We start from the raw sequence: 288358 nt of genomic DNA, 5'->3' as shown, positions 1-288358 counted from the left end.
CCTTTGTCTTCCTGATTTGGTTCCTGCAAGTTCTTGCTATATCCTGGTATGCTTCCCTGGTGATCTGCCCATCTTTCCATTGTCGGTATGCTTTCCTTTTGCATGTAAGGCATCCTAGAAACTTCTTGTACAACCACATTGGCCTCTTGTCATTCTTCGTGTGCTTCCATTGTGTCCAAACTATTTCTTGTCGGGCTTCCAGTAGTGAGCCCTTTAGAAGCTTCCAGTTCTCCTGGGCACCTTTATCCTTCAATCTGACTTTCCAAGGCACCATGGGTATTAACTCTTTGAGTTGGTTGAAATCTGCCCTTTTGAAATTTCACAAATTAATTCTGCTGGTCCCCATCTCAGGAATGGAATTCTATCATATTATGATCATTTCCTCCCAAGTTTCCCATTGCCTTCACATCCTCCACCTCACATTCTTCTCTATTGGTCAGTACAAGATCTTACAGATCCAATATGTATCCAATATAGATGTATCCTTAACTGTCTGCAACAGAATGCTGCCCTACACACAGGTTAGGAACTTAACATTTTTAAAGTTGGCTGTATGATTCTTATCAGAAATACTTGGAAAATTGGAGTCTCCCATCTGTACCATATCATAACTTCTTGGTAATTTTGTTACTTCCTTGAAGAGTGCCTCATCCATCTCGTACCTGATGTGGCAGCCTATAATGAATCCCCACCTTTATATTGGTGCTGTATCTTTCACCTTTTATCTTCACCCAAATACATTCTGATCTACTACCTTCCTTCTTCTGAACCAGGGGACAAGCATATGTATTATTTACATACAAAACAACACCACAACCTTTCTCCCAATCCTGTTCTTCCAAAACAGAGTGTAGCTATCAGTGTTGATGTTTCAGTCATAAGGGCTGTCTCTCCAAGTCTTGTTTCCCATAATTCTCACGTGTATACCTACGTGGGGCTTATTTTGCATTTTGACCTAATCACTTCCCTTTTGTGCCACTTGTTGCTGTTCTGTAGTTCTCTGGTTCTTTTCCATAGTTGAGCTGCTTCTTCTGGTCCTTTCCCCTCTGAACTGTTTGCTCTGCTGCTGGAAGGTTTTGTTTATCATCCCTCATGGAACCTAATTTAGAGCTAGGGTGACCATAAGGAAATCTGGGACCTCTGGGACACTGCCTCCCTCCTGCTACCCAAGTCAGAGGTACTGCTGTAGGCAGTAGCAGTTGCCAGCAGGCAGGGGAATGGGTGCAGTCTGGAGGGGAGGCAGAGCGGCCTGGCACACCATGCCACTCTGCCTCCCTGCTGGACTGTGCCCCATACCCCTGAGATTCCAGGACACTTGTTTTAATTTTCACCAACTGGCTGGGACCAGCCTTTGAAATCCAGGACTGTCTTGGGCAAACCAGGATATATGGTCACCTTATTTAAAGCCCTCCTTACTAGGTTGGCTAGACAATGCCCCAGATACTCTTTCCTGTTCTGGCCAGATGGATCACATCTCTTCATAGAAGTCTTCCTCCCCATAATGTTATGTAGAAGATATGGTTCTTTAAGGCCATAAAAAGGTCTAGAACAGTGATCCTCAACCTTTTTAGACTCCAGGCACCCCATATTAGACTCAAGGCACTCCTTGGAAAATGACAACTCTTACCTCTAACTTATTTTTTGATTATGGAAAAATAAGAGAACAATTCTTCTGTTGCAAAGGACTCAGAAACATTGCATAAGCTCAGAATGATTTTGACACTATGAATTCCTATTTATGAAATCTCTGGATTTATCTTGTGAATCAGGTGTAGGTGTTTGTACACCCCAACATGCTAACGCTGTGCAGCACCCTTAAAAGGATCTTATGGAACTCCAAGGTGCCACAGCACGATGACTGAGTATCGCTGGACTAGAGAAATAGAAAACAGAAGGTAGCCTTGACACAGAGGAGACAGAAGGTACATACAAAAAAGGCCTACAAGGAAAAAGAGAAGTGGAAGCAGAGATTAAGTTTCAAGAAAAACTGTAAGAAACTAAAATTATGCTGTGAAAGTACAGTGTATGTATTATAGCAATCCAGGTTAATAGTCAAGAAAGTACCACTATTGCTTTTTCTGTCATTATAGGATTAATCTTAGTGCGTTTTTTAGGAACAACATGAAGATGTACAGAAAGCATTACCAGTTTAAAATAAATACTGCTAGAGATTCTAAACATGTCTTGATATGTATTCCTGTACCAAGACGAAATGGTTCCAAAAATTAGAATATATTACAAAGTCAAGTGTGAGCAGCCAAGACTCTAAAAGAACTGAAATGCAAATAAATTCTTCTTAAATACGTCATTAATTTAAACATTGCAAAGTATTATTTGGGTAACTATCAGTGCTGGTTGGATTCTTTTTCAGGAATATTTTTGAGCTTTAAGAACATACTTTCAGTCTGCATAAAAAAATGAAAATAAATGTGGTGAAAGTTTTCATATAATAAAAGTCTGTCAGGGCCAGTTCTAGATCAAAAAGGTCAGGTTTTTTTTTTTATTTGCTAATCAATTTTTCTCTCTAAACTGGCAAGAAAGGCCCTGATGGACGTTAGATACCTTTCCATTGAAAATGCTGCCAAAATAGAAACATCTGTTTGAAAAAAATTGGTTTCAACAACTCAGCAATGTCAAAAATGTTCTGAACACCAAAGCATTTTTAACATTGTTGGTTTTTCTGCAATTCTAAGTTTCTGGCTATTTGAATAAGTCTGTTCCTTCCTATTTCTTCCCAATTCCCTGTAGGTTTTTTTGTTTGTTTTTGAGGTTTTCTGTTATTGTTTTGTTTCCAACATGCAGTTCCCCTAGCTTAAGTACTTCCACAAAATTAATCATTCTGCAAACGGGTTCCTCAGCTTATTTAGACCATCTGCTTAGGAGGGCCCACTGAATTCCTAAGCTAAGTACAGCCAGTCAGAAAGTCTCAGGTTGAATCGATTCAATCTTCACAGGTTAGTCTAAGATACGTAGATTGAACCAATAAGCAAGTGAACAGACATTCACTTTTGATTCCAGAAATGCAGCCACATGCCTGAAGTGGCCCAGACCAGAAGTCAGGGAGCACTAGAGCATGCCTCCCTACTCAGCTGGAGCAGACATCTTGAGCCAAGGCCAGCCTGTCTACCATGTGAGGGGAGATTTTTTGCGGGGAAGGGGGTGCAAAGCATCTGGGATATTGGGGGATTGTGAATTAACTTGACTCTGGAGGGGTTCTGGGACAGAAGTTCAATAAGCCAATTTAACCTAAATCAGTTGAGTCTGATACTGCATCCATCCAGATTTATCTTAAAACAATTTCAGCAATTTTGAAAGCAGTCTATGTGCACTGAACTTCTGTTGCATTATATATTTGAACTGGTTTCTGAACCAGTTTGTGTGTAATTTCTGTCCCTGGCCCTGGGCAGATAAGACAGTCCATGATGACAGTATTGAAATGTGGAAAAAGATGGTGAGGCAAGGATTTCTTAGGGTGATATCTGTCTTGGAAAAACTGTGTAGTTAAGATAAAGTTAGACAATCTTTTGATTGTAAGATATTCTTCACATCATTGGCAATGCATAGGGGGGCACATTGGTGCATGTACACCCACTGAGATTGGCAGTGCACCCCATGAAAGAAGCACCTGCAGGTGGTTGCCGCTTGTTCCTGGCCACTGCTCACCACTGGCAGTGTCTGTGGGTGGTCACTGACTGCTGGTTGGCACTTGCCACCCCCCTGCCATTGACACCACTGTGGGAGCTCTCCACTTGCCACTGACACAACCCCATCGCCAACACTGCCACTGCCACCTGTAGGCGGTTGCTGTGCTCCCCCAGCCTCTGGGAGCACGCATCATTCATGCTTCACATTTCTGGTTTCTCTTCAGATCACATAAATCTTTCACCTTTTACTAAAGATTTGAAAGCTTGTCTAACTTTATCCCATCTACATAGTTAATCCAATAAAAGATATCACCCTAAGAAATCCTTGCCTTTCACATAATTTCTGGACCATCACTACAATGTCACTCTTACATTACCATAGCATGAAAAAGATGATGACAGCAAAAGAATTAACTCCCACTTGAGCTATTGCCAGGATCCATGGAGCATGGGGTTATCCTGAATCATTCCATGTAATTTTGATCAAATAAAATTATGGCCTTTGACTCCTTTCAAAATAAACCTGTCTATCATCTGTCTTCATTGGCTTGAGTCCTTTGTAAATTCAGTTTATTTGATTCTTAAAAGTAGCACTTTAATTTCTCATCAACCTTATTTCATTCTAGTCTTTTTGCTATTATGTATTATTTTATAAAGCCCATATATCATGCTGATAAAAAATACAAAAAAAATGTAAACCCAAAACCATTAATGCACAGTTTGAAAGAAAAAAATCTTTGTATCTACTGTATATATCATGAGAAAATGTTCACTATTTCTTTGGACCTCTGTCCTAAATATTCAATTGTACTTTTGGCCTGTTAGTAATTTTCCAGAGCTGTGTATGTTTTCTACCATTGTTTACTAGTTAATCCTTGGAATAATAGCTTTTTATTACACTCAAATGTTGTGATAGCTTTTGCTATGAATAATCTAAGTCAGAGCAAATGAAACACTATTTACCTGTATTCTAGCCATTTCTCTTCTTTCTACCTATCTATACATATATTAATAAACTTCACTACATCTACTGTATAGTAAAAGTACAAAATAATAAAATTCTAGTGAGTGATAACTTTCAGAAAGGGCAATCATCATTGTCATCAGCACTATCATCATCATCAATAATAAGAATTTTAATACTCTATAGTGATAATAGGAACAAATGGAGCAGATAATTGTAAAGGATCTATTGGAAAACAGGTGTGTTGATTTTTTTAATGGTGATGTATGCCATCTATCTAGGTCTTAAATGATATGGAGAGTACTTGCCTCCTGCTTTTGCATAATATATGTATGGAAGAACAACTATTCATGTGGTAATGATATTATCAAGTCCACTTTTTAGAGACAATATTTTAAAATATCAATGACTTCAGGTCAGAACTTAATGAGTGCATTTGAGGAAAATGTTTTGCTTTCTACTCTCCTCCAAAAACAGATGTATTTATAGCCAGCAGCATCCAGGTCTGATCAACTCCTTTCAGTTAGGAAGGATATTTAAGTTGGCTTCTGATTTCTGAATCCACATGTATAAGATAAAATGTAATAGGCCATGGCTGCTGAGATTAAAGTGATGCATTTTTTTTTTAGTTTTGTCTATCTTGTGTTGTTCTTTTTATTCTTGTTTTTAACCTAATTCCTTTTCCTCTTGTATATTTGTACTTCAGATTTTAGCCAGAGGCTAAAAGTGTATCTTAAACAGTCCCCTGAAGCCACTATCAATCCATTCCATGGAATTAACATGGAGGTACTAGTCTTATGGGACTCCTAGAATAGACAAAACCCTGCAAGGACATCTACAAAGTCAGAAACCCCATGGTGGGGGAGGGGAAGAAATGAAGACTGATTTCAGCTCAGGCTGTAGTTTGCATAGTTTGTAAGAATGTTCATTTGTTACTCTCTAGACCAGGGCCTCAATTCAGCTGTCACTGAAGGCAATGGGAGGCTTTCTGGGGCTTCAGTGTCAGCTGGATGAGATAACATTGAAAAGTCAGTGTTTATCAATAGTTGGCATGCAGTGCTAGATGAGACCATCACTGTCTTCCCCAGTAGTTACAACAACTGATTCTTTTGATGCAATCTTCTTTTGTATGGCAGATGATCATCAACTTTTAAAATGCTGTCTAGGCTGGTGATACTGTAGTAACATTTATAGTAGCCTGATCAGAGATGCTGCCAGCAAGCAATCAAACCACCAGTAGTGTTGCAGTCCCTAGTCTGTGATTTATGACTGCAGCCCAGTGGCATAACAAGCACAGTTGGCACCCTTGGTAAACTAGGTTGGTACCTAAGATAAATCCTGCAGGGGGTGGGGAATGAGGGGGAGGGGAGACAGGGCTCAGGTTCCAAGAGGGGGCCAGGGGGATACAGCAGTACTACCCATGACAGGAAATGCTCTTCTGCTATTGCCACCACATGCTTTGCCCACCTCAGCTGTTAAAGCCTTAAAGCAGCAACAGCAGCAGCCAGTGCCTGTTTTGGAGTTGCCAGCATGGGTAAGCCATGGGCCTGCTCTTGCTGCTGGAGTGCAGACTCCATGGAATGTGGGGGGAATCGGATTCTGGTGCCCCTTCTAGCTTGGCACCCCAGATGGGTGCCCATCTTGCCCACCCCTAGTTATGTTACTGCTGCAGTCATACCTGTGCTATTTGTGATACTGCAAAGAAGAAGCAAATGGCTCCATCTCCCTTGCAGTGTCCTAATGTGATTTAGTAAGGACCAAATTGTATGTGGTAGCTCAAATCCAGAAGACTTTTCTGCAGGGTTGGTAGTCATGTGCTTTTGAGACATCAGTGTGGAGGCCCTCCATTATGCCACAGGATCATACAAAGACACTCATAGAGCATACACTTGATTGCAAAATGCTTTTGGAGTCTTCAGCCAAGATTTTAATGGTTTGTTGACATCCTCTTGTAATGTAGGCTATGGTTAGCCATGATGTGAGTATAGAATAGGAGACAGGTGATGATAGTGGGTGATTCAGTTATTAGGCACATAGATAGCTGAGTTTGTGACATCTGAGACACCTCATGCTGACTTGCCTCTGGGTGTAAAGGTAGTGGTCCTTATGAGATGTGTAGATAGGCTGCTAGGGGGAGTTGGGTTAAGAGCCCATGGTCATGGTCCATTTGGGTACCAATGACATTGATAAGGGTAGTAGAGAGGTCTGGGAATATAAATTTAGGATGCTAGGTAGGAGTTTGAAGTCCAGTACCTCCAAGTAATCTCTGAAATGCTTCCAATGCCATGTGCAGCGCCAGCTAGACAGGCAGAACTCCAGAGTCTCAGTATGTGGTGGGAGAGTTCACGTTTATTAGGAACTGAAGGACCTTTTGGAACAGGGGGAGCCTGTACACAAGTGATGGTCTCCACCTGAGCCAAAATAGTACACCACTGCTTGCATGAGATATAAAAAAGGTGATAGAGCAGCTTTTAAATTAAAAAGGGGGGAAAGCAGGTATGGAACACTTCAAATTGACACACCCTATAGGGGTGAAACCATAAAAAATGGGGATAAGAAACAGGGCACAGACAAGCACAAGCAAATACTTTTAATGATTAAAAAGTCATACAAAAGAAGCCAACCAGGCAACAATAGCAGGTATATGTGTTTTTATACTAATGCTAGAAGTCTAAGATCAAAGGTGGGGGAACTTGGTTGCTTAGCCATAAATAGTGATATTGACATAATAGATGTCTCAGAAACTTAGTAGAATGAGCAAAATCAATGGGATGCTGTAATACCAGGATACAAATTATACAGGAATGATAGAATAGGTGATAGTAGTCTGACAGCCTTCATCAAAGACTCCATCAAATCAAATATGATAGATTTTTCAATTGATAAGAGAGGTATTATAGAATCTCTTTGGACAGAAATTCCAGGTTTCAATAGAAAAAATGTACTTTAGTACATCTGGGGATATATTACTGACCCACAGACCAGGACAGCAACAGTGTGCTAGAAATGCTAAGGGACATGACAGAGGCTATGACAGCAGAAAACACAATAATAAGGGGTGACTTCAACTATCCACAAACAGACTGGGTCAATTTAACATCAGGCCAGGAGGTTGAATACCACTGTTCTAAAGAACACCCTACTAGAAGCACAGAGCAAATGTATACCACAAATTTAAAAAAAAAAAAAGGAAAGCAGGCCAAAAGAAAGCCAGCATGGTTTAGTGGCAGAGTTACAAAGGCGATAGATAGAAAAAAGTGGAAGTCAAATCCTTCTTTCAAAAAATCATATCCTAATGAGGAAAATAAAAAGAGCATAAACTCTGGCAAATCAATATAAAATTGTAATAAGAAAAGATAAGAAAGAATTTGAGGTGAAACTTGTTATCGACACAAAAGGTAACAATAAACATTTCTTTTAAGTACATTAAAAGCCAAAGACCTGCTAGTAAGTCAGTTGGGCCCTTGGATGGCCAGGGTGTAAAAGGAGTGCTAAAGGATGACAGGGTCATTGCCGAGAAACTAAGTGCATTTTTTACATCTATCTTCACTGTGGAAGATGTTAGGGAGATTCTCTCGCCAGATCCACTTTTCTCTAGGGACAAGTCAGTGGAGCTGTCCCAAACTGAGGTTTCAGTAGATGAGATGACAGAGGAAATTGATAAATGACACAGTAGCAAATCACCAGGACCTGGTGGCATTCATTCTAAGGCCATGAAGGGACTCAGAGAGGCAATTGTCAAGCTCTTAACTGTAGTAGGCAACCTATCACTACAGATATCCTCGGTCCCAGATTATTAGAGAGTCGCCAATGTGAGACCCATATTTAAAAAAGGCTCTATAGGGGATGCAAGAAACTACAGGCCAGTGAGCCTAACTTTTGTTTCTGGAAAATTGGTAGAAACAATAATTATTTTAAAAAAGGAATTATTCAGGACATAGATGAACATGACTTGCTGGGGAGGAATCAACATGGCTTTGTCAAAGAGAAATCATGCCTTATCTGGCTTCTAGAGTTCTTTGAGAGTGTCAGTAAGCAGATGGATCGGGGCAATTTAGTTGATATAGTATATCTGGACTTACAAAAAGCATTTGAGAAGGACCCCCATCAGAGGCTCTTAACTAAATTAGGCCATCATGAGGTTACAGGGAATGTCCACTTGTGAATTAGAAGTTGGCTTAAAGATAGAAAGCAAAGACTGAGTATAAATGGTCCGTTTTTAGGATGGAAAGAACTAAATAGTGGGGTCCCACGGAGATCTGTGTTGGGATTGGTGCTGTTTAGCATATTCATAAATAATTTAGAAAAGGGGGTGAGTAGAGAGGTGGCCAGATTTGTGGACAACACAAAATTATTGGAAGTAGTAAAAACCAAAGCAGATTGTGAGGAACTATAAAAGGATCTGGCATGATTAAGCAAATGGGCAACTAAATGGCAGATGAAATTCAATGTAAATTAGTGTACAGCGGTGCACCAGAGCAAAAATAACCCAAACTACACCTATAATATGTTAAATCTACATTAGCTGTTACCACACAGGAAAGAGATCTGGAAACCATTGTGAACAGTTCACTAAAAACATCAGCTCAGCACTCAGCAGCTGCCAAAAAGGCAAACCAAATGTTAGGGATTATTAAGAAGGGAATTGTAAACAAAACAGGAACATGTCATTATATCCCTTTATAAATCCATGGTGCATCCACACCTTGAATACTGTATCCAGTTCTAGTCCCCACACCTCAGAAAGGATATAGAAGAACTAGAGAAGGTACAATAAAGAAACTAGGCATATTCAGTTTAGAAATGAGACACTTGGGGGACATGATAAGGGTTTGCATAATACTAAATGGTGAATAAACAGTAAATAGGGATTTATTTACTCTCTCTCAATGCAAGACATAAGGGTAAAAAAGTAAAACAAGTAGGTAGCACATTTAAAACTAACAAATTAGTTTTAAAAAGAAGTTCTTTTTCACACACCGTGTAATTAAAACATGGAACTCATTGGCACCAGAAGTTGTGGAAGATGACAGTTTAGCCAGATTCAAAAAGGGATTGGACAAATTCTTGGAGAAAAGTGGCATCTTTAACTATTGACCACAGGAGTTAGGGATACAGCCTCTGAATTAGAACTTCCTAGACCTTAAGGGCGCAGACAGAAGTGACAATTTTTGCCCAATATGGCCACAAAAAGAGGTCTATTGCTGAGACCAAACACAAGTGCATGGCTGCAGACAGCTTCAAAAATGGTCGTTCAGGTGAAAATCTGACCCTTCATGCAATGGGAGGGGGAAAAGGGAGTGGGGGGAATTTAGTCTCAGGAGTTTTCAGCCCCTTTCCAAGGTGGGGGGCTCCAATACACTCACCCTACCCTCCGGCTAGGGAACCCCTAGAAGAGCTCCCTCTGCTCCCTTTCCCCCATCCCATTCTGAAAAATTTGCAGCCTCGCAGGGAGAAGGGGCCATAGGCAGGCTGGCAGCCATCAGCTAGATTTCCCTCCCCCCTGAAACCAACAGTAAACTTTTGTTTATTCCAGGGGATCATTATAACTCAGAAAGCTTCCTGCAAAGCATTCTCAGTTACAGAGGAGAGCTGCAATCTAATAAATGCTAGAGCTGCAAGTGAGTGAGGAACAGTGGAAAAAACACTGGTCATATCCAATTCACTCTTCATTTCAGCATCCTTTGACACAGGATATTGGGCAAGATGGATCTATGGTCTGACCCAGTAAATGGCAATCCTTATGTTGTTGTGTTCTTATGTAGATATGGCACATTGTATGTATCTCTTCAAACTTTAGTCAGTGCTGAGACAGAATCACAACCAGCCAGCAGGCACTGATGATTTAAGAGTCCCAGTTACAATGTTTATTGCAGCACAGTTAAATTTTTGAGCATTTGGCCCAAATTCTACCAGCTCAAACAAGAGCAGAATATTTCACACCAAGCATATGAGAGCTTGTGCTGGTGGTAGAAGGGCACTGGGACTGGCACCCCATTATATCAATTTTCAGAGAAGACTGGTCCTGGTTTTGACCTTTCTGCATATCTTTTCTTTGTCTCTTTAAAGGACAAATACCTGTCTTAAGGTCAAGACAAAATATTTGGGGTTGGGCTCACTGCTTCTCTTCTTTTTTCCTACAAAAATTGGTTTTTTTCAAAGGTTTCTATGGAATGGTATTAAAGATAGCATTTAAATTCAGTAAAGTCTGCAGGTAAAATGACTTGAGAGCCTGAGGACCCATTTTCAAAATTAATTTAGGCAAAGCTCCTCAGTCTAACTAGACACCAATGGACTTGAACTCCTAAATAATGTAGGTGCTTTAGAAAAATCTAACCTGCCTAAATATGTGAACACAAGTTTTGGGGGCTTTTTTCCTCAGAGGAAGTGTTAATAGACATCTTGATTCATCAGCCTTTTGTCAATATATATCACCATCTTTTTGTCAATATATTTAGTCCTGGTGAAGATATGAACTACACCCTTGGACCAGTGGATCTGAACTGTGGGATCCTTAAGTGGTCCAAGATTTCCAGAATTGCTATTGTTTGGGCTCTTTCTGACTGCTCATATAGGAAACATAGCTAGCAGAGGGGTAGTCACTATGATACACCAATCAATGGATATTATAATGGCCGCTCCATTACCCTGCATCTACTAAGCATGTTAAGCATAAGACAGTTAAGTAACAGCATGTATTTTAATGAAGAAACTTGAATAAGAAATATCTTATACTGAGGCTTCTTGGCCTTTAAAAAAATCTCTGGTCCCATACTGGGACCTATAAACATGCTCCAATGCATTCTAATTAAAATGTTTCAGCATAACCTCATTATCATGTATATTAAGCCCTGCCCCCCCCCATACATTAAACACATTTCAAAATGGCTCATCTGCATGTATATTTAGCACATTTTTAAAAGGCTACAGGGGCACTTTAACTAACCCTTGTTGAATAAACTTTAATTAAAACACCCCCACAGCCATTTTGAAATGTGGGGGACTTAATACATGTGATGGTGAGCTGTTTTAATTAGAGTGGCTGTCTTGGAACCACTCTAATTAAAAAGACCCCCCTCCCCCACCTCTGAGCTTGTGTATAGGCAGACAATGTCATCCTGGGACTTGTAGGATGTATGGGAATAGCAGCCACCACAACATAGGCTGGGTAAGAGGGTACAGCCCCTGCTTCTGTATAATCCCTTTTTGTGCTTCTACCACATCCTGTTGTGTCTTTGTCTGCAGTTAGTCCTGAAAGGAGCCTGGAAAAGGTATCTTGGAAAAACAGCTGAATGATTGCAGAAGCATGTTTGCTCTGGAGAGGCCTGGGAGATTTGAGAATTTCCTGGCTGAAGGGAGTAGCTTTAGGAGCTGAAATGGAGTTTATAGAATATCTGTCATAAAAAGGGATCCCAAGTAACTCCAAATGCACATTTTTCCATGATTCAAATGAAACACTGTTTTTATATATATATATATATATATATATATATATATATATATATATACACAGATATATATATAGAGAGAGAGAGAGATCTAGAGATATCTAGAGATATCTAGATCAGCTATTCCCATTTCAGGATCTCTGGTGAGTTACAATATCCTCTCCAACCCAACTACCAAAGAGAATTGGGGGGAGGTAGCTCATCCCTTGAAAGGAAACAGGTGCTTATGACAGGGACCCTGTTTTTTTCTGATTTTAAAAAATCCCCTATTTTTGGTTAAAAAAGTAACTCCAAATCCATTTTTTTCTTGTGATTTAAATGAAACACCACTAATATCTATCTATCTATCTAGAGATAGATAGATGTATTTACATATAGATCTAGATCTAGATATCTATGTAAATACATCTATCTATCTCTAGATAGACAGATAGATATTAATGGTGTTTCATTTAAATCACAAGAAAAAAATGGATTTGGAGTTACTTTTTTAACCAAAAATAGGGGATTTTTTAAAATCAGAAAAAAACAGGGTCCCTGTCATAAGCACCCATTTCCTTTCAAGGGAAGAGCTGCCTCTCCCCAATTCTCTTCCGTAGTTGGGTTGGAGAGGATATTGTAACTCACCAGAGATCCTGAAATGGGAATAGCTGTGTGTCTGTCCAGCTACTGTGCAGTTTTGTCCCTGTTGTTCTTTAGGTCTTGTGGAGCAGCTACAAGCTATGCCAAGCCCTCAGAAGAAAAGACCTGGAAAAGACATACCCAATGAGAAGAGATTTTTTTTTTTTTTTTTTTGGTGAACTTGTGTAATACACTGGCTGTCTTTGTATTTTTAGCCTTTGTTACTCCAGAGCAAGCACTGCACCAATTTGGCTTAACTACGCCAGGAACAGTGAAGCAGAAGATGCCTCATTAATTACAAACTCGGGTGAAGGAACAATGACATCTTTCTGAAGCACAAATCCTGCATTACACAAATCTTCTGAGTGTTCTTGGATTAATTCTTTCCTTTCATCCCTTCAGTCTCCAACATTTCTGACAAGTTTAGAGTCCTCATGAAGAAATTTCTTCCTTCCCTGCTCCCTTGCTCTGGCTGTCAATTTGCCACAGAGATACAGGCAGACGAGGTTCTTTAGGTGAATCTGATATCTTTTATTAGACCAACTTAAATAGTTGGAAAATAATTATTAAGCAAGCTTTCGGGTTCAAAAACCCTTCGTCAGGCTAAGGAAGTTTCAGCAGTTGGTGTGTGCTCTTCCTGGATGGAATGAAAAGTAAAGAAGCCAGCGGCTGGGCTGGTATGCATACAAGACAGGTAGTCAGTGAAAATGTAGATTGAGGAGTCAATGGGTGAGAGACAGGCTAGGTGCCGGGGGGGGGGGGGGAGGGGGGGCGGGAAAGAGCGGAGAGATACCTGGGGAGTCAGATGTCAGGCAGGTTATAATGTGTCATAAATCCAATGTCTATATTTAGTCCATGATTTTTAGTATCCAGGAGGTTGATGAAGTGGAGCTCATAGGCTCGTCTCTGGGAAGTGTTCTGTAAGTTTCTTTTGAGGATCAGGACTGAGAGATTGGAGAGATTGGAGACAGAGTGGGTTTTTTTGAGAGAAATGTTCCACTCTCAAAAAACTCACTCTTTCTCTAATCTCTCAGTCCTGATCCTCAAAAGAAACTTACAAAACACTTCCCAGAGATGAGCCTATGAACTCCACTTCATCAACCTCCTGGATACAATCATGGACTAAATATAGACATTGGATTTATGACACATTATAACCTACCTGACATCTGACTCCCCAGGTATCTCTCCACTCTTCCCCCCAAACCTGCACCCAGCCTGTCTCTCACCCATTGACTCTTCAATCTACATTTTTACTGACTACCTGTCTTGTATGCAAACTAGCCCAGCCTCTGGCTTCTTTACTTCTCATTCCATCCAGGAAGAGCATGCACCAACTGCAGAAAATTCCTTAGCCTGACAAAGGGTATTTGAACCCAAAAGCTTGCTTAATAATTGTTTTCCAACTATTTAAGTTGGTCTAATAAAAGACATCAGATTCACCCAAAGAACCTTGTCTGCCTGTGTCCTTAGACCAATACTGCTACAGCCTACACCCCTGCCACAGAGATACACTGTTTCAGACCACCATCTCCTCTAACACCAAGAAGGAAAATGTTTCATTCAATGGCTATAAAAATTGGCACTTGACTAAAACAAAAAAGGGTCAAAAATCAAATGTGATTTCTATGCAAAGCCCTTTGGCAGTTGCTGGTTTCTCAGTGTTTTGGCAGCTAATATGCACTGCACTTTCAGAATACTTCCATTAATAGGTAATCTTTGCAAAGTAGTGCCATATAATTATTTAACCTTTGAAAACCTTTTACAAGGAATTGGTTACTCTCAAGAATTTGAAAGGATTTTTAATAAATTATTTACTACAACAAATTGTCTCCCTCTTCAGGGATTTAATGACTTGTTTTCAGACTTAATGCAAATACTTTCAAGTTTAACACATTTAGACTGCTCATATGTTGTGCTGGTGTGTTTTCAAAGTGGGTGGTTTGGGTAAGAAATGGTTTGGGTGCTTTTGAACACATTATAAATGTTCAAAGGTGAAGGCAGGATACTGGAGTCTTGAAAATATGATGCCTGCTCTGGTTGTACAAATCGCTACATGTTCTAGTACTAGCTTCACACCCAGGAACTAGGATTTTCAGAAGTCAGCTGTTGCATGAGTGTATTGTGCTCCCTCACTATTATGTCAGGTCATTATCACATGCTACACCATGCTCTGGCAGGAGAAAACAGAAGTTTTGTGTGTAACAGATACCAAAAAGATACTCTTTATATAGCAGGCTCCCAGAAGCAGAAATGATAACTGTTGATACTACTGGTAGAGAATTTTGTGGAATGCTTCCCTTCCCAAAAGCCACCTATATTCTAAATGTGAGTTACTATCTCTCTGTACTCTCTTGCTGGACAAAAAAGGTGCTAGTCAGCATAACACTAGGATTTAAATTGAGCACTTGATTTATTTGAGAACCAAGGGGTTCTAGATTCATAGATTCATAGATGCTAGGGTTGGAAGGGACCTCAACAGATCATCGAGTCTGACACCCTGCCCTGGGCAGGAAAGAGTGCTATGGTCAGATGACCCCAGCCAGGTGCATGTCTAGCCTTCTCTTAAAGACCCCCAAAGTAGAGGAGAGCACCACCTCCTTTAGAAGCCCATTCCAGATTCTGGCCACCCTTACCGTGAAGAAGTTTTTCCTGATGTCCAGCCTAAATCTGTTCTCTGTCAGTTTGCGACCATTGTTCCTTGATACCCAAACACCTGTTGTACTGAAAGATCTGATGGCTGTCTTGTACCACATGTATATTTATTTCAGCCCTGAGAACTGGCTAAAATTAGATGAGAAATAAATAAAGTACTGAGGCACTATACAATGATCCATGCCACTTTCCCAATTCAAGCATTGCTACATCCCCAAGGCAAAAGAGAGTAAAAGACAGCAATTCTGGACAGTAGGGTCAGTGTTTCCCAGATAGATACACTTTGCATTTTGTTACTTAGCAATCACTGTTAGATATCAGTAAAAGATAGTTTTTGAAGTAGGTGAGAATAAAGTACAAGCCTAAGGAATAGTGTAAATATGGAGAAAAGGACAGGAGTGACTAAGGAGGGTGAGAAAGCTCTGTCTTCTAAGAGGTAGAAGGAAAAGGCAATTGTATGTATGTTGGATGGAGAATAGGTCTGTATGTTGCAAATTTGAGGCTTGCTTTTGTTTTATGTCTTTGGGTTTCAGGGACTACTTACACCTAGGATGGTTACAGTATTGGGAATCAAAAGTAGCACCAAGTTAGTAACAGCACAAGGTGTCTGCCTCCTTTCCATAACCCTCCTTGGCTGATGCTGTGATAGTTCACAATTAAGAGTTATTTTATATGTTGGGGTTTTTTATTTTTAACGTAACCACTTAGCTAAAATGCAATGTTGGTGTCCCTCTTCCTTTGCCTCACCATGTTATAGAACAATGATGGGAGAAAATACAGAATAAACCAAAGAATCATAAAGTTGCAGAACATCTACAACCAGAGGCTAGGAAAGCAGAGACATTCCAGGATACATGAAAGCAGTGAAATATCTCAGGAGGAGAAAGTATGTGAATTACAAGGGACAGTTTTATTTGTCTGATCTCACGTTCTCATACAACTTTTATTGAACAAAAGGAATTTTACCACACCAACTTCCCTAGGAATGCTCCTCTGCATACCAGTGGGTATTACTAAACACCCAGCAATATTTTACATTCACTGGGGTCAATGGGGTTTAGATGTTACATATATTTTCATATGCAGTGCTTCTTTTAGAAGTAGTAGTCAGCATTAATATCCCCACTGATGAATGCATGCAAGTGGTTAATAGATGCAATGGCAAATCACACCAGGAGATTAACTTAAATCCCATTTTGAGTTTAAGTAATAAACCAAAGGTGTCAGCCATATCACACCAGTTTATAATGGGTGCGTCTACACAAAACGCTTTACTGCTTTACTCACATCAAACAGCCCCCCGCCCAGCAAACAGACCCCCGCCCCACTCCCTCCCTTCCCAACAACAGAGCCCCTACACCACCTACCCCATCCACCAACAATAAAACACCCTCTTCCTCCTCCTCCTGCCACCTGTCCTGTTGGGCCACCCTCCTGCAAACTATTTACAGGTGAAGTGCTGTGGTTTTGGTCATACCTTCCTGGGATGGAGACAGAGCCTAGGGACAGGCAACCAGCACTCGTCTCTGGCTTGTCCCCCATTGGCGCGCATGCTGTGGAAAGCCCAGAGAGCGGGGGGGTTCACCTCAGGGGTGGCGGTGGCCAGTGGTCCTCCTGCATGGACATCTCCTCCTTCAGAAGCTTCTGTCCAGGGACAGCAGTCCATGTGTGATCCTGGCCCGCTGCATGCCCGTGCGGAGCTAGGGTAAGCAGAGAGGCTAGGCCCAGGCAGGAGGGTTAGGATGGTAGGGACTACCTGCCCAGGTGGGGTGAGGGCCAGGGCCCAGGTGGCTTAGGCAGGGTGGGGGCTGAAGCAGGACTCCTGGCTTCAACCTCCACTGGACCTCTACTCAGGTCCATGGCGGGGGCTTGCTGCTGGGCAGCAGGTGGAGATTGGGTCATGGGCCAGACAGCAGGCAGCATGAAGATGACCGCCAGGGCCTGGATGGTGTCCAATACCCAATAGTTGTCCTCCGTGGCCTCCACTTTCCTGCCTTTGCTCCCAGAGGGCTTCCACCCGCTCATGCTCCGGGACCCGGAACTACGGCCAGAACTGCTGGTCTGCCTGGTCCCGTGCATCCTCGTGGGCCATGCCCTCTGCCTGCCAACTGTCCTCATGGGCTACATCCTCCACCTGCCACCTCTCCTGGTATACCACGTCTTCCATCCGCCAGGCCCTTGCATCCTCAAGAAGGTCCTCTGACACCATCACCAGCCAATCCAGGAGGAGGGTCCTGTCCTAGGTACTCCTCTGGTGGAGCGGGTGCATCCGCAGGGCCCCAGCTGCAGGCAGCAGTGGCTCTGAGGCTGAATCCCAGCTGCCAACAGTAGCCTTGCCCCTGCTTGCAGCTGCAGGGCCCACAGAGCCATGAGAAAGAAACTGTGAAAGTTTGCAACATTTTGAGATAAGATGATCTGTACCAGGGGCCATTCAGTGCTCAGCCTCAGATCAGAGATCAGGCATGCACAGGAGCCCAGGGACCGTGGTAAGTTGGCTAGGCAGGCCCGGGCTCAGATGGCCGCTGGCCAAGCTCCCTGTCCCCGCTCACTCCTCTGGGGCTGGCGGGCTGCTGGATACTGGCCACAAGCAACCTGCCTCCCCCACTCAATTCTCATGCTGGGATGGGCCAGGCTTCTGGCAGAACCTGCTCCTGTGGCTACAGACCCCACTACCCACCATTCTCCTCCTAAAGGCCCACCACTCTCCTGTGCTGCCACATAGCCCATGGGGGGCATGGGGCTGCCAGACAACTGGGATGAAGAGCTGCCTGTGCCCCTACCCGTCCCACAAGGCGCCTCTCTGGAGAGGCACCCCAGGGCCATGCCTGCACTGTGCCCCAAGTGTGCCCCTGCTGCATGTGTCCTGGGTGCTTCTCAAGAAGCATTTTGAATGGATGGAGGGGTGCCCAACCCACTACACCCTGCTGCTGATTGTTATGGTACCCCGACTGAACCTGCACACCTGGATCAGAACCCTGAGTTTCGATGGTGTTGGGGGTAAGCCTGGGCTGCCCCACAACTTCTGCTGCTGCCTGGAGGGCTACCTCTGGTTGCACTACACACCCCTGCCCTCTGCAGCTGAGGAGGACATCACTGCCAGCATAAATGTGTTCCTTAGCATGTGAGAGGCCCATGCCCACCTAGCTGCAGGGCCATGGGCTACTCAATAAAGTTTTGCACTGTCTCCAACCTCCCTGCATGCTGTGGGTGGGGAACCTGGGGTCCAGGGAAGCACAGCTGGGCTGGGCTAGGCAGGGAGCAAGTCAAGAGCAGGGGATAGAGCTGGCAGCAGGGGCTGAGGAGGGCTCTCCCCTCAGTGCAGTGCTTACCATGTGGCCAGGGCTTATGTGGCTAGCAGTTCCAGCTGGGTCTGGCTGGCAGCAACGATGTGTGGCTCAGGGTGGATTCGTCAAATGGCAGGGTGCAACATGCAAGTGCTCAGACAGGGCCCCCCCCACAGGAAGGAGCTGGCACTACTGGCAGTCAGTGATGACATGGCCGGCTGTGCCTCATGGCTAGGGCTTCATAGATTCATAGATTCATACATGTTAGGATCGGAAGGGACCTCAATAGATCATCGAGTCCGACCCCCTGCATAGGCAGGAAAGAGTGCTGGGTCTAGATGACCCCAGCTAGATGCTTATCTAACCTCCTCTTGAAGACCCCCAGGGTAGGGGAGAGCACCACCTCCCTTGGGAGCCCATTCCAGACCTTGGCCACTCGAACTGTGAAGAAGTTCTTCCTAATGTCCAATCTAAATCTGCTCTCTGCTAGCTTGTGGCCATTATTTCTTATAACCCCCGGGGGCGCCTTGGTGAATAAATACTCACCAATTCCCTTCTGCACCCCCGTGATGAACTTATAGGCAGCCACAAGGTCACCTCTCAACCTTCTCTTGCGGAGGCTGAAGAGGTCCAGGTTCTCTAGTCTCTCCTCGTAGGGCTTGGTCTGCAGGCCCTTAACCATACAAGTGGCCCTTCTCTGGATCCTCTCCAGGTTATCCACATCCCTCTTGAAGTGCGGTGCCCAAAATTGAATGCAGTATTCCAACTGCGGTCTGACCAGCGCCCGATAGAGGGGCAGTATCACCTCTTTGGATCTATTCGTCATGCATCTGCTGATGCACGATAAAGTGCCGTTGGCTTTTCTGATGGCTTCGTCACACTGCCGGCTCATGTTCATCTTGGAGTCCACTAGGACTCCAAGATCCCTTTCCACTTCCGTGCCACCCAGCAGGTCATTCCCTAGGCTGTAGGTGTGTTTCCTCCCTAGGTGCAGCACTTTGCATTTCTCCTTGTTGAACTGCATTCTGTTGTTTTCTGCCCACTTGTCCAACCTGTCCAGGTCTGCTTGCAGCTGTTCCCTGCCCTCCGGCATGTCCACTTCTCCCCATAGCTTTGTGTCATCTGCAAACTTGGACAGAGTACATTTCACTCCCTCATCCAAGTCGCTGATGAAGACATTAAAGAGTATCGGTCCAAGGACCGAGCCCTGCGGGACCCCACTGCCCACACCCTTCCAGGTCGAAACTGACCCATCCACCATGACTCTTTGGTTGTGACCCTTTAGCCAATTCGCCACCCACCGGACTGTGTAGTCATCCAAGTCACAGCCTCTTAACTTGTTCACTGGTAACAAGCTGGAGCTGTGGCTGCAGCTGTGGCTGTAAAGCTGTCAGGGCAGGCACTATCCTGGACTCCCCAAGCTGCTGATGGAGGCTGCAGGACATCACAATGGGTGCCAGGCCAGAGTGGGGACTCAGGCAGGCCACCTGTGTTGCTGTACACAGCACAGTTGTGACCTGGGTCCCAGGCCATGAGGATCAGCTGCTGCATAAAGGGCATGGTCTTTCATGCACTCCCTGACCAACAATTTGTGGTCAGAGATGGAAACCCACTGTGCCTGCAAACCAACCCGAATCACCCAGGGCCCCAACTGCCCACAGCCAACCCCCAGCAGCCTGTCCAGACCCTGCAGATGCTGCAGGGCATCACCTCACCACGCAACTACTAGTCCCATGATGTGCCCCTGTTCTGGGTGCTGCACACCCAGGGTACAGGGACAGCTATGCAGAGGCCCAGACAGCCTGCATGGGGACCCTGTTGGCATCATTGCTGACACCACACGTTGCCTCCAGGAGCCCCAACTGGTCCATGGAGGAAACTAGCAACCTTGTGGTGTAGCAAAACCCCCAGTTTTTCTTGTTTATTTTAAAATGCATTCCCTCCCCTTCCCCAAGCATTTCTGACTTTTTCTCTCCCTCTCTATTCCCTATAGATAAGTATAAGTGATCTCAGACTTAGGATAAGCTTTAACATTTTTATTTTGGTAGCAAGTTTTTGGTTTTGGATATCCACTGTTTTATATTGTATAATTATTAGGTTTGTATTGAGTCCTACTGTTGTATATTGTATTATTATCATTTTTATATTGATTTTTATTGTTTCATATGGATATTGTATGGTTTAGACCTGTATTTGTAAGTGAACCAAAGTCATGTCAAGTTTTCATTTTATATGTCAAGCCTCCATCTTCTGTCCTCTGCCAGGGGCATCCCATGTTGCAACTGTATAAGTCACATACCCCTCCGGTGTAAATTGGTTCCCAGATGAATGAGAATGATTGGGAATGACTGAAATACAATGGTAGCAGGCCTCTACTGAATGGCCTGTAATGACTGGGCCATCACCTCACATTGATTCATCCAGGAACCACGGACCTCACCCAGGAACAGAGACAAGAACCCAGCATTTGAAAGACAAAAGAGCCTGCAGAACCAGCAACTCCCACCATTACAAACACCTGAAACTGCACATCCCTGCATGGAGCACACGTTCTCAGTACACCAGGGGCTGACCCTTGCCTGGGCATGCCTCCTGTCACTAGGGTCACACAAGGTCTGCCCCTATAAAAAGGGGCAATGAAGACAGACCCAGTGGGATGCCCTCTCCATCCGGACCAGCACCATGCCACACCACCTATCCACCCAGACGCCCTGCTGGCAATCCCACTCTGGACAACACCTACTGAACAAGGACCCCTTTCCATCCTGGATAGGTAGATTTTACCTGCACACCTCCTCCTACAATTTGGACTCTCTCTCTCTGCCTCTTTCTCTCCTCCTGGACTTCAGCCCCTGCACCAAGCCTCTCTAACCCCTGCTGCCATTGTGTGTGTGTGTGTGTGTGTGTGTGTGTGTATGTGTGGGTGCAAGGGAACCTGTAAGACATTGTGTCACCATCTCCCCTGTTCAATAAAACCACTGTCATTTGCAACCCCGAGTTGGGTCATGTTTTACTGAATCCCAGTCCCTTCCTTATCTTAAATTCCAGCCTCATTCTCTCTCTCTCTCTCTCAGTTCCAGCCCCCACCCCTCTCCACTAGTTTCCTGATCTCCTCTCAATTCCTACTGCCTTTTCCCTGTGACTTTCTGCTGCCTTTCTCTGCTTTCCCTTTGCCCCTGCCACCTTTCAGTCTCTCCTGCTTCTTTTCCTGTGATTTTCTGCTGTCCCCCTGCTTCCCACACTCCTACTGCCTTTTCCCTGTGACTTTCTGCTGCCTTTCTCTGATTTCCCACTGCCCCTGCCACCTTTCAGTCTCTTCTGCTTCTTTTCTTGTGATTTTCTGCTGTCCATCTCTCTGTTTTCAGGCTTCCCCCGCACCTTCTGTAGTCATTGCCCCTCCCTCCCCCTGAAGCTTCCCAGCTCCTCTGGCTGTCCTGCAGTTTTCTCCAGCAGCTGGAGCCTTTCTCCAGCTCCCAGCACCTACTGCCATTCCCTGCAACTTCTCTAGCTGCCCTGGAGCCATCCTCTGGCTTCCCACACCCAGAGCCCCTCTTTAACACCCACACTTTCCCTTAGTCTCATTTTCCCTCTCCCCACTTATGTTTCAGCTCCCCCATAGCTCTAGTTCCAGTCCCAGCCTCTGTGCCGGCATCGCTCCTCTTTTCTGTAGGCTTTGGGCATTGTCTTTTAATCAATTAAGATCAATTAACTTAAAGTTACCCCCGAGCCTCAGTTCTTCAGCCCAGGCCCCTCTAGTCTACCGGTTCTAATCCTGGTCCCAGTAACTTTCACTCCCAGCAACTTTCACTCCCTACACTTCTACTTTCTTACCTTAACCTTTCCCCAGGTATCCCAAGTACACCAAGCACATACATACATACATACATACACATCACAACACCTAACTTAGGAACTCACTTGTGTGTAAGTGTAGGTGGGTGGTATGTGTGTATATAGATATCATTGTGTGTGTGTGGTATATGAATTAGTAATCCACGTGTGTCTATTGGATGTGCAGGTGTTGGTAACTGGTGACTGATTCTGTCTAAATTTGGTGTGTGTAGCGTTTATGGGCTTAAATCAGTGATAGGTGTGAATGAACCTAAACTAGTTATTTTGAACGTGTGTTTATCTGAGTTGCTAATGTGAGAGAGAGTGCGTGCGTGCGTGCATGCGTGTGTGAGTGCGTGGGTGTGTGCGTGCGTGCTTGTGTGTGTGTGGCATTGTGTGCATGATATACGAATTAGTGATCTGTGTCTAACTTTTGGGGTGTATAGTATATGTGCTTGAATTGGTGATAGGTATGCATGTGCCTAGGCTAGTTTGAATGTGTATGTGCCTGTGCTGGTAGTGTGTGTGTGTATGCACCTAACTGATTTGTGCGTTTGTATATGTGCAATTGTGTCACACCCTCCTGTCTAACAGCACAATATTGAGATCCTGAGAGTTGGCCTGACCCCACAGGGCTACAGTGGCACTGTGGGGTGAGGTGGAGGTGCAGAAGCAGTTTGCATTGGGCAAGTGTTCCAATGACCATGTTTACGAGAGGCTGTCAGGCCAGATGCAGGAGCACAGTCACAACCGGTCAGCACAGCACTGCCACATAAAGGTCAAGGCCTTGTGGGCACAGTGGGTTACTATCACCAACCATAACCATCAGTTGGGGAGTGCCCGCAAATCCGTGCCCTTTCTGTGGCAACTGACTGACATCCTTGTGCCCCAGGACCCAGGCCATGGTCATGCTATGTATTGCAGCATGGGATGCCTGCCTCAGCCCCCATTTCAGCCTGGCAACCACAGTAATAGGTCACCAGGTGAAGGCCCCTCGAGCTTCCAGCAGCCCATACCATAGCCAGCATGTGGTCTGCTAGCTAATGCTGAGAGGTGTCTGTGTAAGGCAGAGGGGATGGGGGTCCCTGCTTAGCAGGAAAAGGGAAAAGGGAAGTCAAGGGGAGGGGGGAAGCAGGGGGAAGCCAGGCAGATACCTGCAGTATCTGCTGGAGCTGCAACCAGGGAGCAGAGGGGACGGACCAGCTCTGCTGTGGAGCAGAGAGCCCCTCCCACCCCAGAGAGCATGCCAGGATGCTGGGAGAGTCTCGTTTAACTTAAACCAACTAGAGGTCTGGGACAGACATTACATAAACCGGTTTGACTCAAATCAGTTAAGTCTGGTACTACATTCAACCAAGTTTATCTTAACCAGTTTCAGCCATTTTCAAACTGGTTTATGTGCACTGAACATCTGTTCTGTTACAGGTTTAAAGCAGTTGCTAATCACTTAAACTGGTTTATGTGTAATGTCTGTCCCTAGCCCAAAGAATTGTTGTTCAAGTTTAGGTCCTGGCTGCTGCTAAATAGTCTTCCCTTGTGATGTAGAAATAATGGTTGTTGGTGCTCTGGGTATCTGAAGATGCTGGTTTTAGGCAATGAATATCTGTTTTTCTAGTCATCAGCTCAGGACCAGAGCTTTATAAGTTTTTTTGTTTCTTGGAAGGCAAGGCAGTATTCCTCTGAAGTTGAAAATTACTGAGCATGGAAGACTGCTTGTCACCAGCTCATTGAATTAAGTGTATTGCATAGGTTCACATTTAAAAACAGTGTAATGAAATTTAAACCCAATATTCTCTCTGATGTGGCTCACTCTATCAGTAAAGCAAGTCCTGTTTTGCTGGAAATTCCAAGCCAGAAGTAACCAAAATATGCTCTGTGGGCCAACGCAGCCAGCAGAGCTGTGGTATCTAGCCCCTGTGGCTCCAGATGGTCCTGGAAATTTGGCAACAAGAGGCAAGCTCATCTCCTTCAGCCAAGTGCATCCCACTCTCCTGTACTGAGCCCTGTAGATTTGCTGAATCGTACAATCATAGAAAAGGAGGGCTGGATGTGACCTCAGAAAGTCATGTAGTCCAACCCTTGCTCAAATCAGGAATATCTTTATCTAAAGTATCCTGTATAAGTGTTTGTCTAAAAAGGATGTCTAGAATCAATGTTTAGTTTCGTGCTTGGGTTTTTTTTCAAACAGATTGCTATGAAACCAAACCAATATAGTGTCAAAGTGAATATCCCAGTACCCATGTCACATACAGCATTCATAAATTACTACAGAACAGCTCTGTGTTCTTCCCAAGAGGCCATTCAAATCAAGTTAGACTTGAACTGTTGGGAGAGAGACAGAATAAGCAGAGCAGGGTATAAAACAGTTATCTCAATTGCCAACAGCAAGAATATGATCATAACCAAACTGAGATACTCCAACCAACCCATGTTAGGAGGCAAGGAAGACAAGTAAAGATGAGGAATATTTGAGAGGGTGCCAAGGAAGGCAGGAAATAAGGGTACATAGAAAGAGATCAAAGAGCTAAGCAATAGAAAGTCATAGAGGCCTCCTACATCTGAGAATGAAGTGGGGAGAAAAAAAAAAACTATTGAGAGTATTTGTTACTGTGAATAAGCTTCGGGGCGGAAGGTGAGGAGAGGAAGTAGCAGCAGTAACTAGAAAGTGGCATTTACAGAGGGAACTGCAGGTAGAGCAGAGCTGATAGGAGTTGGCAGCAGCATTAGGGAGGAGAATGAAAGTTTTAAGGAAGAAAGGAGGCAGAGCTGAGAAACAAGAGAATGATCTTACAATAGAGGACATTGGTCCCATTGCTAGTCTCCACAGGCTTCTCGGTTTTATCACCTAAAACATTTAATACAATGCACTGAATCCAATTACCGTAACTTTACTCTTTCAAGGGGACTGATTTAATTCAGAGGAGCTGAAATAGGCCTGTGTCCCATTACTTGTCTTTTATACTGTGTGCTGTATGCTAACAGCATCACATGATGCTTTCTCTTCTCATACCAATATAAATGCAGCATGCTTACAGTTTTGTGTAGTGCAGCTTAGCACAATACATTTTACACATAAAAGCCACGCTCTGTATTATTATTTTGCTAGCACCTTCAAGTAGGTTATTCAATATAGTGCTCAAGCCTCCAAGTTCTTGATGTCAAGGAAAAGTGATTATACTGAACATAAGCACGGACTCCCTAAGAGCTCAGAGTGACTCACTTCTAACTTCTCCATAATCACTGTTTGACATGCAATCACTCTTCTATATTTCTAGACAGGCAGTTTTTATGTTTTTGTTTCTGTTTACTGTTCTTATGAAACATAAAAAATGCAAATATCTGAACAACAGAAAATGAGAAACTGATGGAACTCTGAGTTTAATATATCCCCATTAACATTAACATCTAATGACTAATACTAGTGAAGTTAACAGGTTGTTGACATCAGAAACAAATCCTCAATATTCTTTCTTCCCCTCCTCCAAAGGAAGGATTTAATTTGGGACCTGCGTTAGGAGGGGACACAGTGCCATGCCAGATGCAGTAGCTAGAAGTGAGTCAGAGGAGCAAAAGAATAACAGCTAACAGAATGCTTTGTGGCTAATTGCTACTGGTCTCCTGCCTGCTGCTAGGAGACCAGGATTAGGAACCAGGGGAAGGTGGGAGAAGAAGCCAGCTACTACCCTGCTCCTGATCTCTATCTCCAAATTTGGGCTGCCTTGTAGCTGGAGGTGACTGGTAAGGAGACAGAGGAGCAGCAGAAACACTTAGGCCAGTGCCTCCTGGCAAAGGCATATTTGTTTAGAATTGTTGGAGGAAAACACACGTATCACTTTTTGGCTTATTTGTGCCAGCTAGACATAGCTCAGGGCTGAAAACAATTCAGAACTGTACTGCCTAGGGGGAAACTCGGAGAAATTTCCTCTCAAGAAGATAAAATAATTAACTTGAATTCTGGAGAAGCATTCTTGCTCGTTGTACCAATTTGAGGGGTGCTGTATACTATTCCCTTGTGGGCTGGTCTTGCTCTGTGAGCTGGTATTGCTGCCCAAGGTTCCACCACTTTCTTCTTGTCTCTCTTACACTGTGCAGCATGTAAGGGTCATGTAACCTTTCATGTCCTTAGGTAAATAAGCTTGCCTCTTTTCTTTCATCATAACTTGTTGCCTTGAAGTTTTAATGAATAACTTTGCTTGAGTTTCTTTTAAATTCTTGCCCTTACAAAGGCAAATCTGTAAACTATCCAAGTTTCATATTTTGGGAAGTAACCAATAAATATTTAGATTTCATGTAAAAAATGCTGTTTTTCATTGGCTCCGGAAGTTGAGGCATTATTTAATGCAGGACATGGAGCTAAGAATAGGCATAATGAGATGTAATTAAGAATTTTAAAAAATTAAACTACATTGTATTATGTGTGTGTTGATGTGTGTAACTGTGTACCTGAAGCAGAATATCACTGTTTTAGATGTTTTGTACCTTTAAAACAGGGTTTTTCAAAATTTTGTTCACGAAGGTACACATAACTAAATGAATCTGCACTGCAATACCTTTATGTTGAATAGATGTAACATAACCTGCCCTACACATACATGATTACAATAAGAATAACCCAGAATTATTGCTTATTTCAAGTTAGAGGGACTTTATGCAGCTGTTCTTTCTTGCCAACAGAACATATCAGAACAGCTCAAGTAACTGAGTATCTCCCAAAATATTCAGTACGCTCTGGGGTAAGGGGAGTGATAAGGAAAAGCACATTCCCTACTGCCTTACTAAGCCCATTGCAAAAGACATCAATTATCTTTAAACAGTTGACTGCAGAGCTCTTGCTAAGTTTTAGCAGTTAATTACTACTGAAGAATTACTACTGAAGAGTCAGTGGCTATAGTTTCACTGATCAGCTGATTCTGTCAAGGATACACAGTTAAAAAGTCCCCTTCTGGGAAGCAAAGAAATTGCTTTGCACTCTTTGGGAGTCTCTGAAAATGTAGAGGACTCTCCCTGACTGTGGAAATGTCTCTTTTATTGTGTAATTATGAATACCATGCAATATGGTGTGACGTACAGCAAGCTAGTCAAATATGCCACTTTTTCATCTTACCATAGGCATTCTACCCAAAGCTTGCTCTTAAACTGATTATTCAATTAACAGTTTTGCTACAAGACAACTACAAGCTTTGTGGTTTGTTTTCTTGCTTTTTCAACCACATATTCTTGAGGTAGAATAAGCCACACTGTTGCAAAACTCTCAGGGTTACCCATTTGTATATCAAAATTAACCACATGTGAACAAGAATCTCTGCAGGATCTGGTCTTAATTGCCCCTCACAGAAGGCCCCATTCTGCAACACTAACCCATAACCTTAATTCAGCACAATCAAAAATTCTTTCACATTTCAATCACAATTCTTTCTTGTTGGAATAAAAATATTGCTACCAAAGTCTCAGCTGCACATGGACCAGTTTTGTTCTTTCTGCCACATTCACAAAACAATTTTTTTTAAAGAAAACTTACTCTGAAATGCTGCTTTGTTAGCCACATGGTACTGTATTTATGCCTTTTTGTTACTAGTTAATTGAATAAATAGTTTTAGGTCTTTCCTTTCAAAATAATTAATGTTACTGATTCCTGAGGTGGAATTTATCTAATGTTCATAAATGATAAATTTATCTAATTTATCTAATCTAATTTATCTTGGATTTCGCTGCTTGTCCATATTTGGAACAGGGGAGCATAGGAATTGCCAACCTGGATCAGACCTTTAGACCATCTGTCTCTCATTCACCAATGCCAATTACTCTTGAAATCTGCAGAAAAGGAAGATTAGGGTGCTATGTCATAAGCTCCTGAAGGGACAAGTTCAGAAGGCAAAGGTAAAAAATGAACTTCACCTAGCAAGGCATGTTAAGGACAACAAGAAGAGCTTCTATAAAGATTTTGATCAGAAAAGAGACCAAGGAAGCTGTGGGTGCACTATTAAATAGCCAAGGAGAACTCTTAACAGAAGATGCAAAAAAAAAGGTGGATCTGTTCAACAGCTACTTTGCCACAGTCTCCACAAAACATTAGGCTGCAACCAGACAGTTAAAGATTATTTGGCTAAGGAAGGAGAGAAGCTAAGGGGTAGATAAGAAAAGAAACAGGGAGTTTTTGGTGGGTCTGAATGAACTCCAGTCAGTAAGTCCTGATGAATTCATCCCCAGCTTCTAAAGGAACCTGGCAGAGGAGTTCCTGCTGGCAGAGGAGATCTTGGAGCCCTTGGCAAAAAAATTATGAAGTTATAGAAGATGGGCAAAATACCAGAGGACTGGAAAAGAGCCAACATAGTGCCCTTTAAAAAAGGCAGAGGAGGACACAGAGAATTGTAGGCAGGTTAGCCTCACCTCAATATCTGGGAAGTTACTGGAGCATAGCATAAAGTCTATTTGTAACATCTGGAGAATGAAAGGCTGATCTTGAGCAACCAACATGACTTTACTATGAACAAAATGTGCCAAACAAACTTGGTCTTCTTCTTCAACAAAGGGACTATTTGAGTGGACGAAGGGAATTCTATGGATATACTGTATCTGGACTTCAGCAAGGTTTCTGACAAAGTCCCATGTGAACATCTCATAAAAAAAAAAATTGGAGAAATGTGGGTTAGAAAAAATTACTAGAAAGTGGATAGACAACTGGCTCAATAGCCACAAAAAAGAGTAAATATAAATGGATCTATGTCAGAACCACATGAGGCTTCAAGGGGAGTACCATGGGAATCTGTTCTGGGCCCAGTGCTGTTCAATGTGTTTGTTTATTATTTATATTCTGGAATAGAGAGCTTGTTGAGAAAATTTGCAGATGACACAAAATTGGGAAAAATTCCAAACACACTGGAGAACAGGAGTGCAATTCAGAAGGAACTTGACAGATTGGAAAGTTGGGCTGTAACTAGCAGGATGAAGTTCCATGCGGACAAATGCAAGGTGTCTCAGGAAGAATAATAAAAAACACACAGAGGAAGAATGATCAAAAACACAAATACAAAATGGGTAACACCTAGCTAGATGGCAGCCCCACTGGGAAGGATATAGGGGTCTTAGCAGCATAGGCAGTGGAACGGGGGAGCTAACGGGGCTTAGCCCCCCCGCAAATGCGGAGCAGCAGTAGGGCCACAAGGCAGCCCTGCTGTGGGCTTCTGGCAGTTGCAGCAGGGTGGGCAGGTGCTCACACACAACGATGAGGGAGGGACTGGGGCTGGGGCTGGGGCAGGCCCTGCACAGCCGGGGTGGGGTGTGGGACTGACCAATGAGTGGCACATTTAGGAGGCACAACTCCTGCTGCTACGTGCACCCTGTGAGGCTCAGGGTGTGTGCGCCCCCAGATCTGTACAGGGCAGGGCAGGCTGCCACTGAGGGCTGAGGCCAGGGCTGCACCAGGCTCTTCCTGGCAGTGGGGCTGGGTTGGGCTGCACTCGGGACAGGCGGTGGTAGCACTGGAAGGGGGGCTATGTGGGGGGCTGTGGTCACCCCAAAATTCACTATAATCCCCCAACACCCCCCTCCCAGCACTACCACTGCCTGCCTGGAGTGCAGCACGGCCCAGCCCCCCCACAGGAAGAATCTGGCGCAGCCCCTGCCCCAGCCCACAGCAGCAGCCTGCCCTACCCTGTGCAGATCCAGGGACACATGCCACCCCCCTATTCCCCCCAGGGCATGTGCAGTAGCAGGAGCCAACACCCCCTCCCTGGGCCCCCTGGACAAGCAGCTTGTGGCTCTGTCCTGTGCCCCATCCTAGCTGTGCAGAGCCTGCCCCATCCTCAGCCCTGCTCCCCCCCGCCTTTTCTCCTCCCCCTGCAGACTTACCTGTTGGGGGGTGGGGGGGGGGGCGTGCTCTCAGCCTTGCCAAATAATTTTTTCTCTCTCTGCCTATGCTTGGCAGTTTATAGCTTTAATATGAGTCTGTGGTGTGATACAGCCTCATAAAAAGGGAATGCTGTTTTGGGCTGCATCATCAGCACACTAGGTTCAAGACACAACAGATGACAGTGTTTCTTTACTTAGCACTGGTTAGGCCACATTTAGAGTATTGTCTGCAGTTTTCATACTTTCATAGTTCTTAGGGTCAGAAGGGACCTAAACAGATCATCAGGTCCGGCCCCCTGCCCCAGGCAGGAGTGGGTGCCGTGGTCATATCACCCCAGCCAAATATCTGTCCAGCCTTTTCTTGAAGACCCCCAAGGTAGGAGAGAGTACCACCTCACTTGGGAGCCCATTCCAGAGCCTGGCTGCCCTAACTGTAAAGTAATGTCTCCTGATCTCCAGCCTGAACTTTCTCTCTAACAATTTGTGCCCACTATTCCTAGTAATCCCGGGTGGTGCCGAGGGGAATGAAGCCTCCCCCAGTTCCCGCTGGTCCCCCCGGTGAGTTTGTAAATGGACACCAGATGCCCTCTCAGCCTGCTCTTGTGGAGGCTGAATAGGTTCAGGCCCTTTAGCCTCTCCTCATAGGGCCTGCCCCACTGCCCCTTGACCATGCGAATGGCCCTCCTCTGGACCCTCTCAATGCTAGCCACATTCCTCTTGAAGTGCAGCTCCCAGAACTGGACATAGTACTTCAACTGTGGCCTGACCAATGCCGCATATTGGGGAAGGATCAGCTCCCTGGACCTGCTTGTGATGCATCTGTAGATGTACTACAAGGTGTGGTTAGCCTTACTGACTGCTTCCTTGCATTGGCGGCTCATGTACATCCTGGAGTCAACAATGACTCCTAGATCCCTTTCTGCTGCTGTGTTGACAAGAAGGGTGTTTCCCAGCCTGAAGGTTTTGGGCTTCACATTTTGAAAAGGGCATGGAGAAGTCAGATATGGTCCAGAAGCAGGAAGAAAAATTGTTTGGAAGGCAAGCCATATAAGGAGAAGTTGAAGGAAATGGGCATGTTCAGCTAACAGAAGTGCTTAAGAGGGGACATGATAGCAGTCTTCAAATATCTGATGGGCTGCCATAAAGTTGAGGGGGAGAAGGCCTTTTCTTCCTAGCTTCAGAGACCAGGATGCAGACCAATGGCTTGAAGTTGCAGCAAAGTAAGTTTAGATTGGATAGCAGGAAAACCTTCTTTTTCTATTTGAACAGTGAGGCAGAATATGCTGCCTAAGTTGTAGAATCTCCATCACTGAAGGTGTTCAAGAAGAGGTTGGATAAGCATTGGCCAGAGATGATCTAGGAGCAGCTGTGTCTATTCTACACTATGGGTATTTTCTAGGCTTGCACCAATAAAAACATTTTTGGCTGATACCAATGGCAAACTATTAACTAGCCATATCAGCTGATACCAATCTGATTGCTGATATACAGCCCGGCAGCTTGGAAAGCAGAGTCTGGCCAGTAAGTCTGGGGAGGGAAGGTATGGGGGAGCATGAGGGTGGAGACCAGGGCCCCCATTGTGAAGGTGGGAGTGGGGCTGGGGCAGGGGCAGGGGCAGGGGCAGGGAGAGCTATTGCCCAACCGGGATGTGGTGGGGCATGGGATGGACCCATGGGTGGCTCTTCTGGGGGAACCATGGGGGGCAGTTCCCACCACTGTGTGCACCCCTGGGGGAGGCATGAGGAGCATGTGCCCCCAGGGTTGTGTAAGGGGAGATGGCAGGCTTCCTGTTGCATGCTTGGGGCTGGGGGCTGCACCCGCCTCTTCCCGGTGGAGGAGCTGGGCCAGGGCTGCACTTGGGGTGGGTGGGGGTGGGACAGGCAGTAGCAGTGCTGGTGGGGGGGGCTAGAGGGTGGCTACGGTGAATTTTGGGGTGGCTTTAGCCCACCCCGTAACCACCCTCCCAATGCTGCTGCCACCCATCCCATCCCACCCACCCTGAGCACAGCTCCCAAGGCACTGGGAGGCGGGTTATGGGGTGGACTACAGCCACCCCAAAATTCTTCATAACCACCCTGCAGCTCCCCTTCCTAGTGCTGCTTCCACCTGCCCCACTCCCAACTGCCCCAAGTACAGCCCCAGCCCAGCCTCCCTGCCAGGAAGAGGCTGGCACAGCCCCCAGCCCACAAAAGGCAGCCTGCCCTAGTCCCACACACAAATCTGGGAGGCACATGCTCCCCAAGCCTCCCCTGGGGTGTGCACAGCAGCAGGAGCTACCCTCCACACCCCTGCACACATCCCTGGATGAGCCACCTGCAGCTCCATTCCATGCCCTGCCCCGCCATGACTGAGCAGCACCTGACCCTGCCACTGGTCCTGCCCCAGCCCCATATCTTCCCTCACCATGGGGGCCTCGATCTGCCCCCACTGATCCTCTTTCCTTCCCCCATGCTCCTTCCCCCCTACAGACTTACTGGCCAGACAGTGGTCTCTAAGCTGCTGTGCTGCATTCCTGACCACATGCATGCTGCAACTGCTCACATACACACGTTACTGGCCACATTGGCCAAAAAAAGCCAATTGCCAATAATGTAAATTGTCCTTTTATCAGTACTGATATGATGTGTATCATGCATCTCTAGTATTTTCCATTTCTCTGGGCTTTGCAGGTTGCCACTTGGTGCCACAAAGGAATTTTTTTCCTCTCTTGTTGCTAGACATATCAGGGATTTATTTTTGCCTTTCTCAGAAGCATTGGTGTTGGCCACAGCTAAGGCTGCAGATTTTGACAGGGGTGTGCCAGTGCAGCTCATGGGACTAAAACCCAGATGTTCCTAGATAGAGGGCTTTGCCCTTCTGCTCACTTTCAGACAAATCACCAGATTTGGGGTCAGGAAGGAATTTTGTTTTATGGTCAGATTGGTATGGACTGTGGCTAGATACAGACATTCAAAAAGCCTGAGGCAGAATTGATGTAAGTTACGCAGCATAGTTTAGATTGGCAGTGAACACATTCGCCCTTTGGTGCAGGGGAGGGTGGAACAAATCTTAGACTGGGTTCTGCCATTTTTTAAACCAGTCTGTGTGCACTGAACTTCTGTTCTGTTATGGGTATAGACTTTTTTATGCTAAACTTCTGTTCTGTTGTGAGTACGTATAGACCAGTTTCCAATCACTTATATTGGTAAAAGTGTAATGTCTGTACCTAGCCTGTGAGACCAGTGATATGGACTTCCTCTGTAATGGGGAACATGGCACTCTTCCTTGGATCTTTCAAGTATATTTTAACAACCCTTGCAATGGCAAAACATTGGCCACCATTGTCCCCCTGCTTTATCTGTGGCAGTTTTGGGCACTATGCTTTGTGGCTGTGTGACAAATAGTTTAGTGTAGTTTTAGTAATAGGTTAGACAAGGATTTGCTTGAGATGATTTAGATAGGGATGATTTAGATAGGGCCTCAGGCAGGGGGTTGGATTAGATGACCTCCAGAGGTCCCTTCCTGCCTTAGTTCTCTATGATTCTATGAAGCTTTCCACATGAAGGTCTCATCCTAACCTCTTATAGTTAAAGGTTGGTTTAAGCCTTAAAGCATAATGAAGTTTATCCATTTTTAAAACTATTTACATTCCCTCTCATAGTGTGTTATCCATGCAACGGTTCAAATTCCCTCTAACTATTGCTACATGCTAAGTTCTTGGCTTCAACATCCAGTGGCAATGCATTCTACAATGTAATTATGTATTGTGTTAAAAATTGTTGTGTTTTTTCAGTTTTAAGTTTGCCACCTTGGTATTTCATTTGGTGTCCCATTATTCTTTTATTTAGCTAGTCCTAAAACCACTCATTTATCTTCTCTGTACCATTCATTACTTTAAATATTATTATCATGTCTCCCTTCCACAGCAAACAGTCCTGTCTTTTCAATCTGCCTAATGTTTTTCATTACATTAATCATTCTGTTTGTCCTTCTCTGAACATCTCTGTTCAATTTTGTACAATATTATTTTTGAGATGGAGTGATCTGTATTACACGCAGTATTCCAGATGAAACCACAATCCTTTTTCATAATAGTATTATAATATTTTCTGTGTTCTCCATGAGACTCCTTATACTTTCTATCATCTTGTTTGTGTTTTAATCACAGCTGCATGTTAAACAGAAGCTTTCACTTGAGCTGTCCTTGATGTTTTCCAGGTATTTGCTAATTTAGGAAGATAAACTTATAGTTCTGTTTGTTTTTCTATACATGTATTACTTTGCATTTATCACCATTGAACTTCATCTGCTATTAATGTTCTTTTGCCTAGCTTGGTTAAGTCTCTTTGAAGCTTCTCAGAACTTTCTTAGGGCAGAACTAATCTAAATAATTGTCATTTGCAAGTTTATATTTGAATTTAAAAATGGCTCAATAATTGTTGAAACAACCATCCTGCCACAGCTGTTGCCCTTTCACTGAGATTGTAAACGGAGGATGTATTTCTCCAGGGAGAAAGCCTTCTGTCCCCAGATCCTACAGATGTACAACTCTGTTGTCCAGTTTCAAGTACCTGTACGTGAGAGAAAATATAACAACACTTTTCCCAGGACATCGCTGTGTCCATCTGTAAGTTAACTGTGGGTCGTTCAAGTTAATTGTGAGTCATTTCAGGGACGGGTCTGTTAGCTGAGTGCTTTCAAGGGCCACCTACTGACAGAGGAGTAACAATGCAGCTTGGAAGGGCTATGTGTGTAAATGGCTGTGCTCAAATCAGGCTCAAATCAGAACCACCTCAGCTGCAGTAACTGTTTACATGTTCAGATATAATTGATTCTAATGTGAAGAATGTTTTCTAAGAAGCATTTGGCTTCCTGTTTATCTACACACAGTATACTTAACTTTAATAAATGGGAGACTGCAAATACTGTCATCCAAATTTTGAAACTTCATTTTGTTGAAAGGCAGACCTGGGCCCCTAAACTATTTTTATGTGCATTACAAAATTATATTGAGTTGGCTTGAAATATAGCAAATGTCACATGCATAGTAGTCCACAAGAGCCTAACAAGAATAGATATAAGAAGAATTATTAGCTTTGGAAACCCAGAGGATGAAACTGCAACACCCAGTGCAATAAATCAAACAATTTAGTTCTGGAAAACCTGGTGTGGTTTAGTTTCATAGTTTTATAGTTTCATAGTAGTTTGGGGTCAGAAGGGACCTGAACAGATCATCTAGTCTGACCCTCCGCCACTGGCAGGAGCACACACTGGGATCACATGACCCCAGACAGGTGTTCGTCCAACCTCTTTTTGAATTTACCCAAGGTAGGAGCGAGGACCACTTCCCTAGGCAGTTGATTCCAGGTCCTAGCCACCCTAACAGTGAAATAGTGCCTCCTAATCTCTAACCTGAACCTATTCTCCAGCAGCTTCTGGCCATTCTTCCTTGTCACCCCAGGTGCTGCTGGGGGGAATAGGGTCCTTCCTATTTGCTGCTTATCTCCCCTAACGAGTTTGTAGGCAGCCACCAAATAGTCTGTTCAATAGCAGCGGTTTGTTTTTATTGTGACAGGTCAATTGGCTCAGGTCAGTTCTTCTGCAGGACAAAAGAATTCACTTCTAATGCATGCCCTTTCCTGAACAACACCTACTTCACTTTTCTTTATATTAAACATTTTTAGATTGATTTTAGGATTATAAAAAGAAATTCTTGGATTAAAATAACAAAAAACCCCAAAAGCTGCTAACACAAAAGCTGTGTAATTATTTAAGGGTGCAGAAATGTCATTGAAAAGTCCCTAGAGTAGTCACATTATGTCCCTTGAATTCAGCTTTTGGCTCTTAGTTGTTTTCTGTGCACTCTTAGAATCATAACTGTTGCAGTATCACCATTTGGGAGAAGACTGCTAAATCCATACCCTTCTGAGAGATGTTTAAGGAATAGTCCTTCTGAAATCTTTTCTAAAAAAATTCTGGCTATGGTTAATAATGGGTCAATCCAGAAGTGATAAGAATGTTGGAAGGACTGAGAGAAGGAACTGGATGCTTTAAATGTTTGTAGTGCTATGTCAATTAGACTTGTTCTGAGTGGGTTTCACACCATTTTAAAATGGCTGCAGGTATATATTTTTTTACATCAGGGCTCTGAATGTTGCTAACACAGTAGATGCAAGAAAATTAGATTTTCAAACCAAAGGCTGTTTCTTCTTTTCAGGGCAGTCTGAAATCTCAGATGGCAACAGGAAGATTTATCAAGAATAAAGAGAACTATATAAACACTAGGCATATCTAATATGCACTCCAGAGAAAATTGTCTAAATGGTCTTTCCTGGTGTTACTATATAAATGTAAGCAATATATTCTGTAGCATCTCTACTTTCCCCAGCTTGTCCATTTGCCTGACCCTTTTGTAGGTATCAGCAAACAAACCCCACAATTTTAAAGTCTTTGGACTTACCTATATCACAGAGCCCTAGAGGCACTGCTGGACTAGCTAAGAGTGTGAGAACTATGCCAGCACAACCCCAGTATGGATACGGCTGTGCATGCAACCTTTCCCACTGCAAAAATGCTGCTGAGGTAGTTAAAATGGAAGCAGCTCTGTAGTGCACAAAAAAGCTAAATCTTTTCTCAGTTGCTCACCTTCCATATTTTGCTGTTTTATGGCCATTTTATTTGTTCTCTAATCAACATGATGTCTTCAAGCCTAGACAGGACCTGAATTTCTAACTGTGACAACTAAGTTAATCAAAAGTAATCTTTCTGGTTTTTACAAAGAAACCAGGGGGCAGAAGCCCAAACTTCTTTTCATTTCTAGGTCATCTTTCAGTTTAAGAGGATATTTTTATGGTAAGCAGTCACCTCAGATTCCGTCCCATTCTTCTTAATGGTGAATTCTGCTGTTATTAACCGGAAGGGTAATAATTAATGTCTGTGGCAGCTAATGCCTGCTTCCATCAACAAGAATGAACTGTTATTATCCTGTCTGCTCATACTGGGAAGGGGTACCATTCAGACAACTAATCTGACATATAATAAGTAAAGATGGTTGGCACTGAAGTATCTGAACCAGAGGCATTATAGAAATTAGAAATTAAAGATACTTATTAGTTCATTCAGGCTATCTGTCAGGAGTGTCCTTCAGAATCTACTTTCTAGTGCTTTACACTGAACATCATAAAAATACAGACTGGTGGAACTTCAACGACCTTCCCTGGAAGGACTATTCCATAATCATAATACCTAAGGTTACAGTCCAATAACTGGATCAAAGTGAGCAGTTCCATAGGTTCAGAAGGGCTCTGTGGGGACCCTACAGTCTGCCCACATCAATACAGTTGATGTAGTGGACCTCTTATAAGGAAATTCTTAGATTAGAAGGCATTCACTGGAGAAATAGACTGAAAAAGCTTCATAAAATGAGAAACTAAGCTTATATCATGACGGTGAATGCTGATTCAGAAAATCAGTGGAGGAATGAAGAGGGGAGAAAATGCAGGTTTAAGAAAAGAAAAAGTATTAGGGCAAGTGTAAATGGGCACTTCTTTTCTATTTATAAACATCTGGCATGGTTGTAGAGTCTTATGCTTCTTACACAACATAGTTAATATGAAAGAACCATATGAATACAATAGGGACCAAATAACTGATTACCAAACATATAATATGCAAGCCTGTTATATATTTCATACCTATCTGCATACACTCACTGGTCTCTGTGTATGCATATAATATAGTGTATGTGTGGACTATACATACATAGTAGTGTGTGTATACACACACTATCACTTTGGCTGGGTTTTGGTGGCTTCTGAAACTGGGAAGATAGTGAGTGCCACTTGAGAGCCTACATCCTATTTATAGAGATGCAGTTCCTGGATACTACTAGCAACTGTGACTTTGGACTCAATTTTTGTAGCTATTTCTATTAATTTCTACCTTATCTGTGAAATAAAAGGTGTTAGAAACACTTTAGGTTTTATTACTAAATAGCACCTGCAATCAAACCTCACTTGATTACAAGAAAAGAAGAAAATTCTGCTAGCCTGGATTGGTACAAGTTTTGTAACTGCACACATACTTTTTCAAAATAGTTTCCAACTACTTGCCAGCAATATACCCATCTCTGTAGGGTTATGTCCCCCTGCTGCACTCAGTATCTAGTGCTATTTAAGCATCTATTGCCAGTAGCAGAAAGCAGTGTCAACTGGTATCACTGTTATAATCTCTGATTCCTTGTGCTAGACGAGAAATAAAAGTAGGTCCAGTTCATTCAAGACTTAATTCTTTTTCAGTCACAATTCTTTACAGGAAACAAATCAGAAAGATGAAATCTAACTAAGCAACAGGTCTGAATGACTTGTGGTAGAGGTTGAATTTTAGTTATAAAATCAACTAATTGAATCACTGTCCCCAATTCGGGCTGAATCGAAATCCAAATCAAATACAACCTGTTTCACACACCCCTAGTCTTTAGCCATGTAAGAGAGAAGTGGCTCTGGCAGACAGATCCTAGCAACCACTTATCCGCTCTCCTTTCACATGAGTCGAGGAGAGCCTGCAGTCTGAAAAAGTTGTAGTCCACTTATGCTGAGAACTAAAATTGCATACTGTTAATTATATTCTTTACTTCATTATATGTTCATTCAATTAAATATAAAGCTTCAAAACATAGCTTGCTATTAGTGCAGGTCAAATAACAACAGACCATTTACTAGGGCTGTGCAAAATTTGGCCGGATATTTCATTTTGACGTTGTTTTGACTTGTTTCGAGCTCAGAACAAAGAAATGGAAATGAAATGAAGGGCTTCGAAACAGCCTCAAAATGAAGCAAGGGCAGTTGAAACATTTTGAATGTTTAGAAACATTTCAGGTTTTGAAGCTGAAGCTGGGTTTGCCTGCAGGGAAACAGAAAGTAAGGAGAGTGAGGGGGAAGAGGGGGAACGATTGCTCTGATATTGACTGTGTAGCTGGCCAGTGACTATGATCCGTCCCTGAGGTCCCTTCCAACCCCAGTGCTCTGGGGGAGGGATGGAAAAAACAGCATACAAGACAGCATTGTTTGAACTGGCCTGTTTCTTCCTTAGGGTCATTTACTGAGCTATCATCCAGAAGCTCAGCAGCGTTAGACAACAAAGGCGACTACCATTGATTTCCTACTTGCTAGCCTAGCAAGTGGGATTCTGTAATACCTTTTGCTTTCTTTCTACACCCTTTTATTTTATTATTATATTCATTGGTTCTTTTCAATTTCATAATTATATTGCATATTATAATATAGAATGTATATAGAAAAACACATATATACTTTTATATATTTTACTTTATTTATTGTATTGCATATTATATAGAATTTATATAAGAGAACACATAAATACATTTATAAATGTTTATTTTATTTATTATATTGCATATTATAATATAGAATGTATATAGGAAGACACATATATACTTTTATATATTTTTATAAAGACAAGACACTACGAAACACAACATGAAGCTTGCTGGAAAGGCAGCTGGCAAGCCTTCAGGGAAGGGTGGAAGAGGGGGAAGAGGGAAAGGTGTAAGTTCCCCACCCCCACCCAAACTGAGACGCAGCCTCTTTGCTGCAACAAGCAGGCATGAGGCTTCCACTAGTACAGGCAGCAAGGAGAGGAAAGCAGTGCCAGTGCCACTGCCTGTGCCTGAGTCTGAATCTCCTCCAGGAGCACCTGCAATAACCCCACCGCCACCACCATGACAACAAGCACCAGCACCAGCATGACAGTCTCCTCCACCCCCATTTCACTTCCCATGCTAAGCCTTCCAGTGCCAGAGGAAGAGGTGGAATTGGATCTGGATCTGAGTGCCCTAGCAAGAGAAATTCTGGGGAAGGAGGGGGAATCAGCTGAATTTGTGCTCCACACTCCTCATTTCCCCTAGAGCCAGGTCTCCTTCCTCAGAATGTACTTCAGAGGAGACTGAGTTAGAGGTTGAGGAGGCAAGTGGCTCAGCTGAGTCCACTCCTCCTGTTGCTGTGCCTCTGCCTGCTGATGAAAGGGAAATTGCAGCATTCACACATGCACCCGCACCCCAGAAGCGAATGAGTAGTGTGGTTTGGGCTCATTTTGAGCTGGCAGATGATCCCACATACGCTATCTGCCTTCACTGCTGAGCCAAAACCTGCCAAGGCAAGGGAACAAAACACATTAGCACCACGGGGATGCTGATGCATCTCTGCAGGCACCACCCCCTTGCCCTTGTTCCTTCTCAGCCTGGCACCAGAGGGAGTATGCCCAAAGGGAGTCTCCCTCTCACTCCAAAGCCCCTATCCCCGCAAAGCAGAGGCAGGCCACCCTAGAACAGTGAGGGAAAGGCAGACCAAAAGGGTGGCATGTTGCAAGGGCAAGCAAAATCACCCAGAGCACTGGGGAGATGCTTGTTGTGGATGGCCAGCCTTTATCCTTAGTTGAGTGGCCAGGGTTCAGGGGGCTCATGGTGCTCATGGCCCCATCATACCAAGTGTCTGCATGTACCACCTTCAGCAAGACGGTGGTGGCCTTCTTGTATGAGGCATGCAGGGAGTACTTGAGGGAGGAGCTGTGAAAGGAAGGTCTGCAGGTGGCCTTATACTTCACCGCAGACATCTGGAGCAGCCGCAGTGGAGATCATTCATACCTCTCCTTCACAGGACACTGGTGTGACCAGTCAGGTCATCAGCAGGCTCTCCTTCAAGCTGAGGTGGTGGATGAGTCCCACACAGAAACAGAGATCATGGGGGCCATGGACCGCTTGGTGCAGGGGTGGCTCATTGGGCAGGGCGATCTCACCGGTGGGTTCATGATCACTGACAATGGGGCCAATATGGTCAAGGCAGTCTGTTGGCCTCCGCTGTGTGGCACACAAGTTCTACCTTATAGTCAGGGACGCCTTGGAGGAGGACAGGGCTGCTGGTGATGGCACCAGCACCACCAGGAAGCTCATTTCCAAATGCAGGAAGGTGGCAGGTTACTTCCACTGGAGCATCGAGGGGGGCAGGATGCTGTGGGACAAACAAGCAGAGCTGAACATCCCACAGGACAAAATCATGGAGGATGTGGAGACTCAGTGGAACTCCACACACCTGATGCTCAAGAGGCTGGTGGAGCAACAGAAGGCCATCCATGAGATGGCCTTGTTCAGGGAGATTGGGATCTGCGGCCCCCTTAACAGAGCTGAGTGGGGTACCATCTCCCAGATCTTGCTGGGCCTCAAGCCCTTCCTCAAGGCCACTGAGACCCTCAGTACTGGCGATGCCCTCCTTAGCCAGGTGAATCCTGTAGTCAGTGAACTTCAGAGCTAAATGGAGAGCTTCCAGGGGATCAATGTTCCTGGCTGGGACAAGCTGCTGTCACCAGATGTGCAGGCACTGGTGAGACAGCTGAAGGAAGGCATCAGAAAACAGCTTGATCCCTTGCGGTCCAGTACAGTCCACGTGCTGGCTGCCATGTGTGATCTGAGAGTGAAGGAAGGGCAGCTTATGCAGCAGCCTAAGCCTGAATCAGTGGACAAAGGTGCTGGTGAAGAGAGTAGGGGAGGCAGAATGGCAGAGGTGGGGGGACGTGGAAGAGGGAGATCCACTGTTCCATGCTAGCATGCCATCCACCAGCCAGTCTCCTCCTCCACCACAGGCGCTGCCAATGTGGGCCAAGGGCATGGCTTCCATGGTGGAGTCCAGAGGCACCAGACCCCACCATCAGGCAGGTAGTGCTCAGGCCTTGGTGGCTGCCTATCTCACCAAGGACGTAGTGCCACTGCTGTGCGCCCCCTTGGCCTACTGGGCAAGCCTTAGCCAGATGTGGCCAGATCTGGCCACAGTTGCCTGGGAACACCTGTCTTGTCCACCAACCAGTGTTCCAAGCGAGAGGGTGTTCAGCATCGCTAGGAATGTAGTGACACCCCAGGGCACCTGCTTGGATCCTGGTTTGGTGGAGCAGCTGGTGTTCCTCAAGGTGAACCTCCCACTTCTGGGGTTCTCCAAGTTCCAGGTGCAGATGGAGTGAATGCCACCCTTCTCACTCCATCCATACCTATTTCCTTTTTTCATTTTTTTAAAACCATTTAATACCCTGTTCTCAGAGCTGCAGGGGGCACTCACTGCATCACCAGCCAGCAGGGGAAGAACATGTCCCTGCTGAGCTCTCATGCCAGAACAAACTTGGAGGTATGAGCTGGGGCTATGGGGAAGGAGGAGGCACAGCATGACCACTAAAACTGCACTGGGCATGACCACTAAAACTGCACTCTGCCAGGGTCAGGGAGGCACAGCAGCCCCAGGAAACTCCAGGACCAAGGATCCCCATGGTGAAAAGCAGGTAAGAGGCACCATAATCTCCGGTTGCATACATACAGTCCTGTCTTGGGAAAGTCCAGACCCGTCATGTCTTTGACAGGCCTGAGGCTTGCTGGTTTCAGTGGAGTTGTGAGGTTCCAGTTGAGCTGAGCTTAGCTGCCTGGGATGCCAGTTTTCTAGCTGAAAAACCCTTTGTCAGGCTGATGAAGCACCTGCATTTAGTGTATGTGTGCTGTTCCTGGATGGAAGGAATACTAAAGAAGTCAGAGACTGACATGCAATGCAGGCAAGAAAGCCAGTCAGTGAAAATGGAAATAGAGGCATCAGGGGGTATGGGATAGGCTGGGGTAGTGGAGGAAGTGGGCTGTAGCAGCACAAGTAAAGGTGCAGAGGTACCTGGGGAGTCAGATGTCTAGCAGGTTGTAGTGTGTCAGAATTCCAATGTCTATATTGAGTCCATGAGTTTCTGTACCTAAGAGGTTAATGAAGTGCAGTTCATAGGCTCGTCTGTGAAAAGTGGTTTGTAAATTCCTTTGAGTATCACAACTGAAAGATTGGAGACAGGTGGTCTTCTGTTGTTGATTGATAGATTTTTGGTGTGCGCTCATTCTAGTGTGCAGTTATTATTTGGTGTCTCCATGTATGTTCCATCAGGGCACTTGGCTTGTCTGAATCAGGCAAGAAATGACTAAGTTATAGGCAGTTTCATGCTTCCCCAGTATAGCCTATGGGCAAAGTGTCGAAACACTGTCAAAACAGCGAAACAGTTTCAATGAAAAGAAACAGAACAGTGTTCTCAAAACTAAATGAAACTTGAAATGAAACACTGTCCCCTTGAAACCACGAAATGGAAGTCAAAATGAAATGGTGCTGTTTCTCATAGCCCTACCATTTACCTCTTTTAGCTCATTCCATGCACCCACACCTCACTCTTCCCTTGCTCCCCTCTGCCTGTTTTTTTCTGAATAATGTTTACAAGCAGTTCCTATTTCTGGTAAGACAGAATCTGTGGTGCTGCGCTCAGTTTTCTGAGCAGGACTAAAGTAGTCTGGATGAACAGTTTTAAAATCTTATTTTCAAAAGCACTTCTATCTAGAACTATTTCAGGTATGTACAAAGTGAAGTCATCCCCAGATACTTTTTCACCCAAGTGTATCATTTAAGGTATGGCATACAGGTCTCTCACAGGGTTATACTCCTCTTACGTTTCTTTAAATCACTAATGCCAAATCTTATTCCATTAGGCACATACACAGGCTAAGTCTGACTTGTGTCCTATTCCACCCTGCTGGAGCCTGTGAAAAAACAGTAACACGAACAGAGGGTGAGATCTCCTTCTCTTTGCAGCTGCAGGCTAAGGTGTCTGCAGGCCAGGATGACAGTAGGAGACATGGTAATATTTTTTCAGGGTCCTAACCACATTTAGTAACTTAGGCTAGGTACAGACATTCAAAAATGTCTGAGGGGGAATTGAACAAACCTTCACAGGTTTCTCTAAGCTGCAAAGACTAGAACAGCAATGGACAGAACATATAGTTTCCCATTGGCAGGGCATGAGAGGGTGCCATAGGGGTGCCTGCACTGCCCAAGGCCAGCAGGCTGGGGTGCTTCCACATGCCTTTCAGCATGCAGGACACTATCGAAAGCAGCCAAAGGCAGCCAAATGCAGCTAGTTGGCAGGCTGCACCTGATTGGCTGCTTGGTACATGCTCCTAACCCCCTGCTGTCAGCTGCACAGAATCTCTCCCCAGGCCCACCCCCCACCCTGCTGCTGCTGGCAGTGGGGGAGGGGAGGCAGGGAAAAGCAGGGGTCCCCATCCTGGCTCCCCTATTGCATGGCCCAGCTGACAGGCGCAGGCAGGATACAGGGCTGGGGTGCAGTGGCTTTGCTGCCGCCTCTCTGTAACAGCCCAGGGCTGAGGACAGCTCAGCAGTCTACAGTAGTAGAGCCAGATGCCATGTATGGAGGGGTTAGTGGGGAAGCTGCAACACATTGTGGGATGCCGAGGGACCATGACCTAATTTGAGCTGGGAGGGCATCTGGCACAGAAGTTCAATAAACCGGTCTAACCTAAACTGATTAAATCTGATACTATATCCATCCAGGTCTATTTTAGACCAGGTTCCACCATTTTTAAACTGGTCTATGTGCACTGAACTTCTGTTCTGTTACAGGTTTACACCAGTGTCCGATCACTTGTACCAGTTTATTTATAATTTTCTGTACCTAGCTTTAGTGAACTTAGGGAGAACAGGATCTGGCCTCTAGTAAGAACAAAAAATGGCTGATTTACCCCAGGAACTTCTCAAAATGTATTGTCTCAATAGACAGTAGAAATAACAAGCTTGCCTACATGGCATGGAACTATTTAGTATAACAATTTTGTTTTAAATGATGTGGGATGCAGCCCTTAAGCAGTGTAATCCTCCTGTCAGAAGGTGTAAATACCACACTGCTCTAATGAACTACCTCTGCATCCAGATGCTTTAAGAATGTAAAGTGGGAAGCAACCTCCTGGATTTTTAAATCACACAGACAACCATGACGTTTAATCCCTTCTGTGAACTAGATTGAGAAGGTGTAGTATTACTGCCTCTGGCATTAGAACCCCAGGCTCGAATGTCTGTATTGTACCTAACAAATCCTAAGGGCTTATACCTAACTGTTACATACTGTTTAATAAAAAGTTCTGTGACCAAGCAGGTGATTTTCATGGAGAATCTTTGAAATTATGTTATGAAAGCATTCTTTCAGACAGGGATGATCTTTGAGCAGGGAGGTGGATTAGACATCATAACTGAGAGGGCAACCAGCGCAACCACCCAGGTGCAACCTTTGTTGCCATGCCATGAGTAAAATAGCCATAACTGTGGCTGTGATAGTCACCACAGCAGCCAGTGCTACCTCAGGTGTCACATGACTGCCCAGCTATACTTCTAGGATTAGATGACCTCTTGAAAGAGAACTTGATTTTGGCCTCTCAAAACACCCTATTACATGTTTAGCTGAAATATCAAACATATGTTTGAAGATTATTCATCCCTCATTTGTTTGGTAAACAGAACACAGAACAGCTAAAACAGCATTAAAAATAGGATTCATATTCCTACAGGTGAAAGAAATAGTGATTTGTACAATTTTACAGGAAATCCAGTTCTGTGTAATGAAAATGCTTTCTTTTTATGCTGAGTGGATGATAAAATATAAAAAAAATGATTAATATTGCCCTAAGGTATAATTCTAGGTGTTTTTCTGTTAAAATAGACTTGTAAAAATGAATTACTGAGTGTAATCTTCAAATAGGTTTAAGAAAAATGCATCAGCCTAAGAACGTTATGTTGACTATTCCAAAAGCAACAGTAAGCGAAGCATACTGCATGTATTGATATGAATGCCCCCCAGAAGTGTCATTTGTTATAGTTCTTAAGGTGATGCCATTTTCTTAAGTGTATTTTACAAATTATTGTTGAGCCTGATGTTCTGTGAAAAAGGGTACATACTGTTTGCCTGAAACCAGATAACTTTCCGTGTAATCTACTGATTACATTGAAAAATGCCTGTTATCAATGTCTATTCAGTGTCTCCCTGAGATGGGTAAACAATCAAGGCTATGGTATATCTCTCATTTTCTAGATGTATTTAACAGAGTATAGGAGCAGAAAGCCCCCTCCTATTGCTCCTGCAGCCAAAATGCTAATTAAAAATGCTGCAGAATTGACCCTTAATTATTTTATTAGAGTTTATAGTCTGTCTGGATGCACAAATTTAGGTTTTGATCCTGGAAAACATCTGTGAGGGTGGAGCCTTATGCCTGTGGGGTACTTCCTTCAAAAGAGCTCTGTATAGGAATAAGGCTCAGATCACATGGAGCAGCCTACAGTATTAGAACCAGAGCTGTTATGTATGTGCAGAGAAAATGAATTCATTTTGCGATTACTTTTGGGGATTTGCTCAACATTTCCTTCAGCTGAACAAGATTCAGTGCAATTCATATAAACCCAATGACACTATATTCCCATTCTGTTTTTTGTAAAAAGAAAAGATGCTTTAAGCAGCTAGCAATACAGAATAAAAGGAATGTGGTATAATGGCACAGGAAGTACTGAACATTTTGTTTCAGTGGTTTTCTTTGGAAATTAATTTGAATTGTATAAATATTAATTTTACTTTTGTTGTGACACAGAACAAGTAATGCTTCCAAAAGCCAGAAAAAATAGTCAAGCTACAGAAAACTCTATGAAGGTGGTAAAAGAGTAAGGGGATAAACAGTTGTTGCCAAATGAAGTGGATGCTTTGTTTTATTGGGTGAAACAGATGTTGAATTCTTGGGCAGAAATCTAAACTGGATTATTGGGCAGAGACACATTCCCAAGGAATCCGAAACAGGGGAACTCAGGAAGATGCTCCCAGAACTTCAGGGGCCTGATCTTGTGTATTCTCTTTACCAGGAATGGGAAATCCCAGGGTGCTCAGAACCAGGCTGATTTAATTCCTGGCTCCCACTTCAAAGTAAACAGACATTGGCTGCAAAATAGCAGCACAATATCAGCAGCCATGATCCCTCAGGGTCAAAGCTGATCACTCATAGATTCATAAATTGTAAGGCTGGAAGGGACCTTGGAAGATCGTCAGTTCCAGCCCCCTTTACCAAGCAGGAAAGACAACTGGGGATCAGCTGACCCCAGCAAGGTGACCATCCAGTCTCCTCTTGAAGATTTCCAGGTGATTGTACCATCTCTGGAGGGAACTTATTCCACAGTCTGGACACCCTAGTTGTAAGTAGTTTTTCCTAATGTTGAGCCTGAAACAGTCCTCCAGGAGACTGTGACTGTTACTCCTAGTTTTCCCCAAGAGAGCCCTGGTGAGCAGTTCACTGAGCCCTTGATGTACACCTCTGATGTAGCAGTAAGCTGCTACCAAGTCCCCTTTCAGCCTTCTCTTCTTCAGGCTGAAGAGTCTCAGATCCCTCAGCCTTTCTGTGTATGACTTGCCACACAAGTCTGATCATACGGGTGGCACTTCTCCGGACTCTCTCAAGCTTTACCATATCTATGTTAAAGTGCAGCGCCCAGAACTGGATGGTAATCCAGCTGCAGTCTCACCAATGTCAAGTAGAGTGGGAGAATCACTTCTTTGGTTTTGCTGGAGATACATCAATTGATGCATGCCAGGGTATTGTTAGCCCTGCTGGCTACAGCGTCGCACTGCTGGCTCATGTTCATACTGTGGTCTGTTATTTCCCCCAGGTTCCCTTTCATTCATAGTGCTGGTCAGGTTGGCATTGCCAAGCCTGTAGGTGTGCAGGGAATTGTTCATCGTCAGCTGCCTTTGATGCTTGCACAGTTGGATGGATAAAAAATTGGCTGATGGGGTGCACCCAGAGAGTAGTGGTGGACGAGTTGTACTCAACCTGGCGAGATGTGAGCAGTGGGGTACCCCAGGGCTTGGTCCTTGGGCCCGCACTGTTTAACTTCTTCATCAGCAACTTGGACGAGGGGGTGGAAAGCATGCTGTCCAAGTTTGCGGATGACACTAAGATGTGGGGTGAGGTGGACACACTTGAAGGGAGAGAGAGGCTGCAACTAGATTTAGACAGACTGCAAAAGTGGGCAGATGAGAATAGGATGGGGTTCAACGTAGACAAATGCAGGGTGCTGCACCTTGGGAGAATGAATCCACAGCATACATACAGGCTGGGGAGTTCCCTTCTTGAAAGCACAGAGGCGGAAAGGGATCTCGGAGTCATTTTTGACTCCAAGATGAACATGAGCTGCCAAAGCCAGACCACAGCCAGCAAGGCCAGCCATACCTTGTCATGCATCCAAAGTTGCATCTCAAGCCGGTCCAGAGAGGTGATACTCCCCCTCTATGTGACTTTGGTCAGGCCGCAGTTGGAGTACTGCGTCCAGTACTGGGCACCGCACTTCAAAAGGGATGTGGCCAGCCTAGAGAGGGTTCAGAGGAGGGCCACCCACTTGGTGAGAGGGCAGCAGGACAGGCCGTACGAGGAGAGACTGAAGAACCTGAACCTGTTCAGCCTCAGCAAGAGGAGGCTGAGGGGGGACCTGGTGGCTGCCTACAAGCTCATCGGGGGGATCAACAGCAAACAGGCAGAGCTCTTTTCTCCCCAACACCACCTGGGGTGACAAGGAACAATGGTCATAAGCTGATGGAAAATAGGTTTAGGTTGGAGATCAGAAGGCAATATTTGACAGTTAGGGTGGCCAAAATCTGGAACCAACTTCCCAGGGAGGTGGTCTTCGCCCCTACCTTGGGCAAATTCAAGAGGAGGTTGGATGATCACCTGTCTGGGGTCTTGTGAACCCAGCATTCATTCCTGCCTGTGGCAAGGGGTCAGGCTAGATAATCTGTTCAGGTCCCTCCTGACCCTAGCTACTATGAAACTATGAAACTATAAGGTGGAGCACTTTACATTTCTAGACGTTGAACTTCATTTGGTTCTGGTCCACCCAACTGGCCAGCCTGTCTAGGTCCACCTGTATCTGCAGCCTATCTTCAAGTGTGACCATGCTTCCCCATAACTTGGTGTCATCCACGAACTTAGCCAGTGAGCTCTTCACCCCCACATCCATTGATGAAGGTGCTGACTGGCACTGGACCAAGCACCAATCCCTGCAGGACACCACTGGCCACTTCCCACCAAGATGGCACAGATCCGTTCATTAGAAATCTCTAGATCCTACCCCATAGCCAGTTTCCTACCCATCTGACTATCTCACAGTTAAACCCAAAGTCTTCCAATTTTCTTACGAGAACATCATGGGATACCAGATCTAAAGCCTTTTGGAAGCCAAGGTATATAATGTCAACCTCCTCTTTCTAATCCAGGTGGAAAGTCACCTGATCGTAAAAGGAGATGAAGTTGGTAAGACAAGACCTACCCATGACAAAGCCATGCTGGCTGTCATTCAGAATCCTACCTTCTGCAAGCCTATCACATATAGACTCCTTAATAAATTTTTCTAGTATTTTCTCTGGTATAGAAATTAGGCTAATTGGCCTATAGTTACCTGGGTCATCCCTCCTCCCCTTCTTGAAGATGGGCACAACATTGGCCCTCTTCCAGTCCTTGGGGACCTCCCCAGAGTGCCACAAGTTTTGGAAGAGCTTTGTCAGGGGTTCCATGCTGACTTCAGCCAGTTCCTTCAGCACTCGTGGATGAAGTTCATCCGGTCCTGCTGACTTATATATGTCCAATACACCTACAGGCTTGTCAGTTCCAACCTGACCAGCACCACGAATGAAAGGGACCTGGGGGTAATAATAGACTCCCACAGGTCAAGTAAAGCATTGTAAAATAAATCTGTTGATGGTTAAGAAGGCTGATCCTAGAGCTGCAGACTCTCTGGGAAACATTACAGGTGGTGGTTAAAGGGAGGGTCAGACCACAGATTTCTAAGTCTTGTTTAGTACATTTTGAGTGATCCCCCTGGAAGTGGCTATTGAGTTGGGTAAGATAAGGTGGGACAGCCTATGTTTGAGGTACCTTTTATAGCCCCCTCTCCATGCAGGGTGAACAGAGGGGATCCTATGCTCAGTCATGATTGCAGCTGCTGAATCACCCACTCATCTAATTCCAAGGGAAAAAATGACCAACATGCAACCACTGCCTGCACATGGATCTGTGACTAGGGACTCCAGCGATCACTTCATCTGTCCCTGTTGCCACTCATCTATCATCACAGGACTTTGTAAAGGTTATGGGTATTAGTGGTTAGACCCAGTGGGAGAAGCCAGCATGTGACTTGTTTTACATGAGGCCATTGCACATCAGCAACTGCACAGATCTTGGCAGAGGAGAAACCTGTGTCCAGTTGCAAGGGGATCCAAGATGACTGGGGTTACTCTTCCACTCCAGCCTTCATTTGCCTTTGCAGCTGCTGAGAAATGTGTCTTCTTTATCTGCCAGCTCCACCACTGAGGTCTTTATGTTATATTGGACTGTTCTTTGATACCTCACCTTTGACCTTACTGCCATGGGCAACCTACCAGGAGTACAAGACTCCCAGTGGTGTTGCTCTTAGGGTCTTCAGTACACCCAGCAAGGTAGCAGCTCATGGAGAGGAGCAGCACAGCATCATGCCACCTATGTCATGGCCACAAATTTTGGGCATGTATGGCATGACAAAGGACATGGACTTCTATTTGCTTGATCTTTGTGCCACCATAAAAATGTTTATGGTGGCACAAAGGCACAAAGGCAACATCTTTACACCCTAGCTGTTGTTCTTTCTTCCAGTGCAACACAAGTGTCTTGCTTTACACATCCTTGTATTATAGTTTTGTATAATATGGAAAACAAATGGTATGGGAATAGAGAATCAGTTTCTATCCCAAGCCTGCCCCATTATTCCAACACTTAAACCCTATGGACTGAAGGAGCAACTTACCAGATGGAAGCTTATTAATGATTTAAAAGGGGGCTTTTTTAGGAATGGTTTGTATTAGTGCCCAAGGTGAATGAGCGCCTGTGTCACCAAGTGAGAAAATAGCACTAAACACAGGGAAAGTTCATATCTTGGTATCTGGTACAAATCCATGCCATTAGTAGCTATAATCGATTTATTACCCATTAGATGACCATTTCCTAAAATAAAGTTAATAGGTGTTCTCAGGCTAATTCCCAGGGAATTGGTGTGTACATCAAAAAACTCACTATGATAGTTGCATCAGACTCAATAAATAATTGAGGAACATCAGAGTCAGACAAGTGAAGAAACATAGAGACTAAAATACTCTCTTGAGAATAGAAGCAGTTCCTCGAAGTAAGGTTCAAACAGGTTGGTTGGACAGCATGGAGAAATTTGTAGTCCTATTGTCTATATAGCACTGTGCCTATTCTGTGGATAAGAAGAGGTTTTAACTCATTACAGAACATCACCTTTTGCAAGTATGTAATTCATGGAAAAAACCCAATTGCAGCATTCACATAACACAAAAATGAATGTTGTGGTAAAATTTGAAAGTAATTTGCAAACATTTGGTACATCTCAGAAAAACTTCTCTCACCCTGGTTGAAATCTGGAGCATGTCTCTTTGCGTAACTGTGGCAAGTCCAGATTTACACTGGTGTAAGTAAGAGCAACATTAGGTTCAGTCTCTTTAATCCAAAGTAAGATATTTTCATTTCAGCACTGATAACCAATATCTTCATTAATGACCTGGGAGATGGGATGGAGTGCACCCTCAGCAACTTTACAAATGACACCAAGCTGTGGGGAGTAGTACAAAGGCTTGAGAGTAGGGATTGTTCTGTCCTAAGTGCATAGAAGGCAATCAAGGTGGTCAGGAAATTACTTACTCTCAGTTAAGTAATCCATGCTGACTGTTCCTAATCACCTTTTCTTCAAGTGCTTAGAAATGGATTCCTTGAGGACCTGCTCCATGATCTTTGTAGGAACAGAGGTGAGGCTAATCAGTCTGTAGTTCCCTGCATCCTTCTCCTTCCTTTTTTTAAAGAGGGGCGCTATATTTGCCCTTTTCCAATCATCCGGGACCTCTCCCAGTCACCCCAAGTTTTCAAAAATAATGGCCAGTGGCTCTACAATCACATCACCCTTAGCACCTTGGGGTGCATCACATCTGGCCCCATGCACCTATACATATCTGGGTTTTCTACACAGTCCCTAAACTGTTCTTTTCCCACTGTCAACTGCTCACCTTCTCCCTAAACTGTGCTGCCAGGTGCAATAGTCTGGGAGCTGACCTTGCCTGTGAAGACTGAGGTAAAAAAAGGCATTCAGTACTTCACCTTGCTAGCTTCTACTCCAGTTGTGCTTTCGCCTTCCTGATTTCATCCCTGCATGCCTGAGCAATACTCCTATACTTCTCCACAGTCATCTGTCCAAGTTTCCAATTCTTATAAGCTTCCTTTTTGCATTTTAGTTCACTGAGGGGTTCCATGCTAAGCCAAGCTATTGTACTATGTCAGGGGCTTTCAACCTTTTTTAATAAGTGTACCCCCAGCAGCCAGATGCAGAGTGGGAGGTGGGAGTCAGAGGGGTGCACAGCCAGATGCGGAGCAGTGGCACTGCAGGGTGCTGGGTGGCAGTGGCAACTGCCACATTCAAGCTTCCCCCTCACTTCCCCTGAGCTGCCCTCACTTCCCCCAGCCCTGCTCCTGGGAGGCAGCACTCTATTCCCCCGAAGCGTACCCCTTAGGGCTTTCCCAAGTACCCCTGGGGGTACACATACCCCCACCTGACAACCCCTTTACTATGTACTTGATGCTGTTGCTATGAATTAAGTGTGCTCTGAGGACAGCTAATGAATGAGGTCTTCTATAGGATTTCATGGAAATTAGGTTCCTCCCCAGCTATATTCTGGATCACAGTGGATTTTAAATAGCAATTAGGTGCCAAGGTGCCCAAACTGGATCACTTCTGAGCATGCCTAGAAGCCTCTGTAGGGAACTTGGCCATCCAAATGAATTTACATGAATTTTGTGGCTATGGGAACATGGCTATTCTAAATCATAATCTGGAATATAGGTGACTAAAATCTACCTATGTTCCATTCAGGTGCCTGTGAACTCAATCTCAAATTATGTGCCAAAAGAATTATCTCATTGTATCTTTTAAAGGATTTTAAATAACATAACAGTATTGTAAAATTGTATTAAATGTCAAAAATATCAACCACAGCAGGAGAGAAGTTGAAGAATGCGAGGGTAAGAGACTTGCAGCTTACAGCTTCTCTTGCAAAGATTTGCCTTTAAAAATGGGCTGGTTTCCAAACCTACCTTTTCCTCCATTGTGAGGGTTGGGTTTTTTTTGCTTTGTTCCTGTTGCTGTTTTGTATACCTGCTAGAGAAGAATGAGCATGTATATATGACAATACTTTGATGGGCAGCTGAAGACCTGAATAGAAAACAACTTTTTGATTTAGAAAGTAGAAATAGACATCTCATAATAGGGAAGAAATAATTCAGATTAATATGTAGAAGTGGAACCAGTGACCCCGAGTTATCTGAATTCAGCCTAGCAAGGAATGATTTCACAATCATTCCACAGACAACAGCAGTGTCAGATTTTGAAAAGCTATAATATAGATGTAGATAATTCAGGAAATTTATCATGGAAGACACAGGGCTCCCTTCCCTTTCTGCTCCCTCTGGCAGTGCATTTTCTCAGATGTTAGGCCATTGTGTCTTTCCTGGCTAGGATGGAATTTCACAATTTTCCCATTCCTGGCCTGGGATGTAGGTACAGCCTGTGCCAACCACCTATTACCATGTAGATCTATTTGTACCCCTACATATTTTCTCTTTGGGAGCCTGCGATCAGTACTAGACAATGATGCAGAAAGTGCCTTCTTTAAACAACTATTTTAGATAATCTTTTGATCACAACAAGCTAAAAAAATGGACTTCCCTTTGACGTTATATGAAAGAAATAGACCCAACTTATAATAATTTTAGGAAGCAAAGGAACTAATGGAACTCAGGCTGGTATGTTTTCCTTCTAGACCTCTCATCCTTTGGGAAAATTAAATTTTATCAAAAATGCTTACTTCCCCCCTGTGCTCTTACTTCCCCCCTGGACAAAATCCACAGGTAAAGGAAAAGCTGGAAAATCCTAAAAGTCACTTTCAATAAAAGGTAAACTATAATGTGGCCTTCATCTATGCCTATATATGTAATATAGATAATAAAGTTAAGTGGAAAAGTATGGGAAAATATGATGGGTGAGTGCCTTTGAGGGTAGGAAGATGTTAATGGAGGAGAGAAGGTTTTGGTGCTGCTAGTCGTCTTGTGTTTGAGGTAGATAGAAAGCCATAGGCATGAGCTTGGGGGAGCCCATAGATTCCAATCAATAACACAAAGTAAGGGAATATATTTAAATACAATTTTTAATGTGATAGTATTCCTTTAAAAGAATACAATCCTTAAACATTACTGTAACATCATATTGAATTCTTAGCACTTATGTAGTACTTTGAAGATGCAGAGTGCTGTAGAGTATTGATCAGATGGCAAAGAGCTGCTGTTGGGTTTTTAAGATCTCTAAAGCATGCAGTTTGGTTTATGGTTTTTCCACTTTCGTTTTTGATAGGAGAAACTGAAGCCCACAACTGAGACACCAATGAGTTATTACTCAGTATAACCCTCTGTTTTGTCAAAACTGATTACAAAAGATCACTGACAGAAATAGCTCTGCAGTTTCCCCCTCATCTTACATACAATGCATGCATTTTCTTCATTATCCAGTGTTTCCATAAAAATTTTGCATGAGTCATGTCTTGTATCTGGCATTACTGCTTTGTAATATTGTTTCATTTTATTGAATATGGTATGCAGAAAGCTCAACTGCAGAGCAAGTGTACATTTCATAGTAGCCAGTTGCAGGGGTATAACAACAAAACAGGAAAGGGTCATATCCAGCTGAGCTTTGTCATTACTTAAGAATTAACTTATCTCAGAGGGCATTGACCTGGATTCTGATTCCCTGGATTATTTCTGGGTTGTTTTGTTTTAACCTTATGACTGGTTAATGTAAAAAGAATGAACAGTAGTCCAAGCAGGGGCTGAAACACAGGTCTTCCTCCATCCCAAGCCCCCCACCACCCTGTCCCCCACCCCTTGCCAGAATAAGGGACCTAACCACTAGTTACACACTGTCTGGCTGCTTCTTGCTTGTTCTCCTTCTGGCCAAGAATTGCATTTTTAGGTGCCTAGTGGCCCACCGTCTTCAACATGAGACCTATTTCATTATACTCCGAGTTCCAAGGCTGTTTGTAAATGTGACAAAATTGGCTGTTAAAGTGCACTCCCTTTTGCACTGCTTTAATGGTGTCACTGTTTACACCTGCGGCGGAGTATTTCACTTTAATGTCATCAATATACATGTGCAGTGGTGTATTTTGCTTCCAATGACCTTGTTACGTAGCAAGGTAAAACCCATCCAATGTATACCTTTCTACACCCCGGAAGCCCAGACAAGCTCAGGGAAGCTTGGACTTGGCGGGCTTCCTGTGCCCCGTGCACTGTTCCCACCACCTTCTTCCACTGCCAGCACACCTAGCCACCCTCCTGCCGCCTTACCACACTGCCTCAGGGGAAGCAAGCCCATTCCTGGGCAGTCCCAGGCAGCAGGAAGGCAGCAGGGATGGTACACAGGGCACTGGAGCTTACCTGCCTCTCCTGCGGCCAGGTAGGCGAGTTGCCAGTGGGCGAAGTGATTCCTGAGCTGTGGGGGACCTGGATCTTCCCTTCAAGGTGGTGGCCCAACCTGCTAGCACCCTTCACAGGTGGTCCTGGAGGTGCTGCCACCATGGAGGGAAGCACCAGGCCCTGCACAGCTCAGGGGCTGTGCAACTCGGTGACAGCTTGTGCAAGCAGGTTCCATTAAGGAAAAAAAAGAAAAAAGTGGCGATGGGCCTGATCTTTTTTTTTTTCCTCCTGGAGTCTGCCCACCTCTCCCGCAGCCAGGGGGCCAACTGGCAGCAGGCCATGAGCTGTGGTGGGGGCTGGCCTTTCCCTCTGAGGTGGCAGCACCCCCCAGGCAGCACCTGCCTATGAGCAGCCTACCCAGGTGGTCCGGGGAGGCACTGGTGCCGCAGAGGGAACGACAGGCTCCCTGCAGCTCAGGGACCACTCAGTCCACCAGCAGCTCACCCCCCAGCTGTGGGAAAGGCAACTAGGTTCTGGGGGAAAAAAAAGATTGGGGCCCCTCACCACTTTTTTTTTTTCATTCGGAGCCTGTCCACATCTCCTGCAGCCGGGGATGAGCTGCTGGTCCCTGGGCTGTGGGGCACCCCAGTCCTTCCCTCGCTGCTTCTGTGCTTCCTCCTGTCACTGCCTGGACTGGCTCTGCTCCCACTGGCAGTGGTGCATGGGGCAGGTGCCACCTGAGCTCCAGAGAAAAAAGGATCAGTCCCCTTGGGGTGCTTATACACATGACAGGGGTTTAGTTCTCCCTAAATTGAAACAGTGGGTTTTTAATTGGTGGGTTTTTAATTTTGTCATTAAAAAACCCACCATTTCAATTTAGGGACTTCCATCATGTCACAGTGACACCCCCCCCCTCCCCACCCCCACTCTCCACAATGCTGTGGTTAGGCTGCACCAGAAAAAAGTCAGGAGGGGCCACTGCATTCTGGGATATTAGAGGACTTCAACATGAAAAATAGCTGTGGGATGTGGTCACACAGTAATGGAACAGAAACCAAATTAGGCATTTTGGAGGTAATCCTGCCCTGGAGTGGTGGAACTTCAAGGCAAATAATGATTGCTTTAAGCCACTTAAAAATGGGAATATGCTGCTTGTCCAGGGGTTAAGAGCCCTAGAAATCATGTACACTTACTGTTTAACAAGACCCTAAGTGTGTTGGTTCATACTTAGTGTGTTGGATCACCCCTTTTGAGACACCTAACCATCTCCATTTGACTGTTTAAGGACCTTAAACATTACCCTTTTCTTTGGACCTGGAGTTTTATTTTTATGCCTCACAAAGCCTCAGTTGGAGTTGCTGCACGTGGCTTTCTGCATCTCACTCTCATTGCTTAGAAATTTACCAAATAGATTACAAGACCAGAGACACCATTGTGATGATTTTGTCTGACTTTCTGTATAGCATGCAACTTCCCAGAACTTTTAGGCACAGAGGGGTGATGTTCTCAATCCACTGAGACCTAGCAGAGCAGCTTGGTGAATCAAACAGCAACACTTTCAGAAAATACTTCCCTTGTGAAGTTTTGTGATAGTCACAGGAATGCAATATTCTATAAGAAAATGCTTTCTTAAGCCAAGGGACTATTTCAATACTGCATGTTCATGTGGGAACAGAATGGTGAAAATTCACTTAGGTGAATTCCATTGAAATTACATCTGGAAGGAATTTGGCCTAATTTGTCATTAAGAGATCTACAGATAATTGCTATATTTCCACAGCTTTGTAGATAAGATTTGTAACCTTGAGGCAAAAAGGCAAATTAGAGAAGTATGTGTACTTTCTTTCATGGAAAATGACTATAGTTCACTCAAGAATTATTCTTTGTACCCTTAGAAGAAAATATAATTTATAGTGACCTTCTGAGAACAATTTTCATCCAATTGAAGTTTTCTAGTTCAATAAATTTCCCTCATCAAAAGAGTTTTGCCACAGTTTCTCCCAGCTTGTTCCTGGATGTCATTCAGTGTAGACACAGTGAATTTCATAATCAGAACTTGCCAGGAAACCTCACATTTAATCATAAGTCAAGTAAGTCTCTGGTCCCTTTCTATAAGAATTAAAAATAGAGTTCTCTGGTAGTTGATTTTACCAGTAATTCCAGCTTGAAACAGGTGATGCATTATATTTCCATGCAAACACTCCTTTACTGTCTTTTAAACACCAATTTAATTATTTTTTCAAATGGAATGGCAGTGTTGTAGGAGTCAGAATTTAAATTAAAATGTTGGTGTGGGGCTATAAATCATAATTGTTTCAATTCATACCATAATCAGACATTATTCACTGGTCATTTACCTACTAGAAATATGTATTTATGAATGAATAACATATGAAGAAAATAAATGCAAATTTATCAGAAGACTTTTAGATCCAAGTAGTGGTATTCTTAGTACTAGAATGCCATCACCAGTAACAGCTTTCACCTGTTTATTTTCCATTCTCACAGGTGCAAGATCTACTCAAGACTAAACACTCAATTTTCTGAATAAAGGCTTGCATTATATGCCAGATGATATACTTGAAAGGAACTTGAAAGAATGGTCCTGTATGTATCTGTGTGTGTATGTATATATATTCTAGGGCTGTCAGTTAATCACAGTTAACTTATGCAATTAACACAAAACAAATTAGCACATTATTTTTTTAATTGTGCTAATTGTGCACATTATGTTGACCACTGGAGTGGACCAGCTCGAACCTGTGTGTACAGCCCCGACCCCAGCCCACTCTATGACTGGTCTAAACTCACCTGCCCATGCTAAGCAGCAGCAGCAACAGCAGTACCTGGGTAGGAGCTGCTCCCCAGCACAGGGAAAAATCAGCCCATCTCCCTCATGGCTGCCAGGCCCTTCTTGCTGCAGCTGCCAAGAGCCCACGCCAGGACTGCCTTGTGGCTCCTCTCTGCTTCTGTCACTGCCACCTCTAGGCCACCCAGCAGGGTAGTGGTGGCAGTGCAGAGGAGCCAAAGGGCAGCCCGGGTGAGGGTTTTGGGCAGCTGCAGCAAGAAGGGCCTGGCAATGGTGAGGGGGAGGTGCCTCTTTTCCTCCACACTGAGCAGCAGCTTCTGCCTGGCTGCTGCCACTACTCAGCATGGGCAGGTGAGTTTGGAGCAGGCATTGGGTGGGCCAAGGTCTGGGCTGTCTGCACAGGTTTCAACTGGTTTGCTCAGGCCGGGGCAGGCCACAGCGGGGCCAGGGTTGGGGCTGGGGTTCTGTGCTGTTGGTGGTGACAGGGAGGCAATGCAGGGCATACACATTCTGGACTGCTGGGTGGATGGGGGTGCTGACTATTGTTTAACTGTGCAATTAAAATTGTGATTAATTGCAACTGTTTTTTTAATCTCACAATTAATTGCAATTAATTTTTAATTGTTTGTCAGCCTTAATATATTCCTAATATATGTAATACATTAGGAAGAAAAAGGAGTCTAGATCAAGCAGAAGTCCATTGCTAAATCAGTGCATAAGTGATATAAAAAAACCAAAAACATATTTGATTGATATTTCTGTGTGGTATGTAGAGCTAAGCAGGAGTATGTATTTGTTCCATGTGATGATGTGGATAGAATAGAAAGTTTATGAAATAAGCCAGGCAGTGTTAGCTGAAACTAAACTTTTTCAAACCAACAGGCCTGGATAATTTACAGAAAGAGGTCCAGAAGAGATAGCTGATATTCCTTCAACTACTAATATTTTTAACAAGTCATGGGAAACAGAGAAATTTCCTGTGCTAATATGCTACTGCATAGTAAGTGTCACAAAAAAACTGTGCACCAGCGCTACTTTGCAGTAAGTAGTTACTGTGCATTTTGTTAGTGCTTCATTAAGCAGGTACTAAACTAAAGGTGCAGTAACTATGGCACATTAATGAACATGTAGACACACCCAATAAGAGACTACACTGAAGATTAAAATATTATCATAGAATCATAAAAGTAGGGTCGGAAGGGACCTTGTAGATTTTCAAGTCCGACCCCCTGCCTGGGCAGAAGGAAAACTGGGCTGAAATGACCCCAGTCAGGTAGGCATCAAGCCGCTTCTTAAAGACCCCCAGGGTAGGAGCCAGCACCACTTCCCTTGGAAGTTGGTTCCAGATCCTAGCCGCCCTAACTGTGAAGTAGTTCTTACGGATGTCTAATCTAAACCTACTCTCCAACAACTTGTGGCCGTTATTCCTTGTTATCCTGGGGGGCGCTAGGGGAAACAAGGTCTCCCTCAACCCTTCTGGTCCCCCCTAGTGAGTTTATAGATGGTCACCATGTCCCCCCTCAGCCTTCTCTTGTGAAGGCTGAACAGGTTCAGGTCCCATAGCCTCTCATTGTAGGGTTTGCCCTGCTGTCCCCAGATCATGTGGGTGGCCCTCCTCTGGACCCTCTCAATGTTGTCCACATCCCTCTTGAAGTGGGGTGCCCAGAACTGGACACAGTACTCCAGCTGTGGCCTGACCAGTGTTGCGTAGAGGGAGAGGATCACCTCCTTGGCCCTACTTGAGATGCACCTGTGGATGCACGATAAGGTCCGGTTAGCCCTGCCAACCGTGACCTCACATTGTCAGCCCATGTTCATCTTGGAGTCAGTGATGACTCCAAGATCCCTTTCTGCCTCCATGCTCTCAAGAAGGGAGTTTCCCATCTTATAAGTGTGCTACTGGTTACTACTGCCCAAGTGTAGCACCCTGCACTTGTCAGTATTGAAATGCATCCTGTTTTTGTTAGCTCACCCCTGCAACCTATCCAGGTCTTGCTGCAGTCTTTCCCTCCCTACTAGTGTGCCCACCTCACCCCAAATTTTGGTATCATCAGCAAATTTAAACAGGTTGCTTTTCACCCCGTTGTCCAAACTGCTGATAAAGAAATTGAACAGTGCAGGCCCAAGGACCGAGCCCTGGGGGACTCCGCTGCCCACTTCCCCCCAGGTCGAATATGACCTGTCCACCACCACCCTCTGAGTACAACCCTTCAGCCAATTTGCAATCCATCTGACTGTGTGGGCATCAATGCCACAGTCGCCTAGTTTTTTAATGAGGATGGGGTGGTTGACAGTGTCAAAGGTCTTGCTGAAGTCCAGAAAGACTACATCCACGGCGACACCTGCATCCAATGCTTTTGTGACCTGATCGTAAAAGGCAATCAGGTTGGTCTGACATGACCTGCCCCTAATGAAACCGTGCTGGTTGCCCTTGAACATCATCCCCGATGCTGGCCCATCACAGATATGCTCCTTGATGATCTTCTCAAAGAGTTTCCCCAGGATTGAGGTAAGACTGATGGGCCTATAGTTGCCTGGGTCCTCATCTCCTCCCTTTTTTAAAGATGGGGACCACATTGGCTATCTTCCAATCATCTGGCACCTGGCCTGAGCACCACGAGCGCTCGTAAAGCCATGCCAAGGGCCCTGCAATAACCCCTGCTAGCTCCCTGAACACCCTGGGGTGGAGAGCATCTGGACTTGCTGATTTGAACACGTCCAGCCCCTCCAGAAGCACTCTAACCCGGTCCTCCTCAACCTTAGTTCTGGAGGCATTCCCCTCGAGTCCGTCTTGAATCACGGTGGGGGAGTCCCGGTCCCCGCACAAGAAAACGGAGGTAAAGAATTTGTTAAAGATGTCTGCCTTCTCCCCAGGCGCAACCACCAGATTGCCCAGCGCATCTTACAGGGGCCCCACGTTTCCCGGTGCCTTCTTCATCCTCCCTATATAGTTGAAAAAGGACTTTTTATTATCTTTGATCTTGGACGCTAGTCCTAGCTCTATGTCCGCCTTAGCTTTCCTAACAGCCCCCCTACAGGCCTGAGCAGTGGAGGTATACTCCTCTTTGGAGATAGCTCCCCGCTTCCACCGGGTATATGCCACCTTTTTGGCAACCAGCCATTCCCGGACGTCCTTGGTGAGCCAGGGAGGCTTTTGGGCACTCTTCCCCGCCTTGTTTCTTGTTGGGATCATCACCCCTTGGGCCCTGAGTATCATCTCCTTAAGGAACGACCACTCATCTTGGGCACTGAGTTCCTCTGCCCTCAAGAACCCCAGCACCTCTCCCACCAATCTCCTCAACTCGTTGAAGTTGGCCCTCTTGAAGTCTAGGGCTACTTTCTTGCTGCAGGCCCTTGTCACCCTGCGCTGGATGATGAATTCCAGCAAGCGATGATCGCTATCACTCAGGTGGTCAAGGACCTGGAGCCCCCTTACCAAATCATCGCCTGTGGCCAGGACCAGGTCCAACAGGGCATTTCCTCTGGTGGGACTGTGCATCTCCTGGGTTAAGTGGAGGTCCTGTATCTTGGCCAGGAACCTCCTGAAACGGTCCGACCTGGTTGACTGCTCCTTCCAGCAGATGTCCGGGTAATTTAGATCACCCATGACAACTACATCCCTTGCCTTAAGTGCCTCTGCAAGCTGGCCCAAAAATTCCCGGTCCAGCTCCTCTCCTTGGTTGCGGGGTCTGTAGTAGACCCCCACTGTTAAATCCCTCTCCCCACGACCCCCTTGTAATTTGACCCAGAGCACTTCAGCTTGCCCCTCCTCTGACCCCATTGTGCTGGCAGAGGATGTGTATTGCTCTTTGACATAGAGCGCCACACTCCCTCCCTCCCTCCCTCCCTTCCTTCTCTATCCCGCCTGTAGAGCCTATAGCCCCTAATGCTAACTGCCCAGTCGTGGGATGAATCCCACCACGTTTCTGTAAGCCCTACTATGTCTGGGTTTGAACTGGCTATTCTAAGGGCGAGTTCCTCCTGTTTGTTCCCCATACTATGAGCATTGGTATATAGGCATTTAAGGTCTTGCATTGCTACGTGTGCTGCCCCCCGATTAGGAAGACTATCTGGCCCCCTGTTTCTTACCTGGACACTCCTTGCATGTGTCACCTGTCTTGCTCGGGTGATGTCTCCACCAATCTCTGCCTATCTTTTCTCCCTGTACCAGGGCTGCCCCTGCCCCTGCCAGCAGCGCTCAGCACCCTACTGCTCCAGCCTGGTCCCCTGCCTTGCATTGCTGCTGGCTATGGTGCTGGCCCTTCTTTAACTAAATATTCATTTAGCTAAAGAACAACATATGGCCTATGGCCCACCATACTTTATTAAATCATGTTATTAAAGAAAAAAAAAAGCATTTGAAAAGTAAAACAGCAAGCCCTGTATCCTTTCTGCACTGTGATTCATTCATTTATGCCTGTACCTGCATGTGTAGTTCCCTTCTCCACTTGCAATCATGCTGAGGACTTCCGTCCAATTAGAGCAGATCCCACTAGTGGTGACCCTCCATTGGAAAGTGTACCTTGCAAATGAACTTCTATAAGGTCTCAGTTGTACACCCCTGCACTAAAGCCACTGGATTGAAGATATGGATATTGGGGTGACATGTAGTTTCCTGTGATATACAGATAAAACAAGACAATCTATAGTCTCGTCTGGATTTAAAAAACTCTAAAGCTATGAAGAATGCTTTTCTTCCTGATAAATGTATTGTGAAGTATGTGTAGCATTATTGCCAAAATGCATTATGAACAGATGGGTTAGATATCAGCCTCCTACGTTTGGCATGTGAGCAAGCTTAATGCTGCATACATATAACTTATGAAAAGTGGCATCCCAAAAACATAGACATAGAACTGAAGTATGTTGACTTAATTTCTTTGTCAGAGAAAAAACTTCAGCAGTCAGCTGTTCACTAGGACCCTTTCTTGCCATCCTGACATTTAGTAGCAGACGCGCTGTCATATTGACTGGTTCATAGGTAAATTTCATATGTTTGTTCTGAGAACAAGTATTAATAAGATGACTAATATTTGCTGGTACTTGCTGGTAATGAAGCAAGGTAATAAACAGATTTCAATACGATCCACTGTTTGCACAGGCCCCTAAGTGTCCAGAAAAATCTTGCTCTAACAAAAGTTTTCTATGCTTGTTTTTTGGTTTGTTTTGCTTTGTTTTAAATCCCCTCTATTGTTTTAAAGTTATAGCAGAATAGAGTTGAACATGCTATGTCTAAAATGGCAATTACACCTTAATTGTAGCTAAGCAAAGCTTCAGTGGAACTACTCTGATTTACACCAGATGGCTCTTAGTATGTACATAAATAGTCACTAACAAGGCAAACACAGTTGTATTTTTCTAATGGGGGATGGGGTAAACATTGTGGATAGGGAAAGGGAAAAGAATGGAATCCTGTACTAATGTTGGCCTCACTTTGATCTGGGATATGACACTTGGGTTTTAGGCAACAAATTCCTATACGGTGAAGAGATGTTTTATTTAAGGACTGGTCTACATACAGTTTGTACCCAAGCTAGTGAAATCAGTATATATATCTTGTATAGAAATCCTAATTTGATTTAAGAGCGTCCACATCAGGGAGTTCCACTGTACACAAATTGTATAGGTCTTACATGTGGTATTTTACAAAACCTGCCTCATGCACCCCCAACATTTCCTTTTATCTTTATGTAAAATATTAATGAGACTGGTAGCAATCCTCAAAGAACCCAATAGCTTCCTTCTTTTTCGTGTCCTTGTGACAAGGTATTTAGCAGAATTTGCAGTCTCCTTGGAATCTGACAGGGCTTCCCTGCGAATGTTTCACCGTATGGCCTCAAACTTGTGACTTCTGGGCTGTCAACCATGTACCACCCCAGCCCCATCCCAATAGATGGTTTTAGTAAAAATAAAAAATATTTAAAAGAGTAAATGTATTTAACTTTGGCTTTATTTTCTTATATGCTCTATTTTAATTTTGTGTAGAACAGATAATCTTATCATATGCTTTTAGTAAGAATTATGATTTATATAAATGCTGTTATTTAATATTTTTGTATAATTTTCTGATCATTTTATTGTACTGTTTTGGCAAAAGCTGTACATAAACTACTACTGCTGCTATTTTCTTATAATTTACTAGATGCATCTTCTCATGTTGGAAGAATATATTGCAGCAAACCCATAAAACTGCTTTATAAAAAGGCATTTTGAATTTTTTCTTCTTAAAATAAAGTAATGAGCCATAGCATAGTAGTAAGACATTTGTGGGTGGGCTTTAAGCTACTGGTGCTGAGAAATGGTCTGAAATCAGCAAAATGAAATTTAGTAAAGACAAGGGCAAAGTACTATACTTCAGAAGGAATTTAAATACATAAATACAAATTGGAGAATTGGCTGGACAACAGTACTGCAGGAAAGAATCTGAGAGTTACACTGGACTACAGACTGAGGGAGTCAATAATATAATGCAGCAAAAAAGGCAAATCTCATTCTGTGTCATCTAAGACATGAGAGGTAATTACGGTTTCATCTGCACTCAGCTCAGCCCTGACTTGTTGAGCAGTAAGAGTATGTCAGGGATGCTGAGATTAGGCAGCCTGGCCTGGGCCCACTATTGTCTGGGACTCTAAGCAGGCAGGTCAGCCCGAGCCAAGTACAGCAGCAGCCACACCTACAGCAAGCCCCAGCTAATGAACTCTGCTCCAGTTTAGGAGCTGCCAGCATCCAGATTGGCTGCTGGGAGCACCACCTATCCGTTTAGCACCACCTCGGGGCCCTGGGTCTGCAGGCCTGGCACAGTTCTGCTGTGGCAAGCTTCCCGGTTCCTGCCCACAGCTTATTTCTCAACTTTGGCTTTGGATTTCCCCGCAGTTCTGTTTCCTGGCTCCTGACCTTGGTTTGCCTCTGTTTTTGGACTTTGACCTGTGGATTTCACCCTCCCTCCAGATTAGTACTTGGCATCTGACCCCTAGATCCTGACCCTAGACTCCGTTTCTGGATCTGACTCTAGCTTTGTTGTATAGCTCCTGCCCTTTGACCTATCCCCAAGCCCTTCTTCCCCTCCACAGCCTAATCATTAGCAGGGATCCTGGTTTTCTGATTTAAAAAATCCCCAATTTTCAGGTTAAAAAAAGTAACCCCAAATCCACATTTTTCTGTGATCAAAATGAAACACCACTAATATATATACCTATATGTGCTATATATTTATATAATCATGGTGTTTCATTTTGATCATGGAAAATGTGGATTTTGGGTTACTTTAATCTGAAAATTGGGGATTTTTTTATTTTTATCAGAGAAAACCAGGATCCCTGATCATTAAGCCAGACCATCTGTGTCCTGGTTCCTTACAGAGAGCAGCCACATTATCTTTCTACAACTCCAGGGGCATGTTTCATTCCACAAGTGTGCTGGAAGCAAGCCTTGGTTGACCCAGCTGTATGTGGTTCAGATCGAATGCTAGTCACGTCACTTTCTTGGGTGCCACACTGGCATTTGAGGTGACAAGGTATCCCACACAGAGAAAGGTGTAAATTAAAATCCAGAAAGAGGTGATGATAACAGATAAGAGGTTTGGAAAATGGGATTTGTGGGGAAAGGGTAAAAGAACTGGGTTTAGAAAAGAAGCTGTTAAAAAACAGTATGTGCTCTTCATAAAACCCCAATTGTTTTTTGTGTCTCCTGAGAAATAATTGAGTCAGTTTGCAATACTGGAGATTTAGGTAACAGCGTGCACACACTCCCTCACACTCTTGCTCATGCCCCTACTTCTTAGGGAAGGCTCTAGTTGCTTTCCAATGAGAGCAGGTGTGTGGTGCTCTGGGGGATGAAACCCCTCAGCATCTGCACCACCTTCCTGGCCACATCCTAGAGCCAACCGTGCTGGCGGCGGGGTCTCATGACACCAAACCCTGCCCATGAGCTCTCGGGCTCCCAGTGCAACGTTTTGCTACATCCCAGCACATCATCCCAGCCCTACTGATGCGCCAGCCACTTAACGTGCCCCCGGTGTCCCCCACACAAGGGCAGGGCAGCTCTGTGTCCCTGCCCTTGTGCGTGCTGCAGCTCTGCGTGCGTGTGTGTGTGTGTGTGGAAAAGGGGTGGGAGGGGGGCTGAGGTGCTCCATTAACACCTCTCTGCTGTGGGGGGGTGTATGTGTGTGTGCTGCAGGGTTGTGTGTGCATGTTGTGGGGGGGATAGAGTGGCCATCATAGACAACATCCCAGTTTTCTTGTATTCTGCCCTCTGTCCTCTATTGGTATGAAACCCAACACCTTTATGTCCTCTATTTTTCTCTTCAAGAAAAGCCTGTCAGCCGCCAGGCTTGTGTGCGTGTGACGCCCGCCCCTCCCCCGCGACGCCCCCCGCGGGCAGGGGCGGGGGCGGGGGCGGGGCTGCACCTCCCCAGCCGGAGCAGCCGCTCCGCATCCCCCGCCCCGGCCTGGGCGGAGACAGCCCTCCTGGCCCCGCCCCACCCCCCGCCTTCCCACCCGCGCCGCCTGCAGGTAAGGGGGCAGCTGCCGCGGGCGCGCGGGGTGGTTGCGGCTGCGTGTGCGGGGGCGCAGGGCCGTTGTGTGCTCGCGAGGTGTCTCCTCCTCCGCAGGGAACAGCTTGTAGTTTCGCTTTCCTGCCCGCGCTGCCCCCGGGGCGGGCGGGCGCTTATTTCCCTTCACCGGCAGCTCCGCGGGGTGGGGCCCCCCTCCCCCCTACCATGTGTGCGCGTGCCCCCCTCCCCCCTGCCGTGTGAGTGTCCCCCCCCTTCCTCCCTCTGCTGGCCCCAGCCAGGTTGCAGAGGCACAGGGCTCCCTGGCTGCTTCTAGGCGGGCCCCCGCGTCCAACTTGTGCCCCTTGACGCTCCTGTTCCCAAACCCGTTGTGGCTCTTAGTCAGTTGCCAGGCGAAGCCCCTTTTTACCCGAGCTGCTGCTTTCCCGCTGGCCCCTCAGAAACGTGGAGAACACGCTAGCTGGCTCCCTATTATATCTGGTTCAGTGGGGACTGAGAGTTGTGTGAGCTCAGCACTTGGCACCGGGCGCTGGGTCAAAAGGATCAGTGGGCAGAACTGACACAAGTTTTTTTGGTTACTTCTGTGAGGGGACATCTCTAGGAGGCCTTGTCTTCATGTGCGCCTTTCTCTTTCTTCCGTGCCAAGGAGGGCTAGCAAAGGCATCTTGCTGGAAACCACTAAGGCTTTTTAAACCTGTTATCCCAGCTGGCTGTCAACAGGGATAAAGAAAACACAGCCGTGTCCTATCTAAGCTAGTTCTCCCTTTGCTTTTGCTACCAGTAGCGCCGCCTGGTTGGGATTGCAGCAGTATGACATTTGAAGACACTACAGCCTGTATAGTGGGAGGCAGGGAATGAAAACAGGGACTTAAAATGCTCCTGCTGATACCAATTGCGTAGAGTAGCTGTGTGTATTTGTGTGCATGTTGTTCAGAAGTTGCCTTTTAAATTTATAAGCTCCTTGCATTGTTTATCAGCTTCCGGGTTGAGGGTTTGGTCATGATCAGGCACAAAAAGGGTCGAAAACTGCCAGAAAGCACATGTGCACATGTGTTTATACTAATATGTGCAAAACAATATGAAGTAACTTAATATATACTTTTCACTTTTTGTCTGAGCTTCATTGCAGACTTTCGAAGCCATAAAGAATAGTGAATAGGAGCTGAGTAGAAATATATTTTAAAAAGTCTGCGAGACTTAGCTTGGATGCTTGTACTTTTGAGAGAACTTCATACCAGTGGTTTGTGTGGGGACAAACATTTTAATCCTCAGCACCTACAGTACCAGCATGCAAGTTTTCTGGGACTAGATATGTGTGAATGCAAAAGTGTCAGCCAGGGGAAAACTGCTCTTGAACGACAGTCACTAGCATTACTGTGCCAAGGCCAGTCAAACCTCTTTCACACTTCAAGTATGCTGAGACTAAGGCGGGGGGGGGGGGGGGCAGTGTTGTTTTGGCAACAGTGCAACTAATTTTGTAAGTCATGTAGAATGGGCATCCAGCATGGTGGTAAAAGTGTCTGCACAGTGTCTATAGTTCAGCTTGCATTTGCTGGCATTGATGCTGATAAATGCATAGTTTATCTAACATCGATAAGGTCCTACTGTGCAAGGCCAGAGTTGAATGTTTATAAAGGATATGAGGGCACCTGGTTGAGCACAGGAGCATCTCTTCCTCTCTCCTAAGGTAAGGTTTTCTAGACACCAAATCAGATTCTTGCTTTCTTCTGCCAATCTATTTTATCACAGAAACCTTGCTATTGTTGCTGTACTTCAGCCAATGGCACCAAGTACAACTTGCTTAGACTCCCTTGCTACATGTGGCTAGGGTTAGGTACTCCCACTGACTTCAGTGGGGTCTTATGCAGGTGTGTAACAGCTTGCAACATCAGTGGTCTCTCTCTCTCTCTCTTGGGTTTGGCAAACTGTTTGTTACTGGTCTCCTTTCACGTGGAACAATTGTCATGTATAGCTTGTGCGTTTATGGGCCCAGTTCTGCTACTGTGTGTGGGATCTCAGCAGACAAGGTTCCTTGGGTGAATCTGATATCTTTTATTAGACCAACCCAAATAGTTGAAAAATAATTATTAAGTAAGCTTTCAGGTTCAAAAACCCGTCAGGCTGAGGAAGTTTCAGCAGTTGGTGTGTGCTCTTCCTGGATGGAATGAAAAGTAAAGACGAAGGGTTTTTGAACCCGAAAGCTTGCTTAATAATTATTTTCCAACTATTTGGGTTGGTCTAATAAAAGATATCAGATTCACCCAAGGAACCTTGTCTGCCTATGTCCTTAGACCAATATGGCTACAACCTACATGCCTGGGATCTCAGCATAGATTTACTCTGAAGCTTAATTCCTCTCTGTGTTAGTTACAGCCTTCTGTTTTGAAGAAAGGATGCAAGGAGACAGTGTAGACCTCTTGTTACCATATTAAATTTTTGGTAATAGTGTATTTGGGAATGAATACTCTGGAAATTGATCACTGCTTTCCTTAGCTTGGCTGTAGTTATAAAGACTGTAACGATATAGGGTTTTTTAAAAGGCTACTGATTAGGTAACACTTGTTAGGGGAATTTCCTCAAATCACCACCTCTACTCCCTTTCTGTAATTTTTTATTTTCTTTGCTGATTCAATAGTTTTTAGAATTGAAGCATGAATCATAGAAAACTAGGGCTGGAAGGAGGTCATCCAATTCAACCCTCTGTTCAAACAGGACCTTCCCCAGCTAGATCATCCCAGTCAAGGCTGTGTGCAGCTAGGTCTTAAACTCCAAGGATGGAGACTCCACAACCTCTCTGGGTAACCTGTTCTAGTGTTTTACTGCCCTAGTAAAGAGGGCAGTGAGAAAACTCTTCCTAGTGAGAAAACTCTTCCTAATATCTAACCTAAACTTCCCTTACTGTAATTTGAGACCATTGCTCCTTGTTCTGTCATCTGCCACCACTGAGAAAAATCTAGCTCCATCCTCTTTCAAGTCACCCATCAGGCAGTTAAAGGCTGCTATTAAATCCCCTCCCAGTCTTCTCTTCTCTAGACTAAATAAGCCCAGTTCCCTCAGCCATTCCTCGTAAGTCATGTGCCTCAGCCCCCTCACCATTTTTTTTGCTCTCCATTGGACTCTCTCCAATTTGTCCACATTTTTTCTGTACTGGGGGCCCAAAACTGAACACAGTACTCCAGATGTGGCCTCACCAATGCTGAATAGATGGAATAATCACTTCCCTTGACCTGCTGGCAGCACTCCTACCAATGCAGCCCAGTATGCTTTTAGCTTTGTTGACAACAAAGGCACACTTGGCTCATATTCAGTCTATTGTCCACTGTAACCCCCAGGTCCTTTTCTGCAGAGCTGCTGCCCAGCCAGTCAGCCCCCAGCCTCTACTGGTGCATGGGATTATTCTGTGCTAAGTGCAGGACTTTGCACTTGTCCTTGTTGAACCTCCTGAGATTGCTTTCGGCCCAATCCTCCAAATGTCTAGGGCACTCTGAATCCTAGCCCTACCCTCCAGCATATCTACTACTCCCCCCAGCTTGATGTCATCTGTAAACTTGCTGAGGGTGCACTCTGTGCCTTCTTCCAGGTTGTTGATGGAGATATCGAAAAAAAACAGCCCCAGGACTGACCCGTGGCGCACTCCGCTTGATTCCAGCTGCCAACTGGACATAGAGCCATTGAGCCTAATTCTCCAACCAGTTTCCTATCCACTTTACAATCCATTCATCCAGCCCATACTTCCTTAGTTTGCTTGGGAAAATGTGGGAGACTATCAAAAGCCTTGCTAAAATTGAGGTACACCATGTCCACTGGTCTTCCCGCATCCACAGAGCCAGTCATCTCATCATAGAAGGCAATCAGGTTGGTCAGGCATGGAAGCAACTTCCAGCTGTTTGCCCCTGATGCAGTTCCCTTTTGGCCGGAAGCTACAGTCGCCCCGCAGCCAGGTTGTGAGGCAGGGTTGCTCATTGCGCAAAGCAGTGGCGTTGCAGGTGCAGCTCCCAGCCAGAAGGTAGTTGTGCCAGGCCCAAGAGCCGGAAGCTGCTTCTATGCTGCTACCACTCTTCCTCATGCCTGCACCATGCAGTGTTAGCCCTGTTGTGTGTGCAGACATGATTCACAAAATAAACCAGAGATTTCAAATGGGAAGCCAAAGTGTTAAAAACATTCTGACCTGTTGTGGTCTTTCTGAATTCTTTGTAACAGAAGAATTGTTCTGTTGTTTTTCTGCACTCAAAAAAAAAAAAAAAAAAAAAAGAGTGAAAGCTAAGAGCTAGCATTTTGTGTGTGTGTGGGGGAGGGGGGAAGGGGAGGTGCCTAGAATCTCAAAAGGTTGAGAACCTCTGCGGTAGAAGAGTTGCCATACCATAGATCAGCTGCTCTCATATGCACTTCCCAGAAAATGTTCTCAGGCATAAATATTAATACAGCTACGTTGAGAAGGTGACTGACAATGACCACCTTCGCTCAGTTCTTCATATTACGCCAATATTTTGAACCCTGGTTGCCTCATATTATCAGCAAGAGGAGTCAGCTGCAAAGCTCCCAAGCTTGAATTAGGTATCAGAACTGGGTTATTTGCTTAACTTTATAGATGTAAGCCATACTATTTTATGCCTTTCGGACATAAAGATATTACACTGTAGATTCATTTTGTTACGCAACCCCACCGTATAGCTGTTCTCCCCCAACCCCACCCATTCCCTGAACAAAACTTCTGGAACCCCCTTTGGGATTTATATGAAAGGGTAATCCTTTTAAAGTTAAGGTTAGGATTTCTTAACAGTATTTCCATGTGTACGGTGCTTCATCCAGTGTTAAATTTGGCGCAGTTTTGCTGTCTTTGTATTGTTCCTGGCCTGTCTACATGTAACAATTACAAAGTAACAGCTGAAGTATTCCCTTTCTGAAATGGCTCCGAATGTGCGTGTGTCCAGACCCTCTGGGTCTTTTGCATAACCTGACCTATTGTTTTGGGGTTGCTTATGAGCAGCAATCTGGGTTTTTTGTCCCCCACGGAAAAATAGAAAAAACCATGGATTTTTCCCTTTTACCTGAGAAAAATGCACATTTTTCATTTTAACAGAAAAACGCACAGATTTTGCTCTTTTGCAAAGAGCTCTCTACAGGCTGGCAGAGATCCAGGCTGCAAGGGACTGGGGGGAGCAGTCAGGCAGGGGACACCATATGTATATGTACATGGCCATCAGGCAGCCTGGAAAGCAGTTCCCACAACAGGTAAGCCAGGGGGGTGGAATTGAGGCCCCCTTAGGGAGGGAATTGGGCAGGGCTGGCGCTAGGGCTGCTGTTGTCCAGGTGGGTGATGCTTGGGGCCACAACGTGCAGCCGTAGGGCCTTGGGGAGTGGGCCTGAACCTGTGTCCTGGTGAGCTAAGTGGGAAGGGGAGCTCTGATTTTTTCCATGATTAAATCAAATACCAAAATTTATACGTACTTAGAATTTAGTTTACTATAGTGATTGAGGCTTCCCAATAGCTTAAAAATTGTAAATATGTAAATAAAACATTGTGTTCAGTTGATACATGTGTGTACATATATAGTGATACATGTGTATATATATAGTATATATATATTCATTTTAATCATGGATTTGGGGGGGTTTATTACAGAATTTGTTTTTAAAGGAAAACCAGGATCCCTGCTTATGAGATCTACGTTTGTTACTGTAGTTTCTTTAAAAGATTGTGGAAGAAGAGCATTGAGACATTTTGGTTGAATATGGAATAAATTAGGTCTGATTTAAACAGATATAGCATGGGGAAAACATATATTTATCTGGGATAGTTGACCATTGTTAAACAACAGAAGCTTTGAACATATTCAGGGTTTACAGTTACACATTGGCATTCCTGGAGAAGGTCAATGGCCAAAATGAAAATGACCTAAATTGCCAATAACAGTCTTCATTGCAGAGCTGCAGGCAGCCTCTGAGATATCCTGGGCCTAGGCCAGATATTGCTTTGAAGATAAGAACTGAATCCTTGAACTTTATTTGAAATTCTATGAAAATCCAGTACAGAGAGTAAAGGGCAGGTTTGAAAGCCTGTGTTGAGGAGACTGTGCTGTAATGTTTTGTTCTAGAAGGACTTTTCTACACACAGAAGGCTTCATGCCTTGCCACAGTGCATTGCTATAGGCCAACTAAGAGGTGACAAAATGTGAATGACTGAGGCAAGTTCAAAGAGGTGGTTAGCCATCTTAGCCTGAAGTCAGGCAGATGGTAGAGCAGGATGGTATGGAAATTCTCTGGTTCACAGAAGCATAATCTTTTGTTGAAAAGTGTCTACTTAATCAGATATTAAGGTCAGTCTGCCATGACAGGGGTAGGGTCATCTAGCCCCCTGAAAATGACAGCATTGTTCACAGACTGTTTCTATGTGAGAGTTGGGTGGGTGTCAGTTAAAAATCCAATAAGATTCCTAAACTGAAGATCTCAGTTGACCAGCTGTGGTTGTAGATCTTAAAAAGAGGAGACTGGTACGTATGGCTATGAACTTTTCTTTGGTCACCAGTATCACCTCTGTGTCATTTAAGTTCAGCTTCAGCCAGTTCTTAATCTATGAGCAGATCTTGCACAACTTTTACACACGCACAGATGTACATTCTGTACTTTTGGGCATTAGACCAAGTGACATAAGAAGACAGACCCTAACATCATTACTGGCAAGAAATGATGAACTTTACCTGCTCCATCAACTGTTAACTGAAGACCCGAACAGATGGAGGCTTAAGAGGCTTAAAAATTGAAAACTGTTTATACTTGAAGACCACATGCTCTTGGGAGAGAGTTGGGATGCTAAACCAAACATATGGGCAGCAATGGAGTGGGACAACTGGTGGGAAAGGTCAGACCTATTCCTACAGCATTTTATATCAACACCAAATGAGTCCCCCCATAGGGAATGACCTTGGCAGAGAAGTGTGGGTCAAACTGTACAGACTGAGATCAGGATATAGATACTTCAAAACACACCATACAAGATGAACATTTTGGACAGCCCTCTGTATGAACATGATGTCCAACAAACAGCACAGTGCTTAAATGAAAGCTGTAGTCTTTACAAATGCCCAGATGGGGCAGATAGAATATAAACATTGAGCGATAATACCAGATAGTGGCTGAGACCTGGAAGGTGATATTTGACCAGAGGCAGATTAAGATTCACTGGGGCCCTGGGCCTGCCCCCACCACCCCCATGGCCTGGGGCCCCCCTGACCCATGCCCTGCCCCGCAGCTATGGGCTCTGTCCCCAACTGGCACAGTGCGAGCAGCGGCTGCAGCGGGACACTGACCCTCAGGGCCAAGGTAAGAGCCACAGCTGCCCCTGCCTGCAGGTCTGCACTGGAGCCAGCACTGAGGGTGCGGAGCTGCTGCTCACTAGGCATGTGTGGTACAGACAAAGCTTCAGGGGTGGCCCCAGCCCCAACGTGGCTTAGTCTAGCTGCAGCAGTGCCTAGCCAATGCACAGGATCGCAGCTGGGCTGGGCCATGACCTACATGCACTTGGGCTGCCCTGCTGCTGTCAGGTCCCAGCTATGTACCATGCCTGGCTCTGCTTTTTGCCGCTGGTGACTGGCCACTCCCAGGACTCCAGTGCAGTCACACCATACTCAGTATTTGACACACATCACATGTGTCCAGCATGGCTACCAGTTCCATCTGTGCTGAGGCAGGGGCCTCTAGACCTGGGCCCAGCTGGCCTATGCATTAGTCTGCCTATACTGACACCATACAAAATAGAGAGAGAACAGATCTTGCCCAAATATTGGGCCGTCACAGTGGTAGTAGAGCACTTTTCTGTGGAGTGAAAGACTGGTAGAGCCATATATCATCTGCCTTCTAATGGGGTTTGAGTCTATATCACCTCACTGGGCATTTAGTGGCTAGAGCAGTGGTTCTCAATGTTTTTAGACACAAAGCACCCCTCTAATTTGTTTGAATTTAGCAACACCCTCTGTGGTAGTGGGCAGAGAGAGCCTTGCCTTTTTCCTGTGCAATGGGGACATACTCCTGCCTTTACCTTGATTCATGAAGTCCAGGGGGTACTCCTAGACCGCAGAGAAGTACAGGGGCAGCACTTACTATATCCTGTTTCCTGTGGTGGTGTTGCCATTTGGGCTGTTAGGCTAGCAACAGTGGCCTCATGGTGGCTCATCTCATTAGGCCAGGCTGCAGTGGGTCACCCCTTGCTGCTACAGCTGTTTTCTGGGCTAACCCCTTGCAGCATCTTCCACAAACAGAGGTGCAACAGGGCAATACCATCTGGTAGGAGAGAGAGGTGGTTCCCTTAAAAAGATACCACAGCACCCTGGTTGAAAACGACCAGGCCAAAGGTAAATGTGGAAAGGACAGGTGAAAGAATTGGTGCTTGTGGGATTCCACAAACGAGAGACTTTAGTGATGTAAGTCATCTCTTCCTTCTCTGTTCTTTAGGTGCACCTCCCTGGGAAGAACCAAAAAACATTTTAGCCCATTTTTCTGGACCTCTGTCCAGAGGCATAGGATGCTTTTTCAGCACCTGGGCAGAGTGGTTGGGGGGTGGGGAGATGTTGGATTATGCTGATCACTGGAGAGTGGGAAAGGAAGGGGAGAGAGGTAGAGAAGTCTTGCCTTGCCTGCCTGGGCTCTCCTCACTTGGGAGGCAGCAGTACCATTGCTGAAGGAGAGCAGCAACTTTGGCTCACCAGGGTATGCTTCTGGTGCTCTCTTCACATCCTCACCCCAGAGGCAGGATTGATCCTCCTGTGACAAAGCTTCTGGGTAGTGTCATTCTACTTCCCTCTCCCTTTGCTCCCCCCTCCCCCCACTCCATATCCTGATACACTGCAAGACATGGGGCTGTGCCTGCCCAGCTCCTACATCCAAGTGCAATAGGGATGCCCCTCCTGTAGCAAAGACTTCTGGAATAGGGAGCCATACCAGTGCCCCCTCTAGGGCAGCAGCGGGCCCAGTGCCCTGCTCTCCCCACCCTAGTTACACTACTGCCTCCATAATGTCTTCCAGGTGAGACAAAAGTATCTCACAGTGCATGGTGCTGAATGCAGCTAAAAACTCGGGGAAGATAAGATTTGATGATCAGTATTACTAATGTTTCCTTATTTCTTTTGTCTTGGTCTGATTCCAGTGTGCTTGGTTGGAATCTAGGGAATTTGCTTCTGTTAGATGAGGTAGTAGTTAGGTTTTGGCTCATTTGTTCATGAATTTGGGTGAGTCTGAAAGGGTTTGCATTGGGTGGTGATCACTAGGATTGATGTGCCCACAGTTGATTGGTTGGACTGTTGCATGTTTAAAGGAGGAGAAAAGGAGGAGAAAGTTTGACTCAATAATATTAGGCATCTCAAACTGAAAGGGTACGTATTCAGTTCAGAAGTCAAGGGCAGCAACTGTTTAGTTGTTTCCAGACCTCCAGGGTTTGAATTACAGGGAATATGGGGGGGCTGATCCCCCCCCTATAAGCGATGAGAGCCTCCTGTAAAATTTGAAAATCATAACGGGGGGACGACACATTGATTTTATTAGGGCATTTTTAATGGGCAGCCCAATTTCTTTTGCAGACCTCCTCAAGAGTCAAAGTGTAATTTGAACACTGCAGACATCTTTGTCTGAATGTACTGAACTTTGGGATTATAGGTGGGCTGGTGCTTAGTGGGTCTAGGTAGAGTAGATTTGTGCTATATGAGAAACCCCTGCACATTCTAGAAGCTATTTTAATGAAATAGGATGATAACACTTTACAGTGTTGGTTGCTGTATTCTGCTGCAGGTGAATAAGTGCTACTGGCATGATTTAGCACCATTGATAGCTGCTTGAGGGTGGGTCTATTAAAGTGTGATAGGAATGTTCCTTTGGTCTGCAGTACAACTTGCACACCAAATGTAGGACTTTTATAAATTCATTTTCTGCCACTAGTGGTTTACTTTTTTCCCCTCTCTCCATCTAAAACAGGATGTCAGAAAATTGAGGAGATCTGTTTGACAAGATGGGGGAGGGAGCTGTTTGGGGTGTTAGCATTTTGGTCTGAGATGCTAGTGATGATGAGTCTCCCTGGTCCTTAAGGTCTTGTTGTATGGGTTAAGTTGTCTGTTAAAAGGCTTAGGAATTTGTAGCTGTTGAGTCTGTTGAATTGAGTCCCTTTGCTGCCTGGAGGTTGGGTGGTCTCTGACTGCTGCCTTAATAATGTGATGGTCTAAGACAGTGGTTCCCAACCTTTTTAGACTGTGAACTGGCAAACTGTGGGCCAGCATACTACAGACAGGAAGTGACTGGCACACTGCAGACTGGCAGCCAACCCTTTTTTATATTCGGTATAAAAATATATTCTCAATATATATTAGTGGCGCTTCATTTTAATCACAGAAAAATGTGGATTTGGGGTTACTTTTTAAATCCAAAAATTGAGGATTTTTTTTTTTATCAGAGAAAACCAGGACCCCTAACGATAAGGTTGTGTTTTACTTGTTAGTGAGAGATTTTGAATTAATCAGCATCAGTTTAATTCATGTTGCTTTGTTTTGTTGTCTTCTGGCTACTTACCAAGTAATAGACCCATGCAGAGTACAGATGTTATATGTCTAGAATTTTTGTGTTTTAATCATATTTCTGGTTTCCTTGGACAATTTCTCCTGATTCTTGGCTGTGATGACTGAAGCCAATTGTGTCATGAGATGATACATGATGAAGAACAGTATCTGGCTTGTTAGATATCATAGAAAAGGCATGTGTGTGTAGGGATACCTTCTAGAGCTGTCACCTAGTTTAAATCCTGGAAATAAGGAGAGATGGAGTTGGTGGGTTCTTGGAGGAGTAATCGGTGTGCTGGTAGCGGGGTTGTCCCTGGGGGGAGAGAGCGGGGGTGAATCAGAGTGACTACCCCAGGCCCTGTGCTTTGGGGGGGCCCTGCAGAGCCAGGCAGAGCGGCTGCGGCCCCTTCTGCAGGGCCTGCCTGGAACTGGTTACTCGGCTCTGCCACCACCGCCTTCTTTCATCTGGGTCCTGCACAGGTTGATTTGCACTGGGCCCTGCACCCTGCTAGGGTCATCTCTGGCTGGTAGTATGATACCAGAGTTTCTTCATGCCATGAGGCTCCTGGAAGGTGGCAGAAATAGAAGGAGATAGCACTTGCCATTTAGTACTGTCTCTAGGTAGAGTGACCTTCTGACCAGCAGATTACAGTGATTGGTGCAGGAGCAGGGCTGGGGCTCAGGGCTCTTTCTTTATCAGAATTTGTTGGTAGCCTAGTCCCTGGTGATAGTTCCTGTACAGGGGGAGAAGCTAGAGGAGGAGTATTTAATAAACACTTTCAAAAGTTTATTAAACAGTTCCTCATTCCTGTTTCCAAATTTTCAAAAGTTCCTGAAGATCTAGAATACAGTGTATGAGTGTAAATAGATGTGAAGTGGAGACTATCCGCTGAAAACTCATGCAGGGAAGCAACATCTATGTTCTGTAGTCTGGATAGGTAATGAAAATTGAGTATTACATCAACTCTGACATTAAAGCACATTTTATAAAAGTAATTTATGATTTGGCGGAATTAAACCCAGATATAGTCTCTTTAAGCCACAAATATAGCTCTGGACTGTACCTGTCCTATGTCTACTGCTCTTGCTGCTGTCATGTTGATTCTGTTTATTTGTACTCTGTGGACATTTTTATGTGTAATTTGGGACACGGTGCTGGGCACTTTTAATTAGTGAACTGTGCTAATTAAAAGTGCTCACGCATCACATGTATCAGTGTCCCCGCATGTCACCATTCTGAAAAAATGGTGGCAGTGTGCTTTGAACTAAAGCTCATCAAATGTGTTTTATTTCACAGCACCCTGCTACTATTTTTTCAGTGCAGCGACGTGTGGGGACACTGATACACGTGACGCAGAAGGCTGCCCGAGCGCATCAATTTCCGTGCTCCAGTAGACTTGATTATTTGAGTCTGCAGGTTCCCCGCATGTCTATTGGAGCCCTATTGTTTTTAGCTTATTTTTTTGTTGAAAATGATTCTTGTTCTTTCATGTTTGTCCAGTCATCTCTTGCCTATTTTTCCTTTATACTAAAGTAGCAACAGGAACAAGTAGAGAAAGATGATAGCACATATGGCTGGTATGCTGTAGAGTACTTATGTGGGAAAACATATTAAATACTTTTTGTAGCACCTTTTATGTATTTCAGGTCTTTGCAACAATCACACAGGCAACATAAATTAGAATGTCAGTTTTTGAGGATTAGTTTGGTGCAAAAAGAAAAAGAAAAGTTGTACTTAAATATGCATAGATTATAGTGTAATTTAAAGAAAATTTGCTAACGTGTATATAAATGGATAAACTTCCCAAAGTAGTCTACATTATAGACTAGTTGCTGGCTAGCGGTTCACTGGTGTATCTGTTTCATACCTGTTTTGTACGTAGGTCTGAGAGAGAAAGAAAACCCTGTATTTAAATACTTCAGACCTTTCTTCCTTTCTAGGGTAATCTTTTGTTAGTTGTGCATATCCTCCCCTCCCCTGTGTAGTAAACACAAATTGGTCTAAAGGGGAATGATCTACCTCTCCTTTACTTACTTTTAAGAAAATCAGTTTGACTCAGGCTAAAAACATACTACCAGCTTAATCTGGGGCCAATTATCTTGGGTTTTGGCTTGCATCAGATCAGGCCAGGGCATTCATTTACACATGCAGCTTGAATGTCAGTTAACTGGAACTGGGGCCAAAATGTTAATTCAGATACTTCACAGGTACTTAGTGGGACAGTGATTTTATCTTTGTAGGATCCCAGGATATACATTTTTGTCCCAGAATAAACCAGTAGTCTGCTTTTAGACTTAGTTTCTATTAAGCATCTGATGGCCTGTTTAGTCTGCTTGCCAGAATAAACTAGGGGAGACAACCCTTTGATTAAGATGTATGCCCTTCAGCAGCTACACAGCCAGTCAAGACTGGTAAATTAAGTGGTAGTTTAGAGGGAAATGGCAGCTGACTGCAGCTGTTACACAGCAATAAGACAAACCAGTATGTATGTCTGTAAATTTCACATCTGAAATCTGTGCCACAGAAGTTTAATAGAGACTTAAAAAATGTTTTTCCAACTATATATTTGGTCTAATAAAAGATACCAGATTCACCCAAAGAACCTTGTCTGCCTGTGTCCTTAGACCAACACGGCTACAACCTACACCCCTGTAATAGAGACTGTGTATTTTATGAGTAGCGAAAACAGTGCCTTAAGGATTTTTTTTTATGTATTATAAGATATGCAAGTTGGATAAATTGAGGGCCTGGACACATTGGATAACCAACCTGTGTAAACAAGGAAGGTACATTTGATGTATAGACCAACACAGGTCTAACCTACTAGAATCTACTATAGAGTTACCTGGGGGGAAAAAACTGGTGTAAAACTACATTGGAGTAGCTGTCACATGTCCCTCAGGGTAGCTGTTTGCTCACTGTAATTGAAATATTTCCAGCTTTTCAGCTACCTAGTTGGGAGTGCTATAATAGCGGTTACTGAGGCAGGTACCATGTGAGAGCTGATCACCTGTATGTCCTAGTGTAGAGTCATTTTCTGCGATTTTGTACACCGATATAAGTTGCACCAGTGTAAATGCATCATGATTGCGCCCTGAGTTGGTACTTTTTTTCTAATAGAAAGGAAAAAAATTAATGTGATTTGTTCTCTTTTTTTTTCAGTTTGGAACTGAGTAGATAGCTAAGAAAATGTGGCTTTCAGATTTAATGGCTCATTCAATAATTATCCATTAGGTCACTCGCCAGAAGATTCCTATTATTTGTTTCTAGTGCATGAATTTTATGCAGGGTTTGGGATAAGTAGGAGGCTGACAGTTAAAACCTTTCAGAAGATAGAAGCACAATTTTGTGGAAGTAAAATGAGTAATTGAAACACTTCAGAAAGATGAAGTTGGGATAAATCTTGCTGCTGCTTCTGTTACCACGGTGGGGAGGAGAACATGCAGAGCAACTTGTGGGTCAGGAATTGGTGAACACAAGCAAAAGATGTACATGCCCTGGAACTAATGGGTATTCCTGTGTACACTTGAGGGTATTTGCAGAGTTAGAGCCAGCTAATCCTCTCATTAGGTGTATTTCTCACGTATTCCACTTGTAGCAGGTTTGAACAGACACTGCAAACCCGTGTCAGGAACAAGAAACAAGAGCTCAGTTTAGGAGTGGTCTCAGGAAGAAAGATACTTTCCCACCAGCTATGGAAGAACCTCAGAGTACACAACCCTGCTAATTCAGGATTTGTATTAAGGTGTGGATTTGCTGTTTGAAGAATTAGGAAGATTATGTGACATTGATTTACATTTAGTTTTTGAGATGTTTGGAAAGGGATTTGTTTTTTGCTACTATTGTAGCCCATAAGGATGATAAATATATCTGCAGTAAAAGCACTGAGTTCTGTGTTATCCATATCTACTTCACTTGAAGCCCTCAAAGAGATTGTTTCCTTATTGTTCTGTACTGTGCAAACACTGGGTTAAGGTGTCACCTAGCAGGGGAAAGTTTCTATCCACTACTGGCAAATGGATTTGTCAGATGTAGGCTCATTGATTTATTGTTTACATGGCTGGCTTAAATAGTATATGCACTTTTACTATATGATTCATTGCAAGTCATAAACTTGTGTAATTTTAATGTGTAACAGCTGAAGCTAGCAAAAGGTTTTGTTTTGGATTTAACTTTATGGCATGGCATCAAAGAAACAGGACAGTGTTTGGAAAAGTTTGCTCTGAAATGGGCTGAGGGATGTGATTTACTGTTGCTGTCTTTGTTTTTGTTTGTGACCTTTTATTTGTTTTCAGACTGACATTTAAAAAAATTATAAACAGGATTTTCAGCTGTAGTAAAGAATGCTAGGCTTCTTCTGTGACAGATTTCATGGATTTCATAGACATTCAGGCTGTAAGGGACCTTGGAGGATCATCGAGTCCAGTCCCCTGCCCCAGGGGCAGGAAGTCAGCAGGGATCATAGGGTCCCAGCAAGATAAGCATCCAAATGTGTCTTAAAGGTGTTCAAAGTGGGTGCTTGAACTGCCTCTGGTGGCAGGCTATTCCAGACCTTGGGGGCTCGGACAGTAAAGAAATTCTTCCTTATGTCCAGCCTGAATTGGTTGCAGTGGAGTTTGTGACCATTTGATCTTGTCATCCCTTGGGGCACTCTGGTGAACAGACGTTCCCTCAGACCCTGATGAGCACCCCTGATAAACTTATAGGTGGTTACCAGATCACCCCTGAGCCTCCGCTTTTCTAGGCTGAAGAGTCCCGTGGCTCAGCCTCTCATCATAAGGTCTGTTTTCCTGACCTCTGATCATGCGCGTGGCTCTCCTCTGCACTCTCTCAAGCTTCTCCGCATCCTTTTTGAATTGTGGAGCCCAAAACTGGATGCAGTACTCCAGCTGCGGCCTCACCAAGGCCGAGTACAATGAGAGAATGACGTCCCAGGATTTGCTTCAGGAGCATCTATGGATGCAAGCCAGCATTTTCCTCGCTTTACTAGCTGCATCATCACATTGAAGGCTCATGTTCATCTTGTGGTCAGTCATGACCCCCAAGTCCCTTTCATCTGTAGTGCTAACCGGCAGTGCTACGCTGAACCTATAAGCATGTTGCAGGTTTTTCCTCCCAAGGTGGAGAGCCTTGCATTTTTCAATGTCAAACACCATCAGGTTCTCCTCCGCCCATTTCCTGAGCCTGTCAAGATCTGCCTGGATCGCCCTCCTGTCTTCAGGTGTGGATGCTTTACCCCAGAGTTTGGTGTCATTGGCAAACTTGGCCAGCCCACTTCTGACACCAATGTCCACATCATTGATGAAGATGTTATACAGTATAGGCCGTAGGACAGCCTTGAGGACCCCACTGGTCACAGGGCACCAAGACGATCGGCTTCCGTCAACCACCACCCTCTGGGTCCGACTGAGGAGCCAATTCCCCAGCCAGCAGATCGTGGTGAGGTCAAGGCCGCAGTTAGCCAGTTTTGTCAAGAGGTGATCATGGGATACTAGATCGAAGTCTTTTTTGAAGTCAAGATATACAACATCAATCTCTTCCCCCTTGTCCAGGTGATAGGTCACCTGGTCATAAAAGGAAATGAGATTGGTCAAGCAAGACCTACCCACAACAAACCATGGTGGCTGTCCCTCAGGATATTGCTGTCAGCTAGTCTGATAAGGATGGCCTCTTTAATCTTTTCCAAGACCTTCCCCAGGATAGAGGTCAGGCTGATGGGCCTGTAGTTTGCCGGATCTACTTTCCTCCCTTTCTTGAAGATAGGCACAACACTGGCCTTCTTCCAATCTTCGGGCACTTCACCAGAGCACCAGAAGTTCTCAAAGATCTGTGCCAGGGGCTGAGCTATGATGCTTGTCAGCTGCTTGAGTACCCTTGGGTGTAAACTGTCAGGGCCAGCTGACTTGAAGGTGCCCAGCCTGTCAAGGTGTTCCTTCACGAGGTCAGCTTTGATGAAGGGCAAAGAATCTCCCTCACCTGGGCCTCCCTGACTCACAGTGGGCAGGGGCATCTCATGGGACTGGTGAAAAACTGATGCAAAATTTGCTTTTTTGCATTGGTTGTCAGTTGTCCCATCTGGTTTAGCAGGGGTCCAATGTTGCCCTTTCTTTTCCACCCGCTCCCCACATATCTAAAAAAGGACTTTTTATTATCCTTGATACTTTTAGCTAACTGGAGTTCCATCGCAGCCTTGGCTTTCCTGGTTTGCTCCCTGCAGGTCCGGACCAGAGCAGAGTATTCCTCCTTGGTGGTGGTTCCAGTCCTCCATCCTTTGTAGGTCTTCCTTTTAAGATGCAGAAGGTTCCCTGGAGAGCCAAGGGGCTGCTGTGCCCTTTTGCTGCCTTTCCTCCAAGATGGGATTTGCTTGTGCAAGCACACTTTGCTTGTGCATCCAGGATTGCTCCCTTGAAGAGCAACCACTTGTCCTGAACTCCCCTCCCCTTTGGGTTGTGGCCCTTTAGGGCCTCACTGACAAGCCTTCTGAGCTTGTCAAAGTCAGGTTTCCTGAAGCCAAGGACTTCTGTATTACTGGCTGACTTGCCAGCTTTACGGCAGATGGTGAAAGTGATCAGCTCATGGTCACTGTCACCCAGCTTCCCTTCGATCGTTAGGTTGCTGATTAGGTCATCCCTGGTTGCCAGTACGAGGTCAAGCAGTGCCTTACCTCTCGTCGGCCCATAGACTTCCTGCGTCAGATAGAGGTCATCCACGCACAAGAGACAGTTTTGTGACCGCTCGCATTTGTCTGAGTGCTCCTCTCATGAGATGTCTGGGTAGTTAAAGTCTCCCATGAAAATCATGGACCGGGAGCACACGGCCTCAGCTAATTTCCTGGCAAACTCCTGGTCAAGGTCTTGACCCTGGGTAGGGGGTCTGTAGTAGACTCCCACCATAGTATCCCCTGTGCCATGTTCCCCATGGATTTTAACCCAGAGGGTCTCAAGTCGCCCACTGTGGGTGCCAATGTCGGCTTCCAGGGATGCATAGCTTTCCTTGACATAGAAAGCAACACCTCCGCCCCTTTTGTCCACTTGATGCCTCCTGTACAGGGTATAGCCATCTATACCCATGGTCCAGTCATGGGTAGAGTCCTACCAGGTCTCCATTATCCCTATGACATCATAGTTATTTGTGTTTAGCAGAAGGACGAGTTCCTCCTGTTTATTCCTCAAGCTCCTGGCATTTGTGTATAGGCAAGCAAGTGTCCCCTTGGGGGCCCTTTGCCTTGCCTACAGATTGTTCCAGGGCTGGGGCAGGGGTGGGATCCCTTAAATGCCTTGACCTGCTGGCTTTGCAAGAGTTGCTCAGCAGGCCAGCAGTGGCAGTAGTCCCCCCCAACCCCCAGTGGGCTTAGTTTAAAACCCGGTGGAGCAGGTCAGCCAGTCTGGCTGAGAAGAGCCTCCTCCCCATTGGAGAGAGGTGGAGGCCATCCCTTCCCAGCAGCTCGCTGTCTCTCTCACCAAAGAGCAGACTGTGGTCATGGAAGCCAAAGCCTTCCCGTTGACACCAGCGCTGCAGTCTTTGGTTGACTACCTGCATCCTCCTCTCCCTCCTCAGCCCATAGCCCGAGACAGGGAGGATCGACGAAAACACCACCTGCGCCCCCAGACCCTTAGGCCCACTCCCAAATCCCTGTAGTGCCTCATGACCCAGCTGGGAGGATTCCGAGCCATGTCATTGGTGCCCACATGGAAAAGAAACATGGGATAGGTGGTCAGTGGGCTGGAGGAGTTTAGGGATCTTCTCCACAATGTCTTGGATGTGGGCTCCCGGGAAGCAGCAAACTTCCCGGGCTAAGGGGTCGGGGCATCGGACTACCCTCTCAGCCCCCCTCAGGATGGAGTCTCCCATGACAAACACTTTGCGTTTTGTCTTGGGATGAGCAGGGGCGGTAGCTACAGTAGCGCCTGTGTTGCCTGTAGGAGCTGACAACTCAGCAGGTTCTGCTGGGGCTGCAAGAGGTTCATACCTGTTGCAAAGCTCCAGCGAGGTGGGGGCCTTGGTGTGGTGGGCCTTGGGGCCCTTGATCACCTTGGTCCAACCCCTGGGCTGGACAGAATGGGAGTTCCCCAGGTCCTCCCTTGTCCTGGCAGGAGACAGTGGTCTACCCTTGGTCTCCCAGGGGAGAAGGGCCTGACAGTAGGAGTTGATCTCCTGCTCACAGTCCCTGATGGCACGTAGTCTCTGGACTGTGGCCTGGAGCTCCCCAGTAGGGAGCAGACCTCACAAGGGGAGGTGGGCCCCAGAGCCTGAAAAAGCAACAGGCAGCCCCCGCAGCCGAGAGCCAGGGGCTCTGTCTGCGTGGAGCCCGGAACCATGGACTCCGTCTGGATGGCAGTCTCTGAGGGTGCTGGGGGAGGGCCCACAGGCCCCGAGGGGACCATTGGGGTGCGGTGTGTGCTCATCCGCGTCATGCTGCTGGTGGGCTGACTGCAGCTGGGACTGTCTACTCTGGGGGGCTCACAGGCAGGGCCTCGAGCCCTCCCGCGCACCCTCCTGTGCAAACTCCCACACTAACTCGCACGCTGGGCCTAGGAGCGTGCCTGTTTGTGCGGCTCCAGTCGCACAGCTTCCTGGGGGGCTGGGCCAAGTAGGAGCTGGGGGGTGGGGCGTGACCCTCCTTGGCCCACTTAGGCCACTCCCAGCTCTCTAGGTCCCTCCCTCCATGGGCCCCCACTTACCAGGGGCAGGCCGGGGCTTGTCAGGGGTCCTGGGGTCTTGCTGGGGGTCCCTGGGCTCATAGGGGTGCAGCAGGCTTACACCTACGCGTCTCACACCGGAGCCGGGACCAAACTGAGGCTTGTGCTGTTGCCAGGCCCTTTTTAAACTGCACGCATGCGCAGAAGGGCCGGCCGGTGCCTCGCTGCTTTTAGGGGGCTAGAGGGGCTAAGGGGGGTTCTTCCCCCCCACTAAGCGAAGCAAAGGTGGGTACTCCCCCTCCTAACCTGGCTCATGCACCAGCAGCTCGGTCGCACAGCTCCCTGGGGGGCTGGGCCAAGTAGGAGCCGGGGAGGTGGGGCATGACCCTCCTCAACCCACTTAGCCCACTCCCAGCTGTCTAGACACCTGCATGTCTCACACTGTGAATTGAATCTTTTGCTTCAATCTGTAGGGTCTAAACTGATTGTGGGGGCCTTATTTTTTAGGGATTTAGTTATATATACTATTTAGATGTAAGTGGATTCAGCAAGAAATCATCTAGCCTACGAAACCCTCTCCCCCTCCTTTTTTAGTAGGGTTAGAACTATTGTAGTAGCTGTAATGGTCCAGGAAGGATTTTTCATGTATTTTTAAAAATTGGATCAACCAATTATGATCTTTATATTAGATGAGAGAGTGTTAATACACTTGGTAGATGGAGCCAATGTCCAAATATAAGGACTAAGTTTTAGCTGGTTAACTGCGTTGAATATGCACTTCATTTCTTTCAAAGGAACCCTGTTGTTGAGCTGGGGCCAAAGATGAAATAAATTACTAAGAATACAATCCTCTTTTACCCCAGCAAAAAGTTTTTTAATGGGGTTTTGTATGTGTTATCAGTATCCTTGTAGTTTTAATAGTGAATTTATAAACCAGATTTAGAAGTCAGATTAAGTTTGACAGTGCCTCTTCCAGCTTCTGTTCTCAGCCTACTGGCACACTTGGAGCTTCCAGTGCTAGGAATTTTTTTTTTTCTGTCAATACCAGGGTTACCATATTTCCAGTTCCAAAAAAGAAGACACTTGTTGTGGGGGCACTTCACTCCCAACCCAAAGCCCCCTGGTCCTGCCAGTGCCCCTCACTGCCAACCAGCTGCCCCCGGACACTACTGCTGCCCCTCACTCCCAACCTACAGTCCCTTATCCCCCCAGGCTATGCTGGTGCCCCTCACTTTCAACCAGCAGGCCCCCTGCTCTACTCAGCCCTGCTGGAGGGGGCCCCCAGCTACCCCATCCCAACCAGGCTGGAGCGAGGCAACTCCGATTCATGCGGGAGGCAGCAGAGTAATTCCAGCCCTGATGTGGGCAGGAGAGAAGAGGGGAGACCTGTTGCACCCCCTGTCCTGGGCTGGGGCTCCAGTGCCATGCCAGGTGGCCTGGCCTTGCGCGTGCCCCCCCATCAGAGTCTCCTGGCTGGCTTGGCCACAGAGGTCCCTGCTGCCCCCCCCCAACCCTCCCGCCCTGCCGCAGCCCCAGTCCCAGCCCCTAGACCCTCCCCCGCCCTCGGACAGTCTCCAAGCCCTAGCTCCCTAGACTTATCTGCATGCAGCTGCACAGACTGCGCCAACCCCTCTGCCTGTCTGCATGCCACGACAAGCATGTGAGTGCAGAGATGCATGTGGTGCCCCTTGCCTCCTATCACCCTCCCCCTGCTCCCCCCAGTGGAGTGGAACAAAATCCAGGGTATTGGTTCAGATTTTTAAAAAACGATTGGACAGAGATTGGAGGTTCCAAAAAGAAAGAGTGTCTTGGAGAACCCTGACATATAGTAAGCCTAGTCAATACTCCTGCTTCTCTAGAGGTAGAAGCAGTGGGAGAGCTTACAGCAGCAAGACTCTGATAGCCATTGCATTGTGCATTATGTGCTTGGTGAGTAGATTTAGACAGCAGCGCTTAAAATACCAGCAGCTATCCAGAGTCCTATTTCTGCTGGCACTCCCTACCTTACTGCAGAGAGGAGCTGTACCAGTAGTTGTATTGGGAGACTTCAGAAAGAAAATTCTAGTACTGACATGTTTTCTACTACTATTCATTCCAAAGTAATGAATAGGAAAAATGTGCATGTTTGATATCTGCCTTCTATTGGAACAATTGCTCAAGGATGTTCCATTATTTTATGCAAATGATACCCATGCCTCTGAGAAGCTCATACATGGCAGATACAATAGTATGCCAAATGATAGCATGTCCTAAAGCCACGTGTTGCTGAATGCAGTTGCTTTTCTTCTCTCAAAGCTGATCAGGAAATCTTATGCTATTTATGAAACTCAAAAGAATAGCTTTCTAAATGGCTTTGTAGTCAAAACTGGATAATATGGCTCCTCTTTATATCACAGGAGGTCAGCAGGATTTTATCAATGGTGGGCCAAATTGACGCTGTTTGGCCCTAATGCAGGCCTGAAATTAACTGCTTCTGACCTAGTTACCATTCAACCCTGTTGCAGACTGCCACTGTGGGCAAGATCCAGCTCGTGACATGAGCAATAGGTTTCCCACCCCTTGTTATAACGTGTTTTGACTGTTACCCTGGCTTCTGTCATCAGTGGCTGACTTTGATGCATAATAGCGAGCAGGGCAGGCAAAATACGGCCCGTGGATTTGGGTCTACTGGGCCCCTCCAAAAAACAATTATTACTGGTCTGTAGTTGCAGCTCTGAAAGCCAGTGGAAGGTGGCCATCAGACTGGGTGGGCCCTGTGCCTCTACCTCTGTGGGGCTCCTGGCACTCCAGCTGGGAGTACCATGTGGAGGCACTGTGTGAGATGGTGTGTGTGACTGGACAGCTGGTGAGTGTGGCGGGAGCTCTTTCCTGTAGTCCTGGGAGCGGCACGTGGCAGGATGGAGCCCACCTGGCTGATGGCATGTGTGTGGGTGGGTGGGTGTTTGGGAAGTGGGGGTTATGTGGGTGGGTGTGGGGTTTGTTGGGGGAGGGGTGTGGATGCCCCTGCACCCCCATGGTGCCCTGCCCCCACTGGGCTGGCTCCATGCCTCCATGTGGGCCTTCCAGCACTCCAGCAGGGAGCTGCATGTGGAGGCATGGAGCAGGCCCCACCTGGCCCAGAGGTGCGCACTCCTGGCTGCAGTGGCAGGCACCCCTTGTGGTGGCATGGAGCCTGCTCAGCCCGATGACATGCAGACCAGGAGCCACAGGGAGTTGCACACCATTAAACCAGGTGAGCTCCATGCTGTCATGTGCGGCTTCCTGCTGGAGTGCTGGAAGCCCCATGTGGAAGCATGGAGCTGGCCTGGCCTGATGGTGTGTGGCTCCTCCCTGCAGTGCCGGGAGCCCCAGGTGGCAGTGCAGGGCTAGATTGGTCTGGCCTGAAGGTGTATGCCAGCGGGCTGAGCCAACCCTGTGCCACCATGTGCAGCTTCTGGGACTCGGCCAAAGCCATGCACCACCAGGGGGCTCTGCCTGCCTTGAGCCATGAGCACCCCAAGGGCCCGCTGTCTGTTGCTATCACCAGTGGCAGGGGCTGTGTGCCATGGGGGGGCATGTGGTGGAGGGCTCCACGCCCCCACACCCCCACCCACAGCCACCCACAAACCTCACACCCTCCATAGATGCCCATACCCACCCATAATCCTACACCCACACCCTCAGACCTCCCCCAGAATCCTGACACAGACCCCGCCCACACCCCCTCACACACTCCCACACCCACCCATACACATGACTGCACCCTCCACGGACCCCCCCCAGAAGCCCCCCCACACCCCCTCCCACAGCCCTTCACAACTCCCCCCACAACCACTCACTAGGCTCCCACAAATCCCACACTCCCTACAGACAATATACAAGAGTAAGAATTTATTTTGAGCTATTATTTAATAATTTCAATATATAATATGCAAATGCACACAAATCGGTTCAAAATATTTTTTTAAATAAAATTAAAATATGTTATAGTAGATATTTGACTTTAGTATATGATTTCTTTTTTTCTGGTTCCAAGATGGCAAACCCCGCTTCCAAAAGGACTACTTCTGGAAGAAAGGGGAGAGAGACTTCAGTGGCAAAGGTCAGGGGTTAGGGGTAGACTTCTAGTCCCGAGGTAGTGATAAGGGGCAGGACACCTGTCAAGGGGTGGGGCTACCCTTGTGGCCCTCAGTTCACCGAAAGTCATTAAGTGGCCCTCCATCCAAAATAATCGCCCACCCTCGCTATAGAGAGACTCAGTTTGTTGTCGCTTTGGACATTGTGGCGAACAATTTAGCAATTTAAGCTGGGAATATTTACTGCTTAGTGTCACACTTATTGACTAATAGTCTAGTTAGCTGACAGTAACTGGCAAAGTATTTTGCCTTCTTGAAGAAATATACCAAAATATACAACAGCAAAAAAATATACATACATATTATAATTGTATAATATAATAATTATATTATATTATATTATATTATATTATGTCAGGCACTTGCTTAGTCCCTGGGGAATTTGGGGTACCATTGGGGGAGTGCAACTTGCCTAGAGCTTTATCTTGTAGTCAAATTTCATAGAAGCATGTGTTCTTATTTGTAGAGTTACCTCTGAGGGTGTGTTTTATGAGACTTTTGCTAAAAGACAGAAGTTAACAATGGAGTTAGAGGGTGTGTGAAACTCAGATCTGGTGATTCTGGGTGTGGTTGTGTGTGATATTTGTGCTTCTGTCTTTTAGCCAGAGCACAAATATCAAGGGGTTTAAACCCTCCCAGCTTTATTGTGCAGTAATATAACTTTTGTCCCTTCAGGTAATTACAGTATATAATTATTTCTGATTTTTATTTAATTTATTTTGTTAAATATTGAATAAATACACATCATAGTAAGACATTATGAGGTCACAAACCCTTCCCCAAAAGGAGTAAAGTGTATAGTCTAGAGCAGGGATCGGTAGCTTATGGCCTACAGACTGGATCCAGCCCACCAAGTAGTTCTTATCCAGACCACAAAGCTGGGATATCAGTGGTAATTGGTAGCAGCATCTGGTGGTGGGGAAATTGGTGGGAATAAGTAGTGGCCTTTGGTGGCTGGTGAAAAATGGCAGTGGCCAGGTTGCAAGTGGCAGCTCACTTTCACAGTGAGCTGTGTTAATTTGACCCACTATTGCTAAAAGATTGCCAGCCCCTGTTCTAGAGAATTCACAAAGTGGCTGGGACTTGAGTAAGCATGTTTTAGGGACATGGTGGCAAAATGCATTGAGAATGAAAATAGTGTTGCAAATCACTGCTGCATCACTTGCCTCCTACCTGATATAGAACTACTGTGGTATCATCTCTGCATGATATCGCAGGTTTTTGTCAGTCCCTTGCATGTGACATTATCAGGGTTTGACTGTGTTTGTTAACAGAGCCCTTTGTCCAGAGCTAGAGACTCTGTATTTTAGAGGTAGCTTTTAACTGCTTCAGCATTGGGAGTAGGCAACAGTTGTAGTTTGGAAGTAGGTACTAGTTGTTAGCCTGTAACTGTTACCTCTGCATGCTCTTATAGTGATATAAATGAGCTAAACTTACAGCTAACTGAGCTGCAAATTTTACTGTCAATGAAGCAGGGTTACAGTTGCAGTGATTTTGCAACATTTATACTGCTGCAGGAGTAGGAAAGGGAAATATTTAGAGCATAATGGCTAATATTCTCTCCCTAGCAATAATCTGTTCCCTACCCCAGATTTGTAGTGGTTAAAAGTTACTTCTGTACCATCTTCACAATCCACCAGGGTCACTCCCAGTGAGTGCAGTGCCTGGGCATTCTACTATACTTCGGGTATTTTTGTACGTTATCTCAATCAAATGTGTCCCTTAGAACCAGCAGAGGTTTTTGTGTGCTTCAAGGCATAGATTTGCTTTTTCTTACTCTTGTTGTCCCAGTATTTGACTCCTGAATTTTCCTCACTTCTCTGGAAGAATGTACCACTCTGCTATGCTTTTGTAAATGGAAAGAACATGTTCTGGTATGTGTCATCACATTAACACCCATGTAATTAATTAGCAGGGATCCTGGTTTTCTCTGGTAGCAAATTCAGAATTTTCTGATTTAAAAAAAAAAACAACAACCCAAATACTCTAGTTAAAAAAAACTCAAAATCTATGTTTTTCCATGATTAAAATGAAACACCACTATATATATCTATCTATATATATTGATTCATCAGTCTATATGTATTAGTTGAATGCAATTTTTTATTGATATATTTACAATTTTAAAGCAGTTTGGAAGCCTACCAGTGCCTCAATCATTATAATAAAACAAATTCTAAATACCTATACATTTTTGGCGTTTGATCATGGTTTTTTTGTTCATGGAAAATCAGAGCTCCCCCTGCCCCCTTCACTTAACAGGATGCGGGTCTAGCTGCAGCTGTGTCCCCCACCCCCCTGATATGTGGTGCTTAGCAGCCCTGATATGCCAGTGCCCTGCCCATGCTATTGCCCTTCACTCCCAACCCACAGCCCCCCTGCCCATGCCATTGCTCCTTGCTCTCAAGCCACAGCCTCTCCCCCTAGCCCTGCTGATGTCTCTTGCTCTCAACCCACACAGAGTCTCCCACCCCCTCACTCCCAACTGGCAGCCCCCCCACTGCTCCCCCCCCGCCCCCAGTGCCCCTCACTTCCAACCTGCAGCCTCCTGGCCTTGTTGGTGCTCCTCACTTCTGACCTGTAGCCCTCCAGCTGTCTCCCGTCCTGCCCAGCCCCGCGCAGACTCATTGGGTGTTGGTCTGCAGGGACACAGTGGGAGATGGCCTCCAGCACAAGGTACGTGAGGCGCACCTCATGTGGCGTAAGCACAGGCAGTGGCTGCAGCACCACATGCTGCTCCATGCCACCGGCTGGGGCTGGAGCATGGCAGGGAGGACCAGTGCAATGCTCTACAGCAGCAACATTAAGCCAAGCGTGGCTCTGGCCCAGGCCATGCTATGGGCAGCAGGAGGAAGGTGACAGGCGGCAGGGGGTCTCTCTCCCACCCGGGCCGGAGCACTGTGGCTGCGGTGGCTCTGACTCATGCAGGCAGTGGTGGAGTGAGTCTGGCCCCACTGTAGGCAGGAGGAAGGAGGAGAGAATGCCTGTGGCACTCACCCTGCCCAGACAGGGGCTTCCCCAGGTGGCCTGGCCATACTCCCTCTCTCCCACCTGACAGCATCTCCTGGCCACCCTGCTCCTGCCCCTTATAGTATGGGCACTGGCTTCAGGCATTGCTGGCCCAGCCATAAAGCTCTCCACCATCACTGAAGAACACCCCCAACCACACACACGCTTTTCCCCGCTGAAGGGGAGGTGCCTCCAGATGAGCTCCACAGGCAGCAGTGTGGAGCTGGGCTCACCGGTGGTACTGAGTGCTGGGCTCACTGGCAGTACCTGCCCTGCTGCAACCCTGTTGCCTGAACACCTCCCCCCAGTGCTGGCAGGCACCCCCACCCTCTGTCCACACACTTCTGCCCCCCCCCCCTCCACGCACGCACATGTACACCCCCTACCCTCAGCCACCCAGGCAGTCCCCAAGCTCTTGGATTCTCGCCATACTCTTCCTCACATCCAATCTTGTAGTTTAGTCAGTCTCTTTTTCTGATTTCCCTTTCCTCTTTTTTTCTCCATTTATCCCATATCCTCCACTCTGGTATCATTCTTGTCCCCTTTTGTTCTCCAGTCCCCATCTCTCCTTCTCTCCTTTATGCCTAGGCTCCTTGTCCCAGTCTGCTCCCCCTTCCCACCCCATCCAGGTCTTGTTCCTCGTATGGTTCAATGTCTTCTTAACGTACATTGCTAAACAGTCACTGGAACACAGAAGGGAGAGTCTCTTTACTCTCCCGGATTTTGGGCCTAGCCACTGACATCTGGCAGAGTGTTTTTCTGAGCACCTGCATCCTTAGGCTAAAATAAACTCAATTTCTCTGGGGTTGACTTGTGTACACAGTCCCACATAGGGGCTTTGGGGAGACACTCATTGTAGATGAAATCCTTGGAGACTTTAACTGAAAAGCTTTAACCAGTATCTACTGAGCATGTACAAACTGAATTTTTCAAAGGTTTATATTGTGGCCAAAATGCAGATATCACAGGAGTATCAGAAAATACATTTCTTGCATAAAGGCCAGTTTCCTGGTCAGATTCACTAGCCTGCTTCAAAGAAATCATGGTGCTAGAGCTATTCAAAGAATCCATTTGTAAGCATGGGATATCAACAACTGTTTCCCTCTAACCTCAGTCTTAAAAATAGGGGATCTGCTTTACATACGCTCTTTTTTAATTATTTTAAAGCAGAGATTCAGCATGGGAATTTTTAGTCCTAATGGTTAAAGTTTGACTAAATTATACGAGTCCAAATAGACCAGTAGGAATCACTTGGTAGTCTCTGTTAGGTGGCACTACCAGCTCTGCTTGAAGGATACACTGGTGAGTCCCCAAATTTGAAAAAATAAACCAATCTGTTAGTTTTTTATAACAAAAGGGAATAGAGCAGAATGGAGGGGGATGATCCAGAAAGGAGACAAAGGTGGCTAAGGAAGGGAAGAAGGCAGAGTTATGCAACAGCCAAAAGGCTGTTGATGACAGCATGAATTTGATGCTGTAGAGGAGAGAGAGCCAGTGCAGGGACACAAAGGGGATGTGTGTTGTGATTGCTTGATTGGCAAAGATTGTCAAAAAAGCTATGCATGGAAAGGGTGCTGTGTGGGCTATGGGCAGGGCAGTATGAATTTTGGGGAAGCCAATGAAGTTGCAGTAATTAAGATGAAGTCTGAATGAAAGATTTTGCTGTAGGGTAAAAGGGGAATTAATTTAGGAAATGCTTCGTTTCAACTATGCAAAACTGTCAGTTGTAAACAATGGGGTCTTGGGCTTGAACTATGAGATGAATGAGAGCTTTGTTTCTGCCTTGTCTGTTCATATGTTTAAACTTATCCATCAAGCAAAATATTTCACCTTTTTTTTCCCCCTGAAATGTATATATATTTGTTTACAATGCAAGACTGCTGTTGAATTCTTCTATTTTTATGTACTTCTTTTTGCTGACTTGGAAGTAGTGATTCTTTTTTAATTTGTTTTTTCCTAATTTAAATTAATTATCCCTTTTGCTTTTTCAGTTGCAGTAAAACATTAAGGGTGTTCTTGCAGAATTTGGGCTTCAAAGTGAGTAAGTCTATATGTGGTTTAGTACCAAATTATGAACTGCCCCATGTGCAAAGTATATTTGGTCACAATCAAGGTGCTATAAATCTGATTAAAAATGAGATATGCCACCTTGTAGTATTTGTGCTTGCACCTGGCTATGAAAGAGCAGCAGTTATATGTTAATCAAAGTGAACATAGTTTGGCTACAACTCTGTCTGCCAGGTATATATTGAAAAGGTAATATATTGACTGCAGTTTTGGTTGTTTTGTTTTTTTTACTGTAAAGTGTTCCAGAACTGCAGGCTGCAGTAGTTCAAAAAACCTTGTGAAAGATGCAGCACATATATACTGCAATTAGCTTCCAACCCTAAATGATTATGTTTGCAGTAGTAAGATATAAACATATTTATGTTTGAGTTCACATAGGTGTGCTTCAGTTGTACTTTAAATAATCTTGAAGGATGTATTAATTTGGATTACAGTTCATGATTTAATCTCAGTAGCACAACACAGAGCTTTACTCATGAATTTTATTTTATTTACTGCAATATGTATTTGCAGCTAACAGAAGCTCTTAAAAATTGTACTGCAGGCAAATGTTGACTGGATGTGTACTGGCATTGTTTCTGTTGCATATCAGCTATTTCATGATTGTGTCACTTCACCTCCCCAGTAAAACTGTTTTTCTGGGTGAGGGAAATTCCTTGTTCATCAGTATGGATGCATTGTTTTTACACATTAGAAGTGCTGTGTTGCCTTGTCAATCATCCTCCTACAACCAGTTTAAGACCAGTGGAACTGACGAACTTGTATGTGATTGGTTACCATATGTTGGGAGGGATTTGTTAGAAGGAAGGGTTGCAGTCTTTCAGCAACAGAGTTCAGGCTGCCTCTGCTTTATCATCTGAGGAAAAATCCCCAGATAAGGCATAAGGCTTTCAGAGCACAAAAAATAAAGAGCAATAGTTATTTTACATGAAAATAGGACCTCATAATGAAGCAATGGAGAAGATGTGGTCATTTGATTATATCGGACGTTTCAGTTTACATTGTAAATATGTCAAATAGACGGAGCTAAACAAGGTAGGAGGATCATTGTCTTATATTGAATGTTTAAAGAGTTTGCTGCAGTATGCTGCATACCATATGTGTTGGCTGGGGGAGTCAGGGAAACAAGGTTTTCCAATGCATATTACCTCTTGGAGGGGAGACGTGAGTTTTATCGTGATTTTATTTTTCGACTGAATTAAAAATGGAAATTGTTCTTTTCTGAAACAGAACATGAGTATATGTATGTTTTATTAAAAATAAAACATTTAAAATAAAAAATAAGTCAGTATATTTCAAAAGCACTGTTAGCTTAACTGGGTTCTTAGCTGGGTTCTCATTTGATAGTATTTACGGGATATAATACAGACAATCAGTTAACTTAAAATCAATAAAGTTTACAGCAGACGTGTTCGATGATTAACATGGAATTAGAAATTGTTTAGCTTAAATAACTGCCAATATAACATCTGAATTAAAAATATGATGCTCTATTTTTTAGATTGGAATCAGGGTTTCAATGAAATTATGATACCTCATTCCACTGCAGCTTGTAAGGAGTATAGGTATTTTTTGAATACACAATGATTCCCTGTGTTCTTAAAGGCAAGCCACTAAAGAGTTTTGACATTGTAGTTTAGTAAAATGTTTTCCTTGCCATTTCCAGGTCTTTGTTTTATGCTCAAAATTAAAACCTTTAAATAAAAACAGGAAAAGCAAGGTTTATAATACTGCAATTATCTGCTCTTTATGCATTATTAATGAGAACACACAGCCAGCAGAATAATTTAAAGAGCAGCCTAGCTTTTAAAGCAGTGTTTTCACTGTGCTGAACCATATCAACTTTCTTGCTGAGAACTAGCAGCAGGAAGCAATGGAGAAGATTTATGTTAAATGGTGTTGGCAACAAGAAGGAAAAAGGATTTATTTGGGACAAAATTCTGTTAAATTTTGCAAGGAATGTGGAGTTCATACCTGACTGTGAGCCCTTGAAAGCAAGGATCTAAAGTAAACTTCACCAGGGCATTTCAATAAGGGTATGTACACCATGTCTAATCCTGTGGAGTGCTTAGCTTTTTCAACTTCCATTGACTTTAATAATGCTCAGTACTTCCCAGGGTCAAATCCATAGTTACTACAGGAATGAATCGACTGTCTTTAACAGTATTACACACATCCAAGATGTAGTATATTTTTAGGAGGGCAAGCAAAAACTAATTGTAGTGTTAGGAAAAGCAGTAAATATCTTTTCCTCTAGTACTCATCTATGCATTGGTATGCAAAGCATCGTTAAACGGGTAGGTAGAAAAATCAATGTGTAACTTGAGGAACGATATGTAATTAGTGTTTTAAAGACGAAAAATAAGAGCATTCTGGCGGCCTGTAAAACTTGGCAACATTGTAATTTTAATCAGACATTTTAAATAATTTTCCTAATAAGAGTTTAAACTATTGTTTAAAAAAATGCATCATTAAATCGATTCTTCTAGACTCACCATTTTATCTTCAAGGAGAAGTACAGGACACTAGCTCAAAACTTCTGATGTCATCTCCCAACTCCTCCTGATTCACTCTGTCTTTTTTTTCAGGTTTGGCACAAGTAAAAAAAATACCTTATAAAGCAGCAGGAGCTATAATTTTGGCATGTCATTTCTTCTAAACCTGTAATTTTTAAATGCTAAACTTATCCAAGTTATTTTAACAGTATGGCACTTAAATCATTTTCCTCTTTATGAGACAAGATATAAATAGCTCAATCTTTTCCAACCAGCAAAATATAATCTAACTCAATTTAAGCCTCACAAATAGGATTTTTCATACTGAGCTTGTAGCCAACTTCCCGCCCCCCCCCACCATGACATTCACAGACCTTACCACCTTCCAACTATAGGTTTTATTTTGTAATTTTAAAATAATTTACATGGAACTGCATATAATTACTATTCTTTTTCTTATTTTACAAAGTTATGCTAACTAAAGATATCAAAAAAGAATGAATTTTCCTTCAGAAGTTAATGCAGAATCAAAAACGCAAAAGGAATGAAGTAAAGCAGAAGTAAAGTATGGGGGGAATTTTAAAAATGTTAAATATAATGTATCTACTTGGTATTAAATTTATCTTGAACTGTATTCTGATACATTTTTCTCTCCAAGGATGTCAGTGGAAAATTACTTGTGGAGTATTTGTAAAGATGCTAAAATCTGCCCCTTTAGAAATAATAATTAGTCTCTTTTTATACCTTGACTATGATGGGACCATTATTAATCAAGTTCTTTGATTCTGTAAAATGCTAGTTCCTGGTAGGATTAACCTTGGCCTGTGGTGGTATGCTGATGGAGGTTTTTTTTTATTTACTATCAAAAGATTTTAGAATACACTTCATTTTTCTTTAAATGAAAGTAACTAACAAAAAAGGTGCTGTTAATACAGTTATGTATTTTAGGTACATGAGGCTGTATCCCATCACATCTCCAAATGAATTATCTCTAGCTCCAGAATATTTTAGGAATAATCCAAACTGAATTCCAGGTTAATTGTGGAAGGTTTCACTTCTATGTTGCTATAGATTTGTGGGACATTCATTCTGCCTCTTCAAGGCAAAATACATTAAACACAAATGTAGATTTAATTTCTGAGATTATCTAGATGTTGAGTAAATTTAAAATTCAAATAATACACTTTTGAAATCATTTCATCTTACTTTCTAGTGTTTGGAGTTCAGGATCACCTATTTTTTTTCTACAAGAAAGAAAAAAGATTCATACTCTGTTTTTAAAGCCCAGTGTTTGTTTATATTTTTAAGAATGTCATGGTGGGAGACGCACAGCTCATTACCAAATTTGTGGACAAATCTACCTCTTGCCTCAGAATTTGATGGCAGAACCTACATTTTCCATTTTTTTCCATTCCCCTGGTCCTTATGGTTATAAAGATAATGTTTCGGTTGGCATGACTTATCTGCAAACAGAATGAAATAAAAATGAGAGTGAACTAGATAGCTGTCACTCAGGATGCCAACTCTGAAACCTAATTTAAATGTCAGCAGTATTAACTATTTTATTATTGATCATTTTAGTAAAACATTAAACTAATATGCTGATTAATTATTACTGGATGGAGTGACAGCTCTGGGTTATTGGACATCTGGTTATTGGTACAAGGATTTCAAGAACCCCTTTTAAAAATAAATGAACTTTTCATGACCCCCTCGCCCCCAACCCACTTTCAAAGGGAGGAGAGATATCTTCCATCCAGAGTCTGGCAGTACCTTCACCCCTTTCTTGCCTTTGCAAAAGGGTGAGAACTCCAACATGGCTGTTAAAACCTCCATCTATCCTTCTACAAGCATCTATAGCAGGGTTGGGCAAAATGTGGCCCGCGGGCCGGATGTGGCCCACCAGGCCATTCTGTCTGGCCCGCGGGACCCCTAAAAAATGTAGAAAATTAATATTGATCTGCCCCCCAGCTGCCTGTCATGGGGCCCTTGATGGCTTCCTAAAACTCAGTAAGCGGCCCTCTGCCCAAAATAATTGCCCGTCCCTGATCTATAGTGCAGTTCTGTGCTGTCAATTAAAAATTTTGTGGCACACTGAAAACTAAAAACTAAAAATGAAAGTACTGACCCAAGACATACTTTAACAATAGGGTTCATGCTCAATTCAGTAATAAAACATTTTATTTTTTAATTAAAGCTGCCTCAGAACTTTGTGTGCTGCAGAAATTAGCATGATACTTTTTCACAAATTAGGCTTCCTTTCTTCCTGCAGATTTGGGTCTGGTTTCTTACACATTTCATGAGGTCTGGAGTGTTTGTGATGTTGTCATCTGTTATAAGGGACAGCTGAACTCAAATCCTTGTACAAGCTAGTTGTTAACTTCAGATGTGGCCAGCATTTTTTCTGTTTGATGTACTGAAGTAGATATAAATGACACTGCAAAATACAAACTAGCTAAATGCCAATAGATGTGCGTCTTAGTCTTATTGTCTGTACTGGGGATGAAGACAGGGTAGGTGTACACCTTTATAGAATAAGTAAGAGAGGGAGAGGGAGAACGGAGAACAAACTTTCGTGAACCCAAGTTCACTTCATCAGATGGATGTCAAACACAGCCCATGGAGCCATGTCGTCTGGTTCGTGGGGCTCCTGAAGGGGCAGCTCCTACTGCTGAATTCCATGTTACAGACCCCACTAGGAATTCATTTTTTTCAGCAACAAGGTAAACGATGACTGCGTTAACCTCAGTGACTACCCAAGCTGATACAGCAGCTCAGGTACCCATGAACCATTTACCCTACTGTTGCTCAGTTCAGATCCAGTCCAGGAGGAGTCCCATGGTCTGTATTTGGCCTACTGGGGAGTGGGGTGAATGAGTTTAACAATTTTGGTTTACATTATAGAAGAATAAAGGAAGCATCCAAGACAATTAGCATCAGTCAGTAAGGAAGAAAGAATGAGTATCATAAGAAATTTAAGGAAGCAGGCTGTGTTTTTTGAGTTCAGTAGGAAAGAAAACAGGAGCTCCTGCACAAAAAGATTAAGATATAGAGACAGATGGTTCCATATCAGAATTTCCATTTGTTTTCTTTTTCATCAATAATATTTAGAAATTTTTGAGGAAAATGCTTATGACAACAGAAAAGTCTAGTTGTTATTACTTGGATCATATATGGGGATAAGATGGATGCAGAGGCCCATGTGTTAATAAAACCTGCGATGCTGCAGTCACTAGTATTCTGTTTTGATATGTTGGATTCCTTTCATAAAAAAAAACTATTTTCTCTCTAAAATTTTAGAGGATGCAGCTAAAATTCCTGCCATCACTCAGGATTCAGTAAGAATGATGGCTTTTATTTTTTGTCGCTTCTGGTAGCAACTTTTAATGTGCAGCATATAGGATCATTCTTAATATCCAGAGGCAGCAAAGAATACATTTTATTTTCTCCAGTATCTCCCACCATCTGGACAGAATACTTCCTCTGTGAGATTCTGGAGGACTTGAAAGTGTTGTGTACTCGATTCTCAAGTTATTGCTTTATATGTCAACAGAGCCACAGTTCTTTTTCACCCCCTTCAATTTCTGGATACTGTCGTCACTTCATCTCTTGCATGTGCTGTGGACAATGTTCTGGACTTTGCAGGTCAGTGTCAGGTGTAGAGAGCCTAAGTGACAAACTTCTACTTTTAGTATTAAAAGCTCAGAATGTGCTTTCCAGAGTGGATTTCATTTTATTTGTTTTCTGATTTAAAGCTTCTACCCTGTATTAAAGCACTGTTGATGATGAAGTGGCAAAAAATACTGCAGCTCCTGCAGTAAGTGCTATGTGAAGAGTCAAAATGGGAAACAGAAGCTTAAATTTAGTTCTCCTTGTCTCTCTCCTCCCCCCCCCCCCTTTTTCCCAGTGTCAGAAAGCTTAAACAGGTTAAAGGATTATTATCAGGTGTAAATATTTGAACACCACACTTGCAATGGTTTGTATGCAAACAGCCATAACTCATCTTTAACTGAAGCATGCATATGCATTCTTCTAATGATTCCAAGGATTCAGTACTGCTTTGTGTGTTATTTTTCAACAAGTTGAGAAAATTATCATGGAATTTCTGTAATACTTTCACTCGTTGCCGAACAAGTTCTATGCTAGTAACTGCTGTGTCCTGCTTTTCCTAGCTTTGCCCTAGCCCCCATCTCATGCATGAACATTGGGATATCCACCACAGTCTTCAGCCATCAGAGTGAGACCTGCACCCAATAACCTCACATGTATCTGACTGGGAGTGAAGGGAGCATGACATAGATACCCCATTGCCTGAAGTAAAACAAAGGAGAAGCTCTTTGGATTCAAGCTAGCAGTGGACAGAATTGCAATACTACTCGTGATTTAATAATAGCCGTGCTTCTTTTGTAGGCCAGTGTCCTTCGAGAGGCCTTTGTAGGGATGGGTAGGAAGTGTGTGTGTGCCTGGCTGTACTGCAGATTGCAGTGCTGCTCTCATAATCACTGACATCCTGGACATGCATGGGGTCGCATTCTAATTGTAGTGTGTACTGCTGTCCCAAAACTGGATTACATCAAATTATAAAGTTTTTCAGTTCATGTGTAATCCTTTTTATGCCTTTTGGTTCCCTTTGCTACACTTAGGCACTTTCTGGGATTCTTTGAACCTGTACTTTTTTACTGCCATAGTTTTTTATAGAAGATTTTCATGGCTGTTGCAGCTGAGTTCTCTGTAGAGAAGGGAAGTCTTTGAAAGGGGTTGTACTGTGTGGTCTAGGAAGCCAGCATTTAAAAAAATGCCCTCATTTAATGCTCATTAGTTTGACTGCAGTGAAGGCACATCACTTTCAAAGGCTTCAGAGTCCACAGTTGCAGCTCTTTGAAGTGGAAACGCCACCAACAAGACAAGCAGGCAGCTTGATACTGGGCACAAACAATCTTAAATTGGTAGGGAGAGACAGCCTTCATCTTGAGAAGGGAGGATGCCTGTGAAGAGCAGCTTGTGGAAATGATCACTTTTAATCAGCCTTCTAGGCTGAGGGTGAGCAACTTATGGTGCATGGGATGGATCTGGCCTTCACTGCCATTGGTCTAACCTGCAGAGCTGGGGTTTCAGCAGCATTTGGCAGTGGGGCTTCTCTTATGCCACACCATAGATGACCAGTAGGCAGGGAGAAGCAGGTGATGGCTGTGGCAGCCAGGTCCTAATACTGGTCTGCCTTGGACACAACCTGAACGGTTCTGGCCTGCCACTGGAAAACATTACTATCCACTGTTTTAGACTAGGTAGCAGTGGTTGAAGCCTGCCTTAAGATGCATGAGATTATGTTGACCATCTCCTGCCCCCTCTACCTCTTGAATATCCTGGATGGTGGCAGGACATAAGTAAAAGCAGGGGCCGAGGGAGGTGGGGAGGGAAGTGTCTGATATGAGGACAGAAATACAAATATTAGAATGAATTCTGCTTTCCAAAGAGCTATGCAATCTGTCTTGGGATGCAGATCCCAAGGAACAGTGAAAAGGAAAATATATTATGACATGATGCCTTTCTATAGTAACAGACCTTTAAATATCAATTTCTTCTTTTCTTTTCTTTTTTTAGACTGTCATCATCAGGCTTCGGTGTAGTCTGGGGCCTCAGGCATGCTACGGCTTTGTGCTGTAGTCACACCCTACTCAGGAGTGCCAAGGGGCAGTTTGTGCAGAAATACTAGGGTCAGAATGATGAAGAGGGAAGGAGAAGAGAACTCTTAGTTACTTTCTCTGTGTTCAGATTCATGCTCCCTGTATGGTCAGCCAGACATTTTCAAAGACCTCCCCCAAAACTGAAATTTCAAAAACAGTAATTTTAGGAAATAATTTGCCTTTGGAATGTTAAGCTTTTAGGGTCCATGTTTTCCAGCTTTCGTGTGCAGCCATGAAGACTACAGACTTTTTTTTCTAAATGAAAGCATACATGTTTAGGTAACTATGTGACTGCAGGTAGTGAGATTTGATGAAAAGCACCCTTCATCATGAGCCTTGTTATAAAATGGTGAGAGTTAGCAACACTGCAGTAAAATTACATACCAGATTTGTTAAACTTGAATACATAGAAATCTGCCAACACTATCCAATGTGGATCAATAGGGAATGTCTTTTATCAAGAGAAACATATATTTTTTTTAAAGTGGGCTAGTTCAGTGGCCTGGTAGTAGTGCTGTATATTATTCTGCATGATGAACTTTGATAAAATTTCCCATTTTGGTAATCTTATTCTCTCTGGTTTTGGGAGTACCAAGAAGTAATCATACTAATCACTTATGGCAAAAGAAAAATGCAGTGCTGTGTGTCCCTCACATGGCCTGTCTGGATAATGAAAACAATTTACATAAAAATAGGACCACCTTAGAGATCATAGAGTAGATCTGTTCAGTATGGCATGCATGTGTGTCTAGTCTTCCGACAAAAATAAAGTTTGTTATTTCTTGCTCTGCTAGGTGTATTATAGGCCAGACAGCTGGATTATATTTTGCCTGGTGCACTACCAGAATTGGTTACTAAATTCTGACTGACACAATTCTCATTCCTGGTGGGGATTTATGAGCCAGAAAGAATAGACCTTGACTTTTGGGTTCCATTTTAAATTTGTAAAGTTTGAAAAATTAGAAAAATTATCTTTGTTTGAGCTTAAACTCCAGAAGAGTCCAGAAAACTGGAATACCACAATATCCTATTTAGCTGCCCCTTTTTGAGAGTAAATGCCTTTTTAGTTTTCTAAATAATCAGTTCTGTCCAGCTCCCATCAGTTAGCCTGGCTGCTACCATCCTCTTGCACAAAAAATTAAGATTAGAATAATGGCTTCTGAAAAAGCCTTCTGCATTTCTTGAGACTGAGAATTGTGGGAGAAAAAAGTTTTTTCCATTACACTCAAATATTAATAATGTTCTAATCAGGGTTTAGTGACTGGCTGAATTCAGTGCCGCTTTTCTGCTGTTGGTTCAGAGATGTTATCCTAGGTTAACTGTGGAGATGTACTTTGAAATATGCCGGGATAAACTGTTACCACCTTTTTACCTCCAAAGTGTTTTAGGATTTATTATAGGATAAAAAATGTGGACTTTGGTATGCTTGCACTTTGTCTCAAGATAAAATGAATTATCCAAGGATAAATGCAGCATCTATTTGCAGCTTAAGGTGGAAGCCCTTAATTTCAACTTTATAGTTTAAGGTATAATACAATATAGAAGTCTTATCATAACTTCTAATATCAAAGTTAAAATAAAGTGATTTGACTACATCAAAATTAACTGCTCATAATATTAATAAAATTATTTTTTCTGAAATTTTAATCTAGAATGAATGGACATATCAAAATTTTGGTATTTCCTTCAGAGCAGGAATTCTGAATTTTGATTTAAGCGCAGTGTTATAACAGTATAAAAAGAATTTAAGGGAAAAGGGTATTTTATTAATTGATTTTAATTTGATATTTAAAACAATCAGTGTTATGCGGGGAGGGATTTTTTTTAACGTTAAATAGATTGAAAATTTGTTGACATGACTGAATGCAAGAGCGTCTGAACTTTTAAACCTAGCATTGACCAAGTTGTTCCTTCTTTAATAATATATCACACTTTAGTCTCTGTGTCTTGAATCCATTCTTTTTTAAATTTTTACTCTAACAAAAATAAAATGGAAGACTTTGTACATTTAAGTTATATATACAGTATGCTTTTTTTGGTTCCAAAATCTGAGGGGAAAATACGCCGTCTAATTTAGGTTCTGCCAAGCAGCTTTTACTATCTGAGGCAAATGGGGTATAGTTTCCCTTCCAGGAGATGAAGACAGTAAAATAAATTTGATTAACTCTAACATCTGTACTATAAATTGATAAGCTGTTTAGGGTTCAATACTGCAAACCTCAAAGTACCCCACTGTGAATCTGTAACATTTTATAAGTACAAAATATACTCTTTAAAAAATGAAAAGAAGGGGGGTCTGGAAAGGAGAATTTCTAAAGTGCCCAAACTGTCAACAGGACAAAAGAAGGGTGCCATAGAAGAGTTGTATCAAATTAACCGGTAAGAAGTGACCCTATCTCCAGGGCCTTCTTATTTAGGTCAAGCAACTGTGAAGTTCTGTTGCAATATTCTGCATTACAATAAAGGAGAAAACAAGATGTGTGCTGTAGAGTTCCCATTATAAAAAGACAGTGTTTTCTGTAAATTGGGCTATAGTCAGCACTGGGCTGAAACCTGTTATTTTTTTAACTTTCCAGAAGTTCCTGAAATGGTTTTTGTCAGTTTCTCAAGAGAATGCCAGACATGAAACAGACATTCTTGTTGATTTCACTGAGAAGTTGAAAGGGGAATCTCAGTGTTTCTCACTGGGCTGTGACTGACCAGGTACATCTGCTGAGGGCCTGATACCACTCAAGTTCCATAGTCCTCAACTCCAGGGCACATCCCCGAGGAATCTTGCTAGGCTTGCCTCAGGGCCCAGCCTTGGATCCTGCAGAAGTTTACAGAATCCAGGATCTTTTGAAACACAGTTTTCAACAACAGAAATATCTGACTAGATGTAGCAGAGAATGAAACAGCATTTATAACCACATCAAAATCTCCATCTTGCGCAGCTCTTGAGGGAAACTGCTCTGATTCTGAGCTCCAGCTAGTCGACTGTCCATGGAATGAAAGCTAAATGTGGAGCTGCTTTATCTCAAGCAGCATACATTTCCTTGATGCTTTGTCGGATACCTGAGACTCTGCTTCTGAGGTTTTAAGCTTTTCTTGCAATGTGCAGCTTTTTCTTGGCTAAATGAATAGCTTTGAAAGATGTCCTTAAGAGTGAGAAATTCTGCCACCCTCTTGACATATTTGGCATTTAAATATTGGATTGACTGTGTATTCAAAATGTTTGTATATAATAAGATTGCCCGTGAAGAAATTCAGAATCAAACTGAAATTCCACAGGCTACTGGGAGGTGGAATTTCTGATGCTACTAGCATAGAGAACTTGGATGCCTATCCTGGAGTTGTAAATTTCACCCCAAGGGCAGGCACTTCCAAGTGAGGTATGGTGACACTGACAGTACTTATGCCTGAATTCCCTTGTGGATCTGTCCTTATGCTCTTGATTTGTATGTTAAAAGGAAGCTGGATATGTGCTTCCGAAGAGGCGGGGTAAGGGGCCTGGGGAATTTATTGAATTTATTTTTTCTAATTTCAGCAAAAATGCTTTCTTATAACCTAAAGCAAGAAAGAAGCATTCCCATCTTTCCTGAAAGCTTGCAATTTGTTGTAAGGGAATCCTGTTGTCTGATCCTATATGTTTCTAAGCGCAGCTGGTTGAGAGGGTCCTTTTCCTACGTCTGGCTCTTTGGAGTACCTTCAGAGGCTCAGGTCCCTTGTCTGAGCCTTTCCTTTGGACACAGACCTCCACAGCTAAGCTCTTCTAAACAACAGATTCAGTGGTTCATTCCTTCTGAGCCCCAGAGATGGCATCTGATACATCCATGTAGGCTGTGGATGTGTGGGTTTCCAATTTAACCCCTTTGGGGAAAAAAAATCTGTGGGAAAAGCAAGGGCTTTGCTTTTAAGAGGCGCTAGAGAATTACAGGTTTTTTTTGCAAAATATCAGAAGTCCTGAAATGTACCTTTCCCTAATCTGTTCTTCCCTCTTACAGGTGTGAGAGATTGTTAGCAGTTTAGGTCAGGCAGAAATCTTTCTCTTGAGTTCTGTCTCAGCAGCCTGGTGTTCTGGTGTATGACAATGGGCAGGTCTGTTGACAGAGACCAACTCTCAGAACATATCTCTGTACGTTGCCATGCATTCTAGTGACACGCTTTGCCACTGGGTTTCTGTGTGGCATTCATGTTATCTGTTATTGACAATACATTGTTATCTTGATGTGTTTTCCAAAGTGGTCCTCAAACAAGGTGTCAAAGACCTTTCCTGAAATGACTGTGCCAGATCCAAGGGTTAGACTTGAGTTTGTTCTGTAGTCAAATATGGATGTCACAATTTAAAATGAAGTTCACAATTTAACCCAGACATCTCTCTTACTGTCAGAGGGAGGGAATATCAGTTGAGATGCAAATAAACATTTTAAGACATTCTTTGTTGCTCCATCTCTAGGCACTGCACAGAGTTGGAGTACAGGGCAGTAGAAGGGTAGCTTTGGCTGCTGTAAATTGTGTGATCTTGCAACAGCTCCATAGACAACATCATGCTGAGTAATAGCGCTCAGAGCATAATGTATTCTGGCCATGCCTCTTCCCGTCTTGGGAAACATGCCACATTGAAGGCTGAATGAGGAGTCAGCATAAACTTGTTGTAGCAGTTTCGTGCTCTTTCTGGAAAAAAAAACTCATTTGGTGGGGGTTTTCTTTTTGGGGATGCTCCACTCCTGTGCACTCAGTGGTGTTGAATAGGGATTGATAACGTTTTCTGGTGGGGTTGTGGGTAGAACAATCCAGCTCAGTCAAAAAGTGAGGCACTAAGACTTGGCCACCATGGCTCCTTCCTGCTGCCTAGCTGTGGCACGGCACGTCAAAGGCCCACCTCTGCCATAGCTTGTGTTGCCTGACTGTACCACAGTGCCAGGAGAGGTCCCAAACTACTGAAACCCTGGGTGCCCAGCTGTGGCTCAAGAGGGTCTGTGAGAGCTGCCCTTCCGCCAAAAACCACTGAAGCTGTGGTTCTGTAGGCCAGAACCAAAAGTTCTGTAGGCCAGATTCGGCTTGTTAGCTATAGGTTGCCAAATCCTGGTGTTAAAAGTTAAGAGCCATTCAGCACGGTTGTCTAGAAATAAATCAGCATTTCTGAAAAAATAAGATTTATATTACATAGCAGAGTGATTAACTTCTGCAGTTTATTTGAATGGACCTCTTAGTCTATGGGGATACCATACCATGGGAATTCCATTTTTATTTTTTTTAATGCCTGTTAGTTGGTGCAGTTTGTCCAGGTCAAAATATGTGGATCCGAGGGAGGCCCGGTGATGAGTGGTGTCTGGCAGGAATGACTAAATGCTATCTGCAGAGGTTTATAGTGTAAATTGCCTCAACCAGATTGGAAGCAAAATTTAAGTGAAAAAGCTCAATGTAATGACTGTAAAATCAACTTTTTCTTTAAAATTATTAACAGAGTGCTAAATAGTGAGGAGAGGCACAAAATCAGGAAATGGCTAAAAGTTACAGTGGAGCAAGGGAGAGTTACTCCCTATCTTCCTGACCCTCTCCGCCCCCCTCCCCCACCCCCCAATAGTTTGAAGGTAGCAGAAAAGCAGTTTTCTGGTGTTGTACTGAATCGTAACTGAAATTGAGTATTAGTTGGTCCCAGCAACTAATATCCCTTGTAAAAATTCCAGAGCTGCAAATTATTCTTGTGATTCCTAGTCATCTGTACAGGCTCCGTTTTTTCTGACACTGTGTGTGTATGCATGTGTAGTCCATTACCAAAGCAGCACATTTGAACTGTTTGAAGAGTTTGTATATTTGTTTGAAGTATGCTATCAAATTAGCACAAGCCTCTTTATTTTACAGTTGGTGGTTTCTTTTCCTACCCCCCTTCCCAAAAGAAAAAGGACAGTAGAACTAGTTCATTGTAAAGCCAGTTTTAAAGTAAACCTGATAGATTTTTCTTAATAAGCTCATTGCTACACTGTAAATAGCATGGAGCATACAAAAAACCTGAGCCTCAGTTATTGTAGCAAAAGAAACAACATATCAGGTTAGCAATCTTGGCAAGGAGGCTATGTCTCATTTAATGGAACATATTTGTAGGTCATACTTATAAAAGACAAGTCCACTTTGTTCGAACCATCCAGCCCATAGACTTTGTATTAATGAAGTAAGATCATTCTTTTAAGACAGCCTTTTAAAAGGCATCTTTAAAATGTATTTTTTAAACTTATTTATATAACGATATGTCTAAGCTTTTCAAGTTATAAACTTAAAATAAACTCTCTCAGTTCCTTTCTGGTGTAGATGTGTACTATGAATAATCCCATTGTGAAGGTGAGGAAACAGATAGATTAAGTGATTTGACTAAACTGGATGACAAATTTGCAAGAGTCCTGAGATTAATTATTGGGAATTTATGGCTTCCAGAGTCTTGCTGAAATTGCTATGCTTTTTCTTTTATGTGATTTCTATTTTCCTTCTCTTTTGAACAACACCAATTTGTGCATGCCAAAAACCACACAGGTGATTTACATGCTTAAGAAAATAGATGATACCAGAAATGTTTGTATATTTTTCTTTTAATTTCTGAAAGAAAGTCAATATAAGACCACCTTTATTATATAAATGTGGTGGTGTTTTTTCCCCCTAAGGAAGCAGAGCAATATTGCATTATCTTCTGTCAAATAGGTGATGTTTCATAGAAGACTTTGATTTGTGGTTATTATTATTTTTGTTTTTATTTTCTAGGATGTGTCACATTTCTTGTGTCTAATCCTATTTTTAGAAAATAAAATCACAATAACACAAGGCTTATTTTTTACCTTTTCCTTCACACTTTGTCTACTTGTTACTATGTATTCAACACTTGAAATCATTAATTTTGTGACCACATGATAAGTTAAGATTTGACAGTTGTACAGAAATGAGCATATTTTTCTACCCCCATGTTGATTATTCTACAAATAAATGCTAGATTGTGTGTAAAAAAAAAAAAAAAAAAAAGGTGCAGAAAACCATAAAAAAACAGTGTTGTCACTATTGGTTTTCAGAGGACAGCACCCCACCCTTCATTTCCATATTCGAACACGGTGCTGAGGTGTATGAGTTGTCATGCTTCAGGAGAAAATTTAAGTCAAACACACTATTCTTCTTTGATATTTTGTATTTGTAGAAAGCATCTAAACATAATTAGCAAATATGCCAAATATCACAATAATTTATTTGTATGTAACATACCATTAAACCTGCTTCACCTTTCAAGGTTAATAAAATTGTCAGTGTTGGAAGTCTCACTGAAACACTCTTTTCATGGGCTAACACAGACATGGCTACATGGCTTGCACTGTAGAGCTGATAGCCCCACCCATCAGGGTGCTCAGTTGCACCCTATGCCAGACTCAACCTATCTCCCCAGGTAAACAGCATAATTCTTGGGATCACATTGTTGATAAATATATTGCTAAGAACCAGATCTGTTGGGATAAAAATGGCAGCCTGAGTTCAGGGAAGTAACACAGCCACTCATTCTCCTTCTCTTAAGCCCCAGGCAGATGGACTGGGAAGTGAAAGTTGCAGGAAATCTAATTTATATGTGGGGCTTGTACTAACCTGTTTTGTTTGTTTGCTGCTGCACTGGTAGTGATTTGGCCCCCTAGCTTGCAAAACTGTATCTGGGTGATTCCTTCAAGTGCCACTGAAATGTAATTGGAAGGGTATAATAAAATTGTTTTAAACTGAAATCCAAGTAAACAGCTTTAACAAATGTTGGTTGCCAGCCGCCATTTGGGCTTCAATTTTTTGACTTTCAATAATATTCTGAATGACCTGATATAAAAAATAGCCATGAAGCCACAGACAAAAATGTAATGGCCAACCCCAAAAAGTAAGTGCTTTCCCCCCAGGAATAATTTATTTATAAGATATTTAGATTTCAGTTCATCTGAAGCTTAAATCTTTGCTAAGTGTTGTTGTATAGTTTCTCCTTATTTTTAAGGGGTCAGACCAAATAGTTTGTTAGTTTTCCTCTTCCCATTTACTGACTAAGGAACTGCTGCTTGGATACCTATTATTTCCAGTTTCTCCTGGTTTTACTTTTTGCTGTTGGTACAGGGCTTTCCTCTGCCTCCAGTTCATTTGGGATATCTTCTGTAACTTGCCAGATAGTGAATACAACTTCAGAATCAATTTCCCCTGTAGCCTACTTTATATACCATATGCCATGTAGAACTTCTCTCTCATCCTTACTTGGTTAGCACTTTCATAATACAGAAGATTCTTCTATCATGTTTGTTATTTACATACTTTCCAGTAGGACAAGAATGGTGGCTGCTTATTCATTTAAATATTATCCAGTTATGCACATATCAGTTGAGTGTACTTAGGCTTCTTGTGTAAGCTTGAGATAGAAAGATGGCTAAGGACTGGTTAATAGAATAACGCACAAATTGAACAGTGTGCAGAAGGAGATTTCTACTTAGTTTATCATAATGCTTTGGATTGCAAAACATTTGTAATCCGGAGAATAACTACAAATAACTTTATGCTGTTTTAAATTAATAAGCACATTTAACTTTTTTGATGTGTACTTAAATTTTTTTGTGTCATTAACCTCTGTGTCTGCCGTATCGAATCATTCATTTAGCACCATGCCTAACAGGGAAAGAGCTGTTTTGTTACATGAGAGATTTTTGTTTCTCCATTATGCACATGGTTAAATGCAAGGGTGTCATGGAGTGCAAGATATGGCTGAACAGCAATTGCCAGAATTTTCGATCTATCCCCCAGTGAGTCTTTAAGAGCTGATAAAAAAAAACAAAACAAATCCCCAACTGTGTGGAACAATTTGTGCAGTGCCACATTACAATCAAGTATTAAACTCTACATTTCCTGGTTTGTCTTATTCCTCCCCTCTCCCCTTCCATTTATTAGTGTAATCCACAAATTTACATAATTTTGTTGGTGGGGAGGCTATGTACTATATTAACTCTAGTACTATATTAACATTTCTGTAATGGATGCGTCAAACTGTCTTATAGAGCAGTCATTGCAAACATGGTACTTGTGATAAGAGAATGAATCCAGACAAAAGCACTCCACATATTTATATTATACAATAATATTTCATTGCTGACATAAATTATTATTGGCTATTGTTTTAGCCATAATAGTGTCTTTGGATTGATCCACAGACCACAAACTAGATGTATGTTCTTACTGTTTTTACTTATATTCACGGTAATCTTCTATTCAAGATGATCACCCCAGTATTTAGATTCTATATATGTAAAATGTATAAATTTGTTATAATTTTCCAGGTATAGCATCCAATTATTGGAGACTTGCCTTGGTTGTCTCCCTCCCATTGCTACAGCAAGAAAAATAAATCTGTGGGGGAGAGGATCAGGTAACCCCTTTGTTCTGCTTCCCCTCAGCTTTTTCCTCTGGCAGCCCTTTTCTCCTCTCATTTCTGCCAGGCCCTGCTTTCCCTGAACACATAGAAGTGAGGAGCAAATTCAGAAACAATAACCTTGGATGTAGCAATTTGCATACAGTACCCGTAAGCTTAGTTAATCCAGAATTGATGTATATTACTTTTTTATTTTTAAACTGCTGCACGTTTTAGCACAGGCACTCCATAAGCACGTTTTGAGCAGTACTGTTTGCATGTAGTATAAACTGTGCATGATATTAGTCCAAAGCCAAAGGCTTATGATTTACCACGTAGTTCATTGGGCTGGGCCCCAGCAGAGTCAACAACATTTCAAGCCATGGTGATCCCACAGCTCAGCACTGCTCAGTATGTGTGTATACTCTAGATACCCCTTCCCCTCCCCCCCCGCCCCCCCCCCCCGGCAAGGATCCATATGCTAATTAACCCCCATTCATGACTGAAACTGGGTGTTCTTGTCACTTGTCCTGGGATGCTCCAAAATTTTATATGCAGATGAGACACAGGGCAACCTGGTCCAACTTCACTTCATATAGGGCAGGGCCACACTAATCATACGTGCCAGGCTGAGAGATGGGCGATGGAGGGATTGTGAGTAAACTGTTTGGAGCCCTGTTTGGTGATGTTTCCCAGGCATTTAAAGAACCAGAAATCACTGGAAATGGGAAAGAACGGCGCAACTCAACTGTGGGAGTGAAGAGGAGGTTGAAATGTATGCAGTGTAGTGGCTCACTGTGACTTGAAAAAGAGTCAGAGGTGAGGGGGACTGCACTTAGTGGGCAGTGCTATATGTTTTATTTGTATGGGCTGCACTAGTCTGTCCTTGTGATAGGTTCTTACCTACCTAGCTTGCTTCTGCGGCCATATGGCTGAGGGCGGGTGAAACCTGAGGGCATCTGAACCTCAAACCTTCGGGCTTTGGTCTGCACATAGTATCCCCTACCAAAAGACTTTGGAAATATCTGAAGCCCCTGGTAGGGGTGGAGGATGTTTGCTGGTTGTAGAGCCACATATGGTTCTGGACCAACTCATGGATTTGGGCTTGATTTGGCTGATTTGGCTTGGAACATGAAAAAAATCTTTAAAAAACCGAGAAAAGAAAAGATATGTTACCATTCTTACCAACATTTTTGGCACTTGGGGAGGATGTCAAAGCTCGCTCCGGTCTCTCCTGAGTTCTGACCTGGTATTGCAGTATCTCCAAGCCCAGAGCTTGTTCCCGCCTTGGGGAACAACTACCTGTTGTTTTTTCATAGATTTCATAGACATTAGGGCTGGAAGGGACCCTGGAAGATCATTGAGTCCAGCCTCCTTCCCCAGGGGCAGGAAGTCAGCTGGGGTTATAGGTCGCCATCAGATCACCCCTGAGCCTGTGCTTTTCCAGGCTGAAGAGTCCCATAGCTCTCATCTTACCAACATCTTACAAACCAAGGCTGCAGGTATTTTTGGCACTTTGCCCAAAAACATTGCCAACCCCTGGTTTAGAGCCAGATGGAGAGTGGACAAAGGTGGAGAAGCACAGAAGAAAGAGAATGAAGATGGGAGGAACAGTGGAAGTAGAAATGAAGACAGAGGCAGCGGCAAAGAAGGCCAGAGGGAAGACAAGAGCAGAGAACAGGATATAGAGTGGGAATGGCAGGAGAAGGTACTTCAGATGAGAGGCAGAAAGCAGCAGGAGCACAACAGAATGCCAGCCCTCTGGGGGTGGCACAGCAGGAAGACATGGAAAATGCATCAATAAATGTCAGGGAGGATCAGAGACTGCAGATAAAAGCAATATTAACTGGTGGCAGATTGCAGACAGGATCAATGATGAACAGGTACGAGTTCATAGAAAAGATACTGTTTGAGCTATTGGAAGTACAGGTGGAACATCTCAGCAGCCTGATTGCTTTCCAAAACAGAAAGACTTGGGAGTTTACATAATGGAACAGTGAAGGGTATGAACATTTTTGGAAGAAACATGCAGAGGAATGTAGGAGGGAGGAATTAAGAGGGATAAAGTTTATAGCATGAAAAAAGTCAAAGAAACAAGTGTAAGACTGTATAAGGCTTTATTAGAGGCAGAAGACATAGAAGGGTGGATGGAATTGCATGTACAAAGACTAACGTGTAGAGAAGGTGCAGGACAAATGGGGTATTTGGACAGGGTCATAGAGGGCACAAGTTATGTTGAGACCAAACAAGTAGAGCTGAGGTGGGGTGCAGCACCTCCTATCTGTGATTCAGCTAGGGTCCCACCAGGGTTTTTTAATATACCGTAGGCAACCAGAGCAACACAGCCATTGTGGCTCGCACTGCCCCCCTCGGTATTACAGATGTGAAGGGAAAGGGCATAGAATTGCAGAGTGTCAGGAGTCCCTAAAATGCACTAGCTGGGGGTGGGAAGGGAAATCTATTCTTCAGGTGTCCCCAAGGCTATACAGGCCCCCTGAGGAATCAAAAAGAGACAGTGGGGTGGGGAGGGGAGGTAAAAGGAGGGTGAGAGTAAAGTAGAAATGGACGAGAGCCTGCAAGAGGAAAGGAGAAAGGGGAAGTGGCAGAGAGCCCAAACATGGAGTGTAGGGGGAGTTTGTACACATGTACATGCCTGGCACCATGGTGCATGCATTTGTATTCACAGCAAAATGCACATCAGCCCTGAGAAAGTGGTGGTGGTGTGCTTTTGAACTAAAACACATTGAAGGTGTTTTAATTCAAAAGTACACGACTGCCATTTTCTGTACGTTGACACAGATTTCACCATTTATACAAATGCATGCGACATAGCACCGGCTGCGTCAGCTCATGTGCTCCACAGACTTGATTAATTGAGTCTGCTTCAATGCACTGGATTTCTAGTGCACTGAAGCAGACAAAGGTATGTGTATAAATGTCCTGGGATGCTGTGGGGAAGAGATTATAAGTGCTTTGAGAAAAGGTGGAGAGGGGGACCATCTTAGTGGTCAGGGACAAATGAAAACAAAGAGACAGGAGTGGCAATACCATTCAAGAATCCAGAGGTAAAAGCAAAGCAGGTTCAAGACATCACCAGTGGCAGGTTGCTGTGAGTGGTACTATCAGTCAGGGGAGCAGAATTATGAGTTTTCAATGTACAGGCACCACCGGAGCAGGGGGGGAGGAAGGCTCTGCTTAGAGAGTGGATGGAGAGAGACCTCACATAATAGCAGGGAACTTCACTTACATAATAGAAGTGGGTGACAGAATGAGGAGGCAGAACTTCAGGCAGTTCATCCAGATTGTTATCAAATATAATAATAGAAGAGTCACTAAGAGATGTGTGGGCAGGGGAGAAAGTTTTCACTAGAACTGACCCTAGTGGAAAAAAACGATCAAGAATTGATTTTGTGTTTGTATCAAAGGAAATAGAGATAAGGAAGAAAGAAACTGTAATTGTGGCATTTAGTGATCGCCAAATGCTGAAGGCAGAACTGAGTCTTGGTAAGTGCCCTGTAAAAGGAAGAAGAGTGTGGAAGTTTAAAAGTGTGACTACTACAAGATGAGGAGATATGTCAAGCATACATGAGACAGTATGAGAGGTGGAGAACACTCAAGAAATATTTTAAGAGTACGAGAGAATACTGGATGATGGTGAAGAAGATAGGACAATTCTTCCAGAAGGAGGATCGAAGAACTGTGGGTAAAACAACGAAAGAGCTGAGACAGCTGCAGAGAAAGATTCAGGACCTGTTAAAGGAAGCTGCAGAAGGAAGATGGGTGTGAGAAGAAATGAAGGAAACAAGGCATTAGATAGAAAACTGGTTTAAAAGAAAGATGAGACAGAATCTTTTTTAGCAGAAGCACCCTGGGTGGGAGAAAACGGAGAGTGGTCCCAGTGCTTTTCAGCTAAAGTGACCACAGCAAAAGGAGAGCAGAGAACAGTGCAGGAAGAAGGTGGTACTGGGGTGGAAAAGCAGGAGGAGGTATTTGAGGCAACGAGAAGATTTTATGAAGAGCTATATCAGAAGTAGGAAATAGACAGGAAGAAGATGAAGGTTTGCTGGAAGAGATCAAAGAGAAAGTAGAGGAGGGGGAAACAAAGCAGGAGGAAGAAAAGATAAGCCTAAATGAGGTGGAGGAAGGCTTAAAAACTTTTAAAAGAGGGAAATCACCAGCAGATGGGCTACCTATGGAATTTTATGAGAGGTTTTTGAAATGGGTAGGGAGGGATTTAGTGGAAGTTTTTGAGGAAATAGAGGAAACAGGAAAGGCAGGGAAAGATTTTACAAGAGGCATTGTGATCTTATTCTTCAAGACAGAGGAGGAGGAAGTCCTGAAAAACTGGAGACTGATAACACTCCTTAATATGGACAGTAAGTAAATGACCAAGACATTGACTTTGAGGATGAAGAAAAACCTCCAGAAAATAATACGTGATGACTAAGTGTGTGCAGTACCAGTTAGAAGGATCTCTGAAATGATCAGAGTGATCAGGGTCACAATTTGTGGAGGAGGTGAGCAGCCCACCGTGGCAAAAGAACAAGTTAGGGACTATTTAGAAAAGCTAAGTGTGTACAAATCCATGGGACTGGACAGGATGCACCCAAGGGTGCTGAGGGAGTTGGCTGATATGATTGCAGAGCTGCTGGCTCTTATCTTTGGAGTCTCACGGCAATTGGGAAAGGTCCTGGACAATTGGAAACAGCCATTAGGAAAGGGAAAAAAGGAGGATCCAGGGAACTGCAGACAGTTTCGCCTCACCTCAGTCCATGAACAGCGTGTACCTTTAGCAGCTGGGGGGGTACGGCTGCACTGGCATTGGTGGGAGTGTTGTGGCGGTGAGCAGGGACCTCCCACAGACGCTGCCGGTGTTATCATCAGTGGGCGCTGACCATGGGTCGGCAACCACCTACAGGCGCCACTGGCAGCGTTGCCAGCAGCCAGGGGCAATCATACACTGCTGTAGTCACCAGCGGCGATGCCGGTGCTGGGGTGGTGAGCGGCGACTGCCTGCAGTGGCGGTGCCTTTTTGAGGGTGTGCACCACCACCTGCAGGGGGTGCACATGCACCCCCTATGTGTCACCCCTGCCTCAGTCCCTGGAAAAATCATGGAACAGGTCCTCTAGGAATTAATTTCTAAGCACTTGAAGAAGGTGGTGATTAAGAACAATCGGCATGGATTCACCAAAGGCAGGTTATGCCTGACCAACCTAATTGCTTTCTATGGCACAATAACTGGCTTGCAGGGAGACCAGTGGATGTGACATAACTTTACTTTAGCAAGGCTTTTGCTGCAGTCTTCCACAAACATTCTTGCAAGCAAACTAAGGAAGTACACGTTGGATGAATGTACTGTAAGGTGGATAGAAAACTGGCTGGATCATCGGGCTCAATGTCAATGGCTCAATGTCTAGTTGACAGCCAGTATCAAGTGGAATGCCCTGTAGGTTGGTCCTGGGGCCAGTTTTGTTCAATATCTTCATTAATGACCTGGAAGATGGGATAGAATACACCCTCAGCAAGTTTGCAGATGACACCTAGCTGGGAGGAATAGTAGATATGCTGGAGAGTAGGGCTAGGATTCAGAGAGACCTCAACAAATTGGAGGATTAAACCAAAAGAAATCTCATGAGGTTCAATAAGGACAAATGAAAGGTCCTGCACTTAGCACGTGGGATTATTCCATCCTAGTACAGTCTGGGGATCGATTGGCTAAACACCAGTTCTGCAGAAAATGGCTTGGGGGTTACGGTAGACAATATGCTGAATATGAGACAATAGTGTGCCCTTGTGAAGAGAAAGCTGCTAGCATGCTGGGCTGCATTGGTCGAAGCGGTGCCAGCAGATCAAGGGAAATTATTATTTCCTTCTATTCGGTACTCGTGAGGCTGCATCTAGAGTACTGTGTCCAGTTTTGGGCTCCCCGCTACAGAAAGGATGTGAACGAAATGGAGAGAGTCCAGCAGAGGGCAATGAAAATGGTTAGAGGGCTAGGGCACATGACTTATGAGGAAAGGTTGAGGGAACTGGACTTATTTAGAGAAAAGAAGACTGAGATGGGATTTAATAAGGGCCTTCCACTACCTGAAGGTTGGTTCCAAAGAGGATTCCAAAGAGTGAGAGCTGGACTGCTCTCACTGATGGCAGATAACAGAACAAGGAGCAATCATCTCAAGTTGCAGCAAAGGAAGTTTAGGTTAGATACTAGGAAAAACTTTCTCAGTAGGAGGATGGTGAAACACTAGAATGGTTTACCTAGAGAGGTGGTGGAATCTCCATTCTTGGAGGTTTTTAAGGCCTGGCTTGACAAAGCCCAGGCTGGGATGATCTAGTTGGGGATGGTCCTATTTTTAGTTGAATAGATGACCTCCTAAGGTTTCTTCCAACCCTTATTTTCTGTGATGAGAAATGCACTGTCCCACATCCAAGAGAGTAAATTTATCCTCTGCAAATCAAGAGGAGACTGGACAGTCATTTTGCTGTCACTTTTCCTGCCTGGTGCAGGGGCCTGGACTCGATGATCTTCTGAGGTCCCTTCTAGCCTTACAATCTATGAAATAGGAAACCTAGGTTACAGCAAACCTAGATTTAGAAAAAGCATATGACAGAATGGATCATGATTAGATATTCAGTGTGCTAGGAACAATGGGGTTCCCAGAGATATTTATATGTTTGAAAAGGTTATTGTAAACAGAAGCAGAGAGTCAAGTCCAAATTAATGGGCATGTAAGTGGGTCCTTGAAAATCCGTGCAGGGGTGAGACAAGTGTGCCCCTTGCTGCCGCTACTGTTTGTATGTGGCATGGAACCATTGGCACAAAGAATAACAAAAGACAAAGTCATAAGCAGAGTAAAGATACTGGGAGGGAGAGATGTAAAATGTGCATTATACATGGATGATAGAAATGTTAGGGAAATGCTTTCAGTGGAAAGGGTGCTACAGCATACATCGGAGTGTGGAGAAGCAGCAGGACTAAACTAAATAGATTGAAAAGCACCATAATGGGAGTGGGGAACTGGAGGGACTTGGGGAAGTTGGGCCTTCAAATGAGAGAGAGAGAAATCAGAGTGCTAGGGATTTTGGTGGACCCCAAGGGAAAAAGTAATACACCATGGGAAAAGGTGATGGCAAGGTTATGGCAAATACTTTGGTTGTGGTCCAGAAAAGTGGTGGCAGTTAAGGCTGTGCTACTGCCAATTATTCTATATATGGGAATTTTTCCCACCACTGTGGCGGCAGATAGCAAAAGTACAGAGGGACATATGAGTGTTCTTTTGGAATGACAAAAGAGAAAGGTAGGCTAGAGTTAAACTGTAGAAAGTAAGAGAGATGGTGGGGGCTGCCAGACTTGGGATTGTTTATTTACGCAACATATGTAGGCGCAGTATGCAAAGCAGTAATATAGGCAGAGAGTAAAACCCATATCACCCAATTTCACGCAGCTGCAATTTTGAGGAAATGAGGAGTATATCAGATCTCTTTGAAGAGTCCATGGGCCTGGCAACTCCCAATTCATTACACCAGGGTGTAATGTTTCATGCAGAGGTATAACATATGGAGGGTAGGGTTGGAGGTCTTGAAGGATTATAAGAAATTGATGAAAATGGTCAGGGAGAAAGCTAGGATGGTGCTGGTGGGAAACTTCCATAAAGGCATGTGAAGAAGGTGTGGGGAACAGTAGTTGGTAAACAACTAAATGTGATATGCTGACCTAGTGGGAATGGTTGTAAGAAATATCTTGCTGGTGAGAGAGATGCAACAGAGATGGAGCTTCATGAGCTCATCAAGGTGCCCAAGGGAAAGGGGTAGGGAAGAAGAAACAGTAGAATGTGTTTTGGGAGTGTACATATGCAAAGGGAGTGTGGGAAAGGATCCATTGCTTTCTGAGTGTCACCAAAATAAACCTGTTAATTGGGATGGTACTGTATGGACTCATACCAAAGGAAATGAAGGAAACATTATTAAGGACTTTATTAGCATGTGTTAAAACTGTGTTTTGGAAAGTAAGAAACCTGGGTTTTTAAGGGGTTGGCTTTCACTGAAATAGTGTCTGAAGCTGAAGTGTATGAACTGAAACACTACATTGATCAGGACAAGGAAGAGATCAAAGAAGAGGCAGAGAAGTGCAGGAAAAAGGATAGGACATGCTTTTTTCACTGAACCAACACAGAGGACTGATGGAAGGGGTGGAGAGTTTCAGGTGGTTACTGAGGTGATTGTTTTTCATGGATTTCTGTATGAAGAAAAATAATTCTGTAAGGGTTTTTGTGAGAAGCCAATGTATGTTGTTTAAGGGCTTAATATTAATATATATAGTTGTATGTTTTTGAATGTGTAATTGTTTTTGTGATATGAAGTTTTGGTAAAATAAGGATGCTCAATATGTGAAGCTTTGTAAGTGCAGAGCGATATGTGTGTTTTTAATAACCTTTGTTTTTTTAAAAAAAAGGGGGAGGGAGGGTTCCCATCAGCATGTTTACCCAACATGGGCCATGTGTTTTGTAATTGTTTTCAGTGTTTGCAGCATTTAACCAACTTCATGGTTGGTTTCCACTGCTGAGCACATGCTGCTTTTGGCAGTAGTTTAATGACAGGCAGTGTATTTAGTGAGTTTTCCTTGTATGCAAGTGTAAGATGAGAGGCTTTTTTCCACATGCCATTTGAGGGGAAAACCATCTTGTACTTGAGTAAATATGGTATCTTTCCTACAGTGCTCAGTCTGATTGGCTTATTCTGACCACATGCTGCACAAAATATGGCCACACGAAAAGGGGTCACTGCCCAGTTTTCATTGATTAGCTCTGTGATTACAGCATTTCCCTAGATAGGGGAGACCTAGGTTTAGTTCCCCTGCTCTGCAGGAGAGAATTTCATCCAGCTTTTCCTATCTCACATCAGACATCAAGTGATGTGTGCTCTTGAAATCTTTCCCACTGGAGTTGCTCCAATTTGCAGGTAGGAAGTAAATATTCACTGGGGTGGAGAGAGAAAAAGAGTCCAGGACTTCATAGCCCAGAGAGTACAATACTCAGTTGGGAAAGAAGGACTGGAATACACCTTCTTTCCAAAGTGAAGTTTGTAATCTCTTGGCTATAGTCATGCATTCTTATGCTGTCCCTGGGCCAGTGGCTAATTCCACAAAGGCAATAGCATAACTAAGGTGGGGTGACCAGGGCAGCCCCAGACTGAAGAAATCCCCCGCTGTCTGTCCCTGTCTTGGGTCATTCCAGTTGTGCCCCTTTTTCTTTTACTTGCTTGCTATTTGGTTCAGGTTGGCTGACCAGGTGACATAGCCATATAAATTCCTGATAGGAGAGGGGAGTACTCGCTCTTTCTCTGGCAGCATTTTGGAAAAGCCACAAGCCACATGCCTCTCAATACTGCCTGGATGAATTCCTGTAAGTAAAGACTTGGAAACTAGCTATTAGGTTTGAACTAAGTATAGATAGTTGCATCTTAAAAGGGTCACCATACTCAATATCTGTAAATGCTCAACTTATTTTGGTTTGCTCAAAGTGTATTCTGACTCGTTTGTTCTACCTCCACCCCCCGTCTTTCTCCCTGATCAATAAAGGTATCGGGTTACAACATGACTGGCTATTTCACTGTGTAAGGGGCTGAGAAGAGGCGTTTTTGCTCCCGGCCCGGCCAGCAGAGCTTGGCTGTTCTAGATCCATAGATTCTAGGGTTGGAAGGGACCTCAGTGGGCCATCTAGTCTGACCCCCTGCCCCTGGGAGGCAAGAAAAGGGTCACCAAACCTGGGATCATGTGATCCCAGCCAGGTGCTTGTCTAGTCTCCTCTTGAAGACCCCCAAGGATGGGGCAAGCACCACCTCCCTTGGAGCCCATTCCAGGTCCTGGCAACCCTGACCATGAAGAATTTTTTTCTAATGTCCAGTCTAAACCTACTCTCCAGTAGCTTATGGTCATTGTTCTTTGTTGTTCCTTGAACTGTGGCATCTGGAACTGGACATGGTACTCCAGCTGCGGCCTGACCAGTGTCACGTAGAGAGGGAGAATCACCTCCGTGGACCTATTTGTGAAGCACCTACAGATGCACGACAAGGTGCAATTGGCTCTGCCAACTACATCATCACATTGACAACTAATGTTCATCCTGGAGTCAACAGTGACTCCAAGATCTCTTTCAGCCTCAGTGATGCTGAGAAGGTCGCCCTCCAGCGTATAGGTATGATGGCAGTTTTTTCTCCCTAGATGCAGCACCTTGCACTTGTCCTTATTGAATTGCATCCTGTTGCTCTCTGCCCATTTCCCCAACCTGTTGAGGTTGGCCTGGATCTGGTTCCTCCTCTCTAGGGTGTTAGCTTCACCCCCATATTTTTGTGTCATTCGCGAATTTGGCCAGGGTGCTTCCCACACCGTTGTCCAGATCACTGATGAAGATGTTGAACAGCACCGGCCCCTGAACTGAGCCCTGAGGAACTCCACTGCACCCATCTTTCCAGGTTGACACTGACCCATCCACCACCACCTTCTGAGTCAGTTTGCTACCCATTCTACCATATAATCATCCAAAGCAAATCCCCTCAGTTTATTAATAAGGATGGTATGGGATACCGTGTCAAAGGCCTTCTTGAAGTCCAGATAGATAACATCCACCTTGACTCCTGCATCTAAACATTTGGTGGCCTTGTCATAAAAAGAAACTAGGTTAGTCAGGCAGCACCTGCCTACTATAAACCCATGATGGTTACCTCTCTGCATCACATTAGCCAGCATCACATCTCACAGATGTGTTCCTTGATAATTTTTTCAAGGATTTTCCCTGGGATACAGGTGAGGCTGACCGGTCTATAGTTCCCCAGATCCTCCTTCCTCCCTTTCTTGAAGATTGGGCTGACATTGGCCCTCTTCCAATCCTCTGGGACCTGACCCGAGCACCATGAGTGCTCATATATCCTTGCTAGTGGTTCAGCTATGACGCTCGCTAATGCCTTCAATACCCGTGGGTGGAGTCCCTCCACTCCCGGTGATTTGAACACATCCAGTCCCTCCAAGTGTCCTTTTACCGTGTTGTCACTGACCATTGGTTGGCCAACGTTCTCCTTGTTGATGTCTGTGATGCATATTGAGGGTTCGTCTAGATTCCCATTTAAAAAGACAAAAGCAAAAAACTCATTAAAGAGCTCTGCCTTGCCCCTGTTATCTGTCACTAAGCCCCTCTGCCTGTCCTGTAGGGGTCCTAAGCTACCCTGTACCCTCTTTTTGCTCCCAGCATACCTAAAGAAAGACTTTTTACTGTCCTTAATCCTTGCCACTAGCCTGAGTTCTAGAGCTGCCTTGGCCTTCCTGCAGGTGTGGGCCATGGAAATGTACTCCTTCTTCCACTTCCTGTATGCCCCTTTTTTGCCCTTAAGGCTATCCTTGATGACCCTGGTTAGTCAAAGGGGCTTCCTGCTATGGGATTGTCTTGCTCTGAGCCCAAAGAATAGTATCTTTGAGGAATGACCACCCCTTCTGAACCCCCAAAGCATCTAGGCTCTTGGTTCCTAGTACCCTGCTAGCCAATCCCCTGAGCCTGTTAAAGTCAGCCTTTTTAAAGTTTAGCACCTGTGTCCTGCTAGGTATAGTGCCCGCCCTTCTCTGGATAGTGAATTCTATCATTTGGTGATCGCTGTCCCCTAAGTTGCCTTGAATCTGCAGGTCCCCCACCAGGTCATCCCCTGTGGCCAACACCAAGTCAAGCAAGGCATTACTTCTGGTGGGACTCCTTACCTCCTGTGTTAGGTGGAGGTCCTGAATAAAGGTTAAGAACCTGCGTGAGCAATTAGATCTAGCTGACTGTTCCTCCCACCATATGTCTGGGTAGTTAAGTTCCCCCATGACTACCATGTCTCTAGACCACACAGCCTCTGAGTTTGTTTCCTCAGTCATACCTAAGATTACCCTGGGAGATTTGGGCTGAAAGAGGCACCCAGAAATATTGCCAGTGGGCAAAGCACCCCCAAGGCTTGCAGGGTCAGTGTACTCTGGGCTGCACAGCGCCGTAACAGAGACCAGTGCCTGGGTGGTGGCAGTGTTATTCCAGGCTTGCAAGTGTTATTCTGGAGGGGGTGGGCCAGCTGTAGGCTCCCCGGGGAGACTCCTAAAGCATACTTTTGGGCCTGGCACAGTGAGGTGGGTGGCTCTGTGTAGTAGCGCCCCCTACTGTGCTGCCACACAGACAACAACTTGTTGAGGGGGTGGAATGTGGAGGGGGGGAGGCAGAAAAATAAAGGCTATTGCTACAACCTCACAGCCATGCTACTGGCATGGCAGCAGCTGGAAATTGCCACTGTCTCTGTATGTCACTGCTGCTCTGGACGCTCAACTGCCTTGTTATGCCTCTATACAAAGTAGAGAGACTTCAGCATGAGAGATCAAGAGCATGCTACCCCTGAACAAATCCTCTGTTGTGGCAGTTAAAGCATTTGCCAGAATAATCCAGTGCAAATGTTCTTGGTGTCTGATAAGATCAATTCAGGAAATAAGCAAAGCTTCAGGAGCAGCCCGTTTCAAGGTGAGTTGGCTCTTTTAACCTGGCTGTTGGGTTGCTGCTGCTTCTTGCCACCTGGCCACCAACACTTCTCCCCCTGGCCCAACTACTGTGTGGGCAAAGCTCCCGGGCACTGAAGTGCCACTGAAGCCTTGTCTTCCTGGGCCAGATAGAAAAGCTTTACAGACTGGGTATGGCTTGTGGGCCATAGGCTGAAATCCTCTGGCATAATGAGTGCTCTAGCTGCTGGGCTATTAGGTAGAAGCAAGGGCACTCTCACCTTGCCCCCCACTCATATTTTTTGAGAAAGAGCTGTTATACTATACTGAGCATTATCTAATATTTTCCATTACAAGACCCTATATTATGTAGGGTTGTGTATAACTTCATTTAACTACTCAGGTCAAAATTTTCATGCCAGGTGTCTATTTTTGGATTTTTTTAATGTGCAAGTGAAAACTGAAACTCAGTAAAATCTGAGAATGAAGTTTAGAAAAGTTTTATCTTGCCAAAGTTAAAATAATTGAAAGAAGTACTTACGGGCCCTAGTAACATCATGTTTGGGGCAAAGTTTTAAGTTTGGCAAGATGGTCAGGTGATTCTTAACAAGGGTGTTGCAGCGCATGATTCACAAGATAAACCTAGAGATTTCAAATAGGAATCCAGTGTAAAAAACATTCGGACTTTCTCTAGAATCAGAGGTGCCTTTTGTGTTGTTTCCCATATTAGGCTATGTTAATAGCCTTTGAATGATAGGAAATAATAGCTTCTCACATGCTTAGATGTATGTGATCATCTTTCACATGTTCAGTAGATTTCTTGTTTGGAAAGCTAAATTCCCTAGCCACCTTCTCTGTACATGCAGTATGCTAAATCTGAGGAGGACTTTCCATGTGATTGCTGTTCTCTGGTACCACAATCTGGTATTGCACCAGACACTGGAACGGAACTTGGAGAGAGAGGTTTTTTTTTTTGTGCATTCTCAATGGATGTGTACACACGTACTAATTTTCTGACAGTTAAGCTGGCTTAACTTTTTAAAGTCAACTGTCAGAGAGTACACACGTATGTGGAGCAGAGTCAACTTAAATGCGATGCAAAATAATACACCTCCAAGATGTATTATCTTGAGTCTTATTAGTTAAGTCAACTTAGCTCACAAGATGGCTGCAGCCATGTCAAGGAGCTGTATATGTGTACGCTCTGATGTGGCTTATTTTAAGTCAATTTAGTATGTGTGTGCACACCCATTGTTTCCTTGCCTAATGCATCAGTAACATTGAAGAGGAAGGAGATGACTACCTTAAATATAGAGATGGATAGGAGTTGAGAGAATTAGGACAAAAGGTGATTAGTAGAATTGGAAAGAGATGCTAGGATGCAATGGGGTCTGTAGTAATAGTCCTTACAGATCTTTATGCTGCACACAGTATCTTTGAGTCCCAGCATTGCTTGGCCATCTAAATTCAAGGAGTTCAATACCAGGAAGGACCATTAGATTATTTAATCTGATATCCTTTGTGTATTTCAATCCACTAAATTTCACTAGTAAATGGCTGTGAAATCCACTGCGAAAGTATGCATCTCATTCTCTAAGACTATAAGAACTGCCATTTACTGGGTCAGACCATAGGTCCATCTTGCCCAGTATCCTGATGCGGAAAGGAAGATGAAACAAGTTTATTCCATGCAGAGTATAACCACTACTACTGGCAAAATCTTCTACTATTATAATGCTGTGATCTGGCAAAAGTTTCAACTGTATTATAATGCGTCTGGGATCAGTATGGACCCACATGAAGGAATTCTTTTTTGTTTTCCTTTTTTTTAAAAACTTAGAAAATTACATGAAAAACTTATGTTAAAGGAATGCTGAAATTGCATAGTCAAACATTTAGTAGGCCTACAAGGGAACATATATAACTGCATAATTAAAATGTATCATATAATACAAAGGCACAAGGCAGCATTTCATAAATTTGAATATTTGGCTTCGCAGCCTTAAAAGATTTTTAATATAAGTTCTTGTATGGAATATATTCCTTGACCACCTGGGAAGGTGGGATTACAAGCATGATTTGGCCTTGGTGATCTTGTAATAAATGTGAAATAAAAAATGAATCTGTAGGGTTTTTTATTTGGAACAGATCTTTCTTTCTAGTGTAAAAAAGTATGCTAATAGACATAATCATCAATTCATTAACTCTTTTTAATAGCTGGCATTTGATTTAGGACTTGAATCTCTCCAGTTCTTTGCACTATGTTCAATGACTTAATGAAATGAACTCTAGATCTGACACTCCATACTAAATCTTTTAGGTTCGATTATAACACTGAATATCTAATATATTGTCTAGTAATGGCTAATAATTTCTGTTAGCTTGTTTCTGGGCTTTGTTCTTAAATTTAACTGGAAAATTGTTTCAGCTTTTGAAACTGGTCCTTTGACTAATGATTCATGCTGGGGCTGTAAGCTATATACATGTCCCTGTGCAAGGAATCGATACCTGAGCATATCAGCTTGCAGGACTGGGGCCATTGTCCATATCTAGGCCTACAGAACATGATCATTACCCTACTAAGCACAAGTACAACATAACTGAAACTTTTCATTACACAGTATTGTCACTGTGAGACAGCCAAGTTACAAGGCCAAAGGAGCCCATATTTTATATATGGGTTGGGACTGTAACTAGAATGACAGTTCCCCACACCAGGAGGGATTTAATTGGTCATAGTCATGGAATCAGAGCTGGAGGAGACCTCCAGAAGTCATTTAGTTATCTAAGGTAGGATCATCCCTGTCCAAACCATTCCATATTACCGTAATTTAAACTCTACATAATACCACCATCAACCCTGATGCAACATAAACATGACACTCTGACCTGCCACAGATAAAGCAGGGGAACCATGGCAGCCTGTGTCCTGTTTCTATAAAATGTTGTCAGAATATGCTCAAGGGCTCCCAGGTAGAGGGCTACACCCCCTGCTACAGAGGAAGGCAAAAACCCATACAGTTCATACAAATCTGAACATGGGGTAGAATTCCTTCCTGACCCCAAATATGATAATCAGTCTGACCCTGAGCAGGTGGGTAAGACCGTCTTGCCTGGAACCTCTGACTTTGCAAGAGAATCAGCACACCCTAGTTGAAGTCCCCAGCCTAGTCTGTAGCCAACATCCAGTGCCTCTGGGAATGCTTAAAAACACTCTGACACATATAGCAGAAAAATGCTTGGCAAGATACCTTTCCAGACTTTTCCCTCATTAGACTCTGACTATCCTATTGAGACCGGCATTGAGATCTGCCAGGCACAGTGCAGAACTAGGCAAGGTGGGAGAAGAAAACATCTGCTTAAACCAGGGGTGTTCAACCCCTTGTTCTTGGGCCAGATGCAGTCCATAGAGCCATTGCATCTTCCTTGTGGGACTCCCCACTGGTCAGAAAATTTGACAGTGGGGGAGCAGTGGCAATTAATACAGCCACCCTTGCCCCTGCCAAATTCCCAAACCCCAAGGTCCACATGGCTGGTTGGAACTGGGCCATGCTCCCTCCACCACCACTACCCCACCCCCCTGGACTGGGTTGGGGCTGAGCTGTGCCTCCTTACCTCCCTGGTGGGGCCATGCCACACTACCCCCCTCCCCCCATAGAACTTATTTGGGGTCAGACTGCCCCCCCCCCCATTTCCCTTTGTACAGCCGATGGTGTCCCCTGTGTCTGTTCCAGACACTGGTTTGGGACCACCAGCCACATCCAGCCCGTGGACCAACCAGGCACCACCCATCCAGCCCACCAGGAAAAAAGGTTCAGCACCAGTGGCTTAAACCAAAGGTCAGGAAATGGGGCACTGTACTTGGAGCTCCTTAGGAGGCTGTTCTGCATGTGCGGGGAAGGGGTACACTGAATATGTGGGATCTTGTGGCTGTAGCACATCTGTGAATTGCCTCCTCTGTGTCTTGTTTTGCCTCCAAATAGCTCTTGTTTCTCTCTACCCCCCCCGCCCTTTTTTTAACCTCTCTGTCAAAACACCTGGACTTTCCTATCTTTCCTTTAAGTCCTCTTCTGTTCTCCTTTTCTTCCAAAATTCTCTTGCTCCCTTTTCCTATTCTCCCAAAGCACTAGCTTCTACCTTTTCTCCAAATCTCACTCCACCCCACAAATCCCCTCACCCATCCATCCTCCACAGTCTCTGCTCACTGCCTGTCCCCACTTAACTCTTCCTTTCCAAAACTACTTCACCTTTTTCCCCCTGCCCCCAAATAACGCTGTTTGATCAGTCTCTCTCCCTAAATATTATTATTACCTAAACTGAGTGGAACTCAATGCATCTGAGTGGAAATTAATGCATCTACAAATCTTTGAAGATGAAAACCTTTACAAGCCTTGCCTGGATTTGAATGCCTGCTTCAGAGAGAATACATATGTCCTACATTATGTTTTAACCTATTAAACAATCCACTCTGAAGGAAGTTGGAAATCTTTCTCTAGACTTAATCCCTTTTTTATAGGTTTTGAGCATATCCCACCTCTTTTTGATTCTGTGTAAGGCAATAGCTTACACAGATGGAATGAACAAAAAAAATTTAGTTCCTATAATACGCTCTTTTACAAATCTGTACTGTATTTCAAATTACTGAAATAAAACACTGTATACTTTGAGTAATGTAACTAGGGCAACTTAATGACTAAGTTGTCCTAGTTAAATCTTACTCAGTAATGTCTCATAGCATGTTTGGTTTGAAACAGTTTTAAGCTGAGTCAGTGAGATATTAGTCTGATTAACGTTGGTAGGAGTAGATCTGAACTTGTTGCAAGTATTAGTCGTGTTGAACTTCTTTGTATTGATTCCATTACCAAATAATACAAAATCATTTTAATGATTAATAGTATTCTCTAGATTCTCCGCAAGAGAAGGTTGAGAGGCGACCTTGTGGCTGCCTATAAGTTCATTACGGGGGCACAGAAGGGAATTGGTGAGGGTTTACTCACCAAGGCGCCCCTGGGGGTTACAAGAAATAATGGCCACAAGCTAGCAGAGAGCAGATTTAGACTAGACATTAGGAAGAACTTCTTCACAGTTGGAGTGGCCAAAGTCTGGAATGGGCTCCCAAGGGAGGTGGTGCTCTCCCCTACCCTGGGGGTCTTCAAGAGGAGGTTAGATAGGCATCTAGCTGGGGTCATCTAGACCCAGCACTCTTTCCTGCCTATGCAGGGGGTCGGACTCGATGATCTATTGAGGTCCCTTCCGACCCTAACATCTATGAATTTATGGGAACCCAGAAGTCAAATCTGAGTCCTGATCCCGCACCTCCCTGTGAGTAATTCTTTCTTATGTTACCATGTTGATTTTGTTTGAACTGGATGAACCCAAGCACAAAAAAATTATTTTTCCTGGCATAGGAAAACTGACACTGCTTTAGAGAGATTCTGAGTTTTCTATTGCTGTGTTTTGAAGATTCATACATTTCTGTATTTTTTTTCTTTTTAAAATAATCCAGTAATTTGCTCTGACTAGAATCTGCATATAACTACTTAATGCAAAATAAGATCAGAAATTACCTTACCTCCAGATAAATTGTTATGTAAACTGTTTAATTTCTGTAGTAATTTATTATGATAAATATTTGTTGAGGTCTTTGACTTTCAAATACATATTTTTGTTTTAAAAAATTGGAGCATGTTCCATTTTAATGAAAGAACCATTCCCATAAAGATAGTAGTTTTACAATACAGATAATTTGTTAGAGAACAGTGATTTAGAAGCAGGCCATTCTAACCTTAAACGAAGCCTTTTAGAAATGATCTGAAGTTTACAAAAAACAAAAATCAATTAACATTGATTGCCCTTTTCGTTACAATGGATTCTTCCTAATATTAAGATGACAACCTCTTTCAGAGATGAGATGTGTAAAATTCTAACATCTCTATTTTTTTTAAAACTAAGCAAATAAGCAACTGTTTATAACAAATGATGCAATCTAAAGATAAATGATAAATTAATTGAAGCTATGGTTCTAATATATTGTTTTGGGGACTAAACACATTTGATTGAATTGTTTCACAACCAGCATTCCTAATTAATGTGTCTACCACGTTCATCTATTTGAGTCATTCCCAACTTCTGGCTGGCTGCCTAGAATATTGCTGCAATACGTGTTTCAATTGGTTAGTCTCTTGTTAAGCATAACTTAACGATGGAGGATTTTTTTTAATTTTAGCCTGCACAAATTTACTTTTTGTGGCACAATTTTCAGGTAAAAAGTGATGATAGACTTATACAATGTTGATTCAAATAAAATTGAAAATAAACTGATATTTTATTTGTTTTGTCAGGTCAATGATTAAAAAGTGCCTTTGTGAAGTCACTTTTGTGAAAGAAGAGTGCTACGCCTGTCTGTTTTCAAAATATTATCTCTGCCAGCTAGATGTTGCCCTGACCATATATGTGGCAGAAGGTACCTCAACTGTCTCTGTTTGCCAATTTTTGATGTGAAACTGACTTCAACATTAAAAAAGCTGAAGAAAAATTACTGCTAGGACGTGAACAGCTGACTGCATTGCTTTCCCTGTGTAATCAATACCAGCAACCAGCCTACGAAGAATTAATAATCTATTGAGGAGTGTGCCATTGCATTGAAGTAACTTTAGTTAAAACAGTTGTCAGCATACAGCCAAGAGACTTACACATTTTACAGCCAGAGATACCACTGAGCATGAATTTTTTGCAGCCAAAAATCTATACATGGGACACATTGATTGATGAGTGACTGCTTGCTGATAAATATTCTTTGCTCATTCTGCTTTGCACGTTTTGGACTCCAGTAAGCAATTTATTTCTTCATTGCCTCTAGGAGCCGTTTTGTTTTTTTCTCCCTACCCCCAACCTCTCCTTCAACAGTTATTTTTGAAATTGGAGTTTGCTTGGCATAATTGACTTAACAGTAAATTACAAAATCTAAATCAGTTTTTCATCATGGCTTTGAATGTTGCTCCTGTAAGAGATACGAAATGGCTAACGTTGGAAGTTTGCAGACAATTTCAGAGGGGAACTTGTTCACGTTCTGATGAAGAATGCAAATTTGCACATCCTCCCAAAAGTTGCCAGGTCGAAAATGGAAGAGTTATTGCTTGCTTTGATTCCTTAAAGGTAAGAAGGAAAACTGCATATGCTAAATAAAAAAAAAAAAGTAAGACTTTTTATATTGAAAACAAATCCTATTTTTATTTTATAGTGGATACATTTTAAAACATGTTATAGAAGCACTAGATATTTCAAATCTTGTCTTGCCATTTCTAACTATTCAATGCACAATTACTTGCATCTGGTTTGACAACTGTGTTCACAACCATACTTTTTTGTGAAGTATAATTGTTTCAATTCAACTAAAAATAAATGTTATAAATTTAGGTTACTGAGAGATGGATGATGAAACAAATTATGGTAAATTAATGTGAAGGATTTAATTTGATTCCACAGACTTAAAACAGATTCCATTGTGAATTGCCCTGATGCATCTTTTCTTTGTTCTGTGAATCTTGGATAAGAGCATAGCATTGCTAGTCATACATACTGCTATATTTATAGCATGTACAGCAAAGGTAGGTAAGAATAGAGAGGAGATCTTGGAAGTGGAGCCCAATCTGTTAATAAAGATTGATAGGCCCTCAAATCTTTACTCAAATTTTAATAACTGTTTTTATTTTTATAAAATATTATTACAAAAATAATTCTTCTGGATGGTGAGAAGAATATGTATAATTTGATGGGACTCTGAGTCAAAAGCTTTTAATTTTTAAGTACATAGATCTGTTTGTAGCATTGAAAATAGTGCATTTGACAAGGAAAAACAGTTTAAGTAAAATACTTGATGGGACTGATAAATATTTCAGTTTTTGACTTGTAAACTTTGCCAGTGATTTATTTACTTGCACCTTGCTTGTTTGCTTTATGTATGTTAGTTTCATAGAGCCAAATTCAATAACACCAGCAAAAACCCTCTTGAAGACAGTTATGCTGTTAATGTTACTTTGAAGACAATATTTGGATACTTTATATTGTTTTGGGGTTTGTTTTGTTTTGTACCAGTTTTGTTCAGGTAGGGTATTAAATCTTTTCTTTAAGAGCAAATTTAGAGAGAGAAGATTTCTGTGCAGGCATGTTTGGTTAGTCTTGCATTCTGTGTACCCTTTACACAGAACAGCTCCTTTGGAGTTATTACACTCTATCATGTCATTACGTGCTATTAATGACTTTAATCCTTGGATTACTGCATGATAAACTGCAGCAGCTTCTTTGGAGATGTTCTTGTGTATCAGGTCATTGGCCTCCAACACATGTTTAAAATGAGCAGTGCAGCATGTGGCATCTGCACCAAGTTGGCAGTATGTACATCTTCCAAAAAGAAAAAATTGAGTCAGGGAGATTGTTCAGACAGCCTGATATCAGCAAGTGCAGACTGTTTCTTAAATACTTAAGACTACCTATACATTTCATTTTTAAACTGAAGCTTTTACTTTTTGAGTCATGGAAAAGTATAGCCTCCCAGAACAGGGTTAAATACTTTTGCTTCTTAGCTGAAATGTACATGTTAAGAGTCAATCTGGTGGAAAAGTTTATAGTTGGGTTCCATGGCCTTGAAAATTTGGGGTTAAAAATAGAAATAGATTCATGATTATATACTTGTGATGTCTTAGTAAACATTTGTGTAATCCAGTAGAACTTTTTTTGGGTGCATAGATGTCCCAATCTACTTATTTTCTACATTTAGAACTACTATACTACTAAATGAGCACATAAAAAAGCCATCCTTTTGATATAATACATTTTTTGACAGTGCTTCTCCACTTCTGGAGAAAAAATAACCCCACAACATATTCTTGTTGTATTCTTTTCCTCATTTCCACAATTAACTTGAGTAAGTACATTTAACTTATTCTACTTACCATGGCCTAATTTGAGCAACCAACCCGAGTGAAAGACAAAGGGCTTGTCTACATTGACCTAGTATGATGTTAAACCAATGGCATCCAATCTTCCAGCTCCAGGAGCTGGATGAGTGGCCCAGAGTTGGTCTCTGGGCTGTATCCCATGTGGGATCAGTTAGTAGGTATGATCCAGCATACCAGTCTGACTCTGCATGCCTGGATCTGGCCACACACCAGCCCAACCCTGTGTGCCTGGATCTGGCCATGTGCCAGCCACCTTGTCCAGTGTATGGGGCTGTCCATGTGTCCAGAAAATTGGCAGCAGAAATTGGGAAAATTGGGAGCGGAAATTAATGCTGCCACTGCTCCCCTGCTTACAAATTTCTGGACCCTTGGGGAGCCCTGTGAGCCAGTTGACACAGCCCTGTGGGCCAAGGGTTGAGCACTCCAGCACTAGTACTGCCGTAAGACATGCATGCCCTCTCTGTGTGTAATGTGGAAATAATAGTGTGGTGCTGGACCTATATTAATAAGCTCTATATCTCTTGAGTGGTGGCATGTGACTAGTGCTGCACTGAACAGGCTATGCAGAACAAATGGTTTAGCAGCTGATAAATTATCATAGTATAAGCTGTTGCCTTCCCACTGTATGACTAGTTCAAGCATTAACAGTGCTACTGCTTCAGCCCATCTACCCACCATGTTGACAGGCAACTAGCTCAAACTGGAAGCACCACTTAGCTTGGGCTACAGAATGTGTCAATGAGAGTCAGTTTAGGGTCAGAACTTGATTTAGTGTGTGAGCTAACAATGTAGTGAAGGCATGCTCTCCAGGATATCCGTTTGTAGGTTGCTGAGAGGTATTCATATTTGGTGGCATGTGGGCTGAGAACAATTACAGTAATACAGTTGCAGTAGATAAACACACTATTTTAATGCAGTGGAATAAGTCTGCTTCCTGAGCTTTCTGGTATATAAAGTTCTTAAAACTCACTATAGATCCCTGTTATTTTGCTATTACCAACTCTCTAAATGTCAGTTAACATTAGTACACCCATAACCTTCATAATTCTAGAAGGTTTTCATGAACTGTACAAGCATGTGTGCAACGTGGCTGGGTAATTTGATTTTCTTATGCTGTTAAGTTGAGATATTTCTCTAGTTAATAACAAAGCCATTTGATATATGACTCAAAGTATTACCATATTTTCTTGCATATTCCTCCCCTCCTCCCTCCCCCCCCATTCCCAATAAGATATGGACCTTGTTTTGGGAAAGCAGAATGAAAAAGAAAAGATTTTTCCAGTCGTACTGAATGCTTCCTGCAGGGATCCTGACTGCTGCAGCTCTGGCTGTTAAATGGTTAACACTGTAGCTCTGATCCTGAAGGATGAACTCTACTCCCTCCCTCCTGAAGGCTGGCAGACAGACAAGCATGGCAGCCTCCTTGCAGCAGTGTCTCCATGCTTACTTCTGTTCCAGCAAAGAAAAATCAGTCTTCCTAGTTAAGGCAGGCACCCCAATTTTGGGGGGCTGATTGTTGGGGAGAAGGTGCGTATTTTGTGGAAGTAAATATGTATAATCTTACACTTACTTTCATCAGTTGGGTCTGTTCAGGACAGAAGTTGTGCAGTTTTATCAAAATGAGGGACAGCCTTTTTCCAGGTATAGAGAAACAGGAAGATGCAGTCTAAATGAAAAGAAAACCAGGCCTTCGAATTTAAAAAGCTATAATTTTCTTTCTGAAAACTGAATCAGGTATCTATTACCTGTGTTTTAAATGTGGGAAATAGGATTCTGCCATAGTAATATAACATGTAGTTTCGCAACCTTGAAATATTCGGTGTCTTGCTTTAGTTTTATCTTCCGTGAAGAGTGAATTACAATAAGTAATTGAGTTATTGAAAATTAAACACTTCCTATCTGTAGAACAGGTGGGATTTTAGGCTCTCAGATTACAAGGTATGCATCTATTTAAGGCAGCTGCCTTACATATTCTCCTTTGAGAATTTCCCCGAAGAGTTCCTGTTCGTGGGTTCAGTATGTCCCCAGTACAGTATCTTACTAATATCCTTCCACTGAGAGCATTCGCAAGATGTAGAAGATGGCTTGACAGTAAGTGCTTGTCATTTGTCCCTCAGATTGAATCACTGGACATTCTGTTTCTTTAGCAGTTAGGTTTCTTTTCTGCCCTTTTAGTCCTCATGGTTATATTGAGTTTGTCAGTTTGAACACTTACAAGACTTTCAGACATTCACCCATTTCCTAGGGTTAGATTAAGACATAGGTTATGCAAACACCTGTATAGAACTCTGCTCTCATACAGTTTTATGATTGCATTAGAAGCTAAATTTCCATATAAAAATAAAGATACATTTCTAACCTTTCCTAGTAGGGGTGCACCGATAAAGATTTTTTGGACTGATACCAGTGGCTGATTATTGACCAGCCATATCGCCTGATATTGATCCGATTGCTGATATGCAGCCTGGCAGCTTGGAGAGCAGCCTCCACCTGGTAAGTCTTTTTGGGTGGAGGGATGTGGGGGGAGCAGATCAAGGCCTCCATGGGAAGGAATGGAGTGGGGCTGGGACTGGGGCAGGGGCAGGCACTGCCCACCTGGGCTGGGGTGGGGTGTGAGGCAGAGCCATGGGGGGCTCATTCGGGGGGGGGGTGAAGGGGGATGGCTCTCACCACTGCGCACACCCTGGGGGAGGCACAGGGGGCATGTGCCCCTCAGATCTGTGTGTAGGGCAAGAGTGGGCTGCCCAGTGCCTGCTTGGGGCCACAGGCTACACTAGCCTCTTCCCAGGGTGGGAGGGAAAATGTGCTCTCACCAGGCACGGTGGGGTGGGTAGCAGCAGAGCTGGGAGGGAGACTACCAGGGGGGCTACAGCAACCCCATCATTTGCTGTGGTACCCCTGTAGTCCTCCTCCCGGCGCCGCCACTGCCCACCCCACTCCTGCCCACCGTGAGCACAGCCCCAGCCCATTGCTTCTGCCAGGAAGAGGCCAGCACAGCTTTCAGCCCCGAGTGTGCAGTGGGCAACTTGACCTTTCCCCGTGCACAAATCCAGAGGGCACATGCCCCCCATGCCCCCCCTGAGGGTGTGTGTGGCAGCAGGAGTTGCCCCCCTCCCCTCTGCCCCCCAGACGAGCTGCTCACGGCTCCATCTCACACTGCCCTGTCCCGGCTGTGCAGCGTCTGCCCCTGCCCCAGCTGCATTCCCTCCCTCACCAGGGGGTTCTTGATCTGTTCCCCCATGCCCCTTCCTCCCCCCTTCCCCCCAGATTTACCGGCTGTATGCTGCCCTCCAAACTGCCAGGCTACACACCTGGTCACATGTATGCTGTGGCTGCGCACATGCACATGGTGTTTATCGGTGACATTATCAGCCACAGCAGCCAAAAAAAGACAATTGCTGATACTGTCAATTTTCCTTTTATCGATGCCAATGTGATATGGACCGATGTATCAGTGCATCTCTACTTTCTAGTTGTGAAGAAATGACCTGAGTATGTCATGTGCAGTGATTGTTTGGGTCCAGGGATTCTAGATCCTGAAGACATGTTTGGCCTTAGCAAAAGCTGGTACGGCCAGTGAGCACTCATCGTTTCCGTTTTTGATAACTGGTGACACACTGAAAAACCCCTTTGTTGTAATAGGTTTTAGACTAGAGAGAAGTGCCTAAATGTCAATAAGCCAGGTTTCCCAGCTGTAAAAGTTAGTGCTGGAAACTTATTGGCACCAAGCCCTGCTAAGCATGGTTGAGACACTGATTTGTTTTCATAGATTTCATAGATTGTTAGGGTCAGAAAGGACCTCAGTAGATCTTCGAGTCCGACCCCCTGCCCTGGGCAGGAAAGAGTTCTGGGGTCTTATTTACACATCGATGAAGGACTGACCCTGGTGCCCTGGACAGATCCTGGGCCCAGTCTGAAAGAGAGTGATAATCTTTTATTGACTGTTTCTGGCCGTTTGCGGGAACCTCAAGAATCTGGAGATTTTCATATTTCTCTCCTTGTAGGATTCCCCTTGTTACTGCTTCTGTTGCTCTTTTTCTGACATGGAAAGGGGATAGTAGAGGCTGCTGTGACTTGGAATTTTTTATTTACAGGCATCTAAAACTCAAGAGCTCTTTTGAAATGTTATCCCTGCAACCCCAGATGTCTATATTTCACAATCAAATATAGTCTCCCTCAGCCATAACACATTAAGGGTGCATACCCTTTTTGAAGGCCAGGCATTAGAGAACAACATAATTGCTTGAACTGTCTGACATTGTCTAGCCAAGCTAATATAATTTGGAGGTGGGAGGAAATAAAGGTGTTTTGAATGCCGTCAGAGCAAGAGGAATAATTTGGTAACGATGCAGTAAAAGTAGAAGCTGCCTTAATGTCACCATTGGATTTATTTGTATTTATTTTATCAACCACTGTTTACTAATTTTTTTAATCTTAGAATTGCGTTCTTCATTCAACCAGTAAATTCGTATGAACTGTTCATTTGCATTTTCATGAAAGCTATTCTAGAATGTGGCTATCTGTTCACATTTTAGCCGTACCATGTAAAAGGTAATTGAAAACTGTACACAGAGGTCTGTTTACTAAGTTAAATTGTTCCAAGAAAAAATAAATTGTAGGAACACCCATTCTGTTGAAGTGCTTGAGTACGAAAAGATTGTGTCTGAGATGGAATCAGACTGAAAAAAATCAGTGTAAATTGAAGCAACCTATCTGTTTTTAAGGAGGTGATCTTAACATTAGGATGCATTAAACGGTAATTTACATTTCTATGCTTCCTTTGGATCTCTCGGTGCTTTACAAATGGTAATAAATTAAGGCTCACAACACTTCTTTTGGAGTAGGTAATTAATGTCCTCCTTTTATAGTTGAGACAGTTGAGTAAGAACCCAAGGTATCTAGTACACTTATGAACAGACCTAAGAAAAAACTAAAACAAGTGATAATCAGCAACAGCCTTCTCACCTTCTTTCCTTGGAGTACTCCCAAAAGGGGCATCCTTTCCCAGCTATGCCATATACAGGATGGCAAAGGAAACAGTTCAAAAATATTAGCAAAGCCTCAAAAGTCACGCTGGAGCTAGTATATTGTTTTAAACTGGTGGAGGAAAGGATTGTGGGTGTATATTTTAAACATGCATTAATTCTTGCTTTAGTCTTCTTCTAGTAATTGGGAGCACTTTATTTATCATACCAGTCTTGTTTAGAGTAATGATAAAGTTTGTAGGGAACTTCTGCCAGTTTTATGGATCAGCCTTTCTCTAATTTGCCAAGGGGCCTAGAGCTTAACACTTGCTTCAGTAACTCTATGGTAAACTTCCTAAGGCCCCTTTTTACAATTGTACAGATATGACTGTGATCAAGAGTGGCAGAAGAAATGTTCTTCATAATTGTGTCTGGCATTGGATGTACATGGGTGTTCTTGGCAGCTCGGTTGGACTGCCACGGGAGAGAACTTGTTGCTCCATCATCTTCTGAGTACCTCCACCCGAATGCCACCAACTATTGTGATTTTTATCATGTCTCATAATGTTTGATGTTCTTAAAGCCTCATTTCCTAGATTCATGCAAGTGTGAGACTCTTAGCTTTCTTTTTCTTAAAAGAGTTATTTATTTTAATCCCTTGTGGTTGTAGAGAGAATTTTGAAACTGTAAGCCATAAAAAGCTTAACCTGGAGGCAGATAGGACACCAGATACATTGGTAATACTTTCATATTTAAGCCAGTGTCATGATTTTTTGAGACACGTCTCGTAGTTCTTAATTGTTTGGGTTTGCCAATACTGCTTCACCTAACCTCTTCCAAGGAAACCCCCTGGCAGAAGACATACTACAAGTGATGCCACTGATCTAAACTATAAGCATGAAGGGGAAGACATGTCTAGTACATTCCTCCTAAAAAAATACATATATTAATGGTGAAAAATCAAAACAACTAAAGAATATTAATATTTTTTGTTGTAACAGATGCCAACCCATGAAACTTATCTCCCCACTGCTCCCTAACTTTGCAGTATTTTAGCTGCCAATTTGTTTAGGCCCATCTTATCAAAGAGCGGATTAAAGGGTGACTTCATTGCTATGCATAGGTACTTGCAGATTGAGGTTGTCTGGATGTGGGGAGGAGAGAGAAGGCTTTCCAACCTTCCTGATAAAGGGTATAACAAGTTCCATAGGCTGGTTCAATAAATTCAACCTTGAAATCGGATGTTGTTCCTAGCTGTGAGGGCCATTACACATTGGAACAGCTCACAAGAGGAGATGGCATTGAACTCACCATTGCTTACTGTCTTGTAGATGTGATCAGGTAACTTCCTATAAGATATGTTTTTATCCAGCTTTAGGAAGAAATTCTTCAGCCTGAGCATGTGGGGGTGGGTAGATGTGAGGTCAGGTATCTGGATTCACCTGTTCAATCTCACAGATTCACAAAAGTTTAGGACTGGAAGGGAGCTTCTGAGATCATCATGTCCAACCCCCCTGCTCTGCGCAGGAAAGACTGCTAGGGTCAAATAACCCCAGCAAGGTGTGCATCCAGTTTCCTTTTGAAGATCTCCAGGGTAGGTACCTGCACCAGTCCTGCTGGGAGTCTATTTCTGAGTCTGGTCATATGAGCCATGAAGAAGTTTTTCCTTATATCCAGTCTGAAACCTTCTTCTAGGAGTTTATGACTGTTGCTCCTGGTTTTCCCCTGGGGAGCTTTGGTAAACAGTTGTTTGCCTAGCCCCTGATGCTCACCCTTAGTATATTTGTAAGCTGCCACCAAATCCCCCCGAAGTCTTCTCTTTTCTAGGCTGAACAGTTCCATATCTGTCATCCTTTCCTCATATGACTTACTCTTCAGGCCTCTAATCATACGAGTGGCTCTTCTCTGGACTCTCTCAAGCTTCTCCACATCATTCCTGAAGTGTGGCACTCAGAACTGGACATAGTACTCCAGCTGCGGCCTCACTGATGCCAAGTAGAACAGAAGAATAACTAACTTAGTTTTGCTTGAGATGCATCAGTTGATGCATGCCAACATATTGTTTGCTTTACTAACTGTAGCATCACACTGGTGGCTTTATACTCATATTATGGTCAGTTATGAACCCCAGGTCCCATTTGGACGTGGTGCTAGCTAGTATAGCACCACCAAGCTTGTAAGCTTGTTGTGGATTTTTCCTCCCCAGATGGAGCACTTTACACTTCTCAGTGTTGAAAAGCATCTGGTTCTGGTCCGCCCATCTAACTAATCTGTCTAGGTCCGCCTAGATCATCAGCCTATCCCAACGTGTGGCCTCACTTCCTATAGCTTAGTCTCATCGGTGAACTTTGTAAGTGTGCTTTTCACCCCCATATCCAGATCCTTGATGAAGATAGTAGGGTGGAAGTGCTTGACTTTAAGAAGGCTAACTTCAGTGTGCTTAGGAGTCTAGTCAACAACACAGTGCAGGAGAAGAGTATTGGTGAGATGGGAGTCCAGGAAGGGTGGTCTTCCTAAAGGAAGTGATCCTTTGGGCACAGAGGGAGACAATCCCAGTACAAGGGAAAAGGGGGAAAGGAGCCAAAAAACTTCCTTGGCTAAACAGGGAAATCTAGGGGACCCTAGGGGCAAAAAAGGAGGCATATAGGCTGTGGAAGCAGGGGGAAGCTACCAAGTAGGAGTATACCTACTTGGCCCACACTTGCAAGGAGGCAGTTAGAAATGCCAAAGCAACTAGAGAGCTGAGGCTGGCAACACAAATTAAAGACAACAAAAAGCCTGTTTTTAGGTATGTAGAGAGTAAAGGGAAGGAGTAGGGCAGCATAGGACCCCTACTGAACAAAGAAGAACAATTAGTGACAGAGAGGGGGAACAAGGCTGAGCTACTGGTGAACAAATTAAGAGGCTGTGATGTGGATGACTGCACAGTTCGGTGGGTGGCGAATTGGCTAGAGGGTCGTACCCAAAGAGTCGTGGTAGATGGGTCGGTCTCGACCTGGAAGGGTGTGGGTAGTGGGGTCCCGCAGGGTTCGGTCCTTGGACCGATACTCTTTAATGTCTTCATCAGCGACTTGGACGTGGGAGTGAAATGTACTCTGTCCAAGTTTGCAGATGACACAAAGCTATGGGGAGAAGTGGACACGCCGGAGGGCAGGGAACAGCTGCAGGCAGACCTGGATAGGCTGGACAAGTGGGCAGAAAACAACAGGATGCAGTTCAACAAGGAGAAATGCAAAGTGCTGCACCTAGGGAGGAAAAATGTCCAGCACACCTACAGCCTAGGGAATGACCTGCTGGGTGGCACGGAGGTGGAAAGGGATCTTGGAGTCCTAGTGGACTCCAAGTTGAACATGAGCCGGCAGTGTGACGAAGCCATCAGAAAAGCCAATGGCACTTTATCGTGCATCAGCAGATGCATGACAAATAGGTCCAGGGAGGTGATACTTCCCCTCTATCGGGCGCTGGTCAGACCGCAGTTGGAGTACTGCGTGCAATTCTGGGCGCCGCACTTCAAGAAGGATGCGGATAACCTGGAGAGGGTACAGCGAAGGGCAACTCGTATGGTCAAGGGCCTGCAGACCAAGCCCTACGAGGAGAGACTAGTGAAACTGGACCTTTTCAGCCTCCGCAAGAGAAGGTTGAGAGGCGACCTAGTGGCTGCCTATAAGTTCATCACGGGGGCACAGAAGGGAATTGGTGAGGATTTATTCACCAAGGCGCCCCCGGGGGTTACAAGAAACAATGGCCACAAGCTAGCAGAGAGCAGATTTAGACTGGACATTAGGAAGAACTTCTTCACAGTTCGAGTGGCCAAGGTCTGGAACGGGCTCCCAAGGGAGGTGGTGCTCTCCCCTACCCTGGGGGTCTTCAAGAGGAGGTTAGACGAGTATCTAGCTGGGGTCATTTAGACCCAACACTCTTTCCTGCTTATGCAGGGGGTCGGACTTGATGATCTATTGAGGTCCCTTCCGACCCTAACATCTATGAATCTATGAATCTATGAATGAATCTATTCATATGAGTTTTTTGCCTCAGTGTTCCTGAACAGGGCTCAAGATAAGTCTCTTAATGGGTTCTTAGATGGGCATCAGAGGGACACCAGCCTACCAACTGCCGATGATGACTTGGTGCAGAGTCACTTGGATAGACTGGATGTGTTCAAGTCAGCAGGCCCAGATGAGCTGCATCCAGGGGTGCTGAATTGGTCAGTGTCATAGCAGAAAAACTGGCATGGCTGTTTGAGCGCTTGTGGTGCTTGGGTCAGGTCCCAGAGGACTGGAAAAGGGTCAATGTGGTCCCTATTTTCAAGAAGGAGAGGAAGTAGGATCCAAGTAATTATAAGCCAGTCAGTCTCACCTCCGTCCTTGGAACGGTCTTTGAAAAGATTATGAAGGATCATATTTGTGGGAATCCAGTGGGAAAAATAATGCACCAGGGAAACCAGCATGGATTTGTAGCAGGTAGATCATGCCTGACTAGTCTGGGTTTGTTTTATGGCAGGGTCACAAAATGCTTAGACAGGAGTAGAGATGGATGTCGTTTTCTTGGACTTTAGCAAGGCCTTCGATGCGGTATCTCATTCCATTCTCATAAATAAATTAAGAGGCTGTGACATAGATGTTTACAAGGTCTGGTGGGTGGCAAATTAGCTTAGCGGTCGCACCCAGAGAGTGGCAGTAGACGGGTCAGTATTGACCTGGAAGGATGTGGGTAGTGGAATCCCACACACTACAGAGGGTAGGGAATGATTGCAGGCAGACCTGGACAGGTTAGAAAAGTGGGCAGTACACAATAGGATGCAGTACAGCAAGGACAAGTGCAGAGTACTGCATCTAGGGCACAAAAATATCCAGCACACCTACTGGCTGGGAAGTGACCCTCTCAGCAGCACAGAAGTGGAAAGGAATCTCGGAGTCATAGCGGACTCCAAGATGAACACGAGTCATCAGTGTGATAAAATCATCAGCAAAGCTAACCGTGCTTTATCATGCATTAGCAGATACATGACAAATAGATCCAAGGAGGTGGTACTTCCCCTCTATGTGGCATTGGTCAGACCGCAGTTGGAGTACTGCATCCAGTTTTGGGCACTGTACTTCAGGAAGGATGTTGATAGACTCGAGAGGGTCCAGAGGAGGGCCACTTGTGTGGTTAGGGGCTTACAGAACAAGCCCTATGAGGAGAGACTGAGGGACCTAGACCTCTTCAGCCTCCACAAGAGAAGGCTGAGAGGTGATCTTGTGCCACCTACAAATTCATTAGGCGCCTCTTGGTGTAACAAGGAACAATGGTCACAAACTGACAGAGAGCAGATTTAGGCTGGTCATCAGGAAAAACTTCTTCACAGTAAGGGTGGCCAAAACTTGGAATGGGCTTCCAAGGGAGGTGGTGTTCTCCCTTGCCTTGGGGGTCTTTAAGAGAAGGCTGGATAGGCATCTGGCTGGGGTCATCTGACCCCAGCACTCTTTCTGTCTAGGCAGGGGGTCAGACTCGATGATCTGTTGAGGTCCTTTCTGACCCTAGCATCTATGAATCTATGTTGAAAAGCACTGGTCCAAGTACTGAACACTGGGGGACCCCACTGGCCTCCTTCCACTGGGTTGACACAGATCCGTCTATTAGTACTCTCTGGGTCCAACCCTGCAGTCAGTTTCCCACCCATCTGACCTTTGAATTTTTGAGCCCATAGTCCCCTAGTTGTACCTGAGAGCCTCCTGGGATGCAAAGTCAAAGGCCTCCCTAAAATCCAAGTAAATGATGTCGACCTCATCTCCCTTATCTAGGTGGTGAGTAACCTGGTCATAGAAGGAGATGAGGTTAGTCAGACATGACCTACCTGCAAAACCATTCTGGTTATCTTTCAGAATTGTGCCTTCCTCTAGCTGATTGCATATGGACTCCTTTAGAATGTTTTGAGGATTTTTCTTGGGATTAAGGTCAGGCTGATCAGTCTGTAGTTCCCTGGATCCCCTCTCCTCCCCTTCTTGAAGATGGGCATAACATTGGCCCTCTTCCAGTCTTCTGGGACCACTCCTGAGTACCACAGATTCTCAAAGAGGTTCACCAGTGGTCCTCCAATGACTTTGGCTAGTTCGTTCAGCGCTCTTGGATGGAGTTCATCTGGCCCTGCTAACTTATAGATATCCAGCCTCTTTAGCTGTTCTTAACTGCTCTACATTGACTGTTGGTAGGCGATCTTTCCTACTGTGACTATGCTGCGTCATATTTGCGTTCGGCAAGCTGTTACTCTTAGACTGGTGAAATGCAGATGCGAAGTACTTATTCAGGAGTTCAGTTTACTCCTTGGTGTTGGTGATCGGATGTCCAGATGCATTGAGCAGTGGTCCCATGTTTCCACTGGTTTTCCTCCTGTTACCTACGTACCTATAGAAGGTTTTTATTGTCCTTGATCTCTTCCTTTCAAGAGCCCTGGAAAGATGGGATTTCCTGCACTTAACCTCATTATGATAAAAGAATGTGCAGCTCTGCACGGATATGATGATTACAATCAAATCTCATTCTTCAGGGCTTTAGCTAGTGACTGGCAGGAGTCAGGAACGTTTTTCACCTGATGTATAATACAGCTTCTATGGGCATGTTCCCACAAGCAGGAACGTGCATTTTCCTGGGGGCAAACAGCAGTGGCACAATATGCATGCACAGCGTATTGCCCCGGGTGGGATAGGGGAGGCTGGAGCCAGCAACTGGGCTGGCCCCAGCAGCCTTACCTGGGGTCCCGGAGGCTTCCAGGGGCTGCAGCCATAGTGAACCAGCAGGAGGGAGCCTGGCTCCTGCCCCATGCACCATCCTGCTATTTTTAGGTGCAGGTTTTTTTGACACCAAGATCACCCTGTGTCAGAAAACCCCTCCACTCTGCAAATTAGCAGCACTGATTTGGGGATTGGAAAGGATTTTCCCGTAGGTCAGATTGTTTTGAAGGTTTTTAATCTTCCTCTGCTACCTGAGGCACTGATCACCTGCTGGGATCATCTGGGCATTCCATGCCATTGCAGGAGCTTAAGGCACTGTGACGGCACCTCTGTGGGTATCTGTCTGTGTCCATATCTGTTTTGAGGACTGAAATATGTGAGATGAATTAAAGGCTCTAGGCTTGCTACATAGTGTATATGGTTGAAATGTAATAGATTGTGACGTACAGGGGTTTAGACTGGATGATATTATGATCCCTTCTGACTTTAAATTGTATGAAATTTGCAATGCCTCAGCTGGAATCTGGGCCCTGTTTAGAAACAACCCATACTCCATAAGTATACAGTCTGAATTCACAGCTTAATAACAAGCAGTACCCAGCAGCTATATGAGGGTTCTTGCTTTTGTCAGGATGCCATACTAGCAGTTTCTGGGTGAGGTCAGATGAATGGATAACATAGAAACATGTCTAAAAAATCCCAGTTCAATGCACAGAAGAGAAGCTGGGTGCCACAGGGTTACCTGTACTCGCTGATTACCTGTACTAAATGAGACACATACCCAGTTGTTTTTTATCTGTATCAGAGCTAATAAAAATTAAACATAGGCTCCCACTTTGATAGGTTTAAAAAACTGGTCTGTGCATCTAAAAGCAGATAACTAACAATGCAGACAACTTGTAGAAGCTTGTATCCAAGTTATTCTCAGAGTTGCATAGAGCTAGAGCCTAGAAGATCACTAGATCTTTTGACTTCCACTTCTGTCCTTCAATCAGAAGGTTCTTCAAAGTGTTTACATACTGTAACTCAGGGGAATTCTGTTTTGATAGTATAGGTCACGCAGCAGTTAGCCTGTGTCTTTTGGATTGAATTAGATATAGTAAAGGCTGACCTGTCCAACACTGTGGTGGCTCTGACCTCCAAAGGAAAGAAGTTTATCCATCATAGAAGCTACACACTAACATTATTTTTTCTATCTAACTAAAGTTTTTGGAACTTTAGTAGCAGAATCTCCTTTCAGATTATCTACCAGGCAGTTACAATTTAAGCTCTCACTCATTTCTTTTTCTTATATAAATGTATGAATTTAGTAGTTGTTGAAAAGCAACTCATGCAAAAGTGCTACAGATTGCCCCATGTATATCTAAACTCTCTTAAAGATAAAGGGCGGGAGGTTGTCAGTTACATCTTTTATTTCTTCTAGCCTGTAGAAATATGTCTCTATCTGGCTTGTCCAACATGCGGCCCGCCAAGCCGTTTTCTGAGGCTCAAGGTGCTGCGACGGGAAATGAAAGTAAACACTTTCGGCGGGGGAGAAGCCCTTCTGCGCATGCGCCGAGGTCCCTAAGTGTGGGCGGAACCCTTGTGGCCAGGGTGTTGTTTCCGTGCGGGGGGGTGGGGGGCTGGTTTTGTTGCCAGATGAAAACGTGGAGGCCTCCTCTCTGCATGGATATGCCCAGGCCGTGGTGCTCAAGGTAACTGTCAGGACATGATGCGGGTAGGGGAGTGGAGCAGAGCGGGCACCTGCCTCAGGGCCCTTCCTGCCTAGTGCCTGACAGGGGGAAGAACGGGAGACAGGTCGTGGTTACTGCGCGTGCGCCGAGGCTCGACTACCCCTCTTTAGAATCGGTCCATTGGGTCAGCTTCGGCTTGGCCTGGGCACTAGCTACTGCACATGCATGAGCTCAGGGTGTGCTCACCTTGTCTGAAGGAACCCGGAGCTTGAGCAGAGGACATGGATTCTGCACATGCGCTTATCCCCCCCTCCCCCCCCAATCTGGGCATGTTCTGGGGGTTGCTCCTTGCCCCTGGCAGTGGCAGTGTCCAGTTGGGGGGGGGGGGCAAGGGAGCTTCCTGCCCTGCTGCAGCTCAGGGCTCTGCTGGGCCCTGGGCATTTTTCTGTGCTAGGTGGAAAATATTTACACCAAGAGAATATAAAAAAAATTTTTTATTAGACCAACTCAAATAGTTGGAAAAATTCTTCTTTGCAAGCTTTTGGGTACAAACACCCTTTTTCAGGCTGAGGAAGCATCTGCAGTTGGTCTGTGCTCTTCCTGGATCCCAAAGAACCTGGTCTGCTGATGTGCTTAAACCAACACGGTTACAACCTATACCCCTGTAAAAAAAAAAAAAAAAAATGTGTGCTCCAGCTTCTCCCCAAAGTGTTGAATTTGTCACCACCCCCCAGCATTTCAGCTAGCAGCACCCTGGCAAGAGGTATTAGCCAGGCTTGCTCCCCAGCCAGCCCTTCCCAGCAGAGCCAGGGGTCAGCACCAGGTTGGGTCCACACCAGAGAGGAAAGGGTTAGCTGTCAGCTTCACTTGTGAGCTGGCTTGCTAGTTGGGCTGAAGAGATGTAGGTTGTTGATGTGTTGTTTTTTGTTTTGTTGGCTTTTGGGGTTTTTTTGAAGACTGTTTCACGTGTAAGCTCTCGCTGGCTTCTCTCCAGCCAGCTGCTGCTCTTTCCACAGAATAACACGAAAGTGGCTACAAGGACCCCAGGTCTTGTTCTTCAAAATCTAAATTGCCTGCTGGGTATTAGCAGGGTTGGATTGGGGGGGGGGGTGGGAGGTGCACTGGTCCATTTGCACCCCCCTTTGATTCCTATTCTTTCATTCATTGAAAAGTGAGTAGAAGCAAAAGTGTTTATTTTAATCAAGTGTTTGGTATTATTTTATTGTTTCTTTTATATTGTTTTTATTTTGGATTTTAAACCACATTTCCAGACCCATTTCATTGTCACTTCCTGCAACTTCATTGGTGTCAAAGGTCATGTGACATCACTTCCTGATGTGATACCGCCTCCTGTGAGGTCTTTGAATATGGCTCGCCGGCCCACTGGGTGATAAAAACTTCATGATTTGGCCCCACATTCAAAAAAGGTTGGACACCCCTGATCTATATCATAAACAATCTGGCTCCCGTACTTATACCTTCAAAGCCTTGGAAACATTGAAATTGGTAGGGGCTAAGCACCAGTAAATTGGTTCAGCTTCTCAAACTAGTTCTGCATCATGCACTAAGTTCTGTGCTGCCTCAGTGAGTGTTGGTACTTGATTTGGCTCATTTGGAACTAGTCCTGCTATAATAGCTTCTATCACTGCAGAGTAGACTGTCCCAGCCGCCTGTGGAGGGTTTGGGATTGAGAGTATGGTCGGTGGTAGAAGGGTAAGAAAAGTTTATTGACTTAACAAAAACACAACTATGCATAGTAACAAAACAACCAATGACAGACAAAAGCAATTCGCGTCGGCAACTTATCAGCAGTCCCCTCTGATGCCTGATACACAGCAAGCTTCTCTTTCCACAAAGTTCAGCGAAGTCAGGCGTCCCTGAACAGCACTGTCCAAAGGGTACCGGGAAGGACCCTGGAATGCAGTCCTTGGCCTCCTCGAGGTCCACAGGCCCACTGATCCAGGCAACAGCTAACTAACCCTTTTCACAGAGCTGTATCTTCCTTCTGAATGGTTTCCGGATATTCCAGCCAATTTAAAGCTTCTGAATGGTTCTGATAACATACAACCACTCAGATTCCTTGTAATTCAACTGTCCTTAGACTGACCAATAGCAGTACAAGCCTTGCATTCCTTTGATAAGGTAATTTTAACTATGCCACAGGGCCTTACTACTTCAAGGCTTTGCTAAATTTACTAGGCCTTACTTTATACAAGGCCTCACTACATCTTAAACTTTAATTAGGCTTTTAACAACAACGTATAGCTTAATATCTAAACAAATACAGAAAAACACTTGATATAGTCTTCATAGAGCCTTCAGCAAGCACCTTTATCACACAGGCACACTTTTCAGCTGTCACAGTAGACATCCTTCATTTCTTCACAATACTAGCTCAAGTTATCTGCATTTGAGTTAACTCCTCTCAAGCTAGCCTAGTTTAAGCAAGAAGAGCCATGCAGGAAAATATTACTCCAGTTGCACATGGTGCTTGTACTAACAGTTGATGGATAGACCTGTAAGATTAGACTCATCATTACATGTTTTGTAATAGGTATCATGGAGATACAGCTCATCTCCAACTTCATCTCCCATTGTGTGCTGACTTGCAGGCCTACTTTACTGCATTGTTCATACAAACTTAGGTGTTATCAAAAGTAAAAGTACTTGACTTGTGTATGTGCAAATGTGTGTACATATTATCTGGCTATGTAGAACATGGTTTGTGTGTACCTGGATATTTTGCCCCCGAATTCATAAGATTTCTCTCTTGAACTTCTGACCTACAATAGCCATGACTACAAATCAGTGGGTATTCACACTAGTGGCAAAACTCCTCATTTCAGTGAGAGCAGGATTAGACAATTAGTATGCATGTAGTGGTTTGTGTCACACAAGTGAGGGGAAAATCTGGCTTCTTAAATTGAACCTTATGGCTATAATAACTGTTTAAAAAATAATCATGCCCAAGTTATTAATAAGGAAGGGGAAAGCTACCAATGAGGGTTACTTTTACATCATGTCCTCCTAGGTTGGATTTTTCCTTACTTTTTTTAGTTTACTAATTTTGGTACATTTTTACACTTTTCTATCAAGAAGTTCCTCACAGTAGTCTGCTGATGCTTCTCTTAAACTCTTTTCTCCTATAAAATATCATGAAGAAGCTTTCTACAGAGATATTCTAAACTATTTTTTTGTGTTTCCTAATTCAACCAAAAATATTCACATAACTATATCTCCTTGTCCAAATGAAACAAACAAAACAGCACTTGTGATGCTCCATAAAATGTGCGTCAATCTATTTAGTCAATGGAAAGATGAATTGCAAGAGATTTAAATTTTTCTCTTACAAGGAAACCTGAGGAAAAAGCTTTTGTTTCCTAGACAATAAATCACACTGAAGGAAGACTCACCATCCAATGTGTCCTTCCTCAGGGTTAGACAAAGCACCATAGCCCTCCTCTGGCACCTCCTGCCCACAGGCCCTTCAGTGTTTGAAGTGACGGATTCTTCTAAAAGAGCCTTCCAGCCAGGTTGCATTTAATCCCACCTTTTCCATTTCTCCCATTTGTCTATACAGTTGTCTATGCAATTCCAGAGCCCAAATAAAACCTCAAAACAGGTAGTACCCTGCCCAACACTGTTTTTAACATCACGTTTGGGTATCTCCCATGTAGTCTTTTTGTAGCAGTCCCTTCAACTGTTTTGTTGGGGGTTTTTTTAAAGATTTCTTAACTGCCTTCTACCTACCCTGTACCTCACAATTAAGCATCTAAGAATAAATCCAAATGAGGACATTAGCAGATGTCTTTAATGAGGACATTAGCCCATGTCTAAAATTGTGAACCAAAACCCCTTGCCCAACAGCCTCTTGCCCTTATAAGTGCCCATTTACTAGGTCCTTCCCTGAAAGTTGCCTACATGCATTTTTTCTTATTGTGCATGTGTGCAGAACTGTCCTAGGTCTGAGCAGCTCACCCTCTAGATCCCATCTAAGCCTGTTTGCCATTCAGGAGCAAGGGAGTGATCCAGCTATGTCCCATAAGGGAACCTTGTTTATAAAACATGTCCACACCTGACACTTATGAAGAGGATTGGATGCAGCTCTAGATATTTTCTTTTTAAAATGTGGCTGGAGGAGGGTGTCCAAGTTTGATGTCCTCAGCTGAACAGGTTTAAATCAACATGTTCCAACTCCCAGGTGATTGTCCTAGCAAGGCATCCTCACCTGGTCAGGAAGTAGAAAGCAAGATTCATGAAGTGAGAATGAGAGAGCATGCTCAAGGGGGAGTTAGCTATGTAATCCAGTGATGAGGGCACTCCTTTTGAAGGGGGGAAACCTGAGGTCTCTGTTCCCAGGAGTGTTAAACAGTTATTCAGGCCTGCATTCAATCCTGGAAGCAGAGGAATCTAGATTCTGTATTGGGAGGATCAAGCTTCCCACATGGACTGTTATAGCTCTCATTTTTTTTACAGCACTCTAGTCCACAAGCCACATCCCTGGAACTTGACCTCTTTTCCCATAACCCAACACAGATGTTGCTCTTCTTCTTCTTCCTCCCTTCAAAAGATCTTTTCTGGTTCTTTAAGAGACTCATCTCCTGGTCTGAAATACACAACACATTCATAAGGGTAATTGAGCTCTTGGCCTCATAGTAATCTTTTTCCCAGCAAGAGTTTTATACATCCTATCACACACTCATTCACATAGTTTGTATTTGTTCACAACTGGATTCCTAAAACTGGATTGCACCTTATCAGTCTGTAAACATTTGCATAATTCCTTTCCACCTTAAACTTGGCTTGAGCCAATGTAATGAGTTCCCTTTGTTACAAACACTAAATGAATATAGTACTAGATTTTTTAAAACAAATATTTGTATAAAAAGTGTTCCTGACACATTTTGCTAACACACCAACAATCCTTTAAGCAGGTTTCTTCCTCTATCAGCTATATGAGCATACCAGCTGTTACAGCCTATGTGGTGTTAAACAAGTAGGGGAGTTTATTATTAGATCTCTGGAATTGAGACTCTTCTTTCTAATTGGTTATTAACCTTTAGATCCTAAATATGCAGGAGAGGATCTTATGCAATCAATGTTGTCTGTACCTTTGAGTGAAAATCACCTGTCTTACTGATAACATACATTAAAATGGGAATCTAAAGATAGCTAGTAAGTTTCCTATATGGAATGGGAAATTTCATCAAGAATTAATTAAATTGAAAATTCTGTTCAATTTATTCGTAACATACCTGTGGTGGTAGCCACACACTGCTTAGTATATTTAATTGTTGGCATAAGCATTGCATTATGTGAAATGGCAGTTCATTAAGATAAACATACTTAGAAATCATATGGAATCCATGAAGAAATAGTAAGTTGGTTTTAGTTCAGTTTGATCAAAGGTGTAAATCTGGCTAACAGCTTTTGTTGGTCCCAGTGTACTTCTGATCTTAGAACAGTTTATCTCTTGAGATGATCTCTAAATGGGGAAGGCAAAAGAAAGGGCATGGCTTTGCTGAGCTAGCAGAGCTCAGTGTGTGAACAGCAAGTTCTTGGCTATGTTTTAATAGTTGACATTGGAGTTCTGCATTGCTGTGGATACCGCAAGGAGTCTGAATAAAAGGACAAAATCTTCTGGGAAGGATCATGCTAATTTCTGGCTAAATTTTCCAAGAGATGCATTTGAAATGCAGACTTGCAAATAAATATATATTTTTTTAAGTGCTGTGTATGTAGCTAGTGAAACTAGACATGGAGAGAGAGGGAAAATTCCAGATTTTACTGAGCACTTTTCACATGCAAATACCATGTATTTGGAAATATTAGGGAAAAGCCAGAGAAACTTGATTTCTTTTTCCTTAAATAAAATGACAAAATCAGTAGATGCAGAGAATACAATACACAATGTCTTCAATTTTAATAGTGGTGTTGGACTGTATCGCATGGAATCCTATTTGAAGGTTTAATTCAAATTAACCTGGATACCAACACTGTCATGTAGTATAAAAGCCTACTTCAAGATTGTAAACAAAGAAGAAAATGATAAATGGCAATGCATTGAACAGGTGGTTGAAGCTGTCTAAAGGAAAAACCCAAGGGATCTCTGTTAAACTCCTCTTATTTGGCATCTGCATGATTTTTCTATTCATTCGATGGGTATTGTACAACAATGAAAGACTAAAATCAAAATAAACAATCATAACTTATAGATTCATAGATTCATAGATGTTAGGGTCGGAAGGGACCTCAATAGACCATCGAGTCCGACCCCCTGCATAAGCAGGAAAGAGTGCTGGGTCTAGATGACCCCAGCTAGATACTCATCTAACCTCCTCTTGAAAACCCCCAGGGTAGGGGAGAGCACCACCTCCCTTGGGAGTCCGTTCCAGACCTTGGCCACTCGAACTGTGAAGAAGTTCTTCCTAATGTCCAATCTAAATCTGCTCTCTGCTAGCTTGTGGCCATTGTTTCTTGTAACCCCCGGGGGCGCCTTGGTGAATAAATCCTCACCAATTCCCTTCTGTGCCCCCGTGATAAACTTAAAGGCAGCCACAAGGTCACCTCTCAACCTTCTCTTGCGGAGGCTGAAAAGGTCCAGGTTCTCTAGTCTCTCCTCGTAGGGCTTGGTCTGCAGGCCCTTGACCATACGAGTGGCCCTTCTCTGGACCCTCTCCAGGTTATCCGCATCCTTCTTGAAGTGTGGCGACCAGAATTGCACGCAGTACTCCAACTGCGGTCTGACCAGCGCCTGATAGAGGGGAAGTATCACCTCCTTGGACCTATTTGTCATGCATCTGCTGATGCACGATAAAGTGCCATTGGCTTTTCTGATGGCTTTGTCACACTGCCGACTCATGTTCATCTTGGAGTCCACTAGGACTCCAAGATCCCTTTCCCCCTCTGTGCCACCCAGCAGGTCATTCCCTAGGCTGTAGGTGTGCAGGACATTTTTCCTCCCTAGGTACAGCACTTTGCATTTCTCCTTGTTGAACTGCATTCTGTTGTTTTCTGCCCACTTGTCCAACCTATCCAGGTCTGTCTGCAGCTGTTCCCTGCCCTCCGGCGTGTCCACTTCTCCCCATAGTTTTGTGTCATCTGCAAACTTGGACAGAGTACATTTGACTCCCTTGTCCAAGTCACTGATGAAGACATTAAAGAGTATCGGTCCAAGGACTGAGCCCTGCGGGACCCCACTGCCCACACCCTTCCAGGTCGAGACCGACCCATCCACCACGACTCTCTGGGTGCGACCCTCTAGCCAATTTGCCACCCACCGGACTGTGTAGTCATCCACATCACAGCCTCTTAACTTGTTCACCAGTATGGGGTGGGATACTGTATCGAAAGCCTTCCTGAAGACTAAGTATACGACATCCACTCCTCCTCCTGTGTCCAGGCATTTCATAACCTGGTCATAGAAGGAAACTAGACTGGTCAGGCACGATCTGCCCGCCACAAACCCATGCTGGTTTCCCCTCAGCATAATTTGCCCTGCTGGGCTCTCACAAATGTGAGCCTTGATAATTTTTTCAAAGACTTTACCAAGGATGGAGGTGAGACTGACTGGCCTATAGTTGCCTGGGTCCTCCTTCCTCCCCTTTTTGAAAATGGGGACCACGTTAGCCCTTTTCCAGTCCTCCGGGACTTGGCCTGTGCGCCACGAGCGTTCGAATATTCCCGCCAGTGGCTCTGCAATGATGTCGGCCAGTGCCTTCAGCACCCTTGGATGGAGCTCATCCGGGCCTGCCGACTTAAAGGCATCCAGTTCTTCCAAGTGACTCTGCACCACCTCAGGATCTACGTATGGAAGTCTGGCGCCTTGCTGCTGCCTCTCTACAACCCCAGTGAGAGACTTGTCGTGTCTCTCACTTAGGAACACTGAGGCAAAGAACTCGTTGAGGAGTTCAGCCTTGTCCCACCTGTCTGTCACCAATTGTTTCTGCCCATTTAGCAAGGGTCCTATTCCTCCCTGGGCCCTCCTTTTACTCCCAATATATCTAAAAAACAATTTCTTGTTGTCTTTTACTTGGGTTGCCATCCTCAGCTCCATGGTAGCTTTGGCCCGTCTAACTGCCTCCCTACAAGCACGAGCAGAGGAGGTATATTCATCTTTAGTGATCTCACCTTGTTTCCACTTTTTATGTGCTCCCCTTTTGGCCCTTAGGCTGCCCTGGATTTCTCTGGTCAGCCATGGAAGCCTCAGCCTTATCAGCACAAATTCAGTCACTTAAGGAAAATTCCTCCTCCCTTAAATGGGAAAGGACCTCATTTAAATTGAACTTTAATTAACCACCCTTTGCAGTGTGGTGCTTTCTTTTATGCTCCTCACTCACTTCATAAGGCAAAATTCTGTCCTTTTGAAATACATAAAAGCAATTTTTGTAGGTCTGTGTCAAAGTGCTGCATAGCATACACCATCATTTTATTATTTTTTCCAATGGACGATCTAGTTTTGTTTGTGTGTTTATGGCTTCCATTTTACAAGCTTCTGGAAATCAGCCAATACTTAATCAGCATCAATTCTTTGTCAGTATAGTTGTTTATATTTAAACACGTGCTATACATTACGTACTTATTAGTGTCTGTATCAGAAAGAAGCAAGTAAGTAGTCTATGGTGTACTAGACATAGTAGAAGCCAGCTGAGTAACTGATCAGAATTGTACCAGAAATAAGTAACCTTCTGTGAAACCCAAGGTACAAAAAAGTGGGAAGACCTGAATTTTAATGGGAATCCTAGGAATGACTTGCTGTGTAATCTTAAACACTTAACATCTTTTCCTTTGCTTCCCCATTTGTGAAAGGGGGTATTAGCTGTTTATCCCTTTTACTTCCTAAAGAGACAGGAAGGTTTAATTAACAAATATTTATGTAGACACCTTGATGTTTTGAGGCTGCCAACTGGGATGTCAGTTGCTCTGGTGAGTAGCAGACCACCACGGCAACTGGTAGTAGGCCACACAGCTTTAGAAACCCCAGTTTGAAAATGTTGGTCTTACTGTCTAAATTTGTGCATCCTTAAATGGAGGCATCTAGCATTAAAAAAAACCCTTTGAAGATTAGGAACAAAATGTGTGGTCCTGCTCAGCGTGGTTGCCTAGCAGCAGCAGCAGCACTCTGTCACAGAAAACCCAGCACTCAGCTGAAGTGTTTTTTCAGAGAATAGGTTAGAAATACTAATTTACACGGGAAGATACTATTGTCTGCTCCCGCAGGAAACAAGACCTCAGATTTCAGAGATTCTCATAAAAAAAAAACAGAGTACACACTATCGTACTATTTTTATGTTCATATTGAAGCACCAGGAAGAACTCTATATAACTCATTTAGTTACCTTATAGTAGACAAGCATGCTCTTTTTTTTTTTTTTATGGATTTCTTCCTAATGTGAAATTTTTAAGGTAACATTTTAATAAGGGTCCAAACCCTATTTTTTCCCAGCAGCTTGTCATTGTGCACTTGAAGTTTCTTAATACCATGATTTTTTTTTTTATTTGGCTTAGGCATTTACTTTCTCCTCCCCTACCGTTGTGCAAGACCTTCCTTTGCAGGTACCCAAACATGTTAGGCCCCTGGCAGGCATTACAATTAAAGATACTACTAACCTTTTATCACACCATAAATAGTAACTCTACCACACATTCAAGGAATTAGCAGCATGACAAAATGGGAAACAGTCCACAGAAATATTCCACAAAAGATATGTAACATTTTTTATGGCTAATGTCCATGATGCCTTAAATTGAAGCTGTGACAGGGTAACCAGGACTGGCTCCAGATTTCAGTATGGTGCTGGACCTGGGATCAACAATCATCTGATTATCTCAGCCCCAGGACCACACCAGAGTCTTGAACTGTTCTCATGAAGGTTCCAGGGCTTGAACCTACAATTGGCAGTCCCAGCCCTGGGACTGTAGGGAGGTCTTGAACCAGTTCTGCTGTGGCCCGGGGGCTGCACCCCAGCTGGAGCTGCACCAGGCTGGCAGTCCAGCCCAGAGGTCCTGGGGCTGGGACTACCAGTTGTTTGTTCCAGCCCCAGGAGCATATGGGAGTCTGAAACTGGCGCCTGTGGGTTCCCAGGGCTGGGACCAACAATCAGTTGATTGTCTGTCCTGGCCCCGGGACCCTTCAGGATTCAGCCCAGCTGCAAGCACTTAGTTTCAGCTTGTGGCACTAGTAAGTAGTAGTAGTGCCATTAGGATCTGATCCCAAAATTTCACAACCTGCCATGCACATGTGGCATGGCAAGAGGTACAATTGTTAAGATCAAGGATTGGATCCCATTGTGCCATTAAATTCATGTGTGCCTGGGGCTTTATAGTGCTTTGTTGTTGGGGATGGAGTTAAGCATGTCTAAAGAACATAGCCAAATTAGTGCTCTAGGGCCAGATTTAAAAAAAAAAAGTATAAATACTTTCATTTGGATGTTGCCAGTGCCAAACCTCCCAATGAAATGGAGTAGAGGTTGTGGGTGTTATTGGCACTTTGCCCAAAAACCTTGCCAACCTCTGCTTTTTCTATTTTAGAAATACTGTACCTGTTATGTCCTAGGATTATGTTTGCCTTTTTCATGCCTTAATCACATTGTTGCCTCCGTTAGCTTAATTGATGATACACCCCTGTTCTTCTCTTCCATTGCAAATAGATATGTTACCTGCTTATGGTTTCTAAACATGTGATTTTGCACTTTGTTCTATTGAATTTCATCCCATTTTTTATTACGCTAGTATTAAAATATGTTCCAATTTTTGTATGATATTCTGATCCTCCTTTTGTATTGACAGTGCTGCCTTTGAGTAATTTTGAGTCTTCAGCAGATTTCATTAGCCAATTTGTAGCTTCAAAAAAAAATTAGATTGAAGTTCTGGACTTTCTTAAAAAAATCCAAATCTTAGCTGTATAATCAAAGCAGCTGATCCCTATATTGCTGTGACTCTGCACATCAGGTTTCCTGACTGAACTAGCTGAGTTGGTCTTGGAAGCAGGGTTAAGGATACCCAGATGTATTGTCTTGGGTGACTTCAACATCCAGGCTGGAGCAGGACTTATATCACTTCCATTGTTACCATGGGGCTATCTCAAGTAGTAACTGGGCTGACATAGGTGTGGCACACATTGGACCTAATGTTTGCACATACCTTCATATAAGAATACCATTTATTGTGGAGGGTTTGTTAAGATACCCCTGTGGTGGTTGGAACACAACCTTTCAAAGGTGCTTACCCTCTCCTCCAATGCCCCTGTTACGTGGTAGAGGACCTAAGCTTGTCCGATCCCAGAGACGCATGGAGCCAGTAGGATTCCAGATCTTTCTCGGGCAGGGCTGCCATGTCATCTGGCCTACAAGGCTCCCCAGGGATCAGAAATTAGGCAGTGGAGAAGGAGTGGCGCCATTCCCTTGCTGCCAGTGTTTTAGACCTGTGGGGATCCCCAAGACCTATACATTAGTCCTGGTGTGTAGGGGCAGCATGGACTGGCAGGACCTCATCCCAGCACACAGGGCCAGAAGGAGGTGATGCTTGGCCCTAGGGCCCAATTCTAGTTCACAGGTCTGGAAGGGGGTAGCATAGGGCCTGATCCTGGCTTGTGGGGCTGAGAGGAGGTGGCACCAGTCTCCAGGACTAGGAAGGAGCAGCACCAGCTCCCAGGACCTGATCCCAGGGCCCACAGGTGGTGGTGCCAGGCCCCAGGTCCTAATCCGTGCACTGGCCCTTCACTACTCATCTGGGCCAAGAATCTAAAAGCTTGAGCGCCCGGCAGGGCTAACCGGACCTTATCATGCACCCACAGGTGCATCTTAAGTAGGTCTAAGGAGATGATCCTCCCCTTCTACACGACACTGGTCAGGCCACAGCTGGAGTACTGTGTCCAGTTCTGGGCACCCCACTTCAAGAGGGATGTGGACAACATTGAGAGGGTCCGGAGGAGGGCCACCTGCATGATCCGGGGACAGCAGGGCAGACCCTACAATGAGAGGCTATGGGACCTGAACCTGTTCAGCCTTCACAAGAGAAGGCTGAGGGGGGACCTGGTGACCGTCTATAAACTCACTAGGGGGGACCAGAAGGGTTTAGAGGAGACCTTGTTTCCCCTGGCACTCCCCGGGATAACAAAGAATAACAGCCACAAGTTGTTGGAGAGTAGGTTTAGATTAGACATCCGTAAGAACTACTTCACAGTTAGGGCGGCTAGGATCTGGAACCAACTTCCAAGGGAAGTGGTGCTGGCTTCTACCCTGGGGATCTTTAAGAAGCGGCTTGAAGCCTACCCGACTGGGGTCATTTGAGCCCAGTTTTCCTCCTGCCCAGGCAGGGGGTCGGACTTGAAGATCTACAAGGTCCCTTCCGACCCTACTTCTATGATTCTATGATTCATTGCTCTAGAGTCTAGGGGATGATCCACTAGACTCTAGAGCAATGACCCTGAAGGCTACTCTGTTGATGACCTGGTTGATCTGTTGACAGACAGTGGCACAATTCCCCCCTAGTATACAGCTGACTTGAGGCACCTGATGTGGGTGGGTATGCTGTTAGACCACAGGTGGCTTTTGATACACCTTTGGCAGATACAGCATGGATCTGCTTAACTAGCATCCATTGGCAGATCAATATGTAGAACACAGATTTCTTTCCTGGGAACTAAGAGCCAGATTGACCCTGAAGAGCTTAAATTTCTTTAAAACTATGGCCTTAATAAATAGAGCACAGTTGCTTTGATTTTAATATTAATTTTAGCAAGAGAGACTTTAATACAAGCCATACTCTATTCATACAGTTTAATTGGAATGTCATTGCATCTGCCAAGTGCCATCTGACAGAACTGTTCCTGGTGGTTAATTGCCCAGTTAACCCAGGCTGCCCCCACTCAAAAACTGAAACTTACACAGTCCACTGTGACAAAATCACCTGTATTTGGAATGGCTTGGGGATGTCCAATTTTGCTGCAGTCAGAGTTTAAATTTAGGAAGGCTCTGTCTTGTCCACTTTATATGGATTTGTTTCAGTTGCTGTCGCCCACTGAGACAGAGGATGTGCTTGGGGGGATGCAGGTGACCAGCTCTGAACTGGGCCTATATCCATCCTGGCTTGTAGAAACTAGTTGAGGGAGGCTGGGGCCACTGTTGGTAGAGGTTGTCAGTGCCAGCCTTCAGGAGGGCAGAGTTCTGGACATTCATAAGTCTGGCTCATACTTAAGAAACCGTTGTTTGATGTTGACTTCCCAGCCAGCTACTATTGTCTCCATCCTCCCCTTTTTGGGGAGGGTCATTAAACAGGTAGATACCCAGTAGCTCCAGATGCATCTGGACATGAATGGATTCCTTGACCCTTGTCAGTCTGGCTTTCACTTTGGGTATAGCATGGAAACTGTCCATGTGGCTTTAGTTGATAGTCTTTGCTTAGAAATTGACAAGAGAAATTGTGCCCCATTGGTCTCACTAAAACTTTCAGTGGCTTTTGACACTGTTGGCCATAAAGTGTTGATAAAGCATTTACATGACTTGGTGTGAGTATTTGTAGAACTGCTCTTCATTGATTCTTCACTTTCTTAGCAAGGAGGTCCCAGAGTGTGTTGATAGGCAAGTGGTTGTTACCCCCTCAGGACCTTCTCTATGGTTCCACCAGGGCTCCATCTTGCTCCCCTCCTATTCATTGTTCATATAAGGCTGCTGCATGTGGAGATTGGAGTGAGGTGCCATCAGTATGCTGATGACACCCAGCTTCATTTTTCTTTCCCATCTATGTTGGTCCCCACAGTCCTTTCTCAGTGTCTGGCTGTAATCAGGAACTGAATGCAGTTGAATCATTTGAAGCTGAATCCAGAGAAGATAGAAGTGGTGGGCAGTTCACCATGAATTACATACATAAAGCTATTGGAAATCAGCATAAACTCTGGAACACTATATATGTGCTCCTGGTGACCCACCCCCATCATAAAGGGATACTACCTATTGGAGATCTCTAGTTGTCACTCAGATTTACAGTGGTGGGGTGCTGTTCAATCCTCTGTTGCACCTGGATCTTCAGGGGGCGATGGTAGCTAGGACTGCCTTTCACCAGCTCTGAGAATGCTGTGACCCTTTCTTTCAGATTTGGATCTGACCATGCCTTTGTAATCTCAAGGCTAGACTACTGCAGTGCACGCTGCTTGAGGCTGCCCTTGAAGTTTATCCAGAAGTTGCAGTGGTACAGAATATAGTGGCCCACCTTCTGTGATAGAAGTGGATAGCTAGGGGTGACATCAGTTTTTCAGAGTCTGAATTGGCTTCCAGTAGCTTTCTGTGCATAGTTCAAGGTGTTGGTTTTGACCTATCGGACTCTAAATGGCCTGGGCCTCTCTGTACCTTAAACGACTGTGTTCTTCCTTATGACCCATTGGGACCACTAAGATCAGCCAAGAACAACCTCCTGCAAGTACTGTCAGTGTACCAAGCAACAAAAACACATGGGAGGTCATTCTTTCATAGATTTCATAGACATTAGGGCTGGAAGGGACCTCGGAAGATCATCGAGTCCAGCCCCCCACCCAAAGGGCAGGACGTCAGCTGGGGTCATAGGATCCCAGCAAGATAAGCATCCAGTTTAATCTTGAAGGTGTTCAATGAAGGCGCTTGAACAACCTCCGGTGGCAGGCTGTTCCAGACCATGGGGGCTCGGACAGTAAAGAAATTCTTCCTTATGTCCAGCCTGAAACGATCTTGTAGTAGTTTGTGACCATTCGTCCTCGTCATCCCTTGGGGCGCTCTGGTGAACAAACGTTCCCCTAGATACTGATGGTCACCCCTGATAAACTTGTAGGTGGCCATCAGATCACCCCTGAGCCTGCGCTTTTCCAGGCTAAAGAGCCCCAGGGCTCTCAGCCTGTCATCGTAGGGTCTGCTTCCCTGACCTCTGACCATGCACGTGGCTCTTCTCTGGACTCTCTCAAGCTTCTCCACATCCTTTTTGAATTGTGGAGCCCAAAACTGGACGCAGTACTCCAGCTGCGGCCTCACTAAGGCCGAGTACAAGGGGAGAATGACGTCCCGGGATTTGCTTGAGAAGCATCTATGGATGCAAGCCAGCGTTTTGGTCGCTTTACTAGCCGCAGCATCGCATTGCAGGCTCATGTTCATCTTGTGGTCAATGATAACCCCCAAGTCTCTTTCTTCCATAGTGCTAACCAACATAGCACTGCCGAGCCTATAAGGATGCTGCGGGTTTTTTTTCCCCAAGGTGGAGAACCTTGCATTTATCGGCGTTGAACACCATCAGATTCTCATCCGCCCACTTGCTGAGCCTGTCCAGGTCAGCCTGGATCATCCGCCTGTCTTCTGGCGTGGATACTTTGCCCCAAAGTTTGGTGTCATCGGCGAACTTGGCCAGTCCGCTTCTGACTCCAGTGTCCACATCATTAATGAAGATGTTGAACAGTATGGGTCCAAGGACAGAGCCCTGGGGGACCCCACTGGTCACAGGACACCACGATGAGTGACTTCCATCAATTACTACCCTCTGGTTCCGACCCCGGAGCCAATTTTCCAGCCAGTGGATCGTGGGGGACCCAAGGCGACAATTGGCCAGTTTCTCCAAGAGACGATCATGGGACACCAGATCGAAGGCTTTTTTGAAGTCAAGATATATGACATCAATCTCATCTCCCTTGTCCAGGTGATAGGTCATCTGGTCGTAGAAGGAAATGAGATTGGTCAAGCAAGACCTACCCGCAACAAACCCGTGCTGGCTATCCCTTAAGATGTTGGCGTCGGCCAGTCCATTAAGGATGGCCTCCTTAATAAACTTTTCTAAGATCTTCCCCGGGATAGAAGTCAGGCTGATGGGCCTATAGTTAGCCGGATCCACTTTCCTCCCTTTCTTGAAGATAGGCACCACGTTGGCCTTCTTCCAGTCTTCGGGCACTACACCAGAGCGCCAAGAGTTTTCAAAGATCTGCGCTAGAGGCTGGGCTATGATGCTCGCCAGCTCCTTGAGTACCCTGGGGTGAAGATTGTCAGGGCCAACTGACTTGAAAGTATCCAGCTTCTCAAGATGTTCCTTCACAAAGTCAGCATTAATGGAGGGCAGGGGATCACCCTCACCCGGACTTCCAGGCCCTGTAGCGGGCACAGGCATCCCATGGGGTTGATGAAAGACCGACGCAAAGTACCTATTTAATAGGTTGGCTTTTTCCTGGGCGTCAGTTGTCAGTCGCCCCATCTGGTTCAGCAGGGGTCCAACGTTGCCCCTGCTTTTCCTCCGGCTCCCCACATATCTGAAAAAGGACTTTTTATTGTCCTTGATGCTCAAAGCTAGCTGGAGTTCAGTTGCAGCCTTGGCTTTCCTGGTCTGCTCCCTACAGGACCGGACCAGTGCAGAATAATCCTCCTTAGAGGTGACTCCCATCCTCCATCCTTTGTAGGCCTTTCTTTTTAGCCTCAGGAGGTCTGCTAGGTCCCTGGAGAGCCAGGGGGGCTGCTGTGCCCTCTTGCTGCCTTTCCTCCGAGATGGAATAGACTTAGTTTGTGCATTGAGGATCGCTCCCTTGAGGAGCAACCACTCTTCTTGAACTCCCCTCTCCCTGTGGTCACAGTCCCTTAGGGCCTCACTGACAAGCCTCCTGAGCTTGTTAAAGTTGGCTTTCCTGAAGTCAAGGACTTGCGTGTTGCTGACTGACTTGCCAGCTTTTCGGCGGATGGTGAAGGTGATCAGCTCGTGGTCGCTGTCACCCAGCTTCCCATCGATCACTAGGTCGCCGACTAGGTCCTCCCCAGTAGCCAGCACCAGGTCGAGCAGCGCTTTGTCTCTCGTTGGCCCATAGACTTCTTGAGTCAGGTAGAGGTCATCCACGCACGAGAGGAAGCTCTGCGACCGCTCAGATTTTGCTGAGCGATCCTCCCACGAAATGTCCGGGTAATTGAAGTCACCCATGACAACCATGGTCCTGGAGCAAGCTGCCTCAGCCAGTTCCTGGGCAAACTCCTGGTCTAGCTCAGGACTTTGGGTGGGAGGTCTGTAATAGACTCCCACCATTGTGTCCCCTGTGCCGTGTTCCCCACGGATTTTAACCCAGAGGGTCTCCAGCCGTCCACCCTGGTCGCCAATATCGGCTTGCAGGGACGCGTAGCTTTCCTTAACATAGAGAGCTACACCCCCGCCCCTTTTCTCTACACGATCCCTCCTGTACAGGGTATAGCCATCTATCTTGGTAGTCATCCCTCAACTCTGGAGCTACCTCCCACTTGTGACCCACCAGAGCCTGAGTGTGGACATGATCTGGAAGTGCTATAAGAGCTTCCTATTTGGTCATCTAGTCTGGTCCCTGGTTAAAGGCAGTATCGTCCCTGACTAAATCATCCCAGTCAAGTACCTAACCTGCTCTTGAAAATTTCCAGGGATGGAGATTCTATAACTTTTCTAGGTAGCCTCTTCCAAAGCTAAACTAACCTCATAATCAGAAAGTTCTTCCTCATTTTCAACCAGAACTTCCTCTGCTTCAGCTTGAGGCCATTGGTCCGAGTCCTATGCCCTCCAGTCACAAAGAAAAGGCCATCTCTATCCTCACTATAATCACTCTAAGAATTTGAAGACTGGTATCAAATTCCCTTTCAGTCTTCTTTTCTCCAGACTTCATAACCCTAGGTCTTTCAGCCTTTCATCGTAAGTCGTGTTTCCCAGGCCTCGGTTTTTTGCAGCTCTTTACTCAACTCTTTTCAGTCTGTCCACATTTTTCTTGAAGTGTCAGGCCTGAAACTGTGAACACGTTGCTCAAGTGAAGTCTTACCAGTGCTGATTAGAGTGGAAGAATCACTTCCATTGATTTGCAAGAGCCAATTGTGTTAATATAACCCAGTATGCTGTTGGTCTTTTTATACAAGGGCACACTGTTAGCTCACATTCAGTTTATGGTCCACTGTAACCCCCAAGTCTTCCTCTGCAGTATTGCAGCCTAATCAATCCAATCTATACTTTTGCATGCAATTATTCCATTTCAAGGGCAGGACTTTGCATTTTTTCCTTGTTAAACCTCATCTGATCTATTTTTGGACCATTTCTCCAGTATATTCTGGTCATTCTGGATCATAGCCCTACCCTCCAGAGTATCTGCAATTCCAGTAGTATATTGTTTCATTTTCTTCTGTAAACTGTTCTGAGCCTTTGTTGAGTGAGTGGCATATAAATCTAATAAATAAAGATTCTTCACCTTAAACTCAGCCTTCAGCTTCTAAGGCTTGATGTTGCCCCCATGAAAGTCTGTGATAAGCCTTCAATTGACCAGGTTGGGACATGAATGGACATTTAATGCCCCCAAATTCAGAAAGCCATAGGCTTACCCTTATAGGTTTATGCACTTCATCTTTTTTCTGTCTTTGGAGACCTGAGTAGGTCAAGCGTTCTATCCATTTAATGTATTTTGTTTATGAAAGATTTTTTAATGTTATCTAATTAAATTAAGTAGGAGCTGAGAGTTGTGATATTATTAAATTAATTACATAAAACTCTTAAGTTTCCGTGGGGAGAGTTTCACAAGGGAAGAGCCGCTGACACTTAGATTCAAAAGTGTTCCTACAAAATTTCTTTGGGAATAAGACACACCTTATATGCCTGCAGCATTTCTATGAGCAACAGGTTGGATTTTTGTCTTGGTTGTGTTCCAGCTTTTCTTGAACTCTGTTTAGGAAAGGGAAATCTTTATGAAGCAGCTTTCCTTTAATTTTGTGTTTATTGTTGAAAAGTTTTATGAGTGCATTTCTTTTGTGCCTCTCTTTCATAGTGATGTTTTTCTTGCATGAAAATTCCTTTCTTTGCATTTTCTGTTAAGCATATGTGAAAGAAATGTAGTTTTCAGCAGACTACTGAATCATTTACCAGGAGTAATCTTTTTTTTTTCTTGCAGCTGCAATAGCTCTTGAGAAGTCGAGGCTGTGGTTTACTCTTGAAAATAAAAAGACAAATTCAGTGGTGCATAACAGCTCATCTTAGTAATTACAGAAGTGTTTCAAATTGTTACCTTCTGCAGACTGCAGAAGAGTCTGTAATCTTGTGTTACGTTGAAGTGTGCAACTTGCAGTAAGTCTGAGTATTTTAGGAGACCTACAGCATACAGGCAGTATACTTGAGGGTTTTATAAGATTAGGATTGAAACCTTTTTGTTTTGTCTGTTGGTATAAATGACAAATGAAAGTAGAAAGGCTATATACCATTTTCACTTGCTCATTGGAGGAAGAGGAGGGTCTAAAATGCCAAGACTTTAACTAAGTACCATATTGTTCTGATTAAAAGTCAACCTTTATTTCCCTCAGAAAGAACCACAAAAATATAGCTAGTTTATAGGGGAGTTGACCTGTAATGAGATTAACATGGTTCTGTTTTCTAGAGCAGGTGACTCTACTCAGCACCCTTTGTAGCCACTCCAACTGTATGTAAAGCATGCCCTCCATAGTTATCTACTCCTGCATAGCGATGGGGTCAGCTCATGTGGGGAAGGGCCATGAGTCTGGGTGACCTAGATCACAAATGCCCAGCAGCTCCTGGGAATCTGCCTGGTCCACCTCTCTGGACAGGGAGGCAGGCTAAGAGCTCAGAAGCTGTAAGAAGTTCTATGTCAAGTTGGGGCTTCAGGACCCCTGGCTCCACACCAGGGAGCTGAGAAGCCTGGATGTGGTGTAATCCATATGACAAGCACCACTGGAGCCTCCGAGTCAGGAACAAGCCCAGAAGTGAATTTTGAAAGTTTGAAATCTAAACTGCTATTCAATTCCAGCCTTTTAACAATGGTCGGTCTTTGAACCTGTGAACAGTTTCCATTTAACTAAAAATGCTTATCTTGATATCCATTGACATAGAATTTTTAGGCTGAAGACAATATGGTGAAGCCTGGAGCAAAATTATCTTTGGTACAGAAGATACTTTTATTTTTCATTTTAGTATTTTCAGTGCATTTAATTGGTTGGGCTTTTCCCTTAGTTATTTGATTCTCCTGGGGGATTTTATAAGGTCAATAACAGAACTTTATCTGAAGTTATTGATTTACATCCAGGAGAAAAAGCTGATTTTCCTATAACTAAACCAGAAAAGTTGAGCTTGACTTAGATGTAGGGTTTTATACAGGGAGATATGGCTGCATGACAGTCTCAGATAACAGGATCTGCATTTTGCTCCTGAACCAAATCTGGGTCCCATTCAAATCTGTAGTTGGTCAAATCCAGGTCACCTCTCAGTGATAAAACCTCTATCGATAGGGATATTAAAGTATTCATCCTCTTTCATTAATGCTGTTGCATTAGTAGTGAAAATACAGACAATGAGGAACAATTTCCAGGAAACTTAGCAGATCTGAAAAAAAGATATGAAAAAGACCAATCTTCATTATTTTTGTATGGACACAATTTACTTCCCTAAAATTTTCATCTGAATTTTGCATCAGAGTTAAAATTGGACTATTTATGCTTTTACCTTTCATGTGTGGATGAAAAACTAGTTACACAATTTCATTTTCCAATTGCAAATCGTTTTCACATTGGCCATGTCTATACTATTACAATTCAGAGTTATTACTCAAGCTAGCTCTAAATACGCCAGCTCAGGTACAAGAAGTAGTAGCCGTTTTAGTGTGGTAGTTCATCTGAGCTAATAAACCCTGCTTCTTAGAGAAGCTTTTTTTTTTTCCCCTTTTGATTGTGTTATGTATTTTGGTTCTTAAATTCTCATCTTTTTGTAAACTCTTCTACTGGAATCAGTCCAAGTATTTTGAAAATCTATTAAATGTTTAAATATTAAGTCATGGGAACAGTTTGGACCTTCAAGACATGTCAAACTGGCAGTCATGTACAGCAGTGTGGCCACACAGCACTTAAAGCTTGCAAATGTTTTAGTTCCAGTTTATCAGAATCTGACCATTTTTCATCTCTCATTCAGCAAAGCTTGCATTTATTTCAAGGGCCATTTAGTAAGGGAGATAGACTTTGGTCCTATTAAATGATGGATTTCCACAAATTTTCTGTTTTTCCCAAAGTCTGTTTGACCAAGAAAAAGTCTATTTTTTCCCCATTTTTTCACAAAATCATTTACTTAACTAGGAATTTACATCTGACCACTTATTGAAACTGGGAGATCACAAATCTAATCTGGCTAAATCTTAGACTTTGGGATTGGGCTGAATGGCTATCCTAAAATGCCTGCTACGTGTGGTACATGTCACTTTTCTCCTTTTCCTAGTGGAAATCAGAAAGCAGGGTGTTTTCTCTGTCACCACTATTTCCAGCAGGGTTCATTGCATAAGAAAATTAAATTGTATTATTATTTCATCCTCAGACATAGAAGATTACCATTTATTACTACACTGACTTGTTATTTTTGTAACAGTAGGATAGGTGAGGGATAATATTATTTATCATGTGTATGAATACAGAGCAAAGGAACTGAGTTCCAATTTTTCTGTTAAATTCCACAGTTTATTTTACTTTCTCAAAAGTTATCTTCTGTTTTGATGGAGAAGACCATGCAAGTGCCTTTGTACATTCATAAATAATTGTTCCCCATTATCACTACATTTTTTAGAATATTGGTGAATAGTAGTAGACATTCATTTTTTTTTCATCTGAGGGTACCCTTTCAGAAACAGTATGAAAACTGAATAATGTTTCCAAATAAGTTTATCATCTAGATTTTAGTAATGGCAGACCAAACAGGTAGATCTGAAATGTTGGGACCATATTTTCATTATTTGATAACATTTGTCCAATGTTATCCCAGTGTTTTCAGAGCTTCATAGACTTTCTGAGAACAAAGGCTTCATTGGCAGATATTTAGTGGCTTGCACCTATATAATTGTTGCTAAGTATTAAGTCATCTTAAATTAATCTGTATGAATCTAGCATGGCTTGCATCAACTTCTCTTTTACTAAAAGTAATATTAAAAGTAAATAAATAATGCATGTCTTAAGATCATAGCTTTAAAACAATTTAGGTTCCTCAGGGTAAAAATCTGGCTCTGAGTTCCCAGAGAGGTAAACTACATGCTAAATACTGATCTGTCAATGGATGCTGTGCCCATCTCAGTTCGATTATCTGCTCCTGTGCCGCTTTGGAACGTGCACCTGGTCACAGACACGATGGGGCTTCGTGCGACCCCTGGGGAGGCCCTCGATCACTTCAGGGAGAACCCCAAAACTCCCCTGCCACAACTTGGGATGTATCTTCAGTGGTGGAGCCTCCCGTTGAGGGTACCTCTGGAGTTGTCGCATCCCCTGGTGGATGTACATGGGGCTTCACCTCCCCTACACCCCTTCCATATGCCAGCCCTCAAGACAAGCCTCAGGATCTTTAAGCGACTTACCCTCCAGTGATGTCAGTTCTGGACCTTCACATCCCTTTCTCTTTCATTGGTTCTACTTTTGTTTTGTTTGGACACTGGGGCCTCTGGATGTTCCACTCTCTGGCTTGTTAACATGGCAGAAAGAACCTTGTGTTTTATGGTCATCATCAGGGATCCTGGTTTTCTGATTTTAAAAAGTACCCAATTTTCAGATTAAAAAAGTAACCCCAAATCCACATTTTTCCATGAAAATGTGGATTTGGAGTTATTTTTTTTAAGTTAAAAAATTAGGGATATTTTTAAAATCAGGATCCCTGGTCATCATATAACCAGACCCTGACAAAATGTTTCTTTTTCTATGCTGGGATGTCAAGCATAGTAATTACTGGACACTATAAATTGATGAAAGCCTCTTGTGGTTCAGAGGGGGAATCTGTGCATGCCGGGTCTGACCCCGGGTCACTTACGTCGCTCTGCACACGGGCTGTGGCCAGCAGCCCAGGCAGGTCAGGTCGGAGAGGGCGGGCACCGAGCTAGAATTAGGCACAGACACGTAACGGTTGATTTTAAGATTATTTTACTTACACTGAGATGGTCGTGGTGTAGGCTGAGAACTTGCTTGAGTTGCGGTTACAACAAAAAACACGAACACACGTGGAGGTTGCAAGGCTCCACGCAGACAGAACACGACAAACTCCGGATGTCCAGGACAAGCGCGCGTTAAACTCGTCGTTACGTCCTATAGTAGGCTCCGTTCGAGGACGGGAAGAGGTGGGCGGTGGATCAGGCCGTCAAACTCCTCTGAGCGACACACAGGGTTTCTATTACCCTGCCGCGCACACCCAGAGTCCCCACGAGATGGATGCGGAGTCCTCTTCGGCTTGGGCGGAAACTGCTCAAGCCTCTTATATGGCTAGCAGGCCAATCGCTAGCCGCCACGTGTGAATAATTTAGAACTAGCCAATTGCGGGTCACGAATTTGCATACGACGAGCGGGAAATCTTTGCACCGTGCATTTCTGTGCTGCAAAGGAAATGCACCCTGCAAAGATCCCTGCAAAGTGGCGGGAAAACTTCTTTGCACGCGGGTTCTCTGCGCAGCAGAACTCCTCCGTACAACGAAGTTGTAAACCCACGGGGATAATTCTTAGTGCCGAAGCACACACAAAAAAAATCAGACCTTTGGGTCATGACAGAATCAAGTGTTCAATTAGTGTTTTAAATGTATAGAATTAATTTCATGTAAAAAAAAAAAAAAAAAAAATCCTGCTGTTATTTGAATTCCCCATTGATGAAGTAAGAGTTGGTCAAACCTCATTCAGATGCTGGTTAATGATTGCATATTATGAATGTTCCTCTTGATGAAAGATGCTCATCTGTCACTTTCTAACGCAGTGAAAATCTCCAAAAGGGGAAAAAACAGATTTGCTCATATAAATCTTTTTTTTTTTCAAAATAGCTGTAATTTGAAAAGCATTAAGAAAAATTGTAGACTTGGATGCTTTGATGATGAATAACAATCTAAACTACATTATATTTTTAACCTGAATGCCCTTCAGATCAAATTAAATTTGAAGCACTTTGGCAGTTTTAATCACTTTGTGATGTACATCAGACAGGTTGAAAAAGGAAACAAATATTTCATGTGTCCTTCTTTTAAAAGAACTCTGTGCATTGTGTAATCAGGTTTTTTTTCTTCCACAAAATTTTGTATTTTTCCCTCAAACTTTTAATTTTGTGTGTTCTTAGCCCTATAACAGCTTGTAAAGAAAGCTTTTAAAGGAAATCCTTTCTGATCTTAATGTAACTACATAAGGGCTTTGTTGCTCATGAATAAACTGTCTGGGATAGTTTAGGAATAGGGTATCCTACATTTGTGCAGGGCCTTGAGATCCTTTCCAACCCTATGATTATCAGACAGAAATGTTCCAAATCACTAGTATTCTAGCTTTCCCTATTAAGCAGAGTTCTGCCAGTTACAAGTGGCATAATGTCCTCTTCCATAAGATTTGCTCATTTTTGCCCAAATAAAAGGCATGAAATCCTTGCCATGGCACTCTGTTTCTATACTTGTCTCCTTTCTCTTACTTTCTCTACTAACAAGAAAAATGATGAGAAACGGATGCCTGTTCATTAACATCTGGATATAGTTGACTAGAAACAGGTGTTGCTAAACTGAAGTGTCTCGCCATAGCTGGTCTACTTCATGGGGCAAAACACAGGTTGCCCATTATCTGACATCAGGCTCCTACCCGATGCAGGACAATGGGTGAAATATCCCTTGGCTCTCTTGTGGCCCTGCACCTCCTTGCTGGGACCTGTGCCAACTTGGAGGCATAGGTCAGAGCGAGTCCCAGAATGGGGCAGCATGGAAACACAACAGGGCGGAGGAGTTGAGGAATCCCTGTTGCCCCTTACCTCAATGCTGGGACCTGGACTGAGCTGTGCTTCATGCAGAAGCATAGGTCAGTGCAGGTCCTGGCATGAACACAAAGGGCACTTGGGATTCATTCCCTGGCCCCCACACCACACCACACGGGGACCCACCCTGACCCTTGCCTCCTATGGGTTGGCCTGGGACCTGGGGTGGGACCTATAGGAGGCATGGGTTGGCCTGGGACCTGGAGCAGATCCCAGCATGGAGGCATGGGGTCACATGGGTCCTTGCATAGAGGCATAGGGCTCCAGGGATTCCCTAGGTCCCGTACCTCTACACCAGAGCCCATTCAGGTTTTCCCCATTTAGGCATATGTGTCCCTGAAGATCCCAGGATGGGTTCCCCTGAATGGGGAACCCTGACTTCCCCCACTTATAGAGAAGTGCCCCTCAGCGCATAAGATCAGAACCGTTAAGCCCTGTGTGGTGCTGGGTGGACAGGCACCACTGCTTCCACCCAGCAGCATCAAGCATCAGCTGTAAACCCAGGCTTCCGCCACAGCAGGTGGTTTGCAGCATCAGCTGTAGACACTGCCAGTAGGTTCAGTTGCCCAGTTTCAGAACCTGCCAGCACCATCCACCCCCTGTCCCAGCACGGCAGAAGCTCCTGCCCAGAGCCCTGACCAAGAACCTACTGGCAGCGTCAGCTGTGGACCCAGGCAGGAGCTACTGCCCCGCTGGGTGGGTGGCAGCAGCAGCTGTGACACTGCTGGCAGGATCTGTGTCAGGGCTCCAGAACCTGTTGGCTGCACCCACAGCTGACACCAGTGGCAGGTTCTGGGTCAGGGCTCTGGGTGGGAGCTTCTGCTGTACTGGGAGGGTGGCAGTGTCAGCTGTGGACACCACTGGCAAGTTCTGTATCTGGGCTCCAGAACCTAATGACAGTGTTCACACTTGAGGCTGCTACCTACCCCCTGTGGTGAACTACAGTTGCAGTGGGTTTTGGAAGGGGGAGGGAAAGGGAAAGAGAGACATGATGAGGCAGAAATGGACAGTGAGGAGAGAGACAGGAGAGAGAGAGAGAGAGAGAAAAGAGGAAGAGGTGAGACAAGAGAGAGAGAGATGGATGTGACCCTCGACAAATTCCCAAAACTCATTAAGTGGCCCTCCCACCACAATAATTGTCCACCCCTGCACTATACATTTCTTCACTGCAGATTTTGAATGAAGATTCAGGAACGTTTTGTTCCTTCTTCATTCCCCAAATACCAAAGAAAGCAAATTAATAGAGAAGATACTGTTGTAGCACTTTAAGCCAGGTGATTTACTGCCCTCCTGGTTCTGTCAGTGGGACCTGGCTAGAGGCTTTGACCATGGCAAGATTTATTAGAGAAGGGAATGATTCTTTACAACAAGAATCTGCACCTGGAGCTTGCACCTCTTGGAAAAAGAAAGGGATTTCATGATAGTGGGAATTTTCCATTTGGGTCTAAGATTATAACTAAGGGTACATACAAGTGTTACACATAGATTCATAGAATGATTTAGTATGATAGAAACACTCAGTGCATAAGTCTGGTCCAAAAATGACCAGCACTTAGTTTGGTCTAAAAATAGCATGCACATTTTAAAGTTAGACCCTGTCCAATAGATGTTAAACTGGCTTAACAGACACTTGTACAGTTCCCTTATTGATTAAAAGTTACTCTGCTGTCCTCCGCGTTGCTCCTGGCCCATGTCTCCACTGCAGCGAGCTGCTCTGGCACTCAAGCTGCACTTACCTGCTCCAGTCAAGCATGGAGAAAACCCCATCCCTGGCTGTCTCTGGGCATCTGGGCAAAAAAAGCTCAGACCCTTTACCCAGACCCGCCTTGCACTCTTAAGGTGCGGCTGGGTACTCAGTGACCCTGGCAGCTGGTAGCAGGAGGGGCAGACAACTGAACATACCATTTCTGGAGGGTGGAGCCAGATAGCATGATTGGGACCAGACCGCCTAAGACCCAAAAGTAGACCCATCCCAGACATCACAGTTCTCCCCCATTCAGACAATCCCCCAGCAGCCCTGGTGTTCACCCCATTAACACAGGCATCCAAGAAACACTGGGATAACTTTCTTCAGGCACTGGACCCTGAGGTCAATCCACAATCCCACCATGCCAGACGATCTCTAGAACAGAACCTGGAGATGGAATACTGAATCCTGATCATCTTCTCCTGCCATGCCCGGAACCCACAGAGGAGCTTGTCCAGGCCCTGGGATGCTCATCCTGTTACTAGGGAGAGCTGGGAAAGGCACCTGCCACCCCCAGTTTTTGAGCATGAGACATCCCCCAAGTGTGGTCAAGGGTCACATGGTCGAGATCCCTGCAGAGGGAGAGGGGGATCTAGGGCTCATGGGCTAGGATGTCCTGGTCCCTTGGAGCTCTGTAAGGAGCCTGTGGCCCCATCAGTGAAGCTGGTCCCTGCACTTCCTATGCCCACATCCCTGCAGCCCTCTTGTGGGGACAGTGGGTCAGGGACTACCCACCTGTCCTCCACCTACACAAAGACATCCCTGGTCTTTGCTCCCAAGCCTAGGACTTAAGGTGTTGGGTCCATCACAGCAAGTTACAGCAAGTACTCTTTAGACGTGTTGTGGCACACAGAGCCCTCCAGCACACCTTGAGGTGGCCAAACGTACACACAGTGGTCATGCAATACATGCTGAGGCAGTGGTTGAAATTTTCTTTCCTACAGTCCAGGTGCCCCTGTAGGGCTTTATGAGCCAGGGAGGATAGTGTAACCAGGTCCCCAGTGATAAGGGATGAGGTGATGACTAAACCAGTCTTGATACTGGGAGCCTCAGGGGTATAGTGTCTGTTTTCTATCATCAGGGGAGGATGGAGTTGTGGAAAACCCTAGCATCCTGGGTGTTATGTCCCCAGCCAGCACAGATATGAATGAAGCATCCCTAGTGGTCAACAACACCTTGAAAGCATAATGATGAAGAAGCCCTTCCAGTTGAACTCCACAGTGCCTTAGGATGGGCAGAGGATGGGGATATGAGTGCCGTGGGAAACCCATCTGGTGGAAGCTGGCAGTGACCTCTTGTTGGTTCACGAGGCAGATGAAACAGTTTGCCAACACATCTTGAATGACCCTGCACACCTCTCTATCTACCATTCCATCTATGAATTTTCCCACACTGGACTGGTTGGTGATAGAGCGGAGGCTGTCAGGGATGACAAACTTCCACATGGCAATGCCAGCATGCTTTCTGCTGGTTGCTGTGTGGGACTGGGAGGGAATTTCTGCCTCCTTCCACCCCCAACCCCCCCTTACTGCTTTATGTGTCAGATGTGTCAGGGGCTTTTTTAAGACTTCCTCAAAGTCATTGGGTGTTGGCTGCAGCAGAGGCTGAGGATTTTGACTGGGGTGTGCCAGTGTTCCTGCTGGGACTTAAACCCAGAGGTTTCTGGCTGCAGGATTTGTCCCACAGCCTCTGGCAAGAGTCACACAGGGCAACAAGAAGGACATGCCACAGCTTCTGGGTCTGTGGGCTTGTGCTCAAGGGGTAGAGCTCCACAGTAGGGTGGGAGTAAAGAAACTTACATGCCTGCAGTTAAGGAGAGACTTGCCCTGGGTCTCTTCTGGAAACCTCTGGGTGAGGGGGAGTTCCCCTAAGAGGCACGGTCATCCAGCCAGTCAGGACTGCTGCATGCTTCACTGCACTCAGAAATCTTCAGCAGCCTAAGGAGTTTGCAGAATAGGCTGGAATGTGTGCCAAATGGCACCCTGTTTGTGGGCTAACTCTATCAAAGGCCACAGGCACCTCCTTCCCTGAATGCCAAATGCTTGCATGGTGCTTTGTCAGTAGGGATTTAGGCTACTCAACCTAGACTTCAGAACTTAAACTGGTTCATTTGAAAGCTTGCATGCACCCTAGGAATTTGCTGTAGGTTACCACCTGAATCCATAGATATTATATCTGGAAATGTAGTCTCTATCAGGTTGGGAAAGTTGAAGAATGTAATTGCTGACACTTATTTGTGTAAAACTGTTTCTGGTCATGTTTCCCTCTTCAGCTTTTGGTTGAATACGTTTTCCTGAATATAGTATTTGCTGTCATGCTTTTTTAACTACCTTTATTCTAGAGTCAGTCACTCAAACACAGATGTTTACTAATGTAGTGCTGGATGGGTTGTTCTGGTGGCTACAGAAACAATCCCTTATTACAGACAGAAGTGGCAGCACTCTGGATTCTGAAAGTTGCTGTCACTTTCCATAACAAAACCATGGCTGCTGATAGATATTCTTTTAGGCTAAGTATAGACAGTCAAAAACCCCAAGGCTCAGTTGATTCTGACTTGGCAGGTTTTTCTAAGCTGTGTAGATTGAACCAATAAGTAAGTGAGCAGACCCTTCACTTTTGATTCAGAAAGTGCAGCCACATGCCTGCAGTGGCCCAGACCAGAAGCCAGGGGGTAGTAGAACACACCTCTGAGCTCGGCTGCAGCTAGCCCACCTACCCTGCGAGGGGAGGGTTGCGGGAGAGATTCAAAACATCCTGGGAGGTTGTGGGACTGAGAGTTAACTTGAATCTGGAGGGGATCTCCAAATTGCACCCTACTTGTTAGTGCAGAGGATGCCTGGGATTTTGATCTCTGGCTCCCCCTGCTTTGGCAAGTTGAAAGTTGGGTCCCATACAGTCAGCCAATCATCAACTGGATCAGGACTTCACCGAGACTCAAGCAGACCCTGGTTCAGTTCTGGATCTAACCAAAAACCAGCTGATTACCAGCCAGAGAGGACCCCACCAGGGCCAGTTCAAGATCCTGGTGCAGTCCTAACCCTGCAACACATTCAATTCTAAGGTGCAATTAAAACCAGCCACAAGTGTATTACACTTTTTTTTGTGGCTGGTTTTCCTTTTAGCAGCACCATTAATTACCTGCACTTGTAACTAGCTGACTATTTAAGACACGATTAATAGACTAATCACAGCTTAAGTGTAACGTCTGCCAGAGGCCTGTGTTTTCAATGACTTATTACTTTGTCAGACATTAAGTGTTGTGAATTGAAATATTCAGCCTTGCCCCCTATTGGGGGTTGCAATTTTCTACCCCCAGATAACTCAAGCTGCTTGCACTTATTCTTGCTTACAAATATCTGGCCCCTTTGCAGTGAGGCAAATTCAGGCATGAGAGAGCATCAGAGGGTGGGGGTCCTGCAGAGGAAGGTGTTAGAGAGGAGATGCGAGGCACAGTTCAACTCCCTTCCACCAGTTCCCAGTGCTGTCCTTGGGCAGGTTGGACCTTTTAGCTTGGATCCAGCCTCTTTGCAGGCTGTATATGGCTTGTGGGCTGTAGGCTATAGATCCTTGTTCAAGAAGATTCTGGATGCTCCACCAAAGGCTGAGGGTCTGAGCTGCTCTTCTGCCTTATCTGACTGATGAGCAGGGGTCCTGGTTTTCTCTGATTTAAAAAAAAAAAGAAATCCCCAATTTTTGGATTTAAAGAAGGAATGCAAAATCCACATTTTTCTGTGATTCAAATGAAACACCACTAATATATATAGAACCACTAATATACCACATATATATTCCATGATTAAAATGAAACACCACTAATATATATAGAACCACTAATATACCACTTATATAGATATATTAAGAAAAATGTGGATCTTACATTCCTTTTCTCAAAGTATAATTGTTTTTCTGTTGGTTTTGTTTTCAAGCTGTAATTGATTCGTGTTTCTTAATGCCATGACAAATGTAAGTCTTTTCAGAACTTTAAAAGACTTCTTTGCACTTTTACCAGCTTTCCAGTGAATTGGGAACTTTTATTAGACTCCAGTCTCATTGGAAAGCTCCAGCAGCTAAACCCATGATTTATTAATAACACAGCTGTAGTTTCAGCACTGTCATTAAGAGATGGTAAACAGTATTCATTTTGTAAAGGGACAAGATAATGTACTTTTCACCTCCTCAGTTATGTAACTTGCCCTAGACTATCTGATATTTGACTGGAGTGCTGCTTTTTTTCCCTTTTGTTTGTAAAATTACCTCCACCTTGGCTAAAAAATTATGAAGTCTACAATGGAGCACACATTGTGTATGTGTGTGTATGCGTGTGCCTGTGTGTGATGTCATTATTATTTTCATTATGATAGTGCATAGAGCATTTCTGATAAAATTGGCCACAGCTTCTAGACATATATGCTCACAAAGAAAAGAGAGTGTCCTTGCCTCAAAGATCTTGCAGTCTGTAGAAAGGACTGCCAAAACTAGAAAGGAAAACTGAGCAAGAGGATGCCTTGGGTTTCACAAAACATCCTTTTTGATGTCATATAATTAATTTTACAGCTGTTAATGCAGTAGGTTCAAATTCCTACTGTACTCTTGAGAGAACTCTATTTTGTAGAGTATCAGTTGTTAGATTTATGACACACTGTGGTGCACTCACCTTTACAGGTGTCCTTCAGCCCCAAATTCCTCTCTGCTTTCTATTGCTTGCCCACTGAGGACAGGTTGAGATGCCCCAAAGGGTGTGTCCCCACGTGCAGGGGCGTGTGCTTGCAGCGGCAAAAATGCACATCCCCAAACATGCACTTTATTGTATGGCAAATTATCCTGCTTCGGGAAAACTGCCTTTTCCTTGCTCCTCTCGGCTCCCAGTGTGCTGGGGGAGCTGAGGGACAACTAAAGGAGTGGAGACGTTCTGGCTGCCAGCCAGAGCATCTCCCAGGAGTACCAATCCTCCATGTCCGCCAGCATATGTTCCTCTTGTGTGTACCACACCACTTTATTGGCACTGGGTTTTTTTGCTAGTTTGCAGCACCACAAACCGCATGTGCCTGCATGTCTGGATGTGACCAAAGGGGCCAGCTCCTTGTCCCAGGGTGCCTCAGCTCACCCTGTCTCTCTCAGGCCTTGCCAGCTCCTAATAGAGGAGATTTTGCCAGCTTATGAATCACACACTGCATTTCAGGCAATGTTTCTGTCTGCACCTGGGTGTGTCTAGATGTATACCATGATTGCTGGGGCTGGAACACTCTAGGATTCTGTTCCAGTCAGTTGTGAGAAAACTTACTTGTAGCTCAGGGGGAATTTTGTTAAACTTATCAAAGGACTATCAGCACTAAGTGAACTGGCCTGCATCCTCATTGCATCGTCAGCAGGTTCTCAGATAAGCTAAAACACAGATCCAGCATTACATACACCTGCAGCCATACAAGTCAATCAGGGAGCGTCAAAGTGGAGGCATGAAGGAGAGCACTCTGTGGAGTGGGTCCGTAGAGTGGAGCAAAGTCAGAATGGTGCTGGAAGAGGAGGTTTTAGTCATCACTGCTGAGCCAAGTTAATCCTTCCCTGGCTCTGCTGCCACTGCCAAATTCATGGGCAGGACTTAGTTTGTGTCATGCCTATCAAAATTGTTGTCCATCACTGTCTTAATTTCTTATTCTGTGTTCTTTTGTCAGCTGATGTGCAATTGAGCCACATGGCTTTTTTTACTGGCCTGCCTTCTGGAATTATCATTTGTTCGTCTTTTTGATAACAAGATAAGTTAAAGAAAACTCTACCATGGGCAAGATTTCCAGTAATTCAGTACCATCCAAACTAAATGTAGTAAAGTGTGTTGATTACTACAAAAATGTCAGCATTTACCGTGAATTACTAATCAGTTATATGAGAGGTTATTAAATTACAAGAGATTGCAATTCTTCACTAAACTTAAAATAGTAGATATCTGTGGTAAGTTAGTCAATGTTCATTAATTACCGTACTTGAATATGAAACAAGGATTTTTTTTGTGTAATCCTCATGGGAGAAAAAGCCCTGCATCTTATATTTGCATACAAGGAAACCTCACTAAATACACTGTCTATCATTAAACTGTTTCCAAAAGCAGTTGTGTAACTATAAAGTTAATTAAATGTAGCCAGCACTGAGCATGAATATAAAATACATGACCCATATTGGGGAAACATACTGATGGGAACATTTTTTTTGTGGCCCTTAAAAAAAAAAAACCAAACCCAGACCCCCAAAATGGGAAGATGTTCTCTCTGCAGGGAACTGCCATTGGGCCTGAAAGTACTGCAATGCCATGCCAGCATCAGGAGGACCAGAGCCAGCCCTGACAGCCTCCCCCGTGTGCCAAAAATGCTACATTTGGTCTTAGCAAAAAATGCTGAAATGCTGATGGAAACCTACCACAAGGATAGGTTAGTGCAGCCTACTTGAATAAGATATATGGTAATGCCCATTAAGTACAGTCCCCCTCAGCACCAACTATTTTTGAAGTCATGGTGAGCCACTACATTTCACTTCCAAAGCTGAGTTTGCCTTTCCCATTTCCAGTGACTCCTATTTCTTCACCAGCCATAAATGTCTAGCAAACATCACCAAACAGGTCCCCAAACAATTCTCCCAGAATCACTTTGTTGCCCCCTTTCTCATTCTGGTGCAAATGATTAATGTGCCCTGCCCTCCATGAGGTAAAGTCAGACCAGGTTGCCCTGTGCCCCATCTGACTTTACATTTTTTGAGGATCCCAGGACTCGTGACAAAAACACCTGATTCTAATCATGGGTGTGAGCTAATTAGCACATGGATCCTTTGTAGGGGGCATCTAGAATACATACACACTTACTGAGCAGTGCTGAGCTATGGGGTTACCATGGCTTGAAATCATGTGGACTCTGATGGGACCCAGCCCAATTAACTATATGATGAATCAGGACCCTTTTGGCTTTGGACTGGTATCATACATAGTTTGTATTATATACAAATAGGTGTTAAAGTGCTGCTTGAAAGTGTGTTTATGGAGTACCTGTGCTAAAACAGGCAGCAGTTTAAAAAAAAAATAGCATGCATCAATTCTAGATGAACTAAGTCTAGGGGTACTACATGCAAATTACTACAGCTATGTTTAATTGCAAGGTCAGTATTTTCAAATTTGCTCCTCACTTCTATGTGCTTAGGGAAATCGGGGCTACAAGAAAAAGCAAATGGGAGGAAGAGAGAGCTATCTGACCACCCAGATTTGTTTTCTAGTAAATTCCAGGCAAACCTCCAATAATTAGACTCTATACCTGGAAAATTATAACAAATTTATACATTTTCACTATATAAAATCTAATTATTGGTGGGGGGGGTCTTATAATCAAAGTCATCTTATATTTGAGTAAAATATGGTAATAGCTTCTAATTTAAACCAAGTGTTTTGTGTGCAGATAAGTGAAACTCTTTAAAACACTTTAATATCTGCATAAATCTGAAAGTACCCTATTCCAAAAGGGACCAGTGAAGGCAAGTTGAAAAACATTGTTTTCTAAACTCACTATTTCTTTGCTACCACCAGGCATGTATCAGGGGTTTCTTCAGTGATATACTTCTTAGGAAAGGGGCTCTCTCTTGAAATATGTTGTATTTTGCCTAGCATAATGAGACTTCTCATTTGTCTAGATTTTCTTTCTTTTATTTGATAATTTTTCAGATTGTTTTCACAAATCTACTAATACATTAATTAGCATATTTTAGGCATTTTCAGTATTTGCCTGTTTTTTGGTTGTTTTTTTAAGAGGAACTTCATATTGAGTTTGTTTCCGTTGATATCTTTAGTCAGATTATCAAACCAATCTTTGTACTTGCTCTATAAAATTACACCAACATTTCTGTTTGAAAAAGCATCTTGTGGGACTCCAAAATTTTGTGCATTGCAAATCTGTTCTACAATAGAACATTTTGTCTTTCTATTTAAATTAGTATTCCCTATTAAGTCTTTCATTTTAAGAACATTCTAACATTTAAACATGATAGTTCATTTTTGTAAGTTTAATTTTTCTTAATTACTAGTTTTTTCAGTCCCTGAATTCACAGCAGACTCTTGTTCCCTAACCTTATAAATACATTATTTTCATTAGGCCAATTTTCAGTTCTTTGAAAATGATCAAATCAGCAGAAAAATCATACATATTTTTCTTCTCGAGTTAGTAAATGTCTCTTGATTGATACAGCTGAGTGTTTTACTTCCATTTCCCTTTCCATCATTTTTAGTCACCTGAAAATGTAAATATGATGTTTTCTTGAGACAAAATGCCTATGTGGAAGTGTATACATATGTATGTACTCACATTTTTATCAGTGGGAAAACTTGAAGGATATGCTATGGTCTCAAAAATACAAAATTATTTTTTCCCTAAAATTTTGAAGGGTGTTTTCTGATTTTTTTCCAGTAATTTTATGAATATTACAGTTGAAATAATTTAATTGCCTAGAATGTAATTTTTCTCTTGGGTTTTATTTGTGCAAGTAGAAATCTAATTATAGCAACTAACCGCTGAGGCAGTCCAACAAAGTATTTACTTCTGTGGTTCTAGCAAAATTGTAATAGTAATTTTTTACTGAATTTGACCTCAAATAATTCTGGTGTCTCTTATTTTCTTTAAAAGCATTACATTTTATTCCGATCTCAGAGACGTATACATCAAGTACAGTTATAATGAAATTTGTTCAATGGGCGTGTGCACAGCTGCACAGGATAGGTACTCTCGCAATCAAAACTAGAGAATTCAAATATAGGTCTGTGAAAAAAACAATATATATATTCCTCAAAAACAATATATATATAACTCAATTTCTAACAATAATCTTTTACCAGTTAACTTTTAAGCTCTTGTTTAAGCCTATAAACAATTAACTGATGAATAACCTTAAGGACATTTAGAGTCCCATGGACTCCCTGAAATGTTATTCAGAAGCAAATGTAAAGGTACTGCTTTGAAATGAGAGTTTTAGTCTTATTCAAATGTTTGGAATGGCGGTATTTTGTCTGATGCCTTTCCTTTATGAGAGAAAAGCTATGGAGTAAAGCCTTTGGTGTAGAATTTGAGGCAAACCTCATCTATGGTACTGATAAAAATTAAATCCTAGGAAACAAAATGCCTATTCTGACCTAGGTGAAGTCTAATGTTTTGCCCAGAAATTGTTCATCAAAACCACTGTTTATAGTTGAGCTGTTGAGTACTAAAATATAAGGCTCTGTCCGTCTGTCTGTCTGAACAGGAACTGTCCCTCTGAGCATAGCTGAGTGAATGTATGATTGATATTATCCTTTGATTTTGATTTCCACTTCCACTTGGTAGCTTTGCATTTTTAAATTAGTTTTACTTTGGAAATTTTAGGATGGTTGTGAGAGAATGTCTGTGGACTGACACGTTCTCAAAATGTCGCAGAACAGGATTTTGAAAAGGGCAGCGCTACAGATAGCTCACTGGCACAAAGGGATGTGATCAGCAGCTTAGATCAGAGCTCTCAGTGGCAGGAAGCTCACTGTACATGCTACATAAGGAAAGGGACATATGACCACATCAGTACTTCCCCCATAGGTCCGCTCCTTTCTTAGAATATACCATCTGATCCCAGATAATGAGGATCGAGTTCGTCATTTGTGTAGTAATGGTATCGTCAAATTCATTTGGTGATGCCAGTGACATCAGAAGGAGAGTGCCCAAGTATGATTTGCCAAGGAAGTCTTCAGGATGACAGCCAAGGCACAAGAACCAGACTAGTCACCTTCTTCAAAAACTGAAGCAAAGGAAGAAGCTGTTGCTTGTTAGCCTTTACTCTCTGGCTTGTTTTGTTGCAGTGGATGCTGTCCTTGCTGGTAGTATGGTTGTTGACTCCTGGCTTCTACCCTTGAAGTGACAATATCTGTCAGGAGCCTGTACATCCTGCATCTCATTTAGCCATAAAGATCTAACAGTCGTAGGTAGTATTTAGGTTGTCTCACTCAACACTTACAACCCCTAGACACAATATCAACTTGCTTTTTAAAAAATAATTCTTTGTGTACCTATAAAAATCTAAGGTTAAACAACCTGGCCATCTCAGATCTCACACACACAAACATATGTGTGTTCACACACAATATGTTATGGAGCTGTAATATTTTCAGGTAAATGTGTTGCCTACACCACAAATACAGCAACCTGTGTTATCTTGAATTGTGTTAGGATGTTTCACATAACCCAGTCATGAGGGTTGGGCTAGGGAATACACAGGCTTATTGCCTAACCGCTAGGAGTTTGGATAAGCTGCCCTAACTGGCATCATAGGGGTCATCTGAGGCCAGATACAGACATCACACTTTTACTGGTAAAAGTGATTGGAAAGTGGCTTACACCCATAACAAAACAGAAGTTTGGCACACACCAACTAGTTTAAAAATAGTAAAGGCTGGTGTAAGATTTGCCTTCCTCCCCCCATCCACCAAAGGGCAAATTTGCTTTCTGTTTGCTTCCAATCTAAACTACGCAACTTACAGAAAACTTCATAACTTGAATCGATTCTGCCTCAGGCTTTTTGAATGTCTGTAACTACCCTCAATGTGGGTTTCAGCACTGAAGATATTTGCCTTTTCTCTGTCTCAGCTGTTTGACTGGAACATAAATATATTGAGTGGCATTGAGATTCATCATAATAATTTTTAGTGATAAAAGTGTAGAATTGGAAATCTATGCAGTCCTGATGTGTGTTCCCAGGATGTTAGTGTGCCCCATCCCAAACATTGCAGCAGACCTACAGTGTTTGGGATGGGACATACAATTCCTCAAATCCCAGTCACTCTACTGAACTGAGACCTGGGGCTAGCCACAACCTGATTCTGACACTTAGATGGGCATCAGGATTGGGGTCCAATCCCTAGGACTGGATGAGCTGCATGCATCATATTCAAAAGACTGGGGTGAGGGAACCTAAGATCAGGAAGAGCCTTCCCCCAATCTCTGGTTTCCAGTCCCCCAGAATTTACAAAACTGCTTATGTGACACAACTGCACATGTAGTTTTTAGACCCAGAGCTACCCCATACTAGATCCCATGTTGGAATCAGGTATAGGGCAACCCCAAATCCTGTTTTTGGGACCAGGAGCTGCCCTTAACTTGATTCCTGGGATCAGGCAGGAAGAGATGCCTCAAGCCCCAGGTTTCTCCATGACCCATTCCAATGCTCAGCTAAACATTGGGATGGGGCACAGAGCTCGGTCCCAGGGATTGGGTGGCTGGGGGGGAGGGGAGGGGAGGGGTCCCAGACTCAGGATCTGTTCATTGACTGATCCCAGGCTCCACAAGCCACAAATACATGGGGCCCAGTTCAGAGCAGAGGTTGTACCAAGCCCAATACCAAGAATCAGTTGATTGTTGGCATCAGGATGAGGAACCCCTGGCCTGGCTGGGGACCCAGGGCTATCCCAGGCTGGTGCCAAGAAACAGCTGACTGTTGGCATGGGGCCTACAGCAGCTCTGTGTCTGGGACATATGCCACATATTCAAATTAGGGCACTATACATACCAGCCACGAAGATGTTCTGTATTATATAAGGATCATCTTTGTGGCTCTTTTTTCTATTTTATTGCAATAAAGTAGCTGAACATGTGGCATGCCACAGTTTAATGGTACCATGAATGCAATGTCTGCCAGGGCCTCACTGCAGGAAATGACCTGCTTGGTGGCACAGAAGCGGAAAGGGATCTTGGAGTCCTAGTGGGCTCCAAGATGGACATGAGTCATCAGTGTGACGAAGTCATCAGAAAAGCTAATGGCACTTTATCATGCATCAGCAGATGCATGATGAACAGAACCAAGAAGGTGATAATTCCCCTCTATCGGGCACTGGTCAGACCGCAGTTGGAATACTGCGTGCAGTTTTGGGTACCACACTTCAAGAGGGATGTGGATAACCTGGAGAGGGTCCAGAGAAGGGCCACTCGTATGGTTAAGGGCTTGCAGGCCAAGCCCTATGAGGAGAGACTAGGGCACCTAGACCTCTTCAGCCTCTGCAAGAGAAGGTTGAGAGGCAACCTTGTGGCTACCTATAAGTTCATCATGGGGGCACAGAAGGGAATTGGTGAGACTTTACTCACCAAGGTGCCCCTGGGGGTTACAAGAAATAATGGCCACAAGCTAGCAGAGAGCAGATTTAGACTAGACATTAGGAAGAACTTCTTCACAGTTAGAGTGGCCAAGGTCTGGAATGGGCTCCCAAGGGAGGTGGTGCTCTCCCCTACCTTGGGGGTCTTCAAGAGGAGGTTAGATAGGCATCTAGCTGGGGTCATCTAAACCCAGCACTCTTTCCTGCCTATGCAGGGGGTCGGACTCGATGATCTATTGAGGCCCCTTCCAACCCTAACATCTATGAATCTATCCCCCACCTTGTAGTGGTCAGTAAAACTGTGTGATGCTCTTTATATAACTAGTGCTCAAACAAAGGTAATTAGAGATTATGTCTTTCATTAAGGAATCTGGAATTCTGAACTTTTGAGGGCTAGCATATATGAACAGGTCAACCCCAAGGCTGATCAAGTCCTTGTAGTAAGTCTATCTCAGAAGGGATATGGACAGATAAGAAAGATCTGCATTGTTTTATTTACTACTGTGGGCCTCTATGAGATATGGGCTGCTGGTATACAGGTACCCCTTCTTGAAGGCAGAAAGTTCAGAGGGCAGGACTGGAATGTTCAGGGGTGATGTTATTTTCAATATAATTCAGTTCTCCAGGCAGTAAGAGACAAATCTTATATAGTTCTGAATTTATTTTACCTATAGCAATAAAATTCAAGTCTCTTATAGTTTTCACAATTTCATTTATCTGTTACCAAAAATAAGACCCATCTTATACACCACTTACACTGGTGAATAATTACTTACATGAAGTAGCCCTATTGTGAATAATATAGGAAATGCAGTGACATTCCCCTTGTAAATTGCTACTTACCAGTGTGAGTAAAGCATTCATAATCGCACTCTTAGTAGTTCTTTTTTTAAGCAATTGTAAATAACTGGAGAAATATGAAATAATTAAAAAATAAAAAGCAGTCACTGTAAAAGAGAGATTTTAATACACAAGATGCAGATTCTTGGTGCATGGTAATCTCTTACCATCCATGGCTGCAGAAACTGTTTTTAAAATTCCTGCATTGCTTTCATTTTGCAACTGTAAAATAATAATTCTTAGCATTGACCTAGCTCTTCACATTATAAAAGCACCATACAAACATTAGGCTCTGGTGTCATTGATTTTTAGGCAAACTAGTCATTGTTCCTAATGGGGAAATCTGCTTAAAAATCAGTGGCATGATATGGCCCATTAAGAGACTTATTGTGGTTGTTAAACCATAGTCTGCAGTAGGTGAATAGTGTAGGCACACCAACCTGGTAGCAGTTCCCAAAAGTATGGTGTCTGAGGAAGAAATAAATGCCTGCAGGAACTTGTATTATCCAGATGTTCTGCAAACTGCCACTTCCGTAGTATAGTTCTTTATGAGCAAAACCCACTTGAACTCATTGCATTCAAAGTACTAAGAGGGTTGACGCACGTAAATTTTCTTTGCAGAAGCAGTGGGAGGATACAATGCACAACACTAAAAATAATAGACCATTGAAGGAGAACTCTATGCAATCTGGGAAGTGAACAACTAAGGGTGGATGTCAAAACATACAAGACTACATTACTATTGTGTATTGGGTTGCATTGTATTGATAATTGAACTAGACACGCATGCACACACACGTATGCACACAGACATTACCAGACACACGCATATAGAACCAGACACACATTCATACACATACACGCACACACATAGCTGGGCTGCAGGGCCTCAGGACAAAGACTAGCCCAACAATGCCCCGGGCCCACCATAGCCCCTGTGCTTCCCCGGGAAGCCAGCCCCCAGGCTGCAGGGTAGTCTGCCAGAGCCCCGGCATGGAGTCTGCCCGTCAGCCAGATGCAGGGGCAGCACTAGGGGGAGGTTTGAGGGGGCTATAGCCACCCCAAAATTCACCTTAACCCCCCTTGTAGCATGACTGCTGCCTGCCCACCCCATGCAGCTGAGCCCGCAAAGGTGTGGCACTTCCAGCAGTGTGGGGACTGGGCTCAGAGCAGGCTGCTGGCGGCCCGGGTGGCACTGGAGGGGTGGCTACGGGGGAGATAAGGCGAATTTTGGGGTGGGAATAGCCCCCCAAGCCCCTCCCAACACTGCCTCTGTGCACTGGGCTCCGGAGCCCCAGCTGGGCTCTGTACCAGAGGCAGCTGTGCACACAACTGTGGATGGACAGTGGGAGAGGGGCCTGAGGTAGTACAACCCCAACCTGTCCCCTGCTGTGTGCCCCAAGGTGCACGTGCAGTCACCACCATCACAGAGCTGATGCCAGGGTTCTGGAGCCCCAATACCAGCTCCATGCTGGCAACCATTGAATGCGCATCTTGACTACCTATAACAGGGGTCGGAAACCCCTGGCACGTGTGCCAAGCGTGGCACTCAAGGCCATTTTGCTTGGCATGCTGCAGCCAGCCCCGGCTCCAAGTAGCTGCTGCCAGCGACAGAGCCCAAGCTTCTCCCAGCAAGGCTCGCAGCATCCCAGCTAACTGCTGGGAACAGCCCGGGATCCCGGCTGGCAGCAGCTCCCCAGAGCTGGGGCCAGCTGCAGCCAGGAGGCTCCAAACAGCTGTGCCAGGCTTCAGCATCAGCTCCTCACCAGCGCGTGCAGGTGCACCTTGGAGCAGGTGGTGGGGGAGGGGCCTGAGGCAGCACAGCCCCGGTCTCTCCCCGCTCCCGGCACGGAGGTAATGAGTCCGGCGCAGCTATTTGTAGCCAGCCCGGGCTCTGGGCAGCTGCAGCCACAGTGGTAGAGGAGGGGTCCCCAGGGTCCGTTTGCCTGTAAATTCAGCCTATTCTCTCAGCTGCTCCTGGAGAGGCATCCCCAGAGTTCTAGCACCTGCCTTTTTTATCTATTCCCCTTGCTGCATCTGCAAATTGCAGGATGCAAGGGTGCAGCCCATGGTGGGGCTTGGTTGCAAGCAATGACCTGGGGTGCCACTCTCTGGAGTGGAAAATGCATCTCAGTTTCAGTCTGTTCCTCCAGTTGCTCATCACCAGAAATCCTGGTTTTCTCTAAAAACAAAACAAAACTTCCAATTATCTATATATTAGAAGTGTTTCATTTTGATCATGGAAAAATGTAGATTTTGGGTTATGTTTTTTAATCCAAAAATTGGGGGGGGGTTATCAGAGAAAATCAGGATCCCTGCTCATCATTCTTCCTTGGTTTGAACTCCTTTATGTCTCCCAGATTCCATCTCCATTTTGGCTAGGGACAGACATTACACATAAACCGGTTTAAATGACCAGAAACTGGTTTACACCTGTAACAGAAGAGATGTTCAGTGCACATAAACCAGTTTGAAAATGGCTGAAATCAGTTTGAGATAAACCTGGTTGAGTGCAGTATCAGACTTAACTGATTTGGCTCAAACTGGTTTCTTCAGTGTCTGTCCCAGACCCCTCCCTGTTTTAATTTAAGAGTCCCCCAGCATTCCAGATGATTTGCAGCCCTGGGTGGGGCTCTGTGCTCCTCCACGCCCCTCTGCCTGGCTTCCCTTTGCCCTAACCCCCCTCACCACTCCCTGCTCAAGCAGGGATTCCCACCCCCTCCCCTCTTCCACAGCACGGACCATAGCCAGCATATGGTATGCTAGCTAATGCTGAGAGGTGCCTGTGTAAGGCAGATAGGACAAAGGCAGACAGGATAGTGTCCGCTTAGGGCTTTTTGGAGCTAATCAACAGGTTAGCTGGTAATGTCCCTCCATTCCTTCCTTGGAAAAAGTTATTTAAGAAGAGCTTGCACTAATAAGAGAGGCTTTTGTTTTCTTGATAGGGTGATAAACACTGAGTTAGGGGTGATAAACACTGAGTTAGGGGTGATAAACACAGTATTATCAACTCCCTGACGGGCTGGTTAGAATGAGGGGGAACCTCTCCGTAACCAGTGTGTCCTGCCGGGGCTTGGCCACCTACTGCCCCTCTTCAGCTCAGCCCTGTGGAAGGAACAGGAGGGCTGCTCTAGCACCCCCCAGCTTCTAGCTTGACCCACTGCAGGCATGTGCCTCCATTTCTTCAGCCCAGAGGTGACGTCTGTACTGTAACAAACCAGTTCAGCCTGGCCAGGTTAGACTAACCTGCAAAGATTGAATCAATTCAGGCTCAGGCTTTTTGAATGTCTATCTCTAGCCTTTAACGGCCATGAACCTGGCTGAGCAGAGAGTTCATTCTTGTTTTGCACATTTAACTTTTGCAAGGGAGTTTGGTACTGCAGTAGTTCTGCAAAACAGTCTGTAGCTGTCTAGCTTATTGCTGGATTTATTTATTTATTATTTCTCCCCAGTGAGCTGCCTTCTGTTTTCTGATGCTGATCTCGCATCTCAAATACTTTTTCTTCTGTGTGGTGTATTGGTTTCATTGGCTGGGGGGAGAGAGTTGTTGAGCCTGCGGAATGTGTCTATAGGAAAGAAATACAAGTTTATTTAAACTTGGGCTCAGATCCACAAAAACACTTAGGTGCTTAAAGTGGGACTTAGGCACAATTTAGCTGCCTAAACCAAAGATCCACCTAACCCCACCTGACCTCTTAGTCACCAGAAAGTCTGTAGACTCCTCAGCCAAGAAGGCAAGAGTCCTGGGGACTGAGAGAGAGCAGCACAAAAGAAGTGTGACTAGCTAAGTGATATGGACCTGGGTTGCAGAGTCTGGAGTTTTATTCCCAACTTCTAATGTTGTTTGTTCATGTTATGGAATAGCTATTAAATGCAAAATATATAAACTGCCCTGGAATAAGGGATAAGAGCCCAGATTTCAGATTTATAAGGGAATATTGCAAATGAGAGTTTTTTTATTTCAGTGCTCACAAGATTTGGTCTTGCTTTATTTATTTATTTATTTATTTACTTATTTTAATTAATCGAGGCACTCAGAAAATGGAAGCTGAGAGGGAGTCAATTCCATGAGGTAAAGTGAGAATAAGAGCTCATCTCAGATTGGAGCAAAATTTAGCAGTATTAAAGAGGTTGACTAGAGGAGATAGTGTTAATTCTCACTTTCCAAGATTCCTCAGATATTGAGGTTTTATAGGAAGTAAACTCATACGAATACATATTCTTTCATGGAAATCTTTATGCTTCTCTTGGCACAAGAAGATATTTCTGTGGGTAGTATTTCTTCCCTATGGCGATATTTGATAAGCACTTATATTGCTCTATAATATGTTTTGCCTTTGCCTCTATATTTTAATGGTTTTCTCTGGCTGTGCGAGACTCTAGGGAGGAATCATAAACTGCTTATAACTGAGGAACAGGAAATTCCAAAAATATTTTTCGAATTCCTCAATTTAAAAATATAGCTTCTGCAAGTAGCATGTTGTGCATCGTAAGTAGAATCTGATTACTGCTAGACGACGCTCTGCTTGCTGATTTTAAAACCTCACAATCTTTATGTGCTGTAAAATTGTAGTAATTGCAACTACTCATCCTAATACAGGTATGATGTGCTGGTCCCTCTTGATCAGTGAGGACAGATTTAGCTTCTGCTAGTTCTCAGCATGGTTTCAGTTGTTTGGAGGAATTATATCAGTGCATCTCTTGACTGCCCCTTCTTGGTTAAAGCCAGGCACTCATAAGGCCAAGCTAGTAGCCCCTCCTTTGATTTAAAGAAACTTGTACCACCCAAAAGGTAACTTGCCATCTTTATTTCTGTTTGTTTATTATTATACATTCTCCTCCAATAGGAAAATGAGAGAGAGGCATGTTCGTTATGCCTACTTTAAGGATTATATATAGTTTTTGAATTTACAATTTTGCTGCTATATGCTTTATAATATTATGATTACATTTATTTTAATACTCTAAAAGTGTTTATCTTAATTATATAATGGGGGTGCAGGAGGTAAAAGTCAGTTAAACAATGTCTGTTTTAGACGGTTATGGATTTATCATCTCCAAGTAGTATTAGCTGTGTTCCTTCTGGCCAGCCATTCTTATTCCTGTTAATTTTGATCTTCAAATATACTAGGCTAGCTTGTAAATCTGAGGTAACTTCAATAGAAACACTATAAACTAACACTGGTGTAATTGGGCCAAGGACTTGACCCTGTATGCTGTAAATTGTAATACATACTTATATACATTGAAATGGAAGCATAGGGAATGGCAGAAAAATTAAGATTTATACTTTTACAAACACACTTTTAATATAGCTAGTTTAAAAGCTATTATTAGTATTACTGATATTCACATGAACATTTATACTATGTTAAGACAAGATGTCCTGGTCAGCATATCTTGAAAGCCAATCCAAGTAGCCCAATTAAGATTCAGGGTATTAATTTCACAGCAGTGCCCTTTAGTTACCAATTAAAGTGCTCTTTGCTTGTTTTTTTTTTTTTAATCCTTTTTTCATTTTCAGTGTATAATAGCATTAATGAGCCACTAGGGTTAATGGTTGGCAGCTAAGCTGTAGGATGTGAACAGCTCCTAGTCAGTCAATTCTATTGAAAAGCTGTGTTTCAATAGTTGTTGTTTAATTAATGGTGTAATATTTTGCTTCAAGGTGCTAAACTGCCATCAAAAGCTATAAAGTAATGAATGACTTTTTTTTCAGGGACGTTGTACAAGGGAGAACTGCAAGTATCTCCATCCACCAACACATTTAAAAACTCAACTAGAAATTAATGGCAGAAACAACTTAATCCAGCAGAAAACTGCAGCAGCAATGCTTGCCCAGCAGATGCAGTTCATGTTTCCAGGAACACCACTTCAGTCAGTGGTAAGTATATTTTCTTAAATGACGTGTTTGGGAGCTCAGATTCAGATGCAGGATTATGCTGACTTTAAAAATGGTCTCTAAACCATTGCCAATGAGCTGCAGAAGTGCAGGAAAAAAATGGCCAAATTCCGATTTGTATGCTGAGGTGCTAGAGCAAGGGTGGGAAAAGTGCAGGATCCTGCCAGTGGTTGGACTCCATTTCCCAGCAGCCACTGCCCACATTGCTGTGGCCTGTTTCCATAGAAACCCTGAGAGAGGCGGGGCCGTGACTGTGGGGGCTGGGGTTTCTATGGAGACTAGCCCTGGCAGGGCAGCACAGAAGCTGCTCTGGGGCTGGGGCTGCAGTTGGGATTTTGCAGCGGTGACCACATGGTCTGGAGTTGGAGCAGAGCCCCAGCCTGCTGCCTGCATGCCGCTGTGGCTCTGCCTTGACTCTGGACCACACTCTCACCACTGCAAAATCCCAGCCTCAGAGCAGCTCCCCTGCTAGCTGCACTCCCTGCCAGTGCGGCTTAGGGCTGGTCTCCATAGAAAACCCCAGCCCCACACTGTCATGGCCTCACCCCTCCCAGGGTCTCCACAGAGACCAGCTGTAGCAACATGGGGAGGGGCTGCTGGGAAATGGAGTCCCCTGCTCCCAAATCTGGCCCATGGGCCAGACTTTGCCCACCCCTGTGTTAGAGGTAGATTAGAACATATCCCCTTTATGATCCAGCTTCACCTGTTTTCCCTTGTTTTTCTCAGGCTTGCAAGAACTTTGCACAAGATACCTACTCAGGTGAAAAATGTTAAAAACTGTCCTGATTACATAGTCTTGTTCCCTGACTTTCTTGAGCTAAATAACTTCAAATAATCTTTCATTTCAGATTGTTTCCGATACCCGACTTGAAGAAGATGTTAGTAGGTTGTGTTTTCCTCCAGGCATGAAGATTAATGTGTGCCAAATGTATTAGGCAAAAAAACTTACAATGTGGCATCTTTGCAAGCTTCAGCACTATCTATGAAATCATAAAGCACCCTGGGGCACTTCAAATCCAGAAGGAGATGCAAAGCAAGAATTTTACAGGCATTAATAACAGCTTTGTATGTACCTTTAAGTAACCAGGAATCAAATTTTACCATTCAGACAGCATGAAGCCATCATGGAATAGGGGCAGGTATATACTGCTGTCATGGGATAGGCCTTCTTGGTAGTAAAGCTAGTGTTGACTTCTGTACAACACTTCTGTCATTACTGTGACTAAAGCAGCATAAATATACTTTGAAAATTAGAAGCTAGTAGGCAGTAATTACTTCAGGGGTTGTTAACCGGGGGTACAAGTACCGCTGGGAGTACTTGGACAGGTCCTAAGGGGTACACACAGGCAGGCGGGGATAGAGCGCTGCTGCCTCCCAGGAGCAATGCAGGGCGGGGAAAGGGGAGTGGTGCCCCTCTGTGGGGCTGGGAAGCTTACAGCAGCTGCCGCAGCTACACACCAGCCCAGTGAGCTTCCCCACCCTGCCTCCGTCCTGCTCCTGGGAGACGGTAGTGCTCCATCCCCTCCTGACCATGCATCGTACCTGCCTTGTACAGACTGCCCCCACTCCCCACTCAGCGTCCGGCCACCAGGGGTACTTAGACTAAAAAAGGTTGAAAACCCCTGCTTTACCTCAAACACCTCAAGGTCCATACGAACATTGTCTTTCCCTGTCTTATTTTGTGTGTGTATATATGTGTGTGTGTGTGTGTACATACACACACACACACACAAACATACATATATGTGTATGTGTGTATACACACACACACACACACACACACACATATATACATATCCATTGGATATGTATATCTATTCTTAGAGGTTTTTAAGACCCAAGTTGACAAAGCCTAATCTTGGATGATCTAGTTGGGGATGGTCCTACATTGAGCAGGGAGCTGGACTAGATCAGCATTTCTTAACCTGCGGGTTGTGACCCAAAAGTGAGTCGCAAGAATATGTGAAAGGACCGTGAACATACTTTAAAATGGGTTCTCTTTTAAAGGAGAAAAACGTGGGAAACTGTGGCTTTTCCCTTGCAGGCTCGCAGAGTTCCAGCTTGTGAGAGGCTGCTTGGGGGCCCCCCTGCCCCACACATGGAGGGTTTGGGGCCTGGGGGTGGGAGGCACTGGGTCAGGACTGGCCATTGATGTTTACAAATGGGTCCCAATACAAAAAAGGTTGAGAACCACTGGACTAGATGACCTCCTGAGGTCCCTTCCAACCCTAATTTTCTATGATTCTGTAATTCTGTGTATATTCTGTATATATATCATTGACATGAGAGGAGAAAAGGGATAATCTCAGGGGCTGAAGGAGTAGGGAGAATGGGGGACAGAGAGGGTTCCTGTGGAGACAAGAAAAATGTGATAGAACAAGCAAGGAGATTGTGTGATGCAGATAAATGAAGGCTTTAGTATTCATGGTGTAGGGAAAGAACAAGGAGAAAGAAGAGCAAGCTGTAACAAGGAATCAAAAGGGTAGGTAACAAAGGATAGCAGCAAAAGAAAGGATTGGGGGTTGGAGAAAAAGTAAAGTCAGTGTTAAGAGAGATGAAGAGTAATAGAAATTTCCTACACCAGAAATGCGGAAGGGTGACAGTCTGAGAGACAGTCAATATTTTGAGGCTGGACTTTCCCACAAATATTTGAAAGAAATCAAGAGACCAAAAAACTGCAGTTTATTGGTTCATTTTATTTCTTTTAATCTCATGATTTTTTAAACTCGCCCTGTTCAGTTTGATTGATGACTTTGCACCCTTAGACCCCGGCAGACATTACACTTAAGATATGATTATCCTTTTAATCACGTCTTAAATAGTAACCAAGCCACACATTCCAGAATTCATGATGTGACAAAACAGGAAAGCAGCCAAAAATTATTCCATGGTGGGCCTTGCTTGACAGTACCCCCATGTTAGCAGGCTGAAAACTGGCTCTGGTGCAGCCCTGCATGGAACTGCACACCACTGTTTTCAGGGTGCTGAGTTAAGGGGAGCTGGGTTGGGGTGCCAGGTCATGGGAAGCTGTGGAGCAAGGCATTTGACATCCCAGTTACAAAGACCTGGGGATCAAGTAGAGGTTCCCTGATCCTGGAGTCCCTGTTATCAAGTGATTTCCTTGTATGTTGTTTCACTTCAGAGGAGAGATGGATGATGGAGTCAGGTATCTCTTTGATGTAGTCCTACTTTTTACAAAGAAAGTGTAAAATTACATTTTACCTGAGCACAGGAAGAATTAAATAGGAGACAGTTTCCTTTCTTCCAGCCAAAAGTCTCCAATTGGCTCGAGACTGAGGCTGATGGTAAGCTGATTGTCAGTCCCAGGCTCAGGACCACACCTGTTCATGCTGTCACTTTAGGCTCCAGCTTTTCACACACTGACTAGTAAGTAATAGCACCTTTGGGACCTGATCCCCAATCCAAACTTTACATGGCCAGCCATGTATATGTGGCATAGCCAGGGGTGTGATTGGATTAGGGATCAAATCCCATCGCACCATTGAATGGAAGTGTGCCATGGGCTTAGATTTGGCAATGCCAAACTCCAGCATTTGGCCAGGGAAAAGCTGTGGGGTTGGGAAGCTGTGTATATTCTGTGTATTTCCTGACCTCTGTTCATAGGATTACAGGAATGTAGGGCTGGAAGGGACCTCATGAGGTCATCTAGTTCAGCCCAGTACTCAGGCCTGGATCATCTCTGACTAAACCATCCCGTTTAAGTGTCTGCACCACTCTTGACAGTTTCTAGGGGTGGAGATTCCACATCTGTAGTTAGCTTGTTCCAATGTTTGACCATCCTTATAGTCAGAAAGCTCTTTCAAATCTCCAGCCTAAAATTCCTCTGATGCAGGTTGAGTCTATTGCTCCTAGTCCTGCCCACTACAGCCACAGAGAAAAGTCTATATATCCATGCCTTCTTAATCATTCTGTAGACAAGTCACCATATCTTCGAATAGGCCACAGCACCTTTCAGATGAATATGTCTGTTTGGTGCTTTCTATAACTAAGACATCACTGCTCCAGTTGGGGCCACTTAGTTTTCCTGAGATCAAACACATTTTTTACTGTCTAGTAAATAGGTGCAGAAGGAGATATCATGCCTTGCTCTAGCAGCTGGTTTTCATGAAGTGTCTATTTATAAAACTTATTACTTATTCTTTAAGTGTTTGAGGTCTGTGCTGTGAATTTAAATAACTTGGGCTACTGCCCTGCTGATGACTGTTTTGGAGCAGTATGACATTACTTGATGGAATTTGGTACTTTCTGTTGCATTTTTTTTTAAAGTGGAATACACGCACACAAAACCAGGTTAAAAGAATGTTAGTGTGGCAAAGTCAAGCTTATGAAATTTAAGAAATAGTTATCATGCAACCTTAAGTCTGTACTTTCTTGCATATTGGTTGTGACAAGTTTGTAATTAAATGACCACGTACATTTTTTTTTTCAGAACCACTGCAGGTTTTTTTGCTTAGTATGGGCTCAACATCATGTATTGAATGAGGTGGTTGTTGGTAGGATTCTTTCATTTACTGTGGAACTTGTACTGATGCATAGTGAAAAGGGTAAGGGCCTGCAGATAGAGAAAAGGTAATTTTGTGGTTAAGGGAGCCCCCTAAGTCCCAAGTTTGGCACCCAAATTTACTGGACACTTCTGCATAGTACTATTAATATTACCGGGATGCTCAAGCTCTAGAGCGACAAACATGACTAAAGAATCTGTGAAATGATTATCAATTCTGCATCCACTTCACGATTTGTGCAAAAAATAAAACTGGGGACAACACACTGAATGAAGACTATAAACAGGAATATTGAAGAGCTATCTTATTTCTTGAGCCCCTTCTATTCTATGCATAAATGACATAGGGATTGTATGATAGAAGTAACATGTGAGCATGTAATTAAAGTAGTTGTCATAAAGTATACATATAAGGGAAAGGATTATACAAACTCAATTCTGGGATTTCCTAACTTCGTAATGCTTGACTTTTCAGGGAAAGAAGGACATAAGAGAAATATATAAAAGTTCTGAGAGGCACTTGTAGGGTTATTCTTGAGATTATATCTGCTCCAAAGTTATTTACAATCGAATGTTTTCTTTATAATAGTATCTGAAATAACTGAGCATAGAGCTGCTCCAGCAAGAATGTTTTCTCCTAAAAAACTTGTCATTATTTCGATTTACAGAATGTTGGCAGTACTTAGTATATAAACCCATTTTAGTGTAATATTCAAAGGCTGGAGTGAAGATGGGTACAGAGGAAAATTTATTTTTCATTTTAATTTTTGACTTCTTGCATGGATGATTATTAGATTCTCTTTCCCTGCAGCTGGGTTCCCTGGCTGATCTTCTGCAGCTCTCAGCATCTTATCAGGGGCTACACTGGAATCATTTTTGACTAGCAACTTTCTCTATAAACTTTTAATAACCCTTGTGGTCTTATTCTTTCCCCCAAGGCTATTTCCTTCAGTGCTAATGGCTCTTTTACCCCTTTAATAGAAGCTATATAAACAATCTTGATGAGAAAGATTTCTCCCTCCAAATAGCTCTCTAGAGCTCTGTCATGCTTCCGTCCTTCTGTATGTGCCGGTTTATTTGAGAACCCAATATTTACCATATTTACTTAAATATGAGAAGTTTTTTTCCCTCAGTCTACATGGGGAAGAAAGCTTTACATTTGCATACAAGGAAACTCCATTAAATACATTGCCTATCTTTGAACAGCTGCTAAAAGCAGTATGTGCTCAGTAACGAAAACTAACTATGAAGGTGATTAAATGCAGACAGTAATGAGCATTACTCATATAAAGTATATGATCCATATGGAGTAAACATGCTGATGAGAAGTGACCACATTTTTTTCCAAAAATATTTCTATATACATGAACAATTATATATATAAAACTACCTCTAACAACCTGTCATGTGACCACCAGGGTTCACTTAACATACCAAAAACACACTTTAACAGTTAAATTATTTTAGTCCGATTACAAAGTTTGCACTACATACCCACGCACCTGCATACCCATCTCTATTCCCTTGAAAATATCCCACTTTCATAAAAGACTCCAAGTTTCCTCCCTCCTTCCCAGTCATCCTTCTGTTTGTCCAGTCCTTTCACTCATTGTCGGATCCACCACCCAGGGCTTACCTCTAAAAAGTCTATGCCAGTCCCCTCTCTTGCATATGAGGTCCACCATCTCTTTCCCATCATCCTCTTCTGTCTTCCTGTAGTACCACTACATTTAACTCAGCCCCATTTTAATACAGTCCTTGACTGTGAGGTCTGAATGCCTGTTTATGAGCAGGTTTCCTGGCTTTTCACAGGGCATGCCTGAAGCAGATGAACTAGTTGAAGTGGGTTGCTGGGGCCCCTTGCTATTTGGCCAAGTGCCTGTAAAGGACCACTTCTCTAGTCAAGGTTCTGAAACCTGTCACCACCAGGAGGAGTGAACATACTTTCTTCCACACCTCTCTGGAGTATTGGCAGTCTCAGAAGAGGTGGTTGCCCATTTCCATCTGCCACCAGCAAGCTTGCCTCAGGCAGTTAGATGGACCTCTCTGACCTGCTTTGTTTTTCCATGCCTTCACAGGGAGTGTCTGCTGGGCTGCTTGCTAGTTCAAGTCTTTGTGCTCCTTCTGTAGGTCTTTGTGGAAAATTCACTGCCACATGGCCTGGCAGTTGTCACCAGGTAATAAGTCCATGGGCAATATGATGTCTCTTGCCTTTACTATTTCCTGTATCTCGCAGTGGATCACCAGGGTCACTAAGGCCAGTTTATATTTGTGTCAGAACCATTTCAGGATCTCATAAGACCATGGGGACACCCTGGCCCATGGGTTTCCATTGGTAGTCATGTATACCTGCCACTGTTTCAGCAGCTGCCCTGAAAGATTCTTTACAAAGCGGCTTATTTTGGATTCTGCCCTCGTTGCCAGTTTGCAAACCTGGCTCATGTACTTGGCTCAGAGGAACAGTAGGATGTCTGGCATTCCTCTGCCTTTAGATCATTTTGCTTTATACAGCTTGGTCCTCACCACTTTCTCCCATGTGGAGTTCCAAAAGAACATGGCTCTTTGGATTCTGTGGATGACTTGCTGGCGGTGTATAGAAACATTGGCAGTAGCTCCATCTTCATCAGGCCACATGCCCCTAACAGGCAGCACAATTGCTATAGTCCCAGTCTCTGGTCTTGGCCTCTGTCTTTTTCCATACTGTCTGTCCTGTCAGCTCTGGGTCAAACTCCACCTCGAGGATCTTTAAGCTTTCACAGGACTGGAGACCCCCCAGAGCCAACAGGTCCCCAAGTTCACCCAGGACTAGGCAGGTGCTTTTGCTCAAGTTGAGCTTGGCCCCTGCTGCCGCTCCGTATACCTGATTATGTTGTGGCACTCTTTCCACTTAACCCTTGTCCCTGCATATGCTGTTAAGGTCATCCATGTAAGTGAGGACTTTTGTCTTGTCCCCATTACTTTTGGGGATCTTCATGCCACCGATCCTGAGATCCTGCCTGAGCCGCTGTGCTAGTGGTTCCATTGCACAGATAAACAGGATTGGGGAAAGTGGGCAGCCCTGCCTGACACCTGACTCCAGTGTAGTCAAGGCTGTCAGGAACGCATTCAACAGTACCCTGCTGCTCATGTTGATGTACAGTGCCTTTCATCTAGGTAACAAAGGTTGCAGGAACTGCCATCTTTTTCAATGTCTCCAGGAGGAAGTGATGGGATACTTGGTTGTAGGCCTTCTCCAAGTCGAGGGTCAAAACAGCAACCATTGGTACTATTGTGAATCTTGCAGCTGCATCAAGGTTTCATGGATCTGTTGCCCCGGCACCCCACACTCCTGGTCCTCCTGATCACTATCCCTATAACAGACTTAAAGCACTTGATCAAGACTTTGGCCATTAGTTTGTAGTCAAGGTTCAGGAGTGTTATTGGATGCCAGTTTCTCAGGTCCTGCCGCTCCCCCTTCTTGTAAAGAAACGTTATGAGGCCCTCCTCTATCCGCGTTCCCAGGTGGCCCTCCTGCAGGTGCTGTCTATAGACTTCCAGCAGGTCCAGCTCCACCTGGTCCCAGAAAGCAACATAGAACTCCATGGACAAACTGCTTACTCCAGGATTCTTACCATTCTGGAAGCTGCAGAGCATTGTGTTGGTCTCCTGCAGCATCCACTCTTCCACCAGCTTCTGTCCCTTGTCCTCCCAAAGGACCTGCATGAGTTTCTGTCAGCAGTCCTGCATTGCTCTCCGGGTCCTCTGTTCATGCCGTATAGAGATCCTGGTAGAACACCACCGCCATCTCCACCATCCCTTCATTCGAGTGCTGCTCCACCCCCGCTCCTTCTACCAGGCTGGTCATCACTTTCTTCTTGGTTTCCTTTATCTTGCTAATATAAGCAGACCACTCCTCCCCCATCTCTACCTAGGGGGCCCAGGCCAGGAAGATCTTCCTGGCCTGTGTGGTGGGAAAGTAGGGGGTGCTCCTGCATTAAGCCACACACTTCACTGCGCCTGACCACCTTCCAGGCTCCGAGTGCCTCCCTGGGGGCACCTCACATCTGGCCGACCCCCTTCCTGGAGCACACCCACTAGCCAGGGGGTAAAAACTGCCACCACCCAGGGCTGAGCTTGATTCTGGCTCTGCATCCCCTTACTTGACTCACTTCAAGCACTTGGGGGTGCTTCCCTCAGTAAGAAGCACAAGTAGTGGTCTCCCTTAGTCAGCTGAACCAAGGGGACCCCAAGGCATAATCTAGACCCACTCCCAATAAGTCTTCCTTGCTAGGTACAAAGGAGAACTTTATTGGTTACAAGGGGTAGGGTTGGAATAGGGTACAAGGTAGAGCAATATCAGAGAAATCCCATAGAGCAAACTGGCATGGCTGAGTAGCCTTTGATCACGCATCTGAGTTACCGCAAGCTATATATCCAGTTAGATCTCAGGTAGCTTACTCACAAGTATCATCCAGAGGCAAGTGGAGATTCCCTCTGGAGGCAGGCAGTTCCTTGATCATGAGTTTTGAGAGAGAGAGCAAGTTTCAGATGGTCCAGCTCTTTTCTCTCTCTGAGTCTTCCTCATGGCTGCTGCTCCCTCCTCCTGGGCAATCCTTAACTTATGACCTCATTTACCTGGTCCAATGGAGGCCAGCACCTGTTGGCTGTCAGCCAACCAATTTGAAATGCATCAGTAGTTGCTGGGGAGACTGGCAGTTCCTAGCTCCCGAGAGAGCCCAAGCCCCTCACCCAGGTATATAATGCCAGTCACGTAAGCAAAGGGAGCAGGTTTCCCCCCTCCCTTAGGAATGTATCCAGCTCAGGTTACCTAAAGAGATAGGGTAAGTTGTGTACTCTCTGCAGGGCCCATCTTAACCAAATTGTCACAGAGCAGAGTTTTTGGGGAGTAACAGAGATGGCCTTCTGCCGCAGCCTGTTCCTTGTACTAGGCCCTGATCTAAGTCTTCACCTCCCTCATAGCCTCCCTCATGTCCCAACCCCAAGCCACCTGCTTGTGCAAGTTCTTCAACTTGTGGTTTAGGCGTTCATGTTGCCTTCTCTGTATCTAGGCCACCTCCTTCTATCCTTCCACAAGAAATCCCTCATTCTCTCTTTCACGCTCGCCCACCACTCTGTGTGGTTCCGGTATCCAGGTCGGAAGGTTTTCCATCCTGCGTAGTGCTGTCTGAACTCCCACTATATCTTCTTGGCACCCAGAAGGGTCACATTCAGTTTCTACACACCCTTGACCATAAAGATAGGTTGGTGCAAGCCAAGTGAATGAGACATATGGTAATGTCCATTGAGTGCACTCCTCCTCAGTTCTGACTGTTTTTCAAGTCGTAGTGAGCCACTACATTGCATACATTTCAACTTCCTCTTCATTCCCACAGCTGAGCTGTGTCTTTCCCATCTCCAGTGATTCCTGTTTCTACACTAGCATTAAATGTCTAGCAAACGTCATCAAATGGGACCCCAAATAGTTTACCAAGAATCCCTCTGTTGCCCCCTCTCTTAGCCTGGCACATATGATTAGTTTGGAAGCTGGACCAGGCTGCCCTATGTCTCATCTGCATTTAAATTTTTTGGAGGATCCAAGGACCTATGACAAGAACACCCAGTTCCAGTGATGGGTGGGGTGCTAATTAGCACATGGATCCTTGTGAAGAGGATATTTGGAGTCCACACACATACTGAGCAGTGCTGAGCTCTGCGGGTCACCATGGTTTGAAATCCTGTTGACTCAGGTGAGGCCCAGCCCGATGAACTATATGGTAAATCCATGAGCCTTTTGGCTTTGGACCAATACAATACAAAGTCTGTACTATATTTAAGTAGGTGCTAAAGTGCTGCTTACAAGTGTGTTTATGCAGTACCTGTGCTAAAGCTTGCAGCAGTTTCAAAAAAGGTAAAATGCATCAATTTGAGATGAACTAAGTGAATGGGAACTATATGTAAATTGCTACAGCCATTATTTCAAGGTCAGTGGTTCCATATTTGCTCCTCTAAACCCCCAGATATATTTTCCCTGCTATAGCAGTGGAAGTTTGACAAATTCAAGACAGACCTCTAATAATTAGATTCTGTGCCTGGAAAATAATATCAAATGTATAAATTTTCCATATATATAAATTAATTATTGGGGGGTTCCTTATAATTAGGGTCATCTTATATTCAAGTAAATATGTAGTCCAAACAGTCAGCTCCTGAACTCTTGATCCAGCTTATCTGGAATTTACCACATTTCTCTGCATAGTCTTTCCATATTTGTAATTATTCTGCCTTTTTCTAGTAAACATCAGCCTTGCAGGCCTATAAAAGACCTTTCCAGACTTCACCACAGTACTGCACTGTCTCCCGATCCTTGGAATATGTAACAGCAAATCCATTGTTCTGCTACATCAGAACTGGAATTTTTCCTTGCAGAATGTTCCTTGCTTTGGATAGAACATTACTGCATTGCTTAAGCAGGCATGAAACAGAATTTCAGATCCAGGCCATTCCCACCCATCAGAGGATTCTGATTATCTAAACTTAGAGAGACTTAGCCAATCTACATGAATTCATGTATGATAGATCCATTAATAGCTATTAAACAAAGCAGTTAGGGATATACCATTTGTAAATTATTGATGGTAGATACCAGGGAGGGTACAATAGGGAATAAATCACTCTAGCTACACCCTGTTGATATGCTTTTCTTCTAAAGCAGTGGTCGCCAACCAGTCGATCGCAAAGCCTCTTTATGTTGATCCTGGGCTGAGGGGGCTGGGCACAGGTGCACATGCATGCACACACCCCCAGTCAAACAGGTCAGTCTGTGTGGGAGGAAAGGAGCGGGGGCCAGATCGAGGCTCCCAAAGTGAGGGACAGACAGAGTGCAGCATAGCCAGGAGCAGGGAAAGGCGAGTGGGACCCCAGCCTGGCTGGGTAGTGGGAGGATTGGAGTCTGAAGGGCTCATCCAGGGGCATGGGAGGGCACTCCTGTTGCTGTGCACACCCCAGCCGAGGTCCTGGGGGCATGTGCCCCCCACATCTCTGTGAGGCAGCTGCTGCTGCCCATTATGCCTCAAGCCCCACTACAACTGGCCATGTGCACGCACGACTCAGCCCAGCGGCGGGACAGACGTGGCTGAGTTGTGCCCGCCGCTGGATGAGCCCCTCAACTTGGGCTGTGTTGTTCAGGGGTGCATGGGGCGGCTCCCACTGCTGGGTACACCCCAGCAGAGGCCCAGGGGTCATGTGCCCCCCCCATCTCTGTGTGGGGCAGAGGTAGCTGTGGCTGCAGGCTGCCCTTTGTGCCCTGAGCACAGGTGGGGAGGGCATGTGCCCCCAAGGCGTCCACCGGTATGCACCCAGTGGTAGAGCATCCCCCTACAAGTCCCTGGATGAGCGGATAGTTCCAGACCTGGCCAGGCTAGGGCCTGATGCCACATGTGTCCTGCCAATTGGTCATGGCTCAGCCCAGCGGCAGAACTCATGTGGGGTCCAGCCCCAGTCTGGTCAGGTCTCAGAAGATCTGCTCATCCAGGGAGTGGAGCTGGGGCTGGGGCAGGTGCTGCATGGCTGGGTCAGGGTTTGGGACAGAGCCATCAGGGGCTTGTCTAGAGGTGCAGGGATGGCAGGAACGCACCCTGGGAGGCCATGAAGGCTGTGTGCCCAGGATCTGCATGCGGGTGAGGGCAGGCTACCACTGCAGGCTGGGGCTGGGGTGGTGCCAGGCTTTTCCTGGCAGGGGGTGGGGGGCTGGGCTGTGCTTGGGGTGGGGGGCAGCAGCGCTGTGAGGCGGACTACAGGGGCAACTGGAGCCACCCAAAAATTCTCCATAGCCTCCCAATCTCCCTTCCTAGCACTGCTGCTGCCTACCCCAAGTGCATCCCTGGCGCAATTCTCCCACCAAGAAAAAGCCGGCGCTGCCCTGGTCCTGACCTGCAGCAGCAGCCTGCCCTCACCCTCACACAGATCCCTGACACATGGCCCCCATGCCCTCCCTGTGTGCATGCAGTGGTGGGAGCTGCCACCCCCTCCCTGCACTGGGCACCCTGTGGGCGAGCCAGCTGTACAGGGCCTGCCGCTTCCCCAGCCCCAGCTCCACTCCTTCCCTCACTGCCATGGGGGTGGGGGCAGATCAAGGCCTCAGCAGTAAGCCAGAGAGTGGGGCACAGGCAGGAGCAGGGTCTAGGGTGAGTGGGGCCCCAGCCGGGCCAGATGGTAGAACAAGTCTGGAGCCCCACTCACCCCATCCCCTGCACCTGCCTGTGCCCCACTCCCTCCTTAACTGCTGGGGCCTCTATCTGCTCTACGCCCCTTCTCCCCCAGGCTTACATGCGGGGTGGGGCGCCCCCAAATAATTTTTTCACCCTCCGCCTTGATCTCCACCCCCCCCCTCCGCTTTCCTCCCCACAGACTGGCTGGGGGCAGGGGCATGGCAGAATCCTGGGTTGCTTTTTAATTCAAAAAGTGATCTGCTTAAAAAGGTTGGAAACCATTACTCTAAAGTATCTGCTCTTGCCATTGTTAGAAACAAGATACTGGGCTCGATGGACCATTGGTCTGACCTAGTACGGCATTTATGTTTTTATGACTCACCTCTGTTCTGCCAACTGTCAATCTGAGAAAAAAACATAACTAATGGGTCCTGTTTATGGTCATAATATTTGGTCCAATTGCCAAAGGTGACAGCTTGATATTATATAAACATGGCACAGGCCAAGGTTTTGATGTCACTGCCATACTAAACTAAAATTGTGTACAATAACCAAAGACAACATGCAAATTGATAGCAGTAACATGCCAGAGTGTTTAGTTTACGTACTGTTATTATAAGCATGGGCTTAATGTACTGAATGGCATTTCACTTATAAAATTCAATGCTGAGAAAAATATCAGGTTTTTCAGAGAAAGGCAGAGATAGAGAAACAACAGTAGATCAAAGTTTCCCTTTATTTTAGGTGTATAAATAAACATGACCTGTAAGCTGGTCCTCAGTGAAGTTCAGCCAGCTTTAAGTTTCACTTTGTAGAAATGCGGTGCAAATTTTGTCTACTCTTTATGATCTGATTAAGAAAATGAGTAAAACCTAGAGAGAATGTGCAGAACACTGTAACTAAGATCTGTGATTTTTTTTAAAGTCTTAGTGTAAAATCACATTCATTTTTCATCTCATTGTGTTTCCATTTTGCAGCCTACGTTTCCAGTAGGTCCAACAATAGGAACGAACGCAGCTATTAGTTTTGCTCCTTATATAACACCAGTAACACCTGGAGTTGGGTTAGTTCCTACTGAAATCCTACCCACACCACCTGTAATTGTTCCTGGAAGTCCACCTGTCTCAGTCCCTGGTTCAACTGCTACTCAGAAACTCCTCAGGACTGATAAACTGGAGGTACTACAAACAGCATTGTGATTGGAAATGCAATTCTCTGCTATTTTTATATGTAAGAGCTTTGAAAAAGATTAATTGCTTTTAGAGCAGTTTTCAGCCAAAAAACTAAACTGTGGTTATTGCAAATGCAGGATATGAACTTGCATTTAGTGGAAATGGTAATATCATTTTTGTGTATTTTAAATAAAATTAAGTCAACATGTTATAAAATTGACTATTCAGACTTAATTTGTCTAATAAACATAGAAAGTAACACATATTTGTTAATTTTTTTAAATGCCTCTTAATCTTTGTGAATTTCTTTACAGAGAAATTAACAGGCACATAAGATTTATACCCATAATATCATGTGCACTACTTTACAAAGTTTTAATCTGATAAGGAAATATCTGTAGGTTCTAAAGGCCAATTTGTCTCTAGTATTAACTCAGCCTTAAGAAACTGCACTCTGTAAAATTCTAAAATAGAAATTGTGTAGTTGACCACAAATGGGCAAACTCTGCACATATGCATTGAAGTTCGAAAGGTTCTACATGTGCTTGTGGCTATTTCCATGTTCAGTCAGTTTAGAGCGCTGGGATCTTAGAAGTCTACAATCTGTATTTCAGGTTCAGATAACTAGTAAAATGGCCCCAGCAGGGAGGTCCTTCCCTGAAAATGGAAACTTAAATATTCAGGTTAAAAAAAATCAGATCTGTCTCAGTGAATTGATTTTTGGTTTTGCTTTTTAAAGAACAGAAGTGTTAGTTTTGCTTTATGGCCCTGCAGAACACAGTAAGATTGATCCCAAATCTTCTCTATGGTATATAAGAGCAGGGCTTAACAACATGTTCCAGTGGCGGGCCAGAATGTCCCAGGTCAGATCAAAGGCTGGCTGGTAGGAGCAGCTGCTACCACTCCTACCTCCACCCCCACTTCTCACTGGCAGCATACACACATTCAAATAATCTGTGAGAATTATCTCAGGTTGGTTCTCCTAGTAGCAAAGCTTACCCAGAGCTGTGTGTGGCTCTGAGAATGGAGAATATTTGAGGCTCTGAGAATGGAGATCTTGTAGTGCTGACACTGTGCAGCCAGGTCTGTGCACACATCTCAGCATGAAATGCTGGCTCCCTTAGTCTGCCAGACAACAGATGGCAGCAGTGAATAAGGCAGCCCTGATTGGCTGACCCAGACTACCCATGATCAGCCTGTTTATTCCCAGGTTATTTTTCTCCTAGAGTGGTCATTTTTACTTTGTGAGAAAAAACCTGAACACCTATACACTCATGATTTCTACTGGGAGAGCAATGACTCTCCTAGGAAAAACAGAATGTCTGTATGAGGTCACTGTCACCAAACTGCCTGGCTGCAGCGCAACACAGTGTGTTGGGCACAAAGCCTTCCACTGCCCTACGTTGCCATTCCCTCTATTAAAGGAACACTTCTTCTGTCAATACAATCAGACTGATGCAAGCAAGACCAGAATGGAACCAGATATTTTATGCTTCTTAATTGGCTTCTCTGGAGCAAATAATTAATAACACTACTCCCCAGGGGTTTAATGTTGGGAAGCAAGCAGAGTGGTTTGGGGATGACTTGGTTCTTTGTGCATTCAATTTATATTACGAGGTGACACAGCTGTAATTTCAATACCAATAAAAGCAAGCAAACATTTTAAAAACATAAGCTAAAAACTGGTTAGGTCCCACCACCCCAGGAATTTTAAATGGTTACAAAGAGAATGTGAAAAACAGAGTGGAAATCACAGTAAAATAGAGCCGTATAGGTTTTTTTATTTATATATATATTAGCAACAGTTATCAGGCATCCACTATCAGTAATAAGTATTGTTTTGCACATAGGTATGCAGGGAGTTCCAGCGAGGAAACTGTGCGCGCGGAGAGACTGATTGCCGCTTTGCACATCCTGCAGACAGCACAATGATTGACACAAATGACAACACTGTAACCGTTTGTATGGATTATATAAAAGGTCGTTGCATGAGGGAGAAATGCAAATATTTTCACCCTCCTGCACATTTGCAGGCCAAAATCAAAGCTGCTCAACACCAAGCCAACCAGGCTGCAGTGGCAGCTCAAGCGGCTGCTGCAGCTGCTACAGTGATGGTAAGTGCTAGAATATATGGCTGATTTTTTCATAAACTTCTTAATTGTGGTTTGACGTCAAGCAGTAGCATTTTTTAGGAGGCTGTTAAATTTAACATTCTTCATAAAAGTTGAGAAATTATAAAATTATTACTATTGCTTTAGGGAAATGAAAAAATTACCTTTTGTTTTTCCCTCAATAATTTCAGAACAATAGTTATGTCCTTTGAGTACAGTGAAGCAGTTAGACAGTTTCTGCTGCCTTTGCTCTCTCTCTCTCAATTATATGCTAAATTTGCTTCCTAATATTTCTTGATGAAACATAAAACTGGTGAAATTGAAGTGGTCCATGGAAAATATGTAAACCTGTGCTGTGTTAGCTCCTTGCTGGCAGAAACACAATGTGAAAATTAGGAAATGTGAATTAAAGAAAAAATGATTTTGTGCCTAAAGTGTAGGCCATAGATAAGAGATCTGGGCTTTTTTTTTTTCTCTCAGTTTCCCCACTGACTTTAGTGTCCTGGGCACTGTGCCTCAGTTTCTCCATTAGTAAAATGAGAATAGTGAGATTTCATTCATTAGTTTTTTCAGACATTGAGAGACTATTCTGTGAATGCTATGATAAAACTTATATAGAAAATCACATCAAGTAAGGTTTTTTTTAAAAAGTTGTTTTCAGGGGCTTCAAGCATCTTTGTTTTAAAATATGACTGACACTTGCTAGCAAAAATTCCACATCAGTATTGAAAGAAGTGAATAAATAAAGCATGCAGGATTTTATTCTGGGGACAGAAGTACAGTCAGTACAGATCAAAGAAGCATTGTCCTAACTCCTGGCACTGAAAGAATAATGACACAGATGTGACTTGTGGATAGTGCATACAACAGTTATAGACAATACAGTTACTCTGAGAATAAGAAACCTACCAAAAACAAGTACACTACAGTATATAACTATCACAGGCTATTGTATCTCAGAAATAAATAGAGACCAGACGTTCCAGGGACAAGGAGTGAGTTTCTTTCAAATCTGACTACTGAAAGAATTAAGACTTCCAAACACAAGAAAACAGCAGAAGACAATTTCCTTCAAATTAGTATTTTCTCTTGCCATATGAAAATTTTAGTTAAATCTGGAGATTTACCTGGAATTAAAAAGGCATGAGATTTTTGCAGTAGTACTTCTCCAATGTGCAAAATTCATCTTGCATTTAGAAAAAGTAATAAGATAAGCAAAAGCATATTTTTTCCTGAATCTAAGGAATCATAGGATACATTTTCTGTGATTCAAATAAGCCATATTAGAAATTTTGAGATCCTAAGATTCAGGACTACGTGGAGAATCTTTAGAAACACAGGATTGAATTACTAGCATTCCACTACCATGGGAGAAGGCAGAGGCCATGTAACTGAGAGGCTGTGTATATCCCTTCCACAGAAAATTATATTCATGAGCTTTAATCGGATATTTAGGTTCCCCAGAGTAACAGTACAGGCAAAAAAAAAAAAAAAAAGCATTCTTCGTCACAGTCATTTTTATTTAATACAAATCTAGAACAAAGCAACCCGTCAGGTAGAATAAATGGGATCATATCTCCACTAACATAATATAGGGAATGACAAAGAAAAGCAATAGCTAATGCATTCTAAATAAGAAGAGCCCCAAAATATTCAAGGGAAATTGTTCAGAAGTAGCCACTGGAAATCTCTGGTTGTTCTTCTTTGTAAAAGACAAAGAACTTTAACCAAACACGTTCTGCTTTCAGACTGATTCTCAACTTGAAATTATGACTTGAGAAGTGAAAATTGTGAATATTATAGTGGTTGGGCAGGAATACAGATCAAAGCCCCCCTCTACACATGCAGGTAAAGACATGATGGGATCTAATGCACGATCCACACAGTTCCACTTCCTGCCATGCTACATGTGAATGGCAGGAGGTGTGATTGTGTGATAGTGCATTAGATCCCGTGACATCCTATTGCATATATCAGCAAGAAGCAGGCTTACATGTCTGAAAGCTGCCTCTGCTGACAGAGCTCCCACCCACAGGGACCAAATGCAGCTAGTACCGTCATGCAGCTGACAGGACTCTCAATCCTGGCTGTGCCCCACCTGCAGATGGCGCTGAAAGTCCCTGCAGCTGACAGGTCTTTTCATCCCAGCTGTGCCAAATGTAGCTGGCACCAAGAGTCCTCATACCCGGCGGGCCTCTTGGCCCCAGCTCCATGTTTGGTACAGCTGGAGACCCATCAGCTGCTGGACTTTCAGTCCCAGCAGCCACGGAGGAAGCAGGGATGCGTGGGGTGCCCTTCAGCTGGGAGACCACAGCAGCTGCACTCTTCTAGTTGTGGGGTCCATGGAGCAATAGTTGGGAGATCACAGCAGCTTCGATCTCCCAGCCACTGCCTGGAGAACCCTGCAGCTGAGGGATCTCAGTGGCTGCAGTCTCCCAGCCGCAGGTGTGTGTTGAGCACCCCAGCAGCTGGAAGATCACAACAGCTGTGCTCTCCCAGCCGCAGACTGCCTACACATGCAAATCAAAGCCAGATAGAAACCAGCTATACAGTTATTACACATTTTCAAGCAATAACTTTATAGATGTTTGAACCTTTTTAAGGTGCATAGTTCATAGAGTCATAGACTTTAGGGCTGGAAGGGACCTTGGAAGATCATCGAGTCCAGCCCCCTGCCCAAAGGGCAGGAAGTCAGCAGGGGTCATAGGATCCCAGCAAGATAGACATCCAAATATCTGTTGAAGGCGTTCAAAGTAGGTGCTTGAACCACCTCCGGTGGCAGACTATTCCAAACCTTGGGGGCTCGGACAGTAAAGAAGTTCTTCCTTTTGTCCAGCCTGAAACGATCACGGAGGAGTTTGTGACCGTTCAATCATGCCGTCCTTTGGGGTGCTCTGGTGAACAGATGTTCCTCCAGTTCCTGATGAGCATCCCTGATAAACTTATAGCTGACCACCAGATCACCGCTGAGCCTGCTTTTCCAGGCTGAAGAGTCCCATGGCTCTCAGCCTCTTATTGTGAGGTCTGTTTTCCTGGCCTCTGATCATACATGTGGCTCTCCTCTGGACTCTCTCAAGCTTCTCTATCTAAATTCTCATCTAAATTTATTGCACAATTAAGGTAACTGCATAATAGATACAACATATAGAGGAGTCCAAAGAATCTCAGGTCCTTGAGGCTTAGATCACTCAAGGCCTCCTATTATTACTAAAGGAATGGATTATTTTGCAAACTTCACTTTTCATAAATGTTCAAATACAATGTACTTTTTTTTTCTTTTGCTGTAGAACATGCCTGAAAGTACATCTTCAGCAGTGTTGGTCCTTTTCTAACTTCTCAAAGCTCTTATCAACCAGCTGTCAGGCACATTTTGCAGTAACTTAAAAACTACAGTTCCTTAATTATACTGTGTGGATCACTGATGGTTTATGCAGTAACTTCATTTCCTTGTCTTCTCATTTCTGTGTCCCCAGTTGTCATAGATGCCAGAAGGAAACAACTGTAATTGTGACAGGAAGGAAGTGATCTAGTGAATTCCATCTACTGAGATGTAGTTCACATTATTTAGGATGAGGGTTAGCAACCTACAACCTCCAGACAAAATCTGTCCCTCAGAGCCATTTTAATCCAGTCCATAGAGATGGGAGGCTTCACTGATGTTTTGGTGGAGGCTGGAGGGGAGACATAAGCAGTGTTTCAGCAGTGGGGTGGTTTCTCTGGGCAGCAGGGAGCACCTGTGACAGCAGCACTGCACGGGGAGACTTCTAGCTGCAGCTGCAGTGGCACAGGCCTGGTTGGAAGCAACTCAGGCTTGGAGCTAAGCTCCATCAAAGCTTAGCCCTGCTCCAAAATGTTGGAAAACCTCTGTGTAAGGACATTGCTTGTGGCCTCTCAAAAAAACAAATTAAAAACCTTACATTTATAAGCTTGTGTAAACAGAGAAGTCTTGACCAAAATGCATGCCTCAAGAACAAGGAAAGAGATCCCCCCTGGGTAAATGTATGTTACCATGCAGTAGCACATAGGAGCTGGAAAAATCCCATGGTTTGACTGAAGAGAATTTCTTTGGCACAAGCAGTGAATAGGACATTAGTGTTTGGTAGGTAATCACTGTCAGGCCTAGTGAAAGAAAGGTGTTTGATAGAAAGGTTAAAATATTGAAAGGAAAATTGGTTGGTGAACAAGGCTCTAAAGAGAGTTTTGAGAGTTGAGGAGAAATTGAAAAGACGTATGAAGATAGGGAGGAAGGGTAGATCCAAACTGAAGCCTTGGGAAAGTTGGGAGGGGTAGCTTTAAAGAAGCAAAAGCTGACTCCTAGAGAAAGAGATACTGTTAATAGAGGGAGCCTTAAAATTGAGGACTAGGAAGCGGAAGGAAGGGAAGGACTAACAAAGATTAGAAAACAGAAGTTTACAATGGAACAAGCAAATTGAGGCCTGTGTAGAACAGACGTGTCTGAGATGAGAGGGAAGGAAGAGGGCAGAGGTGAAGATACGGGAGTCATAAAGATAGTTGATGACCCTGTGGAAGTGGGTGAGATCTGTATCTGGATGATGATAGTAATGGGGAGAGTACCTTCAACTCTCACACTCAAATGGAAATTTGGGCCTTATCACTTCAGAGAATTAAATCCAGCCTTTATGCTTCACATTTGAATATATTTCCCTCCATAATGGTCTCAGAGTAATTTTACAAAGGTGCATGGGCACTGTTAGACATTTTACAGAGGGGAGAGTTGAGGGAGTGAGCAGCATTGTTGGACATACTGAGGTTGATGAAAACAGACAGAAGTTGCTTAGGCAGGTTATGAATGACCTTAGAAAGAACAGATACCAAAGAGCAGAGGAATGAGCTAAAGGAGAGAATAAGTCGGTAGGAATTCTTAATGCATTTGCAAGTGAAAGCGGCATATGAGGTGATAATTGGAAAAACAGAAAATGAAATTGGGAAAGGTGTTTTTAAGAAGCAATAGCTATCTTGCAAATTATTCATGTTGTCATTGACCAGTTCTGTGAAGGTACTTTGTTTTAAGCATGGTGCGTCAGTGGTTCTCAACTAAAGTGTTGCAGCACCCTTGGGTACCACAAGGCCCCCACAAGGGTGCCACGGCAGCAGCAGCCAAGTAAAACTGCCTCTCACACTACTTCTGCATTAGGTCTCTCTAATCAGCCTAAAGCAGGCAGAAAAGCTGCCTTGTATTGTGTAGCCCTTCCTGGTCTAGAATCCCATATATTCCTCCCAGAAATAGAGGCATGGGTGAAACTGTCCTGCCCATGTCTGTTTCTAGGAGGAGCATGGGGGAGATGGACCAGGAAGGGCAACATAGTAGGAGTCAGCTCTACTGTCTCCTTTAGGTTTATTAGAGAGCCCTAATGCAGAAGAACATGCATGTGGTATAGCCTTTCTTGGGCTGGTAGTACTGTAGGCCTGTGGGGTAGTTTCATCTGGAGGTAGCAGAACCTGGCTGAGAAGCACTAAGGTAAGATGAGGCAGCACCAACAGTGGTTCTCAGCCAGGGGGACTGCCACATTCAAAATAATTGTGGTGGGTGCCATGAGCTGGATAAGATTGAGAACCACTGTAGTACTTGCTCAATACTTTGTCCTCCTTTTTCATTTTTATTGGATGCAGGGAATGTCCAAGATGGAGACAGGGTGAATATTAAGTTATCTTGTAGACATTGGCAAGCTGACTATCATCATGAGTGCAAAAATGGATTTGATTTATGAGCAAACCTTCCTCTCCATATGTTTTCTTGAAGCCTAATTTAAATCACAAAACATTTAATTTAAAGTTAAACTAAATTTTCTGTCAGAATAGTATGAAATTGGCCCTTGTTTAATTTTATGCAAATGAAGTTATTTAAATATTACTTGTTTTGCTTAAGTAAATTAAGTTACATTTAAATATTTAAAGAATTACTGCCATGATTCCTGTTCTAATTACCGGCTGTGTTCCCTTATTGACAAGTACTATTTTCTATCATTACCTAGTTTTGAAGTTAGTATTAAAATTGATCAGAAAACTTAGTGTTCCTTTAAAAAGGGCTTTTTCTCAATGTAATGTGGTAAGTTAAAAGCAGATGTCTGCTTTATGGTTCCAGCTGCAGTAAAATACAAGGAATTGATGATAAGTTAGTGATTAGACTTAACATTCATTAACCCTGTATTTGAAAAAGAAAAACTCTTTGTACTTGATCCCAAAGTCTATTGAAATGTACATTTTAATAATTAAGACATAAATCCTGCAAATGCTTACACAGGTCAGTAGTCCTATTAAAGTATTAAATTCTCACTATTGCTTTGTATTTAAAATTTTAGTATTGACAAAATTATTTATGCTTTTTAATCTGATATAACTAACTTATCAGAAATCCTTGTAAAAAATCCTTAAAACGTATGCATTTCTGTGAAGTTATAAAATGCTTAATAGTGTCTGCAAGCTGCTATTTTACTTAACTTTCCTGAATTTCAAACATCTATATTTTACTCTCTTATATGCTTTTAACTAAGGTATAGTAGATGCATTTTTGCTTCAGTACTAATTCAAGGTGTAATATTCATTTCTTTAGAAAACATTTTTGTTGTTGTGCATGCCTAGTGTTTTGTATGTTGTATATTGCATTCAGAATATTTTTTTCCTTCTCACCTATCCACAATGCAATGCCGTTCCCATGATGCACCTCTGCTTGCTGTTTACCTGTATGTTAATTCGCTTGACTCCCATTGGCCCACTGCCATCATGTGCTCGCTGCCTGTTATTAAAAGACTCAGTCGACTGCCAAAGCAATGAAGCGACCTCTCGAAGCAACTGTAGACCTGGTACTTTGACCTTTCACCTTTTGCTTTGCATGTAGCTTTTCAGAGAAGCAACTAATGAAATTTTTATTGCTTTTTTTAAAACATCAATTGAAAAATATATTATTAATTTACAGAAAATTCAGTACTGTATTTATCCATCTCATTCCATACATAATAAATGCAAACAATTTAGTTTTTTCCTAACATGGTTTCATTTAAAAATACCTTATCATGAAGTTGAAATGAGATAAAACTGCTTTTGTAATAAAAATGCGTAACATAATTCATTATTGCATTTAATAATTGGAAAATTATTTAGCTAAAAGAAATACTTGGCAATGAAACACAAGTGGTTTTTTCTCCCTAGAATTTTTTAAACCCTGTTTAAAGGAAATACCATTTTTGTTGCTTTAAAGGCCTTTCTTTTCAGTAGTTGTGATGCTACAGTTTTAGGTTAATAGTACCATGCTTTTGCTATCAATAACAAAATACCACTCATTTTACATTGCAATGCTTTGGGTTAAGGTGCATGGCAAGGCATCTGTAACTGCTTTTTTAAAAAGTATATTACATAATTTTATTGAATTGTACATGAAAAAAAGATGTGTCTTTAAAATACTTCAAATTCAATTGAATTCCTTATTTGCAGGCCTTTCCTCCCGGTGTTCTTCATCCATTACCAAAGAGACAAGCACTTGAAAAAAACAATGGTGCCAGTGCCGTTTTTAATCCCAGTGTCTTGCACTATCAACAGGCGCTTGCCAATGCACAGTTGCAGCAACACGCAGCATTTATTCCAACAGGTATGTTGCATTTGCACTTAAAAAGAGTCTTCTTTTGATGTTCTCCACATAACATAGTTCCTATCACTTGTACACGCTGTTTTATCACACTTAGTATACTTTAATGTGTCCTCTGCTCCTTATCCCACCTAGGATACAGTGTTCACAGATATTGACAGTAAATGATATACAGAATATTAGGATTCACAAGGTAATTTTACCATGACACAAGATTAGTATTTTTCTTATATTCAATTGTTGTCCCTATTTTATATGTACAGCATAGTACTTCTCATTTGTTATAAATCAGTTGCATTTTAGCTCCGTCAACCAGAGCTGTGCTGCAGTAGGCGGGGAGGAGGAACATCATAAAAACCATGGAATGGAGGCATAATTTCAGAAATACTTCAGGAACAACACTAAGATCCCCTGCTCTCTGGGCATATCTTGTATTTCCACTTTTACTGCATTATACCACTTTCCCCCTCCTAAACTAGAATGGTAAACTTCTGCATGGGAGCATGATGGGATTATAATGCACTTTATATCTGCATTGAACAATTCTGTAATCAGGGGGTTTTTTTTCCATTTTCTTTGTCACTTAATTTTGTGACCCAAAACTCCCCCATATTTTGTGACTAATACTTGTTGCTGGAATTCTTGTAAGTGTTTCAGCTATAGTGGAATAGTAGCAGTATAACAACTACTGTTGTTCAAAACTCAAGAAAACTAGACCATCCATCCATAGTGCACCATGCCTAACATCCTGAACTCAAACAGGTGGTGTCGATACCTCTTTTTGAAGGAATATACAACTTTGTTGTACGCCTTGGGATAAATTGAACCAATGCAATACAGTTCTCTAAGTTATGGGAAAAGAGAAGTATCTAATGGTAAAATACATAGTACAGTGCATTAAAGAACATAATTCCAGTTTGTTTTCAACTCTGAATTTTCAGGATGATTTAAAACATTTCAGTTTTTCCTTCAGTAAATGCATTTTATATTTTTGAATGCATTCATTAACCTTTTATCATGTTCTTTAAGTATATAGCAATAATCTTGAATTAAACGAGAGAGAGAATTCAGGATTTGCCAATTTCTTGTTATAGAGTGTAATTCACAATATATATCTTTTTTAAAAATAAAAGCAAAAATCACATGGACTTCAGTGGAAATTTGCCTGTGCTCAGAACTGAATAAAAACATGGTAAAAACTTTGGAATCTGGCCCTGCATTTGGAAAAAAAAAAAAAAAAAGAAGAAGCTTATAAAGATATTTATTTTATGCAAATATTTTAGTATATTGCCCCACTTGAATCTTGCAAAGAGCTTCCAAAATCTTGTGCCGTTTCTACTAAGATACATGAATATTTTGCACGTTGCAAGTATAGTAGAAAATGTGCTGATTTTTATGTCAAAGTTTGAAGGAATTGGCAAGCCTGCCTAATTATTGAGAAATAAATGCTGGACTATCCAGTGCTAAGAAGTGTCCGAGAGTCTCAGCAAATTTACTGAAAACCACAACCATAAGACCTTGTGGTGAGATGTTCATTGTTCCTTCTCTTAGGAACTGACTTTCAGAGCTTATCACCACTGTATATAATTACCATAGGACTTAAAATAACCTTGGAAAATACAGTAATTTAAAAATGCTTCAGTGAAATAGCACTTGGATATTTTCCAAATTTAGAATGCTTGTTTCCTTAAGCAGCTTATTTCACGTGCTGTTTCTCTTCAGTTCCTGTTTTTGGCTAATACACGGTTTGTTATAAAAATAGCTCATAATTAAGTGACAGATTTCTTATTTTAAATTCATGATGTAAGGGATGTGGGTCTTTTTGCCAAACTCTAAGGGCCAGATTGTTGTCCAGTCCCAATACAGATGCACAAAAAAGGAAGAGGTACATGGAGTCTTTCATCTGCAGTCATAGTACATCAGGCCAGGCAAAATGGGAGACCTTGCTCACAGGGAGCATGAGAAATCAACCCATCCAGCATCACTGACATTTCTGGGGTGGAGAGAAGGGGACAGGAATAATGAAGTAAGCCAGGGAACATCTTTGCAATTAGTCAGTAGAACAACCTTTCGTGGCAGATGGGGCATATTGCATCTGTGATTATTACACTCCCTGTAGAGTCCAGGAGGAACTGTGCCTTCTTGAATTTGCTGGGCCTAAATACATCCACACCATCCCTGTATGAAGAGCTGTACACATGTTGATTTGAAATGATAATCCAACATATTCTGAAACAGTGTAATTTCTAAATGTGTGTTAGAAAAGTTAAATCTAAGACAAGGTTTTGTTGATTGAATATGTGGAACACTGATAAATTGTCTTGTAAAACTCCTCTGCCTTTCCTAATCAATGACTCCCTAATAAAAGGTGCGGGGCTTGATTTAGCACAGTTTATCTCCAGTTTTTTGCACTTTAGCTCTGTAAGTCAGTACGATTACCATCACCACTTCTTATTCTTTGGTAGCACATACCACATTTTTTTCTTCAAAAGATGTGTAGTAGAACTTTTGTGAGGACTAGAAGAGGAAAGTTATATTTCTTTTGGTATTATTCTTCATGGTAAGGTCATTCATAGTTACTCGTTTGTCATTTATGAAAAATAAACAAAACGTTGGGATGATCAGACTTTGGCAAACTTAATCTGCCCTATGTGCTCTACATGCAGTAACTGCCTAATGTTTTGTGTACATGATACTTTGTTTCTATTCCTCTCTACTCATGCTCCCCTGTATGCGTTGTGAACTTGCCAAAAAGGCCTATGGGAAGGTTGGCTTTTGTTTGTTGGGGGGGTTTTCACTAGGCTTTACAGAAAGGATATAGGTGGAATGGCACAAAGGCTAAACTGAGTTCTAGAAACAGTCCTTCCATAGCACAGTTGAGGCACATTGCAGGGGAATTTGGCACATTCTTCGGCTGTGTTCAGTTCCCAATTCCATTATTGCAATATTTTTGCTAGTAAAAATAACATCCAAAGTTGCTCTAACTTTTATAAATGTGCACATTAAAATTAAACCTAAACTTATTAATATCTCCAAAGAATATTAATGGGAAAAGTATATTTAACTTACGTTTTTTCTCTGCTGTGTATGAGAAAAAATAATAACCATTGGTCTGTATCGCCAGCATAATTCTGGTTTTCACTGTGCAGTAGACTTAAGCAGCCATTACAGAATGCAATATTTGATCAGGACTAAAAATACTGTTGCAAATAATATTAAGTGAAAGAAGTTTATGAAACATAGCCTCATATATGCACATAGAAACATACAAGATGTTTGTATGGTAACTAATAGTATTTTAACAAAAAATTATTTCAGTTCACTATGTAAACAAAACTATGAATGACCTTAATGTTCAGTTTAACTAACTAACTTATCCTTGGGTATGCTTGAATCTCACTTTGAATGTTAACTCTAAACAGCTAACCTGTTTCTTCCCTTTATTCATTTTTTCCACCTATCATTGCATGACACACAGGGTCAGTTTTGTGCATGACACCCGCTACCAGTATTGGTAGGTTTCAAATTTCTTTATTGATCTCTTTTATACTGTGTTCTGTATCTTCAGCTATTTGGAAAATCTTAAACATGACTTAGACAAGTACTTGATTTAAAGGTTTATTTGTCCTTTTGGTTGAGTTTGTAGGATTTTAGATTTATTTGTAGATGAAATTTGCCGTTTAGATAGATATGACATCACCTGCTATAAAAACTACACTGCAAAAGCATAAAATCATAAATTCAAATCTGCTTTTCAGTTTTTAAGAATTTTATTTATATATTTTATATTATCTAGTATTATAAATTTTGGAAAAGCAAGCTAATTTCATCAATGTTTTAAAGTTTCATAGTGGTGTGCCTATTTCTCCTTTTTGCTGTGTGTTAGAAAGTTTTATCAGAGTTTCCCAGAAACACACTTAATACTGGTATATAGCGTTGATCAAGTGACCTAGGTTCTGAATCTCATTCTCTCTCAATTATATTTTTGTGATGAAAATTAGGGTGTGTTAGCACAGACCCCAATTCACATGAATAACCCTTACTCAAGGTGATAGTCTCTTTGATTCTAATGAGGTGACTCAAGTGAGTTTTTGCTACTCCTGTGAGGGTTTTTCAAGAGTAGTCTTTAAAGAATATCAAATTAAGTCTCCGATGCACACATTACTACATTTATCCTTAAAACAGTACAAAAATAAATTACCACAGAATCTGCTTTGCTCTTTTAGATCAAACAAATTAGTATTTAAATCAGGAAAATGATTTTAGTGCCACTGAGTTTTGCCTGAAAGCAGATGGTAATTTAACTCAGATAAAATTAGTTGTTTTATTAGGGCTAATGAAACATAAATCTAGAAACAAAAATGGTATGTGTAGAGCAAGGTTGAAAATACACATTTAACCTGTAATAGAGGTAAATGCAATTAATTAGTTTTTCTAATTCATATAAAATAAATTATTTTTTCCCTTCTAATATGAAATGAAAGAGCTGGCTTTTTAAAATCTTCCATGGGATAGTGGTGATAAAGATATATTTTTAATAGTATTTTAGCAAATTGAACAATTTTATTTAACAAAATAGGCTATTTTGGTTGATACCTCCCACCTTGTCAAATTATTAAATATAACACCAGTAGTAATCACTTATTTTGTTTTTTTCTGGGAATCACTGATTATGTTGACAAACTTCCTTTAATTGTACTTGTAATAAGCTATTTTCCCTTTTTTATTTCTCTGCCACGCTTTCTTGCTTTGCATTGTGATTGCATGCCATCTGCTGGTTTAACCCATGATGGCTTGCTGCTCTGATATTCACCATGCCAAAATACCACTTCTTTACCATAATGCTACACCCTCCTGTTCATTGCTTCCATGGTTCCCCTCCTGAAAGTACCCATGATGCACAGCGCTACGTCCGCCACTGTCTCTGCAGCAACAACTCCTGCAACAAGTGTCCCCTTCGCCGCAACAGCCACAGCCAATCAGGTTTGCTCCTTTTAAAGCTTTCTTTCACAAATCCCAAACTCTAAATGAGTGCTGATATTTTTTTTTTAAAAAAATTCTCCTGGAGAATTTTTTTTCATGTTTACCCATCAAATTTTATTTTTAAGTAGTTTATAGCAAGTGTTTATGGACAGGTTGCACTTATTTAGAGTTAACATTTATTGCAAATAATAATGTAGCTATGTTTTGTGTTGCACTGTTTGTATCTAATATTGTGTAATTAACCAACTGAGTTAAAATCATTTCAGTAGTGGACTAAATATAAAGGGTTTTTTATTAATTTCTGTTTTCAAAAAGAAAAAATCCTTAAAAGCAGGTTCAGATGTTTGTGCTTGTTAATGTATATTTTTCTCCATAATTCATGTTAGTGACTAACTCATTGTGTTCAATAAAAGTGACTGAAATCATGCATGGATAAATTCAGCTGAAAAAAAAGCTTATAAAAAAGAGAAAATAACTATTTCTAAAAGGATCAGCAAATGACTCAGATTTGTACTGTGAACATTCTCATCGAAGACTGTATTCCTTTTTCCACGCTATATTTAAAAGGATGCTATCAAATACAAAACAGCATTTCCCCCTGAAAATATGTATCAAATGCAGTTACAAGCAATCCCTAGTTTTACTAAAAGAGAAAAAAAAAAAAGAGGGAAAATATTTCTATTTTTTTCCCCATTGGTCTTTAGGTGTTAGATTCAGGAATACCGAAGGTGAATGTGGGTCTGTTGCTGCTCCCAGCGTGTGAACTAGGCATTGTATCTCAAACTGTAGAGACTATTTTAATAACTACAGATCCCCAGTTCAGGTCCTGTTGTGGCAGCCACAATGGAGGCCATTACACCATTTTGTGCTTTTGTCACTTTTACAGTATTATTAATGTGAGAGCTTGCATGCATATTCTTCCCCAGGCTTGGCAAGAGAGTGTTTACCAGTAACAGCAGCAATGAAAGTAAAACTTCCCTCCTGAAGAGGAAATGGGCAAAGGGAAAGTAAAGGTTTGCTTGTCCTGAGCATGCTTCATTTTAGCCTTACCAAGTGACCTTTATAAATCTAATGGAGAAGCAGAAGCACAACCAGATTTTATTTGTTTAAAAACGGAATTTAAAAAAAATGATCAGAATCTGTTCTTTAAAGATGTTCTACCAGAAAACGAAAATGAAAAAAATTACTCAATTTCAAAACAATTGAAGTCTGACAACATCAAAATAATAAAAAAGTTGCTATGACAACTAACATATAATATTCTATGGCAAGTATACTATCTCTGAAATACAACTTGTTTTCTTAAAGAAACAGAAAACTATATGGACTCTTCCTTGCTTTTTAGAAAGGATCAAAGTTTCCAGAATAGTGCTGCTTTTGCCTTTTGTTCTGCACAGCATCAGTTTGCATATTCCTTTCTGAAATTTAAGGGTTTTTTTTAAGTGAGAGAAACGTTGATATTTGTGTTGAAAGCTAATGTAACAATCAAATCATGCATATAAAATTCAGTTCTTTTTTCTAACATTCTCAATTCTGTTTGGAGGTTTGGTAATAGAGTGAATAACGTTGCAACAGAAGTTGGTTTAAAAGTGTCTAGCGATTTCCAAAGGGACTTCTTCCACCTGAGTAATTTAACACAGGGCTGTCCAACTGATTGTCCACAGGCCATATGTCACCCAAGAGCAGTTAACATACAGCCTGTGGACTCCTACACCTGTCTCTCCCACTGCTGTGAGGCATGAGAGAGTCCAGGGGAGACAAGGGTCCACATGCCACTGGCACTGCTTTTGGGGTGGGAAGAGAGATCACAGCTGGGGGGCTGTACCTGCTACATATAGTCCATGTGGTATACATTCTGGGGGCTGCATGACATCACCATGTGCAGGCCCTGGCTGTTACCATAAACCCGGTACCATTCAGTCTTTTGAGAGACAGGCGTACAGTCCATCATCAGGATGTTTTTGCATGCTTAGGCACAGGATTCAGGGACAGTTACAGTTCCCTTACTGATTATCCTTTTTGAACACCAAATCAAAATACAGTCACACTTCCGATTGATCCTTGATTCCCTCTTAGCAGGTAAGGTATTATAAAGACCCAAGTCAGAAAAAGAGATGAGACAAGTCTATAACCCAGCCTTTTATTGATTACACCCTAGTGTAAATAATAAGCACATGTTACCTGCAACAGCACAATGCAGATTCTCACCTATACCAGGTGGGGGAGACACAGGAGGGAAAAGGAAGGTGGTTTGCAGGTTGGCAGCAGGTTGTCTTGAATTTGCTGAGTCTTCCCAACATTTCACCCTGTTTACATCCAAATGTGGCTTATTTCAATCAGTATTCTGATTGGAGTTATTCAGATTTCTTTGATTCACCAAGACTTTGGGAACTGGACTGAACAAGCTTTTATGTGGACTTGGAAGGTGCCAATTAGCTGAGGCCTTTCTCTTTGTGAAAGGTACAGTTCTGGGTGACAGGACTTCTTACCTCTTTCCCTTACCATCTGATAATGCTACTTACATTGTTCTTTTTCTTTTTCTGTATATAAATCAAAAATAAGGTTGTTTTCCCCAATCAGCATGAGGCAGGGGGAAGATAAAGCTACATCTTGGATTTGAGTACCAAGCCAAAGCAGGTAGCTGCTCAGTTCTGTCTTCAGCCCTGGGCTTAAGCCAGAGCTGAACCGGCAACTGCCCTGGTCACAATGGCTCATTTGGCAGGGAAGGGGACATGTACCTAGGGGGAGCACAGGGGATACCACAGGGTAGGGGTAGACCTGCAGTCTTCCCCCCCACCATGCCTGTGCCTGCTTCCCACCCCCAGCTGTCTCCCTCTGCTAACCTTCTGCTCTGCTCCAACCCCAGCCTGGTCTGGCCTGAGCTGCCACCACTTCTCCCTTGCCAGGTTAGGCTGGGGCCAGGCTGAAGCCATGCCTCAGAGGAGCAGAGCTGTAACAGAAAGTGGGCAAGGAATCAAGGGGCAGGCACGGTGTGAGAGTAGGGGGTAAGGCTGCAATGGGGTGCAAGGGATTGGGGAGGCAAGCATGAGGAGCAAGAGGCAGGGAGCAAGCATAGACATGGAGGGGCAGGCAGCAGGTGGGCATGTGGCAGAGGGTGCATGGTGGAAAGACAGTAGCAGAGGCAGGCAAAGTGAGATAAGGGGCAGAGGTTTGGCCTCTCAGTCCCCATCACTGCTTCCCCGGCCACAGCAGTCAGGGGAGACAAGTATAAGATGTCTGTCCATTAGCTAGATTCTATATGTAGAAAATTGTAACTAATTTATAAATTTCCATGTAGAAAATCTAATTGTTGGAAGAGTTGTCTTAAATTTGAAGTTGTCTTGGATTTAAGTAAAAATGGTACTTTACTGACTAGGCCAGTTGAAACATCTGCAAAGGTTCACTCTGAAACAGGCTTTTTGGCCAGCTTTAGCCACATTCCTGGAATTTAGCATAAGTCCCTTGAAAGTGGCTAAGGCTGACAACAGGTTAACAAAGCCACATTATTATTCCAATAGGATCAAAGGCAAAACTTCAGTTGTTACTTCTAGCTGTAGTTGCACAAAAGTAATTATTTAGTGGTCTAATATTAGTGGCTTAAAAAGATTCTCATTCTACTTCCCCAAGCTACTGCTTATGATTTAAATGTAAACTTATTGATTATTGATTGTATGCCAACGTAAGTACATATCATTCATAACTCAGGCTTTTACTAGGGCAATTGTCTTCACTGATCAATGTGATCTGTCAGTCACTGATCATGTCTAGAGCCTGCCCTGGTCTCATGGAACTTGGACAGCCCCAACTTAACACATACTGGCTGGAGAGACAGAGCACCGTACATAATGCCATCATCTCTTTCTTTCTCTGTCAGCAAAGCAGCAGATACCAATATTTGCTTCTACTCCCTGCCCCCATGCAAATGATATCCTGGTTCCTTCTGGATTTGGCAGCATTTGTTTTCTATTCTCTTTGATTTTGGAGAAAAACAATGCTTTACATTTAAAAGAAAAGCACCATAAAATCTTCTAATGTAAAAGGGATAAATCCTTTATTATAAAAAGCTCCCCAGTGAAATTAATGGAAAATACTAGAAGTTTTTCTTCTTCAGTGGGAACCATTGGCTGCTGTCCCTTTCTGTTTCCATTGCTTGGCTTTTCATCACTTCCTTTGTGCTAGTCATTGGAAATCCCTGGAAGCTGCATAGCAGATTGTTGCATAGCATATGTGGGGCTGGGAAATGCTTCACTGTTCTGTAGCCATGGTCTACCTGATGGAGACCTAATGGAGACCTAACTAGCCTGAAAGGCCTTTAGAGTTTCTGCAGTACAGAAGGCAAGAGGAAAGGATTGATTTTCATTCCCCTTAAGACTTCCACCTCATGAATGTAGTACCCAGCTGTTTATCCCCTGTGAAGCTTGCTGGATATATGGGGAGCATCACAGTACCCTGGGAAAAGAGGGTCTGCTATCACTTCTGTTAGAACTTCATTCTCCGATCCCTGCAATATTGTTGCCTTCTTTTCTTATATTTATAGTGTGACCTCCCCTCTGAATATCTTCTGCACCTTTTTTGTTGTCATTCCAGAGTATGCATCCCATCAAGCTTCTATACCCACAATTTGTCCTTATTAATGGACCTGATTTTGAAAAGAACCTTATAGTCAGTATTATCCCCCTTCTTGGGAGGAGGGGGTGGCGGGGAGGGAATTGCTGATCTTTCTGGACTGACTCTGACAAGCCGAGGCACCATGGAATCACAACTAGGAGGAGATACAGCGTCCAAAAGGTTGATAGTCGCAGACCCTGACAAGTTTATAATATTCTATATTGGGCTCAGAAATTATTTTGTATGTGCTGAGAGCATATTTTTCTATTAATGACACATTGTATGGAAATCATGCATGTCTGCTAACCAACTGTGTGCTTTTTTTTTTTAAACAATAATAACTGTCAGGTCCAAAGAATGTTATGTCACTGAAGGTACAATCCCTTGGGCTTTACACCAGGAAGGCAGTTTACGTGACTGAGTATGACTGTATAGAACAAGAACTCTGCAGCTTTTTGTATTAACTTTTGCATGGAATGAAGGCTTCAGGGGCAAAATAACGTGATTAAAGTCTGTATCATAAACATAATAGACAATGGTATAGAGCATGCTAAGGTTGCACAGACAGCTATAGATCATTGCGATGCCCCATCCTTTCAAGTGTTTACTTTTCTAGTCTAAGTAACTTCCTTTTTCATGTTGTGTGTTGCATGTAATTTCCTAATTTTTTAGAAAGAGAATGATAAAAAATATATCTATTCTGTTATCTGCAACTGTAGCAACCTGATATTGTGCATCAGCAGCAGTGCCACAGCACAGATCTCTACAGCTTGGACTATTAAATACACATGGGCTGGTAGCAAAAGAAGGCTGTTATGCATGAAAGGAGAAGATAGGCTGCTTTAGAGGGTTATGAGGAAGCCTACCATAGCTGGCTGTTTCTTTCCCTTCCACTATTTGAGCTCCTGCTTCATATGGTGCCTCCAGGGAGATGGGGCTGGAACACTGAGTTTGTGACAAATGTAGAGAGCATAGGGAAAAATTCAGTCTAGCCCAGTGGTGCTCACAGTTTCAGCCCCGTGGACTGCATATGATGTGTAGGGCCAATCCACAGGCCAGATTCCTTGTAGGACAGCACATGGGCTTGGGTCCTGCATGGCTGGATTGGGCCCCACAACTGGATCAGGCCCTGTACACCCAAGCCAACTTGTCTGGATCGGACTCCATTGTGCCATCCCAGCAAGCAGACAAGGTTCCTTGGGTGAATTTGATATCAGGCACTCCACACTGCCTTGGCCTCGTCCCGCGCATGTGGATTCCCATGTGCCCAGTGCCACCCTAGCCCAACCCAGCATGCTGGGATTCAGTCCTGTGTACCCAATCTAGCATTCAGGGCCACATTATCCAGCCCACCAGGCTCCCTAGGGGTCCATAAATTGGGTAGCATAAGAGAAGCAATTACCATTGCCACCACTCCCATGCCACTAAATTTTTGGACCCGGAGGAGCCTGGTGAGTGAGATGATATGGATCCACAGGCTAGATCTGGCCCACAGACCAGGGGTTGAGCATCAGTCGTCTAGCCCAATGCTACCTCCTCCTCTTCCCCGCTTCTTCAGTTCCCAGTATAGTGGTGGTGGTAGCAGATGCTGCTTCCCGATAGTTTGAGCCTGGCATGTTAGAGCGTTTGTGTTCAGCTGTCATTTGGGCATACTGCCAAAAGGTTCCTGGGGAATATCAGGAAGGGGCAGGAAATGATAATTTTTAATAGATTATAACTCCGCTGAATCTGAATGAAATGTCATGGTATGAAGAAAAAATATTCTCTGAATTCAAGGGCTTTTACCCTGCTGAATATCAAAGGCCCCCTGTAAACAATGGACAAGCTAGAGTTTGTCCCGAAAAAGTCACCAGAATTTTAGAAGGGGGAATGTTAGATAATTTAAATGTAATGGTTTCTTACCACTTCCCCTAGTGCATGTGTTGAGACAGATGTGTAAAAGGCAAAGTATTCATATTTATATAGATTGTAAGTATAGCAGTCATAACCATTTTATGCAGATTTTAGAAGAGTACAAACAGTATTTTCTCTATACATTCCAAACACCTTTGATAAAACATTTAATTAGTGCATATCTAAATAGTGAGTATTCAAAACAAAACAATTATTATGCATTCAGCAACATTTAACAAAGCTATGAGAAACCAAACAGACATTTATTTCAATGTTATTGAGAGGGCTATTATTCTGGGTTCTGAGCTGCAGCCGCTCTCTTTCCAATTCATGCTAAGGTATGTATTTATTTGTTTGTTTATTTTTATCAGAAAAGCATCAATGCAGCTGCTTTGCGGGTATCAGTCAGTCACTTCTGCAAAACGTGTGCATGTGTGTCTTAACCAGGGAAGTAATTTGATTTTTCTACACTAGAATGGAGGAATGGAAGCATGGAGGCTCAGGGAAGGAGGGATGGAGTTCACACTTCAGAGTCAAAGCTACAGTGTTAGCTCTATCACAGCCACTGTGGAATTAGCAGTAGCTTTTAGCTGAACAGCCAGCAGCTGTTGCCAGTTTGCCAGTAGCTGTGAAACTTTTTCTTTTGCTTGAACAACACTGGTCAGGATTCAGGCATGTGGTCAGGATCCCTTACAGTCAGAATTTAGCCATGCCTCTGAAAAATATTTTTTCTTCATTCAACCTTCCCAAATAATACATAATGTGTGCATCTTATTTTGAGGGTGTCGCAGGGCACCTTGGTGCCTACTCCTAGAGAGGAGAAACTGCCAGGAAGAGAGCCCTGGCAGAGCCAATTGAGCACAGCTGCTGGTTGCCGGAGCAACTAAGGGGAGCCAGCTGCCTGTAGGAGGCAGGGCCTGGCCTTTATAAAGCCCAGGGCTGAGGCCAGGCTGGCAGTTCTCTGCCAGCAGCCAGAGAGGCAGGAGCTCCCTCAGCCAAGATATGGGAAGAAGCCTGACTTGCAAGTACAGCTCATGATAGCCCTGAGAGGATTGGGCACTATGGTTTAGCCAGGGGGCTTTATGTTTGAGTTACAGCCAGGAGGCTCTAGTTTATGTTTGGCTTTAATGTTACACCGGAGGCTTGGGTGAGGCTGTAGGGGTTGGAGGAGGCCTCATAGGTACCCCATAGGGGTGGTATGCTCTAGCGCCAGGAGGGCGCATTGACCTCATAAAGGGCCCCACGGGAGTGTGGGGGCCCCAGCGCCCGAGGAGGGCGCAGTGTCCTCATCGGGGACTCAAAAGGGAGTGTGAGGCCCTGGCGCCGGTGAGGGCACGCTAGGCCCTGAGAGTTACAGGGCAGAGTTGTGAGGTCAGTTAGCTCAGAGAGGAGTGGCTGAGCCTCATAGGGACCCCAGAGAGTGTGGGGTGCCCTAGGGCCAAGAGGGCGCAGTGTCCTCATAGGGACCCCATAGGGGTGGGGTGCCCCAGTGCCAGTGAGGGCGCGGTCTAGCGCCAGGAGGGCACATTATTTTCATAGCGCTAGTGAAGGTGCAGCTTACGCGCTAGTGCAGGAGCAACTGGCAGCGAGGAGCGCAACCAGTGGGTTGCGAGCACAACCAGTGGGTTGCGGATGGGGAATAAAGACCCCGCGTTGTGTGCGGGGTACGTAGACCCTAGCCCCAGAGAGAGGGGTGATTTTATCAGGGAGCCTGAGGTGGGCACGGCGAGCCCCAAAGAGGGGGAGCACTATATTGATCTATTGAGGAGCCCAAGGTGGGCACGGCGAGCCCCAAAGAGGGGGAGCACCATATTAGGGAGCCCAGGACGGGCGCAGCAGATGCCAGCAAGGGCATCACTTGCGGGGTGCATAGACCCCAGCCCCAGGGAGGGGTGACTTACTGAGGAGCCCGAGAGCGGGGCAATACTGAGGAGCCCGAGAGCGGGTGGGGCAGACCCGGTAGTAGGCCTGCACTGCAGGGATACCCAGGACAAGGGCAGGGTGCCGCGGTGGACCCCGACGGAAGGGGTTAGTGGCACACCTTGCCCAGAGAAGGGCAAGGTGCTGCGGTTGCTCCGAGAGGACGGGGAGTAGCAGCTGGGTGAGCCTGTATCAGAGAGGGTAGTAGTGCGGTGGGCCCAAAAGACCGGTGGCTAGAGAGGAAGGCCCAGTGGGCTGGATGAGAGTCCCAGTGAGAGGCTGGGTACTAGAGAGAGCCCAGAGTGGGCTAGACTATAGAAGAGGCCCGGGAAGCGGGCGTGCAGACATACCAACGTTTATTACATCTGCGAGGCTTGGGGCGTGGTATTAGGGGCTGGTAGGAGCCATGCATAGCCCATAAGGCTAGGGTGTCCAGGGAGCACCCATTGCACTGGGAGACCCCAGGTGGGGTCCAGGAACACACGGGGACAGAGGTCCTGAGTAGCCATGCCCAGGGAGTCATAGGCAGCCTCCCAACTATATATATATATATAACATCAAAGACGTGGCGGGCGAGAATAAGAGGGTGCCTTGGGCCGGCCTTGACACGGAGCGAGGGACCTCGAGGAGATCACGGCCCTCTGAGAGGACCCCGCTGTGACAGAGGGTTTGTAGCATACAGAAAATATGGTGCTTTTCCTAGCAACATGTTCCTTTGGTGGGGCTTGTGCCCTTTTGGGCCTCCCCTCTGTACATGTTAATTTGTACTGCATTTCATGGCACTGCCATCGTCGGTATTGTCTTCTCTTTGCTGCTTCTTAATACTTTCTCCCCTCCTTGGGTAAGGAAATTAGAAGCATCTCTCTTTTTGTAACATCTAGACATGTCTTTACTATGGCTTTTTCTTGCTCTCAGGATTTTAAGTTGTGTCCATACTGTTAGGGTGATGCCCTACATAAGATAAGCACACGAGATATCTTTATTGTGTAGGGGAATTTTGTTCTTGGGATGTGCGTCCTTATGCAGGTCTTTTGCTTCCAGAATGTGAAAATATCACCAAACTCAGTTATATGTCATGGGGAAGTCCTTGGGGACCATTTCCAACATAAGCACCAGAGACTCAGATGAGCTCCATACACCATGAGTAGGGATCTATCTAAATTTCACGGGAAGTGTGCTGTGCAGTGACTCCTTTGATCTTATATTTCCACTGTCTGCCCTCTCCCCTACTGCCCTTCCCCCAGCCTTTGATTGGCAGAGGGGCCCCAGCAGCCTTGTTGCTGATCAGCCGGGAGGCAAAAACCACAGCATATTTAAAGCTGCAATTTTTGCCTCCCAGCAAGTCAGGAGCAAGTGGTAGCAGGGGGCACAGCGAAAAGAACAAGATTAAAGAAGCTGCTACACAGCACACTTCTGGCACAATTTAGGTAGATCTCTAACCATGAGCACCAGCTCTTCAGACAGACCCTCTATCTCCTCTATTACAGAGAAATTATCAGCTTGTGCCGCTGAGACTGGATCTCTAAGAAGGTTCTCTATCCAGGACTCCTTGAGTCTCTCCATCTCCTTGCCCACCTAAGTCCAAGACTCATGGTCCCATGAGGATACCACTGAAGTTAACTGAGGCTCTGGTAATGATACCATGGTACTACTTTACAGTTCCATCAGTGACCTGTGGGGTATAATTAAGAAAATCAGAGAGAGACACCCAAGGCTCTTCTTCAAATTACCTCAGTGAACCAGGTTGTTAGATCTAACTTCCATTCTGGTGCCAAAATCTCCAGGCCCACTACATCCAGGAGGAATGATGTTTTGGCAGCCTGCTCTGTTGGCCATGGTGTCAAGTTCCTTTGTACTTAATCAGTACTCCAGCCATGGTCTTCCAGCGTCAGTCTTGACTCCTGTAGCTTGTATGGGTTGCTCATTAGAGTCCCCATCTAGTTCAGACTCCAAGCACAGTTCTGCATTGCCTTTGGCTTCAGCTCAGAGAACCAGAAACTCCTTGAAAAGAGTCTTGGTTTTCCAAGGTGTTCTTGCAAACTTCTTGGTTCCTGCCAATCCTTCTGGTATAGCCTTAGTGACTTCAGGGTTTCCAAAAGCCATTTAAGTATCACCCAAATTCTCCTTGAGTCTGGGGATAGGTTTGCTCATCTGGGGATTCTCCTTGAATCTGGGGATAGGTTTGGAAGGAGCTAAGTAGTAAATATCAAGTTTCAAATGGAATATAACCTCTGAGTTTTTCCTATTAGTCTGCTAAAATTTTCACCACAGCAGTCTTTTTTTTTTTTTTTTTCTCTTTAAATACAAGGTTAATATACTGCTTAATTTAATTCTGTTAGTGACTTGTAGCTGTAAAGAAATAGTACTCCTGTTACAGCTCTGTGATTTCACTGGTTTTGTTCTTGTTTTTCAGCAAGAGCATTGTAATATCTGTGTTTATATACTGAGATCATTTATCTCTTGATAGTTTGCCAGCTTCAGTAAGTGAAGAAAAAACCCAGTGAATACTGTTCCAGTTCTTGGTAGTTATGGGCAATTATGGAACTCCAACTTACTTTTAAAATGATAGCCTTGCTCCCATTTTGGCAGTACAACATAGTACATCTTTATTTCATGTAACATCTTTCATACATGCTGAATTCTACTGCTTCATGGAACACCACAACAGCCAATATAACATAAATATTACAGAAAACACTATATAAAAAACATTATGTTGTGTTTATGTTTCATCCTTTTTATAAGGTCAATAGGAAAAGGAAAGACACTAAGGGATACATAAAACAGGGAAAAGATTAATTTAAGTAGTATATCTAAGAATAGAAGAGATAAATTGAAAAGCTTGTGACACAATTATCTGATACAATTGACCTAAATTATGCATTAGTTTCTCCACTAAACTACATAGCAAACTGGAAATTATGTAGAAATATTAATGATTAATTATTATTCAATGATGTTTAGTTTTAGAAAAATAACTACAAAAATGAAACAGACTAACAGGTAAAATAGTAGTATTATGTACAAGTTAAAATATTTGAACTAGACCGCAAGTGGAACCATTTTGGTTTTTTTTAAAAAGGTAATTGTACCAAATGCTTAATCAAGATGTTCTGAAGTTGAGGAGTTGGGCATGGCAGTATCTTATACCTCCTGCATGACTTTTGTCTTATAAGAAAAGGAATAAGACAGCTCTTCTGTCATTGCCTGGTCTTGGAAAAGAGGAGATGGAGAGAAGGTTGCAAAAACAAGGTAGTTGCTATATAGGAAAATTAAACTCTTAGATTGGATTTTTGCATAGAAGCTACCTCTGCTAACTGTGCAGTGGCTAAGCTGTACATAAAAGAACTTCTTCTATGTAGCTCAGGAAAAGTATCAATGTACCCTGCTCCCCAAGAATATGCTTCAGTGTATTCCTTCCACATACCTCTTGAGAAAAGAACTGGCTGGCTGGTTGTGGTCATCTTTGTTGCTGTACAGATTTTTTAAAGAACTCTTGAGTCTTCTGATCTCTCTGTCCCTGAAAGAAAACTCCCAAACTTGCAGACATGGGCTAGGGACATACATTACACATAAACCAGTTTAAGTGATGAGAAAGTGATTTAAACCTGTAACAGAATGGGGGTTCAGTGCACATAAACCATTTTGAAAATGGCTGAAACTGGTTTGAGATAAACCTGGTTGAGTGTAGTATCAGACTTAACTGATTTGAGTTAAACTGTTTTATGCAATGTCTGTCCCAGACCCCTTCCTGGTTTAACTAATACCAGAGTCCCCCAGCATCCCAGATGCTTTGCAGCCCTGGGTGGGGTGCTCTGCTCTGCCATGCCCCTCTGCCTGGCTTCCCCTTGCTCCACCCCTCACCACTCCCTGCTCAAGCAGGGATTCCCCCCGCTCCCCTCTTCCATAGCACAGATCGCAGCCAGCATGTGGTATGCTAGATAATGCTGAGAAGTGTCTGTGTCAGTCAGAGAGCACAAAGGCAGATAGGACATAGTCCACTTAGGGCTTTTTGGAGCTAATCAGCAGGTCCGCTGGTAATGTCCCTCCGGTCCTTCCTTGGAAAAAATTGTTTAAGAAGAGCTTGAACTAATGAGAGAGGCTTTTGTTTTCTTGATGGGGTGCTAAATGTTCTGTAATCAACTCCTTGCTGGGCTGGTCAGGAGCAGCAAGAAGGAGGGGGAAACCCCTCCCAGCTGGGGCCTGGCCTTGCTCCCTGCCCCCTCAGCTCAGCACTTTGGAAGGGAAGGGAGGGCTGCTCTAGTGTCCCCCAGCTTCTAGCCTGAGTCACTGCAGTCATGTGCCTGCATTTCTTCAGTCCAGGGTCTGTGCAGTTAGACTAACGTGCAGGTTAGACTAACCTGCAAAAATTGAATCAATTCAGGCTCTGGCTTTTTGAATGTCTGTTCCTAGCCATGGAGAACAGTGACAAAACATGGGCCAGGTAAAGTAAGAATTTGCAAGATGACAGGGAAATGACCTTTTGTTGATTAAAGTACTGTCTTGTGGAGTCACCTTAGTGGGTACATAATTACATTACATATAGGGCTCTTCAAAATGCTGTCATTATTTAAATGGATACATGTCATTCTTACCTGGTGCTAAAAGAACTTATGAAATGTCTGAATTTTTTAAAAGTTTGGTTCTATGAACTTTCTCCTTCTTAATGTTAGTTGTAACATGAAAGACCAAAAAGGAAAAATATTTGACTCTCCTTACTCTAGGTTTTCCACTTTTACTGGCATCGAGTGATGAGAACCAAGCCTGCTACTTAGCTTCTCCCTTTTTGGCATTCACAAATGCCCCTGTTTTAGGGAGTAATACCAGCTGTGTCCTCTCTGTGTCAGGGCCCTGTGAGCAACAGAAAATATCCTAACAATAAACCCAGTCATAAACAAGGAAAAAAAAGGAATTCATGTTCTCTCCTTCAGAAATAAATTTAAAAGATTGCTTCACTTCAGTAAGCTTCTTCAGTTCTTTTCCTATTTTACTTCGACAATGTTATGGTCTCCAAGTCTTCACTTGTTCTGAAAAATAAGAGACTGAAAGAAGCCTTCTCCCCACTTAATGAAAAAACTACAGTTTCCAAGAAAATCCTCCTCGTGTTCACAACCCTTCTTAGGCCCCTGCTACACATTATATATACATTACGCAATTAACTGGTTAATTGTGCAATAAATTTAGACCAGCCACATGTGCAAAGTAATGATCATACAATGAAAATGACTTTCCAACTATAAAAAGGGCCAACCAGCCATAAAGTTAGTGCTTGAAGATGTGTAACAACTCTATAGCTGGTTTCTATCCAGGTTTAATTTAAATGTGTAGTAGGGCCCTTAGTCACACAAAAAAAAGGTAAAGTCCAGAAAAAGAGATGGAAGGACAGATGTCTCCCTCCAGAACTATTTAAGGCAGCGCTAGCTGATGAAACTAGCCATTAGAACAGTGGTTCTCAACCCTTTCAGACTCAGGCACACCATGAAAAATACTCGCTCTTAGCTTTCACTTGTTTTTTGACTCTGGAATAATAATAAATTCTGTTGCAGAGAGCTCAAAAAGACCACAACAGATTCAAATGTTTTTGACACTCTGGATTCTATTTGACATCTCTGGGTTTTTTTTGTCAATCATATGGCCATGTTTGCACACCTCGCAGTGCTAATATTAACCAACACCCCATAGCACTCTTAAAAAGCGTTCACAGCATCCCAGAGTGTTGTGAAACCCTGGTTGGGAATCATTTCTTTGGAGAAACAGGACAATGTTACTGGAAAGCCCTTGAATATGCTCCACTGCCTGAAATCCTGTTCCCAATGGCCATCTGGCTGACCTGAAATGGTTCTGCTGCATTAGGTGCTCCGAGCCTGCAGGAGCACCATAAGATGTTTTTCCATTTCTCCTCTAAGATCTCCCCAAGTGCAGCTATTGCTTGGTCTAAACAGTATAACCAGGGGCCTTATTTTGGCTAGGAAGTGGCATAATACTCCCTTTTGTTCAGTCTACAACCTGACACATCTACTGTTCCTCTTTTGAGGTGCACAGCTCTACATTTGCTCAATGGGGATCCTTCAAACAGCTCAAGATGCCTCTGTTATGATCCAGCTTGATCCTGGCAGGTACAAAGGAAGGAATCCCCTCCAGGACTTGAGTGTAGAGACATCTACTTGACACACAGAAGTATGATTTAGTATTAAGATATCCTTTTTCTTCAGTGGTCTAGTAGTTAGAGCACTTGCCCAGGACATGAGCCATCTGGATTCTATGGCTGCTCTTAACCTCAGGGGGTTTGAACTCATATCACCTCTCCTAGCATGGGGCTCATCAGTGCTTTCAGTGGGAGGCACTGCTTTAATCAAGCTTAGCTTTGTGCAAGGGCTACTTGCAGACAAGCCTACGTTGTTGCTGCTACATCTGCATCACAGCTCCCCCTGCAACAGTGCTGCCACAGCTGCTTCTCCCTGTTGCCCAGGTGAAGCCCCTCAGCTCTGCAGGCCATATAAAATGGCTCTGCAAGCCAAATTCAGGCCACAGGCCTTGGGTTACCAACTGTGTCACAGCAGATTATCTTAAGCCCCAGGGGCTAAGTGAAAGCACCCTCCACCATTCCTTTTGAAGATGGCTTATTGGGGAGCCAAGAGTGAAAGATTTATGGGGCAGGGCAAGCAAGAGGGACCCTGACTTGGAAGGTCAGTGAGCCCTTGGAGGGGGATGGAGGGAATCCTAGATTCTGGACCTTATTCCCAGTGCTGGTTTTGTATTTTATACAATGACTATTTACACTACTGTAAATGCCATTGTAAGTAATGGTGTTATTCTGCTTTATGCTTTAGTAAGAGAGAAAGGATCTGACCCAGCGGAATTGCCTCTGTGCAAGTGACTTTGTCCTGCAAAATAATCTGAAATCATGTTTATCACCAATCGCATTGCTATTCCTACTCTATCCTTTTGCGTAAACTAGAGGTGTGGTAGAAAGCTTGTGAGAGAAGTATAATTTCAGGAGATTTGGCAGTGAACAAAGGAGGCTGGTATCCCACAAGACAAGGTGGGCTAGCAACATAGGGCTGCAGAATGCAAACCCAAAACCCCCTTATTTTTCTGTAAGGAAAGACAGACACAATGAGATTTGCTATTAACAGTCTTCCAGACTTTATTTTATTCTCTCCAAACACCCTCATACATTCCTTCCTATTAAGGATTCTAATTAATGTGTTCCTGAATGGAGAAGTAGTATCATAAGGACTACAACTAGAAGTCTTCAGTATTAGTACTAGTATGAATTTCAGTATTGATACTAAGACAGCTTCACAGGAAAGGCATGTTCATCAGATGGAGCACTTTCTAAAAAGAAGCTTGCTCTTTGCTGTTTGTCCATTCAGTGATTATTAAATGCCAAACATTCACAAACAAGACAAACATTCAGAGCAAGGACTTCCCCCTCCCCACACATACACACACCAAGCCAGAGCCAGGCTCCCATAGAGCTTCAACAACAGGAATAGAAGATATTCTCTTCATATGCTATGGCTTAATGGGTAGGATACTCTCCTGGAACAAGGCAGGTGAGGTTGCCCAGGACTTAGGCATCCCAGATCCTGGAGTATTTGGCAAAAAGTGGACACAACCCCCATACCACTTGCAATGTCAGTTACTAGTTTCATTTTTTCTTCCAATCAGATTTCAGTTAGTGAAACTGGATTGCAACAGAGCATAAATGGAGTTAGATGTCTCGGTGGCCATGCTGTATTGCTTCTTAGAGTGTGCAGTAGCTATAGAGATGGAGACATGTGGCATCTAGACACCTAAACATCTATTGTGCAAAAAAAAAATAGGATTGTACTTGGTGTCTTAGACTGCTTGCAGTTGTTAAAAAATAAATAAAAGTGGCGCTTTACTTTAAACTCGGCATACCCCATGCCAAACCCAGCATATGCCCAGAAGAGACGGCATGTTAGTTGGACCCAGCCCACCCAATGTCTGTATAGATCCAGCACTTTAGTAGGTCCTTTTTGGCACTTTTATCCAGTAGCTGATTGAATCAGCTTTAGATAAAAGGACCAAAAAGCCCTGCTGAAGCACCTGATCTATACAGATGCTGCAGAGCTGGATCAAACTAATGCACTGCTTCTTCCTATAAGGTGTGGCGGGGAGGGCTTGGAGGGGTTCTTAACATCTGCTAGCACCCTTAAACATCTAAAAGCGGAATGTGTTGGACTTCGGCATCTTACAGGTAAAATAAGATCTAGGCCAATGCCTATAGCAGTATGAAATAGTTTATTTACAGATAATATATTTGATCATGAAGGTATTGAAAGGGACCTTAAGCAGATAGCAGCACTTAGTCCATGTATAAGGCACATAAAAGTCTGCACCTTAAAGATCCAAAGTTACTCATTCTCTATTTCATGGTAGATGCTTGAGACCCAAGAGCATGAATTCAATCAAATAATATCTTCTAAGAAACAGAATCCTATATAAGTAATTTTAATTTGCAGAACAAAAGATTGGAAAACTTTACAAACCCGATAAGCTGATCTTGAAAGCTCACACTGTTTTCAAGAAAAGACACTAGCACACTCATTTGCTAAAAATGTTAACACTGTACAGTACCATATTTACCTGAATCCAAGACAACTGAATTTAAGATAACTCCCTCTCCCCTGCAATAAATGTATTAGCATTTTCCATGTATAGAATCTAATTGTTGGAGGGCCGTCTTAAATTCAAACCCCCACTGCTGCAGTGGGAAAGTAGCAGAAGAGTAGGAAGTGGGGGAACAAGCAGTGGGGGAGGAGGTGGGAGAGTCAAGCAGCCTGATCTTTGCCTCTTCCCTCCTATCTTGGTCCCTGCCACCTCTCCCACCCCCACTTGTCCTTCTGCTCTCTGCCCCTCTCAGTGCCTGTCCCCTTACCCCTGCTACTTGACCTCCCTGTGCCTGCACCACCCCCGGTGTCTGCTTCTCATTTGCCCCGCTAGCCCCCCCAGTGCCTGCTCCTCCCTGCAGCCTCTCCTCCCTGTTCCCCCACTGCCACTTACCCTCCAGCTTCAGCTGTGACAGGACAGTAGCCCCACTCCAGCCTGGAGCATGGAGCACATGTTGCACTGGCCCCAGCCCAACCATGCAGCAGCTTTTGTAGCAGCAGCTTTAACTAGACACTAGAGCCAGAGTCTGGGTCAGAGCTGCTGCTACCGTGCCAAGCTGGGGCCAGAGCAACCATGTGCTCAGTGCCAGAGCCTTGCTGGAGGGTATGTGGCAGGGGTAGGAGGCAAATGCTGTGGAGGGGCAGGTGTCAAGGGGGGGAAACAGTGGGGAGGGAGATGGCAGCAGCTACAGCTCTGACCCCAGCACCAGGTCAGGGCCAGAGTTGGAGCCACAACAGCCACCTGCCCTCCTGCCATGTTGCACTTGAATACAAGAGAAGAAGCTTTTTCTCTCTGTTGCATGGAGAAGAAAAACCTTATCTTGGAATCAAATAAATACAGTATATATGGAAACACTGTATTAACAGATTTGTGTGTCAGTGGGAATTCTGTAAAGCAAAAACAAAAAGTCACCACACAGAAATTAAGGGACTCAGTTTTTGAAATCTAATACAAAATTAAAAATCTAATACAAAAATTAAGCAGATCTTCACTCTTACCTATTTTCACTAGCATTGTGGACACATTTGGTTCTGCTAAACAGTTACACTAGAAAAGTAATTCTAGGTGCCAGCTATCTGCAACAAGATAATTATATAAAATCTTTAGATCATATATTAGACATGTATAACAGTATTACATGGGAATGAAGTGGGGCAAGGACTCATTTCCAAAAGACTGAAATCTTTTTACTTTTTTTCTCTCATAAGCTAGCTAGATGGCAGTATCTTCACACAGGAGGATAAACAAGTCAAAAAAAAAAAAAAAAGCTCAAGCTTTATTTCCTTTTTCTGTCACATATCTAGGTATCCTTCTCTTTCTCTTATTACACTCTATTTTAATTTATTTTCTCTGTTTCTGAATTTAGGCTTTAGTGTAGCTAACTATGTTTGAGGAGCCAATTCCTTTATAAGTCTCTGCTTTTTTATAATTTTCCAGATAAATTTGCTTTTAGGTTATGTTCATGCCAAAAATAATATTTTTGGGGAGTTTGGCAAAATTCTTTTTGCGTATTTTTTAATTATCTAAGCACAGGTCAAGTTTTCTAAGGTAAAGTGATTTCATAAACTTTGGGCAGAAAACGAATTAGTTCAACAGTTAACGATGAAGGTCATAACAAGAATGTGCTTTCCCTCAAGATTTTAACACTCTTGCAGCATGTAAGCCAAGATGTATTTGTATGAAACTCTGCCCCCTAAAATAAATTGCAGTTGTGCTTGTAACTTGGGGTGGGTATGTTGCCCACATCGCTCACCCTTATGGCGCCTCTGACTGTTGGTCATTGAAATAAACAGAAGTAGTATTTTGTTTCAGTCATGGTCTGTCCATGAAACATTTAGCCAAGCAGTCATGCCATTTTTTAGCCCTGATCCTGCAGAGGTCTGTCTGCCAACTTAATCCAGTTGGAGAATCAAGGTCTTCATTTATTTGCTGTTCTGTCAGTTTTTCCTTCTAGCTTAAGTCAGGGATCCATTGCCCTTGACTTACTACATCTTTGGCACAAAATCATGTGCAATGATAGCACTTACATAACTATGTATATGCATATTTGTATACAAGAATCCTCAAGAAGAAAATTAATGAAAACATAAATGGGCAGAAGTCAGGGAATTCATAGCTAGCCTTTCCTTAGAGACCTTGATTGGTCCATATTGCACATATATATTAAGTTATAAATCTAACCAAAAGTACAGTAATACAAAATAATGTCGTCTTTATGTGTGAGGAGTGTGCAAGTCAGCAGAGTTGCACTTGGCTTTTCTTAATGCCTTTATGCCTCCAAGTTCTGAACCATAACAATGCATTAGAAAAAATATTACAATAAAAGAAGCCTCAATTTGAACCCTTTTTTGGGGGGAGGGTGTTGATTTGGGGTTTTCGGAGTGGGGAGTTGCTTTTCTTTTTTCTTTTCTCTCTCTGTCTTTCTGTCTCTCTCTTTTTACTGTGAAAATATCGCTGCTCCTGTGGAGTCTAGAGAAATGTTAGCTGTGCTTTTTATGCTTGGCAGCACCCATACTAAAGGTGCGAAATTGTTAATCCCTTTCTCATTCTAAATGCTTTTAGTACAGGTGAAATACAAGAAGGAAACAAAATAGAAACCAGGTCTTACATAAAAAGAAAGGAGGGAATTGAGAAATGAGGTGCTGAAGAAGTAGCACTCACACAGAGAAATACAGAATCTTTCTTAATGAATAACAACCTCAGTGTTTGCCCTTTCACTTCTTTGTTCTCTCATTTCCTCTGGGTAAACCGATCAGAACAGCTTAGAAAATCAAAGCAGAGGAAAGAAAATGCCCTAAAAATAGAAGGTGCAAAATGCAGTCTATTATACTAGATCAGAGCTCCTCAAGGGTTATACTGAGTGGACATTCTAAACAGTTGTGATATGGGAACTCCTAAAATATCACCATAATGCTCTTCTCATGTCTACACAGTCTGTTTATTCCATCTCCCATTAACAAAAATTAGAATTCAGTGTACAGTAAGATAAATCAGAATGTAATATGATAAACTTTAAAGGGCTGCATTATTCATTATTCTTGGGAAAAGTGAACAAAACTAGATTGTCTTCATTTTTAAAAGACTTAATCCTGTTTATTTGTAGTGAATAACATTCTTTAAAGAATAGTTTCTCATTCTTTGCTACCTCAATATGTTCCCTGGAAAGGGAAGTATACTAAAAGGTGTTTGAGAGGCTGGTAATATATTTTCCTTCTGAAACCAAAGAAACAATGTATATGTTTGCTTGACTGTATGTGTTTTCATTTACTGTCACAAATTCCATGGAAAAGATTAAGGTTGCAGGGATACATGATTCCACTTTTTTTTTTTTTCATTAGATATGTGTGCTTAGACTGGGAAAAAGGGAAATATATCCCCTGAACACTGGGCAAAGGGGCAGACATTAGGCCAGTGACTCTGAGCCTCAAGATAGAAGGATGGATGGCCAGGGGGGCAGAGTGGGAATGGAGCCAAGAAAACTGAGCAGACTGAGAGGCAGAAGAGTCTGAATAGAGGGCAGGAAAATAACTCTAATGTGTCAGTGAAACAAGTAAAGCCTTTGAACCTAGGGGCCTCCAGCAAAGATCAGGATCCCTTGGACTAGGCACAATACAGACAAATAACCAAGGAAATAGTGTCTGGTTTAGAGAACTTGTGTCAGAGACAACAAAACATGAACAAAACAGGCAAACAAGGTGGAATTGGGATGAGAGGATGAAGTAACAATAAAATGGACAGAGCTTAGTAGCAGATAGAAATCACAGCTCATAGTCCAACGGGTGTGACTTACAGTGGTCAAAGTGGAGGTAAATTTTAAGGAGAAACGTTTAGAAGGTTTCTGAGGAACAAATGGATATAAATGGTCCATATGTAAATTTAGATTCTAAACTGGGAGAAGGTTTCTAGACCTTAGAGAAATGAGATTCTGGAATAATTTTCCAAAAGGAGCGGTGGGGGCAGCCCTCCCTAATTTAAAGATAAGGAATCAAAGAACCATGGGGTGCTTTCCAGTCTGATGTTCCTGTTGAAAGTCTTTCCTAAGCATGGAGGGTGCAGAGGTCATGGCACAGAAGAGCATACTAATCAATACAACCAACATATAGGGGCATTTTCCGAAACCCGTAGAAAGCTTTAAATTCCCATCAATCCAGTTTCCCATCAGAGAGATGGAATGTTTTGTGTAGCTTTCAGAAATCATGAGAAGCTTTCTGAGGACAGACTTTCTATAAATTGCTGTAGATCCTTTTAGAATGTATTCCCTAAACCTGTATGACTGCTGTACTGCCTATGTGAAATACCTGGAAAGAGAGAATGTCACTATATATGCAAGAAGCTCCTAAATCATGGGTGCTCAACTCCCTGGTCCACGAGCTAAATCTGGCCCAGAGAGCCATGGCATCTGGTGCTCAGGGCTCCTCTACAGGTCAGGCAGTTTGTCAGCAGGGTGCAGTGGCAGCAAATTTCAAAGCCCAGTCAGCCAGATTGCAGCCAAGCCACCCCCACATCTTCCTCCATGCATGGCTGAATCAAGCCCCCACCCTGCATGCTAGATCAGGTTCATGGGGCCAGTCTACCAGCTGGATCTAGCCTGCAAACAGACGGGGTACCACCGATCCAGCCCACAGGGAAAAAGGTTGGGGCACCACTGTCCTGAACTGATCTTCAAAACCTAGCAGGAAGAGATCCAAATGTTTACCCTTTTTTTTAACACTACTTACAAATCCATTAAATATGAGTTTTGTTTTTTTCCAATATGGAAATAATTTGCATTTGTAGGTGAAGGGCCTTAATGTTGGCTCAAAATATAGTAATACCTGTGAAATAAGAGACTTTGGAGAAGTGATTTCAAAGGCCTTTTAAAGGAGCATCTTAGAAATGCATACCAGAAGCAAGTTTATTACTGCATTTGCAGGTGGATCCACTGAGAAGTCTGCAGCTGAGCTGGTTTATACAAAATTAATGTAGGATAGAAAATCTTGTATGTTCATTGCTGTGTATTGCACTCAGATACAGCTGATACAACACAAAATAAGAGTTACAAGAATCAAAGTGGTCTCAGATCAAACATGAATGGCTAGAATTTGTAAGGTTTAGAAATGGTTACAGGCTGCTTATATGCTGTACATTTCGTCCAAAACCCATTTCATCTATAGGTATCTGAATGTTAGTTAGCTGTCTAAAAGCTGATGCATAAGCAATGTTTAGGGCACTTTTGCAGAATTTAGACACTATTTCCACCTGAACAACTGGGCTTGTCCTTTTCAGAGTTCTCAGACGGGATTAACAGAAGTCAAAAAGTGAAATAGGATTTGGGCCTTCAAGGTCAAATAAGGTTTTCTTCATGTTGTTATGCCCTGCATCACCAAAAGCCAGGATCTTGCTATTCTGATGACCTCTATAGTATTTATTATCTGGTAAAAGTAGGACATAGTATATATGATGGTGTGAGATTCACACACATTGAAAACATTACAATAAAATTACAAACCAGAGCACAATAATCCAAAACACAGCAAGAATATTGAGGCAATATTGCTTTAGGCAGTAGCAAGAGCAAAAATATTTTCATTTACTTTGAGGGCATGAGGCCAGAGGTCAAAAATCTGAATGTCCAGTCTCTTGTTGAAAACAAATTGTACATGTGGCTCATAGACAAACTATCAGCATTTTTTTTTTTACTCTACATGTATATTCTCTTATTTTTCACGATTTTAAACTTATATTTATCATAGCATCATAGGAAAGTAGGGCAGGAAGGTAATCTAGTCCAGCCCCCTGCTGGACAACTCCCCACTCCAAAAACCCCAAATCAAGGCAGGATCATCCGTGACTAAACTATTTCAGCCAAGTGTCTGTCCAACCTGCTCTTGAAAGTGTACAGGAATTAAAATTCTACAATGTTTCTAGGTAGCCTGTTCCAGTGATTAACCACTTCCATAGTCAGAAATCTTCAATCTAAATTGCCTCTGCTGTAGCTTGAGGCCATTGCTCCTAATCCTGTCCTTTGTGTCCACAGAGAATATTCTATCTACATCCTCTCTGTAATCACCCTTCAGGTATTTGAAAAGTGTTATCAAATCTTCCTCATCTTCTCCACAATAAATAGCCCTAGTTGTTTTAGCCTGTCCTCATAAGTCATGCTTCTGAGGCCTCTAATTATTTTTGTTGCTCTGAGCTGCACTTGTGATACACTGTCCACATCCTTCTTAAAGTGTAGGGCCCAAAACTGGACACAGTACTCCAGTGCTGAATAGACCAGAAGAATCACTTCCCTAGATTTGCAAGTGCCATTCCTCTTAATACAACCCAGGCTACTGTTGACTTTTTTTGTAACAGGAGCACACTGTTGGCTCACATTATGATCCCCAGGTCCTTCTTATGCAGTAAATCAAGTCATTATTAGTATAATGGATTGCTGTACCTTACTTTAGTTGGAGAATAGGTCAAAATATCTTTTTTCATACAGCCTCCCCCACCTAACCCCATTCTTCCCCTCCCCTGGAGTCTTCAGGAAGAAATCCTTGGTACCCCAGCTGTGGAGTCAAGCAACTAGGGAGTGGGGAGAGGTGATAATAGGTGATACTAGAGCTTGTACAAGGCCTCTTTTTGGATGGCCCTATCTTCCTGAGAGAGTGTGACTTGTGATTATGCTCTGTAACTTTTTCTGCCAGAGCTTTTAGAGCACATCTCTGCACAGAGAACCTCATGGAGAGTCACTCTTGTGAGTCCTTTCAAGAAGACTTTTCTACAAGAGCGGTTAGACTGTTACAATCAGCTTCCCCATCTTTTGTGTAGATTTCTCATGTACCACTATGTAGAGAGATACTTCAAAATATAGAAAAGTGGCATTGTATCTCTTCAAAAATAATGTCAGCCAGCCAGTGCAGTACCTTCAACAACTTATTTTCTTTAAGCTGATAGATTTCAAATTGATTCTCTCTAAATTAGACTTTAAGGTTTCCTAACTATCATTCTATAGTAAAGGCCAAGGTAATATTGTTAAACCTTTTTAGAATGATTATAGCAGCATTGCTCATTATTACAAGATAAAAAGGTCAGTAATGATGATTTTGCAGCCTGATTAGTGTCTGTGTAATTATTAGTGATTGGCCATGGATTTCATTCCAGTAGTATTGGTTTTGGACACAATTCTAAGTGAAGACAGAGAATAGGGAATGCATTAAAAAATCATAATAAGTGTAGCAAACACAAAGAATGAGAATCTTTAAAAAGCCAAGGTGCTGCATGGGTATTTCATACAGAACAAACTGCATATACCATGTCCAATGTGAAACAATTATGAAGTCTCCCCATGAGCACCTTTGCATTTTTCCTATGCTGCCATTTCTGTGTAAGGAAAATCTCCCTGTTAAGATAGGGAGATCTTATTTGCCCTAAGCTGTCTGTCTCCTTGAAGTTCATTCCTGCTGTGTTGCATACAGAAAATTGTCATCTGAGAAGAGCTAAGCAGATGGGGAATTGTAATTGTTGCTACCAGTGGGCTACAAGTTGTGCACCCAGCTACTAAGCATCCATTTTGGGCAGGGACTGTCATTTTCTCTAGACAGAGCAAAACACAAAGGAACCTGCCTACCTGACATATAGGCCTTACCGCAATATAAATATTGAACAATTATCTATGTGTTTCTTGCCTTAGCCTTTCTCCCCCTCCCTTTTCCCTCCTGTTTGTTTTTTTCACATATTATGTCTCATTTTAAGTCCTTCTGAACAAGATTATCTTTAAACAGTGCCCATTATGGTGGGGCCCTGACATGACTGAAGCCTCTGGGCGCCACAAAAATATAACTTGAAGATGTTTATAATTAGAGGTATAAATGTTGGCATGTCTTCTAATAATACAGTAAGGGAAGCTCATACACCCAGATACTAAATATTCTTATGGAACATCCCTTACTTCTCAAGTTGGTTTCACAATTTAGACTTCAAGTGGATCATTTAGTAAAATTAGTGGGAGCAGTTACTCCATTTTCCTAGGACAGAATTAACAAATTACAGGTGCCTCCAAAAGCTAGAAAATATCTTGAGCATCTGATCCACCCTGAGGCAGAGCATGCCACCATTTTGCTTTAAACAGATCCAAGCTCCTGCTTTGGAAAACAATGTAACCTGCAGATATGACAACACATGTCAGTCCTGAAAATGCAGCTTATCACTGGGCAGTCTTCCTTTGAAAAATGGAACAGCTTGGTGCTTATTGTCTCCCACCTAGAAACAAAAGTTTCTGAGGTAGTCACAGGCAGATGGGTGTCATTGTTAACTATGTTTATTTCATAATATACCTACCGCGGCAAACTGGTAGCAGAGAAATAGACATATTCCAGCCAACTTTTGGAACAGTGGCTGCACACAATTTTATTTTTCAACAAAAAGTATTAAAAAGTAACCAAATGGGCAACTGGAATTAATGGCCTTACATTCTTTGTTGGTGGTCTGTATGTCAGAGGTAGTATGTTGCCGAGGTCATTTTCTAACCATCTTATATTTTTTTTTGATAAAAGCCACGCTAAATGGTGATGCACATTTACAGTGGCTAAATGGGACATTGTACCTTTTAAGACTGTCTTGCATCTTACTTGAAATGTGATTTGAAATGGCTTGAAATGTGGCTTGAATGCCTAGCTAAACAGGAAAAAGGAGTATTTCCATAGGATGGCATTGCCTAGAGTTGGTCCTTAGGTCTGAAGTAACAACTCAGTAATGATGCAGTAACTCAAGTGTGCTCCCTAACCGTTGAACCCAGTTTGGAAGGCACTGGAAATCTGGTTTGTTTTGTCTATATTGTATGCTGGATATGCTGATGGGGGTGTAGTTTGAGGGCTTTTTTTTTTTTCTTAAACCATCTGTTAAGATTGTATTTAAAACTGCGTCATGCAAAGCATAACATGCTTTTGGCCTTTTGATACTGGAAATAGGACTGCCACGTGTAAACAGGTTCCTGTACATGGATCCTAGCATACTGAAGTGTCACATTAGTAGAATTAGCAGTTACGTAGATTGGTAAATTATAGGCCTGAAGGGACTATAGTGCTCATCTAGCCTGACTGCTTGTATAATACAGAGAAAATGGGAAAGGTTTTTCAGTTCACCGACCTCTAAAAGAGAGAGAGAGAAGAAAACCAACCTAGTATTAGGGTTAATATTGAACGTAGCATCCAGACCAGTAACCTTCATGGCTCAACTTGATTCCCAGGGAAGTCAGGGACAAATATCTCTACTTAATTCCCTCTCCTAGCCCATTCAGCACTTCTAAGAATTAGCTGGGGAACTGCAAATAATTTGTCTTGTTCCTTCTCATTTTCCCTTTACTTTAAAACATGCATCTGCTATCTTGAAGTTCAATATCCCATTTGTCTAATTTCACTCTCATGAGACTGTGGTATTGAGAGGGGAAAAAAGGACAGGTTTGTGATATGCAAAACTTTTCACCCAGCATAGGTAGATGGTGTAATCAGTGTCTTAACTAGACCAAATCATAAACAACAGTGTATTACTTTTGGGTTAAAGTCATCAGAAAAACCAATAATGTCTTCATTTCTTTAACAGATAATCCTGAAATAATCAGCAGAAATGGAATGGAATGTCAAGAAGCCTCACTGAGAATGGCAAAACATTGTTACTGTACATACTGTCCTGTTTCCTCCTCTTTAGAGTTGCCACAAACTGCATGCTAAGTAAAGATTTTGTTCTTATGGACAAATCACAAACTCTAAGAAGCTAGTGCTGCTATGTTATATATGAATAGTAAATATGGTATGCTTACTGTATCCCAACCTAAAATAGTTAACTACCTGATACCAGCTGTGATGTTTCAAGACTTAAAGGGTACATTTACTTTTAAAGATTTTATAAACATAGTTTACTTCTTAGGAATATTGTCTTATCTCCATAACTATAGCGAATGCAAATGGTCCAATTAATTTAGTATTATAAGATTCATGACGTTATGAATCTTTCAAGTTTAGCAATAATTCATTTATATTGGCTAAGATATATCCCAGTTGCAGGTTTATTTTTAACCCTAATTACACATGTTTTGTTTTTTTCCTTGGTTAAAGTAGTCCTGTGTTTACTTCCCTAGTGAGTTGATTCCCAGACAAAGAAAGGAAGTGAAACACACTACAGTCCTTGTGCTCATCACCCTGCCAGTCTACAATTTTAAATAGAAAACCCAAAGCAAAGCACAAATCTTTAGATGCACCTAAGTTGATATTTGACTTGGATGAACAAGCTGCATTGAATCGTGGGATTCTAGAATAGCAAAAGAAAAATCTAAAACTTTGCACGGTATGAATCTCATACCCCCAACAAAGTCTTGAAAATTTTATTTTACAAGTATATTTATAATGTTTTTAAAAGAGACTTTGCAGAAGTGCCTAAAATTTGCCACATCAGACTTGAAGGAAGTGAGGCTGATGCCAACAATCTAATATACAGTAAGTGATAAATGTTTCAAAATTGCAATCAGATTATCACAAAGAGCCAAGCTATTAAGTAACTTCTATAAACAACCAAACACCTAATTAAAGAGGCTGTAGGTGAGGAGATTTGTATGATATTCTCATTTAAAAAAAAGGAATTCAGTCACTGAAAACCTGGTAAGTGACTTTAATCTAGATTATTAACGAAAAATTAAACGTGTAGGGAGCGCTTAAGTTTAATAAACCATTACTGTTCTTGTATTTTTTAAACTAGATTATAGGATGATAACTGGATTACAGAGTGGAGAAATAATACTAGTTATTTTAATCTTTTTTCTTTAAAACATATTTTATGTCACAAAGTATGAAGATATCTTTAATACAATTATATACATATTATATATACATACATACATATATATGGATGAAACAGATTTTAATGTTGTTTACTTTTTTAAATGATTTGTTGATTTACACAGTAATTATATATGTACAATTAAAATTTCATTTAAGTTTGGTTTAAGATTTGTTTCAAGCACTATTGTACCAAATATTTCATATTTCACATTTTATATGTTGCACGTGTCACATAAATACATCGTTTTTAAATTATGATTTAAAAAACAAAACAGCTGTTATAAATGAATATTATGTATAATTGTTTGCAGCATCAGTTTTCTATGTGGACATTATTAGTGATTGCAGTATTTTAACTTAAACTTTACAGATTGATTGTAAAATATTTTAAACTTTGGCAGCACTGCCTGTTCTGAAAGACTAGAGGCACTAACAACATGATTATTTGTTTTGGAAATGACTTCCCATTCTAAATCTTGTTTGTCAAATGTCTAATTACTATCTCTTTATATTAAGATTGTAGATTTGATCACCCAGAAGAAAACAAAATCACAATCTGATTGTAAAATTAACATAGTGCTTGTAATGTTGCATTTGTTTTAATTTGTGGGAAAATAATGTATCTTAACTTGTTCCTTTAGCAGTTAAGGTATCACCATTATGTACTATTAAAACACTAATGTTTGTAGACTTTGTCAGTCATTTTAACCAGGTAGCTGACACTGCAACTTGCCTATATCTGTCAAAGTTGTTTTCATTTTATTTTTTTTAATACTAGTTAATTTAGGCATTTTGGTAGCATATTGTATAATATTAAATGGTAAATTATCCACATTGTTTAAATATTTTCTGTAGTGAACTCTTTAAAACATTGTTTTGTGTGATCTTTTTATGTTTCAAAATAATTATTCTATATTTTTTACAGTTAATCCAATATTACTATTTTTGGCCCGTTGATGACAACATTCCAGATACATCAGGGCTTACATCCAGACAAATTTACACACAAAAGAAAAAATGTATTTTTAATATGAGATCCATTTTCCGACTTTATGACTTTGTAATATTCCTCAAAACTGTAAAAGTGCAAACCTATGCTAACAAGAAGGAGGCAATTACGCAGATGAGCAAATAAATGTAGAACAGATTCTGCATTTTATTTATTTATAAAGTAATTTTATAGAATATTTCAAAATTTGGGAAGATCTAAAACTATTTTTCTGTATAAATATTATTTGCCAAAACTTTGTTTATATTTTAAAAAGAAAGTCTAATGGAGATGAATAAATCTTAAATGCTTTGTTGAATTAAAGAAAAGGAACTCCCCAGAAAAAACCATGAGATGGGCCAACACTGAGAAACTATAGTTGAGAGGTAATTTCAAGTTACTTGAGATGTCTCTGTATTTATTTTGTACAAATGAAACAGCACTTCACCAAAATACCTTATCATTTGCCTCTCTCATACAAAATATAATTGACAACAGTTCTACTGACTATTTCAATAACAGTTTAAGAATCCCCTTCATTCATTCCTTTCACTGTAACCATAGCAATCTGTTAAAATATCCATTATATTTTCGTTGTGACGTTAAATTTATTCACCCATTGTGCAACCACTGAAATAAAAAGAAGCATTTTAAAACGATTGCAGTAGTGCAGTGTTCTTTTTTTCAGGTTTCTCTCTTCTTTTTTTTTCATTGTACAAGTAGAAGAGATTAAATTCCATAAAGTAAACCATTCTGGCTCAGGACAAAACAGTGTTCCGCATAGTGTGGACAGAATTCTCCATTCCTTTTCCTTAACCATTAGGCAGTGGAGCTGACAACTGCTACATCAGGGGTGGCCGATGTGCCACATGCTTGCCACAAGTGGCATGGGTAATGTCTGTTTGCAGGCAGCAAATCAGACACAGTATATATGTAGCAGAGCAGCTGCCAAGTTAGGGAGCAGAAAACAGAGCAGCGGGTTATGCAGGGAACAAAAAACAGAGCAGCAGATCAGGCAGGGAAAAGAGATCAGAGTGACACTCAGGGAGGGTCCAGGGCTAATCTGTGGCATGCCTGCCAAAAAGGTAGGCCCCACTATGCTATAGCATCATCCATAGCCACTGTATACATCCTTTGCACTAGGGAGTTTGCATGCTATACCTTTATGGTTTTCTGTCCTCTGGTCTTGGGTCTACTCTGGGAATGCTCCCTTCTCTTACATGGATTCCCAGAAGCTTCTGCCACTACAAAAGCTGTACCTGTTCCATGGCACTGAGCAGTTTCCACAGATTTACCCTTAGCAGTACAATAATTGTATGTCCCTTCTCTGCATATACAAACTTGTGCATAATGTTGTCATATGTGCACTGCAGCTCGCAGATGTTTAACTACCATTTATTCAAAACATTCCTGCCTGAATCTCACAGACTGTTATAAAGGAGCTCTATTATCCACATATTCCTAAAGAGGAGGCATAGGCTCAGAGAAGTTTAAGTTATTTGTTCAACGCCTGAGATCTCACAATAAGCCAGTGACAAAACAGGGGTCAACATTTCTGGCCGCATCCAGGCAAACACGGCCGTACGCCACAGACATGTCTGTAGTGCCACATACCACACATTCAGTTGTTCTCTGCACTAAAAGGGAGCAGCATGGAGGGGATTTTTTTGACCCCTGGATATCCAGTGGTCAAAAAAAACCCCAAAAAAGGGGAGTGGCATACACTGTGGCAGAATGCATTGCCCAAAGCCAGAGCCTGGCCAGCCAGAACCACGTTCCGCTGCCAGCTAGTCTCCACGCAGCAGGATCCTCACCACTGCAGTCCAGTGCTGGCACCAGCCTTCCCTACGCCATCCAGGGTAACTTGCCGTGCACCAGCGCGCGTGTGGCATAGGTGTTCTCTGGGGACAACTAGTGGCAGCACAAGATGTGCCACCATTAGTTGTCCCCAGGGAACCAAATGTCCACGCATGTCTGGATGCAGTCTCTGATTCATAGTCCCATGATCTTTTCACAAGGCTGTGATAACTGAAACTTCAGTAGTAGGGCAGTATCAATTGCATGTGGTGTAGACAGAAAGAAGAGCATGAAGTTAAGATTGTTGTGGGGATGCAGCCTTGCTTCCTCTAGAGGAAGGAAACATCCATAGATGTGTTTTACCTCTTTGTCAGAAGCCAGGGATTAGCGTGGAGGTTGAACTCCTTTCTCATCCCTAGAAGCATTCACTTATGGTAAAAATGGGGCTTACACTGTGCTGCAAATGCAGTACCGGTTTCATTGGCAAATATGATTTTAGTTTCTAAACCTGTCAGTCCTACACCTGTGAGTGCAACCTTTATTTACATTCCATTTTTTTAGGAGAGAAAACTGCAGATCCCTTCACAGCATGAAGGAAAAGAAGGGTTCGTTAACCCATTGCATCAGCAAAGGGCTAGTTTGAGAGGAATGCAACATTGCAAGGTGATTTTGGAAAACCACCAGGTGAGCTGGTCAAATTGCAGGTGTCACAAACTGAGGGAGGCAAGAAATGTGTGTGTAGTCCGAAGAAGGGAAGGGAAGTGATAAAAAAAAAAAAAATGGTAAAAGGAAGGAAGAAAAAAATGTGAATATGTCTAAGTAAGGATTCAAATTGAATTATTAAAACTTCTGAGCATCACCTCTCTCCTTTTATATTTTCTTATACTTGGCCTCATTCTAGTGTCATATTTGGACAGCTGATGGCTGCTAAGAAGAGACAGGGAACATTTATATTAATTTTAACATTTTAAAAACACTCACACTTTGCAATTTTGGCAGTTTTCATAGATCCTTCTGTGAACTTTTTCTGCTGCACAGAGCCTAATGGGTAGTTTTGCATTCTGCCCAGTAAGCCTACATATCCTCAACTAATTGTGGGGTTTTTAAAATGAAACAAAACCCTTTACAGAGTTGAAAATTAATAATTATTAGGTATTTCTGTCAAGTCTCACCCAAAACTAAGGCAACAGTATCTGGATCATGACTGCAGTAGTGTGCCAAGATTTTACTGAGCCCTCTTCTGAAGTCATTTTCTTTCTTGAATTTAGTAGATCCTTGAAAATGCTTTGAATGGCCTTGCTATATGTCTTTTGGGATAACATCATTTGCATCAGTAGCAAAACAGTGGATGGGTGACTGGGCATGAGCTGCAGGCAGTGGCCAAGGAGGAAGGAAAAGGTTGCCTCACCTTCCCATCCCCTGTCTCCCACCTTGCACCTTCCCTGCAGTGGCTCCAGTGGCAAGCAGGGCCAAGTGCCAGTAGGCAGAAGTTCCCTGCTACTAGGGAGAGAGATCAACTTCTTTTTGCCACCAAAAATCAGCATTTAAATGGCTGCTTAACGTGTCAGTGGCAAAAAAAAAGTGACATCTCCCCTACAGCAGCCAACTTCTGGACGCTGCTCATGTACCATGCACCACTGCCACCAAATGTGCAGTACCAGAAAATTACACCTCCTTTCCTTTGCAGAGTCTTCTTGCTTAGGCCTTGATCTCCTTTTCAAATGCCATAAGAAAGGTATTTTTTGGCTATGACTTTTTGATGGATCAAGATTCTTTTTATTGCTGTGGGTAGGAGGTACATTCAGGATTGCTCTATCAAAGGGTTTAATAAAAGAGTGAAGCAGATACAGCATGATGAAATCCATGGCAAGGTTATCTGTGAATAGAAGATATCAATTAATGTGCAAACAAGATATGAAAATATTTCCTACCACAAAGATGAAAAAGAACATTTTCAAATATGAAAGGGAAAGGGCTAGCCTGGAATTGAGAAATGTTTCAAAGAAGGAAAGAAGCATTCATACCTTGTTATATAATTGTACCGCTTCCCACCAGCAGTGCCTAAAGAATGAGGGAAAAGCTAATGTATACATGAACAGAAGGGTGATATACTGCCCCTTTGTCTTTGAAGAGCTGAGCTCAAAACCTAGTTTCAGATAAAAATGGATGTGTGAGCTACATCCAACTCTGTTCACATCACAAGCAACAGTTTAACCCAAATGCTGATCTCTGAGTCCCAAGCCCAGAATAGCACAAGGTCCCCAGAAATCCTGGTGATGAGGGTAATGTAAATAAGGCAGGATTTGCATGCAGTGGAGAACCTGGCTTGAGGTACAGATGCTCAACTGCATGCCTCTGCTAAACTTGAGGCAAGCCAATTTCAGTAGTAATAAATTCACCTTTAATTCACAGAGGGGAATACAAGTAGATGTTTTGCCTTTACCTCTGTCTGAAAAATGTCACTAAGTTGAGTGAAAGTAGAATCAAGAAGTGTCTGACAGTATTTTTTTGTACTTGTTCATATACCACTAAAAGTGTTATTCAGAATTAATGAAAGCCCTCTCCAGTTTGAGGAAATTGCTAATGCTTTTCCCGTAAACATAATTTTAAATTTGTAGTATTTTAAACAATAAGGAACTAGCCTAGCAACCCACCCAGTGGTTGGAATTTTTAAAGTGTTACCAACAGCAATTAAAAAAAAAAATGGATGAGGTACTGACAGTAATCAGACTGGCTGTTTAATCTCATTCTTTTAAAAAAACAAAGTGTTGGGTTTTGAGCATTTAGGGCGTATCCACACATGCAAGCACATGCGCTTGCAGCAGCTCAAATAGAAGTGGTGCAAATTTGAGCCGGGGCTATTTGTTTCAGCGCCCATGCTCAGACATGCACCTTGGTGTGGAGCAAATTGTGTCACTTGGGGCAAAACAACCCTGCCTGGCTCCTCCCAGATCTGCAGCCAGGGGGAGAGAGAGCCTGGGGCCAGCACCTGTGCTGTACCCAGCAGTATAAGAAGCTGCCCTGGCAAGTAGCTCAGGGCTACTTGCTCTCAGGAGCTTCTGGGGCCCAGCCAATTGGTACCTGGGGACACTACCCCTTGTGCTAGCTGGACTGCTGCAGCAGCCCTGAGAGTTCCCTGCACCCTCTACCCACTGCAGCAGTCTGGCAGTGGGGGCTGCTGCCTGGCTGTGACCTGCTGTGCACCTGCCAGACTCGGATGGGGACTGCAGAGCTAGTAGAGGCATCTGCCCCTCTGGGCCAGCTGCCAGTAGACTGTGGTTGCGGGGTTGGCCTCTGTACAGTACTACTGCCACGTGTGCCCCCTGCCATCTGGGCAGCTATCGCCCGGAAGATGTGACAGACCCCAGGTGGCCACCCCCACCTATTAATTGTCCTGCATGGCAACTTACCAACCATTTTGTGCTTACCACCTGCCAAAAATCAGCATTGGAGGCTGCATCCATTGAACCCAATGCAAACATCACTAACCACTGATGGCACCCATCTACCTAACCATACAGCTTTCAGGGAGGTCATTGGATCCATCCACCACAGCAAGTTTGGACTTCTATGCCCCCCTCACCTCCACCCATCCTCTACCCACCATGCCTCCTCACTCCAAATGTAGCATCATGAACAAGTGCAGCAGCAGCTGGATCAGGGAGGAGGAAGTGGATCTCATCACCATCTGGGATGAGATTGAGAACCAACAGACACCCCTGTCAGGTCACCAGAACAAAGTGGCCTATAAACAGATCACAAAGGAAATGGCCTGGGGACATGACCATGACTGGGCCCAGTGCCAATCCAAATGCAAGGTACTGAGGCAGCACTTCACAAGGACATGGGAGGGCAACTGTGTGTCAGGCACATATGCACCCACTATCCAAGGAACTGTCCTGCATCTTTGCAGTCAATGATACAATCACATCCAAAAATACAGTGCCATGGCAGCCCATGCCACCTAGGAGAGCAACAAGGACTCTGATGCAACTGTGGTCAGGCGCACACAGCTCTCACAGGCCAGCACAGCAACCTGGGTAGTGAGCCAGTTCAGACTCCCAACCATCCTGCTGAGCTGCACTGATTCTTTGGCCATCTGTTTGAGCTTCACAGAAACTTGAAATAGACCCAGGCTCATACAGTGAGGAACTGGGGTTCCCCATCCTCTTCCTGTCTTCAGCATCCCAGCCACCCCTCTACCAGCAGGGAGCCAGTGCCCCAGAAGACCCACAACAGGACAAATCCTCCTTCCAAGGAATGTAAGTGGCAGCCCACCATTATAGTTGTGTAAGGAGAGGTCAGGCAACAGCAAAGAGCCAGAGTGCTCCCAATTGAACCTCAGTAGCTTGTGGGTGGATGGACCGTGGTCCTTTCTCCCTGTCCCCTGCAGCATTGCTGCTTGGGTCCGCACTGGAACCACATGGCCACACGTGGGGACTTCCCCACTATGCGCCCCTCCCCCCACTCCCAACACAAGTGTCGTGTGTTAATAGGTTCCCCTTTAGTCAAAATGGGCTATTCATGGAGCTGTCATTGTTTTTTCAAGGCATGTCCATAACTGTCTCTAAGACAGTATTGTATCATGGGTCTCAGTTCACTTAGGCAAATTGACACTGTATAAGGTAATTGCCTGCTGAATATCTCAGTAGGGACCCTTCCTGCTGTATGCACAGAGCTAAAGATAAGGCAGTGGTCTTGACTATATGCCCAGATGTCAGAAAAATATGCTGCTACCACAATGCACCACCCCATTTGCCAGCATCTTTAGCTTTTTGCCCTAGATCCCACCCTGAGAAAGTAGCTGTGACAGCTTTCACTGCCATGCAAACAACTCATTAGTAATATTGGCATTTAATTGCAAGTAATGCATTGCTAGCCAGCAAGCAAGGAAAGTCCACCTTGCATGTCCTGACTGGAATATGATAAGGGTTGTTTGGTTATAAGTGTGAAATGTGTTTTTAACAAAAATTACGTAGATTAATTCAGCCAGGTCAACATGAGAAACTTAAAGTACTGGGTTATGCAGCAAACTCAGCCTTCACCTTCCTCTTCCTGTTTATTCATAGATTGGAAAAGAAAGACAAGCTTTCCTGTTTTTTCAATTCCCAAGCAATTTCTCAATTTAGAATGAATTAGTCCAAAGGAAGAAAATATTCTTTCTACACCTGCAGAAGAAGCTACTGCTGTTAAAAGCTGAATTATCAGTGATCACTTCAATAGTCCCTGATAGATCCAGGTGCTTAAGTGATTTCCACCAGTTCACTGGTGTGACTTTCTTTAAAGCCCTGAAATGTATTATAGTTGGTATTATAGAGGAATGATTGCTGGATGCCCATGTCATAGCCAACTCCTCTTCTATAGCAGTTAAGGATTGCCTGCACTGATGCCTCATTCCTCAGTGGCAGGCTGGGGACACAGCTGCTTGCCACTCCCATCTGGCGAAGAAGGTCTTCAGGCTCTTCAGGGTGCTGGCTCCGCCCCGCTGGCCAGCTCTTCTTTGCCTGTCCTCTTCTCCGTCCCTTGATGCAGCTGCCTGTGTGCCGAGCATGCTGCTCTTTTATACCTTCCGAGGGCTCCGCCCCCAGATTGCAAACGGACCAATTGGGTTGAAGCCAGGTACAGGCTTCAACCAGGTCCGGGTTCTCTGCCTCACCCTGGGTAGGGGCAGGGCAAGCTCCTCTCCAGCAATCACCCAATTGGTGGAAGGGCTCTACCAATCACAATGAAGATTCTCTAAGCCCAGACATGCCAGGCAGCTATCAATAAGCCTGCCCCAGGTGCATCAAATGAGCGCTGCAGCCATATGTTATTAGCTTGGGGCTTTCTTCACTTTCTTCTAGATTTCTTCTCATCTTTAAGACATTTGCAGCATTGTCTGTGACAAATCTGTGTACTAAACATTTGAATGTTTTTTCACAGTTTATCTCTTTTGCTGCTACTTCTTGTAAGCATTCTGCTGTGTGTGCACTTCCTGATATATCAATTATTTCTATAAGGTAGACAGTCCCTTCTTCTGTTGTCATACAAGCACATAATACTGGATCCTTGTGGACATTGCTCCACCCATCAAGACTCAGGTTAACAATTTTCCCCTCTAGACTTTTTGCACAGTGCTCAATTTCTTTCTCATATAATTATCCAGCAATTTACCTGCTATATCTGCTCTATTGGGTGGACTGTAGGGCTGTGCAAAGCTTCGGTCCTTGATTTGAGTCAGTGGAGATTCGGCCTGATTGGTGGCTGAATCTTCAAATTTGAATTGAATCAGAGGACCTTTTAATCTCTCCAAATTGAATTGGAACCCTCCAAATCTATTCGGAGAGATTCAGAAAGATTCAGACATAGACACAGCTTTAATTGTTTTTTCTACATACCTCTAGATAGCAGGCAGCTCATGAATGCTGCAGTGCTGGAGAGCATGGAGTCTTCCACAGGAGCATGGGAGGCTCCCCAGCACACTTGGCAGCAGACCCACAAGTGGACCAGAAGCACTTCTGGTCCACTCACTTCCTGGTCCTCTGGGGAGTGCGCTGGTGCCTCCTGGGTCTGGGGGGGGTGCACCTGGGGTCCCCCCACAGCCAATCGCTGAGCCACTTCTGGTCCACTTCTGGGTTCACTAGGGAGCATATGGAGGGCCCCCCTTCACTCCCGAGGGACAATCCATGCGCCCCAGCATTGCAGCATTCACAAGCTGCGCTGGTATCTTGAGGTATGTAGAAAAAACATTTAAATCTGAGTCTATGGCCAAATCACAGATTCTCTGAATTAGCATTGAATCTTCAGATTTGGATTCAACCAAATCGAATTGGGGACAGTCATCCGAATCAATGAATTGAATCACTGTCCCTGATTCGGGCCAGATCCAAAGGCTTCACCTGTCCCCCAAAGGTAAGCGTGTGTTTTCTTCTAGGTCGGCGGATCTCCTCCGGTGGGCTTTAAACTAGGCTCGTCGGGGGGAGGGGAGTACGAGGGCAGGGGAAGCTGTGGACCACCAGACCATGTGGCACCCACAAGGACAGACCAGCCTGAAGAAAGAGAGCATTGGAAACCTGAAAGCCATGGGGAGACCAGCACTACAGAACAGGTAAGAAACAAGAAGGTAAGAAACAATGGGCCCCTTGGGACTCGGAGCGGGGGAGCAGCAAAGGCACCAGTCGCAGGGCTCAAGTGCCTATATACTAATGCTAGGAGCATGGGGAACAAGCAGGATGAGCTAGCGCTCCTGCTTGCACTAAACACCTATGACTTAGTGGAGCTAACAGAAACCTGGTGGGATTCATCCCACGACTGGGCGGTACATACTGAGGGCTATAGATTGTACAGAAAGGACAGGTCGGGGAAGAAAGGGGGGGGGTTGCACTTTATGTCAGTGAGTAATATACATCAACCCTCATCAAGACAGAATCCAAGGATGAGGAAGTAGAAGGATTGTGGGTTAGGCTACATGGGGGGCAAGGAAAAAAGGGATTTGGTGGTAGGGGTCTGATACAGACCCCCACACCAAGGGGAAGAAATAGATGCGGGGCTCCTGAGGCAACTCTCGGAGACCATAAAAGCTAAAGAGGCGGTAGTCATGGGGGACCTAAACTACCCGGACATCTGCTGGGAGACGCAGACAGCAAAGTCCCACCACTCACGCAGGTTTCTAACCTGTGTACAGGACCTCCACCTGACACAGGAGGTACACGGTCCCACTAGGGGGAATGCCATACTGGATCTGGTATTGGCAACAGGGGATGACATGGTAGGGGACCTCCAGATCGGTAGCCATTTGGGAGACAGTGATCACCTAATAATAGAATTCAACATAAGACGTTGAGTGGGTAAGGTAAATAGTAGGGTGAAAGTGCTAGACTTTAGGAAAGCTGATCTCAATGAACTCAAGCGATTAGTCAAGGACGCACTGCAGAGCAGGAGTTTTGAAGGGATGGGAGCCCAAGAAGGGTGGCTGTGCCTTAAGGAAACGATCCTTCGGGCACAAAGCAAGACGATCCCCGAGCGAGGCAAAAGAGGGAAAGGGGCCAGGAGGCTTCCCTGGCTGACCAGAGAAATCCAGGGCAGCCTACGGGCCAAAAGGGGAGCACATAAAAAGTGGAAACAAGGTGAGATGAATATACCTCCTCTGCTCGTGCTTGTGGGGAGGCAGTTAGACGGGCCAAAGCTACCATGGAGCAGAGGATGGCAACCCAAGTAAAAGACAACAAGAAATTGTTTTTTAGATATATAGGGAGGAAAAGGAAGGCCCAGGGAGGAATAGGACCCTTGCTAAATGGGCAGAAACAATTGGTGACAGACAGGGGGGACAAGGCTGAACTCCTCAACGAGTTCTTTGCCTCGGTGTTCCTAAGTGAGGGACACGACAAGTATCTCACTGGGGTTGTAGAGAGGCAGCAGCAAGGCGCCAGACTTCCACACGTAGATCCTGAGATGGTGCAGAGTCACTTGGAAGAACTGGATGCCTTTAAGTCGGCAGGCCCGGATGAGCTCCATCCGAGGGTGCTGAAGGCACTGGCTGACATCATTGCAGAGCCACTGGCGGGAATATTCGAATGCTCGTGGCGCACAAGCCAAGTCCCGGAGGACTGGAAAAGGGCTAACGTGTTCCCCATTTTCAAAAAGGGGAGGAAGGAGGACCCGGGCAACTATAGGCCAGTCAGTCTCACCTCCATCCTTGGTAAAGTCTTTGAAAAAATTATCAAGGCTCACATTTGTGAGAGCCCAGCAGGGCAAATTATGCTGAGGGGAAACCAGCACGGGTTCGTGGCGGGCAGATCGTGCCTGACCAATCTAGTCTCTTTCTATGACCAGGTTACGAAACGCCTGGACACAGGAGGAGGGGTGGATGTCATATACTTAGACTTCAGGAAGGCCTTCGATACGGTATCCCACCCCATACTGGTGAACAAGTTAAGAGGCTGTGACGTGGATGACTACACAGTCCAGTGGGTGGCGAACTGGCTAGAGGGCCGCACCCAGAGAGTCATGGTGGATGGGTCGGTCTCGACCTGGAAGGGTGTGGGCAGTGGGGTCCCGCAGGGCTCGGTCCTTGGACCGATACTCTTTAATGTCTTCATCAGTGACTTGGACGAGGGAGTGAAATGTACTCTGTCCAAGTTTACAGATGACACAAAGCTATGAGGAGAGGTGGACACGCCGGAGGGCAGGGAACAGCTGCAAGCAGATCTGGACAGGTTGGACAAGTGGGCAGAAAACAACAGAATGCAGTTCAACAAGGAGAAATGCAAAGTGCTGCACCTAGGGAGGAAAAATGTCCAGCACACCTACAGCCTGGGGAATGACCTGCTGGGTGGCACAGAGGTGGAAAGGGATCTTGGAGTCCTAGTGGACTCCAAGATGAACATGAGCCAGCAATGTGACGAAGCCATCAAAAAAGCCAATGGCACTTTATCGTGCATCAGCAGATGCATGACGAATAGGTCCAAGGAGGTGATACTTCCCCTCTATCGGGCGCTGGTCAGACCGCAGTTGGAGTACTGCATGCAATTCTGCGCGCCACACTTCAAGAAGGATGCGGATAACCTGGAGAGGGTCCAGAGAAGGGCAACTCGTATGGTTAAGGGCCTGCAGACCAAGCCCTACGGGGAGAGACTAGAGAAACTGGACCTTTTCAGCCTCCGCAAGAGAAGGTTGAGAGGCGACTTTGTGGCTGCCTATAAGTTCATCACGGGGGCACAGAAGGGAATTGGTGAGTATTTATTCACCAAGGCGCCCCCGGGGGTTACAAGAAACAATGGCCACAAGCTAGCAGAGAGCAGATTTAGATTGGACATTAGGAAGAACTTCTTCACAGTTCGAGTGGCCAAGGTCTGGAACGGGCTCCCAAGGGAGGTGGTGCTCTCCCCTACCCTGGGGGTCTTCAAGAGGAGGTTAGATGAGCATCTAGCTGGGGTCATCTAGACCCAGCACTCTTTCCTGCTTATGCAGGGGGTCGGACTCAATGATCTATTGAGGTCCCTTCTGACCCTAACATCTATGAATCTATGAATCTATGAAATCCGAATCAAATAGGGCCCACTTCGCACACCCCAGTGGGCTGTATCCTGGTCATAATGAGTGAACCTTGACAATGAAGTAAGTGTGTGTTCTCAACCATACGGAAAGGAGAGTTTGTTGTATAAACAAACCAAGCGTTTTTTTCATCAATTACCTGATGGTAATTATCTATGGTTGCCTGGATGATGAAGTTTTTTTTTTTCTTTTTGGAACAGGTGATATACTGTGACGTACATTTGACTGGAACACTGGTATTGTTAGCAGATAACTCTAAAACTGTAGACAGTGATGACGATGTTGAAGATGGATAGTCAGTATCCTGTATGTTGAGGATGGATCCTCCTGATCAAAAGTCAGTGCAGTCACTACAGTGCTGCTTATATAGTATTACTCATTCACTCAGTACTACTTTAGAAGTGAAACTGTAAAAGGAAGATCTGCCAATTTCAGCCATTATTTTGTATCATAACTGCTTTAATATATGATAGGTCTATAAAGTAATAACTATATTTTTGCTCAAACATTTTTATGAGAATTTAAGTAGCCCAGAAGTCTACCCAAAAGGTATGGACAGGGAAAACAGGCAGTCCTTAAGAAAGAAGTATGACATAAAAAAAAATTACTAACTTGGAGATCTGCAAGTTCAGATATGTTCCAGTCATCATCTATAAAGGAGCTTCCGCCTGAGCAGGAGTACTTCTCATGACATTATTTCATTCGGGCAACAGGCCTTGCATTTCTTTGTTGCACTGTTTGCATTTTGTATGCACGCCTGTCTTACCTACGCGTAGAGGAACTTCATTAAAATATTCCCAAACAGGGTCTCTTTTTACAGCTTGGCAAGCCTGCTGCCATGGTAGTTTTTTTTCCCTTCTACCATGCCATTTCCTTGCTAGATGTCAAATCAGTGGAGAGGCTATACTCAAAAACATATGGCTCAAGACTTCTGGAATATTCAGCTCAAAATGTTTCTTTTATTTCTCCTGCCACTCCCTCCTTGCATTTACCTCCAGACTCCTCCTCTTTGCCCAGATCTACTCCACCACCAACAATCCCCTATTCATTTAACTTCTTAAAACTTTGCACTTTTAGAGAGAGGTAGGGGCTTGACTCTGTGTACACAAACTTGCAGAGAGTCAATAGGACTGATGGTTAGGTAATCAGGTCTGTTATATCTTATCTCCATAGACTGCTTTTAACAAGGATGTTATCTCTGGAGATGCAAATCCACATTTTGAGAGCTGAAACTAAGCATCACAGAGATGCTTTATGAGATCTTCTAGACTGAGCACTGAGTCCCATTGAGTAGAGTAGTTTTCTTTAATCTTTACTGATCTATAGAGGAGCTTCTGGGAACCCCGTAGGAGTGGGCCACTAATACAGTCCACGACCTATTTATAAAACTTCTAAAATGGAATATATTGTCTCAAATACTATATAATTAGAAGGTATAATCCCTATTCCATGATGATATCTTTGAGCTTTAATGTATCTTAAAACTATCTTTATGTAGGTTTATTTTTTTAAAGCAACTTTAAAAAAATGCAATGAAATCAAAAAATCTGATTTAAATAAAAAATCTGAATTTGTAGGTTTAAAAAAAAAATCATTTTTAATCCACCCTGCCACAAACTGGGGCAAATTGTACTCACCAGCATCCACATGTGTCCTCAGGTATTGTCAGTGAGCTTTGAGATGCCTGAAAGCACTCCACAGCCATTCTGCAGCCACTCGGCTGGTAGTTACACAGTTCCTTCTGGGCACCCAGGCACCTGGTAAAAGGTTTTGTCAGACGGGTGCAGTGGATAGGCAGGGTCCCCAGTTAATAGAAGGAGTACAGTCACTTCAACCTGGATGTCAGGCAAGCCAAGGGCAAACATTCTCTGCTCTATGAGGTCAGGGAAGAGGAAACTCCTAAATACCCTGGTTTCACATACCCTGCCTGACCAACTGGCATTTACATCCATAAAATAGTGGCGGTGGACCACAGCTGCCTGAAGCATGACTGAGAAGTAGTCTTTCCAGTTGATGAATTCACAGCTTGTTAGGGGTCTGGGTCATGGACAGTTTGGCATGATAATGGGGTCCCCGAGGTGGGGCTGAGGGCTAATTACCAGATCTAGAGGGAGATACTGGATCAGTGTCTATAATACAAGCCAGGATCAAAATCCAGAAGGTCAGAAACTGAGCTGCCAAGTCTGGAGTGGGGAAATCCAAAGCTTATGTCCAAAGAAAGGCCAAAAGTAGTATCCAGAACCAGGAAAGCCCAGGTGTTCAAGAAAAACCACAAACCAGGCTTGCCACAGCAGACTAAGCTAGAACTGTTGACTGGCCTGGAACCCAAAGCCCCAGCAGATATTAAATGGATAGATGGTGCTCCCAGCAGTCAATCAAGAAGCTTGCTGTTTCTAGACTAGGGCAGAGTTTGTTAACTGGTGGCTTACTGCTGGTGTGGCTCCTGAGGTATTTGGCCCAGGCTGGGCTGCCTGATCAGCAGGAATTCTGCTGATCTACCCTGCCATATATATAGAGGTATATGATATATGATATGATATATAGAGATATGTGTGATATATAGAGCTATATGATATATATCTATATCTCTATATAGATATATCTATATATAGAGACAGAGATAGCGATAGAGATATATCTATATATAGAGAGATAGATATATATCTATATCTATATCTAGATACAGATATCTATATCTAGATTGATAGCTATATTAGTGGTGTTTCATTTTAATCTTGGAAAAATATGGATTTGGGGTTACTTTTTTTTAACTGAAAAGTGGGGATTTTTTTTTTATCAGAGAAAAACACTGGGGATTTTTTTTTATCAGAGTCCCTGACAGTACTTGGCTCTGGCTGGACTACCTGATCAGAGTCCCTAACACAATCCAAGTGCACAGGGGAAAGGATGACAAAATGTGTGCCATGGTGGCCCCAATGTAGTTGGGGAATCCCAGGCTACCAAACCTGTCCACAACTTCCTGTGTGTCATCAAGGAGAAATGGTTTGCTGTGGACCAGAGGCAGTCCACATGATTCCATATAGTGATGGCAACATGTTTCTCTATGGATAAGGGCATCTGCATTGCCATTGTCCACCATTGTATGTTTGGGGCAAGCTCTGTACAGATCTCCATGGAGGTGTCCCTGAACATGCAGAAGCTCATTCACCACTGTTCATCATCCCAGGTGGCCATAACGATCCACTTCCACCAGTTGCTGCTCATCCCCCTGACCCAGAAATTCTGCTCCACCTTATGGAACCACTCCCACATCTGCCCAGCCACAATGTGTTGACCTGCAGCCAAGAACATCTTCAGGGTGGCAACTGCTGCCATAATTTAGGAGTCAGACATACCCATAGACTGCCTGTTGTTTGGCAGACAGCACACGCATGAACTTCTCCCCAGCAAGTACTGATTCCTCACTTGTAGTGTGAATGGAAGTAGTCATGGCAGCCAACAGAGTATGCTAGCATTGCTTTTTCCACTCAGTCTTGCTTATAAATTTACAACACTGGGCCATCAAGGTTTGTAAGGCAACAGCCATGGGTGGATGTGTAACCACCAGTGATGGAAGCTGCAGGTCATGGTCAGTCGTGGCGGCAAAAATACAGTGGAAATACTGGCTGGCAGTCAAAGGCCCAAGTGGCACAGTTAATGGCTCCAAAATCCCTCCAAAAATTTCTGCACACAGTTTGAACAGCCATACATTCACTCAGCTTTGCCAGGTTACCAATTAAAGAAAGCATCCCTGCTTTGTGTTCATTCTCCAAACGTGAGCATGAAAAGGAAGCTGCATTACCCAACACAAATAAATTTAAGAATTACGCAGCATCTGTATCAATATAAAATGGTCACATTTGATTAGGATTATAAACATACAGAGTATGTCTTAAGTGACTGAAAAACAGTCTCCAATTCTATTGACATTCAGAATAATTGTTTTCTAATGATGTTAGAAAGTTGAATAAACTGTAATGCTCCACAGAGATTCCCAAACTCTCCACCATGATGTGAGCTTTTCCTGATCCAGCCTAGCCTAATCTTACTGTCAATTGTTTGACTAATGTATTGAAGTCTGAGTCTGTGAGTTTGGGCCCCTTAGGCATGGAGCCTTGCAACTGCCCTAGGCTTTAACTGAATTTTAAGGTTCTCAGGACAACTCAGGACCAAGACCTAAAGGCTTGTTTTAGGTGTGCACTTTTCTTCTCGCTTGCTGTCATATTAGAATTCCTCTACCTCTCCAAATTCTTGGAAACCTGGCTATGAATGCATTAGATCTGCTGCAATCCTCCTAAACTTTGTGTTTTGCTTTGTTTGCCTCGCTTTCTCTTTCCCTTAATAGAATTTACTTTATAGGACTGTATAATGTTTCCATTTTTCTGTTATAAACAGCACAATCTGAAAAGTCATTTATAATGATAGATAAAGAAGCTGTATTTTAAGGCACATACAGGAGAAATAATTTTGAGCTGTCAACTTTGACTCTGTTGTTCCTCCCTTATAAGCACTTGATTTGTCAACCATAACATTATAGTTATACTAGATTTTCCCTGAACAGTAATAAATTTCTATTCTTTGCATTCCTCTTTGTATAATGGCCCAAGTCAACTCTAAAGTTAATAGTAATCTCTTTTTAGTAACATAAGTAAAAGCTGGATCAAAGAAATTACAAGCATATCCCATTTAGACTACTTTTCATTGGATGTGTTCTTCTGAGGATGTATGTGGGGAGAGGCCCCTTCTGAGTCACAGGTACTTTTTGTTTATTCTTCTTCAGAAAAATTGTTTATGATTCAGTATTATTCCTTTATGGTCTTTTCACCACCACAGATGTTCATTAAAGTATTATTTTGGCCCATTAGCCCAATATTACTTGATTTCTCCTCCTGATTCCTAGCTTACTCACAACTAAAGGGCCAGAACCTGATTTATAGGCAGAGTGGTTCTGCACTAACTGACCCAACATCTCTCCCAGATTGCCATATTTTCTTGCATGATACCCACCCGCAAATAAACCACGCACTTTGTTCTTGGGAGTAAAAATGTAGAAAAAATATTTTTCCAGAATCCTGGCCAAGTGCAGACAGTGGCTTACTTGCCCTAATACAACTCAATTGCTCTTTCAGGAACAAGTGACAGGGTTAACCCTCTCACTGCTGCTAAGGAATTTATGACAGGTTTTGGGTGTTCAGCCAATAGCTACTTCCGTTTCCTTAGTGGCTGTGAAGGGGTTAACACTGGGCTCCTCCCCTTCTGCTTTTGGGCCAGGGAGGTGTTTTGGCAGCCATTGATGAACAGCAGCTTCATGCTTCTATTCTTCCATGCCTCTATTCCCATGAAAAAAATCAGTTTCTCTGTTTAAGATAGGCACTCCAATGTTGAAGGGCTGATCTGGGGAGGAAGATGCACGCGGTATCTGAGTAAATATGGTAATAAACTCTTTATTACTTGGGGAGAAACAAACAAAAAGTTATCTTCGCTATCTAGAAGGAATCGTAACTGATCCCATTTTAAATTCTTCAAGTATTCTTTGTATTCCTAGCCACACTTCTGCTTAGAGTCTTTGAAGGGCATGCCATTTCCAATCCAATGGACATGCCATGCTTGTCAAAAAGGAAAAACTTCCTGTAAGCTTTTATTGGTCTGCTTGAGAATTACTTCCAGTCAGAACTATCCAGACTTCCTGCACAACTGTTACTCAGCCTAAGTGCCTAAAATCATTTTCTGTTCAATTAAATCCTTGAAATCTTGAAAGTGTCAAGATGAAAGGACTTTATTTTACTCTCTTATTCTTCTTACTATTGCATACATCACAACTTAAAGACATGGGACCGTTCAGCATTTCCATGTAATAGAATGGTTAGTAAAAGTACTGTTCATTGCTCATATGCAAGTGTGTGTCAATAGGAAGCAAATTACTATTTATATGGTGTTTTTAAAATGTTACTTAAATATAGGTCACATTTTGAGGTGAAGCTAAAATGATCAGAGCTCTCAACAAGTTCCTAAACAGGGGAACAATTTCACATAGGTGCTGGACAACCTGTTTTGGGCAATATTTTGAGACCATCCTGTATCCCAAGTGGACTGGAGACTAATGCTGCTTAAACAGTAGAAGCCATATTTGTGTATAATTAATTATATGGCAAAATAATAAAAATTGGAACTCTCCTCTATGGATTTGTGGTATGTGCCTGACTTCAAGAACAAGTTTTGTGAGCAGCCTCCAAACTGTGGTGAAGGTAGCAGATGTAGTCCTTTGTAGGAGTAATTATTAGTGGAACTGCTTTCAAATTCAAGTTTCCTGTGGAATATAATTATGCCTGTCTAAAGAAAGGACTCTGGCAGAGCTATTCAACAGCTCCTCTTTGTACAAAGCAAGAGTTGTTTCCTCTTAACACAGCACTCTTTCTACCATTCTCAGAAAATTACTCTGTTAGTATCAAATATTAGTCAGCCAAAGTGCCTAAAATCATTTGACATTCAGTTGAATCCTTGAATTCTTGAAAATGTCAAGATGAAGGGATTTTACCTTTTTATTATTGTTACTATTTTATATATCACAAAACCTTCAAGAAAAGCAGACAGGTCATCTTCCTTCTTCCCTAATTTAAGAGACTTTCCAATAGGTAGTTGGCTCTGAATTATTGCCCCAAGAGTACATTATTGGGGTCAGTTTACAACATGGTGGGTAAGAGAGGGTCTGAAGAAAAAAGTAGGCTTCATAACATGACTTTGTGTTTGCAGAACCTGAGCTCAGCATGCTCAGTGATGGAAGGATGTTTCATGTTTTGGAGTCCTCAGCCAAAAATGGCCAGGCATTGACTCTTTTTAAGTTTGACCATTGACTCCAGTATGATGGTTGCAGAAACGAAGAAAGAGCCATTCCAGGACCTGAAGTTAAGAACCTGGACTGGAAATTTGATGTAGGACTGGATTTGTCAGCTATTATACATTGCATTATTGTGGTGGCAGTGGCTCTCATTAGTTGTAGTTTGTGATTGGGTTTCTTGATGGACTGGCCTTTTGCATAGAGTGGTTTGTAGTAATGAAGCCTTGCCTTGGGGTGATAAAAGTATAAATTAATCTATCTGAATCCACAGTTGAAGGGGATGGCTTACTGCCTTGGCCAGTCAAAAGTAACAGAAGGCATTTTTGCCCACTGCAGCTTGCTTACCATCTTACAAGTAGGAAGGTTGTTCACAGTTCTGATGTTTTAAGCTACCTGGGTAGGTCTCTGCTGGGGAAACGTGCCTCTCTTTGGGATATTATGGTGACTGGAGGAGGCCAGATGGAGATCAAGGCATAGGGAGGAAAAAGTAGGGGACTGGAGCTGGAAGATGACCAGCTGATTGTGAGGAAAGCACTGCAGGAACATAGTCTTCTTCAGTCCAGAACAGAGGATGACTCTCGGCACTCGAATGGTGAAGGGGATTTCTGCTATTGATTGTTTAAAGGCTCTAAGCCAGTTAGTACAAAAGGTTCTGTGGGGTTTTTTGTTGTTTGTTTGCTTTTTTAAGAAGGCCTTTATTAATTCAAATGATTTGACCCTTAAGTTTTTTCACTGTACATAACCATTTGTAACAGCAAAGAATGTTTATGAAATTTCAAATACACATGCACATAATTCAAGGCCTCCTAATGATCTGGCACAATGGGTTTAAAGTATTGTGGCACTCATGTTCCTTAAATTCTGCAGCACTTCCAAGCAAGAACTTGTGTGGCCAATTTTAACATATTTTGCTGCTGTGATAATGTGTTTGGGCCTGCAGTTCTGAATCTGCAAAGTACACTTAAGCTGAAAATTTCTCAGAGCCTTGCTGTTTCACCTCTGCAGAGTCCGGATCAGCATACTTGCCACCAGCCCACCTGCTTCCTCCCTCTTGGCTGAATGGGTACAGAAACTAGTAAAACAAGGTCTTGCTCCATCACTCAAAGGGCTGCATGCTCATTAATGCAAACCTGACTTACATACCCACTTTCACAATAATTTAGTCATTAGGACACATCATAGACAGAATCATAGAGATTGGAAATGGGAGGAGCCCTAAATAAGGCTACCTCATGCAGTTGACTTCCTCGTTAATATAGCTTTGTTCTGTATTCTGCATTAACTAGTCAATGAGCTAAATGTCAGTGGCACCATGCACTTTTTAAGTTCTTTGCCACAGCACCCTGAAATATCTGGCAGAGTGCTTTTCCCTAAGTAAAATAACAACTTGGTTAGAATTAAAACCCCAACATTCCCTTTTCCTTTTGCATGTAGAAAGTAGCCTGCAGTTGTGAATCAGAGGGGAAAAATGAAGGGAAGAATGTGGCCTCCATTGCATGCTTCTCCCTCTCTTCTGAATATGTGGACTCCTCTCTTTACAGGGCTGCTCTGGAGTCCTGGATCTATCAGTTTGGAAAGGCTGGCCAAGTTTTGCCACATTCTCCTCCCTCTACATCCGTGGGACAAAGTACAATAAGTTCCATAAGACTGAGTGTTTATAGCAGACATTTATATTGCTGCTCTTTCCATGCTTGGAACTCACTTGCAAGGGACTTACGTTGGGGGAGCCATCTGGAGCATGATTCCTGCAGGACCTAGGCTATCTAAAGAAAGCCAATGAAGTGCCAATGGGGCAGGGCTTCAGGACAGAGATAAAGGTCCTGAGTAGTTCTGTGCTATGAATTGCTCCCATTTTCACTTACCACGTTGTCTCACCTGCAACACACTTCTAACTAAAACACGCATCATGTTTTTAGAAGGCAGAATGGGGTGGGGAGTGGAGAGATTTTTCCAGAGTCATAGCCAACTGTGCAATATAGAGTAATTTATCCTGAGAGCACAAAGTCCAGGAAGTGTGGCATCCCAAGAAGCAGTCTGGGTAAGACACCAGGCAGCATGAACTTCCTAGTGTGGCAGGACTCTGCCCCTTGAGCCAGACAAGTGAGCAGCAGTCTTCTTGGAAGCTATGTGGCACATGCTATGTCTCCAAGTATGCTTCTTTTCCAGCTGTTTAGCTTCCCTACTTAATATAGGCATCCCAATTTTGGGAGGCTTATTTGTGGGGAGAGATGTGTGTTGTGTGCATGAAAATATGACATTTCTAAGTTCTTGCATAGTCCTAGCAAGTTTTCTTTTGCTGGTGAGATTTGGTCACACATGGTCCTACCATTACACTTCTCACTTTCTTCTTGGTCACTGGCTGAGTTGCATTCTGTTTTTGGTGTAGTCTTAGTTTGTTCGGGTTCCTCATCTGCGTGATGCTGAAGGGCAGAATATCTGTTCTTGACCAGGCTGAACATTTCCATATATTTTACCTGCTGATGATTTTCTTTGTTCCTACTCTCTTTCATGGCCTCTCTTCCCCTCCCCTCCCCCATATTTTCTGTGGCTATTGTTTCTGTGACTAGGGTCCTTGGCAGCTTCTTTCACAAGATGTCATTTGAATTATTCCATTGCTTTTAGTGATATCAGCTACTGCTCAGCTGCCCTGTACCTCTTACCTCAGAAGGGAGAATCATATTGGACTGGATATAAATATAGCCCTTCTGGATTTTGTTCTGAAGAATGAACTTAATGAATCACCCCCCTTGGATCATCTTGGTTCCTTCATTCCCCTTCCCAGTTACAATATTGCTCCAGGGAGCCTCTTGGTTCACTGAGACCTGCTTATGGCTCTGTTGGCCTCTTCCTCCCAGAACTCCCCGAGTCTGTGGATCTTCCCTTTTCTGTGCTTACTCCATTTACCAACTCATAAATCATTATGTATGTGATAGCTCCACCCCCTCGTTATTATTGACATTGACTCACTGTTCTAGCTATTCATCCAGCCTCCACTCAGCTTTCAAACAAAACGCCCTATGTTCCCACAACTTGCCACCTGTTATATTATAGACATGAAATACAGTTTTTTCCTTTTAAGTGTTAGGAAAAATCTATGACTCTTTTATAGCACATTGCCCATTTAAGGCTGAACTTTGCGTTTATTTCTAGGAACTGAAAACATGGTTTGAGTTTTGATATTATTGCTGCCTCCAGCTTTGCTTTTTCACAAAATAAATCTATGTAGGTCGTCCTGAAGAGGAATTGCTTTGTATCCTAATTCCAGTGCTGTGAGCTTTCCATACAGCTCACAGATTTCTGCTCACACTAGCATCTTTCCCTCATTATCCTGCCTCTTTCTCTGGTTTTTACCACATCCCACACAATGCTTGAGTTTGTCACTCCCCCTCTTATCTCAGGGAACTTTTTCAGTTTGTCGTTCATTTGTATTGCAAACATTTTAACTTGGTAGGCATAAGCTGAACATCAAGTTTTTCCTCCCCTCATACTCTCCTGTCCCCCCTCCAACCTCCCCCCCCCCCCCCCCCCGTAGGCAACAGGAATCTAATATTGGGTAGACCTGTGATTTTACTGACTTTAGGAGATTTAAAGGGGGATGGGGGGAATCTTTGTTTTTAATATGAGTAAAGGTGACCAGACCGTATTCTCTTTCCATTCTGGGAAATTGAAAGAGCAATCTTCCTTTCTAGTGTCATCCTTTTGCTTATATTTCTGTTCCTATGGCTCCCCACGCTGCACACACTTCTTTAATCTAGTGATCTAAACCAGACTAAATTCAGCAATGAGCTGCTCTCAGCAGGAGAGCATGTTCCTCATTTTAGGTCCAAATTTTTCTCTGCTAAACTTGAGACCTCTGCCACTGATGTAGAATAAATCATGTTTAAGTGAGACTCAAAAAAAATCATGTAACTATGCTGTGCCTAAGTTTCTTTATCTGTAAACTGAAGGTAATGAAATGAAAAGCACAAAGAAATGTACAGATGTTACAGAGCAACTTAAAATTCTTTCCTCGTTTGTTTAATGAAATCCAGCTTAAATCAAGGAGTGTTCTGTATAAAGGAGGACTGAGTGGGACTCCAGGCATTACTATTTATTTGAACCTTGCCAGGTTGAAGGGTACCAATGATCTTGTGCTTCTCATACTGGATCCACACATTCTAGAAGTCATGTCTTTATCTTGTATACACTGAAAGACCTTCACTGAAGGCACTGAGCCCCCCAAACTGGGGGAATACTAAAACGAAAAACACTTTATGCCTTTTATTTTCTTACTCCCAATTATCATATGGCTAAATATGATATCAACTTGGAAGAGTGTGGGCAGTGGAGTCCCGCAGGGCTCGGTCCTAGGACCGATACTCTTCAATGTCTTCATCAGCGACTTGGACGAGGGAGTGAAATGTACTCTGTCCAAGTTTGCAGATGACACAAAACTGTGGGGAGAAGTGGACACACTGGAGGGCAGGGAACAACTACAAGCAGACCTGGACAGGTTGGACATATGGGCGGAAAACAACAGAATGCAGTTCAGCAAGGAGAAATGCAAAGTGCTGCACCTAGGGAGGAAAAATGTCACAGCCTAGGGAATGACCTGCTGGGTGGCACGGAGGTGGAAAGGGATCTTGGAGTCCTAGTGGACTCCAAGATGAACGTGAGTCGTCAGTGTGACGAAGCCATCAGAAAAGCTAATGGCACTTTATCGTGCATCAGCAGATGCATGACGAACAGATACGAGGAGGTGATACTTCCCCTCTATCAGGCGCTGGTCAGACCGCAGTTGGAATACTGCATTCAATTTTGGGCGCTGCACTTCAAGACAGATGTGGATAACCTGGAGAGGGTCCAGAGAAGGGCCACTTGTATGGTTAAGGGCTTGCAGGCCAAGCCCTATGAGGAGAGACTAGGGCACCTGGACCTCTTCAGCCTCCGCAAGAGAAGGTTGAGAGGTGACCTTGTGGCTGCCTATAAGTTCATCGCGGGGGCACAGAAGGGAATTGGTGAGTATTTATTCACCACGGCGCCCCCGGGGGTTACAAGAAATAGTGGCCACAAGCTAGCAGAGAGCAGATTTAGACTAGACATTAGGAAGAACTTCTTCACAATTAGAGTGGCCAAGGTCTGGAATGGGCTCCCAAGGGAGGTGGTGCTCTCCCCTACCCTGGGGGGTCTTCAAGAGGAGGTTAGATAGAGCTGGGGTCATCTAGACCCAGCACTCTTTCCTGCCTATGCAGGGGGTCGGACTCGATGATCTATTGAGGTCCCTTCCGACCCTAGAATCTATGAATCTATGAAATATGGACTAATTTCCCCTCTCTAAGTGTGTGCATCTTTCTGCAGAGACTGAAGCACACAAGGGAAAAAATAAACATCTTAGGCACCATCTAAAATTTTAATGTACAAAAAGAAAAAAGGAGATTAAACATAGTGACTAAACAACTAAACCGGACCATTCTATGTTGTTTTAGCTTACCTGCATGGATAGAAAAACCCTGCCATCCCATTTTATTTTTAATTCAATGAGATATTTAAACTAAAATATGGTTAGAAGTTACTGTTTCCTGGTCTCAGGCAAGAATAAAACAGTTTACAATAATGTTTGGCCAAAATCATATTTAATAAAGCTGCGTACATAGTACTACACATCTCTGAATTTTTGTGTGTGTGTGCGTATGGCCAGTGTATAAGCATATACACACAATACAGAATACATCTATTTTATATATAGAGAGAGAGAGAGAGAGAGAGAGAGAGAGAGAGAGAGCATAATTTGTGTGTGTAAAATAAACTGCCATTGAAATGAAATAAATGTAAATGATATATATTTTATCTTCCAACCAGATTCTAACACATTCCCCAGTGCCGATAATTTCAAAAACATTTTGCAACAAATACATTAATAATTCTACTTAGAAAAACACCTGCTGAAAAACTAATTCTTAATCAGAAGTGTAATGACCAACTGGTATGATTAAGAGACAATATTTCAGGAACCACAATGACCAGTAGTCTCTTTGCCTGATCATAATTGCCTATGGGTGGAGAAAAGAGAGTACCTTTTTTTACACAGACATAGGGCATGTTTACACTGAAGTCAAAGGGGTGACTGCAGTTCATATAGGCATACTTAAGCTGGCTTTGAACTAGCTAGTTCAGGGGCTGATAACAATGTAATCACAGCAGAATGGATTTCAGTGCAAAATCCAAATCATTTACAGAACCTGAGCAAATATGGGTTCTGCAGGGAGTGGAGTGGAACTTAGCATCACTGGCCGTATGCATACGAGCATGGACATTCGTTTCCCCAGTCCCCAGAGTCTCTGGGAGTTGTAGTTATATGCAGTTCGTACAGTTTGGCAGTTCACATACAGTTAGCAGGACTGCTCCCCCTGTTGCCGCATTTCTACATTACAGTTTATTACATTTAGCTTACACAGTCTATTACAATATTACTACTAAGAATAATCCCATTTCCTTCAGTGCAATTGCTTGTACTAGTGAACACTATGGAATCCATCCAGAAAAGCAGTCCTACTCAGAACTACCCTTGAGCAGATGCTTTCCCTAGGAATAGAATTAAACATATCTTTGGATGCCCAGCAGCAAAAGTGTAATAATGTATATAATCAAAGAGTTCACAAATGCAAAACTTCTTAATCAAAGTCTCTTTGTACCAAAAGGTAGAAACTAATGATCATGTAAATGCACTGAGAAGGGGATGCACACAAAGTAAATATTCTCTCTCTCTCTCTCCCCTGCTTTTCAGATTGCAAAAATTATGTGATGTGTGGTAACTGTTGAAGACAAAACATTGAAAAAAGAAGACTCTAGGGCAGTTGGGGGAAGCAATGCTACTAGTAGAGAGAAGGGAATACAGAACATGGAAGGAGGAAAGGCAGGGTATGGCTAGTGGAGAATGAAAAGGCCTTGGGGCTACATGAAGTATGTGGGAAGGGAGAGTGGAAAACAAGTTGAGAGCAAGCAGGAAAAATTGCATAGAACCAGGAAGAAAGTACCAGAAAGAAAAACAGCTGAAAAAACACTGGGCTCCTGGTTCACCCACAGTGCACTAGAAGGAAAGGAAAGGAAGGCTTTGACCTTTTCCTTGAATAAATACAGAACACTACATTTTTGATGAGTGAATCTTGTCTCTAATAACTAATACTCCTCAGAGGGGGTTGTAAATCAGCACTTGTCACTGTTCTACTAGTACTGAAAATATGGTAATTTAGTGTTGAACACTTATCAGATGAGGGGATGCTGGTCATGCATACTTTGTTACACTTTAATATAGTCAGCAATATTGGATGGCAGAAATCACGTGTCATGAGGCTAGCGAGTAATTCCTAAACAGCAGTAAGACAATATTTTCTAGGGGGAGCAGTTAAAAATTTCCTCTCATAATGCTCTTATTGAAATGAGCTTCCTTGAGATGTTATTATTTTCAGCCCTATGGCCCTTCCTGTGAGTTACAGGAGAAAGAACTCTCTGTTCAGGACTCATCTGTGCCAAAGGAGACAGATAATGCAAGTGCATGTGCAGCTGTGTTCAACTGGAAAAGAAATGCCTATTGCAATGTTTTCCAAACTTTTGATACCTGGGGCACTGTTTTCTGGATTAAAAGTGGTGACACAATTCGCTCTTACAGCCAAGCGGTGTGTGCATGTGCATGTGTGTGTGTGTGTGTGTGTGTGTATTTTTCAAAACATAACATATTACATTTCTAAATCATAGCAGTGCTGAGATGTACTGTTAAAAAAAACTCCATAACTTTTCTGAATTTCGCAGCACACAAGTAGAAAATCACTGAGGTAGAGCTAAACTCAGAAAAGATCTGGAGGGGGCCTTGAGGCGACAAAAGTTGAGAATCACTGATCTAGCCGGAGCCAGGCCCGGCTGCAAAACTCAGATCCATCTGTGTGTCTACCTGCCCACAGCAGAAGGGGCCAATACAGGGGGTTCCAGGCAGTGAGGAAGAGTGGGGAAAGGTGGCAGGAACAGTCCCCAGAGGAGCAGCCGTGTATACCGCTGGAGCAGCTGGGGCAGACACAGGGCACCAGACAAAGAAGGAAAGCATTTATCTCCTCACATAGGGAGATCTCACAGCACACTTCCATTGTTCTGGCAGCATGTCAGTGAGCTGTGGCACACCCTTTGGGAACCACTGGCTTACTGAAAGTTTTTAACTTTGTCACCAGCAGGCATGTGGAGTGAACATAGCTCCAGCATGAGGTAGGGGCTGTCACAGGCTAGTAGGGGGTGCTCCTGCACTGAGCCACCCACCTCACTGCACCCAACCACCTTCCAGGCTCCGAGTTCCTCCTTCGGGCACCTCACGTCTAGCCGACCCCCTTCCTGGAGCACACCCGCTAGCCTGGGGGTAGTGCTGCCACCACCCAGGGTCTGGCCTGATCCTGGCACTGTGCTCCCTGGGAAACATAGGCCTAGTAGCCCTCAAGGGTACTCAACCCACTTCAAGAACTTGCGGTGCTTCCCTTAGACTGAAGCACAAATAGTGGTCTTCCTTAGTCAGCCAAACCAAGGGGACCCCAAGGCATAATCTAGCCTCTCTCCCAATAAGTCTCTCATGCTAGGTACAAAGAACTTTATTGGTTACAAGGAGTAGGTTTGGAATAGGGAGGGGATCTCAGGAAGAGTGGTTGCTCTTCAAGGGAACGATCCTAAATGCACAAGCTAATTCTATTCCATCTCAGAGGAAAGGCAGCAAGAGGGCACAGCAGCCCCCCTGGCTTTCCAGGAATCTAGCAGACCACCTGAAGTTAAAAAGAAAGGCCTACAAAGGATGGAGGACGAGATTCACCTCCAAGGAGGAATATTCTGTACTGGTCCGGTCCTGTAGGGAGCAAACCAGGAAAGCCAAGGCTGCAACTGAACTCCAACTAGCTTTGAGTATCAAGGACAATAAAAAGTCCTTTTTCAGATATGTGGGGAGCCAGAGGAAAAGTAAAGGCAACATTGGACCCCTGCTAAACCAGATGGGCAACTGACAACTGACGCCCAGGAAAAAGCCAACCTATTAAATGGGTACTTTGCATTGGTCTTTCATCAACCCCATGGGAAGCCCATGCCCACTATGGGACAGGGAGGTCCGGGTGAGGGAGATCTCCTGCCCTCCATCAATGCTGACCTCATGAAGGAACATCTTGAGAGGCTGGTTACCTTCAAGTCAGCTGGCCCTGACAATCTACACCCCAGGATACTCAAGGAGCTGGCGAGAATCATAGCCCAGCCTCTGGCACGGATCTTTGAGAACTCCTGGGGTTCTGATAAAGTGCCCAAAGACTGGAAGAAGGCCAATGTGGTGCCTATCTTCAAGAAAGGGAGGAAAGTGGATCTGGCAAACTACAGGCCCATCAGCCTGACCTCTATCCCGGGAAAGGTCTTAGAAAAGTTTATTAAAGAGTCCATCCTTAATGGACTGGCCAATGCCAACATCCTGAGGGATAGCCAGAATAGGTTTGTTGCGGGTAGGTCTTGCTTGACCAAACTCATTTACTTTTATGACCAGCTGACCTATCACCTGGACAAGGGAGAAGAGATTGATGTCATATATCTTGACTTTTAAAAAGCCTTCAGTCTGGTATTCCATGATCATCTCTGGGTGAAACTGGCCAATTGTGGCCTTGGGTCCACCACGATCTTCTGGCTGGGAAATTGGCTTTGTGGTCAGACCCAGAGGGTGGTAATTGATGGAAGTCAATCGTCATGGTGCCCTGTGACCAGTGGGGTCCCCCAAGGCTCTGTCCTTGGACCCATATTGTTTAACATCTTCATTAAGGATGTGGACATTGGAGTCAGAAGCGGACTGGCCAAGTTCGCGGATGACACCAAACTCTGGGGCAAAGCATCCACACCTGAAGACAGGAGGGCGATCCAGGCTGACCTGGACAGGCTCAGCAAATGGGCGGACGAGAACCTGAGGGTGTTTAACACTGAAAAATGCAAGGTTCTCCACCTTGGGAGGAAAAACCTGCAACATCCGTATAGGCTCGTCAGTGCTATGCAGGCTAGCACTATGGAAGAAAGAGACTTGGGGGTCATCATTGACCACAAGATGAATATGAGCCTTCAATGTGATGCTGCAACTAGTAAAGCGACCAAAAAGCTGACTTGCATCCATAGATGCTTCTCAAGCAAATCCCAGGATGTCATTCTCCCCTTGTACTCGGCCTTGGTGAGGCTGCAGCTCGAGTACTGCATCCAATTTTGGGCCCCACAATTCAAAAAGGATGCGGAGAAGCTTGAGTGAGTCCAGAGGAGAGCCACGTGCATGATCAGAGGTCAGGAAAACAGACCTTACAATGAGAGGCTGAGAGCTACGGGGTTCTTTAGCCTAGAAAAGCGCAGGCTCAGGAGTGATCTGATGGCCACCTATAAGTTTATGAGGGGTGTTCACCAGAGTGCCCCAAGGGATGATGAGGTTGAACGGTTATAAACTACTGCAAGACCATTTCAGGCTGGACATAAGGAAGAATTTCTTTACTGTCCGAGCCCCCAAGGTCTGGAATAGCCTGCCATCAGAGGTGGTTCAGGCACCTACATTGAACACCTTCAAGAGAAAATTGGATGCTTATCTTGCTGGGATCCTATGACCGCAGCTGACTTCCTATCCCTCGGGCAGGGGGCTGGACTTGATGATCTTCCGAGGTCCCTTCCTGCCCTAATGTCTATGAAGTCTATGAAATAGGGTACAGGGTAGAGCAATATCAGAGAAATCCCATAGAGCAAACAGAGTGGCTGGGCAGCCTTTGATCACGCATCTGAGTTACTGAAAGTTATATATCTAGTTAGATCTGAGGTAGCTTACTCACAAGTATCATCCAGAGACAGGTGGAGATTTCCTCTGGAGGCAGATAGTTCATTGATCATGAGTTTCAAGAGAGAGAGCAAGTTCCAGATGGTCCAGCTTCTCTCTGTGAGTTTTTCACCATGGCTACTGCCCCTCCTTCTGGGCAGTCCTTAACTTATATAGACCTTATGACCTCATTTACCTGGTCCAATGGAGAACAACACCTGTTGGCTGCCAGCCAACCAATTTGAAATGCATCACTGGTTGCTGGACAGACTGGCAGTGTCTCTAGCCCCTTCCCAGTCAGGTTGGCATTGCTTAGAACAATAGGGAGTGTAAGCCCCTCACTCAGATATGTGATGCCAGTCATGTAGGCAGAGGGAGCAGGTTTCCCCACTCCCTCAGGAATGTATCCAACTCAGGTTACCTAAGGAGATGGACAATGGGATGTCTGCCCTCTGCAGGGCCCATATTAACCAAATTGTCACTGAGAAGAGTTTTTGGGGAGAGACAGAGGTGGCATTCTGCCACAGGGGCTACAGTATAACAAAGGTCTTTCCACCAAAAACAAATTCTTTGCCTGCCTCTTGTCATGAGCAGACTCATCAGTCTACTGATTAAGTATTTCTACTATAAATTATCATACCTCTGTGGCAGGCTTGCTGGCAGCAGCCTGGCATGTCAGTTTTGGAGAGGTTTAAACTAATTGGTGGGGTGTTCCCTACCAATTAGAAAAGGCAGGGAGAGAGGCTTGCCCCACCCCTACCCAGGGGCTAGGCGAGCTGGACCAGAAAGGGGACTAACCCCCTCTCTCTTTATGGTCCATTTGCAATCTGGGGGCAAAGCCTCTGAAGTTAATAAAAGGGCAGAGTGCCCAGCACACAGGCAGCTGCAACGAGGGACAGAGAAGAGGGCTAAGAAGAGCTGGCAGAGCTGGCCAGTGGGGCAGAACAGTTGCCCCAAAGAGCCCGAAGAGACTCGCCAGATGAGAAGCAGCAAGCGGCCGTGTCCTCCAGCCCCGCCATGAGGGCGTGTAGCATTGGTGCACAGATGGTTCATGGAGGGTCTGGGAGTGGACTGCGACCCAGGAGCTGCAAGCAGCGGCTTAGGTCCCCAATCCTGGCATCAGACCGGGCACATGGTGCACAGATCTGTGCACAGAGGGTCTGGGAGCAGGCCAAGACCCAAGAACTGCATTCAGCAGCTCGGGTCTCCAACCCCAGCATGGGGTTGGGCAAGCAGTGCACAGATCAGTGCACAGAGGGTCTGAGAGTGGACCAAGGACCCGGTGCCAAGCAAAGCGGCTCGGGTCTCCCACACGTTGCACAAGGCAGGGCCATTGGTGCATACAATGGTGCACAAGGCCATGAGCAGACCTGCTTGGAGAGCCCCACAAAGTGCCTGAGGCCCTGAAGTAGGAGGAAACGCTCCACGTGGTGATGAGGAGAGCCTCCAAGGGTCCTGGGAGCATGAGTTGCCCAAGAAGGGAATTCCCACAGGGGAGGGGGGCCCTCTCATCAGGGCAAGCCACCAGGAAACACCTGACAGGGGCAAGGGAGAGAGGCTAGAATTTAAGGCCCTACCCACTGGCCTATATAAGTAAGGCTGTAGGGTGTTGCAAGGACATTGGGGTGCTCCCATTTCCCTTTCTGGGGGGCCCGTTGTCCCAGGTCATCAATGCTACCCTAGTGCAGCTTGCTGCCCTTTTCTCTTCCTTTGGGCTCTGCTTCTCATGCTTTGTAAACCTTGAGCCTCATGCTTTGTATACTTTGTACCCTATTAGAGTATTAGAATACATAATGTTTGCTGAGACTCCCTTTTCTGATTACCTGTTCCCTCACCTGTATATGGAGTATTTGCATAGATGTGTACATATACTGCCTATAGTTCCTATATCCTCTGTATATATGTCCTATTTTAACTTTCTTATCTCTTATTAAATTATATATAGTTAAATCTGAATACGTGTCCTCGTTCTGCTCTATATGGGAAGAGGAAAGCTGCACCCAGCTGAGAAGCCATGCCTCCCCAATGCTCCTGCCCCACTAATATTCCCTTCATTTGGAGAAGGGGTATATAAATCGAGTACCACCTGGGTTACACCTCTTTGAGAAGGATCAAATGAAACTCCATAGCGGGTTTGGAATGAGCACAGTACTTCATAAGTAGACTGATGAGCCTGCTAGCATACCATGATGATCCCTAATGGGGTTAGACCTCAAGGCCTATAAAATAAGGAGACACAAGAAGGTTGTTTTTAAGCTCACGCACTGAAATCCACACTTTTCCAGGCATTCAACATGCAATTCTAACATTGCTTGGTAAGAGCAGCAATTGGATCCTGTTCCCCAGCAACCAAAGATGTAATCAAGATCTTGCACATGTTCTCCAGTGGGTCATCACTGTCTTCACTAATTTCTCTGTATTTTTGCTCCTGGTTCTTCTGGTTTCTTTTCCCCCTGACAATGCTCTCCTCAAACAGTCTTATATTCTGGGTTTGGTCCCCCCACTTTCAATAGGCTTCACGCTTTTCTCTCTGCAGATGCCTATTTTCATTGGCCACTCCCAATCATCATAGAACCTTCTACAATTCCACTATATGTATATGTATATGTATATGTATATGTATATGTATATGTATATGTATATGTGGTGTTTCATTTTAAATTGGGGATTTTTTTATCAGAGAAAACCAGGATCCCCACTGATGATAAATGTCAGTTTTTGTCTGGAAATCATGGGCCCAGATGTATTTCTAAAGTTCCTCAACTAAGCCAGTTTTATGGCTGTGTTGTGACCATTCTCAGGATTATTTTCACTTGCTCCCAGATTATTATGCTATTGATGTGCCTACAACGCGATCAGAAACGACTGAAATAGCAAAAGGATATGCAGAGAGGGGGATTTTTAGCATGTTAAATCCATTTCACTTATACTGTTTTCCTTCTATATATCCCCAAATCCTAGTTCTGACAATTTATTTTATTTGCTCTTTGTTCCACTCACTGAAGCTCAACAATATAATTACAGGGACCACATAATTATAGCGTCCCAACAGTGGGCAGACTATGATATAAACTAGAAAATATTTGATCCAGACATGAAATAATTGAAAGGTAAATGCGATGAACAAGTTTAATCACCTGAAATGTAAGAAAAATATTTACCCAAATCCAAGACAACTCTGAATTTAAGATGACCCCTAACAACTAGATTCTATAGATGGAAAATGTATACATTTTTTACAATTTTCCATCTACAGAATCTAGCTATTGGAGGATCATCTTAAATCTGTCTCCCTCACCACTGCAGTGGGGCAAGCGATAGGGGAGTCAAGTAGCTTAACCCCTAACCTCTGTTGTCTGCCTCTCCCACTGCTTGCCTCCCTTGTAGTGCCTCCCCCCAGCATATGTCCCGTCCCCACCACTATGCCTGTGCCTTCTCCCCCATGCCTTTGGCCCATTGGCCCCAGCTTTCCTCCATGGTTCCTGCATCCCTACCATCTCTGCCCCGCTCCCCAGCCCCTGACCTCCTGCAACCACTTACCCTCTGGTCCCAGGTCTGGCCCTGCTCCAGCATGGGGCACAAAGCACATGGTTGCTTTGTCCCCAGACCAGTCACAAAGCATCAGCAGCTCCCGGCTCTTCTGTGGCTAGACTGGCACTGCAGCAGCCTTGAGCTCCATGCCCCAGGCTGGAGACAGAAAGTAAGCAGCAACAGAGTGGTAGAAGTGGGACAAAGCTATGGGGAGCACAGGGGGGAAGATATAGTGGCTTGAAGGACCGCTGTAGCGAGAGGGAGAGGCACAGGCTGTGGCAGTTAGGGGAGATAGTAGAGTGGAGGTGGGGGGCAGAGGCGGGGGGGTAGCTATTGTGGTTCCAACTCTGACCCTGGGTTGAGGCAAGAGTCAGAACTGCAGCAGCCACTTGCCCCCTCTGCTTGAATCCAAAATGAGGAACTTCTCCCCCCTCCCACCCCAGTTAAATGGGGGGACCTCATCTTGGATTTAAGTAAATACAGGAATGTCCTTTTTAAAGTGGCCACTACATATTCATCCTGATATTATGGGCTTCCAAATATACAACGTTTTGGGAAGCTGTTAGAAATCAGTGCCATTGGGCTAGCACCATCATATGGCATTCAAAGTTTAAAGCAAAGGTTTTCAGAAAGCTTTATACCCTTTGTTGCCTCAGTTCCTTTCAATAGGTATCAACAATGGTCAGCAACATTTTTAGCAGTTAACTAGAATATCCTGGCTAAGGCCTGAGGATGATTGGCAGTAGGACCCAGCTACTGCTTCTGCCACCCAGCCATAGCAGAGGTGAAGCTTTCTGCCACGTGGCTGCATTTCAGGCAAAGCCCCCCACAACCAGAACACCAAAGACCTCTGTTACTGGAATGCCACCAAAGCCTCCAGCTTCACAGGCTAGACTGAATGGCTCTGTGGACCAGATCTGGCCTGCAGGCTGTAGGTTGCTGACCTGTGGGTATGGGGGGCTTCTTTCTATGCTCAGAACGGCTACTGAGTTTTTTGTAACCTGTAACCATTGAGCATTTATACACATACTTTTTGGTCTCACAACGCACCGGAGATCCGCCGCTTCAGAGCAGACTCAACTAATCAAGTCTTGTCTGCACACAAGCTGATGTGCATGCAGTTAAGCAACAAAATGCATGCCATCATGTGGAAAATGGTGGCCATGCGTTTTGGAACTAAAGCACCTTTGCTGCTTATGCAACTGCAAGTGTCGCAGTGCTAGGCACTTTTCAAAGCACCTAGCACTACAGCGCTTGCATGTGTAAAAATGCCCATTGTCAAGACTTATGACTAATTATCATGATAAGTGATGTTTTTAAAGCACCAGTTGCATGAATGAAGAGATTACAGGAAATTTTCAGCTTTCATTTTTATAAAAGAAAAGTGATTTCCAAACATACTATTTTCAAAGACCATGAAACTAATATGTCTAAAGACAAATAACAATTTTGCATTTTTTAAGTCCCATCATTATGTTTTTAATATCATGATTTTTGAATATTTTAGGTTGATAATTCTTTTGATAAACTACTTTTATAGTAAACTGACGTATATATATTACAAACTTCCACCGGTTATTTAATTACAGCTCCTTTTACTTCACTGTAGGCGCATCTACACGAGACACCTTAATACACAGTGAACTGTTCTACTAAGCATAAGTGCATCATGGCAAAAAATGTGCTAATATGCTAATGTGCAGTAGAATTAGTCTACTGCACATTAAGCATCACAAAAAAAATGTTCACCTTTGCTACTTTGTATTAGCACAGCTAGTGTACCTTTATCTAGTACTTCATATTAAAGGTATTAAACAATGCACAGTAGCAAAGGCACGTTAATAAATGTGTAGACACATCCCATAGGTTGTACTGTTTGCTAAACTCCCATAAGTGGGAGTATGTAAAAGTAACTACCTTGAAAGTAGTAGGTGGAGTTCTTCAAGAGTGTTATCTCAGCATATTCATATCACTCACCATTTTTTTTCCCACCCTGTGGTATACTCTTTGAGGAATCTAGGGCCAGATTCTACTCCACATGTTAGGAACTGATGAGTATAATCCTATTCCACCCTACTTGTCCCTGAAAACCATTAACACACTTAACTTTGTTCTTCACCTTAAGACTAAATCTCAGAAAAGCAATTAGGAGAAGGAGGCACCCACTTTCTGCATTAACAATATTTCAGGGACTAAAGCACAGTGACATAACATTGCCTAAGTACCACTTTTTGATGCTGAATAGGTAGAATGGGATCTGGCCCCTAGTGGGTGCATCTACACACATAGGTGACTGGCAGGGGAGCCCGGGGAGAGGAGGGGCACATGCCCCCCCTGACAAGGCCGTCCATGCTACTGACAATGGCTTCTGTGGCTGCTTGTCAGCTCTGTCCCTGCCACCGGCTTCTGCAGGTGCTCACCAGCCCCGGCCCCACTGCTGACACAGGCTTCTGCAGGTGCCATTCCCAGACTCAGAAACCACCAGTTGCCCATGTCTACACATGACATTTACTGCTGAGTAGACTAATTAGCTCCACAGGAAATGTCTTGGCATCTACACATGCAGGTCTATTAGGCTGGAACAAACTCTGCAGCAGGGTAGCACTTGTAAATACATGTATTACCCTGCTACAGATTTTTTTCCTCTGCAGCAGCACACATGTAGACGCTGAACCAGTCAACTGGGGCACGAGGGTGCTTCAGTGCAGGGGTTGCCTGCTGGCCAGCTGGCCAGCCCCTCCAGAGCATGTTGAACTGGGTTGAAATAACCACAGGCTGACAGACTGACCCCCCAAAGTCCCCTGCCAGCTGGGGCTGCTCTGATCCAGCTTGACGTGCTGCAGTCCCAGGCACATGTGTAAATGCAGCACCCAGAAGCAATAAACTCTAGTACAATAAGCACCAGAGTTTATTGCGTCGCATTAATATGCACATGTAGACACACCCAATGTTCAGTAAGCAAGGGCATATACAGCCTCTTATAACCTCAGCTTTGAGTGCTGTAAGAGCACTTGTATATTCCTCACTAGGTTCTGCTTTGCAGAAATTTCCTGACTCAACACACATGAGGAAGGGTGGTGCCTTTTTTACACATGAAGATATGGAGCAACACTTTGGAACTGGAGATATAGCTGAATACCTTTATTTTTCTAAATTTGATGACACTTAATCCACATACAAATTTGCACTGAAATTAATAGTGTGTGTTGGTGTGTCTACATGTACTATTGATTTGCATAAGACTTAATGCATGGTAAAATACTGCATAGTAAGCCTTCCCCGAGAGCAAGTCTACATGTGCTGCCTGTTGGGAGCAGATTTGCTCCCACCCTGCTCTGTCCCTCTGCAGCAGCCAAGGGGAGTTCTAGGCTCCCTTGGGTGCTAGCCTGGGGCCCGACAAGGAGCACAAAGCCAGGAGAGCTCCAGTCAGCATCTACACGTGTGCTATTGCACAATAGCTAGTGCATAGTTAATCTACTACCTGTATTTACAGGCTGTAGAAAACCCTGTATCAGCCTAATTAACTGTGCAGTAGCTGCTGAGGATGGTTACATGGTGACACTTTACTTCACAGTAGATTAGTCTACTGCGCAGTAAAGCATCTTGTGTAGATGCATCGTATGTGTGACAAATGAGTACATCTGCATATGCCTATACCAGTCCCCCAATGCCATTTTGTTTTGTGGATATCATTTTGATTATAAATTGCACTATGCCATCACTTTGGCTTTTAACAATCATACTGGACCAGGACATCCAGGGTGAACTAGAAGAGACACTGGTTATTAAAGTAGCCACAGTGCTACATGAACATGGCCATACTGCTTCTAGTTCAGGTGTTAGCTTGCACAAAGCTAGTTCAGATAGCTCTTCATGGCACTATCTTGCACTGTATAGACATACACTCACACTGTGTGTGCTCCAGGCAGAGTTAATAAGAGAGCAATCAAAAGTCATTAACCTGGATTGTCTAGTGCTCAGATGGAAGCATTCAAGAACAATGGTAAAGTTCTGGAAAGAAGGCTTTGTAAGAAGTGTTTGTTATTTTCTAGAGAACCATGTATCTCTTGTACTCTGGGAGTAAAATGATTGGTCCAGAAATTCCTTTACAAAATCTGTGTGTCCTTCAGTTTAACTATTAAACATAGTTAGCCCTGACAGTCTGAAGTCAAGTAGAAGGCAAGCTAGACTAACCAAATATATACATTACAAACTTTCGTGAGCTATAGCTCACATCATCAGATGCTGCGAAAGAATATGCAGAGAGCAAAGTATAAGGAGAGAGAAAGTAGAATACAAAAGACAAGGGAGTGTGTGTTGTGGGGAGGAAAGATAGAGAGAAAGAGAGAGACTATTACATAGCCTGTGAAGAGTGAAACTGCAATCCGGAAAACCTACAGCTTGGTGGAATTTTCAGAATATTGGAATTGCTACTGGGAAGGTTTAGGAATGCCAAAGCCTATTTCAGGGCCTAGGCAGTTGGACTGCAGAGTCCTAAATCTTTGGCTGTGAGATTAAACAGAGAAAGTGCACCCCAGGAATGTCCCTAAAAACCCAGAGCATGGACGGTGACTTGACTGTCCAGTCCTAGCCAGCCTAAGAGCACGAGGGGTTCAAAATTTGAGTCTATTAGAGCAGCCTCAGGAAATCCAAAAACTGTATCCAAGATTCTTACAGTTTAATTCAAATTGACAAGATTTTGAGTGCAAATCCATGGGTGGACATTCTTATTTTAGAATAAAGTAGCTAGAATCCACTTATTCCAATATTTACACCAGCCACTTTAGTTCAAAATAAGCATGCCTAATTAGAGACTTGCCCTCAGATAACTGTATTAGTTTTAGGG

The 288358-nt window shown here is 43.7% G+C and overlaps 1 protein-coding gene across 10 annotated transcripts; it reads left to right on the top strand.

Annotated features, from left to right (window-relative positions):
• The first annotated feature begins 67001 nt into the window (after nt 1–67001).
• Nucleotides 67002–251163, top strand: MBNL2 (muscleblind like splicing regulator 2). 10 transcript variants are annotated; one of them, XM_014596997.3, is made up of 11 exons: nt 67020–67040; nt 95330–95375; nt 131796–132609; nt 192903–193067; nt 206771–206971; nt 208816–209079; nt 215844–215897; nt 216526–216679; nt 220155–220190; nt 221565–221659; nt 248285–248393. In XM_014596997.3, the coding sequence occupies exons 3-11, from the start codon at nt 132436–132438 to the stop codon at nt 248297–248299; spliced, it is 1158 nt and encodes a 385-aa protein (XP_014452483.1). In that variant the 5' UTR covers nt 67020–67040; nt 95330–95375; nt 131796–132435; the 3' UTR covers nt 248300–248393. The 10 variants fall into 10 exon arrangements, with proteins under 10 accessions (XP_019342480.1, XP_014452483.1, XP_019342479.1 ...); XM_019486933.2 differs by lacking the exons at nt 67020–67040; nt 95330–95375 and adding exons at nt 96208–96440; nt 101454–101545; XM_019486935.2 differs by lacking the exon at nt 95330–95375 and having other exon boundaries at nt 67002–67040.
• Nucleotides 251164–288358: the final 37195 nt, after the last annotated feature.

Source organism: Alligator mississippiensis, chromosome 1, assembly GCF_030867095.1.
Source record: "Alligator mississippiensis isolate rAllMis1 chromosome 1, rAllMis1, whole genome shotgun sequence".
Classification (NCBI taxonomy): Eukaryota; Metazoa; Chordata; order Crocodylia; family Alligatoridae; genus Alligator; species Alligator mississippiensis.
This window is presented reverse-complemented; position numbering and strand designations above follow the sequence as displayed.

What these genes read in the sequence shown, in the direction of transcription:
- MBNL2 (XM_019486935.2), top strand. Translation starts at nt 132,436, where the DNA reads ATGGCTTTGAATGTTGCTCCTGTAAGAGATACGAAATGGCTAACGTTG. An exon ending in TCGAAGCAACTGTAGACCTG is followed by an intron (nt 215,898 to 216,525) that starts GTACTTTGACCT and finishes CCTTATTTGCAG; the next exon opens with GCCTTTCCTCCCGGTGTTCT. An exon ending in GACACCCGCTACCAGTATTG is followed by an intron (nt 220,191 to 221,564) that starts GTAGGTTTCAAA and finishes CCCTCCTGAAAG; the next exon opens with TACCCATGATGCACAGCGCT.